Genomic DNA, 280,927 nt, shown 5'->3' with positions numbered 1-280,927 from the left:
ACAAGCAATAACTCATGCAGAGTGGCTGTATCCCATTGCGTCCTCCCATGCTGTGCCAGGATGGGGTTTATACTCCTGGAGGTGCTCAATATCCCCTGCTGGACTTTCTTTCTGAGAAGGGCCCTAATCCCCTCTAGAAACCTTTTAATACCTTCAGGTACTGCACTGCTGTGTGGCAAGTTGGCTGGCAGTTCTTCCTCACCACCAGGCTCTCTGGCCATTCACAGTCCATGATGAGTTAAAATGGGTGCGTGGACTTTGAACAAAAGCCCAGCTCCGTTATCCCCATCCCAATCACTGCTTATCATAATTACAGGCAGCGGCTGTGGGACTCGAGGAGCTATAGACAATATGTGGGGACAAGCAGAGCAGTGGAGAAGAAAGTCTCTGTGTGCAGCCCGTGGCACACGTGGGGCTGCTGAACCCACTGGGCTTCTTCTGTTCCTCGTGCTGACTGCAGACAAGGAATGTGAGTCTCTCTGCTCCAACATAACTCGAGAAGGAGAGTTCCTTGACTGCAGAGGAGCACTGCCAGAAGTGGGTCAGAATAAAGAAGCCTGGTCTTGGAATAACAATATTCACAGCAATAGACTGTATTATATAATGTACTATAATAAAAGATATTACAGTATTACCGAGGGACGGGCACACAGAGGGAAGGAAGGAACAGACGTGACAGTGATGAATAAATCTGGAGAAGAAATACCAAACGCAATATTCTTTTTGTCTCCCTTTGTTTGAGCCCATGATAGATGTTTCCCGGTTCAAATAATAGAGCTCACAGGAACACACTGCTGCTCCTGCTCTCCCACTTATGCATTAAGCTGATTTTATTAAACCACTCTGTAAACAACCATCGCCATGCATCTTTCCAGTTTCCCCCTGACACTTCTCTGGCAGCTGTTATACAGATGTCCAGCACTGCTGAACAGGAGTGGCTGCACTTATAGGTGAGATAATTCAGCTTCAAATTGTTCTTGATGAAGATAATGCAGGCCTTGGGGATGCTGCTGATACTGCTGGTCCATAGGGCAGCTGGTGGGGAGCACACAGGGCATGGGGCACCCACTGGGCTGCAGGAGGGGGCAGTCAGAGGGAAATGCAGCTTTCCAGGCCTGGGTTCAGGGCAGGGTTTAATCACCTGTCCCATTTCAAACGTTTAAGTGAGTCCATTGACTTCAATGATTTTCTTCAAAGGAGCAACCTAGATATTTAAAGTGGCAAGCCCTGCTGAATCAGGGCCTTGGCTCTTTCCCAAGTATTTTCAGTTGGTCTTCAAATTGACCAGTGCCTTTTATGTAGGTTCCTTTTCTTTCTTTCTTTCTTTCTTTTTTTTTTAACTCTTTGATGCTGTTAATTTACTTTTCTTATGACATTTAACCAGGGCGAACAAGAGCACCGCAATTTTTTTCAGCTGTGGAAATTAGGAGGAAAAAATGGTGACCTGTGACTTCACCAGGAGGTACCGGGTTGTCATTTCCCATAACATCTCCCAGGGTTTCACTCTGTCTGTCACGCTGCTCTGGGCATCTGTGATGGGATAACTCCCAGGGGCTCTAAGCAGTGTTACTGTGCACTGTGGGGGGGTCCCAGATGGATTTCGGCTGCCTCACGGTGTTTTCAGGCACATCCTGGCACTGTCCATCCTGTCCCACACCTTTGGGCAGGGGATGGGTGACAGCCCTGCTCAGAGCAGACAGCCCACACGGCAGTGAAAGCCCTTGACCCCAAAGTAATTCTGATTGACAAAAAGATGACTGTGATGGGCTCTGTCTGTTCTTTTTCCTTATTTATCTTTACTAAAAAAGTAACATTTCCTCTTCTTTATTTTAATGACCTGAGGAAATCCTGAATGCTGGCTGGCAGAAGTCAGCTCTGCAAGATGGGGAGCCCAGAGTGGACACCCTCTCCCATCTCCTTTGCTCTTTTCTCTCCCTCTCCTCCTGTTTCTGTCTCCATCGTGGCTTTCCCTCCCCATCACCTCCACGATGCCCCCTGTGTTTTATCTCTGGATACAAAGAAGATCAGACCTCCTTTAGTTACATATGTGTCTCTTGGCTGCGTCTCCAAGCCTCACTAAGAGCCGTGCTGGCTCAGATGTGACTGCGTGCAGGCTTTCTGCTTGGTTACACTTGTTTATTACTCGTTCATTAGCTTTTTTACATTGCTGGAGATCAGAGCCACTCACATGGCAAAGGAGGCTTGAGCTGACAGCAGAAAAATCCTCTGCTAGTGAGATTATAGCTGCTCGCTGGCTCGGATGGGAGAGATGGAAAGGGCAAGGGGAGCACTGCCTTTGTGCTGGGCTGAAAGGCATTGTCAGAGAGTGGCAGGCAGCCTCCTGGAAAGGAATTCCCGGCCAAGCCCCAGGCACCTTAACCCCTTCCCTGGCAGCTGCTCCCCAGGGCTGTGGCAGAGGCAGGAAAGCTGCCTGCACCCAGCACACACACATCGTGCCCCAGCACCCGGCACAAACCATCCCCTTTCCTTTGTAAAATGGAAATTTTCATTTTTTCACACTGAGACAGAAGCTTCCATATCTTGCAATAAGTCAAGCTGACAATGTGAGTCCAGCACCAAACCGACTCCCTCCTGCCCTTCAGACATCAGCTCCCTGAGTTTGCTGCAGGCCCATGCAGGGCAGGTCACCACCTGCTCCATGCTGCCACAGCCATCCCATGAGGTCACTCGGCTCTGCCATGCCCTTGTTCCTGCAGGAGCTGCAGGGTGAGCAGGCTGAGTGGGACCCAGCTGCCCATGTGCAGCCATGCTGGCTTCAGGCTCAGGCTCCTCCACTGAATGTGGGCACTGAAGACTGAGCAATGTTTTACGTAGGAATGCTGTAACACTGGTTCTCATGGCACAGATGGTTTGCTCTGGAAGTGAGGACACTGCAGAGCCCAAGAGGAGTGGGGAACCCAACACAAAGGTTCCAGGCAGCAGAAGGCAGAGACATCAGACGTGGTCCCAGCAGGCAGGAGGAGAAAGGGAGGCTGATTCTGGAGCACACAGATCAAAACACATTGTGTCAAACCGTGTGTGGGATGGTAAACACCGCAGACAGCAGCCACAGCCTCTCCTCTCTGTGCAGCTGTGCTGTGATGGGATGCCAAGCAGGACTTGAGCTGCCCATTCCAGCCCTGCAGGCTCACCTGGAGCACCACTGGTCAGATTGGGTGTTAGGGGGAGTCCCCTTGGCACAGATCTACGTTTTGTGACATGGTCCTGTGTGCCGTGGCATGGTTCAACCTGGTGTGGCCCACCAAGCTGTGATATGTTGCCTGCAATGAACACCACCCTGTCACAGCCCTGTGACAGAAGAGAAGCCCTCTGCAGAATGCCCTGTGGGCTCACAGACCCCTCTGTGCCCAGCCCAAAGGCCAGGGAAGCTCTCCTGGAATGGAAGGAAACAAACAGCAAGGAGCAGAGCCGACAGGCCCTGGCACTGCGCTGTCTGCAGGAGGTTTCAGTGCCGCCTGTCCTGGGCTCCAGCCTTTCCCCGGCAGTCACAGCTCTAATGAACCAGTCTGCTAATGGGCTCCAAGGGTTTTAATTGCTTCTCCACCACCACTGGAGTCAGAGCTGCAGGGCGCACGAGTGTGAGAGGTTTCCTTTCACAATTTGCATTGTTCCGAAGGAAGCACATTTTTTTCCCAACTCCTAATGAATATTGCAAATTCCAAGGGCTTGAGGAGATAAATACTGCCAGGCCAGATCGCGCTCTGCAGAAACACTTTGTCACTAGCTGTTCCCATCATGTGCTCTTTAAAAGCCCGATAAAGTCTAACTCATGATTATGGACAGCTAATGTCTTCAAAGCCCGCACCGACAGAGTCTCTGGTTTCAGGTCATGGAAATGCCACTGTCACTTCAATGTCTGAATGTCCCAAACACATTGTCAATAGGGATATAAAATGCCCTGAGTCAACGGGAAGGAGGACAAAGGGGAGAGAGGCAGGCCCAGCAAAGCAGGCACAGCCCCGGCCGCTTCCACGAAAGCACAGGTCCCTTTCCTGCAGCCAGAAAGTTGGGAAGGTCATTCGGGCACCTGATCCCAGCACTGCAAAAGATTAAAAAGGAAAAACAGAACCTGCATCCTTCAGAAATAAAGCTTTGCTTCGACCCCCTCCTGCTCTCCCCACTGATTTGTCTGCAGGGTGCTGGGCACTGTGCCACACTGCCCTCTTCCCCACAGCACAGCCCGACATTTTCTGCTGCATGTCAGGCAGGGGAGGTTGGGGGCTGCCATGCTTTGGGGCCTGATGAGTGCAGAAGTGACAGCCAAAGGAGGCATTCAGGTGTAACACACTTTCCTCTGAGCTGAAGGATTGTGGTTTGTTTGGCTCTGCTGCCCCATGGTGCCCGTGCCAGCCAGCACGCCATGCAGGGTGAGGAGCAGAGGTGGCTTCTCCTCCATGAGTGCACTGCTGTGATCCAGCCCTGTCTGGGAACTCACCCTGCTCTGCTCTGAGGCAGGCTGTTCAATGGGCACCATTAAGCTGCCATGGGAAAGGGGCAGGCTGTGAGGATCAGTGCGGGGAGGTGATGGTAGCAGTGATGCACTTGGAAGAACGATTTCTAGCCAAGTTACTGTGATTTTAAGGAAAGCCAAAATGAGCTGACAGTGCCACGGAGTTAAATTAATCGCTATGTGACTTTGCTGCCTCTTTTTCAGCTGAGCCAAATAACAATTCTGCTTCATCTCCAGAGGTGAGACGTTTCTCTGAGGAGCAGAAAGGTGAGGATGAGGCCCGTTGTACCGCACCGAAATGTCACGACTGTATTCCTTGGGCTGGGGTCCCCAGCTGCTGCCAGCCCACACAGCGAGAGCTGGGGCAGTGATGGGGACTCAGCACACGGGGGCTGCAAGGAGCCCTGCTGGGGCTGAGCAGTGGGCAGCCCGGTCCTGGTCTCAGGAATGGATCTCAGCTCTGTGGGAAGCAGCAGCAGCTCAGCCCTGTCTTGCTGCAGCAGGAGGCAGCGCAAGGGGATGTTTGGATAATACTGAGAGCACTTGGATAGTATTTACTGATAGCACCGGGATAATGCTTCTCTCTTTTGTGGTGTCAAGTTGATGCATTTTATGGTAAACCATTATAATGTTTGGTGTGAGCACGCTGGGCGTTGTGCTCCATCCATTGCAATTCGGTGCATCTGCAGATATCAGCTGAGCATTACAGTGCTCGTAACAGAGCTCACATCGTCTGAGGGCACTCGTAAGTTGCCACTGATTTGTGCTGATAATATCCAGAGGTATTAAAACAAAGGAGTAAATCTTTGGCCTGATGAACCGAAATGTTCCACCATCGCAGGGCCAAGAAAGGGAGCACTGAGGAGCTGAAAGGCAGCATCTCTCCCTTGGGAATAACGGTATCCTGCCCACAGTGGCCATAGGGGGTTGAGAGCTATCCTGCAAGCTCCATGCAGGCACACACAGGCAATGAGTGCTTGCTTCTAATCCAGCTACTTTCAGAGTTGTTCTCACTCCGCTGCTTCTTGTTTATGCCCTCCATTTCATGGTAAGCACATCTCAGATGGTGTAAAAGTTTTCATTTTGTATCTGCTCTCTCCAGGAAGCAGGAGGCAGGAGAGTGGTTTGAAAGTCCTTGGCATCGTTCACTTCTTGGTTTTATTCCATTATTCTTTGTTTCTAAAACTGTCACTGCAGAGGGAAGGAGCCGTAGTGGAGAGGGGCAAATAACTGCAAGAAAAGGGAATCCCACATGCTGTGGCACAGCAGGGCCAGAGCCAAACTCTCCCTTCCCAGGAGGAGTGGAGGGATATGCAGCAAAACCTTTTATTGAAATTCTAAAATCAAATTTGAAGGATGGATCAAGAATACATATGATTCTATTATATGAATACAGATTTTGGGGGCTCCTAATATCACCAAATTATATGAGGGACAATCTCACACAGCCTCATAATGCAAAACACTTCAAGTCAATTCCCTTCAACTGAAATTAGGCCAGCAGTGGTTGTGGCTGTGCTGCCATGGTGCAGCCATGACCACAAAGCAGAGCGTTCTGTGGGTCAGACAGAGCTGGGATGCTGGAACTCTCCTCCTGTTTTCTTTTGCACAAGACAGAATATTTTTTCTGGCTTCATACATCCTCCCTGAACTTAAAAATAGCTGGGTTCCTTCCTGGTGCAGTGGAATAGTTTGCTTTTCCTAGATTTGTCATTCAGATTTCCTATTCCCCTCGCATCCAGTAATTGCTCCTGGAGACAGAGGGGTGAAGGCAGCACTCTGCACAGATCCCTGCATGCTCACACTCCACCAAGCACAGCTCTCCACTCACCCCAGCACGGTGCCAGCACAGACAGCCCCCAGGAGCATGGCTGCCTTGTAGCAGGTTGGGCACACACAGGTTTGCAGCCTTCACCATTCTCACCTTGGCTGCTGCTGCTGAGGTGCCCACAGCTCAGTGCAGGAGCAGAGCTCAGTGAGCCCGCAGTGAACACAGTGCTGGGGAATGGGCAAGAGTGTGCAGCGTGTGCTCGGCAAGAATGAGAGGAGCTTGAAAGACTTGTCCTAAATTCAGTCAGTCCTCTTGATACATTCCCTTCTCCATGACTTGTGAATCAGGCTGGGATCTCAGCAAGCAGCCTTTGTGCTGACACTTTGTGTTTTCCCAGCAGCTGTCCGTACTGCTGCCCTCCTCCAAATACCTCTGTTCTGCCTCTGGGAAGCAGAGAGACTGAACTCTTTGCAGCCACATCTGTAACACTGCTGATGTGAAGCTCTCCTCTCTGAAGGAGCAGCCATGGAAGTGACTTCCCCTCCCTGCCCATTAGATCGCTTGCACTGCTGCCTGACACAGCCTCAGGATGGCACTTGCCCTAATTGCTCAGCACTGGAAGGAGCTTCGGCTTTGCAGACAGATTAAGTCTGAGGCTTGGAGCTGAGGGCTAGGAGAGCTGCTCGAACAAAGCACGGCTCCATTTCTCTGCCTCCTTTCCTCTCTGGGGGAGGGCACCCTCGTTTGGAGCACTGCCTGTGCTGATGTTGCCCAGAGGCAGGGTGAGCAGTGAGTGCACATCTGCAGACACAAAATGCCCCTTTCCCACTGCAAGTGCAAGTGTTGGGGAAGAAGCAGGAGGCAGGTAGGGAAACCCAGGGCTCTTGGCTGGAAAAGCAACACTGGTGCTGGCAGCCTGCTGCTTTTCTGCACCAGCATCCCCAGCACCTCACCTCCTCATTGCAGAGATATGTTCAAGTGGGAGCGAGCAAGGAGCTCACACTATTCAGTCCCGCACTGCGCTTGCAGAGCAGATGGCACTGGAGTGCTCGTGCTGCTCCCACCAACAGCACACTCGTGTCCATCTCATGGAAATGTGGGTGACACAGCATGACTTTGCAGTGTGAGTGGCCTTTCTGCAGGGTGCAGGATGAAGGGCATTTTGCCCCACACTGCCGGGCACCCATTTGGAATGTGCCTGGTGAGAGCCCTTCCTGAAGCACTAACTGGAATTGCCTTGCAGCCTCCAAGCCCAGAAACCCAAGGCCCATGGCAGCCCCCTCCTTCCCTCCTCCCACTGTAGTGCTAAATAAAAGTGAACCTGGGCCCCTCTTGTTTACAAGCTGCTGTGAGTGGCTCCCAGAGTGCTTACAGAGCAATCCCTGTACCGCTCACATGCAACTCCTCCTCCCCCTGCCCCCACGTCCCCCCACGTCTCCCCACCATACGGACACAGCTGAGCAGCTACTAGATATTCAGAGCCGTGAAGGTTGATAAACAAAAGTGAGATAGGACATGGCACCAGAAAGACCTCAGCTAATGGAATTTTTAAGCTACTTAATTTGGGGGCTTGTCAACCTTGACAGCAAGCCTTTAATAAATGATGTGTTGTAATTTGCACCGAGTTCGCTAGGTATGGGGAACGGTGCTGCACGGGGGGGAGCCCAGCCAGGTGGAACCCCAACAAATCAGTGCCTGCAGGGCAGAGCCTGCACTGCCTCACAGTCCTGCTGCAGCTTCACCCTGACACTGCAAGCTCACTCGCACACAGCCAGAGCCCCCAGACCCCCGGGTGGCTGTGCTCTGGCATCAGAAGGGCTGCCCTGCATCCCTGTGCCAAGGCACATGAACACCAGCCAGGCGCCGGGATGAGACCCCCTGTCTAGGGCAGCACTTATAGGAAACGGGTGCAGAACCTGGGCTGCTGCACAGACAGTCACATCGAATGAGAGCATTGCTGAGGAGCAAGCTGCCCTTTTCCACACTTCCCTCACTGGGGCAGTGTGTCAGGAGAGCAGTGCCTCCTCCAGAGGTTTCTGCAGGAGCTCCAGTTTTTCTGAGCCCTTCTGCAGGAGGCTTTCCTCCTGGCAGGATGCAGGCAGGGCATGGAGTTAGCTGAATGCATTTAGCAGAGGACTTAATGGGTTATGCCCCATTCCTCATCAATTCACTGTGGCACATGCTTTGAGCAAGTGACTGAAAATTATCTTCGGAGTTGCTCTAATCCACAACTTGGCTGTGTGCATTGGAAGCTTTTCCCTGTGCCATGGCTGGATCCATCAGGCTGAGTGCTACATAAGCTCCGGATTTTTCTTTGCTTCATTGTCTCAGTGAGGTGGGCTCGAGCTTACATCTGCCACACACACACACACACACACACACACCTGCCCACTCCCTTAGCACTGCAGTCCCACTGAACCTGCAAGGGAACAGCAGTGGCACAACATCACCACCTGTAACACCATCACTTCCAATCCTGCCAGCTCTTTGGGAGGTTGCTCTCGCTTTTGGTCATGAAGCCACCTTCACTTCTGTTCCATGCAGAGAGAATGACCCAGTACAGCTCAGCTTAATGAGTGCTGCTCTGGCAGCAGAGCAGAGACAAGCCTCTGACCACTGCTGACTCAGAGACAGCAGCAGCAGCCAGGCTTCTGCACGCGCTGGAGTCTCTGAACCCAAGCAAGAAAAGTCATTAGGAAGAAAGTATCCAGGCTGGGAGACAGCCAGATGGCAGAGGTGGCGGGGAAGCAGATGGGAGATGTTAAACATCCTGCATATCCAAGTGTGCCGAGCCCTGCGCTGCTGCGGCTGCGTGCAGCTACCGGGGTGTGGGGCCAGGGCCAGAGCTGCGGGGCTGTGGGGCAGTGTGCCCAATGCAGGGTCTGCGCCTGCTGCTCCAGACTGCTTCCAGCATCCCCCCCCCTCCGGCAGCTGTCCTGCTCCACCATGCCCTTCTGTGGGTGCCTGGCCGCCCTTGGAAAGCCCGTTCCCTTGGAAAACCCCATCCCATCTCCCTGGAAGCTTCGGGAGAGGCCCGGCACTGTTGTGTGAGACAGCAAGAGTATACAGCAGGATGCAGCATCTGCAAAGACAGCCATGCCATGGAGCCCTGGGGCAGCTGCTGGACACGGCATCATGCTCTCATGAGCAGGGGACAGTGTTACTACCTCAGCCACCACTGCCAGTGTTGGCACCACTGCCACCTGCTCCCTGCGCCTCCCCTGCTGCAGGTCCCACAGTGTCACAAGGGCTGAGCTGTGAGCGGAGGCACTGGGAACAGAGCCTGTGTCTCTGAGAGGGAAATGCTGATGGTTCAACATCAAGGCAGGACTGGAGGAGGGCCGCCTGTGTCCTGGGGAGAGCTTCTTACTGCAGCCTTGGGCTGCGGGATGCAAAGCTGCCAACTTCTCACGCTCGTTTTGCGCCTCTAGCCCCAAAGTCAAACATTCTCCAACCAGAAGTGTTCAGCAGAATTAGCTGAAAATCCTGCATAGGTGTGAGATGGCTGAGCTCACATTTTAAAGCAAATGTCTCATTTGCTGAATGCTTCTCGCCTGCCTCTAGAACTATGCACAGGAGGCCCTTGGGAAGAGAGGGATGGAGAGGAGCCAGGGGCCAGGCTGTGGGGCTCAGACCGGGCCAGATGGCTCCAAGCACCCCATGCCGTGGCAGATCCTGCCTGTGCTGAGATGAATCACCCTCTCCGGAGCTTTATAGCTGGCCAAATTAATTTTTTAAAAGCCCCTCCATGATCTCTGGTGTCTGGCATTTGGCTGAGGTGTCAGATGCTCTCCAGCCTCCCATTGCCATGTTCTGATGGCAGGGTCAGAAGTAGGGAAGCAGGACCCCACCAGAGGGGTTGCGGCCAAAGGGGTCCCCAGAGCAAAGGGATCCCATGGGGGCAGGGATGGCCCCAGCCTGCTCTGGAAACAGCCCACAGCCTGTCCTGCCCAGAGCTGCTTGGCACTGAGGACAGCAGGCTGGCACAGCGCAGCAGGGCTCCCTGTGCTGGGCCATCACTCTGCGCTCAGAAAAGTAACCCAAGGCCCTCATCACCAGCTGCCTCCAGCATCCAATTAGGCATGTGCAAATACTTGGGACTAAGGTGGTTTAATTACCATTTCTCTTAGTTCCAAGGCGCAGAGCACCCAGCTGGCACACACACAGCCACAGGCTCCTCACCTCCCGAATGCTTTTCCAGGTCCCCTCCGCCTGGATAGCTGGTGCTCCCAGGCAGCTTTTCTCCTTTTCGTGCAGTTTATCACAGATTTTCTGCAGATGTGAGATGGGCACATTCCATCACTAGGTGGGCACTTGGAGGGGATGCTGCTGGGACGACCCTAAGGTGGTACCACCCTCTCTGCCCCCCATCACCAGCGTACACCCAGCCCCAGACACGGTGACCCCAGGTCACGGCATGGCCAGGACCAGCTCCCACTGCCTCCAGCTGCTGCTGAAGGGCGCCCTGCAGCCACCCCATGCCCGGTGGGAAGCGCCCGGCTCTGCTTTCCCAGCCCAAGCTCCAGGGGAAGCCAAACCTCAGCAGCCCAGGCAATTACCAGGGGTTTATCACTCGAAACTGAAAACCGAGCCTATAAATAACCCGGATTTCTGTCTAATGGCTGCATTTCAGCCTATTTTTAATTATCATTTTATGAATGGGTGCATTAGAGTATATTTAAATACCGACTTAGCCGCTCTGTTAATGAGGCAGGATTGTTACAGGCCAGGTCTGGCTATATATTTCGCTGGTATATACATATGCTTCGACATCACATTTAAAAATTAGCTATTTGAAGCGTAAAATTATAATTGGTTTGCCTAATAAAAGGATAAATAAATATCTATTTAACTTCATTACTGTCAAAGGCAGGAGGCTTTTCTCCATTGTCTCCTTAGGGTTTTATGGCAGAAAAGCTAATTAGCTGTAATTGGGTGGATCCGAAGCGAATGAGGCCGGCGCAGCAGCGGTGCCGCTGGGAATGGGGCAGTGGGGCCTTTCCCGGGCTGCTGCCCTGCCTGGGCCGGGGCTGCGCCGTGTGTGGGTCCATCCTGCTGCCACGGGAGCCCCGCGTGCCTCCTGCTCACAGCTGGGATCCAGGCAGGGATGCTTTGCCTGGCAGCCTCAGCAGAGCCCACAGCCCCCCTTTGCTCTGCAGGATCTCACGCGTGGATCTCGCAGCCTCTCCGTGGTGGGAGCAGCGCTGTCTGCTCGGAAGTGGCAGGAGCCTCAGCGGATGGCAGAGCTGTGCCGTGCGCTGTGATGCCGCTGCGCATGCACGTGGATTCCCATTGCATAGGATTTTTGGCAAGAGGGGAGAGAGAAAAGCAGGGCTGACACTCATAGCAGATGACCGAACTGCCAGCGAAACCTTTCCTTTTTATCCTTTTTACGAAAATGAGGAAGGTGGAATTTCAATAAGCGCCCATCCGCCCCAACAACGAGCACCAGGCGGGGGATGTTCACACGGGCGGCGCTGCCTATGTTTGCTTATCAGTTCTGCTTGTTGAGCGTGTTCCAGGGATGGAAGAAACTCCAACAGACAGCGTGGAAAATTAATTCTTAATGCCTTTTATTGGCACTTAAGCCATTCAGAGAGGATGAAATAATCCCTGTTTAGGTGGAGTGACGAAGGTCTTGCAGGGCTGTCGGGAGGCTGAGTCACTCCCATGGCCAAAATCAGTGACATCCACAGCCTCACCCAGGGCTGGAGGCTCCTGAGATGGCGCTGGAGCAAAACCAATGCCAGCAGCTCTGCTCAGCAGCACGGGGAACAGCCCTAGAATGGGGATGGAGGGCATCAAGGCACAAGGAAGGGGAGCTTTCCATCACTGGGGCTGAAATTCTCTTTCCGAGGAAAACTACAGCCAAAATAATCCAACTGCTTCCCATAGCTCAGGGAAACCTTTTTCTCCTCAACATTAAAAGCAGTCCTATATCCTCACCAAGGAATTAATACCTCCCGCACTCGAGAGCTGCCCTGGCAGAGGGCTGCTCCAGTGTCAGAGTGTGATCCTGTGGGAAGGCCAGCACGGGTTCACGTAATTAAAAACTGTATCATGACACATGCTCACAAGGGGGCTGATTTGGCCTTGTACAAATGACCCCTTTTGTTCTTGTAATGTATTCTTTTCTTCCATCTACTTCTCTTTCTGGGCATGTATTAAGCACCAGCAGTACATTCTCTGCCTCCTTTTAATGAGGTTTGTCTCTGGGCACTCGTACACACCACACATATCACACACACAAGCACACCTCTGTAACCCACACATGTGTGGGGACATCACCCACCCAGCACTTGTGTGACCCCCCAGGGCAGGAGACCCGGTGCCACCACCCCCCTGGGCACAGTGCTCCAATGCCACCCAGGCTGGGACATCCCGATGTCCCCAGGATGCCCATGGCAGGGTGGGAGCAAATGCATGTCCTCCTTCCCCATCACCTCAGGGATCACCATCAGCCCAGGGATGCTGCCACCCTCTCCCCAGGAGGAAGGAAGCTCAGGAGAGCCTCTTCACATGATGAATTTTAACGTTTCTTTCCACATTCAGCCCAAGTGCAAATCCCTTCAAAGCATCAGCCTAGAGCAGCAGAACTAATTTGAAATGTCACTGAGGTCAAGCCCAGCTTCCCCAGCCATTAACCCGCTTCTCAAGCTGCACACTTCATATTTATTTACATAGTCACTCATTTATTTAAGCCTCAGATCCCAGAATGAAGGAGGGGCACTGGGGCTGCAGAGGGGGGAAGCCCTTGTATGCTGTCCAGGGATGTGGGGGGAGCACCTCCAGGGGCTGCGTGTCCAGAGCGCCCCAGGGAGAAAGAGGGGGGTGCTGGGAGGAGTGGTGCTCAGCCCAGCTCTCCAGGTTTGGTTCTACTTCGTTTATCCCTTTCCAACAGCACAAAGAGCAACTCTGCCCTTCTGGGCAGGCCGCCTACAGGCATAAATCAGTGCAGCATCCTCCAGTTGATGATGCTGATCGGCAGCAGCTTTGAACCTGCTCTGTATTTCAGCCCTTGCTTCTGATCGCTGATAGAGGAGAAAGTCTAGAGAGGGGGGGAATACTCTGCACATGTGTTTTCTTCCAAAGTTTGGTCATTTGCTCATTTCATGTCCCACTTCCTGGTGAGTCATGGAATCTGGTGAAGATCTACACCCAAACTCTGCCATATCTTGGTTCCTGGTGCAGCTGCCTCTGGTATTGCTACAGCTTTGTGCTGCCTATAGATAGAACAGAAACATGTTTCTGTCTTCCTCACTGCTTTGCCCATCACAGCCCAACCTCCTGTGCCCCAGGGACACCTTCCTGCTCCTGCCCTGGCCAGACCAACCGCGCTGGCATGGATCTGCTCTTCGTGGGGAAGTTATTCACCATGAAGTGCTCCATGGGAGAAGGTTCTCCCCAGAGCATCAATGTCTTTCTAAATGCTTTTCCATTAGGATGTGCCAACTGGGAGATTAAAACCTCCTGCTGAGACACGTCTGGGCCCAGCTGGGACTTCTTAAATGTGAGTGGGCGCAGAGTGGGTCCCTGGGAAAAGAGAGACCTGGACTGATGCTAGAGGGAAAGGCTGGGCAGGAGAGCACAGCTCATGCTCTGCCTTGTGCCTGACAGCCCTCTGCTGGGGAGGGAGATGAGACTGGGGGGATTTCTGCCTTTATTACAGTGTAGTCCCATGTCCTGTCCACCTCTGAAGTGCAGGGAGCCCCACATACAAGGGGTGGTGCAGTGGGAACGTCTCCCCATCTTCCTTCCTGCTGGGCTGGAGTCTGAGGAGCAGGAGCTGACCTTTGCTTTTCTTTTTTCATTTGTGCTCTCATTGCTCGCTGAACTCCAGGCTGTAGAGCTGGCTAGCCTGTGGTTTAAAAAAAAAAAAATCTTCAGAGAGCTCTGGCAGGGTATTAAAAGAGTTCATAGTAACTCAAAATGAGTTGGATGCTCTGAGACAGACGTGAGCGAGGGAAGAGGAACTCGCTTGCTGCGTCTCCTCTCTGCTGCTGCTTGAAAGACACTAATTTGATGGTTTGTTTTGTTTTGCTTTTCCCTCAGAAGCAGACATCTCTCACCCCTCAGCGAGGGTAATGAAAACCCATTTCTCTTATGGTATTCCAACACCTTTCTTCCTGCTTTCTTCCCCTTCCAGCACACCCTGCTGCTGACCGGGGGGGGTTGGATGTGGCACTGGCTCAGCTGCCTCCATCCTGCTGGGGGCTTCTCCTGTCCCTGGGTGATGCAGTATCCATGGCCAGGAGAATAATGTTTGTGAGGGGGGGGGAAGTTCTGGTGCTGACAGTGACCACAGGGTGTGTGGGGGACGAAGGGGAAAATGTAGCAGAACGTGGAGCAGTTCTGCATCTCCAGGCTGCTCCCTGGTGCAGTCAGGTGGAGGATGGAGCACTGACAGGAAGGTTCCCATCAGAGGCACGGATGGCTCTGAGTCCTGCAGAAGCAGCTGTGCAACTCCCACGTCCAGGGGGTGCATTGGCTGCTCCCAGCTTCTCCCACTTTGTGCCAGTTTGCTTTTGAGGGCACCTGGTGCCTGTAGGATGGCTTCAGAAGAGCTGCATGGAGGGAGGTGTCAGGCCCTGATGAAGTTATCCTGCTGCAGCTCCACTTGGGGAAGCAGTGCCAGGCGTGCAGCAGCTCAGAGCAGCTGTGTCAGCACAAGGAGAGATGTCAAAAAGGACCAGCAACATATGGCATGACTGAAGGTCCTGAGGAAAAACAGTTGTCAGCAGGCTGTTGGTGGGTGAGATTCAAGAGCACCAGCCACACTACCAGAGGTTGTTGGTGTGGTGGAAGGGAGTCACGGCAGTGAGACCTTGTGGGGCAGATCTCATTCTGCATCAGCCCTCTCCAACCCCAGCTGCCAAGCAGCTCAGCAGCCCTGAGCCCAGTCCTACTGCGGCCCTCCTCCCTCTCACTTGGATTTGCATCCTCAGCAGTGCACGCTGTGCCACAGGGCAGGCTTGCTCAGTTGTCTGAGGTTGGTACGCGGGCACAGCTGCCCCATGTGCTGGCACCTGCAGGCGTTTCACCTCTTGCCCATAACGTGAGATGCTGTGGTGAGGCCAGGCATTCAGGCCTTAACAATCCACACCAGCTGTGTGCAAACCGGGCCTGACATCAGCAAGGCAGCTGGTCAGGCTGCCTCTGCTCCTATCTGCTCAGAGATGTTTCCTAACGGGAGAGCAAATCCTCATTGCCCACATAAGGGAGATGAGAGTGATGGAAGGAGCAGAGCTGCAGCGGTGCACAGCTGTGCAGAAGTGTCCCACAGCAGGGTGCACCAGTGGGAGCCTGAACCTCATCCTGGCAGCACTGTGTGTTACTGAGCAAAGCAGGGCTGGAGAGCACCCAGGGTCACCAGCTGGAAATGTGCAGAAGATAATCCAAAAAGGCAGGTGTCTGTCTGCTGCTCAGGTGTTAGCAGAAGTTAATGAGAGTCTCGGTGTCTGATCTCTTGCAATCAATTCCACTTCCTATCACTCTGTGAGAGGTGAATATCCAAGCTACTGTGATGCTGTTAACTCTGGCTGATGTGCCTGCTTTCAGCTTTGGTGCCAAAGGAAATTGCTGGATAACTGCTGTGTGGCTGCAGATAGAGAATGGGGAGCAGGGGTATTCTCCTGGCTGGCCTGGCTCAATGAGGAGGCTTCTATACGAGATCCATTCACCCGGCAAAACTGCTGCCTGTCTTTCCACAGAATCATTTCTCTCCTCGGTTGGGAGAAAGCATGCAAAGCAACCAGTGAAGTCAAATGCAGTGCAGAGCTTGTGGTGAGGGGCCACAGTGAGCTCACTGCTTGTTTATTAAGAGCAAGAGCTTTGCCAATGTTTCTTCCCTAAGAACAGAATTGTTTGCAGAGCACAAACACACTGCAGCTGCTCCACACAGGTGAGGTGGGACACTAATGGAGGCTGTAGGACGGTGGGCAGGGCTTCTTCTGGGGCACTAAGCCTTCAGAAATCCTCCTTAAGAGAGAAAGCAGCAGAACAAGGGAATTCACGTGCAGAGTTTGTGCTTCGACTGTTTTCCTTCCCTAAAACCAGCTCTCATTGCTCAGCATCGACAGCTGCTCTGTCGGCCTTGAAATGGGATCTGCGGGGGCTGCGAGAGGAGGGGTGAAAGCAGCGCACCTCATGCTCTCCCCGCTGCCCGTCCTCACAGCCTCACCCTGTCCCTTCTGCTCCTGCTCGCTGTCCGAGGAGCAGCACCCGGAGCTGCCGAGCCCCGGTACGGCGCTGCTCGGGATGCCGCCGGCTGAGCGGTATGCAAATGTGCCGAGCGGAGACGATGTGCAACACGACGCCAGCTGCTGGCTCCTTCTGAAATGCAAATCCCGACAAGGGGCCGTCGGGCTGACAGCGGCAGCGGGCGGCTCCGAACACGACAGCCGCTCTGTACGGCGCAGCGCCAATTTGCTGCGGGTGACGGCTCTGATAGAGAGAGGGAAAAGCTGCCGGAGTCGGGCCAGGAGCGTCCTGGTGCTGCCCGGGATGCCGGCAGGCCGAGGACGAGTCGCTGGGGAGCGTGTCAGGAAATCAGCCCCTGTTTGAGGCAGAGCAGCGCTTTTGGCACAGCCCCCACCTGCTTCAGAGGGATCCTAAAAGATGGGGTGAGAGGGGGCAAAAGGAAACCTGAGTGCGAGCAGGGGGCTCTGAAGGGTGCCTTACATCGCCTCTGCTGTTATCTACCGCCTCTCGGATGGCTTCAGCATCAGTTGCTCTGCCCATGAATGCTGCCTTGTTCTTCGCTGTGAGAAGTAAAATTCCTGGCCCTTAGAGCCAGAGATCCTGAAGATATCAGGACTGCTGACTTCTTTGCTCCCAACTGGAACGAGCTGTTCTGCAGATAGCATCATACAATGAGGGCAGACAGCCTCCCCTGCTCCCAGGGGGTGATGGGCGGAGGTTCCCACAGTCCCTCCGTGTCGGGCACAGCAGAGGTGCTGCGGGCAGGAAGGGAGGGAGTGCTGGGCAGCTCCAAACCGCCCTGTGCTGCTGGCAGAGTGCCTTCATGGACACCCGGCCACAACTGTTTCTCTCCAGCCACCGGGTTTGTGGTTCTACCTTAGATGGAGCGTTTTGTTTCTATGGGACCCAGCAAAGCCTAACAGCCCTCTGTCAGCCTTTGGAATTTATGAGACCTCTCCATGCCTTGGGGGAGCTCAGGACCAAGCTAGCACAAGATCAGGGGCCAGCAGATATAAATTAGCACTGGCTCCAATGAGCCCTCATCTCTGTGCTCTTTGCACCATCCACAGCTGAGCAGCTCCCAGGACGCTGGTTATGTTTTCGGCCCATACTGGGCTATAAAGTCTGGGAGGTGGCAGAGGTGGGAGGAAAAATCTCTACATGTATGTGCTGTATATACGTGTGTGTCCATAAAACGTTCAGCGGAAGCCAATACTTGATCCAGCACAACCTATAAGTGTTAATCATAATAAATGGGAAAAGGGAAATGATTGCTGTTAATAAGGGAGAGGTGTTGCTGCGCTGGTGGGCTGCGGGTGGCCAGTGGCTCAACCCTGTGCTCCTGCTCCCCATCTCCACTCCACTGCCTGCCCAGGGCCATGTAGGGCTGTGGAGATACCATCCTTGGTCACACCAGCACCGTGTCTGTGCTGTCACCGCATCCCAGTCCTTATATCCATACAAAGTGGTTGAGGAATACTTGGCCAAGCACCACTGAAAAAGGCTTGACCAGCCCAGCAACCACCCGAGTTCCCAAAGGCTCCGCTCTGCTGAACTCCAGCCGTTACCCAATGAATCATAAAGGCTCCCCAGGGGCCCAGAGAGGGCTGCCCAGCAGTAATTACCTTGGCTGCGTGCCACCTCCAGCCCACTGCTGGGTGCCAGGGGACTGTGGCTGCCCCTGCAATTATGCAGCTCTGCTGCTCCTCCTGCACCGAGGTGGGAGAGAACGCGGCCGTGGGGAGAAGGATGGGAGGCGGGCACGCTGCTGAGTTGAAGGGGCAGGTTTGAGGGGAGAGGCACAGAGAGCCTTTTGCTTTCTCCCATTACGAGCCCCTAAAGCTAGCACTGACAGAATGCTTTGGCTGGGTGCAGGCAGCAGCCTGGAACTGCCCTGCAGCTCCCCGCAGGTTATAGGAGCCCGGGGGGTGAGGAGAAGAAAGAGCCTGGCTGTGATGGAGTGGTGTGTAATTTTATCACACGTTGCAGCATCTTGTCCTGGCAGCTTGTCACCGGCTGGGCTGTTAAATTTCCTTGAAAAATGAGGGATCTGTGGCAAATTACTGATTATAAGATAGGAAAGGTAATCTTGCTACATGTGATGGATCGCTTTGATACTGCAGTGTCAGGTGCCCTAGAAAGCCCCAGAGAGAGCTGCAGAGGAAGTGCTGTGCCGTGCCAGCCAGTGGCAGCAGGACAGACAGCCAACAGGGCGCATCAGCAGGATGGACAGACAGCTGTGTGCCTGAGCTGACAGACAGCTGCAGAGAGATGGTGTCACCCATCAGAGGAAAGGGCAAGGAGGAGCCGACGGTTTTAAGGGAGCTCTGGGAATCCTCGTTGTGTTTGTGTTCGGAGCGTGAATTACACAGCAAGCTTACAGGTTGCTGCATCCACACTGCTGGGCTGCCCTTGAGTTGTCTTCATTCTTACTTGGGAATAGCAAGGGGACGAGGACAGGGGAATGGATGGGTAGGTTTTGGCTGCTAAGCCACTGCACAGCGGTGCTCAAGCACCAACATCCAGCAGGAGTTCTGTGCCAGCCCGGCCCTTCTCCAGTGCCATATTTTTGGGGAGCAGAGCAGGGGTAGGGGACACTGCCCTGCATCCTCACTGGTCACGGTGGTAACGAGGCAGCCAAATAAAATGGCATCAAAAGGAAGAGCAGATCTCCTGGAAGTGCTGAAACAAGTCAGGAATAAAAGGCACTTGTGGAAATTCAATGTGCCTTTTCTTATATTTGACCACACCAATTCTCAACAAAAGAAAACCCGGGCTCATTACATAGAAACATCAAACCAGCCAAGATAATTATCTCTAATTAGTGCTAATTTAAAAGTGAGGTCTTTTCTGTAGCTGGATTGTTGCATATTTCATTAGTTCATTAGATGCTGAGCAGACAATGCCGATAAGGGAAACGGTTCAGAGGGATGATGCAAATTCTGTCCTCCCATCAGCAGCACTGGGAGTCCATCCCCATGGCTGTTGGGTGTCACACAGCATCACCCCAGGAATGATCCAGTGGCTCAGTGGTTCATCCTCCGGGGAAGTTCAGTGCACACTGCTGAAATTCACTTCCCAGGAGTGAAAAAAGGGGGAGAGGAACAAGCAGTCCATCGGTCAGCGTTGTTCTCCTGTTGCCTCTGCAAACACCGCTCCATGCATTGGAGGTCTCTCTCGGTGTCTGCACAGGGAGGGAGGATGCAGTGTGCTTCGGACCCCCACACAGCTGGGACAGCTCGCAGGGGTGGCTCTGGGTGATGCCTGAAACCGACTTTCCAAAGAAGGACTGGGTAAACACAGAGATCTGCAGCTCCAGCACTGCAGGACTGCAGGGAAATAACCGCTTCCACTTGCAAACTGTACGTGAACTGAAATCCTTGCAAGGCAATAAAATATCCCTTCTCCTCACGCTGCAGGTTTTTAATCAGATTAACCTGACTTTATGGGGCTTTCGACTGCAGCCACCGCTGGAGTGAGGTCCGAATTCAATGCGAGTTATTGTCAGGCAAAAGGCAGAGGAACTTTTAATCCTCAGGAAGTTACTGAGCAGGAACGCAGCAATCGAAGAACGTTACCACAGGTGTTTGAGGCTGTAATTAATCTTCGAGAAAGGAGGGAAAGCTTTAAAGGAACAAACTTTGGGGTTTTGAAGCATTTCAGAAGAGCAAATCAAGCAGAGATGGTGCATGCAAGGGAGAAAGCTGTGAGCAGGGAGAGGGCTGGGGTCTGACCACTGGGGATGGGGAGCCAGCAGGGCTCATCGGCTCAGGGTGGGTGCAGTAACCCCACAGTGCCATTGCCAGCACTCAAACACCAGCACTTCCCCTGCCAGCTTCTGATGATGGAACACTACTGATTTTCAGAACTGCCACTGGAGAGGCTGACGTGGCTACATGAGAGCATCCAGGCAGGAGAGGTGAGATTTTGAGTGCCTTACTGAGAGCAGCTCCTGAAAAGAGCCACGTACGGCATCCAGGAGAATCAGCTAGTTAGTGGCTGCCATTGCAGATGGTGGAGGTTTAATGAACAGTAATTTAACTCATTGATTAATTGGAAAGCTTTCTACTCTGGTAATGCTCACCTTACCATGCAGGCATCTCCTGGTTGGTCCTGCCCTGCTCCTCACCTGGCAATGCACAGAGTGGGAGGTTGGGCACCAGGAGCCGAGGCAGAGGCACAGTGGATGCGGCTGGTGCCCAGCACTGCGCTCTGTCCATCCCATCCCATAATGCCATCAGGGGCTGCCTCCATCCTTCTGTGTGTGAGCTCCCTTCTGCCACCCCCAGCTCCCTGCCCTGTCCCCATGCCATGGTGCTTTATCCCTGCCTCCCTGGGGTGGGGAGACCCCAGGCACCCCTTGCTCTGCCCATGCATCAGCTGTCACCGGGCCCCAGGACCAACATTTGGATTTCGTGCTCAATATTCTCAAAGAAAGTCTGACATCAAAACCTCAGCGGGGTGCCTGGGAAAGTCTAAGTGGGAGTATCAGAGGGAGCTGTTCTTACAAAGCAGCAGCCGTCAACAAAGGCTGCTGGTGATGGTGATGGTTCTTCATCCTGGAACACAAGTACAAATTATGAGTGTACATGTTATTTTATTAGTAGTACCAACCCTCTTGATAGCAATCTGTTTCTCTTTGAAACAGTACAAACACTGTGCTGTGCTGTCAGCCAGCAGTGCCTCTCCGCTGCTGACCTGTAGTACAGACACAGGGCAGTGGGACCCATCCCTTGGGGTCTCTGCATGCCCCATGGCAAACCCAGGGCCGTGGCACACAGCTGGCCTGGTGCTGGCACAGTTGTCATGGCCCAGCATGAGCTCACCAGCATCTGGGAGAGGGGGATGAAGAAGAAGAGGAAGAAAAGGACGTGATGGCACTTGGAGCTGGATACCCCCACCAGTGGGGCCGGCTGCTCCACTCCTGCTGCTGCCCCATGTGCCTGGGCTGGGGGGATGCAGAGCCGAGTGAGTGCTTTTTGACAGCCTGAATACTTCCAGTCTTTGATTGGCAGGAGAAAGCATTTTCCCTCACATCTCAGCACCTCCAGGCTTCATCGTGAGGACAGCCAGAATCGTTTTGATGTGATATCAACAACACCTACATGAATAAGGCATCACGGCGTTCCGCTAGGATCCGGGAGCTGTTCTGAAGACGACGCTCGGCTCGCAGCAGCCCAGCCTCAGAGCAGAGAGCAGGAGGAGCAGCCACCCCTGTGCCATCACCCATCTGTGCCCTCGGGCACTCTCAGACTACACTTCTACCTGGGGGGGCAGAGAGAGGCAGGAGAGAGGCAAAACAGTTGTGCTCCATTAACACGGCGGATTTTTCAGCGAGCTCCTTTTATTTATCAGTTTTATTGAAGTGCCACCTCCCAGAGCTGTAGGGTCATGAGCTCCACAGAGATCCATTTCTCACTGGTGGAGCTGAGGACGCGGCAGGAAGGAGCAGAGCCCCGCGATGCCCTCTGTGGAGCCCTGGGACAGAGCTGGGTTTGTGAGCTGCCAGCACAGCCACCCCACGTGGGCTGCAGGGCTGTCCCACCGCCTTCAGACCCCCCCAGCAGCTGCTCTCCCTAACAGATTTATTGTTGCTGGTGAGGAAAATGAAACCATGTGGAGCTGTGCGCAGAGCCCAAGAAAGAAGCTGGCCACTTGGAGGCAGATGGGAATTTCCTGAAAGGTGAATATGGCAGAGCATTAAAAGACAAATAAATAAAAAGCCTTGCTTTATTCCTCTGTCTCAGCCGTGCTTCAACTTGCCTCAAACCCCAGATAATATAGGAGCCTAAGAGCTGCCATAAAGGGCAGACCAGAGCTCTATTTAGCCTAAGCTCCCATCCCTTCCAACATCAGCTACCAGATGCTGCAGGAAAGGCCTGAGGCATCCCATTAAGAGCTCTGATGGGGCAACCCACACAGATGAGATATTGCCACCAAGCTCCAGAGAGCCGGAGGATGCTTTAGAAGCGGAGGCAGGGAGGTTTATCTCCCCCATATTTTTCTCCTGTCCTACCTGACAGCAATATGAACACTCCTGGTGAATCCATAACACCATACTCATGAGCACCATTACGGGTTCTGTCTCTGAAGCATTCTCACTGGGAAGTCTCAGGGAAGCAAGTGCTCTCTTGGCTCACCCCTCAGCAGGAGGGAGCAGAAGGGCCCTGCAACCCTATCACCTCATCATCCTGCCCCCATCACCCTGTCACCATATCAGCCCATCACCCCCATGCCTGGTTGGTGTGGAGCAGAGCTCCCTGCTGCCTGAGCCCGGAGCTGAGCACGGCTGCTGATTTCTCCATAGTTGCTGCATTTTTCCTGCACATATTTCTCTTCACGATCATCTCTGCTCTCACTGCCTCTTCCTTGCCTGCCACATTGAGCCCAGATGTCTCCTTTAAAGGGGAACGGCAAAGTTTTGTTTAAAATAACACTATTTAAAAAAAAAAAAAAAGTCCAAGATCCCCAGCAATTAATCAACTCTACGTGCAGACTCTAAACTTGCAAACACAGCCGAAAGCAAACGGCTTGGGGCTCGGCTTCCTGCATACCCACCTGCCCACTCCCAGCATCGTGGTTCTGTGTCTGCACGGCCGGGAGCTGCGTTACCTCTGGAGGCGCAGGGTCCCATGTTGTCGTGCAGGCAGGGCTCCATGCAGTGACACAGATGGCAGCGGTCCTGCATTCCTTGGGCACAGAGCATGGGGTGTGTAACTGAGAACGTGGGCAGAGCCAAACATCAGGAGCAGCCCAAACAAGAGCCCTGTCTGCAAACTGCTGTTGTGCTTGGCTGCAGGATGGTCTTTGGGCCCTAACAGTGAGAATCGGATCCCCTATGCATCCTTAAGCCCCAGTGGTGACCAACAAGCTGCTGGTGGGGACACTGTCAGCACAGCTCAGCTCACAGCTCTGCTCTTGCTGTCCCACTACTCCAAACTCCTACATGCAGCACTGCTCCTGCTCCTCACATGTCCCCACTGAACTCACACCCTGTGCCCATGTTGGAGAGTGGCACCCTGGGCCACTGGGAAGGAGGATCTTCCCTCCTCCTCCTCCTCATCCTTCTCCTCTTCTTCCTCCTATCCCAGTCCAGGCTCCTCCAGTGCTGCATCTCTGAATGAGTCTCATCACCCCTGACCCGCTCCCCACCCCCCGCCCTGAGATTTAATTTATCAGGAGCATTATTAAAACAGTCATTTCTCAGCTGTCTAACGTTTCAAACCCCTGCTCTCATTCATCTGATAAATATTTACAGAGCTTGACATTGTCTTCAGCTCATTCGCTTTTGCGCCAAACAATCCCAAACACTCACTTCCCCTCTCCCACCGCCCCGCGGGGCTGCAGCAGTGGGGCCGGGGCCGGAGCCCCCAGCAGAGCCCCCCACCCACACCCACTGCCCTCGTGCACCCAGCAGTGCTGCCGGTGTTGGGAGGTGGGTGTGAGCTGCCCAGAGAGCGGAGTGTTGATCTCCTGTTTCTGTTACAGATCATCACGGTGTGTTTGTCCAGTTGTTTTTTTTCATTTTCCACTCCCAGTGTCTCGGGCTGGGGACGAGGTTTGTGTCTAATGCAGCAATGGAGCTGCATGGAATGTGAAGCACCAGAGTGCAGCTTCAAACAGTGCCATTCCTCTGCTCTGGCTGCCCCTTCTCCCCTTGCTCTGGCACCCCTGGCTCCTGCTGTGGCTGCTTTCACCCCATCCCCACACAAGCTTCCCTGCAGAGCCTCTGCAGAAAGCGCTGACCGCTCTGACCCTGTCAAACCACGTCAGTGTCACCAGCTTCACACCACCCATTCGTGCCCTGGAGCCCAGCACCCCCCCTTGCCTCAGCCCAGTGCCCTAATGCGGGGCGATGGGCTGGGGCAGCTCAGCACCACTGCTCATCCCTGCGCTCCCTCACAGCCACTCCCCACAGAGCACAGGGCACCACGAACATCCCAAAGCTGCCTTTGGAAAGCATCCGTTTGTGTGAATATGGACCCAGAGGGAAAGGTGCTGCCTCTCCGCAAGGCACCTCCTGCGCTGGGGCCACCAGGAGCCACAGGCTGTTCTCACTGGGACAGCCAGCAGGTGAGGCACTGTGCCCCCACCCCCCTGCAGTCTGTCACCCCCGCGGGGCCAGAGGAGCCAGGACGATCCGGCTGCAGCATCGCTGCTCCACGTCTATTTGTGTCTAAATACAGCATTTCATCACAAGTGAGAACTCTTGCGGAGACGCATTGATTTCAATGCCTTTTTCAGCAGGTTGGGTCAAGGACTCTGCGGTCACTTCAGAGTGGATGGAGGGAGGCAGATGCTCACAAATCAAAACCCCAATTGTTCTGATTTGGAAATGGATGTTTCAACACCATTCCATTTTGCAAGGCCTTACAGGAGGTCAGATTTTGTTTCCAGAAGAAAAACAATCAATTTCAAGATCTTGAAATTGTTGAGCAGCAGAATTGCCATCTCCCGCCAGTTTGATCATAAGGCAATAATTTCTTTCCACGTATTTTGGGGGTTAGAAAGATGAAGTCCCTTCTGCTGCTGCTGCTGCTCCTCAGGACACCTCTGTGAGGCTGCAGAAGCAAGCAGCTGCATGGGGAGCCCCGGGTCCCAACAAGGCCAGCAACCTCAGGACTTCTTTGGGCCACACCACAGATTTCTCCATCAGCCTCAAGAGAAAGGTCTGATGAGATCAGTCCTGCTGCCTTCCAAAGCTCCTGCCAAGGCTATCAGCTGGTCTCATTGTTTAGAGAGGATTTTTTTCCTTTTTTTTTTTTGCTTTCTTGGTTGTTTATTTTTATTTTTATTGCTTTTCTTTTGCAAACAATCTTGCAGAAATTCCCCTTCTTTCATTCCGGTGACCGTGCAGTCGTGTTGCTGTGGGATTAACAATAAATCACTCCCAGCACTGACAAATGGATGTGCCAACCCAGAGCTGCCCCTGGCTGGGCTCTGCCCACCTGCTGCAGAACGCAGCTCCCAGGCGTGGGGCAGTGGGGCCACAAGGCAGCACCCACCGGTGGGCAGCCATGGACAATATCCCATGCTCCATGTGGGAGAGCTCAGGAACCCAGAGCAGGAGGAAGAAACATTTCATTGTTTATGCTCTCTGCAGGATTTCGCTGTGGCCAAATGCAGCCATCCACTCACTCACATACTGAACAAACACAGCTCTCTTCGGGTGCGTGGCCCATAGATTCCACCACTACTTCATCCACGGTGTCCACCACCAGTTCATCTGTAGGATCCACCACCAACTCATCCCTGGCATCCACCATCGCTCCCCCTCTGGCAGCCACCATCCATAGCATCCACCAGCAGCTCACCCAGGTGTCCCTGACGCTCATCTCCCATCTATCTGTGCTCACTCAGCCCCACCAGTCTGCAGGAAGCTTTACGTTGGATCAGCTGTTGTGCTGATGTGTCCCACACGCTGGTGGAGCTCTGAGGCAATAACACCAAGTGGTCTCCCATGCACTGGAACAATCCTGCACACATGAGATCCATCTCAGACACAGATGATGAAATAAACTCTGCTGAGAACGTGGCTCATCTCAGTACTTAAAGCCCAAGCACAACCCAGGGCCCTGGGGGTGCATGGGACCCTGCCTGCTCCTCTCAGGGCTGAGCTCAGGCTGTGCTCCTCAGACGGCATTCTCCATGCTGCAGAACAGGAAACAGGGCTGGATTTTTTGTCCAAGTGTTCATGCGTGGTGAATTGTTAGCAGCAAACCTTGCATTCCCCGCCTTCCCTCACAGTAACTACAGTAAATAAGTGCCACATGTGGGCAGCTCCCCACAGCCCAGGCACTGTGTGTATATTCCTTATAGATCATCCAGTGTTCCGCAAACACTGAATATTGGGAATGTTGAGGAAGCTGGTGGTGTTTCACCCAGCTTCTGGAACTCGCTCTGTCGTTTAGAAAGCAAGAACTTCCCATGGGAAAAGTGCTCATTTGAGGGTCAAATGGAGCAGCAAAGGCTGTGTGCTGCCCATGAGCCCCCTGTACTCTCCAGATGTGGGACTCTCTGTGCCCCCCACACACTGTCTCTCAGGCTGCTTTGCCTTTCATCCCACGGACAAATTTCTGGGCAGAATGAAGGACCTTGTGCTCCTCCCCACACACCATGCATGGCCCCAGCCCCCACTGCTGCCCTGCTGCATGCACTGCTGTGTTCCTGCCTTGTCACAGCTGGCTGCATCCATGTCCTGCACTGCCTGCACCCAGGCACTCAGCTGTGATGTGACACTGTGCTGGGAAAACGTCTGCTCGGATGGGGCTGCGACAGAAGCAGTGAGCACAGATATCAGCGTGTCAGCCAGCCTCCAACCTGCCTTGCAAGGGCAGTGTGCTGGCATTGCACCCCTCGTTTGCCCACATGGCCCTGTGCTTTGCTTTGCTTCCCCATCTCCCACACCTGCAGAGCTCATTGTACCATTGCCCCAGCAGATGAGGGAGCAGCATCAGGAGCTGCAGGGTTGGTTCCTTATCTTCATGCAGAAGCCACAGCCCAGGAGGTTTCTCTGCCCAACGCAGAGCTGATCCCTGTGGCTCAGCTAAGCCCAGCCATGCCAAGGGCTGTGGGCAGAGAAGCATCACTGCTGCCATGTCCCTCCTGCCCCTCCATCACACATGGCCCGACAGTCGCTCCCATCTCTCTCCCTCTGTAATTAACTTCCAGCAGTGCACATAACACACTCACTCACGCTTACATCCCTCGCACTCGCAGCTCAGGCTTGCTTAGCCCCGTGATTGACGTGGGACAAGACAACTGTGGAAACAAAGCCATCAATTGACACGTACAGTTTTTAACTGCAGGATGGTATTTGCAGCACTAAAGTGATGTCTCGTTACTTTGCTGTAGTGATATTGTTAAATGCCAATTCAAACCTTGATCACAAGAGTGGAGCACAGGATTCCAGCCCGAGGAGCAATATTGTGAAGGAAAGAGAAATCTAAAGCCTGCACTGTAGTCCTTTACTGCAGTGCCATAGAGAGAAGTGAAAAAGGCCTTGTTATCTTCTCCCCTATCCTCCATGGGCCAACACAGGCCTCTATGTTAACCCCCAGGGCTCCTCTCAGTCTAAATTTAATGGCTCAGGTTTTCCATCACTCCCTTAGGATGCTGTATTGAAGCCTATGGAGTTGCTCTGCTCTGTGAAACTTCCCTGGGAGTCAGCCTAAATACTTAATTCCTTCCCCCTTTGTCCTAATTAGAGCTAGCAAAATAATGAGAAGATTATTTACAAATTATCCAGAGCTGAGATTTGCACACAAAATCCGTGGGTTGATTTTGCAAGCTGTGGGATGCATGTGTGTGTGCTGCATGCAGTGGACATGGCACACACCTGCATGACTCAGAGACCATGCAAGGTTGGTTTGGAGCTGGGTGCCCCGGCTGCTGAGTGCATCACCTCCCACCATCCCCTCCCACAGGAACCCAAGGGATGGCCGTTCCCGGGGATAGGTGTGCATGGAGCAGAGCCCTCCCCTGTGCCCACTGTTCCATGCCACAGGATGACCATTGCTGCACGTGGGGGTGTGCAGCCCTTCTTCCCCACCCCCTTATCTCTCCCAGCCCCCATTCCCATTCTGCAGGACCAGACAGCAGCGTGCCCCATGCTCTGTGGGTCACAGCACAGCCCCTGCCAGCAGAATGCTGCCCACAAGACAGAGCTGCAGCACCACAGGGTGTCCATGGGAGCTCATCCCCACCATGGGAAAGTGACTTCTGAGGAGCACCGGGCAGGATATGAAGGCATTGCAGCCCCAGTCTACATAGCAGCACCATGTGCTGCCCTGGAGTGGTGAGTCTGTAGAGACTTCAGTTATAAGCCCCTCTTTCAAAGGCTTTTATTGCACACTTAGTCATAAAACTTTGCCTGGGGCTGACTTGGCAAACGGGTCTCGGCCCGGAAGCCAAACCCTTTTCAATTTTTAATAACATTTCATGAAAATCCATTTGGCCCTTTGTAATTTGGACAGGTGGGAAAACAATAGAGCTCAGTGCTCAGCCCGGGCTGAGGCGTGGGGCTCTGCCTGCCTGGGGCCCCTGCGCTGCCCAGTGATGCAGTGAAGCTGCACTGCTGACCTGTCCTTGCTGGCTGCAGTGACAGGGACTGCATGACCTGGTCCCTAGCATTTCCCTGCACTGAGTTCTATGTGCCCCTGACCAGACACCCATGTTTTCCAACCAAACCACAAGACAGGAGGTCTGCATTTGCTGTCAAGCTGATGTCACCATCACAAGAACACGAGGTGCTGCCTGCATGGCTGGGGCTCTGCTCCAGCTCACAAGGATGGCAAGGAGGTGAAAGGCAGAGAGGTGAAGCCTACACCACCCCCAGAGCTGCTCTCATCTCCTGCCTACTGCACCTTCCCCTGCTGAGGCAGAAGTTCCCATCTGCAATGAGATCAGGGCTGGAGAGGTGTCACCGGCCTGGGTGGCTCTGTTGGCACAGTGACAGCCAAGCTGCTGGCAGGAGCAGCCCCGCAATGAACTTTTTGCCCGTGGTGTCTGGTGTTCTCCCACCTGAAAGGTCCTCCTATCTCCTTTTCTGACCCCTCTGTCTCTCTGCCCCAGGACCCAGGATGCCTTCCCTGTGCCACACCAGAGGTGGCAACCGCTGACTCCATGTCCCATCCCCACACCTCCCACCTGCACACCAGGCCAGGGATGGCCACAGCCTCCTCCCAGCACCAGCCGGTCACTGGGGCTTAAGCTGTCCCAGGGAAGCAATGGAGGAGAGACCTGCAGCTGCCAGGAGGCGGACATAAAGTTCAAAGACGTGTTAGATGGGTCTCTTGGCATCAGCCTCTATTTTTACAGCTTGAACGTTAATGCTACCAAAGTTTAAACAATTGTGAGGGACCAGAAGCTTTGAACATGGCAGGCTTAGTGCAGGCAGTGTGCTGCAGCCCTGCTGGGGGGATTTCCCCAAAGCCCCAGCACAGCCATGCACGGCAGGCAGCTGTAGGCAGGCAGTGTCTTTCTGCAGCTCAGTGACAGCAGGGGCAGGGGGGTGGCACAGCGTGGGGATGATGTGAGTGGATATGGGGCAGGGTCAGGCCGTGGTGTGTGCCCTGAGAAAGCTGCAGCAGACATGCAAGCAGGGCTGTGCTGGAGCATGAGGTGCAGCACATTATCACCACCTGCGTTTGGTACCAGTTGCCACCAGTGCCAGCCTGCTCTGCCCATAAGGAGCTGGTGAAGCAGTGTCACCTGAGCGCTGCTCCGCAGGGCGCCTTTGGAGCAGTTTAATACCAGATCTGTGTTTGAAAGGTTGGAGTTATGAGACTGTCAGCATTTCCATTACGAGCCCTGATTAATTTGGGGGATATGGGTAGGGTTAGGAGTTGTCATTCCAGATGTGAATTTTTGTTTTAATTCCTTTAAAAAAAAAAAAAAATAGAAAGAAAAAAGAAAGAAAGAAGATTTAAATCCTTTTACTTTGTGTTTTCCCTTTCAAAACAAAGAAAATATGTCCCGTCTGGTCTGTTTTGTTTTTGCTGCAGAGCTCCAAATGCTGTTTGCCAGGTTTGTGGCCAAAACTGCTTTTGCTCGAGCTGGGTCCGCGCTCCATCCTTTTTTACACACTCACCCCAACCTCAGCCCTGTGCTGCCTGCAGATGCCCTGGGTGTGTGGAGGAGCTCTTGGCCCTCAGTGCCATTGCAACACAGCACTGCAGGGGGGCGTAGGGTTCCCTTCCTGTGTGACAGCAGTGCCAGCTGTGGTGCCCCAGAGCCATGGGAGCTCCTCCTGTACACTCACACTCTGAGTTCCCTGCATTAATTCTGTCCTATATAGGAACACTTTCCGTTCGCATTTACAGCCTACATCCTCCTGAATGCTCCCCCGACACCCCTCCCTTGTTTTTACATCACAAGAAAAGATAGGGAGCAGTACACCTAATCTAAATATTTATGTTCCCTAGGCCCCCCCGATGCAGTCTATCTGTGTCACATCCCTCCCAGTGAGCGCACCATGGAGGTCTGCAGGCAGCCGCCAAGGGCTGCGCCCTGTGGGGAGGAGGTGGGTTGGGCAGCTGAGCTCTGAGTGCCCTGCTGCAGGGTTGGCATTCAGGTTGGATGTTAGGAAGCATTTCTGCTCCGACAGAGTGGTGATGCACAGCACGGCTGCACAGGGAGGGGGGGGTCACCGTCCCGAGACGTTCCAGAACTGCAGGGATGTGGCACTGAGGGATGCAGTGATGAGTATGGAGGGGTGGGCTGGGCTTGGGGATCTGAGGGGGCTTTTCCAGCCTTAATGATGCCATGATTAGGAGCACTGGCTCAACGTTTGGTGTCTTCCCATAGTGGAGCTGGTGGTGGCCACTGTGACTGTGTGCGAAGATGCCGCTGTGGGAAATGCATGAGGAGGAGGTGAGGAACCCCAGAGAGGGCAGCTCAAGGAGACAAACATTTTGCCAAAAAGCAAAGGAAATTCTCCAGCTGGTTCCAGTGGTGTGCAGCAAAGCACTGGAGGCCTCATTTACTCATGAAAACGTGTTCGTTAAGGGATTTACTGGGAACACCACCATGCACGCCCCACACAGCAGCCTGGGGAGCACCCAGCAGTGCCCAGCTGCAGGATCCCACACATCCACTCAGCCCCACATTGGAAGGAGCTGATCTACGTGGCTCCAGCACCCGCAGCCCTACGGCCATCCCCAGCCACGTGCTGGAGCCCAGAACAGAGAAAGGACCCAGCTGCTGGTCCCCGCTGTGGGTTGGAGGGGTAACTGGGAGGTGATGAACTCAAGATACAAGAAACGGGCGCAGAGCTCTGCGGAGATAAAAACAAAAGCACTGGGATTTGCTGCAGCTGCTCGGTGAGATTTGAAGGGGGCTGCGCAATGGTGAATTTCCTTTTATTGCCATCTTTTCACTTCAAAATCTGCCTGGCAGCTTTTCAACTCTTTGCAGACGGTTGTTGTTGCTTCTGCTGCTGCTGATGTTGCCAGGAAGGGTTGCAAATAATTTTCCCATCGAGGCTGACTGGGTATCCAAGTTGGGATCAGCATTTCTCAGCAAGAAACAGGAAGGGACTGAAGGCCCTGGAAATGCACTTCCTTCCACTTTTTTCCCAGTTTGAGGCAGTGCAGGGAGTGCAGAGCAAGGGCAGACCTGCAACGATGCTGTGGTTCCTAAAGTCCTCAAAAAGGACACGAAAAGGGCAGGGAGCACTGCAGCAATTCTGCCAGGCTCTGATCTCCCCTACCTGCAGTGCTGTGGGGACGCTCTGCAGTGCCCAGACCTGTTCTGTCCATCACAACCTGTTCAATGAACAGTTCAGCTGTACTTTACTACACTGGAATCATTTGGGTTGCAACCTGCATTCCTAAAAACCTGCACAATGGCACCAAGACATCAGCTGCGGGGCCGTGGCCCTCCTGTGGGATCTGGTCATGGGGATCTGTGGGCATGTTCCCTGTGTGCCCCCACTCCCTTGCACCCAAGGGTGCCCCAGCCATACATTTGGCACAGCAGCCAGACCTGCCTCCTCACGCCCTTGTTGGGAGCAATAAGTGAGCGGCCAGCACAAAGAGTGCAGGGAAAACACAGCTGAAACTCAAAGCGTGATTAAGGGAAAGGGAACCACTTCCAAGCAGGAGGTGGGATCTGGCAATTGCCCCCACCCCAGAGGCTGTGGCTTTGTCACTGTTTGCTGGAGGTCCATGAGTGGCCAGCCTCAGGCAGTGGACAGCACTGGGGCACAGGTGGGGATCAGGGGGACCCTGCACTCCTGTTGCCTTCCAGGCCCCACAGCCCATGCACAGCACTGCTTCCAGCCCATCCTGATGTCCTTTCTCATTTGCAAAAGGGTGGCGTTCATTGATTTTTAATAATAATTCCCTTGTTCTCCTTTATCATAGTTCCCTTGGTCTCCTTTATGTAATAATTCCCTTCATTTCCATTATGTTACAGCTCCCTCAGTCTCCTTTATATTATAATTCTCTCACTGTCCATCACACAGCCCTGGAGCAGCCCTGGGAATGGCCTTTCCCGCCCAGCACGCTGCCACCAGGGTCCCCAACCAGGCGCTGGGGAGTCCAGACCCAAAGCAGTGCATGAGGGCATGAGCATCAACTTGTGATATTTCTCAGTGCCCGGGTTCTGGAGCAGCGAAGGGGCACCTGGTGCGATGCAGTGCAGCACGATGGGCTGACGGGGGAGCAGCGGGCGGGGATGGGGCCGTGTGCGAGCTCTGTCCGTCGGGATCTGGGGCAGCTCTGGGCGCTGAGGCTGCTGACCTGGCCCTGCAGGGGGAGGAGGCTGGCACAGCAAGCTGACAGCCCCCGACACGCAGTGAGATTTCCAGCTCTCCCCACACGTTTTTTTTTCCCACAGCTTTTGTGCGTTTTCCCACCTCCCTCTCCTTTTTTTCTGCTGTGTTCCCGGCTCCTGCTGGCGAGGCACAGAGTATGAGGAACAGATGGAGGTGGGAAAGGGGAAAGGGGAGGGGATTGCTGTGTGCCGATGAAATTAGTCATGGAAATGCAGACAGCATGTGCATTTGCACGTCAGGATGAAATAAGTGTGTGATTTTATGTTTCCCAAATGAGAAGTGGACAAATAATTGTTTCAGGGTTTGCGCTCCATTGATTTATTTTTTCCTTCATCCCTCTCAGATTCTCCCCTGGCACAGCCAGGTGGGATGAGCTGTGAGCACCGGCACTGGGCTGCAGAGGGGGACAGCCTGACACCCAGCACACGGGGTGTGATGCAGCCGTGTGTCCTGGGGACACCCGAAATGGAGGCAGCAGTGCGGGAGGAGGAGGGCACCCAGTGGGTGAGAATTGGTCATCATTCACCGTGATGGATGGGAGGAAAAGAAAGTGGAAAGGCGGACAAGGGAGAGAGCAGGGAGCTGATTTCCAGATAAAGTTTTCAGGGCACTTAAATAAACAGCTCGACTCATGGGGAGGCGGGGGAAGCGCTGCGCGGGCTCTGGGCAGCACAGGGAGAGTTTCAGCAGGACACTTCAAATAAACAGCATTTAATAAATGTGTGCCAGACGTGGGGGCTCGCTCTGACTGCTCCCTGCAGCTCCCCGCAGCCACAGCTGGGCCTGGGATGGTGTGCAGTGCTGTGTGACAGCAGGCAGCAGTGCAGCAGCGGTGCAGACCAGGCAGCCCCGTCCCACTGCAGCGCAGCCCTGCTGCCTCCACTTCTTCCTCTGGAGAACAAAAGAGCAAAAGGGGAGATCAGAAGACGCCCGAGCCATTAAAAACAAAGATGGAGGGCCATCGATGAATTAATACAGCATTAAATGCTAATAATGAGGGGACTCTAAACATTTATGGGAACAGATTAAAGCCAGGTTCTGCTCCATTAAATTGCTCACATGGCCTCTGCTTTACACCCACCCCAAGTGAGGTGGAAGGAACATGGAAGAGGTGTTTGTTCAGAGGGTGCCGGGTGCCGTTCCCTCACCACGGGTAGAGCAGTGCTCCCACGCAGTGCTGCTTCATGGGTGCTGCTCTGTGCGTTCTGCTCTGCAGGTGCTGCAGAATGGGAAACCCTTCCAGACACAGAAAATCGATCCCCACTGACACGATGCCTTCCCAGCTGCTCTGTTTATAGGTGGCTGAGCAGAGTTTTGCCAGCAGCCCGGGAGCACGGAGCCTTGCCTGCTGCAGACGCACGCACTGCCAGCTCTGTGGGCACCAGCACACACAGCAGTGCCCACGGCTGTGTGACCACCAGCCAGCTGCACCTCTCAGTCCCTGGCTAACAAACACATCCCCACCCGGCGCAGCCCCGTTGCACACACTGGGACGTGCCAATCTCAGGGCTTCCAGCGCTAATAAAGCCACAATTAATCACCCCGCAGAGCCCCAGCATACCTTTTATTTATTTATGTTATTTAGGGAGTATTTGAAGCCGGGCGGTCAGACTGCGTCCCATCGTGTCCAGAGCAGTCAGAGCATTTCCTGAACGCCTGCATTGCTTTCCCAGCCGTGCCGTCCTCTTGCTACTGGGTGGCTCGGTCAGTCAGCCGGGCAGCAGGAGTCATAGGAAACACACGGGGATACATTGTAAAAGGTTGCACTCCAAGAGCAGCATGCTGTACTTCTGCAACAATGTTCACAAACGGCTTGTTTCCACCCGAATGAAGCCCACAGCGGGGACAGAGAGCTGAAGGTGGAAGAGAAGGCGAAGTGCTGGTGGGACTGCGAGCACTGGATTCCTCTCCTGCTCTTGCAGTTTCACCACCATCGTGGCTTTGTCCTTTACACCAATGCTGTTTGTGTAAATCATCAATTCCTCCATAAGCACTTTTTTTTTTCCTAAGCAGACCTCTAGTTTCTGTTATGCCAAACCGCTTCTGCAAATATGGTTTTCAAGCCGTTCCCTTCATTTACCAAAAGACAACCTGAAATGTACACAGCAAAATAATAATAATAATAATAACAGTTTCCCATATATTACTTTCTGAACAGTGAACTCCTTTGTGAATGGAGGTGTCCTCAGGCCCCTGCCTGGGTGCTGCCAGCCCTACTCCTGGTGGCTCACACCTGAGCTGCTCACCTTGCTCTCAGCTCTGCCCTGCTCCCTTTGCTCACTGGGAGCACAGCCTGTGCTCAGTGTGGGGAGGAATGCAAGGAACGTGTCAGGAATCCTGCACTGCCCTGAGCACACAGGGACGGCTCTCATCAGCATGTGCTGCCAGCCCCAAAGCAGGGAGCAGAGTGGCAAGGCTGTGCCAGTGCTGTGTCCCACCGGCTGGTGCACCAGCTGCATGCACATGGGCACCACATCTTCTCCTCTGGTGGGAGCAGCACTGGGCTGGTGGGCATTGCCATGGTGCTGTGTGTCCTGGGCATCACTGCTGCATGGCCCCACCTGCTGCAATTCCTGCTATTGCATCTCCCTGCCCACTGTATTTCCCAGCCTACTGCATTTCCCAGCCCGTTCCTCCAGCCTGGTTTAAACTTCCCCCTGCCTACAACCAAAGCTTTTCCCCACTGCTGTAGGACATCCCCGTCACCGTGCCGCCCGATGGGAGCCGATTGGCCGCATGCTGTCTCAGCAGAGCCCCATCTCCCCCTGCCCTGTGGAACAATGCAGCTCTGTGCTTGCAGCCCGCAGCCCCGTGTTGTTCTTGGCCGCCCTGCTCGGCTCTCTGTGCTGCGGGTTGGGGCGCGGGGTCCTCGGTGGCGAAGCCTTTTGCAATCGAAAGCTTCCTGCTGAGGACCATTCAAGGGCAGCCCTTGTAGCAGATCTAATTATACAAACAATTTTGTTCTGCTTCTCCAAATAAACACAGCGAGGTCTGCGGGACACGGCACGATGGGAAATTAGAAACGAGAACGCTCGCTAATGGGCTCCTTAGCTGCAGGGGTAAACAGATTATTTGAAAAGGCCCCGGCCGCCCCTCCGACATCTCCACCGCTCCTCTCCCCTCTCTGCTCCCCACCTCCCTTCTCACCCCCCCATCGCACCAAATATTAACAAAGCTTGTGATTTAATCAAATCTCTGAACTGTGAAGGGAGACTTCTGTAGATTTGATTTCAAGGTTTTTCCCAGTCAAGATCTGCGTTGAGAAAATTAGATTAAAATCCTGCATGTAGGAGGAAAGGGTCGGGGGGAACGGGCATGGAAGGGAATGGGAAGAGTCTCCCAGATTCCATCCATCGGAGGGATGGGCTGCGGGTGCCCAGCTGGGGAGCTGGAGGGGAATTCCATGTTCATCTCCTGCAGACAAATGGCCCGTGTGGTGTTGGGAATGGGTGATTGTGCTGAAGACAGGTTGATGATGAGGAGATACAGGTAACAGAACCCTGAGGTAACTGAGCTTTGCATCACATTGGTGCAACCCACACCCAGTCCCACTCCTGCTCACCATGCACAGCTCTCCTGCCCATCAACGCCTAGCATGAGAGGAAACCTAATGCAGGTTTGAGTGCCTCAGCGGCAGCTTGGCTGGAACACACTGCTGGCCAGGGCTTTGTTTTCATTACTGCCCCATGTGATTTGCAATTGTATCAAAACCGAAGCTGTAATTACAGCAGCAGCCTCACCACCCATCCCAGCCCACGTGAGCAGCGCGATGCTCCCAGCCTACTTGTGGGTAGGCTGCAGTGGGATGGGGAGCAGTGGGCAGGGATGGGAGCGGCTGATCTGGGCTCTCATCCCTGCTGGGACAGTGGCAGGGACAGGGATGGGAATGGGAACAGTGATAGGGACGGGGACAGAGACAGAAATGTGTCAGCTTGCTCATCTCAGCACGTGTGGAGCTGCTCAAGGCTAAGGACAGACGCGATAAGCACACAATAAGCTCTGTTACCTGTGGTGGAGCACTCGTGCCCAGGTGTGAAGATCCACAGTGTGTAACACACGTTGGGAATTACCTAGCAGCTGGGAAGTCATTCTGGTTGACTTGAGGTTTCTTTTCTAAGCCAACCATACCGGGCCTCTTCTTTCTGAATTCATTTTCTTCATACTGAGATCTTTAAATTAGTTTTTCCTTTTCCCAGATTAAGAACCCCCCTTTGATATTTCAACAATGCGATGTGTCGATTTTTCTGTCCAAAATCCTTTGCTTTTAAAGCGTCCTTCAATCCTACTTTTTAAAAACTAATGCTCCAGAACAAAACAAATATTTCGCTGCAAGTCAGATGTAACATTTCACTAAACCCAGATCAATTCCTTTTTGCTTTCTGATTCCCTAAGCTTGGGTCTCTTCCAGCTGCAGCTCTCACTGAGCTCTCTGCAGTTTGGGGAAGCCTTGGGGTGCAAGAAATGTTTGGCTCTGCACTGGAAGCCAAACTTCAGATGCTTGGGCTGTGGGACAAGGTGGGCAATGGGGTGATGGAGCAGGTGTGGGTCAGAGGGGACCTGGGGCTCACATTCATTCCATAGGCGGTCTGTGTTTAAAGTTTTAAGTGTCTTGTCACATTAATTCATTTCCTGCCTTGCTTCTGTGCCTTTATTGCAGCTAATGCATCTTCTCTCATCAATTTTGCAGAGTCCTGGATTGCACCCAGCATCGTGTCCCACCTTGTCCCCGCTGCCCTGGGCGATGCCTCCAAACCCAGCTGGCATCCTCTCTGGTTATAGAGATATATGAGCTTTCTCCTTCAATCCCCACATCACTAAACACACCATTCCCAGCTCCCCATGCTCCTTGCTGCAGCCTCTCTCCAAGCCTTCCCCCTCTCCACGAAGGAAGTCCCTCTGTTTCCCAGGGCTGTGATACCACTGAGCTGAAGGTGGAGCTCAGAGCCTGCTGGGGGGCAGCCCTTGGTGCCACTTGGTGCCAGCCCCCAATGCCACCAACCCACCTTGTCCTGCTGGGCACACCAGCAGGCATCTTCTGGCATCTTCTGGTGCCACAGCACTGTCCCCAATGGGACTGCAGCCCTTCTGCACACACCTGTCAGCAAAACCCAGATGGGAAAGGAAAAAAGAGAGAGAGAGAGAGAGAGAGAGAAAAAGGACTGACAGAGGGAAAGAGCAGCTCTTAAAGGAAATCCAATCCAGAGAGCAGGGCGAGCAGGCGGCCGGCCCGGCTGCGTCTGGGGCTATTGAATGGCAGAGCTAAGTGGTTTCCTCTCCACCTCACAGGGGAGCAGCTTTTATGTTCCGTTGAAAAGGTATCCTGCTTGAACAAGCGGAGACATAATGGGGAGAGCATCCATTAAACAGAAGGAAATGAGGGCATGTTAAACATGAAATATTCATGGGGGCTCTCTCCGGCTTGTTAATGCATTTTTGTTTGCAAAATACCTCTCACTTGAGGCTGGGGGGGGGGAGGGGGGTTGGTCCTGGCTGCAGTGTGGGGACAGGAGGAGGAACAGGAGGGGCACAGGTGACTCCTGCCCAGTGTGGGAAAGGTTTGCTCATAGCGTCCTGGTGAATGTTCCTACAGCCGGTGCACTCAGCCCCAAGGCTGGGACTCTGGCACTCAGTGTCCTGCTCCTGGCACATGTGGCCCTGGTGTGCTTGGGCCCTGCCAGTTCTTTTGTGCCATTTCACACCGTGCATCAGCCCAGGCTCTGCTGCTCCCAGCCCTAAATCCTTGCTGGGAGAGCTGGTTTTCCCTGGGAGCACAGGGATTGCAGCAGGGCAGGTGTCTGGACTCCAAGCTCCATCCTCCTGCTGTGGCACGGAGCAGCCCTTGGGATGCACTGCGCCTTCCCCAGCTGCACACAGTAATACGTGGTGACACTGAGCACCCAGGTCCCAAACATGAGAATCACTAGAGCAGTGCTGTGCCTGAGAAACAACCACATGGGTCCTCCAGAGGCATCACAGCATCGCACATCCGTGTCCTCCAGCTTCCCACGGCACAGACCTCACTGCTCCCACACAACGCACCGCTGTCTATTTACTGAGACATTACCAGAGAGCATCAATAATTAAAAATAAACTACAATTGTCAAAACAAGCAAGCAAAGTGCATCTGGAGATGAATTGCCCTAGCTATGCAAGATGGAGTTCGCTCTGTTGCTTGCTAAGCTGTGGATTTCATTAACTCGCAATGGGTCTCCCAGTTATTTTGTGCTAATTAGGGAAGCTCTATTGTATTATTGCTGCTGATATTGTTGTTGTTGTTGTTGTTGTTTTGGAATGCAATCTCACAGGTCTCTAATAAGAGATGCTGCACTGAATTCAGACCTGGATGAACCCAGCAAGGCACTGCCAGGTGCTGGGGGAGTCTCCAGGGCACCAACTGGGGGTGGTTCCTCAGCCCCAAGGGGGGATGGGGTGAAAGCTGAGGGTCCCCCAGCACAGCCCAGTGCCACTCAGCTCTGTCTGCATAACAGATGATTGGATGGAGTGCCACCAGACAAGGAGAGGAGAAAGGGAGAAGGTCTTAATGAAGAAAGTTTTCTTATTGCTATTTTTCACTCCTAATTAATGAAAGCAGACGTGGGGTAGGCAAGCAGGAGCAAGGCAGGAAGAGGATATGAGATCTGCAGTGTGTATTGCTGGAATTGGTGGAGTCCAGCAGCAGGTGAGGAGGAATAGCCTGCAAGGGGAGAATCAGAGTGTAATGCAACCATGATGGGGCTGCAACACTGAGGGAAAGAGGCTGGGAAGGATGAGGATCCCATTGAAAAGTGGGCAGCCTGCTGAGGTCTGGGATCTGCAGGTGAGAGATGGACATCTGGGTGCTACAGTAAAGGTATGAACATGAAAGCCACGAGTCTGAGGGACCAAAGCACCGAGGGAAGATTGTTCAGATGGGGTTTATGCTGTGCAAACACCTCTTTGCAGTGGCATTTGGGAAATGCACTCACAGCTGCGGCCTGGGAGGAATTAACACCAGGTTGAAAGCAGCTCAGGCTGAGTGCATCAGAAACCATCCGCTCCTGCACCACCCAATGCTTTGGGGTCTGTGCAGCCCTCTGCCTTCCTTCTTTTTTCTTGCACTCATGTTAAACAATGCCCACCTTTGCTGGTAATTTAAAACCAGGTTAACATGGCTGCACAGTGACCAACAACCAGCTCATTTGCACTGAAATAGGTTTATAACACTGCATCTTTCTCCTTTTCCCCTCTGGCTCCCCCGGCACAGCTGAAAGCAGAGGGAGGAAACCTGCAGCATTGCCCTGCAAAGAGGGATGGGGTGGGATAGATGGGGTGGCATGGGGCTGAGCCAGGGCACCTGGGCTTTGCTAATAGGATGGCCTGTGTGCAGCCAGGTTTTCAGATAAATTGAAGCAAGCAGGAGAGGCCTGAGGGCAGGGCTGGGTGGAGGTCTTGGGTCCTCAAATTTTGCTTAGAGGGGGATGACAAGGACGGCAGTGTTTAGTGAGGAGATGATTGGAGGGCTGGACTCACACAGGATAAAGCCCCATGTTACTGGGGCTGGCTGGGGCACTAGGAGCCTCACCTGGATGCAGAGCTGGGGGTTCCTGGGCAAGCTGGGGAGCCTTGAGCAGAATGCAGCTAACAGTCCTGAGTTTGGATCTGCATCTGAGCGTTGTTTAAAGCAGGGAGGAAAATGAAAAGGAGTGTGCAGAAAGCTTGCACTGTTTGAAAGGTGAGAGAGGAATAGAAGGGACTGCCTTGTTCTGGGTCATGTGGTAACAAGGAAGAGATGTTGGCACTGTGGAAGCCCATAGGATGCTGCAGGATGAGCCCTGTCCCCAGGCTGCCCCCAGCCCCATGTGTGCTGCAGGGAGCTGCACTGGGAACCCACTGCGTGCTCTGACCACGGGTCGTTAGAGCAGTGGGATTCTTAATAAATAATGAACTGGCATTGATTGCTTTTGCCAGTAAGCGCAGAGTGACCTTTATTAAAAATACAGGAATGTGCACTCAGGGAAAGTTGCTGCCTTTTGCTGCAGGTGGGTTTATGCAAAAGGCTGAATTGTCCCACAGCAGCCAGAAACGTGGAATGGAGACTGGTGGGCACCTCGCCCTGGTGCCACCCTGGCACCTCAGTGTCACCACGCCAGCATCCTGACTGCAGGACAGCAAACACAGAGTCCTGAGAGGTTGTGGGGTGGCACAGAGCCCAGCAGAGCATCCCCTGAGCTCTGAGCAGGTCTTTCCCAAGAAGTGCATGCATGGAATGCAGCCTCAGGGGTCCCCGCAGCCCTGAAGGACAGCAGCCCTCCACTGGGATGCTGATGATGTCAGCAGGGTCCTCAGGGGTCCTCCTGGAGTCTGAGAGACCTGGGCAGGGATGCTGGGATGTGTGGATGGGGTCAGGGCTGCTGCATGGAGTTGAAAGCCTGCCTGAATCAGAGCCAAGCGGGTGAAGGTGAGATTAATTGGAGTGTATGTGGGTGAGTAGCATTGATCACTGAAGTCAGGGGAAGTACATTAGTTATGGCTTTTCAGCAAGGGCTCCTGGAGCAAATGTGTTTGATTGCTAAATAGAGCTGGGATTTGATTTTATTTACTCTTTCCCTCTGCCGTTTTTGGGTCGGTGTCGGGCACCTGCCCTATGCACCTCACTGTGCCTCCCACCAAAGAACCCAGCTCAAGCTGCCAGCCAGCAGCCAGCTGGGCAACAGGGAGATTCTACCGAGGCAGGGAGGTGAGGGGTTCCAGCAGAGCAGAACTGCCCTGTGCAGATGGAGCAAGGACTGAGCAGGGCAGTGCCATGGCCGGGGGGACTGCTCACCTGCAGGCACTGCTCCTACAGAGCCCTGCACCGCTCCTGTGCTCTGCTTTGGGAAACCCCTTCTGGAGAGCAGAGAGGAGATGGGTGTAAAGGCTTGATGTTTGATTTTCATTGACAGAATTGCAAAATGAGAAGTAAATAGGCAGAAGGCTTTGATGATCAATAACTCACCCAATTTGCACTTGTTTTTCTACCCAACGCCCTAAGGAGAGATGATGTTAATAAATACGTAACAAAATGATTGGTCTGTTCTCAGATAGCTCTGGGAGCACAGGGATACATGGGGTCACGTTTGCTTCTTCACCTCTGTGACCCTCATGGCTTTCGTATTTAAAGTGAGGGTGGTGGAGAGACTCTGTTTGTGTTTTGAGACCTTTTCTCCAAATTCACAGATTTTTCTCAACTTCCTGCAGAAATCTCCTGGCTGAATAGCACTGATGGGGAAAATAAGAATCCACCTTTTTTCTAGAGCCCTCAAGATGTTCCATTTTGGAGCAGCCAAAGCACATTATGAAACAAAACAGGCTGCAATCACAGCCCAGGCAGGAAAGCTGGAAACAAACGGATGCGAGCATGAAATGTGATGTGCAATGAGATGAGATAAACTCCCCGTCTTATTTTGGTCCATTACGGCAAATTATTCATCAAAACACTTTGTTGAAATCAGCCAGCTCTGGGATTTGTTAATTTTCTCCGTTTCAAAATATCAGACGTGGGGGGAGAAGGAGCCAGAAATAGATGCGTAAGTGGCTGCAGCCTCATGGCCCTCGAGTTCAGCCCACCCCCTCTATTGGTACTCATTGGGTTCCTGTGGCGGTTTGGGGTCAGGGCAGCACAGAGCACCGCTGCTCCAGCGCTGTGAGCACGGCTGGGATGGGAGAGTGGGCAAAGCCAGGGCTTCCTGTGTGATGGGGTCAACCAGCCCCACATGCAGACATGGGGCAGCACTGGGCACCAGCAGCATCTGACAAAACCCATCAATGCACAGCTGGGGCAGAGCAGTGAGAGCTGACTTGGAAGGTGCTGTTGATTTTCTAGTATTGGTCGCAGGCTTGTTTTGTATGACTAAGTTGGGTGCTCACTCCTGTTTCTTAGCAACCCTGATAGGCTAATGCTTCTCATTTCTCCGGGAATTGCACAAGACAAATTAAGGCCCAGTGTTTCTGTCATCCTGTCCTGTGCACATCTGTCCTGGCAGGTGAGGCACGGCAACCCCTGCTCCAAAGGGGCTGGGGACATTATGAGGGCCATCAGCCCGTGTGCCTCCAGCACATTGTCCACCTGCATCCCCCACCTCTCCAACTCCACACCCCCCAAGACGGGGCACGGAGCGGGCAGCACTGTGCAGCAGGGATGGGTTTGGTGTTCCACACTGCAAAGTCTGCTGAGAGGTTCATAGAGCCGTAGAATCGTTCAGGTTGGAAAAGCCCTCTCAGATCCTCAGCCCACCCCCCCACATCCATCACACATCCCTCAGTGCCACACCTCCACAGTTCTGGACACCGCTGGGGATGGTGACCCCCCCCTGCTCCCTGGGCAGCTGTGTTGGCACAGCGCTGCTCTGTTGGAGAAGAAACGTTTCCCAGCTGGAATGGGTGCACCAGACTTTCTTCCTTCCATGTGTTGGGCTGCATGCCTGCTGGGTCACCGTTCTGATTCCCAATGAAGGCAGTGCACAAAGCCAGGCCAGAGTTGCTCATCCAGAGCTTGGTGTGCTGCTGCCCACGAGGAGCTCTGCCCTGGGCAATGCACTAGGGTGCATTTAGCCCTCCTCTGTATCTTTAAATTGCTGAAGCAGTGTAACTTCTCAGGGAAAAAACAAGTCTTTAAAGCCGTAAACAGCTGTTTTCCCTCTTTCTATATAAGAGCAATTTTTAAAAACACTAAAAAATTTAACAACCTTCTTTTTCTCTGCAGCTTTTTAGTGGAGTAGGGCCATTTCAGGGGTCTGTCAAGCATACCCAGTAACAGCGTGACATATCCAGTAACTACATCACCAATAACCATCTTGGCCTTCCTCTCTGCTCGGCTTTATTACAGCCCCTAAACCGGCCCGGTCGGGATTTCTGCTCTGTATTTAAATGAACTTGCAGGCAGTAAAGGAGCGTGTATAAAGGAAGGGGTGAGCGTTATGTCAGTTTTGTGTATTGTAACCCTTTTACTTACAGTCTCTATATCTTCCAAGTTCTGGCAGGGGCAAAGGCACTAACTTATTCACTCCCACCGTCTCCATCCCATAAGTGTGCAGTTAATCCCGGAGCTGAGGCTGCAATATCAGCTTTCTGTTCTAACCAGGGCAGAAAAAAACCAGAGCAGGATGGACCAGCTGCGCTTAGCGCCCCATCAGCTGAATTTCAATGGAATCATTTTGATGAATTGTTTAGGAAGGGGAAAAAAGCCCCATTAGCTGTACATTTGCTGTTAATTAATAGTCTGCTTTTTTCCTTCTCTTTGACGCAGCGCTTCCGCACAGTTGCACACTCCTCCAGCCGTTCCCGCCGCTCCTCGAGCAGCACCAGCGCCAGGAAAGGGGGCATCCATGTGGGTGTGAGCCTGAAAAAGGGAAAGGGATGCGGCGTCAGAGCTGGGAGTGATGGAGGTGTGGAGGAGCAGCTGCCCACCGCACTCCTGACACCGACACGGAGCTGCTCCTGGTCCAGATCCTAATCTTCATCCTGCTCTCCTGGCTGACTGCTCCTTGTCAGCAGGGCTGCCGAGGCATTCCTCAGCTCCCCGCTTTTATTATTTTTAATAACTTCTCCTTTCTTGTATTTATTTTCTGTGCACATCTTGTAAATACCTCTGGAACGCTGCTCGGAGCGGGCTGGCCAACATCCCCAGGGAAGCAGGGCCACGCAGCGCTGCCAAACCCCCACGCAGGGGGGGCAGCTTTGGGTCAGTCTTTCCCAATTGGCACAGCAATGTGCCTCAGGGCTCCGGATGTGGTGCAGACCGAGCCACAGCATCAGCTCGTGCCCACTGTGCCCCATGAGGAGCAGCCGTAGGATGTGAGCCCGAGGGAAGGTGTCCACTCTGAGCAGAGCCCCCCTGCCACAGCCACCGATGAAGGCAGTGCGTACAAAATGCACAGATGGTGCTGCATCCGTGCACTCGGCCTGACCAGCCACAGCAGCACTATTCAGAACTCCTCACGTGATTCTCTGTCTTTCATGCATTCGTAGATCAGCTTTGGGTAATTAATCCAGAAAGAGTCATTTGAGTTCAGGCTGGATTTAGGAAATGACCACGGCTGTAAACATGGGCTTTTCCAACCCGCTTGCATCATCTTAACTCTGCAAGGCTGGAGAACTTCAGGAATGTGGATTGTGATTTATCTGCTTGTCAGAGACCCCACTGGTGCCCACACACCTATTGGTGCCCCAGCAGTGTTTGCATTCCCGTCAGTTGCTATCTTGGTGCCTGCATCCCTGGCAGCCCCCACCTCCATGAGCTGCTCTCGTTCCACCACTGCATCCTGGCCCCAGTCAGGGCTCACCCCAGCCCTACACGAGGCCAGGGCTGCCTTAGGGTCAGGGACAGGTGGGCTCACAGCCAGGGCTACACATCTCTCATCCTCTACTACACTGGGACCAGAAGGAGGGGGTGCATTGGCAGTAGGGGCTGAAACAGTTTGCTCACCTTCAGTAAGACCTTTCCATTCTTTCAAGTGTTTGGGTTTCCTGCAATAAGCTCTGATTTCCTGGGGCTGTTTTATACTTCTCAAGCTACCGTGGCCTCCAGCTTGTACTGGCAGATCCCTGTGCCTGCACAAAATACCCCTGATGTCAGCCAGATCTCCGTGCCTGCGCTGGAATCAGTACAGGCGTGGTCTGAAAGCTTCCCTGGGGGATTCTTTGCCCTCAATATGTGACTTGCATGCTCAGTTTGTGCTTCCCTTTGGGAAGCCTTTCCCCAGGTGCCTCATCCTGTGCTCCAACCCCCAGCCCAGCACCGGAGCTCTGTGGGCAGGAGTTCCTGTGCTGTGCCACATGCTTCATTATCCTCCCTAGAAAGAGGAGCCCTGGTAACATTTGGTCCAAATTAATGATGGTTTATTTTGAAATGCAAATGGGTTTTAATCAGAGGGGGAAAGGTGGAAATAGACAGCACTGAGTTTCTACATTCAATTTTTTTTTAATGAAGCCATGCATCTGTGCTCTTTTTTTTTTTTTTAATATATATTCCTTTTAATATGGAGAATAACTTTTGTGTGGGCCGAATTAGCTCTAAATGAAAGCAAACAAGGCATAATTAGAAACCGGTCTACATTTTTTCTTCTGTTTCTTCTCCTCTGTAAGGCAGCATTCTAATAAGGTGTGCATCTGGGAGGGGAGGGCCGGAGGGGAGCAGAGCACTGCAGCAGAGGGGCCAGGGGCCATAGGGCTGCAGCTGGGCCGTGCCTTGGGGGCAGGGCATGGTCCCTGTGCACCCACAGCCAATGCTGCAGGCACCAGAGCTGCAAATTGGCCCTGGGAAGGAGAGGCCTTTGCAGAAGTGTGAATCCGGGAAGTTCCCAGTTGGAAACTACAGGAGTTTCTCATTTAATATGGTGCCACGCTGCATTCCTTCTCTATAAAGAGACCTCATTTAACTTTAGGCGTGTTTATTCATCTAATTAAAAATTGGTCATATTTAATTGATTGCATATATCACTGCTGCTGCCGTCCTGCATAAGAAAGCGTGGTGCAACGGCTTCAGTCCACAGCGGCTCCCTGGGGCTGGGCACAGCAATACCTCAGCTGCCAGATCACCCCTCTCTGTGCCACCCCCTCTCAGCCCACACTGCTGGGGAGCACCTGAGCACAGCGGGGAGCTCCATGCAGACAGCACTGAGCATCCGTGGCTTCCTACAGCACAGCATCACACGCAAGGAATTCCACCCTGCACTGGTGGCTTCCAAATCCCTGGGGCTGAGGAGCTGAGCCGGCTTCCCCCAGCCCTGCCTTGGTGTGGGGCAACCCCACAGCCGTGGGATGCTGCTCCTCCTCCTCCCCTTCCTCTCTGTCACACCTCTCCTGGGTAATTGAATCAGATCGTCAGCAAAGAAGGGATGATGATTCAGCTCCTGTGAAAGGCCAGACTATTACCTAGCAGCTTAATAATGAAAACTGTCATCATTCTTGCAATAACAAAAGATAAATAAGTTATTAAATGCAAGAGCTTGCCACCCTCCCCAGGCAGGGCGCTGCGCCAGAGGAATATTAACTTCTGGCCCCAGCCTTCCTATCAGGAACAGAGAGGAGGACCCTGAGTGCTCAGAGTGCTCTTTCTCCTCCAGCCAGCTTTCAGAGGTCTGCAGCTCGCCTTGTGCATGCTCAGCAAAGAGCTGGCCCTTCCCTGTTCATCCCCAGTGGGGAGAGGGAAGTATGGTCCCAGTGAGTGCAGTAATCAAAGCTTTGCTGAGCAGCTCCAGCAGTGAACGACCTGCATGGTGCCACCAACCAACAACTGCGGTGTCACAACCAGAGACCTGCACGATGTGGCACAGAGCGAGAGGCGCATCACGTGTGCAGGGTGAGAGGTGAGAAACAGGAAGGAAAGAAGGCAGATGAAGTGACCTCTCCTTCACAGCTGCATTTTGCTGGGAGGAAATCCATGAGTTGTTACACGCCCCACCAGGAATTAGATGGAGCGAGCCCTGGTACTGCTTAGGTAGCAGCTGTGCGCGGTGGAGACCCATAGGTGCGATTATGAACTGTCAGCCATAACAAACGACCTTCATAACACCTTCCCTCTAAAATTCTCCGACTTTCCCACTAATAAGCAATGTGGTTGTCGAGGCAGTCCTATCGTTTTATCTAAAAATTTCTCCTTCCTTCCCTGAGGAGCATCCACGGTGCCTTCCCATCAGCACACAGCCACAAGTTCTGCCCCAGCCCTCCCCTGGGGTCAGCTGTGCTCCCATCATTCCCACCTTTTGAGCTCGGACCCCTTCCCACAGCTGTTAGCTCCTCAGGGATTAGAAAATATTGCTTGCAGCCGTGGAACCTCTCTCTGAACTCAGTGCCATTTTTAGCCTCGGCGCAGCCCCTGGAACCACCTTTTTTAATCCCCACATTTACACGCACCTCGTGGAGGCTGCAGAAGTGCCCCGACAAGTCTGAAATCAAAGGCTCGGAGCTGCCCCAGGACAGGGACCAAAGCAGAACCGTTACACACAGCACAGCCGGGCTGCAGGAACGCGCTGTGTGGAGGCCAGGCCCAGCCCCACGCACCCTGAAGCCCCCGCTGCTCCTCCCCACCACCCACAGTGCTGCAGGTCCCGGCACGCCGCACTGCACCGCTCGCAGCCCCAGCCCCAAGACGCCGTCAGAGACCACAGGCAAGTTTCCATGCGTGGCCATAAAAGAATCCATAAAGTTAGCGAGCATCTTAAAATTAAGCATCTAATGAGCCCCGTGTGGAAGCCAAGGGCTTGGCTCCAGCTTGGCACTGGCTCTGCCGTGCCCTGCCCATAACGGTAGGTGCGTCTGCTCAGCTCGCGGCAGCGGGGCTGGGAGCACTGAGCACAGGGCATGGGGAACGTGGGGACGGTGAGAGGGGATCTATGGCCTTGTGCTTGGGGTACATCTGCTCAGTGAATCCCTGCATACCCATCCCAGACACTGTGCTAAGTGGTGGCTGTGTGCTCCTTCCTGCAGGAAGCGCTATTCAGGTGAGTTCACCCAGCGCAGGGTCTCCGTGCTGTGCTACCCTCGAGCCATGGTTCATTGCTGCTGCAGAGCATCCCCAGAACATCAGTGGTGAGACCTGAAGGCAGCAGGGAGGGGACCTGTAGCCACACTGAGAGCACTGGGTTACGACATACTGTGTACCCCCACTTTTCTCACTATTAATAACAGCATTCAGTGAGTGAACAAACAGACTGCTGCAGTGCTGGGTGCCCCAGCAGGAGGAGACGGCCTCCTCCCCAGCTCTGTATGGCTTTCCCATGGTGTCACCTCCCTTGCAGCCATCCCTCACGCCCCTGTACCGCAGTGCCCAGTGCCCCTCCTTGCCCTTTACCAAAGCACTGCCCCAGGAACAGACCCGTGCTTCCCCACTGCAGGCTCCTGCCCCCAGCCCCACTCCTGCCGGCCGGTCTCTGCTGCTCACTGCCCTCTGCTGCTTTCCTGCCAGCCATAAAAGTATATAGAATATAGAACATTATTTTATGACATGCTATTAAAAAAATAAAAAGACCCTGGAACTATAAGACATGTGCCAAACCTCAGCAGCACATGCAGGAATGCCTTTGTTCCAGTTGTTGCTGGACTGCCTGTGTTCTTCCGGGCACAGTTTGAAGGCTTTTGGGGACAGAAACCTTGTTTTCTTTATTTTACTTCTTCTGGCATGGAGCAGCAGCACAAGTTGTGGCCATACAAATCCTGTCTGTGCTTCACATACAGACCATCCATCTCTGAGCCACTGGCTGGGACTGCCCACGTCAGTGTTACAGGTAGAGTATGTAAAGTGTGTGTACTCAGTGCATGCACTCAGCTTGACAGTGTGAGTAGGGATGTGCAAAACAGGCAGAGGTCTTCGATTTCTCACTGAGGATGCTCTCCACATGCATTGCTCCTGTGCACCTCCTCCAGCAGCCCCCTCCTTCCTTGCATCCTGAGCAGGCAGCACAGAGCCTGGCAGTGCAGTGCAGGCTGCCTGGCAGTGCAAGCTCTTTCTAGGGTGTCATCACAGTGCTGTCTCCAGTTTGGTTGCTTTGGAGGAACCAGTGCACAGAAAACTGTCTGCATTTCTTGTCAGGGCTGAAGAGACCCAAAGGCCACAGGGACAGGACTGCAATCCTGCAGGACTGCTGGGCTCACTGCCGCACTCAGCCCCAACCCTGGGGGAAGCAGGGAAGAAAACCTTCAGGTAAATGGCACAGATCCTTCCTGGCTCTTTGGCAGAGCTTTCCCGGCCCTCGGGGCACTGCACCTCTGCTTTGTTTTCTCTTCTCCCATGAGCTCCTCAAAACAGACACGAGGTTTCATTTCCACTCTTTCTGATGCTTTGAAGAGAAATGAAAGCCCGCTGGTTCCCACCACCACCCATGGCACAGCCCTTCTACCCTGCAGCACGACTCCCTGCCCCAGTCCCAGCCCCCGGTGCCAGCTCCTGCTCCTCCCTTCTTTTCCCTCCTGGGCTGGTGAAACTTTTATATAAAACCTGCACACCGAGCTCCATAAAACCCTCGATTCATTCTGCAGATATTTCCTGCACTGGGGCTTTCAGCAGCATCTGCTGGTTTGAAGTACACATTTTATTCGTCCTGAGGGCACCATTACTTTCAGCTTTAGCAGTTTTGCCTGCTCTGTAGTCCCTGCCAGGCTCCATGCGTGGAAGAGAAAATTGGTGAAAGAATAATAATTATGATAGTTATAAGTATGTATTTCATGGAGGGGGCCGTTTGTGGATATGTTCATTGCTGATGAGGGAGGGGGGTGCCGTGCCCCTGCCTTCCTCACCACCCTCCTCCTCCTCCCGGGCACTGCCATAGGGCCCACAGTCTTATCCCGCAGGGACCCGTCGGGTCCTGGGCTGGCAGAGGAGGGAGCTGCTGAGCTCAGGAAACGCGGTGCACAGCGCGGACTCTCTCTGACTCAAGGAAATATTTTCCTTCCTTCCCCCGGCTGAGGATGAGCACCTTCTCCCCGCACTGAATTGCGCAGTCCTGCAGGCTGGGGATGCTCCCAAGGGCCCCTCAGCCACTCAGCCCACTCTGCTTTCATTTCCTGCTGCAGAAATCAGCGGGTTTTTCAAATGCTCGCATGGGGTTCCTCATTCCTCCCCTGATGGGACAGCCTGGGAGCAGGGCAAAGGGAGCTGAGCAGGATGGATGCACGGGGACACTTTGCATTGCTCAGCCCACTCAGAACCACCCCTCCTCACAGCTCAGACTGTCACACGTTGTCCCACCTGGCCCTGAAGATCCACCTATGCAATTCCATCCATGTGTGAGTGATGTTGTTGCTCTCAGCTCCCCACACCCGCCCACAGCTCCTGCCAGGCTATGCAGGGATGTCACCTCAACACAGAGAAGGAACAGTCCCATAGGCGTACAGCTCCCGAGGGAGGAAATTTACCCCAAGGTACTGCTCTGCAGTAAACCCATTTGCCATAGCTCCTCCAGAGCACTCAAAGCAGCTTCCCAGGGTTTGTGTTCGCCACAAAAGCAGAGAAGAACTGGGAGAAAACTCGCCCCACATGCTTCACCCCAGTGCTGCCCCTGCCCCACCAGAGTACAGCAGCCCAGGCAGCTGCAGCTGCGAACGCACAGAGCAAGAGATGGGGGAGCACCCAGGGAATCATGAAAGATTGCTCCAGGGACATTAAATTCTGCTGGAAACCAGTGCTGTGAGCCAGAAACATTGGTGTGCACAAAGGCAGAGACCCGGTGCTGGGCCTCTTGCTGACACAGGCTGTCCTGTCAGAGCTGGCTGCTGCTCAGCGCTGTGCCCGGCCCCATCCCAGGGGGCTCTGCTGCTCCAGCACCTCCACCCATCTGTTTGCTGGGCCCGGCTCCTTGCCCTGTGTGCCTGGAGGCCATCAGCTCCCTGCCTGCAGCTGCACTCCCTGGCCTAGCAGCCCTCCTGAACACCCTGATATCCATCTCCCAAAGCAAACATGCATTTCAATGGACAAGCCGAAGCTTGGCTCAAGCAGCAGTGAGGGATGTTTGCTAACGCCCAGTGTCTGAACCCAGGGAGGACTGGCACAGCCCAAAGGGGCTCAGTTTCATGTTTGTACACAAGGAAGCTGTTTCTTGTGTTAATTTGTGCTTCAATAAATGTGAAACAAAATTCATTCTGCCCTTTCCCAGCTGGTGTCACCACCGTTCCCTTCTGTTTAGCACATCCCAGCCATCACCCCGGCAACCATGGCACATCCCAGGCAGGATGCAGGCTGCAGACAGGTGCCACACGTCAGAAACAAAAATCCCAGTGTCACCAGCTGTCTGTAGTGGCACAACTGGGTGAGAGGGACCCAGACAGACAAACGTGGGCCAGGGCACAGCGCTTCTGAAGGGGTGCTCTGATGGAGCAGCTCTGACAGGGCTGCTCTGATGGGGAATGCTCTGGCAGTGCCTGATCCTGACGGCACCCCAGAGCTCCCACCTGCAGCCCCATTCCTCAGAGGTGTCTTCCTGCAACCTGCAGACAGGGACACCCCCACTGCCTGTCTGCAGCACCAGGAGGGAAGCAGACAGAAATCCCACCCAGAATACGGCACCGTGGGCGCAGCTCCAAGTGCTGGCACTCCTCTCCACACCTCCCCACTGCCCGCTGCCCCACAAGGTACCCATCTCAGCCCTGTGAAACGGCACCATTCAGCCCTTCATCGTCAGCCGTTGGTTTGCCTTCTTCTTCCCTTTTTAGCCTCGCATCGATTTGATTTCAGAACTCACTTTGCAATGAGGTCACCGTTCTACGATGAGCCCCAGACGCTCCCGCACGGCGGAGCAGCGCAGCGCAGAGCCCCGGGCGGCCCCCGCCTCTCCGCCTCCTCCGCGGTCTGTGTCTGCCCCCGCGCGGCAGCGTCCGGCCCCGCACCGACCCCCCCCCCCCGGCACCGCAGCTCTGGGGACCTGGCGATCGCAGCAGCAGCTTGGAACAGGGATTAGTCGCCGTGCGTTTGGGACCTTTTTACCCTTTGCCATCTATTCGTAACGCACCAGCCCATGAGCATTCCCAGAAGGCTCCCAGCCCGCCTGGAGATGAGGAGTTAAGGAACGGGGGTGTCAGGATCCGCCCTCCCCCCCCCCCCCCCCATACACACACACCACCAACAGGGTGTGCAGGGATGCATCAGGCAGCTCGGCTCACAGAGCAGGAAAATACCCCCAACGAATTCTAAAAAGCAGTTTGTAAGCAGTGGGGAGATAACAAGGCAATCAGAACAGTCAACACAGGTTTCTCAAGAACAAATCATGTCAGACCAACCCGCGTTTCTTTTTATGACAGAGCAGCAGCCTTGTGGATAGAGAAGCAGAAGTTGTCCTATATTTTGTCTTTAGAGCCTTTTGATGCTGTCTCTCCTGACACACTCACAAGCAAGAGAAAAACTGAAGTGATTGGGAGCAGGGTGCTCCCTGCATGCATCCCATGCTCATGGCAAGGGGACCGGTGTTGGCTGTCAGGCTGCAGTGTTACAGGGCTGGCTATGGGCTCCTGCAGCCATTAATGGCTCGGCTGACAGCATGAGAGCCTGCCTGTTTATTTTGCATGTGAGATTGAGCAAGGAGGACACAGACATAGGATGAGAATTTGAAATGATCCTGAGAAATAGGAGAAATGATCTCAGGAGGAAAGCAAAGCACGGCCCAACAGGAACAGATGCAATGTTCTGCCCTTCAGAGCAGTCATGTGCAGAAGGAGAGCAGGAGGGGAAGGACAGAATGGAGAGTGTGGGAATCACAGTGACCTCGGGCTGGACCAGTCAAACATTGCCTGGAGGGTCTGCAGCAGCAATAGCAGTCCAGGGGTAGGTAGAGGACAGGCTGTGAAGCCCTGAGGGCATAGCAGGGAGAGCATTTTCGAGCACAGTAATTCAAGAAAGGCCTGTGAAATGGCCAAAGAATGGTGAGGCTGGAGAAGGAACACAGCTGACACAGGCTGGTATTCAGATGACACAGTGGCATAACCCCAGGGTCCATAGCAGCCTGATTTCAGATCAGCTCCATTAACTGCAGCTCCTGGTGGCACTGTGGGTGAGATGGGTCCCAATGGGAGCAGGACCCTGGGGAGCCCTGTGCCTGTCCCACGCCCTGCAAAGCACTGCAGCTCCCCTCCCCATCCCCAGCATGATGCTCACCCCAGCCCAGCAGCCAAGGTGAGGTCTGCGTGCCAGAGCGCCCAGGGGACCCTCGTGCAAGGCTCTCGGCTGGCACAGCCCACAGATGAAGATTAAATAGCAGTGTGAAACTGCCTTGCCTCTTATCAAAGAGCTGCTGCTCTCCCCTCCGCAATGACTCATGCTCTGCTCGAGCACTTTCCCCGGCCTCATCTGGGATGTATTACCACTTGGACCCCACTCCGTCTCCATACAGATGTGGAGGCTCCTGGAATGTCTGCCTCCTCCTTCTCCTCGTCTCCCAGTGTTTCTGCTACCCCAAGTGTCCCCTCCCCACTGAATGCAGTGCAGTCCCCCACGGCCCCCAGCTCCCCAGCGTTGCCCATTTCCCAAAGGCCACACACTGGGCACTGCAGAGCAGCCCATCCATCCCCTTCCCTCTGGCCCCCAGCAGTCCTGCCTGGGATTTCCCACAGTTTTTGAATCCATCACCCTCTCCTTTTGAGGCCCATTTGATTCTGACCGACCGAAGGGAGGGAGGGAGACATTCAAATTCAGAGCAGTGAGCAAAATTCATTGGATCTTCATTACGGGCTGGCAGCTGGCATTTCAGAAGGGGTGAGCGCACACCCTTCTGTTTAGTGCTGTTTAATTTAACTGTCTCCGAAGCCCATACATCTCTCGGTGCCTGGGACAGCGGTGACTCGAGGAGGCAGCAGAGCTAAATCAGATGCCAAATACTGATTCCTCTGCACATCCCCAGGGACTGACAAGTGGAGTTACTCTCACCATCTGTCTTCCCGCATGCAGCCCCCGGAGAAGATGCACGCTCCTTCGGCTAACCGTAAAGACAGCGAAAGGACAAATGCGTTCATTTCCAAGCCTATGGATTTTCTGTTCAGGTATTTCTGGAATGCACTCCATTAAGAGAATGTGTTTTGTTGTCTCTGTAATGGGGCAGAGCTGCTGCACCTTGCTGTTGTTACAGCTGTTGCTGTGCCCATGGCTTGCTGTGTGCCAAAGGTAGATGGAGATTCCTCCACGCTCCCTGCCCACAGCATCTCCAAAGGATGTGTTTGTGTCTGGAGATCCTCAGAGGAAAAATGTGCAAAAGGCTGTATTTATTGTTCCTCGTGCTGCTGCTCTTCTGTTGGGCAAGCAAGGAGATTAATGGGCCGGTCAGAGACTTGGGACGTATGATTAAAGCATTTCATTTCTGGATAGGACACATCTTCATGGGAATGAGTCCGGAATAAACCCATCCACCACAGACAAGTCCATGGTCTTAGCTCACAAGCAGTGAGGTTGTGAATCACTGCAAGTCTGGGACTCAGGGATAGAAACCAGCTTGCAAAAACACTGGGTTAGACCAAAACCTGGAACTGAACTCTTTTTTTATTCTTTATGGTTGAAACTATTTAACAGTTTATATTCCTCACATTCTCTCTTCATTTCACACTTCCCAGAACGCAGGAGGGGAAACCCCAGCACAGCAGACCCATCGTGGTGCAGCAGAAGTCTGGTGGCTGCAGGGTGGGCTGACGGGACCCCACGGGGCTGCAGGGCTGTGGGGCTGGCTCAGCCCGGCCCGTGTCACCATCCATCCACTCACTGCTGGCTGACATGAGAGTCTGAAGGGTTCCCACAGACAGAGTGAGCTGTGGTGGGAAAACTGTTCTCTCCCACTTTGCATATTCATTTATGATGATGAAGAAGCTAATCCAGTACCCCTCCCTCCACCTCGACGTCCTCAATACCCATCTGCACGGTGCACGGCCTTTCCCCTGCAGTCTGGCTCGCAGACCACCCACAGCATCACCCTGCCCTCCCTCTCGCTCCCTCCCCTCACACCTCCCTGCTCCCCTCAACCAGCGGATCCTGGGAGCAGAACCCCAGCTCCAGGACTCCTTGCTGTGGGAGCTCAGGCCTCAATCCCCCAAACTGCCCTGAGCCTCTCCCTGCATCTTCTCTCTGTGCGGTTCTGCTCCTGCCCTTCAGCTTTTCTTACAAGCTCCATCACCCAAGACTTACTTTTCTTCCAAACTGTGAGAGATGGCAAACCCACTGGATCCAAATTTAAGTGTCCATTCTGACAGTCAGTGTTTTATTCAGTGCTAATTTGCAACTCTTTGCATTCCAGAGGATATTGAAGCGACTTTACTCTTAAGCAACAGTAAAGCCAGAGTTTGTACAGACCTGGAAGAAACTCATCTGCTTCCTGCCAGCTTGGCTCCCATGGCACTTTGCAAAGAGCAGAGGATAATTGCACAAGGATGAGCTGAGAAGAGGCATACTCCTTCCTTTGTTTTCGCTTCCACGGATTGAAATCTCCCTCTTCCCCAGCTCCTGCAGGGCTGCCATCACAATTAACCCTGCAGTGATGGGCACCGGGGCTCCTCGGCAGTGACTTGATGGCCCCACCTGCCCTGCTCTCCCAGGCACCGCACAGCTCCACTCCCCTGTAGTGCAGGTGCTGTTCACTGGGGGGATGCTTCCTGTTGGGTTTTGTTCAATTAAACCTATGATCCCCTATTAGCTGACCCACACTCCGGAGTCTCCCAGGCACTGCTCAGCGCTGCTGTCTCAGCTTTTCATTTACATGTTTATTTACTGCCTTTCAGATCGCCGGGTTTGCACCGTGCAGCCTCTGATGAATAAATAACCAGTGTCCTTGTAGGCCAGATTGATTAAATGTATTTAATTAATGAGCTCAGCTCCCCCTGAGGACTCTCCCAACTAAAACACCAAAACCAGCCCTTTGTATATGATGCCGCCAGGACCCATTGATTTGAAACAATATGAAAGAGGACTAATTTAGGAAGTTCATTGACACTGGAACAAGGACAGCGGGGAGGACGGGGATGGGCTGCAGCTCTGGGGCACTGTTTGGCCGTGCTGGCTCAGCCCTGAACAGCTTCTGCACGCAGCAGGGAGTGGGCCCCCAAGGGAAGAAACAATCTGGTGGAGTTCAGGAGCTCTTGACCCTTTGCTCAGGCCATGGGTGGATAAATAGTGGGAAGAGGCAACAATGGGATTCTTTATGAAAGAAGTGCAGAGAAAGCCAGGAGTTGAGTGAAGCAGGGGGCATCGTCCTCTGGGCACTGCAACAGGGAGTCCCACATGGCAGAGCCCATCCCACAGTGCGTGTGCACCGCTCCCAGAGCTCACAGCCGTGTTGCTGCTGATGGATGCTGGGCTCACAAGCAGCCTTTCTGAAAGCCACCAGCAGTCTTCTGCCCCAGCTTTCCATCAGCCACTGCCGTGACGGGCAGGTGTCAGGAGCTCCCCAGGGCCTCTGCTCACCATGCAGGTCACTGAGGCACCACAGATCAGGGCTCTGAGCAGCTCTGAGCACAGACCCGCAGGATTTGTCCCTGTGCAACAGGGCTCACCGAGCACAGCTCATCACCACAGCCCCCCCAGAGCTGGGAGGGCCCCCAAGTGCTGAGGACAAGGGAACTGGAGGGGACATTCCACTGCCACCGCGTTTAGCAGCACCGGAGAGAAACTGCCACGTGAGTTTGTTCATTAACTTATTAGATTATCACCAGAGCTAATAGAGACCTGCGCGCTCCCTCCCTGCTCCCCCCCGTGCCAGCAGCCCGCAGGACGAGGGCTGGCACAGTGCGGCTCATCAGCTGCGTGGTGCTGCCGGGAGCATCGCCGCGCGCCCTGCGCCAGCCCCCGCCGGCTGCCAGGCGTCGCGTGACGAGCGGCGGGTTTTAATTAGGCTCAGACACGATTCCTGTCACAAACACTCTGCTGGGGGTTGTTTGTTTTAATCAGGGACAGGCAGAGATTGGGGGAAGAAGGAAGATAATTAAATATGACTAAAAACCTCGGAACGCCGTTGATACGGACGTCCCCTTTCGCACAGCCCTGTTGCTCCGCGCCGGCGCGCCCCGGGGAGCGGAGCAGGAGGGACTCGCGGCCCGCAGGGGGCGGTGCGTGGCCGGGATGCACCGGAACCGCGGGGCTGGGTTGGGCTCGAGGGGGGCAGCGAATCGAACCCCCCTCGGTGCTCCGTGGGAGCTGTGGCAGCTTTGCTCCCCAAGGAGAAAAGGGGCTCCGGCGATGCCTCAGCAAAGCGTCACTCAAAAAAAGCGAAATCCCACTGGCTTGGAGAGGGCTGGGGCCAGGTGAAGGAGGTGAAGGATCATCACCTGGGCTGACTTCTCCTCTCCTCCTAACTGAGGCTTGCAGAGAGCTGCCGTGCTAAAGGTCTGCTGAGGTTCCTAGCCAGGGGCTGGTATGGATGTGGGAGTCCCATCTGAGAGCCAAGCACGTGGGGAACAGCTCCCGTGGCACAGAGCTGCACAAGCAGCAGGGCCATGAGGTGCTTTGCTGTGCCAGCAAACCCCAGAGGTTGGCTGTGAATCTAGCCCTGGGCCTTAGGGAAGGCCAAATTCCCCAGAGCTGGGATCTCAGTCCCCTGCACGAGGAGCAGCAGGTTGGCATGGGGTCAAGCAAGCACGTCAGCCCTCTCTTTGAGGGCCCTCAATGAGCCCCTTTGTCTCTGGGTGCTCCTGTTTCCCTGTGTGTGTTTCCCTGCTTAGCATGGAGAATATACTATTCCTAATTTCCCTGCTTGGTTGTCCATAAAGCAATTATCTGATAATTATTTCTGTTCATTGGCAAGTTAGTTCTAATGATGTTTGCTGAACGTTTGATTATTATTGCAAACACCGCTTTTGGATTCGGAGCTGTGATTGCTGCAGGCGGTTTCTGGAAGAGGTAATTCTTACAGGCAAGTTTTTATAGAGATATCACAGTGAGAGCTGGAATTTGTGATGCTCTCGGCTCTTTTGGTTCTGTAGATAACATAATGAAGGCGATAAGCTTGTATGCAGTGATAAGCAGTGGTTTGGTGACTGATAGCATTAGACAGCAAAACATCACGGTGGTTTGGGAAGGAGCTCTGGGAGGAGAGGGGTAACAGTGCTGGGAGCAGCTGGGCTGCTCGTGGTCCTGGGCTGAGTGCTGCCAGCCGGACAAGTGGGAACCAATTGATTCCCTTCCCAACATGAAGATCCTTTTCAAGCCCTGGTTTAGCCTGGACACCCTTGTGCAGCTCTTGAGGAATTCTATTGCAGGCCTTTCTGGATGATTTTCTGTGATCAGCGCCTTACACCGAGTCAAACGGCAGCAGAGAGGGCTCATCCCTGGGGAGGGCTTCCAGTGGGGGTTTGCCTGCTGCCAGCAGCTCTCAGAAGGAATGTGAGCTTTTCTCACATCGCTCCCTTCTACTGCAGCAACCATGGCAGCAAAAGAGCCCTGGAGGAACAGCGGAGTGCAAAACAAATAAGAAACGGAGCAGAACTGCACACTGCTGGGAGAGCTGGGGGTGTCAGAGCCCTCCCCCACTGCACACACAGGGCAGGGCAGGAGATGGAAGGGGTGAGGGCAGGGTAGGAGTTTGAGCTGTCACTGGAGCAGTGGAGGGGAAGAAAGTGATGTTGGTGACATGAAGGAGGCTTTTGTCAGCAGAGGACTGAATGAATGGAGGGGCAGTGCTGCAGTGCTTTGTGAACACCTACAGCACTGGGCAATGGGAAGAGGAAACTGTCTCCGAAAAGCCAGGGGGGTTACCTGGTCAAGGCCAGGTTGTCTAATTCTCATCCAGTCCTGTGGTTTTCAGATCTTCTCCCGGAACTGAAAGTCTGCATATCTACTGCAGTGGCTCCCAGACACCCTCCTGCAAGCTGCAACCATCAAGAAATGTAAAGAAATAGAGGCTGTGAACCCTAAAAAGCAGCACAGCTCAGTATTTGTGTCTACAATCCACCACCACAACATGGTGTTCTGATCAAACCTGTTTGTCAGCCTTAAGGCTGGCAATTTCACACCGTTTCAGCGTGACAGCTAGAAAGCAAAGACCTGGATGGCCCAAATATTTTCCTGCGATTCATTCTGCAAGGCTCTGCAGAAGAAAGAAGCAGGTAAGTCTGCAGACTCTGGCAGAAGCTGCAGAGCATGCCAGCTGGAGCAGCTTTAGTGGTTCGTTCCTCTCCCTGCCAAGTGCTGGGTTCTCTTTCTGCTGATCCGCTCCCAGCCAGTAGCTGTCCTGCCAGCGAGCCAAGACGGTCCCTTCTTTCCCTAAAAGCAGATCTGTGGGAGCTGAGATGTTGCTCTCCAGGCTGTGAAGCAAGAAGCCTGAATGCTCCAAGCAAACCCTAGGGCAGAGTTCTGGGCTGGGGCTGCAGGGGGAACCAGGCAGGCAGAGCACCACTCCTGCTGCAGCTGCCATCATACCATACCTCCTTGCTCCTGCAGGATTGGAGTTAGTAAAGTCTACGAGTCAGCCAGACCCTTGGCCTGAATGTCACAAAGCAGCACAGTGTTACCTGGTGGTGTTCCTAGGAGGACTTTGTTTCCTCCTTCCACCCCAAGCCTTGTCCAGCAGGGAGCTGTGACCTTGCTCCCACCAGACTCTGGGCAGAGCTGTGCCATCTCTCTTTCCAACAAAAGTGGTGATGAGTAGCAGAGGTGTGAAGCAGCAGGAGCTCTGTGGGGATTCACATGTGAAGGGCAAGAGCTTCCTGCTGCCCATCCCCAGGCGCGTCTCGTGGAGAAGTGCAGCAGCTGTGCAATTTAATCAGGGCTGAAATGCACACGGCTCTCATTTTGTCTAGCTGCAGATGTTGTCCTGGTCTGACCAACACCGTCACATCTCAGTAGCAGTGCCCTGCTCCTGTGGGCCTTCAGTCCTTCCCAAGTCATCAGGAATTGGACTTCCAGTGTGGTTCTGGCATTGCTGGAAGACCAACAGTGATGTAAAACAGTGCAGCCACTTCTGAAGAGCTGTGGGCTGGCTCACGTGAGTGAGATGCAGGCTTGGGCCAGTATATAAAAGTACAGAACTGAGGGTGCTCTGCTGAGATCAGCACCCTGCTTCCCAGGCAGGGAGCATGGCAGCAGGCTGTGCTGCTGCTAGATGGATGAAGAAACACAGTAATGGCCCCAGACCAACAGCTACCTCCAGGCAAGCCAGCCCAACCGCAGCCAGGCCATGTGCCCTGGACAAAGGCAGGCACTGCCTGGCCTGACTCTGCACTTCACCTCATCGCAGGGCAGTGAGAGGAGCCTGGCAGCGACCTGTGCTGAGGTGGGGTTCAGCCAAGACCCCCGGCACGCACCCTATGCTCTCATTTTGTGGTCAGGGCTGTTGCCCAAGAACAAGTGATTTATGGGTGTTCTGCATGGAGAAGGGAGCTTGCCTCCACATCAGCGGAGGATTTACCATCAGTCTGCAGAGGGAAGGCTGTCAGGAGCCAGGATGGGGATGCACATCAGTGAGTGCACGTCCGGCAGGTGTGTGAGGCCCCGTTCCCGTGCTGCCTGGCTTCTGTGAGCAATCTGAGCGGTGAGAAGACCAGGAATCCTGAAGCAGCCTTTTCCCTCAGTTTCTCTTCCTTATAAACCACAGCAGTGTGCAAAAGGACAGAAAAAGGAGGGCAAAAGCTGAGAGTGAGGAATCTGTCAGTCGGTGAACCAGCAGCTAAACTCTAAGGAGGGAAAGCGCCTCACGTAGAGCAGCACTGTGGGCACTGGGGGTTTCTGATGTGCTGCGGCTCAGTGCTGTGAGAGCCTGCAAGCTGTGCTGCAAGTTCTCTTTATTACATATCATAAAATGGTGTTCCAAGAACAGTGCACCATTGCAGCACAGATGTAAATAACATGCACTGCAATACAACCAAGCCACGTCCAGAGGCTCTGGCCTCAGTGCTGGGAATTGCCTGTGGGTGAGCAGCTGCAGCACAGAGCTGAGCTGCAAACCCCATCTGCAGCCCCAGTGCACTCCTGGGAGGTGCTGGGGAAGGTGGGAGGTGGAGAGAGCCTGAAAGAGGATGAGGACAGTGGGAGGACATCTGCCTGCTCAATGCCATTGTGCCACCCACCCCCCAAGGCCTCCCCACACACCCAGCCAGGACCTGATAAGCTGCTGGGCTCTGGATGTCACTTCAAAACGAAGTAGATTCAATTTGGGAACCAAAGTCCCTAGCTGTGTCCCCTCAAGCTCACATGACCATTAAGGTCTGTGGGGTGCTCCCCAGGCCCTCGGCTGCTCCGCTCCCACCTCTGACACCAGGTCCGTGTTTGCATTGCCACTGTCCATCTCTTGGCACCTATCTGCACAGTGACTCAGTTCCTCAGCAATTTCAAACACTGAAACATCTGCTCCAGCACAGAGGAATTAATGACTTTCTGGTTCATCTGCCGAGGAGAAACACTTGGGCTTGCAGCTCTGGTGTAGACTTTTTTAAAAGGCTTCCCATCAGGAGTGTTTAGGTTTCCCTAATTGCTGTGTGGCTGACAGAGAGCTCAGGGCACATCGCAGCACTGAAAGCACTGCGCACCGCACAGGAGCCGCAGGCAGTGTGCTCCAGGAAGCTCTAGGCAGAGCATCACCTCCCACATGTGCTCATCGTGCATGGAGGAGAATCAGGGCTTGGGCAGCACATCGTGGTGCAGTGTCAAAGCAGGGCTGCAGACCCCAAAGATCCTAACCAAAAACCAGCACCCAGCACGACAGCAGCCCGCGTGGGATGAGTATGGGTTTTCCTTCGCTGTGCCCTCTCTCTTGGCACTTCTGCCAACAGCATCTTTCTGGGTACCTGGGGTGCAGCATCCCCAGCTCCCTGCTTCTTATGGGGGCAGGGCGGGCAGCAGCCTGGCACCAGCACTGCTGGTACTGTGAACCGGTACCCTGCACAGCAGAGGCACATCTCCAGCAAATCAAGAAAAGCAGTGCTGGAGAAGTCTGGCCTGAGCAAGAGGTGATGGATTTGGCTTGAGAGTCATCTCAGTGGAAAACAAAGCGGAAGGAAAGCTGTCTCGCTTTGCTCAGAAGTAACATTATCTGGGGATATGACAGAGCTGCTAGCAAGACGCACTCGCTGCAAGGCTGGGCTGGAGCAGGCGCAGTGCTGCGAGGCCACGCTTCTGACCCCAGCTGTAAATCCACGCCATGCCATTGCACAAGTCCTCTCTGAGCCGCCTGGGACTCTGCTGTATCGTATTGCTGGGCTTTACAGAGATTTAATGCATGCACCGAAGCCTCCAGCGCCCATACATCACTCGGTGGTTAGTGGGAGGCACAGTCAAGAGCTGGACAAAGATTTCTGCCAAAGGGTGTGAGGAGAAATGCTTTGGCCCATTAACAAAGCTCCTGCAAAGGAATGCAGACATGGTGTGAGGATGCTGACAGCCGGCAGATCCGCAGAAGAAGCAAGCTGAGGGCTGGGGAGAGCGGAGGGACTGCAGGAACACCCGGCAGGAGTGGTGAGAGGAAGCACCACTGCTTTCGCTGGGAAGAGGGAATTGGCTGCCATCAGTTTGCAGATGCCTTTCCTGCCTTTGCCCAGTTGTTGCTTGCTCACAGGGTTCCTGTTTCCCATCCTCTCTTGGGATGGCCTCCCGTGCTGCTGGGCAGCCCTCGCTGTAGCTACAGCCAAGCTAAAGCAGAGTGGAATTTTGTTAGACCCTGAAACATGCCTCACTCTATCCGGCTGCTGGCTTCAATGTGCCCTTCGATCCTAAATAAATCTGATTTAGAACCACAAATGCTCCGTGTCATCTCCTTTCGCAGGCTGCTCCCCGCATCCTGGCACAGCCCAGTCCCCCCACATCCCCCCTGGGGCGCAGTGCCAGCAGTGGAGCAGGCAGGTTTGGGGCCATGCAGCCCTCCAGTGCAGCAGCTCAGTGCCTGGGTCAGAGCCATGTCCTTGCATGGCTGTCAGCGTGGAGCTCTAGAGGTGAAGGAGATGTGTTTTATTTTCACCTGCTCAGTGCTGATAGGAACGGTTGTTGGGTTGTTTTAAAAGCGTCAGCAAGTTTATTGATAAGTTTTAAACGTGTTAATAAGAATACTCAAATAGAAAGGGGAATGTGTTCATCATTTAATCTCACACACCGACATCATGCAGCTGAGGAAAGGTGGGAGAGCCACTCCAGCGTCCTGAGCGGATTTGCCTCCAGCAGCAATGGTTGTATTTGTTACATATTTACAGATTTTCTGGACTCATAACAAGCGTTCAGAACTTGGAAAGGAGATTCCAAGGAGATTCACCACACCGACGGCAGAGGAACGGAGCACAGAGATCACAGCATGGTGAGGCCACCAGGTCCCCTCCAGTGGCACAGCTGTGACTCCTCAAGGCCCATCCTTCCTCTTAAGGGTGAATCCAGGCCAGTGAAGCAGCTCAGTCTGCTGGTTCCTGGGAGCTGAGTGAGGGCAGTGGTGACCTGAAGGTGCCGGGGGTGGATCCCTGGCAGGCACCCTCCAGCTGCGTCACGTGCAGGGTCTGGGGCTGCCCTGCCCCACATGGGAGCAACTATCGAGAGGGCAGGAGCACAGGCTGCAATGCCAACTCCCTGCGTGGAGAAAGCAGCCCTCTGCCTCCTCCTCCTCCTTCTCCTTCTCCTCCTCCTCGCCCTCCTCCTCCTCAGCTCCCAGCCTCCCCAGCTGGGCATTGCACAGCGCAGCACATGGCTTTCGGAGAGCACTGACAACTTGCAGCACCCCAGTGCTGGTGTGCGTTGGTGGAAGCTACTGGAAGGAGAGGACTGCTCACATCCCCACGCTCCATTTGCCTCCTCTGCCTCCCGCAGCAGCACTCTCTTGGTGCCAGGAGCCCATGATGGAGCTGCTCCTGCTGGTGCTGCCCTCGCTGCTCTGCGCTGCCACAGGTACGTGGGTGAGGCCACTGCTGGAAGTGGGGAGGGCCGTGGACCGTCTGCTGGGGGGCAGGAGAGGGGGTTTTCATGGGCAGCTGTGTCCCAGTGTTTGGGTGCAGAGCCCAGCACAAACACGGCGATGCCTGCAAAGTGCCGTGCTGCACGGAAGGAGAATGCTGGGCTCAAGGAGTGTTTTCTGTGCCGCCGCTGATGCTGCTCTCTTCGCTGCGCTCCTGCCAGACTCCCCCGTACCGCAACCCCATGGACACGTAACCCCAGAAACAACCGCAGGTTGTGCCTCTGCCTCTTAGTTGGGAGAAAGCGAGCATGGAGCAGAGCAGGGGAGGTGCAGGGCAGTGCTAATGCTGCGGTCGGACAGGGGACGGAGCAGTGGACAAAACCATACGAAAACCAGGTGCTTTTGTGGGGAGCTGGGAAGGGGTACGCCAAGCATCCAGGCGTTCTGTGGTATTTCTGTCGAGGCTGATTTGTTGTGCTTTGCTTTTGTCGATGGCAACGCAAACCATTCCTTCCCCAACGGCCCGTGGGAGGGGAGGGTCGGCCTCTGTCTGATGTGCAGTTAATTATAGGGGCAGCCCTGACAGCCGCGCTGGGGGCACAGCTCAGCCAGCAGCAGCGCTGGGTCTCAGCGCCGGTGGGATGCTGGGATGCTCAGCATGGGATGGCCGCATCCTGGGCAGCACCAGCAGTGATGTGCTGGCAGCAGCCCTGGGCTTTCCTTGAGGATAGAGGTGATGTAGATGTAAGTCAAGCTGCTTTGCTGCGTGGGTTAGCTCCTAGAGTTTTTACCTTCTGGAAATGAATGTATTGAAGTGACTTGGGAAACTGCTCTGAGTTCAGGGAAGGCAGAGCAGGGCTTTGGTTTGGTTTTGAAATGAGTGGGCTCCCAGCAGAAAGCTCTCAACCCGTCCCTCTGGCACTTACATGCAGTCCCACAGAGCTGCATAAGACCCTGGGATGACGCTGCATGATGAGGAAGAATGTGGTGTGTATGGACTGGGGCTGAGAAATTGGCCTCAGCTGGGCTGCCCCCCCCAGCAGCACTCTTTGGCTTTGTGCTCTATTTTGATCGCAGCCGTTTTATGGGGCTGCGTGGGCTGCGTTTACAGGCCTGTGTGGCCCTGCAGGGATGCAGCAAATGCCAAGATTGGCCCCGGCTAAATTTGGCTGCTTCCTCTCAAGGCTGCCTTTTCCCAGAGCCAGGCAGGGGGTACAAGAGCAGTGCCCGCTTTTCTTTGTCCATTTGTTTCACTTTTTGCCCATCTCTCCCCATTTGCCTGATTTCTCCCTCATACTGTAACCAGTTCCTCCAGCCCCAGGTTGGTTAGTGCAGAGCAGATCCCGGGGCCAGGGAGCATCAGTTCCACTGCGACCTCCGCTTCCTTCAGAAGCAGCATCTGCCTCTGTTTATGTGTGTCAATATATATGTGGATAAACTCTTCTCTCGCGGTATTTACATAGCTCCATATGCAAACACTCTGCTGTGGGGACCGTGAGGTCCTTCTGCCATGTCTCTGCAGTGTGGGGCTCCTTGGGTCCTGTTTTGAGACAGGTCAGCACAGGAGCAGCTCCTGCACCTCACCATGGCCAGTATGGGACAGTGAGGCTGCAACCAGCCGTGGGATGCTGCTCTCCCCCTCTCTTGCTTAGGGCTGGTGGCGAAGGCAGAGTGCTTGCTGACAAGCGTGTGTGCACAAGTGAGACAAACTGCTTTTAATTATAGCATGCCCCATTAGCCATTAATAGGCTGACAGCTGAAGGAAATGTTGAGCGACAGGCTGGGCCCTGAAAGCAGCCCTGCTCCCTCCTGATTCCTGCCTGCTGCCACTTCCCGGTTCCTGATCAAAGCAGGTGTGGAAACGTTTAGCTGGATCTGAGGCATGCCTCTGCCAGGGATAATTGCAGGATGCTAATGAACAGAGCCCTGGAGCTGAGTACCTCAATGGCTCTGACAGAAGGGGCTCTGCAGAAAGGGAGCCTGAAGCAGCCATGCGCTGTGGTGGGACAGAGGGCTGGGTGTGTGGGCTGGGGTAAGGCACAGGGAGAATGTCTGTCCATGGAGGAATGTCTGCCTGTGGGAGAGTGTCTGCTCTGGGCATCAGGGAGACCCACAGGGAGCAGAGCCCTTTGCTGAGGGTTGGCAGATGGCACATGGACAGGTGGGAACACAGCAGGATTCAGCCCCCAGAGTACTGAGCATCCCCTCTTCCCTCTGCAGAGCCTCTTCCCACTCCCTCCAGTGATGGGTACGTGTGTCCCCTGGGGCAGTTTCCCTGTGGCAATCTCTCGGTCTGCCTGCCCCAGGCCCTGCACTGTAACGGGGTGGACGACTGCAACAACGGCGCTGATGAGGAGAACTGTGGTAATTAGCAAGACCCTAGGAAGGTGGGGTGTCCCTGGGCTGGAAATGCCAAGAACTGGGATGATGAGAGCATTTAGGGCAGAGCTGCAGCCTTCCCTGTGAGCGATAGCAATGGCAGGAATCACGGACCATGGCGCCCTGGTTCTGGCGCTGTAATGCATGCCCACTTAGCAGCTCCCCTGTTTGGGACTTTCCTGCTGCAGTCCTCAGGGTTGTGTGGACTGTTTGCAGAGACAGAGGAATGGGAGGTTCTGTGCCAGCTGTTGGGGCACACGGCTGCAGCAGATGTAAGGAAACAAAGTGATTCCCTTCTTTGCACAATATGCTGTGCCACTGGGGGGCTCTTAGCTCAGGGTTGCTGGAAAGCAGAATGTAAAAGAGCCAGAGACTGGGCAAACATGCTGCTGGGAGCTGTGGGTGCAGCGCCTGGCACAGGACAGGCTTGGTGGGATGGGAGAAAGAGTGGAAGGAAAAGTTTATTGGGGTTGCATTTGGATGCACATAACATGGCCGGATGGAGCTTGCTCTGCTTCACACAGCCATGGGGCTGGAGACAGCCTGTTGCCTTCTTCCTTCCCCACACCCTGCCCGGGGCTGTGGGGTTCTGCACCCACCATGCAGAGTTGCTGGGCACTGTGGATGCAGCCGTGCCTGACAGCACTCCTGCCCGCAGTGGACACCACGGGCTGGCTGGGGGTGCTGGGCGACATGCTGGCTGGGAACATCTGGACAGAGGACGAGGCGGACACGTGCTGTAAGCCACCTTCAGGACTGCCTTCCCATCCCCTCCCCACCACATGGGCCCCCATTGCCCCCTCAGCACATCCCCTCTGGTCCCGCAGTGCTGGAGATGTTCCCGGAGCAGTGCCGATGCTGGGGAAGGGCCGTGGACTGCACTGCACAGAACCTCAGCGCTGTGCCCAGGCTGTCCCCCAATGTGACACAGCTGTGAGTACCACAGGGCTCCCCCCATCCCAGCACTGCCAGGCCGGGGGCTGCCAGCACCACTGATCCCCCCGTGCCTCTCACATACATGACATGAGAGCAGGGAAGGGGGGGGGAAGCATGAAAATTCTCACCTGGAGAGCAATTAGCAGGATTGTGTTAATGAACAGCAGCTGCCTTGCAGCACATTCCTATTTCAGGGAAAGGGAGAGTCAGGGCTCTCTTGTCCTCCTGTTTTTTCTCTCTGGCTCTGAATTTGATTTTTAAATTATTTTTATTATTAGGTCTCTTTTTTGTGTTTTTTTGTTTGTTTTTTCTTCTCCTCTCACTTTCCTGATAGGGACCTAAAGAGAAATAAAATCCACACTCTGCTGGACAACCAGTTTGCTGGGTGCTGGAGCCTGAGGAAGCTGTGAGTACTGCGTGTTCTGTCCCATGGGGTTGCACAGGGGAATGGAGTGGCTCTGCTCCTCATCTCTATCATTTGCTCCTCCTGCTCCAGGGCTGCAGGTCCCCAGCAGACATGGGGCACGTCCTTATTTCCTGGGGACCTGCAAGCCCTCAGAATCCCTTAGAAAGCAACTCTCTCTCAATCTGCTTTCTGTTTTGTTGTTGTTGTTGTGCTTTTGTGGTTTTTTGTTGTTTTTTTTTTAATAGATTCTTGCAGAACAACAAGATCCGTGTCATCTCACCCAAGGCATTTGCTGGACTTTCTCAGCTTAGGATGTTGTAAGTAAGAAAGGCTGCGTGAATGAGGCCTGGGGGAGAGGGGCCATGGGATGCAGCTCCTCACGCACAGCACAGCTGCTCCTGTGAGAATTGCACCGAGCTGCTGTCGGCTGGAGTGGAGTGGGGGGAGAGAGAAGGGCAGAGCAGAGGCACCTCCAGCTCCCCCAGCTCCAGCTGTGCTCTCCTCAGCCCAATTCCCTCTGAGCCGGCCCTGCGCTGGCACTGACCAGGGAGTGTCCCAGGCATTGGCAGTGGGGGCTGTGAGCAGCCCCACCAAGGCAGGAGGAAAATGCTTCTTCTGCTCTGTCCACAGGTTCCTCAGTCACAACAGGATCTCCCAGCTGCTGCCCCGCACGTTTGAGGACCTGAACCGTCTTGAGTGGCTGTGAGCTCCCTGCTGCTCCCTGCTTCCTAGTGTGCATCGTGACCGTATTTCCTTGGGGGTGGCAGCCCCAAGCCCTGGGAGGGATATGGGGTGGAGCAGAGATGCTGGGCTCGTGGCTCTGTGGTGGGAGCCAAGCGCTTCTCTCCTGCAGGGAAGAAGCTGCTCCTGCTGGGCTGCAGAGGGCAGTGGGTGTGCACAGTGCTGGGCACGGTGCAGAGCACTCTCAGGACCGCAGCTCTGTGTGAGACCTTCCCAACGTGCAGTCAGTTTGCAGGTCCAACCCCCCCTCCAAAAGTGCTTAAACAAAAAGGACAGCCTGTACCATTCGGTCCTGTTTGCTCTCTAAGGCTGCATTTGGTCAGAGCTGGGGTGCAGAGGCTGCTCTGCACGGTGCCCCCTTTCCCCCCCCCCCCCCCCCCCCCCCCACATGCAGGGCTGCTCCCAGCTTCCCTCCCGATGTGCCACAGGACCGGCTCAGCTGTCCCTTAAATCAAAGAGGGGAAACAACAACGAGCAGCTCATGCAGGGTGGTCTGTGGAGCACACAAACCAGAGGACTTCAGAGAAGTCAGGCACAGCCCCGAATTCCCTGAATGGTGTTTAATTTATCATTGTTTCACAGCAGAAGAGAGGAAAAATCCAGCAGAGCCTGACTGTGAGGGAATCCAGGCTCTGCAGCTGGATCTAACGCTTCAGCTTGGCCAGCAGCTGTGGGGAGGGGATGGGACGGGGCAGCCCCCAGCCCGGGGATGGGGCCGTGGGACAGGCTCCCAGCGCTCTGCGTGCTGCCAGAGTCCCTTCCCTGCTTTCACCTCTCCTTCCTCTCACCCCCAGGATACTGGACAACAACAGGATTGCCCGGATCACCCCTGCTACATTCTCAGGGCTGAGGTCGCTGTACTTCCTGTGAGTCCTGGGGAGCCACTGTGGGTCACCTCGGTGCCTCCTGCACTGCTTGGCCATGCCCCAGCTCTGGGCTTTCTGGGCTCGGCCAAGGATGCTGTGCCCCCACTCTTTCCCCAGGGATGCCCTCCCACTGCACTGCCAGCAGCTGTTGGGGGCAGGGTGGTGCTGGAGGTGGGACCCCAGCCTTGGCCAGCCATTGTCTCTTGTGCTGCATGTTTGTACAGAAGGCAGGCTCAAGCCAAGCATTGCTTATGAGGCCCATTTCCAAGTGGAAGAAAAGGATAACTCTCGTTGCGACTGCCATAAAAGTAATCTTGCAGTCACTTAAACATGATTGCAATGCCTCCTCCACCTCCACAGTCCGCTGTGCAGATCAGAAACTCTGGCAGCAGCCTGGAGTCAGTGTTAGGGGAGAAGTTCTGGCTGTCAGAATGGAAAAAAAAATCACAGAATCACAGCAATGTGTGTGTGAGCACACATGCACATATGTATGCTCACGTATATCTGGCTGCTTTAAGCTGTAATCCCTGAGCACATAGCTGCAAGGGAAGAGCCTCAGCTATTGCTGCTGCTGTGGGCTTGCACATCTCTACTGGAGATGTCTGGGCTGGAATTAGTTGTAAAAGGCCCAAAATGGGGTGTGGGTGCCTGGTGCTGAGGGGGCTGTGGCCAGGGCTGGGAGCCACCGGGGCTCTGGGGGTCTGATGCTGGGTGACTGGGACAGCGAGCACTGCAGAGGTGGGGATGGTTGGGGCTGTGGGGCTGGGGAAGGGCTCTGGGCAGGAGGTGCTGTGCCCCCAGAGCTCTGTGATGCCTGGTTGGCACCCCGTGTCCCAGCTCTGTTCCCAAAGCTGTGTGTTCCCACGTTGCGGGCAGTGGAGCAGCTCAGTGACGCAGCATGTTTATCATTCTGCCTTTTTTTAACAAATCAAACAAACTAATAAACTGCGGTCACAAGAAGTGCACTAAGAAACACTGCACGCAGGCATGTGCAAAGGGGTTGAAAAAATGTCAGAGGGATTCTGGGCTATAAATCTGCATTTACTGCCTTCACCCTCGGGTTGCTCACTGCTGGCTCCGTGCACCTTTCTCCCTGGGCTGCACCCATTCACTCGCTGGCTGTGACCCCTGCCCATTACATCCCAGGGAAGGTGAACAAAACTCTGCACTGCAGTTAAGCTGCATGCACCAGGTGTTTGCCTGCATGAACTGCTTCGTGCTTGGACACGGGAACAGGGTTGCAAGGATCCATCAGTCAGGGAGGTGCTGCCATCCCTGAGCTCATCTGCGTGCCACTGTGAGGAGCGCTGTGGTCAGGCCAGGCACCAACAGAAAGCCTTCATGGTGTGCCATGTGGCCCAGTGTTAGCAGCAGGCTGCATCCTGTGTGCGTGGGCTGCACTGCAACCCTATTTTTCCCCGCTGCCTCCCCCCCAGGTACATGCTGAACAACTCCCTGGCCAAGATACCCGATGGTTCCCTCTGCGTGGAGACACCAAAGCTGAGCTGGCTGTGAGTACCTGACTGGGGCAGCTGGGATCTGGGTACTGCTCCTAGGGGCACTGGGATGGGGCTGGGGAAGCAGCAATGTGATTGCATTCCCTGCAGGGAGCTGGAAGGGAACAGGATCCAGGCGGTGCGTGGGGCTGTATTCCAGCAGTGCCGTGAGCTCACTGTGCTGTGAGTACTTTAGGGGTCCCCCTTCCCACTGTGGGTGCATGGAGGTGGGTGATGAGCAGTGCTCAGCAGGGACCCCGCTCTGCTCCGGGCTGTGTCCCAGGTGAATGGTTCCACTCTGTTTTTGTAAGCAGCATTGGTACTGCAGTCAGCTTTGCAGACTTGGCCAGCATTGCTCTCCAGAGCCTTTTGTATGGCTGGATACCCAGCAGGGCAGGGAGCTGCAGGCAGGGGCTGCTGTGATTCACGGGGTCAGAGGCAGGGCACTGCATGGAAAAAGTTGCTTGTGGTGCACAAGCAGCAGGGCCTGCAGCCAGCTCTGAGCCTCCTGCTGGCATCCGGAGCCCCTAAAAATATCCCCGAAGAGCACATAAAGCTCATATGCTGGCTCCGTATGTCAGAGAGTGACAAGCTCTGTTTAGTCCCCTCCTGCCCAGGGCTGAGCAGTGCTCCAGGCTCCCATGCAGGTGCCACCCTGGAGCCAATGAAAGCAAAGAATTCACCTTTGCCCCAGCCCACCCCCTCCTCCTGGGCAGAGCTTTGAACAGTGCTCTCTGCTCCCTTTGGCTCCCTCATGCTGCCCACTTTCTGGTTCTGCTGTCACCATTCTCAGAAGAGGGGAAGAGCCACTGTCTCATGGTCAGAAGGAGATGCGGGTGTGATGAAAGTCCCCTGTGCGTTTTGTTCAGTCCTTGGGGACAGGCCTGGGTTCTCCCTGACCTCCTCTCCCACATCCATGATGGAGGTGATAGCAATGGGACAAGGGAAAATGATTTTAAACTTGAGGAGGGAAGGTTTAGAGTAGATGTGAGAAGAAAGTTCTTCACAGAGACAGTGTGGTGAGGTGCTAGAACAGGCTGCCCAGAGAAGCTATGGATGCCCCATTCCTGGAGGTGTTCAGAACAGGTAGGACAGAGCCCTGGGCAGCCTGGTCTAGTACCAGATCAGGAGGTTGGTGGCCTTGCCTGTGGCCTGGGCATCGAAACTTGATGACCCTCGGGTGCCCCTGCAGCATCTCGAGTGCTCACAGCCAGCCCTGTGCTGGGGTATGCTCACAGAATGCACGTGGACAATGCTGCATCTGTGCTCTTCCTTCCTTCTGGCCTAGGATCCTGCGTAGAAACAGACTCCGGTGGATCCAGAGTGGGGCGTTCTCTGGGCTGAGCAGGCTGGTGGAGCTGTGAGTGCATTGCTGCTGTGCCCCTGAGCCCTGGGCTGAGGCCCTCACTCATGTGGGTTCCCCCCTGCCTCCCTAAGCACCGCTCTGCTCCACGTAGTGACCTGTCCTGCAATGGGTTGGATGAGCTCCCACCATCTCTGTTCCACAGCCTGGCTGCCCTGCAGCAGCTGTGAGTATGGCGCTCTGCTCGCCTGCATCAGGGCTGTGTGCTGCCCTGGGGTGGGGAGCTCTGAGGAAGAGCTGGGAACACGGCTCCTTGCCCTTGTTTCCAGCTCCTGCAAACGCATCCAGGGGGAGGAACAGCGGCACCTTGTTTCCTTCTAGGAACATCTCCTACAATCCTCTGAAAGAGATTTGCCCCAGCCAGTTTGAGAGCCTGCCCCAGCTGCTGTCCCTGTGAGTCCCACAGCACCCCAGCCCTGCAGTGCCGCAGTGGGCCCACACCCAGCAGCAGCACCCAGCCCTGCCTTCATCCTGCAGGAGCCTGGAGGGGCTGGAGATCCCCAACATCCACAATGTGACCTTCCGTGGGCTGTCCAACCTCTCCCACATGTGAGTGCGGAGGGAAGGGGCGCCCCAAGCCAAGAAACCTCCTCCTGGAGCAGAGGGGATGGCATGCAGGGCTGTGTGCCCCAGAGTGCATGCTGTGCAAGGGTGCTGTACAGCCCTGGGCACAGGTGGGGTGGGAAGGGTGGGCCCTGCTGACTGAGGTGGGTACAGGAAGCCAGGGTTAAGCAACCCCATTCGAGCTCCTCTGCTTGTGCATGAGCTAATGGCCTGAGAGCAGCAGAGATGTGCAGGCAGGGTGGGCATGGTGACAGTGCAGCCGAGGAGCCAGCTGTGAGTGCTTTGCCAGGAGGAAAAAAAAAAAAAAAAAATCATTAATTTTCTGCAGATGCACGTTTTAGAGTACCTGTAATGAAAGTCAACTGTACATCTTCCTTTCTGTAATTGGTCTGTTTGGACTGCAAATATGGTACATTTTCTACCTGACTTACTAATAAGCAATCATTTCTCTCCTTTTATCTATAATTAAGCAGAAATGAGCCTTGCATGTCAGTTTTGTAGTAATTTTCTAATGTGGAGTTTTGCTAAGCTTACATGGAATTGCTTTTCTAAGGCTTGAAAAGATTAATCTCAAATAACATGCAGGGGAAAAAATTTGAATCCCTGCTAATGGAAGCTGAGAGACTCAAAAAAGGGATTAATTTTTTAAATGTTTGTGAGAATCACAGGCTGAAGGAAAGCACTCTGTATTTATTAGCCAGCAGTGCAGAACAGGCACAGGTTTAAGTGTGTGGCACTTGATCCAGGAAAGCACAGGGCTGCCTCCGGGCTGTTTTGTAAAGGATTCAGGCTGCTTTTGTGTCCAAAGCAAATTGCGGTGGCTGTGCAAACCACAAGCCCTCTCGTGCTCTGCAAATCCCTCTTTAGGAGAGGGTTACCAGGTACTCCTGTCTTCCAGCGGAGGCTCTAAGGCAGTTGGCTGCAGTGTGAGGGTCCGACCGGCTCTTCACCTAGATGGGGAGTAGTATCCCAGCAGGGCAGGCAGGGCTGGGAGGAGGATGGCTGTGCAATGGCCGAGGCAGCAGCCAGGATCCCCCCCCTGCAGCTACTTCAAGAAGTTCCAGTACTGCAGCTCCGCGCCCCACGTGCGCAGCTGCAAACCCAACACTGACGGCATCTCCTCCTTCGAGCACCTGCTGGCCAACATCATCCTGCGCGTCTTCGTCTGGGTCATCGCCTGCGTCACCTGCCTGGGCAACCTCTGCGTCATCTGCATGCGGTCCTGCGTGGTCACAGAGAGCAGCGCGCACACCATGGCCATCAAATCCCTGTGCTGTGAGCCGGGGGCGGCCAGGGGCTGCGGGGGCACTGATGCCATGGGTGCTGCTGAGCGCGGTGCCTCCTCCTCATGGTGCTTTGTCTCCCCCCAGGTGCGGACGGCCTGATGGGCATCTATCTTTTTGTCATTGGTGCCTTTGACCTGAAGTACGCGGGAGAATACAACCGGCACGCGCAGGGCTGGATGGCCAGCGTGCCGTGCCAGCTGGTGGGCAGCCTGGCCATGCTGTCCTCTGAGGTGTCTGTGCTGCTGCTCACCTACATGACCCTAGAGAAGTACTTCTCCATCGTGTTCCCCTTCAGCTACCGCAGAGCCAGCAGGAAGCAGACAGCCTCAGTGCTGGCTGCCATCTGGTTGCTGGGCCTCTCGCTCAGCGTCGTGCCGCTGTGCTGCAAGGAGTCCTTTGGCAACTACTATGGGAGGAACGGGGTGTGCTTCCCGCTGCAGTCTGAGCTGGGTGAGCGGCCCAGTGCCAGGGGCTTCTCCACCACCATCTACCTGGGTGAGGCCCTGGGTAGGGATGGGGATGGGGAGAGCGGGGTGCGGGGTCAGGGCAAGCTGAAGCTACAGTGGTGTCTCCTCTCTTCCCACTGCTGGAAGTGGGCTGCTCTGCTCCTAGTCTATCAGGCACGCTCAGAGCGAAGTTTCTCCCCATCTCCAGGCTTGAACCTTGCAGCTTTCATCACCATTGTCTTTGCCTACACTGGCATGTTCTACTCGATCCGCATCACCACCTGCAGAACAGCGGAGAGCAGCGTCTGCCCCCGGGAAGTGGCCATCGCCAAGCGCTTCTTCTTCATCGTCTTCACTGATGCTCTCTGCTGGATCCCCATCTTTCTGCTCAAGCTGCTCTCCCTGCTGCAGGTGGAAATTCCAGGTGAGGTCTTGGAGTCTGCTGCTACCCATTCCCGGCTATGGGCCTCTTGGGGTGGGTGCTGTTGAGTCTGGGTGCCCCCCCCACCCACATGTGGGCTGTGAGGGGAAGAGGGGGGGAGCACCCCTCATCCCTGGCTGGGCCCTGGCAGAGGGCAGCAGCCATGAACCCCCACCCTGTGTGGGGTGCTCCCCCCTGGGGGAGGCTGGCTGCCTGATGGCATTTCCTGGTTGGAGCAGGCACCGTCACATCCTGGGTGGTCATCTTCATCCTGCCCATCAACAGCGCACTCAACCCCATCCTCTACACCATCACCACGGCTCCCTTCCAGGAGAAGGTGAAGGGCTGTCTGCACGCCCGGCGCCCAGAGCTGAGCTCCCGGCAGAGCTTCATGCTGGTGGTGCTATAGGCAGGCAACCCCTGACCCCGCCTGCCACCACCAGCACACCGAGCATTCGCTGCACGGCTCAGCCCTGCGGGCATCTTCACAGCTGCTCTCAGGTTTGGCTGCATTCTGTGACCCAGAGATGCAACCCCGATGTCTCCACAGCACTGCATCACAGCACTGCATCACCGCGCTGCTCAGCTCTGCAACGGGGCATCAGCTCACAGCACCCACTCACCACCAGGGTTCCTGCATCAGCCAGCAGCTATCGTTAGTACTTTATTAATTACACGGATAGGAAGAGCAGCCCCAATCCAAGTCAAACAGTCTGTTGCATTGCGTATGATACAAAACGAGAAATAGCCCCTTAAATACAAAATACACATCTTTTAAGTGAGCATCACCTGGTGCTGAGCTCTACCGTCCGCAGTTATATATTAATATTCCAACTGTACAAGTATTTATATAGGAAAAAAAGAAACATTTTTTAAAAAATCAGGAGAAAAATCACTCCCTCAAGAAGTTATGTATTTTATATATATATAAATATATATATATATAAAAACAGAATGCAGACTGGGTCATTTTTATTTTCTTTTTAACCAAAAGAGAGACAGACATGATTTGTTATGGCAAAACTGGCACTGGGAATTGCTCCCGCCTGTGGGTCGTGTTGCCTTCCAGTTGGAACGACGTCAAGTAACTTGGGTCCCTGCCTAAAGGAGAAACCAGGTCAGTTCTGGGCATTGCAGGAAGAAGGAAGGGCTGGGAAGGGGAAGCCAAGCTCCTTGCAGGGGGTGCTGGGGCAGCTCTGCACTCCTGTGGGGCACAACCTCTGCTGCCTGCAGTTGCCCAGAGACGTGAATCCACCGTGCCTGTTTACTGCAGTGCCTGGCTCTAGCAGTTGGGTTATCACCATTTGCTTGCTTTAGTGGAAGCAGTTGCTGCATGATCAGCTCCCCTCACCCCTCTCTGGTAGGGGTGCACTGAGACCCTCCAGCTGGGAGCTGGGAGCTGCAGTGCTGGGCACATCCTGCTTCCACCCTTCTTGCTCCACTGCCTCAGCCCCCTTGTATTGCTGCCCCTTCATTAGCTTCCCTGCAGCTGCTCTGGGTTTCTAGCCTTGTCCACCCCCCATCCAACTGCCTGACACTGGTGTGGAAGGATGGCACCTGGCTTGGAAGCATGTCCACCCAGCCCCCACTGCAATGCAGTGCACAGGGGCGTCTTTCAGTTGAAGAAGTCCAAGGCAGTGGATCAGACAGCTTTATCCTTCATCTCCTATGAAATTTAGCACCAAAGGTAATAGCAGTAGATTCCTTCTGCCACTTGACAATGGTTGTCAGTAAATGGATCTATAGATATCTATGTAGTCCTCTCCTCCAATAAGAGCATCCTTCAGCAAACAGGTTCCCAGCCCAGCTCCCTGCCTGTCCCCACACTGGGTGACACTGCACATGCACGCTTGTCCTCCCACCACCCAGTCCTCACCTCCTCACACAGCACTGTGATCTCTGGCCTTGGCTCCACCTGCCCCCTCAGCTCCCACACCTCTGCTGCCTCCTGCTTTGCTCCACACACCCTCACCCGGAACAGCTCCTGGTCCAGCTCATTCTGGGCCATTGGGCATCACCCCAAAGCCCCCTCTCTTCTCCAGGGGCAAGCAAGATGCTCTTGTCCATCTCTCCTACACAGCCCCTTGGGGCACAGCTCCATCGCTGCTGGCAGCCAGCCCTGTAGCATGCATGGGACAGGACAAATGAGCAGTGGCAGGTGTGGGGGGGTCCAGCTGCCCCTGTCCCTCCAAGGGATGGTGGCAAACGGCCCTGCAGGGGGAGCAGAGAAGGGCCACGCACACATAGGGCAGCCTGTGGCTCTCTGTTGGGGGGCCAGGCCCAGGTTAAAAGGAAGCATATAAATATGTGCCCATCTTAGTGGCATGTCAGCTTCTCACTCCCCTCCGAGTGTCCCAGCCCCATTGGCTGCAAGTCCGTGGTCTGACAGGATGCAGCATCTTCCCAGCTCCTCAGATCTTGGTCTCAGGGCCATTTGGACTCAGTGCTGGGAAAGAATCTCGGATCCTCACCAGCTCCATGGCACAGAGGTGCCCAAAGACTTTGTTGTACCACTCCGGCGATCGGCCCCTGGGAAAGGGAGCAAGGCAGGACAATGGGTAAACGGGCAGGGCAGGCCACAAGCAGCACCTTGTTTCTTGCTAGCTGTGATGGCCTATGGTGAACAAGGACAATCTGGCAGCAAAAGGAGCATGTCCTCCCCCCTCATCAATATGGGCACACAGCAAAACACAGGAACAGCTCCCACACCCCCACCAACATGCACGGATGCAGAAGAACAGCAGTGATCCCAAGAGCTTCTCGTACCTGAGGTCAGCCCTGCAGATGTGCGTCACTTTGGAGCGTCCCATGGCGCTGGGCTCGATGAGATACTGCGAGGTCAGCACCACGGCTTTAACACCTCCCTCCACCTGCAGCTTGTCGTGCTCCACCGAGATGGAGATGAGCAGGCAGGCTCCTCGTGGCAGGTCTGTGCGCCAGCACCTGCACACAGAGCGGCACTCAGCCCTGGGCTGCACCACTCCATGCAGGGAAGGCACCACATGGGGCTGGGAGAGCCCACGCAGCCAGCCACACCAACCAGCAACACCCTCCAGCTCCGGTCCCACCTGCCCTCACCTGAGCACCACGCAGTCCCTGCGTGGGTGAGGCGCCATGCTGTCCGTCACATAGTGATACACCTCCATGTCCTTGTCCAGAGCCTCCACCACCTTGCTCTGAAGCAGGTCCTCGTCCCAGAGGTGACGTTCCCGCAGCACTCGCTGCAGCACCGTGGAGGGAGGGGCCTCAACCTCTGTGGAGACCTTCCACAAGCGCAGGGGGTGCCCGTCCCCAACCTGCTGGGGCCAAAGGAAGGGTCAGGCAGGCTGTTCTGGGAGCCCGTCCACCAGTCCCCAAGCAGTTCCACTGATGGGTCCCACTGCCGTGGAACAGCACCATGGGACAGAAGAGTTGCGTAGGGTGGTGGAGAGGGGTAAATAGAGATGTGATGGGCTCTGAATATAGAGCACGCTCTACCTCTGAGCTGCCCCCCTCCAGCCAGGGCAGGGACCACCGACTCCCTCCCTGCAGAAGGGAATGGGCACCAAGGGCTCATCAGGTGCCCACAGGACCTGTAGCTCGCAGTGGTTACTTTGCACCCAAATCACCTTGTAAATCCAAAGATCCCATTTGCAGTAACATTCACCTTTTTGCAGGAGAGCTCCGTGTTGAGGGGTCCTGGGGTGCTCAGCCATCCCTTGAATTTCTCTGATGACTCTTTGAGCAGGTTCCGGACACTCTGCTCAAAGTAGGAGTGTAAATCCTTGCCTTCCCCTTGGCTCGGGGTCATAAATTCGGACAGGGGGTGGGGGTAAGCATCTGCTGACATGTAAGAGCTGCTCAGCTGGAGCAAGATGTCATGGGAGACCTGCAAAGCAAGAGTGCACAGCTCATCAGGCTGGGAGTGATCTTGAGCAGCCAGAAAACCACAGCTCCTCCTTGAAGGAGGTGAGAAGGACAGATGCAACCTCCCTGGGCATACTTCCTGTGACCGGCTCCACAGTGAACAGGGCTCTGCTGGCCCCGTGATGCCCCAGGCTGATCCTGTGGGTGCCCTCCCCTCACCCTGCACTGACCCCACAGATCCAGGAGGGCAGCACCAAGCTGAGCGCACCACAGCCACCCACCTGGAAGAGCTTCTTGCAGTCAGTGATCATGTGGGAGAGCCCCTGTGTTGCAGCCATGTTCTCATTCAGGTCCTTCTGGTCAGGCTTCCCCATAGTGCCTCTCCTGTGCATCACCCTGTGGATGGCACAAGCTGAGAGCAGGCACCAAAGCCCAGCCCCAACTCACACCACCCCCGTCCCTGTAACGCAGAGCAGATCAGCAGGAGCAGAGCCCTTACCTCGGTGAGGTGCTCTCCCTCTTGGACACGTTGAGATGGAAGAGCGAGGGGGCCAGGCACACGGCCAGGTTTCCAGCAGTCATCTGGTTCTCCTCGGCAGAGGCAATGTCACTCAGGAAGTAGAGCAGGGTCTGCAGCACCTCACGGTTCTCATCCGGCATCAGGATGATGGCAGCCTGCACTGCCTGCAGCTGCTGCTCCTTTGGCACAACTGAGGGCAGCGCCTGCAGTCAGCGCTCTGCCCTCACCTTAATGGACCTCCACCCTCCCCCTCCCCGGGAGCAGAGAGCTGCCTGTCCCCCCGCGCAGCCCGTGCCTTACACTGATAGATCTGCAGGAAGGTGTCGGTGAGCTTGCTGGTGAAGATGGGCTCCGGCAGGTCACGGAAATATTGCTTCAGCAGGTCTGCCACGTCGTACGCTGACTGCCCCTTGTAGTTAACGTTGTCAGGGCTGGTTTCATTCATGTGACGGAGCACCTGGATCCTAGACTTCACCCCTGATTTACGGAAAATGCCAACCTGCCGGGAGGGAGCGGGAACATGCTGGGATGCCAGCTGAGTCCCTACCCAGCTCCTCACACCCTACCCCACACCAGCACACCACCGCACAGCACAGGTATGGGATGGCTGCGATGACCCCACAGACATGAATATCCCACAGAGAGCCTTGCTCTCCCCCTTCCCTACTTCCACGTGCTGCAAGAAGTGAATGAACTGCTTGCAGTTCGCTTTTTTTTCCCCAACTATAGCACTGCAGACAGCAGCTGCCTATGCTCAGAGCCCCCCAGCGCCCACAGCTGCAGCATCACCTGGTCCAAGCACTGGCTGCGGATGTAACGCATCGCCTGCTGGATGCTTTGCGGCAGCGGCTGCCCCGTCCTCTGCACATTGATGATGGGTGGCACCCCAAAGACTGACTTGTCCCTGTAGTCAGGGACTTTGCTCCGCTTCATGAACTTGGGCACAGTCCTGCAGGGTGGGATGGAGAGGTGGTCAGGGCAGCCCAATAGCTGCCTCGGTAGCAATATCCCCAGGGCTCCATCCCAGCTCCCTCCCCAGCAGCTCACCATGTCCAGGTTTGCTTGTGGGGCACGGAGTACTTCTCCATGATAGCTGTGAGCCGCAGCAAGGAGCACTTCTGGAGCAGGTTGAGCTGAGCAGAGGACTGGCGATTGATCTCCAGCGAGGCAGAGTTCAGGCTGGGCCGGTGGGAGTTCTGGAAGCTGTGCCAGCGCAGCTTTCTGTGGGGAAAGGCGGGCGTTCAGAGCCTTCCCTCCAGCACCTGAGCTTGGTATAAGCACTGCAGCAGCCAGGCTGAACCAAGCCAGCCCAGCACCAGCCCAAGTGCCACAAGGGATGCTTCCTACTCCTCACAGAATAAGCAGGGACAGTGCCAGAGCACAGAGAGAGATATTTTATCCGCTTAAAGGACCACTCCCATCCCGACACTCTTGCCACATCAGCATCCTCCCACCTGCACACTGGCAGAACTGCAGGAGGGCAGGGGCTCTGGGAAATGCACTAGCAGGAACACCTGCTTGCTCAAGGATAAAAGATGCTCCAACAAGCCAGTGCTCCGCTGGCAGCCCATCAACCCCTTTCTGTCTGCGCTGCTCCAGAAAGGCTCCTGCCCAGCTCCTGAGCTGCATTCCTGAGTCCAGCAGGACATAAAGGGCATCCCCAACTCACGAGAAAAGCCACCTCCATACATTCCTCTTTGCCCTGCTCAGGGGCACACTGCCCTCCAGCATCAACCCCGCAGGCTTGGGAAATCCGCAGAACTCAGCAGTGCCGGGAGAATCTCTCAGAGAAAGCACGAGGGAGCGCCAGCACAGCGAGAGGGAGCGAGAGGGAGCGCTGCCCTCCGCGAGAGCCGCCACCAGCCGTCCCGCTACGGACAGCGCCGCGCATGGGGAGCAGCAGCGCAGTGCGGCCGCCAGGGGGCAGCCGCGAGTCGCGCCCGCAGCCCGCAGCCCTCAGCCCCGCTACCTGCACGGCCGGGTGAGCGACGCTCCCACGCCCGAGTCGCGGCGCTCCCGCATCTCCAGCTCTTCGGCCTCGTTCAGGGAGTTGCCCGTGCTGTCAAAGTCACTGGCAGAGGTGCCGACGTCTGACATGGAGCGCTCCTCAAGGTGCAGGTTGGAGGGGAAGGCGGGCTCCCCTCCCGAGTCTGTCTCCTCTTCCTCCTCCTCCTCCTCCTCGCCCCCTTCTTCCCCCACCAGTTCGGGGGAGATGGCTTTATACCAGAGCTCCACTTTCTGCTGCAGCCCCCACATGTGCTGCAGGATATCGTCCAGGTTCTCGTAGGTCACCTCCTCATCTCCCTTGCAGAGATCCTCAGCGCTGCCAAACTCGGGCACGTTGTCGTACACGCTCACCCGGCTGCCCAGGGAGCTGCAGGAACCGCGGCGGCGGCAGGCAAAGCCCTGCGGGGAGGATGAGCCCTCCACACCGCTGCTGCTGCCACAGCCCCCCAGCAGACCCCCAGGTTTGGCTCCCGGCTTCCAGCTGCTCAAGGAGCCGCTGCCCAGGGGGCACAAGCTCTCAATGGAGAGGGATTTGGGGAAGGTGCCCGGCTTGTGGTCCCTGGGAACATAGACCAGGCAGTCCCCACGGCACGCCTGCCGGTGCTGGCATTGTCCTGCAGCCCAGTCACCACTGGGCTCTGTGGCTGTCTGACAGGCCTCCAGGTGGAGCCCGCTCCGTTTTGGGTCAGAGCCCACCTTGCCTCTGCCTGAGCCCACCAAGCGGTTAGTCCTGTATGACACTGAGAAGAAGTGTTTTTTGCCATGGAAAGAGGCAGATACTCCTCTTTTAGGAGAGTTGGCCTTGGTGGCTGAGAGGTCCCCATTATTCTTTGTGCAGTCCCAGCCAGGATTGGCCGCAACATCGCTGCATGGAACGTCCTTCTCATCTGGGCCAGCTTTCTCTTTGTCCTTCCTTCGGAGCGACTCAATCCTCTTCAGGAAGCTGCGAGATCTCCTCTTCTTTGGTTTCTCCTTGGAACCTTCGCCGTAGTTCAAGGGCTGCTTGGCCACGTTGCAGCTGCTGGGGCTGCAGGTGGGCTGGGAGACAGCAGCACCGTGGCCGGGGGACAGGTCAGGTGGTGTGGCTGCGACACCGAGTGTGCTGCCCATGCTGGCGCTGCTGTGAAGGGACACAGCCTCTGGGTTGGTGCTGAGGTCAGTGAGGACGCTCTCATGGCTGGACGCCTGCCGCACGCTGGAGGTGGGGACCTCAGAGGCCTGGGAGAGAACATCAGCAGAGCCCACCCGGGACCACCTCTTGCTGTCCCGCTGGAAAGCCCACCGGTCACTGATGGCGCACAGGTCCTCGTCCTCAGAGTCTTCATTCTGTGGGAGGCAGAGCAGAGGGGAACATCAGACCAGGGACACTCAGAGTGTCCTTCACCCTGCTCTGCAGGGACGAGCTCCCAAACTGCGTGCACAGCATTCTCCCCGTTATGCACACAAGGAGGCCACTCCAACCCTTCTGCAGCAGGGCTCAGGGAGCACAAGGAGAGGTTGAGCCCGAGCTCGAGAGCTGGGCTAGGCAGTGAAGAAGTAGAAACATTCTTGCACTACCTCAGAACAGCTCCCAGGCAGTAACTGCATCTACAACAGCAAAACACTGGCCCATGGAAGCTGTGTGGGCACAGCCCACCCCAGCAGCCCTCGGCCTCTCCCAGCAGCTGTCCATTTCCCTGTGCCTCTTCCACACTGAGCCCCGCCACCCCGCTGCTGCTGCAACAGCTGCACCGCAACCAGCTCCAGCACAGCCCCTTCCCCTCCTGCTGCTTTGTGCTCCGGAGAAGGGGATCCGGACATGGGAACAATGTCCCCATGTGGTGGCCTTCCTGCCATTCTGCTGGGCAGGTGGGGGTCCTGGGCGCTGGGCCATGGTGCCCCAGCTGTGCAGAGCCCACCTGGGATGTGTGTGGTGATGATAGGGGCAGGGACTGGCTGCACCCTTTAGGGGGGACAGCCTCTCCACAGCAAGGGGGCAGGAGAGAATCCTCCCACAGAGATGGCAGGAGAGAAGTGATGGTGAAGGAGGTGCAATAAAGGGCCAAGAAGTTCTGTGACCCCAGGTCTGTGCACTGCAGGAGTCCCGGCTCCACACAGCAGCCCCAAGGCTGCTGTCACCACCACCACAGTGGCAGAGGCCAGCCGTTCTCACCCTGCTTGATGAACCACCGTTACCAGGAGCACCAGGAGTTGTGGGGCAGAGACAGCATGGGCACACAAGGGCAGTCAGCAGCTCCCAGGCTGCACCCTTCCTTGCAGCAGGGACAAGGGGAGCGAGCACCGTGTGTAGCTGCGTGCACCGACCCAGGGGAAGCACTAAAAAACAGAACAGGCTTGCTGCTCCACGCATCCCCTTGAGAGTCCTGTACTCACCTGTTTACGCTGAAAGTGGACTTCCAGCTTCATGGAGGCACATGTGTTCAGGGTCATCAGCCTCCTGCAAGAAAACAAGAGACGCTGTACCCCGGCTGTGGCTTCCTGCTCTGCTCACAGTGCTTTCTTTCTTTTTCCTTTTTCTTCTATTTTTTGTCTCAGAACTGTTGTTGTGCCTGGTCACCTGTCACCCAGCAGCTGTGGCTCCAGGGATCAGGCAGACACGTAGAGCTGGAGCAGCTCCAAGCACAGCACACAGCTGTGGGCAGGCTCTTGAGCTGCACCCTGCCTGCAGAGAAGTCCAGGGGCCCTCTGCACCCCCTTCGCCCCAGCACAGGAGCCATCACATGAGCCCTTGGCACGGCAGCAGAGGAGTTTGAACCGCTCTGGCACGCTGGTGGCACAGGCACTTGGTTGTGGGCCAGGAGGGGTTTTGCCAGCGCAGCCATCAGAGCGGCACTCAGTGCTCAGTGCAGACAGCAGGACATCCCAGCCGTGCCTCTGTGCCTGCAGCCCCCAGCACCATGTTTACTCTCACACAGCAGCAGCCCCAGCATCAAAGGGTGCCCGGCTCCCTTGGCTCACAGCACTCTGGGCACGCCGGGGTGTGAAAGGACAAATGCAGGGGCAGGGAGGTCACCAAGCTGAAGCCAGCAGAGCAGCTCTGAGCAAGCTAGAGAGGAGTGTTGCCACCCCAGCCTGCCCTGAGCCCATCCCCGTGCCCCTCCACCTATCTCTCAACTACAGATTAAGGTCCTGTTTCTTTACACAAGTGAACGAATCTCCAGTTCATTCATTTTATTTAGCACTCTGTAAACTCTTCTGCAAGCACTGCACAACTTCTGTTCTGGCTTGAAAATTGTGCACCTGCACATCCAACAACAAAAAAATCTTAGGCACACTTTACCAAAAATGTGATTAATGCCCCTTCTGTAATTCTGCTGAAAACTTCCAAACATGAGTACAGTTGTGCAGCTCATCCCCTGGGAGCAGAGGCATGTCACCCTATCCAGGCTGCTCATCACATCTATCTGCCTCCAGGACAGTGCTGAGAGAGCTCTGTGAACGAGCGATTACTCAGGGAGCAAAGTAACTTTGCAAAGCTATGACTATCATGGCTCAGAAACATGACTTCTGCTCAGAACTTAGCCTGTGCTCGGCTCGGGATGAAGGTGACCTGGAGTGCCCAGTGGCCACCTGAGAAGGTCTGCTGGGTACAGAAGCACCACAGCTTCAGAGATAACATCCATCAGCTCAACAAGAGCGGCAGCCTGAGCTGGCAGCAGAGCACTGGCCTTGCCCTGTCCATGCAGTTGTTGGGAGCCATCCATGCAGGACAGGGACAACCTGCACCTGGCCCTCAGAGCAAAACGCCCTGTGAATGCCTGCAGCCTGCCAGGCAAAGACAAAAGGACACAAAAGCTCAAACAGGGGTGGGTGCTCACCCTGGCACTTCACAGCCTCCCCAGCCTGCACTGTGCACAGCACCATCGGCAGAAGATGAGCTCTGCAGCCAATGCAGGGCAACGAGCAGCCAGCAGCCGCCCTGCCCTGCACCTTGCTGCTCCCCAAAGCATGTCTGGAAGGCAACAGCTGTGCCAAGCACTGCTCAGCTTCTCAGTGTGGGGGCACAGATGTGGTGATGTGGCCCAAAAGCAAAAGCAAGGCTGAGTCACCTCCCTGCCAGCGTGACACACGGCCCGCCTGGACGGACAGACGTGGGTCCCTCCTGTCGGTGTCTGGTCATTCAGAGCTCATCTCTGAAATGCCACGCTGCTTCCTCTGCCAGAAAAAAAAACCCAGTGGCATCTCTGAGAGCTATTTTCAACCCTGCACTGTGAGAGCAGCACGTCCTTGTGGGAAATGTCCTGGCTCCTATTGCCAGGCGCTGGGTGACCAACACCGCTCTGTTAGCAGGGCAGCCCTCGGAGCCACCAGAACAGCATTTACTCCAGGAATGGGCAGGAGTTTACAAGCACGATGCGAACCAGCACAGCTGACAGCTCCTGAACACCCATAGCTCCCAAGGACCCGCACACAGGGCCAGCACACAGCACCTCTGCCCCACGCAGTGCCTCTCATGGCACGAACACTCAGCAAATCCCTCGCTGCATGCCTGCTCTCTGTTGCAGGTGGCACAAACCCAATGACCGAGTGCAAATCTGCCTGCAGACAGAATTTCATCCACAGGCACTTTGACCTGGATCTGGCTCACACCATAAACCACACACAAACCAACACAGAGGTGAGGTTTCCAAACACCATTCTTGCAAAATCAAGCTACAAGATGTCCCTCCCCTATGGCTCTCCCCCCAGGACAACATGTGCATGAAGCATGGCCCAGAGCAGCCAGGAGGAAGGAGAGGAGCTCAGGCAGTAAGGCCAGGTCTCCTTGCACCACTGCTCAGTGTCACAGCTCACCTCTCACCAATCCATTTTCAGCAGAGCTCCACAGCCTGGAGTTACCCACACGTAAAACTACAACAAGGCTCAAAAGTCAAACAAAAAGAACTTCTGGCTAATGTCTGTTCTCCTGCAGCTCTGCATGTTCACAGCAAAACACAGTGCAGTTTCCCTGGCACCACAGTCCACCCAACACAGCAGCTGTGTGAAGCACCCGCAGTCACTGCAGGACAGCAGGCAGCACCTGCAGGGCTCAGCTTGGCATTCTGCAGCCACCAGCCAGCTTTGTGGAAACTTTACCTGCAGAGAGATTTGAGAGAATCCTTGTCCAGGAAACTGTGGTCTTTTTTCACAGCACCGATGTCAAGAGGGAACAACGAGTCTGGGGACAAAGGCAAGAGGTGGTCAGTAGGGCTCCAAGCAGCTCCACCACGGAGAGGTCAGAGCAGGAAGTGGCAAGCAGGGCAAGGCAGAGGGCAGGAGCAGGGGGCATAGGGCAGCAGTGAGGGTGGCAAGCACCAGCCCAAAGAAAAGACCTGTCAATGGCACTGACACCAGGAGCAGCCAATACAATGGCTTCCACCACTAGAAGGGAAGAGCAGCCCAGCAAGAAGGGCCCAGGTCCACAAAGTGAGAGAAGAGGGACCTGAGTGATGTTACCCCTGCATGGAGACCTTGGGTCATGGCAGGTTTTGGAGAGAGGCCACCCCCAACCAGTGCTCGATGGCTGTCTCGGTGCCCATAGAACACCACACCGAATGCACAGTGATCCCTCAGTGCCCCAGACTCCCTTTGTCCACTATTCCATCAGGGTCAAGGAAGCCTCTTGGCTCCACTGAGGAAAGCTGAGAGCTGCTAAGAAGCCTCCACCCCAAGAAAGCAGCACCAGTACAAGGCTGCACCAGTTCCAGAATCTTTTTCCATCTTTCCAAGTTCAAGTGAAGGCACCGTGTGCCTGGACTCCCCGGGCAGATCATTTTTGGGTGACGAGGTGCCCCAGGGCCTCCTCCAACACTCACGGAGAGCTCAGGGATTGCTGCACAGGGATTGCTGGGCTGTGAGCTCACCTGGCTGCTGCAGCCGCTATGGAGTGCAATTACCAAAGGGTCACACAGACCTGCCGGCTGCGGGGAACAGAATGAAATGGCCGTAGGATGTGGAAAGCTCTGCTCAGAGGCTGGGGAGGGGGGGGGTTCGTTCACAGTCCGCAGCAACCTCGGTCAGCACAGAGCCCTGGGGCCGGGCACAAACTATAGGACCCGGGCAGCCGCCGCACGTGGGGCCAGCCCTAGAAATAGGAACTGGAGCCGAGGTGCAGCCGGTAAGGGCACTGGCACCTGGTGAGGCCGTGCAATAAGGGCATCGCCTGGGCACGGCGGTGTCTGGATCACAACATGCACAGCAATGAGCGCCGTGCGGAGCGGGGGGGGGGGGAGGCAGACAATGGTGGGCGGTGCGGCCCCACAGCCGCGCTTCCGCCGATTGTCGCGGCCGCCGGGCTGGGCTCCCTGCAGGCTCCCGCCGTGTGGGGCCGAGCTGCACACGAGCTCACCTGCAGCACAGCGTGTGCACTGCTGGGGGACGGGAGTGGGTCTGCAGGGCCCGGCAGAAGGCAGAGGGGCAGGACATAGCGCTCCCTGCGCTGCCCACGTTGGCCATTGGCACAGCCTGCTCGCACCCAATGCACGCACCCAATGCACGCACCCAATGCACGCACCCAATGCACGCACCCAATGCACGCACCCAATGCACGCACCCAATGCACGCACCCAATGCACGCACCCAATGCACGCACCCCGACCCGCCCTGGCCCAACCAGGAGCCCTGGGATGTCCCCCACAGCCCTGCAGCAGGGATGCCGTGTTCCCTCACCCCTCACCCAGGCACAGTGACCCTGCCCCAAACCAGGCTGGGCAGCTCTCACCTTCATAAAGCTGGGCATACTGCGGGAATCCCGCTGCTCGCAGCCAGTCGCAAGCCTTCTTGGCTTCAATTTCTGAAACAGAGCAAAGGAACAGTGAGCATCCAACTGGCAAAAGCAGTGCTGCATCGTGCAGCAGCTCCCCACACCGGGAGCCCAGCAGCCGTGTCACCAGAGCCCAGTTTTGTATGCACCAACCAGAAGGAGCACCAAGAACACCCGCTGCAAAGCAGGTGTGAGCGTGGTGCTGGCAGCAATGGGGCACTGTGGGCTCCCACCATACAGGACACCAAGCAGAAACTGCTCAGCTCTGGGTGCTCCACTAACGTGGGACAAACATAGCACAGGTGGGACAGGCCCATGGACACAGTTCTAGTTCTAACTCCTGATGAGACACTTCATTTCTAAACCCACCAAACCAAACAAAGCACTCTGCCAGGAGAGGGAGAGGAACATCTTTATTTTCAATACTTAATTCTGAGCCCATCAAAGCTTAGGGCTGGTCACTTCATGGAACTTTTGCAAACATCCTCCAGAGGAGTCTGCCAAAAGAACCTTTTCTTTTCCCTCCCACTTCCCCCATCTCTGACCACCCCCTCCTTTCTTTCCAGCTCGCTTTCATCCTGGCACGCAGCACAGCCTGCTATAAGCACAGGCTCTCCAGCACAGAGAGGAACTGTAGCCACACTGGACCATGGGATGCAGACAGACAGCTTGCCCAGCCACCAGAGCCCCAATGGTTTCTACAACTCCTGCCCAGCCCATCCCTGCTTCCTCATCCACAGTTCAGCTGTTCTCAGGCTGAGCCCATCCAAAGCCCAGCACAAAGTTCCGGGAAATTTCTCAGATTTACAGAACTTGAGGGAACGTGCAGCCAGAGAAAGCTGCTGTCTGGTGTCAGCAGTCCATCTGTCTGCTGAGATTTACAGTTCTTGTCACAACAAACAGTTGACTTCAAATGTAGAAAATGTGACTGCAGCTCCAGATTTCTGCCCATCCCTCCCACAGAGGCTCAACCCAGAAAACACTGGGACTGAGCCTGATTCACCCAGAGTGCATGGCAGTGAAACTCTCCAATTTCATCACCATCTACTGACAGCCGCAGCTGAGAGCTCCTCTTGCACTTACAATCACAAAGATACTGCGCAAAAAAATTAAAAGGACAATCCAAGCAGTTCAGTTAAGGACAGAACCAAGGCAAAACCCCTGACCTGAATGCCTGAGGCAATTCAGGGAGGAGGTTTGGAATGAGCATCCAAATGTGGATCCAAACAGCTCAGTTGTGTGCTGAGTCCCACCAGGACTCAGTGGGGCTGAGATCCAGGGGTCTCTCTGCAGCCCCCATCCAAAGCCATGGGGTGGGTAACACTATGCCCTCACAGCGGGGAGCACTTTCAGACCGTTCTGATCACCTGTGTCCCTTCTTCATCCCACACAGCTCCTTCACAGCTGCCTCACCTCAACCTGCCTTCCCCCCCTGCCCCTCCTACCTTCAGAGCTGAGCCTCTGACCACAGCACCCAAAGAGTCAGGCGTCCCCTGTAGAGGCGAGGAGCACAACCCTCCCAACGTGCTGCTGCCCCACAGGAACCCCCTGCCCACAGGAGGGGTTGGGTCTGGCACTTCCACCCCCTGAAGGAGACAGCAGAGGGAAGGGAAACCAGCAGCAGAGCGTGTGCCCGCCCAGCGCACCGCAGCGCCCAGCTTACCCATGCCAGCAGCAGGACCGAGCTGGTAGAAGAGCATGGCCGGGGCAGCGGAGGGTCTGTTCAGCTGTGCAGGTGGTGCAGGGATGCCGCAGCCCCTACCAACCCCCAGTGCTGGCAGGCAGATCCACAGCCTGCTGGGGCTCAGCACCCGCCCCGCTCCTCAGCCGCTTTTCAGCTTCGCCAGCTGCCTTCCCAACGCCCGCACAGAGCCCAGACCCCGTCCCACAGACTGGCACAGAAAAGGTTTCCAAGCGTCCCCGTCCCGGACAGAGCTGGCCGCCAGCTTCCTCCTCCCACCGCCCTTTCCACAGAAGTACTTTCCCAAGGAAGTGCAGGAAAGGATCTTTCCGAGCCTTGATAAGAATGGGCAGAAAACCACTCATACGAATGTCACAGGCGGCTTGTGAATGGCCCGCAGGGGAAGCAGCAGTGAGACTGTGGCCAGACTCTGTGACAGGGTCACCCACCACAAGCCATGCCTTCAGCCCTCCCCACCACCAACAGCTGTGAGCTTCAGCCCAGGCACAGCAGGCTGAGAACCCCCAGCCAGCCATGGGCAGCTCGGCACCTTCCTGCAGCCCTGCTGGAAATCCCATCCCTGATTCTCCAGGGGTGCACGCCTGCATGGGCAGAAATGTGCTGGTGGCCAGGAGCCATTGGAGCAAGGATGGGGACAGGTTCCCTACCGAGCTGCGTGCCTGTGCCGGTTCTCTGATGTCTAATACAGCTCATCCTCACAGCAGTCTGTGCAGAGGGTCTCCTTCCCTTCTTTTCTTAGCAAAGGGCTCTCACCAGCTTGTAGCAGCTTAATATCTTTGAGATCCGTCTTTCGAATGTGACGGAAATGATTGCATTCAAATTGTATGACAGGAGGAGCAGGCACACGGACAGCAAACTGCATAAACACAGCGTGCTCACTTCCTTCAGGGCAAGGTAAGAAGGAGCTGCACAGAGCTGCCCTCCTATCACCAGCAAACCCAGCTGGGAGGAAGCACACACGGCACGAGCAGGGCTCCTGCACAGAAAGGGCACAACAGATAACATGGAGTAGAGAAAGACAGCAGCACTTCCATCTTCAATGTCACAGATTTCTGGGGAGGAGAAAAAGGGCTGCCTTGTTCCTGTTATTTTTAGATGGGTTTCCTAAGACTTGTGCAACCTTTCCCTTTCCCTGGGCGTGCATTACTCCAGCTGTCAGTACCAGCAGCGCTCCAACCTGCTGCCCAGCTTCACACAAATCTGACAGAGTAAAGACACACACAGAGCTGCTGGCGAGCTCCTTGGATGCAGCTGGACAGGCAGACAAACAGCCCCTTTATGGCTCCCACATCAGAGGCAGCAGTTGTGTGAGAGGAGCCCTCAGCAAACACCCAGACATCCCCATAGGGGGAAAAAGCTCCTGGTGCTGCACAGCCATTGCAAGACACCAGAGAATCCCCTCTGGGCACAGCTTCTGCCCTTCTCCAGCAGCTGCTCTGGGGCGTTTCCCAAGGAAAAGGCTCACATGCAGGCACCATCCCCACCCCAGTGATCTCATCCTCAGCAATGGGGACTTGAATCGGTCCCCAGGGACCAGGCTGTAGTGGCACAGGGGCTGCACTCTCTGCTGTGACACAGCATAGGGGACAGATGGCTCTGCATGGCAGATTTGTGAACAAGTTGGCAACTGGGACCTGGCTGTACAGCCCAGTACCCTGCAGGGAGGATTGGGAAGGAGAAATGAAGAGAGGCTCTCACTTTGTTGGTGAAAGGAGAGCCCCCTCACATTCCTCCTCCTGCCCAGCTCCTGCAGTGTGGCATTTCACTGACCACAGGGACTGTTTGGGAGCTGGAACACTGGGGGCAAACAGAATGCCTGATAGCAAAACCACTTGCCAGGACTCTGGCTCAGCACTTTCGCTTTAACATAAACGATAGAAAAGTAGAAGTAACACCTCAGCATCTGAATTCCCCATAAAAAGTCCCACACAGCCAATTAGTGTGTGAAAACAGAACCACGACATCAAATTGCCCATATGACATAATGGAGAGCCATTAAATCTGCTGCCAGGCAGATGGGAGCGCAGCACTGCGTGGGGATCCTCGTCTGGGTGTGTTTGCATGTTTTCTTTCCACCCCAGTTTAAAACAAACTGTTGCCAACAACACTGAATACGCAGAAATTCAGCTCTGTTCGCAGCTCCTAAGCAGAATCCCTGCCTACTTTTAAAGAAATAACAGAAAATTCCAACACTCCACCTAAGCTGTGGGCTGTGCCTCAACCGCTCACACACACAAGGATGTGAAATAACCATCTCACATGGGAAACACACCCTGCACTGCAGAAGGTGTTGCGGCCAGGGGCAGCGCAGTGCCACTGAAGGCAGAGGCATCCAACCTGCCTGCAATGCCCAGCTCTGCGGGACCCAGCCTGGCACTGCCCACACCTTGTGCTCTGTGCTCTGCCCACACCAGTCGGGGATTAGAGCTGGGCAGGGGAGCGGAGCTGTGGACATCCCCCATCCTGCACAGCTCAGCACGCTGTGCCAATACATAGGAACGATCAGCTGCTCACCCATCCAGCTCCCCACAGAGCCCGGCAAAACACAGCGATTTCAAAGCTGTGAGCATGGAGAGGGCACAGAGACAGGAATGTCCCAGATGCAGTGGGTTTCCATAACTAACCTTCGCTCTGTGAAGGTCTCAAATTTTGGGAGCTCCTCCTTGCAACGTCACCAGCGAGGAATTGTTTGGCACCCATTTTTGGGGTGCCAAAATACCCCATGTGCTCCAAGAGGCACCCGGCACTGCACAGGCACTGCTGAGCTGTGACAGGGAGGGCACAGCACGGTGCTCCAGCAGCCTTGGAGCCCATCACTGCCCTGGTATGCCACGGACAAGCAGTGTGGGATGTCAGATGAGCAAAGGGGATCCTTGGGGAACACTGCTGCAGGAGGCAATATAGAAATCACCAGCCAGCACCCGCATGCACTGCGCTCTAAGCCTTGTCCATGCAGATGGCCACCAGGACAAGAGGAGAGCTGCAGGAGGGAAGAACACAGCTGGTGTGCAGGCTGCAGGTACAGGATGTGGGCACAGACACAGGCACAGGATGGAACTGCCTGGTGGCTTCTTGCTGTGCTTTGGGGCGGCAGCCCTCACAACAGACTGGATAAAGACAGACATGTGTGAGGTGAACTGGTCACTGTGGAGGCGATAGACTAGCACGCTCACTTCCCCTCTGCAGGTAACCAAAGGTGTGCTCCCCATGAGCATTTCCACCTCTCACTGTGTTCCAACCCCAGACTTGGACCAGCTCTGATCCGAATTGCTCCAGCACAACTCCAGACAGAGAGCTGAGGGAAAAGCACGGCACCCAGCAGGGCAGAGCAGAAAGCAGAGCTCTGCACACTGCCTCCATGCCCCTCTCTCACACACTCTTGCTCAACCGCCCCTGCACCCAGAGAACAAATCCACCCTGGGGCCAACAGATGCCTGCAGGTGTGCTAATGCAATTACTGCACTCACAAGGACCCAGCACTGATTTAACAGCTCCCCAAAGGCTGATGATCGTATCAGACACTGTGGTTTCTGTTCAGAAACAGATAAGAGCACGTAGCCATTTTCTGCATCCTGTGCTTGGAAGTGAGCAGATCAGTGCCTTCCTCCTGAGTACAGCCCCTGACAACCATTCGCTCGCTGACCGTGTGCTGTCACACACTGAATCTCTCCCATCTGAGTCACGCTGGCTGCTCTCATTCCCGATATTGGGACCCCAAAGGAGAAGCAACAGGCAAACAGCCATGGAGATGCTCAGCAGGACGAGTGCTCCTTGCCCATCCTGCACCCCACCCTTTCTACAATTGCGCCGTGCCTTCCTGCCGCCTGTCCTGCAGCTCTCACTCACTGTTTGGACAGGCAGGCGCCGTCCCAAAGCAGAGCCCCATGCAGTGTGTGCCTTCACCTTGACAAAAATAGGATTCCACTTTTCCATTGCTCAGAAGCGTTTCAGACCCGGGTCAGCAGAGAGATGGCCTCGCAGCCTCCTCCCACCCCCAGCACACTGTGCAGCTGCATTGCAGCCACCACCAAAGGCCAGCAGTGAAGGCAGCATTGCTGTCACCTCTGCAGGGAGCCCACAGCTCCGTACCACTGCATCTCCAAGCAGTGCAACATGCAGAAACTCCTCTCCAGCTTTGAAGCCACCCTCAGCTCCTTCTGCTTTTAAATCCCAGTATTAATAAAATATTTACCTGCTTAAGACAGGAGGGAACTTTCTCCTATATTTGTGCATTTATTGAGAAGAAACACCTGGATCTGTTACAAACTGCACAGAGAAGCACTGTTCCCTTGTGGGCTTTCTGCTCCTTTGTGCAGCACAGAACAGGAGTGGGGCACCTCACAGCTGGGGCACCCAAGGACCCCTCCTGTGTGCTGGGGCCCCCCACAGCCCTGGGGACACCCCCTGGAGCACAGTTGGTGCTGCAGTGTCTGTGTCCCACTGCCACCCTCCTGTCCCAGACTGGAGGCCTCCCTGCAGCTCTTCTGGAAAAAAAAACTAATTGCAAAATAGTGGCATAGAACCTTGATGTGAAATCCCAGCTCCAAAAAGCAGCCAAACAGTGTTTCTCGTGCAAATACAGCTCTGCATAAACGAGGGCAGGAATTCCTCCATGCCCACAGGATTCCCCCCACTGGGAGCGCGAGGGGATTAACCCGAAGTCACAGATCCCTACTGCTGCCCAAAGCACACAGGCGCTGTGCTGGGACACCCCCAGCATTGCTGTGGCATTGGTCACTGGCACAGCTGCACAGCAGTTCCCAGGGAGGAATTTCCATTTGCTGCAAGCACGCATCCGCCCCCCTGCCCTGCAGCTCACCCTGCTCAGCAGCACGGCCCTTTCCCTCTCCCACCCCCCCACTTCCTGCCTTCCTTTCCTCCATCTGAACACGACATTTCCACTGCAAGCAGTGTGGGATGGGCGCATCAGTGCTGCTGGGACTCCCAGCTGAAGCCTGTTCTCATCCCCACTGCCGGGCAGTGCTCACAGGGCACTCTGGCACAGGCTCAGGAAACAGTCAGAGGTCCCCAGGAGCTGGCATGCCACGGAGTCACCACACTGCCACCAGCCTGTCCAGCTCAGTGAGAAACGAGCCCGAATGTTAAAGAGGCCGCAGCTCTCCTACGTCTGCAGCATCTTAAGCACAGAGCAGAGGGGCTGAGGAAAAGCCACGCGCTGTGCACACACTGCAGCCAGCCCTCAGTCGGCCGCTTCCATTTCCCCTCTGCTCCCCATGTGCACAGCCACATCCTGAGCCTGGCTGCCCTCCTCACATCAGGACCAGTGGGAGCAGCCCCTCACCCTATGGGAGCCACAGAGCCATTCAAGGGGAGAAGAAAAAGGTAAAGGGAAATCTGCTCTTCTTTTCAAGAAGGAAAAGCTGAACAACAAAACAAACTGCACCTCCTAACCCTTCCCTCAGCCCACAGCACAAAAGCCAAAGCAAATTGTCTGGCTGCAAAGGAAACGTGGTTTTCAAGAAATCTCTTGACAAGAAGGTCACCTCACAGACTTTCCCATCTCCCCCCAAGCGTGTATTTCTTGGCTGCAGCCTGCTCCAGGATGGAAAGGCAGAGCCAAGGCACTCACCACAGCAGCAGCTGTCAATCCTGGCTTTGTCCATCAGGAACGGAGGCCGAGGCACAGTGAGGAGGAGCAGCATGGCCAGAGGCCACCCCAGGCACCGTTAGAAGGCACTGAGGGGGCACACAGGCAGGCAGCTGGAGGTCCAACTTGTTCCATGCAGGCCTATGCACCACGCTGCTGAAACCGGCCCCTGGCACGGCCAGCCCAGAGAGCCATCCGAGTTCCCTTTGGGAACAAACAGGGCACCTACAGCTGGGTAAAGGGCTCAGCTCCAAGGAGCAGCAGTGGGAGAGCTAAGGCAAAAGCAAAAGCAATGGTGCACACACACAGACGGACGCTGCTTAACTGTTTCGAGCTCTCCAACTGCTCTGCACAGCCCTCCCACGCTGTGACTCACCGGCAGCGGCTCAGGGGCGGTTCTGTCCCTGCAGTGTGGCTGTGAGATGCTGGCAGCAGTGCTGCCATCACCACTCCTGGCACAGGCAGACAGCGGCGTGCCATTGCACTGGACACAGAAAGAGCTTCAGGTCACACAGGCTGTGCTGCTCCCTGCAGTCAGCCAGCAAGAGAGGAGTGGTGGTGGCAGTGCCACCAAGTTCCCGTTGGGCATTGCTCAGCCAAATCACCGCCAGAGCTGCAGCAGTTCTCCTCAGCCACACATCTACAGACAGCCTAGCATGAGTGCAGGAGGGTTCAGCTTCTCCTTTGGGAACCACATCCCATGGGAGAGCTCAGAACTGAAAGCAAGGGCTGCTGCCATCGAGACACCAAAGAGGAGCAAAAGCTTTGGGAAAAGGGTGGTTCAGGGACAAGAAGAGGAGTGCCAGCCGTTCAAGATACGCAGACCTAATGGCTGAATATGCTCCAGATCCCTGGTTGTGCTCACGGCGCTTGGCTTTGCCCAGTGCCTTCCTCCACTCCTGCAGGCAGTGCTCACAGAGCCCCACGGGCTGCAGCCCAGGGCACAGCACGCTCAGGGTAAGCAGATTTGGTTGACATGGGATTAGCCTCTGTAATGAAAAGCACATTCTCTGTCACTGTGCACTCCTCATTCAGTGCTTTTGGCACAAACAGGGAATGAGCTGCAAGACCCCCCCATTTGAGCAGGACTGAAGCTCAGGAGGAGACAGCTGAGAACCACATGGAACACACCTCTGAGAGCAGGATGCAGGCACTCATGCATGTCACAGCCTGGCACAGGCACCCACACGTCACAGCAGGGACAAAAGGCTGCCATGTGCAAGTGGCTCCATGGACACCAAGGCATCTCCGTGGCCATCCAAGTTACCAGTGACCATGTGCAAAATTTCCACCAACACGGGAGGAGTCCGAAACCACTTCCAAATGTGATCTCATGTCCAAACGATGCGAGGAAACACCGGGCCCCAGAGGCAGCAGTGCTCCTGCCCCTCTGTGCTCCAAAGGAAGGGACCGAGGCTGCCCAGGACCTGCGCATGAAATGCTGCACCAGCATTCTCAAGGCTCCTGCAAAACTTTGTTGATGCAGGAGGTCAGTGAAATCCCTGAACTGAGAAGTCTTGTCTAAAAGCAAACGGTGCTGCTAAAAGCAAGCCAGCAGAGCACAGCTAACCAGCAGTAAGCAATGGCCCTATACACAGTGCTGGGGGCCATTTGGGCTCACCCAGCAGGAGCACACTGAAGGCAAGGTGGGCAATGAGCTCGGGGAGTTCTGCACTCAGCACAGGGACTTTGCTCCAATTCTCCTCAGGAAAACCCTCCTCTGTGCCCTTCCCTGCCGGACCTTCCTGTCACTGCTGCTCCCACGGCGCCACAGGAGGAAGCCAGACTGCTATTCCCAGGCACATCAGCAGGGCAGGAGCTGCCCCCTGGGTCTGCAGCCAAGCAGCATCTGGAGGTGGGAGAGGAGAGCAGGAGTACAGGCCCCCCAGGGAGGGGGAGGCAGGCAGCCCTGGGGGTGCATCCGTGGGCTCATGCTCCTCCTCAGCCTGGTCTTCTGGTCCATCTGAGGTACAGCCCTATTGTCACTAATATCTCAGCATGCACACCACAGCTTTGCTGTTAACAAGCAGTATTGGTTCAGGACAAACCCTCCACCTTTACACATCAGCCCATTTACTCCCCACCTTGTTCCCAGTACCTGAAGGGGAGCACAGCAGCTCTCGTCCCCACTGCATATAGACTGCACAGCCCCCTGTGCCCTCTGGCTTTCCTCCTGATATCCAGTAGCAGGGCAGAGGCCAACACAGGGCAGGGCTCCAACACGTGGGCCACAGTGGTGACTTTGCTCTCTGCAAAATTCTCCCAAACCAGAACCCCTAGACCACACTGCTGAGATGGGCAACACAAGCACAGAGTCACCACAATCACACAGAGGTCAGAATTAAACCCCAGAGCAAAGGTGGGACCAAGCAGCACAGATCTGAGATTCATGAAGCTGTGCTGAGCCCCACAGGGGCCCATTCCCCCCATCCTCCTCCCCACCACGTGATGGTGAGCAGCCTGAGCTCAAGGCTTCCATTTCCTTGAGAAGCTAACAGAGAGAGCAGCCAAAGAACTGCTGAGGAATAGTTTTAAAGGATGTCACAGTTTTGCAAAGAGACAAAGGAATATATTTTTTTTTTAAATGCAGACATCTCCTTGCCAGGAATGTGGGGAATGTCAGGGAATATCATAAAACAGGATGCAAAAAGCTGGCCTCAAGCAATGTTACAGACTCATATGCTGGCCTGACAGTCAAGATGCTGAATCCCAGCGAAAGACAAACCTTGTGTCTGCAGTGGGAATTACAGACCTGGCTCACCCAGCTGGTCCTGGCACCACGGCAGCCAGGTCTGCCAGGCCAGCCTCGCTCCCCTTGCACACACACCCACCAGCCGAGGCGCAGTCCCACCCCTTTATGCACAATGGAAGCCACAGGGTCCACTCCTAAACCCCCACACCCACTGTAAGCAACAGGAAATACTTCTCAGCAATGGTGAAAATGACCCTCCCCTGTAGCTCTGGTCATTAACAGCACTTTGTGGCCATCTGAGGGCTACAGGCAGGCTCACGTCCCTGCCCAGTGATCCCAGTGGTGCTCCGCCTGCAGCAGCTGCACACACGATGGGGTCAGGAGCAGGGAAAACCTCCTCAGGTCACACTGAGCAGAGCCCCGGAGCTGGAAGGCAGCAGGAATCCCAAACTCAACACACTGACCATTTGCATCATCAGCATTAGAAAACAGAGGCCACTTACTGGCAAGAAGCACCTTATGGAAGGAACAGACACATTTGTTTCCAGCTTCCCGTCCCTGTGAAATCCCCCGTTGAAAGAGGAGTTCCGTCACAGCAAGACCAACTCAGGGCCCTGGCTCCTCACACCACCAGGCTCAGACCCAGCAGTGTGCTGTCGCTGCCCTACATGCTTCTAAGGAACCCTTTCCCTCAGCAGGCACCTACCTCAGAGCCGCAGGCTGACGACCTTTGCGGTAAATCACACAGCTCGCATCTTTCTAAAAATCACCTGAGTCTGTTTTTATGAGTCACTGATTTCTGAGTAGCATCTGTCCTCTGCAGGGACTCAGAGCCCAGCGCACAGGAGGGCACAGCATCCACATCCCCATCGCCACGCTGCCAGGAGCCGCACACAGCTCCTGCATGGCCAGGATGGGGCACAGTGGGGCAGGTGAGGAGCGGCCACTGCAGCCCAGGTGGATCCCAGGGGTGGTGGAGCTCAGCACCCTCAGTCCAGCAAGGGGCCAGGATCACAGCCTTCCCACTGCTGGGGCAGGACTTGTGCCAGCAGGGCTCGCTCTGCCAAGGCAAGTTTTCTCAGTTCCCCGTATTTCCTCCTCTACGAAGACAGAGGATGAACCTCATCGAACACCAATCGCTCCACCTTCTGACCCCGCTCCCTTCCACCCTCTGACAGGCTGTGACCAAAGCACAGAGATGGAGACGAGGGTTCCTTCATAGCCCTGCTGTACCTCAGCACACCAAAGCAAACAGAGCCCCGCACTGCGGCTCGGGGCGGTGGGAGGGGGCAGCGCGGGGCCAGGCGGCCGCGGCAGAGCAGGAAGGAAAAGCGTCAACGTGCAAATCCCTGCCAGCCTTCGGCGCTGCTTCCGGCAGTGGCTTTGCAGGGCGTAGTTAATGAGCAAACATCTGTGGCCTCACATCCCGTAAAGGACATTCACAAAATCCCCCCCCTCCCCATTCATGAGAAGAAAGAAATTTTTTTTAAAAGAAAAGGTAAATGACTGCTCCCACAGATGAGAGCACCACGGGGTGGGCAGCGGGGCAGCAACGATGGCACAGCCCCACCAGCGGCCCTCAGCACTCAGCCACCAACTCCCGTGGCTGTGCTGGAGGTTGGCTGCTCCCGTCGCCAACACGGGATTTCCAGCTCCTTGCAGCACAGCACGCAGCAGCCATCACTCGTGGTGTGGGGAGCAGACCGGCCTCCCGTCGCACCGATGCACACATCCGTCATCTTTGCGGCAGCTGTTTGAGGAGCATATCACTACTTTCCTTATTTCCTATTTAACCGTCCTACTGGAAAACCCTTCAGTCAGAGACAACGGTCAGATGGTGGTTTGACAGTTACCCATCGGGGGCAGCTGCAGTGCAAGCACCCATAGGGCAGAGAGAGCTCTGCAGTTTTTAGGCACGGAAACAACAGATGCCAGGCACGAAGGGGAGAGGAGCAGGCAGCATGAACCCAACCCCAGCCTTAATTCCAACCCCAGCCCTGGCTCCTGCAGGGAGCCACCTCACCTCCTACCTACAACAGACCTGAGAAGGACACGGTTGCTGTGGGGCCAGGAACAATCCCTGACAACCCGAACAGCATCACCTGGCCACACTCACCCTCTCCTCTGATTTGTTCCTCTTTCAGAGCTCAAATGCAAACCTCAGACCAGCAGCTGTCCTTGCACACAGCCCTGGTGCGCAGCTGGAATGTGAACGAATGGAGCGGGTGACAACGTGGTGCTTGTGACTGCTTTGCAGCTTCCTGTCTCCATTTCAGCAGCTGGCACTGACCACAGGCCCTAAGGCCTGATCCCACTCAGACATATGGAATCCTGCAGGCAATCCTGCATGTGCACAGCGTTTGGAGTGGTGCTGAGCACCAGCTGAGAAATGGCACCAAATCCCATTTTCTAGATGTGAGAACAAACGCATACAGGAGAAGCTGACCACCTCCCACCTCCCACCAAAGGCACAGCCCACCTGAGCTGGTACCCACCAGTCCCAGAGCAGCTCATGCCTTCCCAACCTACAAACAGGGGGAGCCCACAGCGAGCCCCCGCCATCGCAGTGCCGCCCCCAGCAGCAGTGCTCACAGCTCAGCTCCATCGCAGTGCCTCACTGCCACGGCACCCTGCTGGGGGCTGCCCGCCCCACGGCACCACCACGGCCCCAACAGCCATAGGCCAGCAGCCAAGGAGAAACAATGAAAACCATTTACAGGGCAGGAAGCTGCATCTGCTGGATGAAACGCTATCTTCAAACAAGACGTGTTTGGATAACTCCAGTTTCATAACTCGCCTCTTCCGATGTTAGGAAATCACAGTAATAAAAAGAAAACAAAATGGGGGAGAAGAAACTTGGCACAAGGAACAATGGGAGAATTGCTCGACCCCAACCTGCTGCATCTTAGCTCGGGCAGCTGCAGCTCCTGCAGAAAGCCCTGGTGACTTTGCGCAAGAAGAAACGTCTGATCAAGTATCAGCAGGAAAGGAGTTCAATCTGTTCTGCAAACACCACGAGCACAACGCACTCTGATGATCCTACGTATTACCTGCCTGCTTTATGTTTCTTTTTAACCAGAACCAAAGTGACCGCGAGGGCAGCAGGAACACCGTTAGACAGAGGTGGCCAACAGCGAGCCCTGGAATTTGGGCTCTGGCAGGGATGTGCCCATCACCAGCAGGGATGGCAAGTCCTCTGCTCAGCTTCCCTTGGGCAGGGCAGGACAGCTCCTGCAGCGTTAGCAGGAGCAAAGTATGGTGAAGGTAAAACCCTCTGCCTCGTAACTGCCTAATGCTAACCAGAAACCTTCACAGGTACCAGAGAGAATAGTGCTTAATTGCACCTTACTGGGTCCCCGCTGCTCTGCAGCACTGAGGCAGCCATGAGGCAGGTCAGAAACAGCAAGAAGAAGGGAATTCCAAAGGGATTACAAAAGGCACGGTGTGCTGAGGGGATGTGGCACCTACTTGGACCACAGAGGGTCCAACCCAGACAGGGCTCTGTTTGGTCCCACTCAGCCTGACCCAGCTGTGAATGTGCCCTGGGCACCAGCAAGCAGTACAGCCACTGCAGGGCCCAGCAGGACAGGGACATGCAGGTCCCCTTCCTTCCCCCACCTTGAACAATCTGGCAGAAGCAGCCAAAAGCTGAGGTCACCCCACCAAGTTCTGGCTCCCTCCCCACCCGCCTCCTCTCCGCCCCCTCCCCATTCCAAATATAAACTTGCTTACAGGAAATGCCTTAAAGAAAAGGCACCTCCCCGAGCCCCGAAGAATGCCCAGAAAATAAACTGTCTCTGGACATGAAGGAAATGGCTTTCTTTCTTTTTTTTTTTTTAAATAACACTGCAAAGCAGATTTAACCCTTTCAGTCCCTGCAGGAGCTCAGCCACCCCTGCCCCGGGAGCTGAGCTCCGGATGGCAGCACACAAGTGCATCCTCTGCAGAGGCATCTGTGCACCACCAGCAGGGCTTGAGCAAAACCAGTCTCAAATCCACAATCCAGGTGCAAACCCCTCCATCCCCTGAGCACCCACTGAGCCCTGTCCCAGTGTCCCTTCCTTAGAGCCTCCCCAGGGGCCAACCTTTGCCACCTCAGCACCAGCAGTGCTGTTCCTACAGGGTTGGATTCCGATACGAAGGCCAGGCAGTGTGAGCAGGGTTGGGCCATGGGCAGCACCCAGATGGGCTGCACAGTGCTGCATTTGTTCCAGTGAGGAGCACAGCACCATGCGGGGGCTCTGGAGGCACAAACACCACTTTCACACCAACATCCCTGCACAGAATACGAGACAGAGATGTGGAAACCTCATACCCAGAGGCAGCTGTCTCAGAACAGCCATCCCAGCTTTCCCACAGGGCTGAGCAGGGGAACACAGGCACCAACTGCAGTGCTGTGCAGGCGGCGAGAGCACGGAGCAGTGCCAGGGCACCGCTGGGACATGAGAACCAACACAGCTTGGTGTGCCGTGCAGTGCTGCCCCCGAGCTTTCACAGCCTACAGACCATTCACAGATGGACACCCTTTGTTGCCCCTCATCTAGGGAGGAATCTGAGGCAAAGGCTCCTTCAGCAGGGGGGCCAGCCCAAGCTCCCAGCTCCTGCACCCCCAGAGGCACCGCCAGGCAGCTGCAACACCTCCCTGACGGTGCTCCTTCACCTCTTCGATGTGCGAAGCAGCTTGATACAATTCAGCTGCTGCAGCAAAATGCCTGAAATATCTGTTGCTTTTCTGGAGCAGCAGCACTGGGGATGCTCCAAAGTGCGCGCAGGCAGCAGGTGTCGGAAAGGAGAACAGCAGCTCAGCTTCACTTGGCTGCAAAGCACCACGTGCGTCCAGGGCTTGAGGCAGAGTGTCAGCAGCAGATCCAGCCCACAGGCACAGCTGATGCATGCACCACAGGAACAAATGGGGCCGCATAACCACACAGCAAGAAGTGCTCCCTGCCCCAAATTAGCAACAGAAGTTCAAAATTAGAATAGTTGTAACTAAAGGTAAAAAGATTCAGAGATGGATGTGAGAATGTTGAATGCAACAAGCAGGATGAAGCGAGAGCATGTTGGGCTGAGGGCAGCCCACAGACCTGGGGCTCAGCCCTGTGCCTGCGGGGAATGCTCTTAGGGCTGGATGGAACCAGGAGGAAGTGGGGTTCTGAGGCTGCACTCCCCTGTTTCCCACATGCACAACCTCAGGGACGCTTCAGTTCTTCAGAGTTTTTTTTTCCAGAAGCCCATTATTTGCAGCTGAGGGAAGATGACAGTTTCCATCTTCTGTCTGTGTTTGAGCTGCTGGCACAGCGCTCAGGGCTCCAGGAACACACTGCTACCACAGCTCCCCTGCTCCCACCACACAGAGCTGTGATGAGGGCTGACACCTCACCAGGGGCTGGGGCATGCACTGCTGCACGGGGTGATGGGGGGGGGGGGGGCACACGAAGGGCTGATGGGCAGTGATCTGCCTGGGAGAAGGAGGCCGAAACTGCCCCGAGGTTCTGCTCTTGCCCAATGATGCTGATGAAATGAGGTCATGAGCTCTGAGTCACCCTGAGCATCACCATCTTGTGACAGGGTGGCTGCCACAGCCCCCAGCTGCATTTTCACATGGGAGGACAGAGATGCTGCCCCGTAGCCCTTCTGCTGCCCCTTCCCCAGCCGGTGCTGAGCAGAGGCTGCAGCACAAACCCCTCCACGCACACAGATGGAATGTAGCAGCAGCACCGCTGTACAGGCGGCTGGGGAAGCACTTTGCTGCCTTTCCTCAAAGGCATGGGGGGAGCTTGCCTCCTCTGTGCTGCATCAGACAAAGGGGCATTCAGAAACTGAACTTGTGCCCTCAATGGCAGTTAAAATATTCTTGTGAAACTCATAGGGGAAAAATAAAAGAAAAAAAGTGGGAGTGGGAGAACAGAAACCCCTCCATCCACCCTGGCAAACAAATTGCACTCAGACAGGAACACACCGACAGGGCGGCAGCATCCTCTCTCGATGCCCCTTGCCCAGAAGCACCGCTGGGAGCACAGGGGCTTTCCCTGAGTGGTGACAGAAGCACTCGGTGAGCACTGAACCTCGAGCATCACAGGCAGCTGCAGCCAGGCGCAGCACAGCCACTGTGAGCAGCTCGAGCAGAGCCCCACACGCTGCGGTCACACACCGCTACTCCCCAGATAAGGGCAGGAAATCCCCGCGTGGCCGGGCGGTGCTGAGCTCTGCGGCCAACCACGAGCAGGGGCACAGACACCCAGATCCAGCTGCTCTCTGCAGCCGCCCGTCCCTGTGGGTCAGCACCTCCAGGCTCCCCTGTGCTGAGCACAGCGACCACGCAATCGCATCTTCAGGAGCAGGATCGCCTCCAAACCCCCACTTGGTTGCTGGACCCAACACAAAGGCAGCTCTGCTGCTGCATCCCACACCGAGGTGGGAGGGAGGACCTGGCGCTGCTGTTTGCTCCCCAGGCAGCCGTTAACATTTGTCAGCCCGTTACTGGCACTGGTGACGAGTGCCCTTGTCTGATAAGGATCCCTGCGGGGACTCACAAACAGCCCCACGTGGCACAGGCAGACAATCATTAACCAGGACAGGTAGTGCCTGGCAACAGGAGTGGGGAAGAAGAGCACACAGAGACAGGTGCAAAAGGAAACCGGCAGTGCAGTGAGGGCAGTGTGGATGCAGGAGCACATGTTCAGGAGTGCACCCAGCATCACCCTGCTGCCCTCCCCAGGTCGGTCTGGCCCCTAATGCCGCCCCGAGCAGCTGAGGGGGCCAGAAGAGGCAGGAGAGCCCTGATCCTGCAGGAAAGTGAGTGTGGGGTTGAAAGAGTGTGGCACAGGGAGCTCTGTGCTGCCTGCACACGGTGTGGGAGCCCCAGGATGGGCAGCAGCAAGAGGAGAGCACATCTAAAGCATTTTCTGCTGGAAATAGAAAAAGGAGCCTGGTTCTTTACATTTCTGTGCCCAGCCCGACAGCCAGGCAGAGTCAGTGCTGTTACTGGAGGTGACTTTCAGAAAGGCTCTCGTACAGGAGGATTATTGCAGGAGGTTACTGCAGCTCAATCATTAACTGAGCAGCAGACCCCTGGCTCTGCTGGAATGCGGCTGTGCCTGCAGTGCTGTCTGGAGCAGAGAGTGGAGCAGCTCCGTCCCCACTGACATGGATTCACATAAGGGCACTGCCAGCAGCCTCCCTGTGCTGCCCCATTCCTAAAGGCCCAGAGCTGCCTTCAGCTGCTTCTCCATCAGGGTCCCTTCACCACTGCCATCAGACAAGAGGAGACGACACTTCAGGCTGAATTTTGCACTCACCTTTCTGCAACTTCTGTGCAAAGTCCCCAACTGCTGCCACTGCACACACAGGGTGGCACGGGAGGTTCTGGAAGGCATCTCATTGCACTGCATCACATCTCATCTCAACTCACTGCATCTCAGCCTTGGCCAAAACAGCCTTTTTGCACACAGAACAGCCATCTCCACTGTCAGTCCTGGGCTGTGGCACTGCGTGTTGCCAGATGTGAGGGGCAGAAGGGCAGAGCAATGTCTCCCTCCCCGCGTTACCCAGAAGCCCCCAACCGAGCACAGCCCTGCAGGGCCCCCCAGGGTCCCAGCAACTACAGCAGGAGTACCTCCATCCCTGCTGCCTCACCGCACACTGCCCGCGTTTGGAGGATTCCACTCCCACATCCATTCGAATGCAAGAGCCCTTCCCGAAGCACACACACAGCTACGGCCCCCTGCTACTGGGCAAACCGCCTCGCGCCCTTCAAGCAAAAAACGGCATAAAGAAGGAGACTCAGTTCTCCCTGGCGGAGCCTCACCTCGTTCCACAAAAGCACCACTCGCCTGTTTTTCCCCACTCGACTTTAATTGACTTGGAGAACTGTCAAATCTTTTTGAAATTTGCACAAAACCCGAAGGGAAGCAGCGCAGTGCCCTCAGTCACCACATTCTGCCCTGTTACGAAAGCACGCTGCTGGCAGCCTGTCCTGTGCCCGCGCTCAGCAGCGGACATTTGAGGCAGTGCAGAGCAGGAATGCTTAACAGAAGCACGACTGCACTTATTCAGTCGGTCTTTTATTAGAAAAGTATTTCTCAAAGGACATGTGAGCATACAAAAGAATGCCCTCACCTCCTCAGAAGCCGCGGTTCACATCTGAGATCGGATGTTTTGTCACATATGGAAATTACCGATGAGCTTTTGGTAGAAGGATCTGCTCTATGTTTTCCCCCAGATGAGCAGAGGAGGGCAGGAGCTGAGCCGGGCCGTCTCTCCCCGCGCAGCTCACGGGAGAGGGGCAGACCCAGGCACAAACCCGCATTGCAGAGCTGCTCCAGAAGCGTTTTAGAACCGCTTTCAGTTAAAAGGTAAACAGAAAAAAAAGCACATTCATTGATAAGAGTTCACGTACGCGCACGTAAAAGAACGCGAGCTGCTGCCAACACCACCCCAGCGTGCGCTCTGACACTTCTAACAGTACCGGATCTGCACAAGAAAGGGCTTCTGCCCCGAGCACCAGGGAGCGCAAAGCACAAAACCAAACACGGGGGGGCTAATGTTTGAGCTAGCCGCGAACAAACAGCCGGGCAGCTGGCAGCGCCGGGACAGACCGCTGCCGGTCCGCCACACCGCCAGCCCGGCTCCGAGCTGAGCCACCTCCAGCCCCGAGCACCGCCCCGCCGGCACCAACCTGAGGGAGCCGCGCGGTTCTGCTTTACCTTCGGGCTCTGCCGAGCCTCCGTCGGAGCCGCGCTCCCTCCGGGCAGAAGTGCCGAGCGGACGGACGGGAGCGGCGGGTGCAGCCCGGCCCCGCGGGCTGACGTGAGCCGGAGCTGCGGCCCGGCGGTGCGGGCGGCCGGGGGCCGAGGGCCGGGGTCCAGGTGTCCGTTGCGAAGCCGCAGCCCCCTCAGCCCCTCCCGGCCGTCGGGCCAATAGCGGCTCGGATCGGCTCGGCTCGGCTCGGCCCCCCGCTCCGCCCCGCCCGCTGCTCTCCGAGAGCCGCGCCCCGCAGCGCCGGGCTCGGGTCACCGCTTCGGGTCCCCCGCGTGCTGTGCGCCGGGACGGGCTGAGGGCTGTCTGCGGGAGGCTGGAGGGTAACGCGGGGGTAGAGCGCGGGGGATACGAAATAAAAAGCTGTATTTAGTGTATATCGCCCGAGGGAGAGATTTGTTTGTGGCAAATGGAAGGAAGGAGGGTGGGAGGTCGGGAAGCAGCAGGCTGAGAGGAGCAGAGCTAATATAGGTACGAGGAGGAGAACGCGGACACTGAGGGCTGATGGACGGGAGGAACAGGAGGGACGGGGATTTGGTTCCGGGAAGGGGGCAGGGGCAGCCCGGGGGCAGGGGTGGAAGTTGGCAGCGCGGGGGCACGGCCGGGTAAGGGGCGCGCTCGGAGTTCCGCGGTCAGAGCCGGGCAGCGTCGCCTGGGCGGCCCCGGGGGAACGGTGACGGTCAGTGGAAAAAACAGCTCGGCTCCGAGGAGGATTTCAAGCATTTTCCACTCATTTCCCCATGCAGACCGAGAAGGGGGGGGAGGGAGCGGTGGAGAATCAGCGAGGCGGGAACTCTCCCAGAGACGCCGAGTTAAGAGCGACGGGGACGGCGCTCGGCACAGAGCCGCTCACACCGGGACGGCCGCCGGCCGCGACCCGGGCGATCGCTGGGAGGAGCGGAAGATGCGCGCCGCACCCCCGGAGCGGAGCGATGAATGGGCCGCATTCACAGCCGGCGGTATTTATAGATCCCAGAGCACGGCCGAGGGCCGCCCGCACAACGAGCCCACTGTGCGCGGGCACGCGGTGCGCCCACAGCCGGCAAAGGGTCCGCGCTGCGCCCGTGCGGGGGGGGGAGGGAGCGCCGGGTAACAGCGACCGGGATGTGGGGACAGGGGCAGCCCGGAGCGGAGCTTGGGCGCACCGGGGAGGATCGGAAGGCGTCCAGCCAGGCCCTTTTAGGCCGCCCGGGGCCGATCCCGCACCCGGTCCTGAGCAGCAGTGTGTGCAGCCCAAGGCACGGAGCTGCCATAAGGCACGGCAGGGCAACGGCTGCTGCTGCCCACGCTGCAGCCCGGCCTGCTGTCTCCTCAAAATCCCCCCCTCTGGGCTGGGGGCGGTGGAACGACCGGCCTCACCATGAGCCAGTGCCACAGCTACAGCTAATCTGCGTTTTGAAAGGTGGATCACACTGACAGGCTAGAGTGGATCAACAATTGGCACCCTGAGGGACCTGCTATACTATTCCACAGTACCTGAGCACGTCTCAGGCCTGCAAACCTTCCCAGGAATCAGCCCAGCGAGCAAAAAAGCAACACATGGGTATGGTGCTGGCAAGAGCAATTTAAAATAAAGCACTGAAAAGCCCCAAATTGGGATATCCCTCAGAATGGGAAAATGACACTGCGATGGCACGGTGAACTGCACCCCTCCTGGCACTGTGCAGCACAGCCCGGCCGGGTGGGAAGCAGCACAACAAATAAACTGGGAGGGAAAGAGGGGGAAAAAAGCAGCGATTCCATAGGAGATGCATCCTCACTCCCTCTGCCCACCCACCACGAGAAGAGCACTGTGCGTCCACAACAAACACATCCTGAGCAGCCCTGCGCTGCCATTGTCTGCTCCTCTTTTTCCAACAAGCAAAGTAAACAGCGCAGAGAAAAAACACTAAAATTCTTCTTCAGGTGTGTCAATAAAAACTGACCACAGAAACGGGCAGAGCAGGAGCGGGTGCCCTGGGGTAAGCTCACAAGCACACACTCGAGGGATTCTCGCTCTGCTGATGTTTCACTCACGTTTCATGATTTCCCACTGCCACAGATGGGAGGACAGGAGAGCCCTGTGACGTTGCCAGCTCTGCATGAACCAGCTCTGCCCGAACTGAGGGTCTGTGCTGAGCACAGCCTGCACTGCCATGCCTGGAGCAGCCCCATTTGTTTCTGTCTGACTTCAGAACAGTTGTTCACTTCTCTTACATCGCTGCTATAGGAGCTGACGCTGCGCCCCGCAGCCCCCAGAGCTCCGTCTGCACCCAGCACAGCCCTGTACAGCAGAAGTGTCCCCAGACACAGCACAGCCACCCAAGGCCCCACGCTGGGACCAGTGCCAGCATACAGCAGACGTGGTTGCTCTGCTGGAGAACACACAGCTGGGACAGGTGGCCACCAGCACAGGTCACCCAGTGTTCCTGTTCAAAGAGGCAGCAGCATGATGGGGCACCAGGCCCTGCACGGTGCTGGGGACAAATCACTGCTCATGGAGATGGAGTCGGCATTGCACAGCGGGCAGAGCTTCACCAGAACCAAATTCCCCAGCTTGCAGGGGAGGAGGGCGAGAGGGAGGAAAAGAGGAACTCAGAGACGTGCACAACAGCATCATTCATAGGAGCTGATTCCATGTAACAAGGGTCCTGTGTCTGGCCCGGAGCTCAAGGCAATTAAAACAGCAGCCACAGATCTCAGAGAAACAGCAGGAATTTATCTGAGGAATCCGGATTATGTGGCCACTGCTGAACCGGAGCAGAGAGCCTTCAGCTCCCACAAGATAAACGAGCTGGTCAGCAGCGAGCACCCAGCTCCAGCACCCATCCACCCACTGAGCCGCCTCCCAGGAAGCAGAGCAGCCACAGGAGCTGCCCCTGGCTGTGCACAGATGGCATCAGCAAGAGGGGCTGAGCGGGGTCCTCTCACCCCACACTCCGCCAGCTCTGCCCTCACAGCCACGTGCAGAAGCAGCAGAGGTGGGTGCAGGGCTTTGTGAGCAGGTGGTCACCGCAGAAGCTCCCTGCGCCACATTTGTGCCAGGGGAGGATGCTGACGGGGAAGAAAGCCGAGGACGGTTTATTGTTCCAGAGGTAATGGTGGTGGGTTGCAGAGCTCAGGAAGTGTTTTTCATTCTGGCCCGGTCTCAGGATGCACACACGGGGTTTACCACAATGAGTGAAAACAGACACGATGCTCATTAATCTATGAAAGCCCTCCTGGCTCCAGGCACAGCTGCAGCCCCAGGGCAATTTGCAGGCTGTGGGTCCCCAGAGCAACCTTCAGGACAGCAGCACCAAGCACAGCAGCCTGCACTGGGTGCCCACACTGGTCCGGGGTGCCGCCGTCCTTGGCAAGCACAGTGTGCTCTTACCAAGCATTAACAAACCCTCCTCCAATATGTTCATATCAGCTTAACTCTTAGGAAAACCCCATTTCCTCCCTCACCTGTGACAATCAAAGCCAGCACTGCAGAATAACTCATATCCGCGTGGTGTGCTGTGGGCCATCCCCAAAGAGATCAGCAGCAAAAGCAATTGGTGTCCACTGTAGGTGGGCAGATACGAGATCCAGTTCTGCACACCAGAGCCAGGAGAAAAATTACAGCGGTTCCCTTTTCATGTAGCTCAGAACAAACTGCTTTCGAGGTTGCTATCCACGGGCTGTCATCGCCATCATCTTTAAAACCACTTTTAACAGAGAAGTTTGAAGTGAATACAAAACAATCCCCTTTTCTATGAAAAGTATGGTGGGATCTTTCTTTAGAGGGAGGGGTTTTTTAAGCCATTTTTTTAAATGGAGAACGTGCCAAGCTCTGAGCATCCCGTTATGGAGCCGTAATGCCCACGGGGGGAGGAACCGCCCCCCCGGATCCCACTGCAGGATGCTCCCATCCGGGATGCCGGCCCAGCTCAGCTGCTCAGGAAGGAGCCGCGGGCACAGAGAAGCAGCAGATTTGCTTCCAACGGGATGACGCGCGTGCAAACACCGCTACGGTCATTGCAGACACCCCCAACCTCACCAGCACTGCGGGCGGCAGCACGGCGTCCCCTCTCCGCACTCGCAGGCACGTCAGCTGCCCCGCGGACAGCGGGCTGAGTCGCCGAATGGGCGCAGTTACGCACCGGGAGGAGGGCGGCCGAAGCCCCTCGGCGCACCTTCGTGCCGCGCTCTGCCCCCCGCACCCCTCCTCACCCCTCCCGCAGCCCCGCCCAGCACACAGCGGCCGCAACGGCCACGAGCTCCGCTGCCCCTCCGGGCGCTGAGCCGCCCCGGGGGCCCCAGCCGAGAGCCCGCAGCGCCCAGAGCCGCCCGGTCCCCGCTGCAGCACCGCACTCGGCCTCCTTCCGTTATCGGCAGGGAAGCAAGGAAGGAAGGAAGGAAGGGGTTCACAGAGCCGCGCTGCCGTGGGGTTCTCCGCTCCAACCCGAGGTTCCCGCGGACGCGGCAGCGCCGGAGCTTCTCCCGGGGCGGCCCCCTCCGCGCCGCGCCCCGCGGCACAGCGGCCCCGTCCCGCACTCACCTGCTCGCCCGCGCCTCCCGCAGCCGCACGGCAGCCGCAGCCCCGCGGAGCGCCCGGAGCCCGAGCGCGGCGGCTGCGCCCCGGCCCCGTCCCGGCTGCCGCCCATGGGCCGCGCTCGGCGGAACGCCGCTCCTCCCCTCCGGGATGCCCGCGGCCGGGCGGGGCGCGACAACGCAGCCGCCTCCGCAGCCCCTCCGGGCGGTTCGGGGCCCCTCGTTCCGCCCGCGGCAGATCCGCGTGCAGCGCGCGGCTCGCACGTTCGCACCAAACCTCGCCGGCGGCGCTGCAGGGAAAGCCCTCGGCCCTCCCCGCCCCCCGCAGCCTCCCGTTCCTGCGGCGTTTCCTGCCCCGCTCCGCTCCTGCCGGGAGTGGGCACCGACCCGGGGCTGGAGGCATCCCGGGAGCCAGGAGCATCCCGCTGCCTCCCTGCCTCCTCCCCAGGGAATGGGCGGCGCTCGCTGGGGCACCGAGAACATCGCATCGGGGTTCAGATCCTCGTCGTTAGGAGGAGAAGGAGTTAACCCGACAGGACCGGCCTGCAAACACCTCGCGCCTTTCCTTTTCCATCTGACCTGTTAACGCTTTGAAAAGAACCGCAGCAGCGCTACGGAGCAGCCGCACAGGTTCCGTGTGCGCCGTGCGGTGCCCCCCCCCCCCCCCCCGACAGCACGGCTCCCTCCAGCAGTGCTCATGGACTCCTTCAGACGCTGCAACCATTACCTTCCTTTGCGTTCGTAATGCAGCTCACACGTAAAAGCTCCTTCCAAAGAAAAAGCCCCGCGCAGCCAAACCTTCCTTCCAGCTTCCTATGCTCTCATTTTAATTTCAGGGAAGTAACCAAGCTCGAACTTCCCTCTCGATCCCTTTGGTCTCAGAGGACACAGAAAGAGACGGCCTTCCTTGCCTGCAGCTTCCTTCCAGCCCGTCCCAATGGCCGCTCGCTGCCACAGGAATTGCTCCTCAGCACGCCAGGCACAGCCGTGCAGCCAGCAGCCCCCCAGCACGGAGCCAACCCTCTCTATAGCAGCAACATTTCCCTCGATCCTTTGGTGAAAAGCAGCCGAACCCTGATAGGATCCTGCTGCTGAGCGGGGGAATCTGCATTCTGTTAGCTACAGGAAACAGAAAACTTCCAGACCCTGAAAGGAGAGCCCCAGAAGGGCCGGGGGAGGCAATGGGGGATGGGGGGCAGCTTCCTGCAGCAGCCGCTGGATTTCAGTTACAGAACGTTTTATGGGCAGGAGGGGAGCAGGGACCAGGAACGGCTCAGCTTCACGGTGCCTCTCTGACAAATACTTTCCTCGCGATCATATATTGGAAAAAGGCAGCTGTGGCCAAATTGCTTTTGATTTTCTTTTAAAGTCCTTTTTTTCTCATGTTATGTTTCCGTGTTGTTCCTCAGCAGCAGCTCCCTGCACTCAGCTCAGCCCCTGCCTGCAGCCTGGGATGGCAGCGGTTCGGTCAGCAGCGTTCGCATTTCTGCTCTAAGAGCAAAACGGTGACAGGAGAGCAAACAGAAAAGGCCGTGCTGTGCTGCAGGGTGAGATAATGCCACAGCCCTTTGCCTGCCCGTATCACTGCCAGATGGGAGCTGCTAAGGAACCAAACTCTCGTGGGGGCCGCTGGTGTTGGAGGAACTCAGGGCAGCGGGCAGCACTGAAACGGGCCGCCAGAGCAGTGCAGATGGCATCCAGTGAGCTTCCCAGTGCCAGGGGACAAGGGGGACATGAGCAGACCTTGGCTGCGTCCAGAAGCCCCATCACAAAGCCTGACCTGCCTCCAGAGAGAAATTAAAGCAATATGGAGAAATACACATCAGAGAGCTCAGCCGTGCAAAAATAACCTCCAGGTTCACAAGGAGGCCGGAGAGGAAGTGCTGGAGATTGTCTTGAGCCAGAGCTCTGCGTTGAACATCTGATGGAAGCAGCACAAACTGCAGTTTGACTCACCCTGCCCTGGCAGGGGGGCTCTCAGGGCGCACTCTGCCACTTAGGAAGCGCCCCTCCTCTTCTCAGAGGCACTGGGATGGGTCACAGAGGATCTCATCCTGCACACAGCAGAGACCTGGTGAGGGGTGGATGGGAGTGGAGGCTGCAGGAGAAGAGCAGAGGAGCAGAGGAGCAGCACGGCCCCAAGTCTGACCCACAGGCAGGGGAGAGAAGAAGAAACGAAGCCTCTCTTCCATCACATGGCACCCAAAAACAACAGTAATCACATTCGGTTCACTTTTCTACTTCCCACCACTTCAATCACTGCTGCACTGCCATTTTCCGCCAGGCAGTGACTTCCCAGTGCCTCACGAGCTCCCAGAACAGGCTGGGCAGGCGATGCTGCCCCGTGTTCTGCATGTGGGGGTGAGCAGCCGTGGCTCCGCGCTCAGAGCACTGATCTGCCCAAACTGCTCAGAGCTGGTTCGTGTACAGCAAGGTCGGGGGGAGGAAGAATAGCTCAGCTGTGACAACACATCAACAAGAGCTAAAATTAGCAGGTTATTCCTGGAGATCCAGATGCTGTGCAAATTCATCCTTACTATTTCACACAGGGGCAAAAGTTCAGCAGAATCCCTCCTTTCTTTTCCTATGATTTCAAGATGCCCATTAGAAGAAGCTCACTTCTCTGTGAAATATCTCAGCATCACCACTGCCTGATACAGTTTTTACGACATTTGAAGATGCTGCCCGCTCACTCCTCACCTCCCAGCAACCAGATTGAGGTCACCGCTTGCTGACATTGGCAGAGCGTGCTCCAAAACCCGCTTTTGGAGAGGTCCGCTGCTGCTATCAGTAAGATTTTACACGGAGGATGGAATTCTGGCGTGCACGGGTTGTGTGCAAGCCTTTCCTTTCTGCTTCGTGCAGAACAATACGTGGGAAGCGTAGCTAATGTCGGAAAGGAAGCAGGGAGCGAAGGAGCCAACGAGGAGCCGGGCTGCGGGGTCGGTCCGCAGGGCGGATGCCGGCGCGGCTCCCATCGCGTACACGGTGGATAAGCGCCGATCGGCCCCGGCCCTCCTCGCAAAGCGCTGCTAGAACACGGAGGGGCTCCTCCGGGCACCCGGCGCAAAGAGACCGAAAGCCGTCGGTGGAGGCAGTGGGGTCCCTGAGAGCGCGCCGGCCGCTCCCTTCAGAGACCCCCGTCTGCAGGGCGCTTCTGGGAACGGAGGGCAGCACGCGCTGCAGCCGCCCGCCCCACAGCCGAGCTCGGCAGCGCGAGGAAACGGAGCACGGCGCAGCTCCGACCGCACCGCGCCGCGTCGGATGGGCACCGCGCTCCGCCGCTGAGCCGCCCGGCCCGGTGCTGCCCCGCGCTGGCGGCCTCCGTCGCTCTGAAAACCAACGCTGCGAGGAAACGCAGCGCCGGCGGGAGCCGGCAGCACAGCCGGGTTCCTTTTCTCCTCGCGGCTCTGCCCAAACCACAGAGAGAAAGTCGGTGCCCAGAAGAACGTTATCTCAGCTTACCTGCATCCTTTTTGTCTTCCAGCCGTGCGAAGCACTGCGAAAAGAAAGAAGAAAGGACGCTCATCATTCTGTTACCTTCTTCATTTTCACATTCGTGGATTCCTACGATTTGTGCTCTTCAGGAAGCTGCACTCAGCCCCACATGCAGTGGTCCCAGGGTCACGGGCAGCAGCACAGGGTGGGCCCCCAGGAGGTGATGTGGGGCTCCGTGTCTGACTCGTGCAGCAGAGGGCAACAAACGCACTGCACTGCAGCCATGAGCAGGAGGTGAGCGTGGGGCTTCCTGCGAGCACAGCACAGCCTTGGCCACGGCCACGCAAAGGCAGCAGCAGCCCTGGCACGGGTTTGCAATGAGCTGGGGTCATGGGCTCAGCCTCTTTCACACACATCGTACGGTTTGGGTGAAAAGCATCACCACAGTGAGCACAGAACAAGTGCTTCTCTGAGACAAATCCCAGAAGAATGCCTCAGCCACGTGGGTAGGAGCTGCAGCAATCTGCTGTTCTAAGGGCTTCCTCCAGGAGCAGAACTGTGGGAAGGGGCTTTGGTCCCAAGCACTGCCATCCCTTGGGATGCTCTACTGGAGGCACGAGGAACAGCTGGAGCAGAGGGAGAGATCCCAGGACATTCAGACCTGCCTGGGGTGGATGACTGCAGGGTTTGAGTGGTGTGGGGTCATCAGAATGTCTCTCCTTTGCCCACACACTTTGCCCATGGAGGCAGTGAGAGTAACAGAGCAGCATCACAGCTGGAAGGAAAGGAGGGGAGGGGGCAAAAGTCCTGTCCTCAGGAGACTCCATCACGCCCTCCCATTCCCTCCATGCTGCCCTCAGCACCTTCTGCTCCCAGCAAACCTTCCACATGGCCACAGCTCCACCTCACTTAACCCCAAGGCTTTAATCCCACTGACAGCCCTGTGCCTTTCTGCCTCTTCCAGAAATCCTTCTGCTCTCAATAGCGGGTAGCTGAGATCACAGGGAGGGGAAAAAGGAAAGAATAAAAAGAGAAGGCTGAAGCAGAGCCCTCGGCCTGCAAGAGGCCATCAGCGATGTTCTTACCGCAATGGGAACAAGGAGAGGCCACATCCTCCATCACATCCTCCCAGCTCTGCTGAGCCCAGCACTGCAGGGCAGCACCGCTCTGCTTAACCCTATTTTGGCAGCTTTCCTCTCTCCCCATGGCCAGGAGACAGAAGGGAACCCCATCCCCATCCCCCAGAGCTCATCCAGATGGGGCAGAGCACAACTCTCCAAGTGTGGCCACCTCGCACCAGACAGCTCCAGAGCTTTGTCTGCCCGTGTGCCCCTGCATGGAGATGCCCATGGTGGGGGTGAAGCAAGGACATGGGGAGGTGAGCAGCAGGGGCTGGGCAGTGAGGACAGGCCCTGTGCAGGGCCCTGCAGTGGGAGTGCAGCTCTGCTGCTCTCAGGTCCCAGGACAGAGCCCTCGGTGCTGAGCTCACAGGGATGCAGGGGGTTAAAGGCACTGCTGAGCCCTCTGGAGACAGCAGGGACAAGATAGCTAGTAATGCTATTAATGAATTTCACAAATGTCATTTTTAGACTCAACAGACTCAACTATTTTGAGCTTTGCATTGGGAGCCCCAGGGAAGAGCACATTCCACAGGCGCTCAGCATGCAGACCCATGCCTGACAGTCCTGTGTGCAGCACTGTCTGCAGAGCAACTGCAGCGCTTCCTGCAGGCTGACGCTCCCCAAACCCACCCCACCAGCACCTCCAAACCTGGCCGGCAGTGCAGTGACCCCAACACAACAAACGGGCTTTGAGAGGCGTACGCCAAGCCCAAGTGAAAAATACCAGCTGCCAAGAGAACAACTGCTGCAGGAAATTAAAAACCCCATGGCCTGCGGTCTGCACTGCTCCCCCACCTCTGCAGCCACCTCCACCGGGTGGTACGGCTGGGGCTGAACCAGAGTTGGTGCTCAGTTTGGCTGGGGGCTCCAGGTGTCATTGCTGCAGCACGGCCATTCACAGCACAGGGCCAGGGAAGGCGTCTGGCTGCGGGTGCTCAGGTAGTGAGAAGGGAGAGATTTGGGCTGTTATCAGAAATAACCGGGAAGCAGCTGCCTTCCAAAGGCATGGCGATGCCTGCTCGGGACAGCAGAGGCACCATTTGTTGCTGCCAGTGATTTGCAAAGGACATGAAGGGAAAGCAGCACCTCTCCCAGGCCCTCTGCTGCCACGTCCTGCCCGGAGCAGAGCCGTGACGGGTGGCAGCCATCCCAGCCCCAGCAGAACGCAAATACACGCGCTCATGCACACACTCATGCACTCGCACACAGCGCCCATCAGCTCAGCACCTTCCCCGCAGGCACGGGCACGACGCCCCCCGCAGCACACACCGAGCACCGTGTGACCCCAGCCCTGTGGGAAGGAATCCAGCGGGGCGTGGGGGCGCGCTTTAAACACGCGGCTCCTTACCTTGGCTCTCCTGAAGCACGCCCAGACGAAATCCAGCAGCGGCATGGTGGGCAGCGGGCGCAGCGCGGGCGCTACATGTTGGGGCTGCACCCGGGCAGGGGCTGCGCCCGGCTCAGCGCACCCATGGGCGCCGCAGGCAGCGCTGGGCAGCGGCGGCGGAGGCAGGGCCGGCAGTGAGCCCTGCCCGCGGGGCGGGACGCGGATTCAAAGGCTGCACCGTTACGCAGTTGGTCGGGAACGGGCTTGGATTGCAGTTGGAATTCCCTGAAGATTGCGCGTTTTAAAAAGCGGCAGGCTTTCCTTCCTGCCTCCTCAGCGCTGCGTCCCCATTCCCAGGCAGCTGGAAAGAGCGAAGGAAAAGAGAGACCCGCAGGGCAAAGGGAACAGGAGCTCAGTGTCAAAGGCGCACGGAGGGCGCTGGAAACCCAAGCCCAGATGGTTTGCATTTCCCTCCGGCCCCGCTCCAGCTCAGCAGCGGTCGCAGAGCCCGGCGCTCGCAGGCACGGCTCAGAGCTGCGGCCCCAGGTGCCCCCCGGACCCACACAGCCCCGCGCAGTGACCCCCATAGAGAGACAGAGTCACCAATCCCGGCATTTACCGCGCCTCTATTCACAGCTCCTTATCTTCCCCCGCAAACATTTCTGCACACACAGCGTTTGTTTGCAAGAAAGCCCATTATAAAAGGAAGCACCACAAACCTCCGTGCAGGGGGTGGGTGTCGGATATGCAGCCCCCGGGCTGGAATTAGGCTGATTCTGTACACTTCAGAAATGAAACACCAAATAGCGATTTCTGAGAGCATTTCAGAACAGGCAGTGGCAGCAGGACCGGGACACGCAGCCGCTCTCCGTGCGTCGGGAGCTCCGCACGGCCCCGGGCCCCGGCAGCCCCACGTGCCGGTGGCGGTCCGCCCCCCCAGCGCCGTTTATAGCAGACCCAGCAGGTGCTGCGGGCGGCTGAGCTCCCGCCTTGTGTCAGCCGGGGCCGGCGGGGCGCCCGTGGGGGCACACGGCTGGGTGCTGTGACCCCAAGCCGCCCTGGCCTCAGCGCAGAAAGCCGCTCGCTTCTTCCTCGCCCCGTGCTGAACACAAAGCCGGTGGGTTGAGGGAGGGCTCCCGGTGAGCGCTCTGGGCTCCAATGTTTGGTTTCTGCTCGTTTGTCATTTTGTCAATCTGACCCTCCAAAAATAAATAAATAAATAAATAAATAAATAAATAAATAAATAAAAAGGGAAAAATGAAGTGTTCTGTGACAGCCACACAGCGGGGTGACCCACAGAAGCGCTCCATCGGGGCTGCGCACAGCCAACCTCACCTCTGCTGCTGGGAAGTCCTTTCCCCACTTCCTCCACACAAAAAAAGCAGCACAAGCAGAATGCTGCCTGCCTCCTTCCCGGGGCCTGGCAGACAAACCGCAGGGGCTGCTGCATATTTGTGCAGCTCCTTTTGATCCAGTCATCCCCAAAACATGCAAGCAATGTTCAGTCTGGGACCCTTCTGCATCGCAGCGAGGCGTCATCCTTGGTCAGCGTGGGCCGAAAGCACCAGATCTACTGCACAGTGCCTGAGAGTGGCACCAATAATTTCCAAAGCAGAGCAGTGCTGGCACATGGGCTGCAACAGCACTTCCACCTCTTCCCAACGTTTCTCACATGCCTGTTCCATAGGCAACCTCTTATGTTGGGAAAAGCAAATGCAATTTCTATTATTACCCTACGGACCTCTATCACTTTATGCCATACAGAAGCAGGCTTATGCCAGGGGCTGTTCACATTCCAGCAGTGAGCAGTTACTGTCACTGCTTTGCTCGGGAGCCCCCTGGCAATGCTCTAAAGAGGTGTGGGCTGGCAGCTCCCAGCAGAGCTTAATGGCAGCAGGAGCTCCTGTTGCTGCTCATGGGGCATCAGGAGGTGGGAGTGGGATGCGAGCAGCTGGGAAGTCATTGCCACGCAGTGATTTTCCACTTTCTGCTACGTGCAGGCAGAGTTCAGGAGGAGAGCAGCCGCTCACAGAGCAGGCATTTGCCCTGTTGGCACAGTGGGAAGAGTAGCTCTTTTATTTTAATGATGCTGAATTGATAGGCAAGTGGCGGAGGGCTGCATAGGCCGTGCCAGCAGGAGATGTGGTGCTGCCCACAGCATCTCCAGCTGCACAGCAGTGCTTGCACCCTCCTGCAGCAGCTTCACCCCCGTGCTGAGCCCTGCTGCTCCTGGGGCAAAGTGCTGGGGATGGGATGGCCCCGAACCAAGAGCCCAACTGTGCAATGATGAGCAATGCAGAACAGTATGGGAGCCATTACATGTGAGCACATCCAGCCCACCTTATAAATGACATCCAACACAGCAGCCCTGCCACAGATACACACAAATAAAAGCACCACTGGGTGACGGTGAGTGTGATGAAGGTGAGTTATTTTCAACAGGGCGGCTGCTGCTCCTACTTTAAGGAACACTGGGCGAGTTATTAATACAGCACAGGGGCACGTGCTGCGACCAGAATGAAAGGGAATGCCCTTCCCTGCAGCTCAGGTTCCATAGCTGGCTGTCCCCAGCCTGCAGCACTGCCACAGCCAGCAGGGCAAAGCACCAGCCCTGCACCAGGCTGAGCACAGAGCACCACCCTGCTGCTCTCAGGATCCCCAGAGCTGCCTGGGGTCTGTGTGTTTCCAGCAAAGGAGACACCTGTGAGTGCTGAACACCTCGGCTGATGCTTACAACACTCGGTTCAGTATATACACCAAAGCCAAATAAACATTCAGAGGACCGATTGACACAGAGTTGCAAAGCTCCTACATCTGCTGAATTGGAGATGACACTGCTGGAAGACCTCTCAGTGGTGTTGGTGTGTCAGTGCATAATCCGGCCCATTCTCCTGCCTCATTTCATCAGAAACAGAGCAGCAATTGGCCAGGAACCATCCAGACTGCAGCAGGTCCCGGCAGGAGAAGGGCCCACAATGCACACAGGCAGCATCTGTATGTGGAAAAAGCAGCATCAGCAGAACACTGACCAGCAGGTTCCACTTCCTCACAGGAATCACAGAATGGCTTGGGTTGGAAGGGACTTCAAGGATCACAAGCTCCAACCCCCCGCTGCAGGCAGGAATGTCACTGTGCTGCTGTGACATTAACCTTCCTGAAGCAAAGCAGTGCCCACCCGGCCTGAGGTGCTGCTGGGGTGGTGATTAGCAGCAGCATGCTGAGAGCACGTACAGCAAACACACAGCAGCAGCCACAGCCCGCACTGCTCACAGCCAGGCTGCACCACCTGCGCTCTGTGCTCTGCCTACAGCCTCCAGCACCAAAAGCAACCCAGCAGCTAACTGGGAACGCAGCAGAAACAGGGACACGTTTGTCTTTGGGGCCCTCCTGGCTCCACGCCACACAGTAAGTGAGCTTTGCCTCACCCACGTGTAGCACATGGCCATGGTGGCAGCTGCTTGCTGAGCGGAGCCATGCTGTACTTCTGGCCCAGTTTGGGTTCATGCAGACAGCTGAGAAACGCCTGCCAGGTGCAGCATTCCTCCCAGCACTGTGAGATGGCCTTCCACATTCAGCCCTTCCACATTCAGCCCCATGCAATGGGTTCATGACACAGTGGCCCTGGAGGCTCCCATGACGTGAGGACCATGGTACCCATGGCTGTGCCCATGCACAGCATGGCTGTACCCCACAGCGTGCCAAGGGCTGGGTGCTGTGCTGGGGGAATGCTACTGTGCTCCTCCCCAGGCCCTTTTTGAACCACTGATGGCACGGACAGTGCAGGCACTGATCACACTGGGGCAGCGAGCAGCCAGGTGTGCCCAGCAGCACAGAGGGGCGTTCGCAGGGCTGAGAGCAGCCAAGCACTGCCACAATTTTTGGGGACACCACAAAAACCCAATGGAAGCTTCAGACAAACACTCACGCACAAAACATCGTTATGAACAGCACATTCCTTCCCTCCCTCAGCCCGCATGGCTTCAGGAATGCGCTGCCCTCAGACCCACGCTGCCACCGAGCTGGGCTGGGGCACTGCCCTCTGCTGCAGCATAGAGGCCCGGGGGAGAAAATGGGAGGAAGAGAATGTGCAAAGAGCTGCACCTCTTTCCCACCCGACTGCAGCCTCAGAGCCCTGCCAAGGCAGGTGCCCCAACCCACAGGGCGCAGCGCAGCCTTGTCCAGAGCAGCCGCTGCTACGGGGATGCTGGAGTGCTGATGAAGTGGCAGCAGCCACAGCCCGGCTGCATTCGTTTCCCTGAACGAGGACTGTTACAAGGAGAGGGAGATTATAAATAAGTGCATGGCATGAATTCTGAGACAGCAATCCAACGTGCCAGAATAAGACGCAGAAAGAACCGAGAGCACCGCGCACGGGAAACCATCGGTTCTCTTCGAACTCCCCCTCCCGGCAGAGCCCACGCGCTCAGTGCGGACCCCTCCTGGCACAGCGCGACAGCAGCAGCAGCACCGCTCCTCGTGCAGGGAGGGAAGGGCAGCACAGCAGCAGGGAAAGGACCCCGCACCTCCGGGCCGCAAAGGAAACGCGATGCGCTGCCACCAGCTGCGAGCGACTCTGCAGCCAAAACACCGGGAGCACGAGGAGCACAACTCACACCGCCCCACGCGGGCCATGGAGCCGCAGACACAGCCGTGCCCAAGCGCGGGGCTGCACCGAAGATGGCGCAGAACCTCCCCCCTGCAGCCCAAGGACTGCAGCACCGGTCCCCATTTCGGGCTGCGGGGACATCACTTGTCTGCATCCGAAACGCTTCGCTTGAGCTGCTGCGCCTCTCCACGCTTTGCCCTGGGAACCACTTGCTGGCACGGGGCGAGCTGCTTCCACACAAGCAGTGGCTGAAGAGCACAGAGAAGAACAAATTACTGCTGTGGCTTCTTAGTTTTGTGCAGTCACACAGGACAGGTACCCCCAGTCAATTACCAGTCCTGCTCGCTGCACTGGCGCTCAGTGCACTTTGCCCTCCCAAGCAGCTGTGCTCACAAGGGCCAAGGTCCTCAGAGGATTGTCTTCCTTAAGATGAAGGGCCAGCCCCCCTCAGCAGAACTTCTCCAGAAGTGATTACAACATCGTAGCAGGCAAATTGTTTATGAGCCCCTCGCTCAGCACGAAGCTGAGAAGCAAAGTCAGCTCAGTGTGACAGGGAGCTGGAGCAGCCAGGGCTCCTGGCTGAGAGCACCCCCCCTTCAGCTGAAATAATGACTGAAAAACACCAAACTTGAGCTATCATTTATTCAACTGGAGACACGAAGCTCAGGAAGCTCTAGCTCCCTGCCTGCCTGCCAGCTGCAGCTCTACAGCAACTCTTCAGCACTGCTCACCCTGCTTTCACGGCCCCAGGTGATGGTTTCCACACTGAAGGACTACGAGTTACAGAGCAAACCTCCACCCCATCACCAGTCTCTCTGCTCGTTCTTTCAGGTTTACAACGCTTCTGAAGTCTGCAGTGATCAGCTGAAAAGTAAATCTAGTTAATATGAAAACAACTGCCTTGGCTAAGCCAAGAGCCCCATGCTACAGAACAAGCCACCGCCAGACTTCTACCTAAATCAAAAACAAATAAAGAAGAAGCTGGGATTTTGTTTAATTCCTCTCTAAATAATTTCCCTTCTTTTCAAAAAGAACCCTGCTTTTCTTTCTGATATAACACAGAATCACAGAATCACAGAATTGTAGGGGTTGGAAGGGACCTCCAGAGATCATCGAGTCCAACCCCCCTGCCAAAGCAGGTTCCCTACACCAGGTAGCACAGGTCGGCATCCAGGCAGGTCTTGAACGTCTCCAGAGAAGGAGACTCCACCACCTCCCTGGGCAGCCTGTTCCAGTGCTCCGTCACCTCACTGTAAAGAAGTTCTTGCGCACATTGGTGCAGAACTTCCTATGCTCCAGTTTCTGGCCGTTTCCCCTTGTCCTGTCTCCACTCACCACTGAAAAGAGTCCGGCCTCGCCATTCTGCCCCCCACCCCTTAGATATTTATAGACCTGGATCAGGTCCTCTCTCAGTCTCCTTTTCTCAAGGCTGAACAGACCCAGTTCACTCAGCCTTTCCTCATAGCAGAGATGCTCCAGGCCCTTCACCATCTTCGTGGCCCTCCGCTGGACTCTTTCCAAGAGATCCCTGTCTTTTTTGTACTGGGGAGCCCAGAACTGGACGCAGTACTCCAGATGAGGTCTTACCAGGGCAGAGTAGAGGGGGAGGATCACCTCCTTTGACCTGCTGGCCACGCTCTTTTTAATGCGCCCCAGTAAGCCATTGGCCTTTTTGGCCACAAGGGCACACTGCTGGCTCATGGCCAACCTGTCGTCCACCAGGACACCCAGGTCCCTTTCCACAGAGCTCCCCTCCAGCAGGTCATCCCCCAACCTGTACTGGTGCATGCAATTATTCCTCCCCAGATGCAAGACTCTACACTTGCTTAACACCACATCAGTTCACAAGGCTGGACACTAAATACCACAGAGACAGAATTCCAAGGATTTCTCAAAAGCACAGTTAAATTCCTGTGCTGAAATGGGAGTTTTTCCTCAAAGAATCCAACTTGAGTAGCTTTAGTGCCTTTCTCCTTCCTTGAATACTCCTTTTCAACTTCGGAAAGCTCAACCAACGTTTCAATGAAAGGAAAGCAGCACCCTTTAAAGAAAAAAAAAAAATCACATCCCTTAACAGCAATAATTTAATGGACGTTTAAAAGAATGCCCATCCTCATTTGACACCCAAGTATACAAAACACCACAGCTCCTCCTGCAGCACAGCTGCTCTCAGCCCCAGGCACCCGCTGCCGCCTGCTCTGCAACAGCCCAGAGCTCCCACCCGCACCTGATTTCTTCCTTTCCTCTTCTCCACCCTCTCAAAGTGCAACAACGTCACACTGCTCAGCACTTTCAACAATTCCACCCCAATTACCAAGTATTTGCAGTGCTTGTAGCAGAAAAGGGCAGTCTTCTCCATAAATACAAATTAGGTGTATTTACACTTAAACAGGACCCACTTACATCAGCTCTGGGTCCACCTGCATTGGTACAGAAGAAAGAAAATCCAAAGCCCATTTTCAGACAAAAAAAAAAAGACATTTTCACAGCAGCTCTTCCACCCCCCGAGCTCCCCCTCGGCCTGCTAACGGAGAACAGCAGGCAACACCAAGAACTTCTGTACAAACTTCAGCAACAACGTGCCAGCCCTCAGCCAAGCCCCAAGCTGAACTATAAATGACAGACATTTGCACAGGGCTCTCCAGGCAGCAAACATCCTACTGGAGAAGAAAACTCCCCCCCTCCTTTTATAAAAAGTGTTGAGAAAGAAAATATAGAAAAGTTTCTCACATTTCATTCTAGGTACAAAGGAACAGTATGCAGATCTGCTTGCATTTATGTGGAAACACCAACCATGTAAACAAATGAATGTCACATACAAGCAACCTGGATCAGAATTTGTGTCCTACTTCGTAACAGCCACCACCTTCTCTAGATTTATTTTCCTTCCTCCAGCCAACCCACTCTAAAACTTTCAGACCCACACCTGGTTTGCTGTCTTACCATTAAAACACTTCAACTCTCAACGTCTCAATCATCTTTCAGAGATACATTCTGTACTCCCAGACGCTTCTACTTCCACCTCTAATAGATACACAGAGTACCAGGCAGGGCCCTGCTGCAAAGCAGCCTTCACTGTTCTCCCAGGACTTCTTAATCTCGAGGAACACAAGATTGATAATTATCTACTTAAGCCCCCCCTCACTGGATGTGTGGATTAGTCAGCATTGCCACAGAGTTGGAAACGTTTGGCTAAAACACACTTCTTGGTGCTGAAGAGGGTAGATAATAAATAGAGAACGTTAACAGGAGCAAAGGCAGTCAGTCCCCTTCTGCCCAGCTCTAGTTAACAGCAAACTGGACCCGACTTATTTTTTGCTGAGATCTGATTTCAAAGTGAAAGCTTGCAGTCTTGTGATGCATTTTATATACATTTCTCCGCTCTTTAAGTGAACGAAAAAGGACAGTAGTCAAACAAATTCCTCCTTACCCACCCAACACATAACAGTAATGTAAGGCATGTTGCCCTGAGCAAGAATCCAAGCGTGAGCAAGAACCCTGCCAGGCAGTGCGATCCTGTAACTTCACCATCAGGCTCCTGAAGTCCCAAGACCTCTCCCTCTGTTCCTCAGGCAGAATATTCCCTGTCACAGTGTGCATTTCTTATTCAACACAACTAAAGAGCAGGGCTAATTAAACAAAAAAAACTCAGTAGCCGGACTTCCATCTCTCTCAAGAACACGCGACCAGTCTTGCAGTTCTTGGCTTTATCCCACAAGCAGCCTCGTTAGACCACCTCCATAGATAAATTAACAAGAGACAAAGCCGACATCAACTGCAGCGTCCGTGCAAGACTTCAGGCTGTGTCACACAGTCTCCTCTGACCGGACGTCACTGGGGTGTGAAGGTGAGAATCATCCAGCTGATGACGAAGTAGAAGAGGAAGATGGGGTACACGGCCAGCGCCTTGCGGTGCGGAGGCTGGCTGTCAGCCAGGAAGGCTGTGGATGCTGGGGCAGAGGGAAAGAAAAACACCTGAAACAGCACAGAACTGAAACATCAACACTGCAGCTGTTAAGCTTGGAGAGTTTGATGAGGATGAAGTGGAAGGACAGCAAACAAAGCAAAGCGTAGCTCAGTAACAATGGCCTCTGACTGCAAATCAAAGCTCTATCACGTAGAAGAACAGGTGCTGATTAGCATTCTGTATGAGATTCAGCCTAACAGATTAAGAACAAGGGAAATAATTCAAACACCTGTATGAGATGAATGTTCTTTAACAGCTCTTTATAACAGAACTGATGGAATGAAACACCTAGCACTTCACACAAAGTTCAGTATTAGTTACTGTCCTCCCTCCAATGGCAGTTTGTATATGAAAATCAACAGGAGTGCAGTCAAAGGCTGAATCTCTGCCAACACAAGGGTTGGAAGAACTATTTCTGCAGTACTGCAGCAGCCTAGGAAACACCTGAAACTACGGAAAACCTTTGGCTTCATTCGGCAGAATGCAAACAGAGCCACTCCTTTAAGATCACACCACTCAGCACACAGCAGTGCTGGCACTCACAGGAACTTACCTAACGTGGACCAGGCAAACATAGCAATCACTACAATCAGGCGTATGATGAAGCTGACAGTGCCAGAGCCTGCCAGCAGCACCAGCCTGCACACCAGCATCGCCACCGTCAGGGGCAGGACGCAGTAACCCAGAACACACAGGCTCTGAAAAAAAGATCTACAAAGGAGGGAGGGAAACAGTTAGACCACAGCACCCCTTCAGACTTCATACCTGAAGCACTGCAACTGTTGCTACAAGACAGCACTCACATAGTTCCTCCCAGGAGCTTTGAGTTTAGTGTGATGACAACGGCACCAAACCAGATGATGACAAAGACCTCAGCAAACTGGGGCCCTCCGTCCTCCTTGCTGTCTGCTGATCCCCCCTGCAGCATCCTGTTGTAGACAACAGATACAAGGAGTCAACTGCAATTGATGACTGAGCTTTTGCAAACCTAGAACAGATGACAATAGGAAACTGGAGATGCTGATTCCTAGTAAGACTGTAGACTGTAATTATTTTTATTTTTGGTATCCTCAATTTTGCACAGGAAAAGAAAATGACTGCTGCCCAACTGAAGGCACATCAGCCACTCCTGTACTTGTTTTCAGGACCGTGTAAGCACACCAGAGAAAATCACAGACAAAAGCCAAGAAAACGAACATGAGAAGTTTGGCAGCCTCTCAAAACAGGCAGAGCACTGCTTGAGAAAAGAGTTATGCCTTAAGGAAAGCTCTCAGCAAGAACAGGATGCAAGCAATGCAACACAGCACCTGGAAAAGTCAGCACACACAGACCTGAAGGCTCAATTCACATGGTACATTTCTGATAAAGGGTTTTACTAAATGCCCTCTGGATGCTGAGCTCTGCGGGTCTTCACCCAGATGGCAGATGTCAAAGGATCTACCTTACCATAGACATGTGCAATTTAATGGAGCACCAAAACACTCCTGAGAGCCACAGCCACCTCCCAGTGACAAGTTATTACAACAGCCCTCATTTCCATCAGTTCTCTCCACAGGACACACAGTACACACACGACTGCTCTTACACACAAGCTGTGACCTGCAGATTAGGGTCAAAGCAGTCAGCCAGATGCATCAAAATCAAGAATAATGTGAATCAGGATCTTCTCAGCAAGATCCTTCCATGACAGGGAGCTCTTAAGGGGCTACAAATGTCAAAAAGGTGCAAGTCTAAATCAGCAGCGTTTGTAGAAGACTGGAGGAGCAAAGAGCATGATCTGACACATGGAAAAAGAAATCCCGAGGTTCTCACACTCCCAACACTCATACTGAAACATACTAAACAATCTTCATACTAGAACAAATACAAGTAAATCCACACACTAAGTACTTACAGAGCAAGTGAGACACAAAGCACCAAAGGCCCCCAAAGATCCCCTGGAGGTAAGGAAAAAAAAACAAATCACAAATACGATACAATGATATTTTTATGTGAGTAATTAAGCACCCTCTGCCAATTGCTATGGCATCATTTCCATTATACCTCCTCACAATTTCACTACTTAGCATCTTCAGCCATATTCCATATGTCACTTCTGGAAAGCCTGCTTTCCACAAAAGCCAATTGTTCTACACTTCTCCCACATGTGCTACTTTACAACAGCATTGCTGACCCTCAGGTTTTTCACCTCTGCTATTCTGCACTCTATGAGAACAGAGAGAACACAGAGCACACACTTCTGAGTCCCCATCCCACAGAACCCCCCCTTCCCACGCACACACAAAGCACACATCTCACACTTACAGTCCCTGAGGAGTGCGCTGCTCTTCCTTGGATACATGACGTGGACAAATTTCTTCCCAACAGCCTTCAGATCTCTCAGCTGAAACAAAGAAGTAATTTTTATATGAAAGTTACAGACCTCAGCAGAAAGCAGAAAGACAAGACAAGAAGTAAGGCAGTATTCATAGTAACTCAGAACAGCACCCAACCAAAATATTCTGGCAGCAGACTTTGCACAAACAATGCTATGCTTTGTATGCTGCTTAAGAACACAACAGTACTGCACACCTAGGAACACCCAATAAAGAAAAATAATTTGTTTGCTCCTTGTAACGCTATAATGGGATGATAATAGCAGGGTGGCAAAGTCTTTGGCAACAGTAAGTGAGAATGAGCCCAAATGCAGCTGCAATGGATACAGAAGTGAAGGAAAAGAGCTGCTTACCTTTGGCAGGGCTCGGGTAGGCAGGGATCCCCAGTGAGACACCCTCACCTCCACTGCCAACCCTTAAATGAGGGCTGGGAAGGGGTGGATCCTGGTTCCATCCCTTCTATCCCTCAGCTGTGCTGCATGCACCTGAGCTCCCCTGGGCTGGCCCTGCCTTCCCGCCAGGTGCTCCATCACGGCTTCAGGCCATGGCTGAGCATTTCTGCTACACTCCTCTAAGAGAAGAAAATTAACTAAAAGTTCTATTAATTGGGATAGTCTTCTCCCAAGTTCCATATGCTTTCACGTATCCAAAGATTTTAAGATGGGAGAAACTTTGAGGCCATAATTCAACTATTTGTGACTCATGCATATTTGCACACATTTTACATAAACAATTATATGGGAAAAACAACAACAGCAACTATCCACAACCCCCCAGAACGCTTATTTATATGTACAAGCTGAGTAAAAGCATGCAAAGAAGGCAGGTTTCGTGTAGCAGTTGGCCAGAGAGCTCAGCAAAACCCATTTTATCACAGACAGGAGCAGGGAACACAAACTCACAATGGTGTCCCTGACGGGTTCATCCAGCGTGGAGAAATCTTCCTCTGGGGAATGGGATCCCACGGGAACCGTGATCTCCCCTTCCACCGGGATGTCCTCAGATATGGACACGTCTGCCAGGCCTGCAAACTGAATGGATGGGGAAACCCTCAGAGTGAAGGAAACGCGGAGCAGCTCACAGCTGGCGCTTTATCAACGACAGCGGGTGGGAGCCGCCGCTCGGAGCCGAGGGCAGCATCACAGCAACCCGAGGGCAGCACGCAGCGCCGCTTCAGCGAGCAGCTCACGGCCTGCCGTGACGCTCCGAAGGAGCAGCTGCACGCAAACAAAGCATTTCTGTTCTCCTCAGCATCTCCATTCCCCGCCTTTTCTTCCCCGCGCAGCCGGCGGTGACTGACGGACGCCGATCCCCGTTCAGCCGCACAGCGGGGCTCCGAGCACAGCGCACAGGGCCGCGCTCCGGCCCGGCAGAGCCCGCACCGCACGCAGCCCGGCCCGCAGCCGCTTCAGAGCGGGACAGAAGAAGCCCCACCGTCCGTCCGCCGTCCCGCCCGCTGTCAGCACAGCCCACAGCTCCGCGCCGCGCTCACCAGAGGCTCGGCTGCCGCCGCCGCCCCGCCGCCTTCTGCCGCCGCCATCTTGGCCGCAGAGTCGACGTGGCGCCGCGATTACGTCATCACCGCGCGCGGCGCCTCAGCGTCGCGCGCCGCCTCAGCGTCCGTGGTAACGAGGCTGTGCGCGTCGCGCCTCCCGGCCGGCAGGGGGCGCCGGTGCCACGCGCGGAGGGTCGGGGCCGGGGCGGGGGCGGCGGCGGCACCGGGAGCGGCCGCGCAGCCCTCGGGCCCCGTAGCGGGCGGCTCCGTGCGGGGGCGTCGGCGAGCGCCGGGAATCGCTCCTCACTGCGGGGCGGCGCGGCGCCCACCCCCGGCCGTGCCTCAGCCCCGCGCCCCCGGAACTGCACCCCCAGCGCCGCGCCCCGCCCGGAAGCGGGGGTCGCGCTGCGCTGCGGGGAGCCGGCGGGGCGGCCGGGGAGCGGGGCGGGGCAGGGCCGGGCGGGGCCGGGGCAGGGCATGGCCGGGGAGCGGGGCCCCCGCGGCGGGGGCAGGGTGCCGTAGGGTGCCGCAGGGTGCCGCAGCCCGCCCGCTGCCGCCCCTCCCGCAGCTCCATCCCGGCCGTGCCGGCGCAGCCATGGGGCACCCGCCGCTGGAGTTCAGCGACTGCTACCTGGACAGCCCCGACTTCAGAGAGCGGCTGAAATGCTACGAGCAGGAGCTGGAGCGCACTAACAAGTTCATCAAGGACGTGATCAAGGACGGCAACGCGCTGATCGCCGCCATCCGCAGTGAGTCCCGGCTCTGCTGCCCCGCGGCTCCGCGCTGCGACCGGGATGCGATAGGGAACAATAGAACGACGACCGGTTTTTCTCTATTTCCAACGCTCTCTAAATAGGAATGCTTTTTCTGGAATATAATTGCACCTCGCTGCTTCTGGAGCGTGTGTTTCCCGCAGTGCCTTTAGGAGAGCTGTGCCTGTTGTGTGCCGGTGCCCACGCAGGGCTGCTAAGCTCCCGCACCGCCTCTCTTAAGGACGGCGGAGCTGCGCTCGGTGAAGGCGCTCCGTGTCCTTCATAGATGGAGCACGCAGGTTCCTGAACGGGGCCCCACCGGCACGGCCAGCCTCTGCAGTCACGGCATCAGAGCGTCGCAGAACTGGGAGAGCTCAGCCCACAGTTCTTCTCTTTGTGCATGTATTGTTTTTGTTTCTTTCTGAATAACGATGAGAGCGGTATCTGAGCACACATAGACTTCAGTGCCGGCTCTAAGGGAGCTGCTCATTCAGGAGCACTGAGGCCCTCTGATCCCCAGAGGGGGGTCTACTGTGTCCCAGCCCCACACCTACTGCCTTTTGTCCTCACTTTTCCCTCTGGCACCAATGCATGTACTTTCCCAGTGCTGTCCCTTGCATCTCATCTGTTACTGGAGAAGCTTAAAATAGAGCCCAAGACGCTGCTGTTAGTGCTGTGCGTGCATCAGGCCAAGGGGAGAGAGGAGAACCTGCAGTGCAGGGTGTGTGTGTGTGCTGCGTTCCTTGTCTGCTTGGTTTTAGTTTGTGTTAGCAGGTTTAGCAGCCACCCTTTTGTTTAGAGCAGCTCAGGGCTCTGCGTTACTGGGGCTGTGTCTGGCATAGCCTGTGTGTGCCCATCTGGAAAACAGCTGTAACAAAGGCTGGCGTGGCACAAACACCGGCGTCACAGTTTGGTGGGATGCTGGTGTCCTGCAGAGGAAGCCAAAGATCTCTGCTCAGATCAGGAAAAAACAACAAAGAAACAACAGCAAATCAGAACCCGGTTGTTCTCGTCAGACCTGTCTGCTCTCTGAAGGCTCTGAGCCGTTTGGGTTTTGTGTGGGAAGGGTTGTTAGCAGTCACCAGTCTTACAGTTAATATTCACAGTGAAAGGTAACAGGTTCTCCTGTCTGTAGTTGACAGCTGACACTGAAACGTAAAGAAGAAAGGAAGAAAGTGGTGGTGAGGGTGGAGCTGAGGGAAGGGTGGGAGGGGACTTGTGAGAAGGGGTGCTGTGGGACCTGGGGCTGTGCGTTACACATGTGTAACAACCAGATTAACAGCGACGTGGTGACACAGGAGGTGCAATGACAAAAGGACGTGCAATGGGAAGGTGTGACAAAGAGAAAAGGAAAGTGCTCACCTGTCTCTGAAGATCTCAGCTGACAGGAAAACTCCACAAGGAAGGAATTTCCAACCAGAGGTCTTTCCCTAGCGGCACTCAGCCCTTAAATGGGGTCTGAGAGAGGTGCAGCCACCCCTCCCAATCACACAGCTGAACTGCCTTCACCTGCGCTCCCAGAGCTGACCGGTCCTTTCCCCAGGTGTTCAATCACTGGTGCAGGCTGGGACTCAACGGTTTCCATACAACATGGCAGCATCCACATGGTGTATGGAGAGAAAGGCACACTGGGCCTGCTGTGCACGTGTGAGCTGCTGCCAGCAGTCTGCATGTAGACCCAAACCCTGGAACTGCCCAGAGCTGTCTTTTGTTTTCCATTTGCCAAGTCATAGGAAAAACAAGTGAGTGTGAGTCTGCGTGAGGATCTGCAGAACCCTGATTTACGGGCTGCTGCTTTGGGCTGTCGGTACCTGGTGCACACATGTCCTCTCCTTGCAGAAGTGTCTGGCAAGCTGAAGTTGCATGGAGATCTTAAGTGTGTTCTGACAGAATCTGAACATGAGAATCCTGCCTGGCACCAACTTTAATGTGGTAGCAGCAGCGGCTGGGCCTCCAGTGTCTGAAAAGTGCTGTTTCAGTGACCTCCACTGAGGGTTTTTGGACTGTTCACAACAGGACTGAACGTGCTGGGTTAAATGCCTCCAGCAGGGATGTGCTGGTGCTGGTTGCGCAGCTGTAACAGAGCTCCCCACGGCTGGTGCTCACGTCCCTGTCCTGCTGCAGGGCAGGTGAGGTGTGACACCAAGGGGCTGGGGGCAGTGATGCGAGCCTGGTGGTCAATGCATTGAGCCCCAGCCTTTCATGGGTACAGGAGAACTGAGCATGTTGGCATTTTCCCCCATCCATCACTGACGTGTTACTCATTGAAATACAGTGTGTGAAACCCTCCTGAGCACCGTACAGCCTCGGGTCCCACTGTCTGTTCCTGTGCTGGTCCCACTGCTGTGTTGCTGCTGCTGTGCTTTGTCAACCGGAAAAAAGAGGGAGTTGTCTGTACACAGGACACACTGAGATGGCAAAGCAGAAGGTGGTGCCAAGCAAGAAATAGGACTAAAGCAAAGCAAAATATTGGGCAATTGTGATGATCTTAGACTTCAAAGATAGCAAAGAAGTTACTTAGAGACAAAATAAGAGATATTTTTGTTGCAGAGTTGGCCGTGTCTTTCCCTATTCGTGCCAGAAGTGCTCAGAGCTGCTGGAAGTGCCGAGTGACGGTTTCAGTCCCCCGCGCTGCCCTCACGCTGCAGCACGCACTGGGATGCCCTGCACTGCTGCAGCCACGGCGCCCTGAGCTGCAGGGCTGCCCCGAGCTGCAGGCAGGCGGAAGGACGAGGAGCTCCGGGTGCACTGCCGGTGTTTCTCCTCCCTGGGAGTGCCGTGTTGCTGTTCAAGGTGCAGCGCTCACCACGCAGATGTGAAAGGCAGAGCACCACGTGTGCAGGGCAGCTCTGCAGTGCCGTGCACATCTCTTCCTTGCAGTGGCAGTGCCTGACACAAGCTGTGCGTCAGGCAGCACTCGGCGAGGCAGCCTTGTTGTCCTAGCAATACATCATTCACATCATTTTCTTTCTGCGGCTCGGTATGCTGCCTCGTCTTACTTTTTGTTGTTGTCTTGGCAGGGCTTGCAGCTTTCTTCTGTGTGTGTTGCTGTTTATGCAGAAGCATCCGTCTCTCCTGGTCTTTGATCTTCTTGTGCGATTGCATATCAGGTGGAGTTTGATAAATGTCAAGTTGAGGCTGTTTTTATTAATTGCGAGCGTTACAAAGGTCTGAGCTGGCTTTTGAAGCTGAAGAGCTTTGAGATCTCATGCAGATGTTGCATACATGCTTTTGAAATCCATTTCTGCACAGTGCGTAGTTTTGCAAATTGCTTCTGAATTTGCATGCCAGTTAAGCAGCTTCTCCAGGCAATGTGAGTGTTTCATCCTGGAAAGACAGCGCTATGAAGGAACGCACAGAGGTGTCTGTGCCTGCAAAGTGATTTGTACCAGAAGAGAGCAGACTGGTGTTTGTCTCCACAAAGCAGCTGCTCACATCCGTCGGTGCCATGCAGCAGCCCAGCAGCACTGCTTGGCATGGAGCTCTGTGCCACCAGAAGTGCAGGGCCGTCAGAGCTCTCAACAGATCCATGTGCTGCCATAAGGGACAGTGCTTGAGGATTCAGTGCTTCTGAGTACAGAAAGCAGTGTGTCAAGAATATGAAATACTGTAATGAGATTAAAGCAATCCTGGAGTCTGATTCCTGCAGAGCCCCCTGTGCTACTTCGTGTGATGTCTGTAGACAAAGGCTCGAACCCCTTGAGTGAGATTTCTGGCTGTTGGCACGGTGTCGTAGATCCAGACACTGTTTTTTCTCTATGCGTGAGCAAGGCTGAAGCTCCTCTGTAGAAGGGAGGAAGAGGAAGGCGCTCTGTGCCCTGTGTGCCCCTCGGCTGCTGGCACTTGGAGTGCTGGAGCTGTGTGGGCAGACGTGAGCTCTGTGCTGGGCGCCGAGGTGCTGGCAGTGAGATATTCTGCACAGAGCATGAGCCAGTGCTGCCTTAATGGATGTGCACGGAACCCCTCTGTGTGTGTTCACAGAGCCCCTCCGTGGGGGTGCACTGTTCCACGGGGGGGCACAGAGCTGATCCATGTGGGGGTGTGAGCCCCAAGTCTCACAGAAAGCCATTCCTTCAGCTGCCCGTGGGGGAACCTGGAAGCCAAGCAGGGTTTGTGTAAATCATTCACTGGTCAGGTGTGTGTGAAGAGCTGCTGTGCACCCAGGATCGTTGTGCTGCTTAAACACGGCTCTGTTCTCCTCTCCTCTGCTTGTATCCTCGCACTTCCCTGTGCTCAGAATCATAGAACCACTCAGGTTGGAAAAGACCTTAAGGATCATCGAGTCCAACCGTGACCTAGCAAAGTTCCCTGGCTCTAATGACCTTCCACCAAACCAGCGCTCGGGCAGCGCTCAGCACCTGAGCTGTGCACAGAGCTGTGCAGGAGCAGACCTGCGGGGCTGGGCAGGTGCTGGGAGCGTGGGCTGGCTCCGCTCAGCCTGGCCTGTCTGCCTGCCCTGTGTTTGCCATTGCAGCAGCACAGGGACGCGTTATCAGGAATGATAAAAGCAGCTTCCGAGGAATGTGTTTGGGATGCAGAGCACTGCAGGGAGCCTGTCTGGAGCTGCTGACAGAGCAGGCGGCTCCCAGTGCTCCTGCGTGAACTGCTTCAGTCCTGTGTCCAGAGCCCTGCCTTTTCACAGCCCGAGAGGTAGGGGGCTGTGGGAAGCTCCTGAGGCACAAAGCTGCTGTTTGCCCCCGATGCTTTCTCTTTGGCCTGTTCCTGAAGCAGGGAGCTGCCTTGGGATGTCCCTGCGGCAGGGATGGCTCACTGCCATAGGAACACCTTCCCCCCTCTTTCCTGGAGTGAGTTACGATATAGCAGTTCATGTTAAGCTGTTCCTGGACTTCTGCAGGGGAAAAATGACTTGCTGGAAAATACAGCACTCCCCTCCAGCAGTACTATCTGCTTACATTTTCCTGCTCCTTGCTGCTCTTCTTCAGCCAGGGCTGCTCGGATGCCCACTGGCACGTGCTGAGAATTCCTTCCTTGCTTGGCTATTGCAGCCATCATTTTCCAACACTTGTCCTAGCCCTAATAGGAAGGTTTTCAGAATTGTGTGGAGTTACTATTGATAACTTTAATTTTTTTCTCCTAATTTCTCAGCTTTTATTGTCTGAAAAGATAGCAAACCAGCTTAAAAACAGTAAATTACATATGGGACACCTCTTCAATCCAGCAGTTTACACTCTGTAAACTAAGGGTGTCGAGGATGCTTTGAAGGGAGCTGCGTGCTCCTGAGCCCCTCTGTGCAGCGTCCTGCAGTGGGGTGGGATGGCAGCAGGGGCAGCAGGCACGGCTCAGCACATCCTGTGTGTCTGTACGGCGTGCTGCAGTGCTGGTGCGAGCAGGGGGTGAAAGTGCTTTGGCTTTGGGTCACCAACGTGGCTGGATGTGCGTAAAGGTATCTGCCACACCTGGTGCCTCTCACCGAGAAATCTCATCATTTTTTTCCTTCGGACCTACCTCTGCCTTCCTGAGGGAGTGGAACTCGAGCTCTAGTGCGATGCTGAGGCAGTGCTCGGCTTACAAAGCACTTCGTGTGTCCGTACGGCAGCACAGAGCTGCTCCCGTGCCACTGCCAGCTCTCCCTGCTGGCACTTCTGTTCCTGTGCCGCGTTCAGACAGGTGGATGAAGGGGGCTCCCCACAGCCCAGCAGGCAGCAAAGGAGCTCATTTTCCTGGGATTTAGGCGCCGTGCACAGAACCGGAGGTCACAAGTCGGTGTAAATCTAAAACAGATATGCCTTAATCAGAAGCTAACCAACGAAGAAAACAAAGCAAGCAGCTCCCAAAACCTAATCTGCAGAAGCAGGCAGGAAGGAAAAGGAGCATGCACAGTATCTGTGTGCTCCAGGAGTGAGGCAGAACTTTCCCTTGGGCTGGAGCTCCTTGCTGTGCATTTGTTAGATTTTTTTTTGCTGCTGAGCACAGCAGGACGAGCCCGGTGGCCTCGTGCCCACGCTGCAGCTCTGGGCAGGGCTGCTTGCTGCTGGCTGCAGGCGCCTCCTGGGGAGGGTCTGGGGTGGGAAGCGCTGGGCAGCTCTTCCTGCCTCTCCCCGTCCCCTGGCGCTGCAGCACAGATGGTGCTGGACCATGTTGTGGTCCAGTGTCATCCTGCTTCAAGTGAGCCAACACACAGTATTTTGGGGGGGCTTTTCCCAGCCCGGGTCTGCACCCCAGTTTACTTCCCAGTGCTGTGCCATGCAGGAAGGCAGCACCCATTGCACAGGGAGCTCAGCCAGCAGGCACACAGCCACCTGCTTTCCTGGGAAATGGGGACGATCGCAGTGTGAGAGCCCTGAGATCAGCTGCGAGCGTGGTGACGCGGGCAGGATCACAGCACTGGGGAGCTTTCATGTGTGTAAGTGCGTTTGCTCTTCTGCCACACGTGAGACAACCACACAGCTTTTCTTCCATGTTCTGTTGCCTTTCTTGGCCTGTTCTCTGGAAGGATGTGGGTGTTATCCCTGTTTTGTAACGTGTCTGAAAATCCGCAGCTCGCAGCAGCGCTGCTGCTGACTAAAGCGTTTCCTCTTGAGTCACCATGTGAAGACTCAGCTTTTCTGCCTTCTTCCTTGAGAAATGTTTTGAATACTTTGGTTAATAATTCTGTTGGTAGCACGCTGGTAACTACAGATGTGGCTTCCTCGTCTGCCTGCCAGCTTTCTGTGGGTGGCTTCAGCAGTGCTGCGCACGCTGGCGGGGTGCTGTGCCGTGCTGTGCCGCAGGAGAGTGGAGCTCCAAGCTGTCCTCTGGCTCATCCCCCAGCCCCAAGCTGTGCGTCTGGGCTGGTTTCAGCAGGAGCTGCTGCCCGCACAATTGAGCTGACCGTGGCCATGGGCGTCCTTTGCCATGGATGTCCCCACACTGTGGGTCTGACCATAAAAGCTGTGCCCTGTCCCCCTGAGCTGTGCTCAGCGCTTGGGCTTGAGAATTACAAAGTTTCTGTGCAGTCTGGAGAGCCCTGATGTTCAAAGGCAAAGAATGGCCAACTTTGTCCCATGAACTCTGTAAAGCTCTGCGTTACAGATGTTGAACATGCAAAAGGAGACCGCTGGTGAAGTTCAGCAGGCAGCGATTACTAAACATGAAATAAAGGTTTTGTTCTATAGGAGCAGCTGATAATTGTGAGGTGTAAGGCTTTGGAAACTTCTCCTTTTGGTGGTGTGGAGTTCTCCATGGTTTCACTCTGGGCTGCAGAACGCTCACTGCTGTCGGGATCCCTCTGCTGGGCAATGCCACCCTCAGGTCCTGCTGGTTTGTGTTTCTGGACACATTCAGAAAGGCCCTTTGCAGCCGATGTCCTTTTTGTCACTGAGTTCTCCATACAGGTGAATGTACAGTCACGGTCATGTGCTGCTTCAGTGGTGATAAAAGCAGTTGGACAATAGAAGGCCTTCATGGCAGCTTCCGAGCTGCTCTGTGCTGTGTTCCCCCTCTGTTTTTGTCTAGTTTCTGTTCCTCCAGCCAGCACTGATTACAAAGTGCTGAGCCTAGATCTTTTTAAAGAAGCATAATTTCATTAATCTTACTGAACAGCGCAGCTGTGAAAACAAGGAGCGACAAACAGGACCTGCAGCTGAGCTGTCAGGCTGCCAGGCAGGTCCTGCAGGTCTGCAGCAGCAGCTGTCCTGCGCGGCACCGGACCCGAAGGGACGCCTGCAGCAGTGCCTGGCGGTGCTGCGTGGTGGTGGGAGGACAGAGAGGCAGTTCTCAGAGGCGGCCCATCGCTGCTGGGACCTCGCTGGTTCCCCAGTGTCCCGGGGCAGGACTCTATGGCCGGTGCCCGGCTGCTTGCAGCGGCACGGTGAGGGCAGGGTGAGCGGGGTGCAGCCTGCAGACCTGCCGCACCGTGGGCCGTGGTGGAAAGCAGCCACACATGAGAGCTGCGGCTTGTGCCAGCACCGAGCCGGGCTCTTGCCTGGCCCTGCTGCCAGCAGCTCTGCGGTCCCACCGAGGGCTGAGCCGTGCTGTGTGATGGGAGGCAGTGCTGGGCCGGCTCGGGCCCCCGGTCACAGAGCTGGGGCTGGGACGGCTCCGCCAGCGCTGCTGATCATGAGACCTCCCCGTGGGGACCGCTTGCGCTCTGCCCCGGAAAAGAGCCTCTTGTTTTCGTGTTTGTTTTCGCTGTTCTCTCACTGCCTGTACAGCGGGGAGTTGCAGGAGCTGCAGCTCGCAGAGCACACCCTCCTGCTGTCCGCTGCCTGCCGCTGGTGGCCAGCTCTGTCCTGCGTGGTGCTGCCCAGAGCTGCCATCAGCAGGCACCCCTGGTGTCCGCAGGGCCACCTCCCTTCAGGTGCACCTGAAGCACCGTCTGCTCGCCCTGGCTCAGCACTTTCCCCGCAAAGAGCCTGCTCTGCACCGGGATGCCCTGTCTGCAGAGTTAGGGAGGGCTCAGAAAGGATGGCAGCAGCAGTGTAATGCAGTGTAGTGCAGTGTCATCCACTGCGCCCCGCTCCCGCCTGCCCATGTGGCCCAGCTGCTCCGGTTGCTGTCAGCAGGAGCCAGGAGCTGCCCCAGGCACTGCTGGCCCCTCCTGCACCACAGTCAGGATTTGCTATTCTCCTTATTGTAGAAACACCACCCCACCTTCATCCCGAGCTCTGTGCCTGCAGAGCAGCAGCAGGGCAGCATTCCTCACGTGTTCGGGCTCTCAGAAGGCTCTCTTTCATTGCTCGAGTTTACTAAACTCCAGAGAGGGTATGAATAATTTCCTCTTCTACTGGTTCTTTGGTTTAGACAGTGGGTAAGCTGAAATTTATGCAGGGCTGTAGAGGAGACCCCACTGAGAAGGAAACATGGCTGCAGCCCTGTGGTGCACCATGAAATGTTTTCCTTCACATCACTGTAACTCAGGTGAAAGACAAAAGATACACATTGCCTCAGCATTGGGCCATGCTGGAGCCAAGCTCTGACCCAGGGCTTTTGTGCTATGTGGGCTTGGTTGGGATGAAGCAGCAGGAGAAGTGAGCAGACTGCACTGAGCACACGGCAGCAGGACACTCATCAGGTCCTGTGATCCTCTGGGGCTGTAGGAACTCATCCTGAATGCAACACTTGTGTAAACTTGGGGTTAAAGTGAATGAAGATGTGGTTGTTTTCCCTCTGACATACTGGATGAGGATCTGGACATACAGGATTGAGATAAACTGCAGTTGTAGCATTTCTTAACTCACATTTCCATGTTTTTGCTGATTTCTAAGGCTGCTGACCATTTTGAACCTGCATTTCAGTGAGCCGTGTGCTCTGTCCTGGCCGCCTCCTGCCTTTTTCCTGTTTTGCTGAAGGAAATGCTCCAGCTTTGCGGACCTCTGGGTCAGGTCGAAATGCCATAAAAATGCTAGAGGTGAAGTGTTGCTCTTTCAGGGGTCGAGCATTCAGAGCTGAGTTCTGCCTCTTGCTTGTGGTGAGCAGCATTAGTTTGTGAGTGGTGCCAACGCAGCAGAAGTGACTTTGCAGCAGCAGTGATGCTGCGGTGCAGCTCTGTGTGGGGACAGCAGTAGGAACCTGTGCCCTGCCAGGCCAGGGAGCAGCCTGTGCTTGTTCGCAGTTTCAGGAGGTTTGTTCCTTCTTTTGTTGCATTGCTTGGGCTGATCCATTGCCACATCAGAGCTGGCAGCTGGGGAAGGCTGGAGGGCTCCTTGGGAGCTGGTTGGGAGCAGCCTTGGTGCTGTGGAGCTCTGTGTGGGCTCTGCTGGGTTTGGTCTCGCATCGTGCGGCTCAGGTTGGCCATTAGTTTCTGGCAAATGGAAAACCCAAATCAGCGTTTGAAGAGAGGCCTTTGTGAAATGTGAATTCCCATGGATCCAGAAGGCTGCAGGGCACCTGCAGAGAACCTGCCAGCGTTGAAGTGGAGCGCTGTCTGCTCGGAGAGGGGCCGTTTTAATTACCTGCCTGTAAGCCTCCCTCGTGTTCCGAGCACTGGGGCACTGCTTCCCTATCAAGACACTTCTGTGCCTTTGGAACTGCCTACAAGGCTATCTGGAAGATTTTTCTTTCTTTTTCTCATCTGAAAAAATCAACATGTTTTTGTGCTCAGGCAGCTGTCGAGCACTGTTCCTGAAGGCACTGAGTCAGGGCTGATTACTCACGGCTTTAATGACACATCTGTGTGCAGCCAGGGCAGCTCCATTGATTTCAGAGCTGAGGTATGTTGGTGGGACGATGTTTGGGGATTTGGTGGAGTCAGTGCATGCTGTGTGACTGCAGCAGCCCTGCATGGTGTGCCGACTGGCCGCACCGTGCTGCAGGCAGCACTCTGAGCAGCGGGGCCGGGCACACGTGTGAAACCTCCGCTCTTGGACCGCAGTGTGGACGGATGAACTCCTTTATCATGCAGCTCCCTGCAGAATTATTCAGTGGGAGTTACTAACAATGGAGACATTCTCTCCCCTGTGGGGCTTTACAGCCCTTTCTTTCTCGTGGAAGAGGAGTTTCTTGTGGAAGAGGAGTTTCTCGTGTCCCGCGTATCCCACTGCGCTGCTCCCTGCAGGACACTAGAAAGAGTTCTGAAGTGACCAAAGCTGAGGAAGAATGTGGGTGCATCCCTCCCACCCAGACCACCCCGTGTCTGGCTCACACCAGGCAGCACAGCCCTGCCCTGCAGGAGCACAGAGGTGCTGGTGGCCCTGCAGCCATCACCAGCTGCTGCTGCTGACCTTCTGGTTTTGGGAACACAGCGACATGTTTCACTTGGCAGCAGGGGACCACTGTAATCCCATGGATGTTTGGGATGAGAAAGCCCGTTTTCTTTGCTGAAACCTTTTGTGGGACATGGGGCACATCCTTGAGTAGCTGCAATCTCTGGAGGTGATTTTGTTACACATCAATATAATTACGTGACCTTCTGCAGCGCGTGTGTCTGTGCAGGGGCTGCACTGGGTGCTCATTCCCTCGCGCTGCCGGATGCTGCTGGTCAGCACTGTCCTCTGCTGAGTGGTTGGACCTCATCTTTCCTAGAAGAGCAGGTTACTGTGGCTACAGGTTGTGAAAGCCAGCGCCGTGTGCTGAACACTGCAAGGAAGGGAGTCCCAAAGGATTTCTGATCAAATTCATTTTGCTGCGTTTCCACGGAAACAAGCTGTGCTGAGCCAGCAGGGCCCTTAATGCTGACATGAAGCCATCAGATGTTCCGGTGTTGGACAGGATGAGCTGTGCCTGCCTTCTGATGTGCTGTCCTGGTTTGCAATTACAGCACCGTGCTCCTGCTCCTCTCTGCTCCCTGCACACTGCTGGGGCCGAGCAGAGCCCAGGGCGTTCACTTCCAGCTCTGTGCTGTGAGTGTGAAAGGCTGGGAGCGGGCAGGAGCTGCACGCCTGGCAGCCGTGTGTTTGCATCAGAGGGGAGGAAAATGAGGGAAAATGCAGATGCTGGGGGCCCCTGTGCATCACGGGTTCGGCCCTCGTGCTGCGCCTGCTGCGGCTGGCTGCCAACAGGCACTTCTGCAGCTGGGGCAGGTGCCAGAACCATCCCTGCTTTCATTTGCCAATAAACTCCCATCATAGCAATAGTGGTTTTCTTACTATAAGAGTACCCAGTGCTGTCTTTATAGTGTATATGTAGGATTTGTCAGAAATCAGTGTTCAGCCAAGGCTCCATACGTGTGTACAGACAAGTAGTGTTGGTCTGTAGGAATCTGGTTTCCATTAAGTGATCTCTGAGAGCCATGCCAGACGTTAACAGCACTGCTTCTCCCTCCAGCTGATTCAGTTCCTTCCTAACCCTAGACCTGGTGTGATTGCAGAATCCATCTGCAAGCACTGGGCACCTCCTGCTTCCCTGCCCCTGTGCTCATGTTCTGTCCAGGGCACCTTAAGGGCTGTTCCTTGGGCATCCCTCACCTTTGTATCCAGAAAACAGGCTTGTGCACAGAGCCCTGCCCAGGTGGCAGCTCCCTATGATGGCAGTGCATCCTGGGGATGTGGTGACAGCCACCACCACCCTTGTTCTTGCAATGGCTTTCGCCGTGTGGATTCTGAGTGGATCACAGCAGCAACCTGGCCTTGATTCATGCTGAGGAGTTTTCTGTGGGGATGGAAAGCCAAGACTGTTTAGGGATCGTAAATGGTGCTGTACAGCAACCCCTATACTGCAAAGAAAGGAAGAGAACAGGAGCTGGTGCCAAGGCTGTGGTTGTTCTTGAAGCATTGTGCTGGTTTGCTCCTGTACTGCAGGAAAGAGATCAGTCGCTGGGAGCTGCTGGGAACCACTAATGCTGCTGGGAGCTGCTGGGAGCCGTGGGCTCTGAGGTGTGGTTGGGGTGAGGACCAAGGAGGCGCTGCTGGGGCCAGCAGTGAGATGAGGGCATCCCTCCAAAAAGAGAAGAAATTCCTATGTCAAATGAAACCCAATGGTGCCAGACTCATTAAGGGGCTCTGGCCCTCTTTCGCCATTAAGCTAACGTGAGATGTGGTTTATAGTCCACCTGGCTTTGCTTCAGCTTGAAGCTTGGCACGTAAAACTCCAGGCCAGACTGCTTTTTGAAAGGAAAATGTAACTTAAATCAGTTGTACGGTTTCTTTTTTTCTGGTTTTAAATAAATTGCATTTGGCTTTTTCAAATCCTCTGCTCTTGCCATACCCCATTCCTATAAAAAAGGAATAAAGGAACTCAGCTGGCCAAGGAACATTCTGATAGCAGGGCACAGTGCTGGGCTGACACCAGAGGGAAAAGTGCTGCGGGTCCCTCAGTCCAGGTTAGGGCTGGGGTTGGGGTTAGGGCCAGGGTTAGGGCCAGGGTTAGGGCTGACAGATCCACAAGGTGTGGGCAGCAGTGGGAGGTGCTGGAGCAGTCATGGGCTGCCAGCGAGGGGATGGTTAGCAGGGATGGGATGGTTAGCAGGGAGGAACGGTTAGCAGGGAGGAACAAAGCTCTGCCTGAGTAAGGAGTGAATAGGAGCCTCTGGGCTCAGCATGTGAATGCACTGAGTGCTGCGGGCACTGAAAGTGAATTATTTGCGGAGGTTTTCCACCAAATTAATGACATCATTCTGTGCCAGAGTTCACCCATTGACGCTCTCAGGCTCTCCTAGCAGCTGGTTGCTAAATGGCCACATTCAGGCTTGAATCTGCCCATTGAAGGGCAAAGTTCTGACCCTTCTGAGCAAACTCAGTGAGCAACTTGGGGCTGTGCTGTGCCTCCAGTCTGTGTCCTCTTCCTCTTACAGGCCATAAATGCAGATATTACAGGAGAGGTTTAGGTTGGATATAAGGAGGAAGTTTTTCACACAGGGTGGTGAAGCACTGTTCACAGGTTGCCCAAGGAGGCTGTGGATGCCCCATCCCTGCAGGCATTCGAGGCCAGGCTGTATGTGGCTCTGGGCAGCCTGGGCTGCTGGTTGGCGACCTGCACACAGCAGGGGTTGGAACTGATGAGCATTGTGGTCCTTTGCAACCCAGGCCATGCTGTGATTCTGTGATTCTATGATAGTAGCCCGCACTTAAGCAGGGGCAGTTCCTCACTGATTTGTATGTTTGTGCAGAACTGTCATTTTTGGCCATTCTCTGCACACTGACATCTGCTCCTTCACCTCTTCCACGTCTGTCACTTCCTGAATTTCTCAGAGCTCTGGCTCCGGTGCTCCTCCACCGAGGGTTCCGGTCTGGTTCTGTGCAGTCCAAAGTTAGGGAAAACAGCCGTAAACCAAAGTCTGAAATGATTCATTTGCTTTTGCGTTATGTCCACACCCTGTTGGCCGTACGTAAGGTGAGGTCAGCCCGTCTGTGCCTCAGGTGTTTGCTGTTGGAAGGAGACCGCACTGCCAGCACTGATGCATGGCTGCCATCCCCATCCCCATGGCCGTGTCCCTCTGGCTGCCATCCCGCAGGTCGCTGCCTGGCTGGGGCTGCCCTGCATTCATGCCGCCCGTCCCTGTGGAGTGGTTCTGCCAATGTAATCAGAGCCGTGTCAACAAAGGAGCCACTCAGAAAGCTGTGGAGCAGCCACACAGGATGCGAGGACACAAAGGATCCCTTTGGCTGGAAATGTCTCTGCAAAGTCCAAAAATAATTGGGGCTGAGCTGCAGCACCTCAGGAAGTGTCCCTGCCTGGGGCCGGGAGCTCCCTCGGCAGCTGCTGCACTGTCTGACCCCTGGCGGCTCTTGGTTTGGGTCCTCGTGATTATTTCTGCCTCTACACAAAGCAACCAAAAGCAAATTCATGGTGACACTGGGTTGTTTTTAACCACATCACTCTGTGTTGTATTTTTCCACTCCGAGTAAATTTCCTAAGGGTTCTGTATGAGCACTGTAAGAACACAGCCATCTCTTTGCCCTTTTCCAGGTTACTCCTCGGCAGTACAGAAGTTCTCCCAGACTCTGCAGTCCTTTCAGTTTGATTTTATTGGTGACACCCTAACAGATGACGAGATTAATATTGGTGAGTTTTCTTCTTTTTGATGCAAGCTTTCACTTACTATGAAGGTCTCTTTCTTTAGGAATCTGCCTATGCTGATGGTTTCTGAACAGAGCCAGGACCAGGTTCCTCAGCCCAGCAGGCACTCACACTGGCTCTCCATGGTCCCACTGTGCCCAACCAGCACTGACACAGTGTGCTGCAGGGAACACACTCCCCTCCCCTGGTGGTCCTGAGGCTCAACCCACATTTCCAGTGCAGAGGGAGCATGAGGTGCTTTGCTTCATGTCCTCTGATGCTGCTGCTCTTGTTTGGCTCTGCTGCAGGCATCTTGCAAGTACAGGGCAGCCCCGTGCTGCAGACTGCCAGTAACATCATCCTGTTGGAAGTGTTGTTGAATGGGAAATAGTCCCCAGTTGGTGTCTGCTCCCCACCCTTCTGGTTTAGGATTAGCAATCCAGAGTGATTCCTCCCTGCCAGCCCAGCATATGCCAGCTGCACCCAAGGAATGCAAGGAGCACCTTAAGCACAATGTGTTTCTGAATGCTCCTGCTGCTGGCTGAGCTGTGGCATTGCTTTAGGGGGGCCGGGGCAGGAGGGGGCACGCAGGGGCAGCATGAAATCTCCCACTGCAATGGAGGCTGTGGGGCACTTCTGAAATAATGGCATCTTCTGTCAGTCTGCAGGGAGCTGCAAGTGGGACATGCTGATGTCAGGTCTCAGCTGGCGCAGGAAGGGGAAGGAAGCAGAGCCTGCTCTGCTGGTTGTGTTATTTAAAGCTGTTCAAAGCGGACTGTGGTGTGCCCTTCAAAATCTAATTCCCTTTATGGAAAGTTGCTAGGTGAAGCCTACTGGAAGTGAGTCAGCTTCCAAACCAAATGGAAATAGAGGTGCTGCATTTCCAAACACATCTGGGTAGTGCAGGGAGAGCTGTTGCATTCTAAAGAACCCTGGGGGAGCAGAGAGGTTTAAAGCAAGCAGCTGTATGGGCAGCGGAGAGAAGAGGAGATGTAAGACGCTTAAAGCAGCAAAACCCTTTTCTGTTTTTGCTGGGAAATATTTGTTTTGCTTTTTTGAGAAGAGGGCCCGTATCACCTGGTGTGAAGATGTCTGTACTGTGTTCCTCCTCTTACTGCAAGCCTGTAGTGTCTGCTCAGGGCTGAGCTGCTCTGCAAGTCTTTCTTGTTCCCAAAACACGAGCAGGGTGTTGGCATCTCCATAGCAGCTCCAGAAGCTGTCGGGCTTCTGAAGAACACAGCAGTGTGTGAGCGTAGGAGCTGCTCTGATCACAGATATGGGAACGAAGCAAAACATGACTGAGCTCTTATCGCCCGTCAGGGAACGTGTTTGATCTGCAAATACAACTGGTGCTGCTCTTTCTTCTTTTCGTGTAGGCAGACACAGCTGACACCCATGCACCCAAGGCAGTGGTTTTGAGTGCTGTGGGTCGGGACTGCAATGCTGGCACTGCAGCGGGAGCCTGCACTCACACTGTGGGATTGTTTGGGGGCCGCTGTGTGGCTGCAGCCAGGCCATGCATGCCTGTGTTCCTGCAGGGGAAGAAATGCACATCAGCAAAAACTTCTAGGCGCTGACATTTTCCCTATAACTCCGTGGCTGGAGGCCTTTCCGCCCTGTTTTAATTCCTTTGCTAGCTCAGGCTCCTTGCACTTGGCTCCCAATGCCTGTGTGTGTGCACCTCTCAATCCTTCACCGTGGAGCAGAACTCAGAAAGCACTGACTCGTCAGGAGAGCTGTGCTGTGTGTTGATGGTGCCAGCTGAGTGACTGCATCACGAGGTTGTGGTTTCTCTGCTTTGTGTCTGTCTCATCAGCTGCAGATTGAGTCCTTTAACTCCACAATTTCACGCTGGCTCACTGCACTGCAGCATCACGGCAGCTTCCAGCAGGACAGGTGCTTTTCCAAAGGTTTTGCCTGTGGATGTGGAGCCCTCAGCTTGCAGATACGGCAAAAATGCATCCTGTCCCTTATCTGTGGCACAAGCTTTTGCTGTGTGTGCCTCACTGTGTGTGTGGTTCATTCATTCATTCCCTCATGGCTGTTCATGCTGAGAGCCCTTGGTGCTGCCCTCCAGAGCTCTGCTGCAAGCCTCTCTGCTGGGCCACCTTTTGGTTGGTTCTCAGATATTCTTTGTATTGCTTGGCAAGAGTGCAGAGCCTGAATACAGAGCCTGAACTGCAAGCAAGGGGATTTCAGTAGATATTACAGAAAAAACGCTGCTGTGTGCTGCTTGCAGGTGCTGCTGCTGCTCCTGAAGTTGGGGGCTGTGCATGGGAGCATCTCCCAGCAGCATGGCCCTGCGCCCACTCCGTCCCTCCCACACAGTTCCCAGATCTGCTCCTGCAGCTGGAAGAGCCCTGGGGCTCAGCACCACGCCACGCTGTGCACAGGTAGATGGCTGCCCAGAGCTGGGGCTTCTGCACGTCTCATTTCAGTGATGTTACTGCCTGCATGGTGAGAAGGGTTTCCCGTGACAGCTGGCTGCAGTCTGCCCCATTACCAGCTCAGCTGCTTGCTGTGCTCTGCCCTCTGGGGGCAGGGAGCAGGGCTGGATGTTCCGCTCCATCATTGCCCCTTTTCCTGGAAGGCGCTCTGCTGTTCCCACCTGCTCTCTTTTTTTCCACCAGACTGAACAAATCTTGTTTTTTCAGTTTGCTAAAGGAAAGGCCTCATACTAATTTTGTTTCAGTTGGACTCCAAGAAAAATGCTGCTGCCGAAGATTCTTTTTGTTTCATTGTTGAACACTGTGCAGAGCGCTGTCAGTACCCGAACCTTTTCAACAGCTGCTGCCCTTCCTTCCTCATCACAACGACTCTGTGCTTTTTGTTGCTGAACATAATCTCTGCTGTTTGGGTATTTTTACATCTTGTCCTGGCCCAGCAAGGGCCCCACAGCTCTCCCAGCTGTGCAGTGCTCATGTCTCCTGGCTGTCCAGCAGTGCGGGGTGAGCTCTGCTCGTGGCTGCAGGGATGGACCCAGCACAGGAGCTCTGCACACCTTCCAGCAGCCTGTCCAGCACTGCCACGTTGACTTTATCTTTGTTCTCCCTGCAGCTGAGTCCTTCAAGGAGTTCGCAGAGCTTCTCCAGGAGGTAGAGCTCGAGAGATCAATGATGGTAAGATGATTCTAACAGCCTTCTGGTAATTGCTGCCTGGTTGTATCTTGTAAATGCTAAATCATGGCCCAGCTGCAGCACGCAGCTTGGTGTAAAGCTTCTTGTCATGCAGGAGCCACAGCAGCAGGACACTGTATTTGCAGCCCATGTCCTGAATAGCAGAGGGAGAGGTGCTGGACGGGATGGGCAGTTCCACACCAGCACCCGAACCCCTCCTGCATGCTGTGCAGCCACTCTGCTGCACAGTCCTGCAGTGCCGGGCTGACTCTGGGTGCATTTCTGGCTTCATTCTCCCCAGTGGCAGTGTGCACTGTCCTGCTGTGCAGCTGCCCTCCCTGCACACAGCTCCTGCAGGAAGATTTGCTCCCTGCTGTCATGTGCCCTCTTCATCTTCGAAACTCCTCAACACAGAGCTAGTGTTGGCTTTCCATTTCGCTCTTAATTCCAGGAAAAACATGAAGGTTGGGCTCTGTGGAGAGCTTTTACAGCATGCCAGGAATTAGCTGCTTGGCGCTGTTTGCTCCTGCCTCGTGCAGCAGTGGGAGCTCGTGCCTGGCAGCACCAGCGGGGCACTGCTGCAATGCGCTGTGTGTCCATGGGCAGGGAGGGCAATGGGAGGAAAGCAGTTACAGGCTGCAGGAGAGCATGATATTTCTGTATTATTTATAGCCCAGGCAATGGCTCGTTCTGCCATGGGTAAATGAGTGGAAGGGATCGTTCCAGCAGTCATGGGTGCTTTCTTGGAACGTAGCTGACTTTCCCAATTATTTTGGTTTTGCCTTCCACTTGCAGGACCAGTCTCTTTATAGTAGTTCTCGCAGGATGTTTCGTACTCTCGTCATGTTCACCAGCTTTAAACTGCCTGAAAGGGCTGCACCGTGCAGTGTCACATCCCCTTCTCTTCCCCTCTCCCTTCTGTAAAACATGGGAGACCAGGGCAGGCTTCCCTTCTTCACCAGTTTGACACACAGCAGTCGTGGTGCTGTCATGGAAGCAGGGCTCGTGCAGCAGCGTGCTGGGCCAGCAGGAGGGAGTACAGCTGTGCTGTCTGAACAGAGGCTCCCAGCCTGGTTCTGGTGCTGGGTCTGCAGGGGCACCAGGAGCAAAGCCTGCCTTGGCTGTGTGCCTGCAGCTGGCACCAGGCACGTCCTGAAGGGCTCCAGCTCTGGTTGGCCCTGGGGATTTCATGGGAATAACAGCGAACATGGGGGAGAGAGATCTGGTTCACTGTCTGCCGGTGCATGTGCATATGGCAGGGGGGGAGAAACCCTTTTGCTAATTACCAGAGCTTCACAAAGCTTCATGGGCTGTGGTTCATGTTTTCCATGCATTACAAATGGAAACAAGCGGATACAGGAGGTTAAGAGACTTCACCTGTGGACAGAGCACAAGTTTGGAGCCAGAAAAGATTTTCGTTTAGAAAAGATCAAGGAGTTCTTGGCTTCCAGCCCTGCTCAGCCTCTGTTATGGAGAAAATGAATCTGTGCCCTGTAATTACAGTGTTCCTTTCTCTGCATGTTAGGTACAGAATGCTAGTGATTTGCTGATCAAACCTTTGGAAAATTTTCGGAAGGAGCAAATAGGGTTCACCAAGGTAAGACTTACTGATTTCTCTTGAATTCAAAGAGATTTGTTTTCTAGTGCTGTGTTTGAATTCCTTTCTCTTCCTGCTATGTGCTGTTTTGTGAAAGCAGACAGTTGTTGCACCACATGTAGGCTGCATGCGTTCAGAATCTTCCTCGTCTGATGCTGGCTCTCAAATGCTGGGGTGACTTTTACTCTGATTTTTCAGTCATAAGAGGCTCCGAAACCTTTTCCTGAATTCTTTGGGTTCTCTTCTGGCATAATTCCAGCTCTGTCTCTGTCCTGAGTGAGGAATGCTTGTTTCAAAGCAGGGTTAAGAACTATTCCCTGCTTCTTTCCCTTTTCTCCCTTCTGTTCATTTAATGCTGAAAATGAAATGCTTTCCCCCCATAAATGTGTCCTGGAGTGAGGAGGGGGAGGACGAGCAGCAGAGGCCAGCAAGCAAAACTTGAGCACTTTTGTTATGAAATATTTAAGTAAAACTACTAATGAGTCTTTCAGATGGATGAAACTTTACAAGAAACAAACTGTAAAAATCAAATACTGCGCATGTTGAGTAGGAAAGATTATTTTTCCCTTGTCTGCTATCAAGAAGTCCAGGTTCCACGTTACCCAGAGGCAGCTTGAAACGGAGCTGGCTCGGAACCAGCTCAGAGATGGAGATGTTTTGGAGAACACTTGGGGCTTGGATTCAGCCCAGCCCATCTGGAGCCTTTGACGTTGTATAAATACAGGATTTAAGAAATGGTACTCGATCACCATCCTGCCCTTCAGAATCCCCCCATACAACTGCTGCGTTTGTAAAACGTGCCTCGGGGCAAGCACAGCAGTGGGAGCACGGTGGGGCAGCGCTGGCCATTGGGGTGGTTCACAGAGCGCCTCCAGGCCTGGGGGCTGTGCGTCTGCACTGCAAACACAGGGGCTGAGAGAAGCCTCCCTCTGACTGCCCTGCCTGCATCAGCAGCGAGTATTTATGGAGCCATGGGAACGATTCGGGGGGACAGGTCAAGCTTTTTCTCCCTTCATGTTTATGCAGCACTTAAGTCAAGAGGGCAACAGCCTACAGATGTTAAGATGGCAGTGTTAACGTGGCTCTTAGGCTGCTTCTGCTTGGGCCAACCCTTGCCATGCCAGTGTCACTTTGCCTGTGACTCGGAGCTCTCCTCCAGAGCTGTGCTCCCTCCCCACCGCAGGAGGGCTCACACAAGGTTCATGGCTCAGGGGCACATGGGTCTCAGGGGGCACACAGCGCTCAGGCTGCTCGTGCTCCCCCTCAAGGCAGGGCAGGCAGGGCCCTCCCTCCATCCCCACGCCTGCCATGCCGTGGCCCCAGCCCTCCTGGGCCCAGCAGCAGGAGGCTGGCGGCTGCCACGCAGACCGCAGATGTGGCGGGCATGGCCTGTGCCCTCTGATTCGCTTCCCACATTTTGGCCGAGGCGCCTTATGTGAGATGTTTTCTGTTCTTTGTGCGAGATGCTGAAGCCAGATAGGAAGAGCGTTTGAATTGAGTCTTTGTGATGACTGTGACTGGAGAGAAGCCAGGCGGTCTGACTGAGACATCTGAGCCGACGTTAACCCGTTTTCCTGGGGATGAGCAGCTTCCCCCGCCATGTGCAGTGCTGGGGCAGCGCTGGGTGTCAGTGGGACCTCGAGCCCTGCAGGCTGTGGGGCTGTCACTCCAGCTGTGGGTCGCTGGGTAAGTGTCTGTGCATAAGAGCCAAGGACAGCCTGAGCTCACCCATTTCCCAGCCCTGGCCTCACACGTCCTTCTGCTCAAGACAGAGCAGCACAAAGAGAACGGCACGGGAAGGACACGGCTGGCATCGGAGGGGTGCAGGCTTTGGGTGAGGGAGGGCAAGCATGGGACGGCCTGCGTCCCCATTTCACATCAGGTCTTGTTCATGGAGCCTGCGCTCCACCTGTTTTATGAGCTCAGGGGATTTTGTGTCCTGCCACGTGCCATCTCCTCTTCATCAGAAGCTCTTTGAGTGCCAGGAGTGCTGGGTGAAGCAGTGATGCTGGAAAATGAGAAGATTTTGATGTGTGGCCTTAGTAGCGGGGATGGTGGAGCTCTCAGTTATCAGAGAAGGAGAGGTCATTAGAGAGATGTTTGCTGCACATGGAGAGATGGAGCTGTGAGTGGTTGTGGCCTGGAGCCACCAAAGGGGAACCAATGCTGCCTGGCTCTGGGCAGGCTCTGTGCTGTGCCTCTCTTCACAGACAGCAAACAGACGATGAAGGGACATCCTGGTGAGTCCCCCTGTGCCCTCACTGCTCCCAAGGTGTGCTGCTTTGTGCTGGCTGCCTTTGGGTGGGATCACCTCTGCTATGAGCACATCAAAGTAGGGTGGCTTCTTGGACTCAAGCCTGGCAAGTCTCACTGGGGAGATAATGCTGCCCTTTGCTGAATATTCATGAGGAATCCATTTGTGCTCATCTTTCTGGATTGTGCTTCAGTCTGGCTGGTTCTTTTGTTGTGCTCTTGTTTTTTTTTTTTTTTTTCCCTTTTGTCTTGGCTTGCTCTGTTCAGCAGCCAACAAGCTCTTAGAAACCTTGGCTTGGAAATCAGGAGGGATTTGTAGTACATCCTCCTGCTTTTCAGTTGTATGTTAATTAGCCAGAGTGCAAGATGACTGGCTGCACACATGGCTGCTCCCACAGGGCTGCTGCTGCAGAAAAAGCCCTGCGTGGCCCCCAGGCCTCATGGGCACCTCCTATCACAGTGTGGGGTCAACACACCATCACCAGGGCATCTGTGTCCTGCTGCTGGCATTGCCATCCTCCTGCCGTGCAACCATCTGCAAGCCTGCTGTGCTGCTCATGGGGTGCAGCTCTGGTTTAGCGCGTGTGCTACAAGACACCATGGGGCTCGTGACTCCTTGTTACCAAAATGAAAGTAATCTTATGTTCCTGGCTTTGTTAGACATGGCACCTGGTGGCATACAGTTCTGAGGTGTGACTTTACAGAAGTGGTATTTCCTGCTTCACGACAGATTTTGCGTCTGTCTGGCTTTGGATTTGCTGATCACCAGCATTAGCCATGGGGGTGCTGTTTTCTTCTGACTCTTTGCTGGTGTTGGCTCCTCAGCCCAGTGCTTCTCACGTTGGGTTTCACTCTTGGTGGACTCTTCTCTTCTGGGTTTCATGGCTGGGTCTCCTTAGGCATCCATTAGCTAACACAGAGTTAGGTGCACAGGGGGTGATACCAGAAGATACACCCAATCCTGGCCAGGGGTCTCATCATCTCAGTGCAGCTGCCATGCAGTAGGTGCAATTACAGGTAAAAGGGTTTGCTGGTCCCAGCCCACCCTACTCTGAGCTGCTGAATACTCAGGAATACTCAGCCTGGTGCCTCTGCAAGCGTTGCTGCGTTTTGCTAATTGTCAAATAGCAGTGTGCAAGGAATGGAGAAGCAGGACGCTTCTGGGGTGAGAATTCCTCTCCTGAGGAAGGCAGCCAGCAGCAGTGCTTGTCCAACCTTAGCCTGAGGTTGTTCTGAGGAGCTGGTGCCCACTGCCACGAGTCTGAGTGCTGGAGCCGAGCTGCTCCCCCGCCAGGCTGCAGGGAGGATGCCAGCCCTGGCCTGGCTGCTGACCGTGAGTGCCTCTGCCCGGCCCTAACAGATGCCATCCGCAGGGGATGAGGTGGGCAACCGTGTGCTGCCTCCCAGCGTGTGAAAGCTCCATATGCTCCACTAAACATCCGAGTGTGTGCTCATGTGTGCCCACCAGAAAACAGCTCTTCTTCTAGAGGGAAGACAGCAGTAGCTGCTATGAGCAAATGGGCCAAGAAAACAGAGAGTTAGGCAAGGGCTGACTGCACAGAGCTGCAGCACCAGCTGGGAGCCCCACGTGCCCACTGTGAAGGACATCTCATGTAATAGTCCATACAGGCAGAACAGGGAAGCAAAACTTCATGGCAGAACTAACCAAAGGAAGAAAAAGAACTTTATTTGAGAAGCACATCCCCAAACTCAAGCACTGCTGAATTCATGAGCAAACTGCCTAGTATTTAATGGCCTCTTTCAAGGTGGTGTTGGTATGTTTGCTGAAATGGTGCAAGAGAACAGCATTTCAGGGCTTTTAGGAGTTAGCTGGGGGAAGATACCATTAATTCCACAATAGGCTGAGGTGTCCTTACTCTGCTTTCCACTTTCTGAGTCTTCAGAAGTTAGCCAGAGGGTTTGGGCATCCTCTGCATCCCCTGCAGGCAGCAGTCCTCAGCTGCTTGGGCCTGGCACCAGGGCTGCTGTGTGACTGGACACCCTTAATTTTAGTGATATGATTGCCTCTCAGCAGTCACTGGTGCTTCACTTTCTTGTGTGAATATTTTTTAACCTGGCTTCTGCTGATGATTGATTCTTCACTGTGGTCTCACAGTCACTGTAAGGCTTCAGCAAGCTGACAGTCCTCAGCTCAGCTTGTCCCTGGGTGCCCTCGGGGCTTAATTCTCAATTTTCTCTTTCTGTTCTTGTTCTAGACATTTACCTTTTAAGATTTGTCCATACAAGCAAATCTTTTTGTTGTAGTGCTTCCTTCATAGAGTCTTCCTTAACAAATCAGTTCACACTTCATGTTTGCATGCCTGTGCTTTGCATGTTTGAGATGTAAAACAGGTCAGTAGGAACCAGACCATCAGCAGCAGACTGCAGCAGAAGTGGAGTCTGATCACTGTTGGTTGTAATGTTGGGTGCAGCATTTGGGCTGTATTCAGGCTGAATACACACTGAAATTTCTGTGAGTTTTGACCCTGTGGTTTGTGATCTGTGTTTCCAGCACTGCTAATGAAGAGACGATGACTTCACCCCCACGTGTCACCCATCTCGTCTTCTGCTTTCGTTCTCATACAGTTCAGAAACACATGATAAAAGCTTCAGAATGGAAAATTGCCAGGCTCCTCATAAATCTTTTCTTTCCTGGGCATGTCTTTGGGATGAAAGTGCTTACCCAGTTGTTTCTGAATTAAGTGAGCAGCACAAGAGCAGATTGTGAGCATGTTTTTGATGGTTAGGGCATCTCAAGTTTACTTGACACTGCAGTGATTGAGGAGGGGAACAGTAACTCTTCTATGGAGCTTTCGCCACAGTGTTGACATGAGAAAATATTTTGAGTATCTGTGCCATAAGATCTTGCCAGAGCTTGGTCACAAAGTATAACTGAATCCAATGTAAGCAAATACCTGGGGAAAGCAGCTGGATGAAAAGCGACCTTCTGTTCTGATTCCACCGGAATTTTTCCGTGTGAACATTGAATGGCACTGAAGATCTTGTTACTGTAGCACGTTCTTATGTGAAAGATACAATAACTGGTCCTGCTTCAACTCTTCCATCTACAGGAAAGAAAGAAGAAGTTTGAGAAGGATGGTGAGAAGTTTTATTCCATGCTGGATCGCCATTTGCACCTTTCCTCTAAAAAGAAGGAGTCTCAGTTACAGGAGGTGTGTGTGGAGTTTTCTTCAGTCAAGTCTAGAAGTCTCTCCAGAATATACCTAAAGCCCATTCACATGGGTGAGGGCAGGGATATGGACGTGGCAGTTCGCATTGGAGTGCTGGGCAGCAGTTGTGGCTTCGTGCGCTGCTGTCACAGGCAGCAGGGCAGTGGCAGAAGCTTCGAGCTGCTTCTGCCAAATGTTCTGCAGCTGGAAGGGAAAGTCCCAGCCCATGTCAGGGTGGTTGGATAAAATCAGATGTGTCTGATCAAGTTACAAACACCTCTGCAAAGCAGAGTTTGTATAAGGTGTGGTAACACAGCGTGCCAGTGTCCTCCCTTGTGCTGCAGCTCTGGAATTGCTGGTTTCAGGTCCTGGCAGAATTCAGGAGGGCTCAGGACACTGCTGTCCTCACCAGCAGGGCTGTGGGTGGAGAAGGAGCTTGTGTTAGAATAACAAACGTGCTTAGGGAAAGCACAGTCCTTACTGCGTGGTGTGAAGTTCTGATCTGTTAATGAGAAGGGCAGATCTGAGAACAACAAGTGTTCGAGTCTTGTGATTCTGTGCCAGCGTTCAAAACTGGAGCCAAACACACAGGGCAGGCATTGCCTGAAGTGAGGGCACAACTACTTCTGGGCTGAGAGACAGATGCTAGTCAAATATTGGATGGATGTGATTTATTTTTTTCTACCTACTTACCCTTTTTCTTTCAGGCTGACCTTCAGGTTGACAAAGAGAGGCACAATTTCTTTGAGTCCTCCCTTGAGTATGTGTACCAGATCCAGGAAGTACAAGAGAGCAAGAAATTCAGTATTGTCGAACCGGTAGGAGCTCCCTTCACTTCAGCAGCTGTTGTTGGATGCTCAGGTGTGCTGACGTAGTGACAGTCACAGAAAGCAGTGAGCTACCAGACTGAATTCAGGCCTGGGGATTCTCATGGTGGAACAGGAGTTGGACGCTGGGGCTGCTGCTGCTCCGGTGGTGTTTGATGGATGACTGTGAAGCCACAGACTTGTTTCTCAGGTCTGTCTGTCCATCCTGAGGGCAGGCCAATAGCACGCTGCAGGTGGGACTTGTTATTAATTGTCTTGGGCGCCTTGTGTTTGGTAAGCAGCAGCAGCCTTCTGAGGTCTGCTCCTCTGTCGGCCCAGGCTGTGTGCAGGGCCCTGCCCTGGTGCTGCTCTCGCAGACAAGCTCTCTCTGAGGGTCAGCTTCTGCTTCCCAAACAGCGCCTTTCATTTGGGTTGTGTTTTACCAAGGCAGTATATTTGTGGGAGACAGAGCTAGGTATTAGAGATGCTGTGGTCAGTAAGTCAATTCACATCCCTCCAAAACTGCAAGAAATGTATTTGTGTATATAATTTCTCAAAGCCTGCATCCTGCCGAACTTTCCTCTGATTAGAAACTTCAGAAGATAAGTTTAGTCTGTGTCCTTTCCCTCCTTTGCAGGTGCTGGCTTTTCTCCACAGCCTCTTTACATACAACAACCTGACGGTTGAGCTCACGCAGGATTTCCTCCCTTACAAGCAGCAGCTCCAGCTCAGCCTGCAGAATGTACGTCCTGCCCAGCTGGAATGTGTTTTTTTTCATGTGACTTCTATTCTCATTTGGGTTTATAACTTTTTGAAACTATTTGCCATGCAAAATACACTCTATGGTTGCACTGTGGGAAATGCAGAGACAGTTATTTCCTCCTTAGTTCATGTATATCTTCTGCTCTCCTGCACAGGAGAGTCTGCAAGTGCTGTGACAGTGCTTTTCAGAAACCCCAGGTTCTGTCCAGAGGAGGCTGTCAGCATCGCATCGTTTAACCTTGTGCATAAACTAGCCTAAGAATTCCTTCCAATTTCATTAGATTTAAGTTGTATATTCTAAAAAGGCCTTAGATTTTCATGTTAATGATACCAGCTTACTGAGTGCTTTGGTAACCTCCTCTGCTGACCAAGTATAGTCATGAGGTGAAGGATCTTTGTCACAGCCCTTTATCCTCACACTCTTATGGCTTGCCCTCATTTCCATGGAGCAGCAGCCATAAGGCCAACTTTGCTGCTGGCTTATTAATTGGTCTGAGTGTTGTTCTGTAAAGATGCCTTCAGTTTGTACCCTGCACTGACACAACTCCTTAGAATTCATGCCAAGCAGTGCAGGGTGATCTTTTGAGGAATCAGCACCCTAAGTTTGTAGGAGAATGCACCCATTACCCAAGGGGCAGTGCAGAGCGTTCTGGTGCTTCCTCCTCCTCCACCCAGCCTTAAGAAGTGCTGAGATTCTTGCACTGAAAGAAAAGTGTCTTCCCAGTGATGACTCTTCGCTGCTGTTTCAATGTACGATATGTCAAACCTTGTCCCTTCAACCATCTTTGGAAGTCCCCTGTTCTTACAGCTTCAGCTTTCATGTGAATTTGTGGAGCTGGGGACAGATTCTTTCTGCCAGAGTACCTAAAGTTTGAGGCTGAAGTTTTAATCAGAAATACATGACTTTTTTCTTGTTCGGACATACCTCTTTGTGTGTTCCCCTGCCAGACAAGGAACCACTTTTCCAGCACGCGGGAGGAGCTGGAAGACCTGAAGAAAAGGATGAAGGAAGCCCCCCTGACGTGCAAGCTCCCTGGGCAGCCAACCATCGAGGGCTATCTGTACACTCAGGAGAAATGTAATGGTTTCATCTGCACTAAGCATGTTGCAGGGGCACCGAGCCCTGCTGCCAGGGCTGTGCTCAGCTCCCAGCCCATGGGGAGTCCGTGGGCTGTGCCCCATGCTGGCTGAGGAGTTGCAGCTGACAGCTTTCCTGCTGGTGGCACAGGCTGTGCCAGCCACGTAAACGAGGAGCTGATTGCCCACGTTGGGAAAAAATGATGTCCTTGATTCCATTGTAGCCAGAGAGCCGGAGCTCTGGCAGATTGCTCCTTGTCTGCAGTTCATCAGAATGAACATGCTGTCCTGTGCAGCTTCCCCTCTCTGATAAGGATTTCATTTATAGCCCACCTCAGTGTGCAGCTCTGGGCTGATTGCAGGGCTGCTGCTGTAGCTTTTTGTACTGCACTGCTTGCTTCTGTGCAGGTCCCTTCAGCGTGACATGCTGGATGCTGAATTGTTGCTGTTTACTGTCCTGTGTAGCTCAGCTCAGGTGAAGTGCATGCCCTTGCAGACAGTCAGCTCTGCTGGTGCAGGTTTCACAGAGCCACGGGCCTTTGGTCCCCACATTTTCTGCAGCCGTTTTCTATTCCTGGTCCAGGCATCAAAGAGGCACTGGGAGACTGACCCTGGTTGTCCTCATAAGTCACTGTGGGCATCAGAAAGGTGCCACCTTCTGCACTGCATATATATGTAGTGGCTCAGACAGGGCTCTGAGTGCACGTGAGCAGAGCTGAAGTGCTGTGCGGTGATGAAGGTTAGCTGCTGGCAGCAAGAGTTGTGATTCTGTACTGAATTCAACCAAATTCATCTCTTACCAATACTCATTGGTTGTGCAAGCATGAACACTCAAGGGACAGAAGCCTGCATGGCCTCTTGAGTCAACAGATAACTTATTCTGTGAGCAGTTAACTTTTTCATTATATATACAGACATACTTATATATAGATATTTCTGTCCTTAACCTGTATTGAAGGACTGCTGCTTCCCTGTGTTCCCACAGGGGCACTGGGCATCTCCTGGGTGAAGTATTATTGCCAGTACGAAAAAGAGGCGAAAACCTTAAGAATGACCCCCATGGACCAGAAGCCTGGTGCTAAGCAGGTGAGTGCTTTCATGGCCCAGTGCCTAGCTTTTACCTTCAGTCAGCCTGTTCCATCTCCTTCTGTAAGCAGAGATAGCACAGCTAGAGCAGAGCCCTCCAGACGGGGCTGGAAGCTGTGTGTGTCTGTACGACTTCTGTGTGTCCCGTGCAGACGGGCTGTGAGCCTGCAGCCTGGCGTGCACACAGCTGCCTGCAGTCGCTAGCTGAGCGCTTCTAAAAGCACTCTTTCTTTCCCTTTGCATATTTGCACTGTCACTGATTTGCAATTTTGATTTCTATTTATTTGTAAGGATACGGTTAGGAGAGGAGGAGAGGGCCGAAGCTGCTGCTCTGAGCAGTAGAGTACAGCAGCAGCTGAAGAACCCAATTCTTTCACGCCGTACTTCATTTTTCACCAGCAAGGGATGTGTCTGGGAGTTCCCCACAGCTCCTGCAGTGCAAGGGAAGGGGCAGGGCGCTTGGATGGGGCCGTGGCTCTGAGCACTGCCTCTGCCATGGAGCAGCATCCCCTGGGAGCCCCGAGTCATGTGTGCTCTCTGCAGAGTGCGAGCTCATGGGCTGTGTTCTTTGGCAGCCTTCAGTGCAGTGCAGCAATCAAGTGAAATTGTGGGTTTTGGAAGCCCTTGGCAGAGGGCAAAGGAAAGTCCAAACTACGCACTGGAGGCATCTATTGTCATGTGTGCTGTAAGCATGTTTGCTGAGGCCTCTTGCTGCAGGTCGGGGTTTAACTTGGTTTCCTCCCTTCCAGCTTCTTGCAGTCTGGCAGTTTGCACCTCCAGGTCACAGCTGACTGCATCTTCAAGTGCCCCACCAACAAAGAGTGCTCTTTAAAACCAAACAAAACCAAGTGAGGGGCCGCACTCAGCACAGCCACCAGATGGACGTGGCCGTGCACAGAGCAGTCACAGTCTGGAGCCGGCTGCCCATTCTGTGGGGCTCTCCTGACTCTGCTCATCCATGTGGGTCAGAGGCTGTGGGCACTGGCACTGATGGGGGTGGCAGTGCTTCCTTCATTTTGAGGTTCACATCCACCACAAAGTGCTGCCAGCACATGGCTGTGCCCAGGGCCTCACTGTGCAGCATTGGCTGGGCTGAGGACTGAGGGTGCTGAGGAACCTTCCATCCTCTCCAATGGTTCTCTTTCCTGAGTTTGGCTTCAACTTTCTTTTCCAGGGTACCTTGGACCTGACACTGAAATCCTGTGTAAGGAGAAAGACTGACTCGATAGACAAAAGGTTTTGTTTTGACATTGAAACTAATGAAAGGTGAGATGCTTCGTATTTAAGTGGTCTCCAGGAAGATCAGCCCTATAATATTGGAGAAATGCTGTTGGTTAAAAACTGACCTTTGCTCCATGTTTTCCTTCTGCCCCTGGGTAACTGCGCAGGTCTGGGACCATCACTCTGCAGGCACTCTCTGAAGCTAACCGAAGGCTGTGGATGGAAGCCATGGATGGAAAGGAGCCGGTGAGTGTTCCAAGTTCATGGATGTGCTGTCGTGCAGCGTCCTCTGCTGGTGGGAGGAAGATCAGTAAAAATTGGCAGGCTCAGTTTCACAGATCTCTCTTCAGTTGCTCACCTGTAACTCAAGCCATCAGTTCCGTAACTACACACTTGGAATTGGATTTTGCGCTGTCTGATCTCAGCACAGCTTACAGAGGGAATGCTGGCTTCCCCCCTTTTAAGCTTTGGTACGTTTTCTATTTAACTGCAATTGTCAGACTTCCTAAAAACTGTGACATCACAGCGTCTGAAACAAGCAGCATTCTGTTGAACTCACTCCCAAATCTGCATGACAGCGTTTTTATTCATGCCTGCTTTCAGCAGTGTTTGCAAAGGCTGGGAGCAGCCGCCCTGCAGAGGTTCAGCAGTATTCCTGGCTGCTGTTATTTCCTTCCTTTAATGTGAGCAAAGCATGAATTCCTGCATTTTACTGAACTTCCTGTGGTGTGATGTGCACTGTGGGGAAACACATTGCCTGTGGTTTCCCCCTGGTTTTTGCGAGCAGCCTTTCCCTAGGACAGGCTGGCAGAGGCTGCACGCTGCCCTGCTGCTGGGGCTGAGTGCTGGCTGCTGGGGCTGTGGGACGTGGGAGCAGGAGGTGGGGTGTGGGCACCCCCAGCATTGCTGTGTGCCTGATGCTTTGGGCAGAAAGCAGCCTGGAATGAGAGGGAGGGTGGGTGTGCTCAGAGGGCAGCCACTCGCTGAGCAGGTGTTGGATGCTCACTCGTTTTATGCACTCACTTGTGTACAAAGGAGTTTTTATTTTCTATCAAGAACATAATTAATGTTCTTCCTAAAATAAGTACAAAAGGTGTTTTTGTACGTGGTGAAGAAGGAATGTCTTGACATCTGAGGTAATCTTCTTATAAAGCACAAACAAGCAGAAGACCTCTGTGTGCCAGACTGTCCATCCGCACATTCACAGGACACCTGCAGGACAAGTGGGAGTTCTCGTTCCGTGTTTGGAAGATTTGAAATTGAAAGAGGTGCTCCGGTGAACTGTAGGAAGTCAGCAAGCTCATTTATTCCATAGGCAATGGCATCTCACTTAATTGTGAGCTGACTTCCCTTGGGACACAGTCTTGCTCTTGGCGATGAATTGGGGGGGGCTGCATTTTCTTTTGAAATGATGCACCAAATGGTGTTGCATTATGTTTGTTTCTTTCTCCACCCCATTCCCTTTTTCAGATCTATCACAGTCCCATCACGAAGCAGGAAGAGAGTGAGTTATTTCCATTTCTATTCCTCTGATATATTGAATCTGTCCTGAGGCCAGGCAGTGCCTTTCCCTGCATGCATGCTCACCTTTGGTTTCTGCAGTGGGCAGTGTAATTCCCAGAATGTGTCATTTCTTTCTTTTCCTGATGGTGCCTGGTACCACGGGCAGGTAATGGTGAGCTTCCTCAGTAAAGGTACTGACAGCAGCGTGCAGAGGGGTGCAGAGCTCCATGTGTACCTACAGGCCCCAGAGCAGCAGCAGGAGAGATTGGTGAGGGCACTGAGGACACTTCCATGAGGGAGGCTGTGGCAGGACCCAGCGTGGGATGCAGCTCCTTGGCTGCCCGTGCTGCTGTCACCACAGTGTCCCCCATTGGTGCACGGTGCTTCATGGGCTGAGTGCAGGCGGGCTCTTGGGGCTTAGGGCCTGCTGTTATCAGCACTTGATTTGCTTACTTCAATGATCTTAGAGTTAGTGTTATCAGAGGCATAAGCCCTAAACCAAACTTTACCTCAAAGTCAACATTTTCAGCCAAAATTTAGTTTGAAACCCAGGTAAAGTGGGACTGATTTTGAACCGTGGAAGTTTGAATGCAGATTTTTCAGCTAGAATTTCGTACTCTGGAAAGCTGTCTTCCCAGTCAGCTGAATCATACGAGTAAGAAGTTACAGGGCATCTATAATTGATAACTGCCTCTTTCACAGTGCCTTAAGACAGGCACTGATCAGCTGGAGCCAAACCTGTGTTCTGCTTTACTCAGGCAGCACATGAAGCTGCTTTTTGTAGTTTTCACTTTTGGCTTTTTGATCTAATCATGTAGAGAAGTGGAATTGGCATGATCTTATCACGTACAAGAGTTGTAATGGCAGATATTTGTAAAATGATTACTCAACTCATTCCAAGCCACAGATCCACACATGGCAGAACTCTGAACCAGGCTTCCCAGAGGCAGGGAGGGGCAGGGGGGTGCTGGAGCTCAAAAGAAATCCAACAAGCACTGAATGATTCCTCAGCAAAATTTGTTCCATAGAAGCACAGCCAGCTGTGTGCTGGGGCTGTGGGGTGCACAGGGCTTCTGTAGGGACCACACGTGAGGTTCTGGCAGCTGAGACCTCTTCCTTTGTTTTAACAGTGGAGCTGAATGAGGTTGGCTTCAAGTTTGTGCGGAAGTGCATCAATGCTGTGGAGACAAAAGGTAAGGAGCCCATGGTGGCATCTGAGTGCAGATTGGGTGCAGGTTGGGTGCAGGCTGTCCATGCAGCACACAGCTGGGTATCTGGGTGCAGGCTCCAGCAGATGGTGCTTTTAGACAGGTTGTGGCTAACCCTGCTCTTGTTGTTCTCAGGAATTTCTACAGAGGGCGTCTACCGAACTGTTGGCAGCAATATTCAGGTGCAGAAATTGCTGAATGCCTTTTTTGGTAAGAATTGATTATTCCATGTGGTTAGATTGTCGTGTTTTGGTATTGTTTGGTCAGGCCAAGGAGAATGGGCTTTTACAACGAGATGAGTCAATGGAAAGCAGCTTACTGGCTCCTCCAGCACCTCTCCTGCTTTTCAGAGCAATCTCTGCAGCCCACTCCCACTCTCTCCCTTCACACTGCATTGACTGTGGGTGCTGGAAGCAGCAGGAGGTGATGGCAGCAGTGGGGGTGTGCCTTCCCCCCTTCCTCTTGCAGAAGCCCCAGCAGATGGGCAGTGTGAAGGCTCTTCTCCAAGTCACTGCCCCCCGGTTGGCAGGGACAGCCCTGGTGCTGCTGCGCTGGGTGCCCACCCACCTCACCACTGCTGCTGGGATGCACTGCCTGGGCAGTGCAGGGACCTGCCATGCCCCCGAGGGGCTGCAGGGAGGTGGTTATTTTCACGGACCAGTCAGCATACGTACTTCTGTAGCAAACTTTCTGCACCCTAAATCTTGCGTTTCATACAGGCACATTAATTGCTGGGTGGTTGTCACACCTGGGATCAGTGGTGCCTGAGGCTCAGCAGCACTTCTCCAAGCTGGGCACTCCTGGGGTCTGCCTGGAGCTGTGGCTGCTGTCCTCCCTGTGCCCCGTGCACCACTGCTGGCAGGGCTGCAGCACAGAGCAGGAAGTGTGTTTGTGTTCTATCTGTGTGCCTCGGGCACATGCCAGCCTCTGTCAGCTCCGTGTGCGGACATGTGATATTAATGTAGCATTCAAAGGCTGTTTTTGCATTTACTATTGTTGTTGTTTATTAAAACTTCTTTGTGCTGACACGAAGCTGTTCTTAGTTCCCATGGAGCCAGCTATTCAGTTACACTTGCCCGATGACTAATTACTTAGCCTCAGGTTTTATTGCTCCTGGATTCTCACCCTCCCTGCAAGCAGCGCTGTGTTTTTCCCTTCTGACCCCCAGCTGTGTGTGGCTTTTCATTTTGTTTAATATTCACCACTCGGGTTGACCACTTGCCACCCTGCTGTGTTCAAACTCACCATCCAAAACCCAACAACACTGAGCAGAAATAGCTGCTGCAGAGCAACTTCTTCCTGAATTTGAGTGAGGAGGTAGATTTTCTGTCTCTAGTCCTATTTCTTTTTATTTAAGTCATGCAGTCTGTTTCCTTAGGCCAGCTGCCCCCTCCACCCATGCCCTTCAGCTTGCCCTACCACAAAGCAATGGGTTGGTCATGCAGCTGGATGGAACATGAGGGGTGTGTGCTCGGCTTTGCCTTCTCCTCCTGCCCCCTCCTCCCCATGCAGTGAGGCGAAATGCTCCCAGAGCAGTTGCTGGGGAGTCCTTGGGGTGAGGGACTGGAGCAGACAGTTGGGTTATTTGGGTACACAAAGACTGATCTTGGGTCTGTGGGAATGCACTGTTTCTGCCAGCCTTGACTAGAAGAAAACAAACTGCAGGGAATGTGTCCTTGCTAACTGTTCTCCACCAAATATTACCTGCTGCTTCTTCCTTTGCCCCTGGTCAGCACTGATGTTTTCATCCAGAGTAACAGCCTCTCTGCCACTAGCACTGTTGTTCTCCTTTTCCACCTTTGGGAATGGCCACCTGCTGCTCTAGCTTAGTTCATCTCGAGTGGTGCCCTCCCTGAATTTGTTTTTTATAACAGCCTCAAAGTGGATCTTATTTTATAGCCATTTTGTTCTTCCTCCAGATCCAAAATGCCCAGGGGATGTGGACCTCCAAAGCAGTGACTGGGACATTAAGACCATTACCAGCTCACTAAAGTTTTACCTCAGGTAATGCTGCAGATCCCACTGCTCTGGGCAGTCTGAGTGCAAAGAGAACTGCCAGGTGTGAGCATCTGGCCAAAGGAAAGGGGAAAGAAGCAGCAGAGGCGTTGGAAAAGGGAATGCATCCTTTTTCCTTTTCTCTTTATGAGAAATATGCCTGCTGTGGCAATGCCACATCCTGCAGCGCGTCTGGGGAGGTGCCACCGGGAACCAGCAGGCTGGTGGGTGAGCAGATTTGCTCCCGACCTTGGAGATCAGTCATGAGGCCACACTGTCCTCCCAGAGCTCAGTTTTCTGTCTGGTTGTTGCAGGAACCTGTCGGAGCCCGTCATGACGTACAAGCTGCACAAGGAGTTGGTTCTGGCTGCCAGTAAGTACAGCCCCCAGCCTGATGCCTCACAGCAGCAGAGGCAGCTCCCTGTGCTGATCCCTGCAGGGCACAGAGGGCTCTGGAGGCATCCATGGCTCCAGCACCGCTGGGTGGGCACTGGGGCTCCAGCTGCTCCCAGGAGGAGCCACACGAGTGTCTGCAGAGGGGCCCGAGGCAAACACACCGTGACATCGATTTCGTGGGGTCAGAGCGCTGCAGCGTGCCTGCCTGGTGTGACCGTGCTCAGAGCCAGTGTGCATTTCAAATGGCTTGAGAGAGCTCTGCCAGGCTGCACCTGGGGATCTGCCTCTTGCCACCAGCCCTCTCTTCTGGGTCCTTAATTTTGAGAGGAAGATGATGGAAGTATTTCTTCCCTTCTTTTCCATGCTATTGCAGTACATTTCTCTGTGACAGGGCTTCATCCTTCCAGAGGGTCTGGAGGGCCAGGACGTGCCAACTAACCTGAAAGCAGATGATCACAAGTGCTCTAGAGTTGTTTCTCAAAAGAATCAAGATGTTTATTTTAAAAGCAGTGAGGGAATGCGATGTGATGTTGCCAAGCAGAGTTAGGTCATCCTTTTAGTTCATGACATTTGGCCCGGGGTGTTGAATCCAAAGCATCTACTGGTACAAGAAGTGTGTTTTCATTCTGCACTTCTCAGGACTGAGTCGCAGCCAACATTAACAGAGGTTAGCCAAGTAGCATAGGTAAGCCAACAGGACGTAGCCTGTGCTAACCCAGCCAGTCCTCAGCTGTCCTGTGATTACGGCTCTTTCAAATAATCCATCATATTCTGAGCTGGCTGCATCTCGGGCTGCTGAGAGCCAGCACACTGAGGTGGGTCGCAGGGGATGCAGGGAGTTAGTCATCCTCTCAGCATGAAAGTGCTGGCATTTCGTGGCACACTCAGAAACATATTGTATGAAGGCGTCCTTCGCAGCCCCGTGTCTCCTAGGAGTCAGTAGGAGGCCAGCAAAGATCCCCGCCTCTCCTCACTTTGGACCCCTGGAAAATTACTAACACTTCTTGTTTCTTGTAAAGGAAAATTTTGCACCACCCACTGACTGTGCTCGAGCCCAAGATTTATCAGTTTCAGCGTTATTAAACCAATGGTGGCTGAGTATGTGCAAAATCCCTTCCTTTCCCCCATCAGAACTTGCACTATTAAGCTTCCCAGCCACCGAGATCCCACACTATTCTTTTCACATGGAGTATTTGATTGTTTCTTGATTATTTATGTGTCTGAAAGTGACCTCTTTGGGTCAAGGACTCCATTTTTCCTGCAGTTCATTTTCTCATGTTGTTGTGTTGCAGCTTTCCGGGCCAAGGAGATGCCCGGCAAATGGGCCGTGGGGTTCCCCTGGTGCAGTGTGAGGGGCAGGACCTGGCCATGCCCAGCCCATCCCTGTGCTCAGCGAAGAGCTGGCCCTGCGCTCCCTTTCAAGCTTCATTTCTCCCTCTTTCCATTTCGCTTTGTTTCTCACAATCATTACCCTGTTGCTATGTAATCTCATTTTCTTTCTGCTTCCCATCACTGGCTTTGGCCAACCAGCCCTGTGTTGCAGATGGAACGGCTCCCACGGATTTTGTTTGGCTTTACTTTTCTTTTATTGTATTTACTTTGAAAGGCACAAACTTTTCTCTGTGTTACTTCTCTCCAGAATCTGAGAACCTGGACTACAGGCTGGGAGCCATTCATGCCCTGGTCTATAAACTACCTGACAAGAACAGAGAGATGTTAGAGCTCCTCATACGACACCTAGTCAAGTAAGCAGATGTTTTTCTCTAAAGCCAAACTAAGAGGAATAGTGGAATCAGCAGAGCAAGCCTTTTCTTGTGGCAGGTTTGTAAAACTGCATCCACCACTGTCCCCCCGGGAATTTACGTTCTGACTGCACGAGTGGTGTGATGAGCCCTGCTACCCTCTGCACTAAGTGATGCTCCTCTTTCTGCTTGCTGCTTCCATTCCCTTCCTGACAAGCACAAAGCAAGGAGCAATTCTAACATGGAAGCACCATCTGAGAGAGCAGAGCTGTAAACATGTCGCCTCTCAGTCCAGTTAACAAGAACAGGAGGTCTGGGGTTCAGAACAGCATAAGACCTGTGCCTCTGGGCTGCATGTGAACAGTGCTTTGGTTTTATCTGCAGCTCAATGGCCTGAGCCCTTAGAGCAGCACGAAGGCTTCAGCATACAGGTGAGCTGGCAGTGGGTGCTTGGTGGTGCTGGGCAGCTTCTGCTTGCTTCTGCCAATGAGTAACTGAAAGCATCACTTCCTTGATGGTGATGGCACCGGCACTGCGCTGAGAAGAAGGGAATCTTCCTGTTTTGTCATCACACTGAATGGGAAGGCTTGGTACAGAAGCTCTGCCTTCTCCACCCCATGGGGGAGGGCTGTGCAGCAACTTGTGTGTGGGTCAGGAAGGAGCAGGACTTACAGAAGCAATGGCTGCCGAGTGAAAAGGTTCACTTTGGGTCCTTGGAGAGGCCTTTTCCAAGGCTGGACTGCTGCAAAAATAAACAGCCCTGGGATTTCCACATCCTCCCACCCAATGCTGAGCTCTTGGTGCTGTGCCCTCTGTCGGGTGAGGAATGCAGGTGATGGGGTCCTGCTTCCAGCCCTTCATGCTTGTTTGTGTGTTTTTGAAGCCTCTCTGTGTATGTGGCAGAATGAGAGCATCTGCCTTGCAGTCTGATAGAGCTAACACTGGAATGGTGGTGGTGGTGACATTTATTCTTCAAAGTGCTTACGCTTAAATTCTGTTCCTTACCTCCTTTGCGCTCACAGAAGCCTCTCTAAGGAGAGCTACAGTATAAGGAATTCATTAAATCTCAGCATCAGAGCCTCTCTCCTTTGGCATTCAGAGCTCAGGCTGGCTGCTTTTGAAAACAGAGTGTCCATCTAGTGGTTAATGCTTCAGTCAGTGACTGGTGTGCTCTGCAGGCTCGTGTGCTCCTCCCAGGCTGAATAGAGAGAGCTCTGTTCTTTGAAACTGTGCCTCTTTCAGAAGGAAGATGCTGTGGAAGTTTATGAAACTCTCCAGTGGCCTCCCTGTATTCAGAGAGAGAGAAAAATAAAAGCCAGCAGTCAGTGTGGGATTGTACCATCAATGGGTGTACAGTGGTCAGGCTTAGTAAGATTATCACCAATGTCATTGGCTCACAGTAATCTCCCCAAGGAAGGATCTCCAGCAGAGATCCTTCTCCCCTGGCAGTCAGCCCTTAAATGGCTCTGGGAGAGGCGCAGCCAGGCTCCATCCCTTCCGGCAGCACAGGAGAATTGCCTTCACCTGTGCTCCAGGGCTGACTCAGTGCTCGCCTCAGGTGGTCAATCAGACCTTCAGGCTGTGATCAACAGTTCCTGTGCAGGGATAAATAGGATATTCCAAGTGAAATGATTCCTTTTGTGTGTGTGTTGCACAGGTGGCTTTTGTGTGCAGAATTAGGAACCAGACATCAGAAGGGATGGAGCAGAGCTGCTGTCAGCACGTTGCTCTCCCACAGTGGTCCTGGCTGAAGATGATGCACATTGCAGCACAGCGCATCACAGAGACCTCGGGTCTCTGTCAGGGGTGGGAAACAAATTCTGATGAAACAAAATGAGGAGAAATGAACAGCTGATTCTTGTTGCATCTTCTTAATTTCTTAGAATAAGATCCTTTTGGAAACATTAAAGAAATGACAGACAATTCCTTCTCTCTCACCTCTCCACAGCGTGTGTGAGCACAGCCGAGAGAACCTGATGTCACCATCCAACATGGGGGTGATATTTGGACCGACCCTCATGCGGGCGCAGGAGGACACCGTGGCAGCAATGATGAACATCAAATTCCAGAACATCGTGGTTGAGATTCTTATCGAGCACTTTGGGAAGGTATGGGGCTGTGCCACCACTCCCCACCTCCATGCCAGCTGTTGCTGTGGCAACGACTTGGAGTTTGGCTCTTTCTTTTGTGGTCTCCTTAAGGGGTGGCATTTTTCCTTTAAAATATGCTGTTCTGAAATGCTTCACAGGGAAACAAGCAGCATAGCAGACATTCCTCACTATTGCCTATAGTTATGCCTGTAGGAAAACTCTGAGTCTACTGGGTTTTTTGCTTTTCTTTTTAAATAAGATAAGCATCTGCATTGAAAGTGCTGTATTGAAAGCGTCTGTATTGAAAGTGTCCTCTCTACCTGGAGGCGACAGGACATGATGCTTTCTTGTGCTGAAGCCAGGAGACAGAGTACAGCATAACCGCTAGGGACAGGCATGATGCAAGACATGGCACTGCCTGCCATTACAACAGGAAAATAACAAAGCAAACAAGTATGGAAAGATGGATAAAAATGATCTCTTGTGCATAGGGCTGTGCAGACACAGGTGTGGGGTTGGGGAGGGACCTGCTGCTGGGGCTGAGCTGTTAGAGGCAGGTTCAGTGCCCAGCTCGTGCCCGCAGCGCTGTGCTTCAGGTTCCTAAGCATGAATTTGGTCCTTCATAGCACATTAAATTATAGTGTGGGAAGAATCCCCTATGTCCTGAAGGAAGGAGAAGTTTGATGGCATCCACGAGTGATGGCAGGGGATGGGAGGAGGGGAATGTCCTGCTGGGGGAGCGGATGAGGAGGCCAGAGCTGAAGGAGCAGGGCTGTGCAAAAGTGAACGTGGAGTCAGAGACCAAACAGGGACCAAAAGGATGGCGTGAGTTGTGATGCCAAGGGTTGAAACCAGAAAGGCGGGATGAAAGAGCTCAGAGGGACTTAGGAGTATCTGCACACAAAGCTCATGAAGATCTGCTTTCTTTGCGGGTTCCTACGAATGCTTTCAAGTTCTCGTGGCAGGGCTTCATTGCTGTGATGCTCGGTGCTCACTCCCAGCTCAGCCTCTGTTGTCACTTTGGTGCCACCTCTGCTCAGGCTGAGTCAACACGCGGTTCGCACTGCTGCCTCCAAGAAATGGAATTCAACCTTTAATTAAGCCAGACATCTCTCTGCTTGCTTTTAATTTCTTCGGCAATAAGGTGAAATTAGTAGCAGTTATTAGATGGAGTGTGTAAGTTCATTGTTGGAGCTGAAAGCGTCTTCAGCTCACACATATGCAAACACTTCAAATGAGCCTGGAGGAAGAGAGATATTACTTAGGCAGTGCAATATGAAGGCTAAGGACAAAGTAACTACTCATGAAGTCTTTGGGGATAATTACTCTTTCTGCAGTTTATATATCAGTGCCACAGCTAAATTAAATCAGTCGATCCCTCTGGAAATGCCTCTTCGCTGTACAAACGTTCTAAACGCGAGGATCTGTCAATATCTTTGTACCTTCCAGTTGTTTAACTTGGATTTTTGTTTGAAAGGCAGAATCAAAGGAGAAGCCGCACTCACATCTTAAAAAGAGCAGTGTGGTGGGGCTTGAGAGTGGCTTCAAGATGTTGAAAAGCATCTCATGAAAGCAGAGGTCTGTGGTACTTCTGTAGGCACCAGGGAGCAGTAGGCCGTGCCATCCCCACTGCCCAGACCTTGGGAGGGAGAAGGTTTGAGAGCTCAGGGGCTCGTGATTTTCTCCAGCATTTCTGTTTGCCTGGCAGAAGGAGAAACGTGCTTTAAGTTACAAAGATGACATCCTTAATCAAATCAGGACGTCCTTTCAGAATTTATCTGAGGGACAGATATCTGTGGGTTCCTCTGTACCAGAGGACTTGCCGAGGGGGAGGTGGCCCTGCTCCGGACTGTGCTGGGGCTGAGCTCATCCGCAGGGCTGAGGTGCTTCCTGCCAACCCCACAGGATATTCCAGCCGTGCCATCCTGTGCCATCCTGTGCCATCCTGTGCCATGCCATGGTCTCCCAGCAGCTCCTGCCACTCTGCCATGCTGATCCGCTCCTGGAAGCCCAATGTGAATTCAGTGAATACCCATGGGAAAAAAGCAAAAGCAGTTGATGTGGGTCTTTAATGTGTTGCTTCATATCATCAAAGACTGCCCAAAGGCTTTATTCTTTTTTTTCCCAGCTATTAATAAGGGGCCCGACATAAATAAAAGCCTCTAAATTAACCCCAACCAAATAGGTGTCGTATGAGCAGTGAGAAAAGGAGATAGAACTGCTAACCAGCATTGTTTTTGTGCCAGTATTTCATCTGAGGTAATTTGAGGGTGCCACACACTTCATTGTAAACCAAGAGCCGAAGTGTTTTGCTGTTAAATCTCAAACAATGCAGCAGCTTGTTTGGGTGCTTGCTGCAGATTGTATCGCCTGGTTAGTGTGGAAAACCTGACTCTTTTCAGAACATATCAGATTGAAAGCTGACTTAATCTGTGCTGAGATAATTTGCTGCCGCACATTTTCTCTGTATTGTGATCTCGTTGTGTTAATTAGCTCAGCACTGCCGTGGTGTGTAGCAGGCTGCCTATTGCAGGATGGCAGCAGCCGTATGCAGAGCTGTAGCACCCGACCCTGAAGCGTGGGGCTGCCACAGCACCTCTCTCCAGCCCTGGGAATGCTGCCTGGTCTGTTGAGCACCATCTGAAGATGTGTCTATCCTTACAGATCTACTCGGGCCCCCCAGAAGACAGCGCTGCTCCCCCAGTGCCTCCCCCCAGGGTGGCTGCCCGGAGGCACAAACCCATCACCATTTCCAAACGCCCTCTGCGGGAACGACCTGTCTTCTTTGGGGCTTCTGTGGAAGAAAGTGGAGGTCAGTTCCGCTGCTCTCCTCACTCTCCCTCACTCCTGTTTCTTTTAACTCCTTTCCAGGAGCAATGTAAACAGTACCAGAATTGCACTGACAAGGCCGTCAGCATGGCAGACAGTGCGTTCTGGTGTTGGGTGAGAAAGGAAAGTAAGAGCTGCTATCAGAGGTTGCAGTGCCTTGCAGCTCAAACTGTCACTGGCAGAACAGCCCTCAGTTGCTGCCTGGCTGCATGTCCACACTCGATCCTAACCCGTCCGTCTGTCTCTAACCCGTCTGTCTGTCCCTTGGCTCCACAGCAGACCAGCTCAGCCAGACCCCCAACGGCAGCATCACCACGGAGGCCCCCAGACCCCTGCTGCGCAGCCGCATGCCCACACCCCGGCCTGGGGGGGAGGAACCGGGACGGCCGCCTGCCGAGCTGGAGGTGGGCAAGCTGGTGGCCAGGCTGCAGGACGGGGGTGCGAAGCTGCCTGGCAAGGCTGCCAATGGTGTGGTGAGCAGCCCTGCCCTGCGGACCTCCACGCTCCACGCCAGGAGGCCTGCGCCCCGGCCGGGCGGCTGCGGCAGAGATGGTGAGCGGCACAGCTGTGTCACAGCCATGGTGTGACAGAGCAGGGCTTCTGTATGGCTTAATAAGCATTACCTGTATGCACGATAGGTATAAGTAACGAGTTTAGGCCAAATTTGGGTTGGTGCTGTCTGTGCCCTGCAGGAAGGGGCTGGTGTGTCTGTGTGGCTGCGTTGTCCCTGCAGTGCCAGCACACAGCTCACCGTGTGGCACACGGTGCTGTAACTGCGTGTGTGTGGAGCTGAGCTGGGTGAGGTCCTTAAGATGATGGTCGTAAATAAGAAATACTGCTAGCTCTGCCATTGCCAGGCTTACTTGTGTGCTCTCCAGTGCTTTTTAGATGTTGTCATCCCCAGCAGCTTCACAGCCCTGTGTTTAGAGAATGAAAGCATGGGGCTGCATAAAGAGAAAGAATAAAAGGCCTGGCTGGGTAGCACAAACATAAAGTTCATCTGACTAACGCTACTGGCTTAATTTAAATTTGTTGAATTAAATGGTAGGTGGAAATCTGCCTCTGGAAGAGTAAAATAGCTTTTAAAATTGGCTTGTACACCAACTCCATTTAGTGCTTACAGATTTGATGTTTTCACATTATCACACATAGTGTGCTGACAGCATGATCCGGAGACAGCACAACAAAATGGGCTGCTGGTCCTGAGACGTATAAATAGGAGAACACTGAATTAGCAATAAAGTTATATTGCAGCTATACTGCTGCTTTAAAATTGGTGCTGGAACACTGCTTCACACTTCAGTGCGGACAGCTTGGGGGTAATTCTGAAAAACTGGAGAAGCCAACAGGATGGATGAGAAAATAGGAGAGCTCCAGTTATAGTTTAGCAAAGAGGAAATTCAGGATCAGAATTCACAAATGCAGGCATGGAAGAAATGTGGCTAAGGAGTTGTCCTGCTGAGAAAGTCCTAGGGGTCCTGGTAGTTGAAGGGCTTAACACAGCCAGCAGCGTGCTCTTGCAGCCCAGTAATGCATCTTCACAAACACGTCCTCTGCCAAAGCTTCACACGCACCGTCTGTGATCTTCTGCCTTGCAGGAGAGTACGATGGTGTCCCCAAGCCACGGCCCCATGGCGATAAGCCCGTGATAACACGTCCTCCTGTGAGACCTCCAGACCCACCGTGCAGGGCTCCCATCCCACAGAAGCTGGAGCAGAGGCCGGATCTGATAGCAGGGACAGCAGAGGAAATGCCTTCTTCAGTGTAAGCCAGGGGCCGGCGGGCAGCACGGAGAGGGGCCACAGCTCAGCCTTTGGCCCCAGGGCTGGGGGGAGGGCAGGGGGGGCCGCGGTGACCGGCAGCGGGAGCTGCTGCCATCTGCCAGGAGTGCTGGAAGGGCAGGAGAAGCAGCATGCTGGTTTCCAGCACTGTTGGCATAGCGGGGCTGGAGCTCGTGCAGGTCCCATTCCCCTTTCCATGAGCAGGGGTCTGAGTCATTTGGGAAGAGCTGCGTGAGAGCTGGGTCAGGCTCTGCCCTTAGGGCACAGCTGGGGCGCAACGTGGCCATAGCAAAAGCAAAAACACTGCAGGAACAAAAAGCTCTGAGCCCCATCCAATGTAGCTCTGGGGCTGACTTTCCATCATCTTCTCAGTTACTTCTCAGTGCAGCTGGAGCTCCCTCCCTTCCTGCTCTGAAAAGAGAGACTCTCAGATGAGATGTTTCCCAAGAAAAGAGAGATCCTGCTTGGATCTCCATTAAGGAATTGGATGCAGTTCAGCTTCATTATCGGATTTCTTCATGTTTTTAAGGAGACAGAAACCCTGCTGTCCCTCACTGGGACGTGCTTCTCCTTCCCCCATCATCCCATGGATTCTCAGTCTGTTCTCCCTGCACGCTCACCTGATGCTCTGCCCCCAGACTTAAGCTTTAGGATTTGAGGTAGCCACCTGCCCAGTGCCTGTGGCAATAGGAGATGGCAAAAATGTTTGTCATCCTGAAAGTCTGCTGCTCGGCAGCCCCTGTGTTCTGCTGAGAGCCCCTTGTGTGGCTGTGTGACGTCCTCATCTTCACTCCTTAATCCAGAAAGGTGCTGTCAGTTTCAGCTCCGTGCTTGCAGGGCAGGAATGGGCTTTGCCTTTCTTCTCCTGAATCACTTATGTTATAATTTTTCCTTTTATGAGGGCAGTTGGAAGCTTAATATGAAGCACATCATAAGTGGAGAGGCCATAAAAAGTGACAAGTGCATGTTTACACCAGCACATAGGCTTTTGAGCAAGAGCAGTTAAATAAGCTGTGTGATTAAATTGATGAAGGGTGCCTGGTCAGAGCAGCATGCAGGAAGCACAGAGTGGAGCTTAGAGCACGAGGAGTGCAGCCGGCATCACTGGAAGTGTCGCCTTCCATGCCCGCTGATGCTGCTGCTCTTTTCCATGGCACAAATGCTATCTGATTAGTGAATGATATACATCAGATAACTGGAGTGACCTCCTCTCTTGTTGTGTTTGCAGAGTGGCCTCCAGGACCAAGTTCTTTGAGACGGCATCACGAAGAACCGGCAGGTGAGCCTGCAGCCACAGGGCTGTTGTGCTGCAGCAGTGACCCTGCGTGGGGCACAGAGCCATCCCTGGGGGGCACAGCACACCCAGCAGGAGCTGCTGAGCTGAAACACCAACCTAAACAAACAGCCCTGAGTGCAAGTCTGCTCCGGGCAGGGGCTGCATGAAAAATTAATCCTAAATCCACTAAGTGGTAAATACGCAGCCATGCATGGAATTAAGCTAGCTTGTCTGTCCATATTGTTCTTATGTCTCAGCCTCTGTGGAGGGCAGAGGGGCAGATCATGGGAGAGATGGGGAGGGCTGGGCAATGGCAGCAGCAGACAGCAGTGGGACCCACACGAAATGTCTGTGCAGGGTGTAGCTCCATGTGGCCAGATGGGCTGTGATGGCACAGCCTGCACATGGGGGCCCTCACTGGGCTGGGGGGGGCTTTGGGTTGCTGGCACTGTGGTTTGTGGCAGCAGATTTTGTTTAGAAAATATCTGCTCAAATAATCCTCAATTTCCTGCTCTTAACAATCGCTGAGCTCTGCCAAGACTGCAGATAGATTTGCAGGCTTTGAAAAGCTGATAAGAGTTGATTTTCTCCAGTGTCAAACAATGGTTTCTTCACTTTGAAGATAAATCGTTGACCTGACTTCTGCCCATCACTGTACTTATGTGCATTCAATCTTTTTTCTTCTGTTTTCTTTGACTCTATTGCACTTAGTTCTTCATCACCACAAGGCAGGATCCCAGGTGATGAAAGCTGAGACAAAAGGTACGTGTTGGTAACAGTGATCAGCCAAAGCAATGTGGTGGATCCTCAGCTCAGCAGATGGGGTGGTGGGAGCCCAGGGGAGGGAATGGGATCTCAGAGAAGAGATTGGGAGGAATGTCCTTTCTGCTGGAGACCTTTGACAAGGGCAGGATCGGGGCTCGGGGCGGTGCCTGCTGTCCATCAGTGGGCATTGCTCAGCAGACCATCCTGCTCTGCTGTTCCTGAGCTCCTTGCTGCAGCAGTCAGGGAAAACATGAGCACTGTGGGAACAGCTGTGCAAGGCATGGGTTTATGCTGGTGCTGGGTTTGCCATCACTGATGAACATACACTGCTGCATGTTGCCACACTTGTTTTCTTCTTTCAGACAGTGCAACCATCTCAGCCCAGCAAGACCAAGGAGATGTTCTGTGCTTGTGAAATAGATGTGTCACAGCTAAGACTTTTCCAGTTCAAATGACCTGGAGAGCAGCTATCATACTGGACGATAATTTTGTGCTGTCAGAAGTGGCTCAAGAAATTAGAAGGAGGAGATAAAAATGGCAAGAAGGCCGTTACTACGTTTGTCTTGAACTGTTCCCAGTCCTTTCGCCATCGCTTTCTGCCCAAGTGAGAAATGCTCGCCAGGCGCCTCTGCAGGTGGCAGCAGTGCTGGGTGAGCACCAACAGCAGCACAGCCAGGCTGTGAAAAGGACAGCAGAGCAGAGAGCTCTGTGCACCTCCATGCGTTTTGGGACATAACCTCAGTGAAGGGTGACCTTGGACAGATGTCCCAAAGTTCAATATGCTGATTCCCAGTGCTTGGGTGCTGGGGAAGAATGACTGGAAGCTGCGTCCTTGCCACGAGAGACTCGTCCCATACTCTGCGTTCTCCTCTCTTACGAAGCACTGGTGTGCTTTTCCACGTGCATTGCTGGTGGCCCTGCTTGCACTGGGGCTGGCAGGGCAGCAGCAAACTGGAGGGGAGCGGGGGGACGCAGCCCTGCTCCTCCTGCTCCCATCTGCAAATCTGCAACTGGAACTGCTCCCCACAGACCCAGCAGAAGTCTCAGTGCCCGTGGTTATTCTGCTGGGCCAGCACAGGTGGGGAGAACTGAAACTCCAGAAATATGGGTCAATTCCTGAAGTTTTTCTAAGAGGAACACAGTTTCTTGTTTGCTTGTTACATTAATTTCTGATTCGAGAGATCTCCGGTCTCTTTCCCTCAGCAGCAGTATTGTATTGATGCCTCTGGTCTGGAAGGGGAGCACATTTCTCCATGCCAGGACCTGTCCCAGTGCTGCATAGAGGTCTGTGGCTCCAGACAGCGTCAGGGCTCAGTGCTGAGCTGTAGCATTTCCCTGTAGATAGGCAATGAACACTTTCCTGCTTTCTGTCACCAGTCTAAAGGCAGCTTCTCTCTTTTCAGTGACTTTCCTTGGGTGCTGGGAGCATTCCCAGAACAGGCACCAAACATTCCCGTTTGTTCCCCAGCACTCCATCCCCCCAGGTCCGACACGGCTGGACAGGCAGAGGCTGCAGCAGTGCTCTGCGGTGTGCAGGTGCTTTCCTTCTGTGTGCCTCTGCCTGCTGCCTTACCGAATGTGATGAGTGCTGTGCTGATGGTGCTTCCACCCCCGTGGGCTTCAGCGCTGCCCCAGCTGCTCACTCCTGTGCTCGTACCCTGAGCAGTGGCACGTAGCAGCGGCTTTAGAAAAAGGTGTAGTGCCACCACTTTGACTACATTGCGTGCAGCAGCATCTCAGGGCTTCTCTACGCTAAGCTGAGCCCTCTGCTGCACCCTCTCACGAGCAGACAAGGGGTGAACAGCATCAAACTAGAGTGCGTTGTGTTTCTGGCTGCACGTCCCCCAGAGCTCAGCATCGAGTGCCCAGTGTGGGAGTGCTCCCCGGGAACAGGCAGCTCTGTCACAGCTGTGGTGTCACCCAGCAGTGTCAGCCCAGCTCCTCCTCCTCACTTCCAGCAGTGCCTTCTGATCTGGGCACTTCTGAGGCAGTGGGCTGTGGGCAGGTTGGCTCAGTGTGCAGCTTCTGTTCTGCACTGAGTGCTGAGCGGCACCGCGGGGACCGGCCCTGTGCGAGACGGCAGCTGTCGGTTCTCCTGTCCCTGTGCTCGTGAACAAACCCAGTGCTGTGCAGATGGCACAGATGTCTGTGGGACAGCGGTGGAGTCTGAAAAAACAAAGCCGAGTCTTGTTTTCATCCTCAGCATTGTAAGCGGGGAGGCAGCAGCACAGTAAGAACAGGTTCCGGTGTCCTTGTAAATGTGTTTGTCACACGTCTGTGCTGTGGCTTCTTCCTCATCAGCACGGCGGAGCCCTGGGGTCTCTGCTGGGCTGGGAGGCACAACCCCTACCCTGTGCTGTGCGACCCCGGGCCGCCAGCCCTGCAGCCATTTGGCCACATAGCGGCGTAGAGTACTTCCACGTTTATAAAGTTTCCATGAGGTTCAACGAAGTCCACGCGTGTTTTTTTCCTCCCGCAAACGACGCCCGAGCGCCGCACGAAGCGCCGGCCCTCCGTGATGCAAGGCGGGGCTGCAAGGCGGGGCTGCGGCGCTGCACGAGGAGCCGCGCCCCCAGCGCCGCGCCGCTCGCTGCCCCGATGGCCGCCCCTGCAGCTCCCGCCGATGGCGCGGCCGCGTCACCGCGTGCGGCTGCCCCGGGGCTGCGCTTCATGCGCGCTGTCCCGCTGTGGCTGCGCTGAGCGTCGCGGCCGCCCGCAGGCACGGGGCGCGGTGACCAGGCGGCCCCGCAGCGCTGACGCCGTGACCCCGTGTCCGCCTGTGCTGTGGTCGGTGGGACGGCGGGGCTGTGGGCCGGCTCGCCTCAGCCCAAATTGCTTCCGGCCGCAGCCCTGTGGGGTTGCTTTTTTTCTCCTTGTTTGTTGGGTTTTCTTTCCAACGAGCACAAAAGCATTTCTAAACGCCGTTGGCGCGCCGAGGGGCCCAGTGGGAGCGTTCTGAAGCTGCAGCCTTTGCTGTGCTGCGGGGCTGTGGGGGGTGAGCAGCCCTCAGCGCAGCTCCTCGCAGAGGCACGGGCGTTGCTGCACGCTTTTGTATGTTTTCTTACTTTTCTTACCTTTAACCCCAGGCCACTGAGAACTGTTCAGCTTCCCCTGCCCGCAAACACCTTTCCGTGCAGCTGCCATGGCCATTAATGAGCAGTGGGCTGCAGATTTCCTGACCTGGCACACCTGGAGGCTGAGCAGCAGCAGCAGGGCTCCAGGTGTGGGCAGAGCAGAGCCTGGAGGGCTCTGGGAGCAGCTAAGAGGAGGTTTCCTTTTTGTCAGTGCTGGGTTGGATGTCACGGTCAGCGCAGTGCGGTGCTGACGTGGGGAGCACGGGTCCCTTTCACCACGAAGTTACAGCGGAATGGAGTTACAATTGGAGTTAGAATTGTTCATAAAGATACTGAAAGCAACACCAAAGGAGGAGGACACAGGGCTTTATTAGTGCCTTGCTTTGAGAAATACATTAATCAGATGAAATTTAGTTTTAAGAGACCCAAAGAGGCGTATCTGAAGAGATCAGTCAGCCGATGGGTAAAAGAAATAACAGCTCAGATAATTAATAGCAAAAATCCGACTGCGAAAAATAGCCTCTGTGAATTACCAACACACAGCCTCATCCATTTTGAAATTACCCAATCATTCTTGGCATCTTCAACCCCTATTATTTGTCACACCAAGCAGCATTTCTCATGCGCACAACTGAAATGAAAGCCGAATGCAGCGTACAGCAGCTCCCACAAACAAAATTCTGCCTTCATTGCACTTTGAACAACGACAGATCTGAAGTTACACAAGAGCTGAGTGTGGAGCAGGGAGGGCTGTGTGGGGCACAGCACGGGCTGAGGGCTCACGGGGGTCCGGGCGTGGGTTGGGGTGTCTCATTGCCCCCAGTGTAGTGTAATGGGTTCTGTCTTTGTCCTGAGCCCAGGTGGGCTCCTCTGGTTGGTTGTGACACAGACGGTGTCACTCAGCCCAGCACAGTGATGTCTGTATTGGGGTCACATCCTGCACTGCATCGCACGGCAGTGCGGTGTCACCGCTGCCCAGCCCCCGTGGCAGTGTGTCACGGGTCTCTGTCCTCTGCGTTCCGTGTGTCTGGGGCAGATCGAAGTTCCAATCAAGAAAAACAATGAAGAAAGTGAAAACAGTGACAATAGTCCAACTGATGTCTTTTTCTAGAAGTCGAGTTCGGCCTCAAGGGCCATTAATTTGAGCAAAGTGACAGAAAAGGCAACAGCGGTGCAGTGGAGTTGCACCCCTTGCAGAACGAGACGTGCTGTGATGGAGCCGTGGGCACGGCGGCGGGCAGAGGTTGGCACTGCAGCACAGGCACAGCAGCTGCAATGCGATGGAGGTGCTGCAGGAGCCCCAAGCTCAGCACTGCCCTCAGCACCCAGCAGTGAACCAGCAGTAGAACTGGGCCGAGTCTGTGGGTCACCACTCCTTTTCTTTTGGTAATCCCACGGAGCTTCCTCCAGGACTTTACTCAGCAATGGTGAAGCAAGCAATTGCAAAGACATTACGCTCAGTTACTGCTGTGAGCACAGCTGTGGGCTGGGAGTCCTCCCCTGGAGAAAGGCACCAGCAATGGGCTTTTTGGCTTGTTGCAAAGGAAATAAAGTGTATCAATATAGAGAACTCTTTTCATTACAGAGACAAGTTAACAAATAAACCAGCACTAAACTGCCACAGAGCACAAAACACCCGGCACAGAGAGCAGCTTATTCTAAGCTTACTGTGGTTTTATGTTTGGCACAGATATGTACTTTTCAAATCGTAAATGCAGGTTTTCCTGCTGTTTTCAATAGGAATGAACAGAAGTCTCTCCTGGCTTCCTCAAAGCAGTGACCACGATGCCAGAACACAGCTGTGGGCAGCTCACAGCCCGAGCTGTTGTTCTGGAGGCCCACACCTTCTGCAGATGTGGCACTGGGGCAGCATTTCTGCAGCTTTGTGCTGAGGTCAGGTTGCCCCGTAGCACCATTCCCAGCACCCAGGGACAGATGGCATCAGCACCTCGGCTGTGGCTGCTCCCACCAGGCAGCAGGAATCAGAGCCATTCCAGCAGTCATTACGTTGTAAGAACGTATTTCTGCTTTGAAGTGGTGAGAAAATAGGCACAGTCCCAGGATTCTGTCCTGAAGTGCATGGATGCTTTGTGCAGCTGAAGAGAGCAGACATAAAGGGTGCTCTGCTGCCCCTCGGGTGCCACCCCGTCCCTGTTGGCCAGAGCAGTGGAAGGAGAGCTGCATGCTGACACTGGGACCCCCAGAGTGCTGCATCCAAGCCACGCAAGGATGGGCCTCAGAAACCTGGGCAGTGCAGAGCCCCCAAAAATAAACCAAAACTTCTGTTACTATTGGCACACGCTGCCTCACCACCGCATGAACACCCGGGCACTCAGTGTGCAGTCAGAAAGAAAGCTCATCAGCAGGAATAGAACAGGTACCTTCAGCAGTATAAATGGGGGCATGCCTATGCATACGTACACATACGTTTAACACGTAGTTTGTAATCAAAACGTCTCAGGAGAGATCCCCACAGTGGCAGCTGTGTGACTGTGGCAAACAGCACTGCCCTGACTGCAGGGTGCAAAGCCATTCTGTGTTCTAACAGAACTCAGCTCCCCAGGACTGACCCGCTGCTGTTTGCCTGCCTATGCACAGGGCAGGATGCTCACTGCCTGGGCTTAGCTCCAAAGCCGAGCTAAGGCTCCTTCCCCAAGCTCCCAAAGCTGAGCAGAAGGCTCCTTCCAGTGTAAAAGCAGAGGTGCTTTTCCTCAGCTGCACTGTGTCTTCCCAGGGAGCCCAGGGGCTGAGCTGGCCCTGCATGGGGATGGGAGCTCAGCTGGGACCCCCAGGTCGACTGCAACAGGATGAGGACGGTGGTGAGATTCTCTTCGCTTTATTAAAGCAAAAATAGACAAGAAAATGCAGAAGAAAACACAAAGTACAAAGATATACAGCAGGATCTGGACTTTGGTATTGTCTGATTTTTTTTTTTTTTTTTTTTTCCAGTTCCTGCAGCAGCCAATGGAAATAAACCAAGAGACACTGTTACTGTCCCCCTGGCAAACACACACTCGGGTGCCGCTGCCCCGGCTCCCCATCCTCCAGCAACCCCTCCATCATCATCATCACAAGAAAACAGGGGAAAAAACACTGCAGAAATTTACTTTGAAACAGAAGAGCTGCAGGGCACAGCCTGGGCCCCACGTAGGCACTGGGGCTCACACTGGCAGAGCGTCCATAGCACAGAGCAGCAAGGAGCACAGAGCAGCACACAGCTGGGGGCACAGCCTGCTGCACAGCCCCGCTCCCTTTGCAGCAGCAAGTGGGTGTATGCAAGTCCTTATCAAATTTTGTTTCTTCCCCCTCTCCCAGTAGAAAAATACCCAGCAGGATGCAGTTCAGTAATGAAACCTTACTGACACGAGCGTATGCAAAATGTAAAACTCTCCAAAGAGGCTATTTAGACCGATCATAAACATCCTCCTGTTGATGGCAGAGATCAAGGCATTACCAAGCCCATTACTCATCATTCTCCTCTGCTAACAGCCAGAAAACATTCAAGCACAGAAGAGAACACCAGCAGGGCTTTCCACTGATTCATCTGCATGTATGAACAGATCACACCGACACCGAAGGTGCAGCAATAGAAGGCTGCTGAGTACATCGGGACTTGCAGATTGTGCCCACCTACATGGGAGGACCTCAGGAGGAAGAGCACAAACAGAGCCACTAACAGCCCAGGAGAGGAGATCTTAATACAAATGGCTGTACAGAAAGAGCATTGGTTCAATAGTCCTGTGTTGTTTTTCTCTACTTCTTCCCTCAATAGAAACCCTATAGAACAGTTGAAGAATATCTGTAGCATTCAATGCTTGTTCCTGCTTGCAAAGAACCCGGCTGCACCCATGGGCTTTGCCTACAGAGCTGGAGGTAATGCTCAGCTCTGAACAGGTCCCAGAAGAAGCAACAATCCACACAGCAACCCGGAGGCTGTGCTCATGGCAACCAATGGGCTGAACCCACTGCCTTTGCTTTTAAAGACATCTGGCACACAGCTGCTTGAGGGGGCACAGAGCGCAGCACGTCTTCCCCTGCCCCACTCCCTATCACATGGAGAGTTCTGCAGCAGCAGGAGCAAAGCAGTGCCTGTGCCACGTGAGCGCAGCCTGCCAGACAGACCCAGTGCAGGCTGGGGGCTGCCCAACATCCCAGACCACTGGGAGCCATCAGAATCAACCTTTGATGTGTCCCACTCTAAACGATGTGCCCACATTCACTGTTTCATCACTCCATCCCCAGAAAGCTCTGTGTGAGCACAGGAGGATGCCACCACTGCCACAGGTCATTACTGCAGCCATCTCCCAGGGACAGGGCTAACGCCCAGAGTCACCCATCCTACAGGGCCAGGCCTGGCTGCTTCGCTTCTGGAGTTCCCACCTGCTGCCATGGAGAGCAGCTCAGGCGGATGGCAGACAGGTGATGGAGCTGAGATGCTGGCTGCGTGGGCACCCAGTGTGAGCAGAGCAGGGGAGAGGTGCAGGCAGGGGTTCGGCTGCTGAGGGTCTGAGGTCCGAGAGGCGTCAGGCACTTGTGGAGGTGACACAGCCATGTCTGAGCAGATCGGAAGGGAGATGGGAGCGCTGGGAGCGCACTGCTGAACGGGCGGCATCCAGCTCACATCCAGCTCACCTCGGGAGCGGTGCCCCGGGGGGAAAGCAGCCGCCATCGACAATGGAGCCTTCCAGCGCCCATCTGCCCTCCAGCAGCCACGCGTGGAGCTGAGCAGCATAGGGCCGAGCAGCCCTGACGGTGACTGCCAGGTGCCTTCCAGCTCTGAGGGGTTTCTCATTCATTGGGTTGCAATTCATCTCTTCCCCTCAGTTGTGCTACTGCGGTATTCAACGCATCTGCTTCCCAGCACCATAACACACATAAGAAGTCCCAGAGGAGGCCGGTAAAGGTACCCACACCCACGCCTCGAGAGTCAGCCTGTGCCTCACCTTGATTTGGTTTACAGAAATACAAGAAGTGGGGGATGTCTCCCACTCTCCCACAGCCCCAGGGCACTAAAAGTCACTGCAGGAAATAAAGAAGTGACCACCCCCAGGTGCTGCTGACAGGGTGTCCCTGCCACTGAGCAGCCAGACCCTGGCAGGAGTTCAGTCAGAGATACCACAGGAAAAAGAGAAATTGAAAGAACCCCAGCAGGGAGGAGTTTGCTACTGCCTGCCTGGCGGCACATCATCTCTTTGGACAGGATTCCCCAAGGCACTGCAGTACAGTAGTGCAGAAACAATAGGCAGAGGTGGCTGAGATGGAGGCGATGCAACTGGGAGTCCCTCTGGAAGATCACTCCGCATGGAAGTAAATGGGTTTCACTTTTCCAGACAGGATCTTGGGAACCTGCACAGAGATTATCTCTGCCATCATTTCCGGGTAGTCCACACTCACCATATGGGCCTTAATTAAAAGATCAAATGTAAATTGATGCAGATCCTTGGCAATCTAGGAAAGAAAGAAAGTTTGTTAGGGAAAAATTCCCCACTGGATGATTTCTGTGGAAAGGACAGCAGGGGCAGCACAGCGGGGCTTTGCCAGGGCTGCACTCTGCACATCCGGGAGCACATGGATGCAGCCAGGGCAGTGTGCAGGATTGCTCCTGGAGATGAGCAACACACAGAAGCCAATAAAAGAAAGTAAAGAAGCCACCGCAGGTACGAACATGAACACAGTGTCCATGTCTACAAGGGCGGTTACGCCATTTCCCAACGCTCTTGCAGGGACAAGATCCCTCCCTGCTGCACTCCCAAATTCCCGCGCTCCAATTCTCTCTGCTAACTGAGCCCAGGCAGGCACCGCGCTGCGCTCTTACAGGATGCACGGAGTCCAGGACCTTGGTGAGCTGGTAAAACCGCCGAGAGCAGGAGGTGGGGTTCTTCCTCTTGCAAGCGATGATCCGATCGAGTTCCTTAATGTAATTCATGCGAAGTTCATCAAAGAGCTTCTGGTTCTTCAGGCCATCCACTGGAACTGGAGGAACAGGGATGGGAAACAGTCAGAGTTGCCCCAAAAGAAGAAGAGAGCCACAGGAGAAGGGAAGGAGTTTTGTCGGTGCAGAGCATGGAGCCCTGCTCCGCTGCTCCCTGCAGCCCAGGTCTGCTGAGGGGAGGACATGAGCACTCACTAATACTGAAGAAGAGCAGAGCCTTCATGCAGAGAAACTCCTGGGGCGTGATCTGAAGCCACCCAAACTCCTGGGACAGCTGCCGCATCCTGACGCATTGGCTGTACATTCTGGATTTGTGCATCCGGTACCTGGGAGGAGAAGGGGCACGGGGGTGGAGGGTGGCTCATGCTGTGCCTAAGGACACTGGCACAATCCTGGCACGGGACTGAGCTCTGCTTTGAGGGTGCTGACAGCAACAGGCCTGAAGGTAGGAGAGGAGGGTTTTCCAAAACATGCCTGCATAACTCTGCGTGTCTGAGGATGGATGGCTACATGGCTTTGCCAGGTTTGGGTGACCCCCTGCCTTCCTGGAAGCAGCTGCAGTGACTCACCCCACTCAGTTACACAGAAGGGATACGAAGCTGAGCTCAGCCCTCACACAGCAGTTGTGCTTTCACTCACTGCTGTACTTAGTTACTGTTTGTAAGCTTTTCTGCCTCAGTGCCAATAAAACCTGCTCAACTCAAACATGACACTGCACCAGAGGGACATCATCAGGAGCTGGAGGAGCTCACAGCGTGCATTTGTCTCCACTTCTGCCTTCTGTAACCAACCCAGCCTGCTGGAATCAGCACCCACCCCCGCCCAGGAGCCAGGCAGCACTGCAGCCCCTCACACCCCCACCATGGGCTGGTGCTGTTGAGAGCACGGCAAGGGAATTGAAAGAAGGTGCAGGGAGATATTGCATCTGTCCTCATCATTCCCGCAGACTGCTGGAGCCCCTCTTAGCTTGGATCAGCTCCCAGGGCCTAATTGCCCAGCTGCACATCCCATAACTGGGCAGTACAGCAAACCCCCTTGCCTGGTTCTCGTTTCTCATCCAGTCTGACCCAGGCAAGGCAAACTTCAGACTGCTGACATTTGGCACTTACTCATTGAAGACCAAATCTGGAGCAAAGTAAAGCATCCTGGAGTTGACGTTAGTGAAAGATCTCCAACCCATGGCAAAAATCATGAGACCCATCCAAGAGTATTGGATTATTGACATCTGGTCATCCACATGCAAATTGCGAAATCCTGTTCAAAAGAGAAACAAAGCACAGCAGAGGGATGTTACACATCAGCGCTGAGCTCTGGCAGTTCCTGGAATCGTCCTCACACAGCAACAGTCAGAGGCAGAACTGTGTCCTCGTTAATCAATTACTTCTTTTCGGTGAAATTTTGGCACTCTTAAAAGTCACCATTTTCTCATTTTGAGAAAAATGGCATGTAATCTCAATCAAACATTAAAACAATTCCAACACCACTGGGGTGTAATTATAATCCACAGTGCGTAATTACATTCCACTGAAGCGAGCATCTGTCTCTTGCTCAGAAAGCTGTCAACTGCAAATGAGCACAAGTGATGTTTCACTGCTGCCTGTGATTGCTTTAGGCCCGTCTGCTCCCCTTCCAGCTTTCCTATCACCCACCCAGACAGCACAGCCTGTGTGCACCAGATCCCCTCTGCCCCCAGTGGGTGCCTCCACCCCCAGGGCTCCCAGCTGCCTGCAGGCAGGACTGCAATCTCCAGGAGCTGCATGCAGTGTGTTTGCAGAGCACGGATACAGAGAGGGCAGCTCAGGCAGCACAGAATCAGTCATATTCATCTCTAAGACATATCTACGCTGGAATCTCTATTTAATTAAGTGTTACATGCTGCTAGAACCACCTTTTGACTTATGCGGCATGTCTGTTCACAGATGAATTCATTGCCTACTGCTGTACTGTCACACACAGTGACAGCATGCTGGAATGTTCTCCTGCTCCATACCCGCTACTGTCCTTCATACCACCTGCCATCTCGGCTTCAGAGGGGCTTCAGAGGAGCCGTGCTGCTGCAGAGATGGAGCCTGCAGGAAGGAGCGCCGGTGCCGCAGCCATGAGGGCACACATTTGGTCAGTGTGCTGTATCATCGTCTGCCAAAATCAACAGGTTTTGTTTTCCTCCCCTTTTAAATTGCTCTTTGAGGGAAAAACTTCTCTTCTTCTCAGAGGGAATTAATAGAGCGAGGGCAAGCAGGGAGGGACCTCTCTGGGGGGTTGTGTCCACATGCAGCACACTGAGCACCAGCAGCACCAATGAGCCCCTGCAGGCTGCACTTCTTACCCACTCAGACTGGTTTTCCCCTAAGCACTGCGTTATCTCCCGATGTATCTGCCGGATCCCCGTCCCTCCCTGGAAGCCTGCTGTCTGCAGGCATGGCAGACATGGCCAACACCACTGCTAAAGGAAAACACAAAACCATGGCCATGATACATCACCGAGTTTCTGGTATGGCATAGCTGAAGAGACACATGCTGATATCTTCTGCAGAAAGCAATCGCTATAAAAGTAATATCACCTTTATGGATGATTGTAAAGAGATGAAAACAATCTTTTTCTTGTGAATAACCATAAAGTAGCAAAGCTAAGAAGCAAATTCTGTATCTTCTCTCTTGATATACAGTGCTGTGTCAGAATTACTTCTCCCTAAGTGATCAACAATTGAGCACCTCATGTTTCCCTAAAGCAGCGTTTCTATAAAAATAAACGCTCATTTGTTACCTTGGAAATGCGATAATCAGAGAATGAAAAAACACACACAATCCACTGCATCCTCACAGTTACAGAACGGGTTAAACGCAGGGCAAGGCAGCAGATTTGAATCAGAAAACAAGTGAGGGGTGGGCTGTGATACCCAAAAGGCCCCAACTGACACAGCAGGCACACCAAAATTTGAACGTCTGCGACAAGCAGCAGTACTTGCAATGGCAGCTTGGCCCCGGCCAGAAGCACCTCCCTGCTGCTCCCTGCAAAGCAGTTCCTTCTTTACAGAATGCTTTCCCAGCTCCTTTGGGAATGAATTAAGGCTTCCCACTTGCAGCCAGTTAAAATGATTCTTAAATGAAAGCAATCGAGTGCTGATCTGAATTAACACTAACATCTTACCAACATTTTTATATACATACAGTGAAGGGAAAACAGGGGTTTAACCAGAGCTTGAATTCTGTGCTCCAGAAGCTTTCTTGGCAAGCTGTGGTTAGTTAACCTTTCTAAGGAAAGCACAGTTTGGTTCTGCCTGACATGGCAGGCATGGCTCAGAAACACTCCTACTCATGGCAGTCTTGTCTCTGACACTCTAGGATATTAAAACTTCGCTGTGAGCAGTGCAACAACATCTCGGACCTCTTAACTGCCCCAGGAATACAGGTTCAGGGTGAGATGCAAGGTTAATTCCCATCCATTTACCAGTAGTAATCCAATGCTGTGACACCGGGCCGATGCTGCCTGGCAGGAGATGCCACTGCCCCCCAGCACAGCACAGCACTCACTGTGCTCACACCTCTGCCGGGCACAGGGCTGCTCTGCAGGGGCAGCCAGAGCCACTGTGCCAAGCAGGCAGCAGGGGCAGAGGCAGTGTTGTGCCCCAGGCCCCACTCTGCCAGCCATGCTCATTACAGGCTCGCAGCCTCCCAGCAGACCCAGTGCAAATTCTTCTGTTCTGCTAAAAACACCAACATCCCACTGGTTTAAATTGACTGGGTTCTATTTTCATTACTTCTCCACCTGCACTGCTTCCAACACATCACCGTCCTCTGTGCCCATCCGGCATCAGGCCGCCCCACCAGCCTGCAGATCCCAGGGCAGAAAGCACCTCTGCTGCATCAGGGCACGGGCAGCTTCAGGAACTTCTGGGCAGCAGATCATCCCTGGTACCTGACAGGACGCTACAGGCTGTGGAGAGGTGGGGAGCTGTGCTGGCTGCCTGCACCGTCACCCACAACCACCAGAGCCACCAACCGCTCCTTGTTCATGGACGACCTCCCCGCAGAGCAGCCAGAGCGTGGCAGGAGCAAAGGAACCGCGTAACCATAGCCTGGAGCACAGAACAGCAACAATGCCATCATTGTTTGCTCCTTCCCCGGAAAATATCAAGAGGGTGACTAAGTGGTAAACTTGCTGTTATTACTGCTGAGCTCTGATGTCAGCATGTGTCACAGGACCACCAGGAGAAAGCTGCAGATAACAGATCAGCAGTGCCTCAGCTTGGGGTCAGTGAAGCTGATAGGAATGGCAGCAGTGAGCTGCTGGGGCTCCGTGCACTGGGGCACACAGCGGTGCTGTCAGCAGTTTTAGGAGAATGCCAATGCCAGGGGTGAGCTGTGAGAGCATCCCCACACACAGCACAGCTGTGCAGAGCTCTGATGGAGGCCAAGGGCACCACGGCCCCACAGCAGTCCCAGTGCCTGCAGATAGGGCCATGGCCACACGAAGACTGCCCAGCACCCACAGAACATAATGTGCAGGTGCTTATCTTCTGTTCAGAGAATTCTGCAGGTTTGGTTCAAAAAGCCCTGGAAGTGGTGCAAAACCACTGCAGTGAGAATGGAAAGGAAGCAGGACCCTGAGACTCTAATTAACTGCGTCCCTTCACAGGAGGTGGGAAAATGGTGCATGCCCATGTGATGCCATGTGCCAGGGCACCGCCAGCACAGACAGAACCCGAAGGCCTGAGTGCCTTTACTGTCACACCTTGGCCACCTTTCCCATGGATCAGCCACCAAAAGACAAATCTGGCTTACAGGGAGGTTACAGGGACAGACACCTCATGGGAGCACTTCCCAGGAAACGTGGCTCTGAGGTACGGGTTGCAGACCACCCCTGTGAGCCCCTCATTGAGACACAGCAAACAGCAAGCTGTTGGGATGGTGGCAGAGCTGGGACCTGATCCATCTGTCCTCACCTGGCAAAGCCTTTGCCCACTTGACGACGTAGACCAGCTGCCTCTCCCCGAGTTCATTCAGGCTGCTCAACAGGTTGGAGAAGGAATCTGGCTGGCTGTTGTCGTGGCCGGCACACACCACAGCGGGCTCGATGGCTTCCAGCACATTGAGGAAAATGGGCTGGCACTCAAAGCCATTGACATGTGTCATCACCATCTTAGGAGCTTGCTCCTCCGTGGGGCTGGATGAGCTGGCTGCCTCGCCTTCGTCTTGTGTCTTCAGGCTGCCCAGCTTCTTCAGCTTGCGGGCTGTGGAAAGGACAAACTTCAGCACAACACTTAAAAAAACTTAAGGTTTCTTGGCTTCTAGTTCCACCAGGTTTGTCAGTTTTAACAGCAGAAGTGAGAGTGATTGAGCCGTAGCAATGCACACAGCATGGGCAGTGTGGGGAGAGCAGAGCATCACAGGCAACACGTATGAACAAAGGGAAGTGCACACTGCACAGAGAAAACCATTTGTTCATTAATCTTACATGGGAAAAACAAGTACCATTTACATCTGCAGCCACAACTGCTCTCATACAAACTCCTGGTTAGAAATGGAGAAGAAGAACGGGGAAAAGAGAAGAGGATTGACTCAAGTGGGGATCCCATCAGCCAGCATCAAAAGGAATTCCATGCAGTGAGCCCATGGGGTCGGGGCTGCAGGCAGCAGATGGACAAAGTGCTCTGGTTGTGGCGCACCAGCTCTGATCTACAGTGCTGCTCTGCTCTGGGACATGCTGGGAGCTCCAGACCTCCGAGTTCTTGGAGTGTTAGCAGCTACCTAACCCAGTGCCTGCAGGACAGTGCTCAGCACAGCACAGATTGGCAGACTGCTGAAAGGAACTGCTTTCATACTTCGCTGACTACAAAAAGCCCTAATTAATTAGAGGGGGAAAAAAAAAGCCGATCGCTTAATTCAAGCAGAGAATATAACATCAAACCAATTGTCCTTGGGGTTTTGGCTCCCACATTACATGATACTTATCTCAAATTTCCTTTCAGCTGTAATTAGAAAAATAAGCAGCGGAACATAAAAACGTCAGCTGAGAGAGCAACTCTGTAAATCAGCTCAGAATGCTGATCTGTAAGGAACGGCCTTTGGATGATCTGCCGCGATTAAGGCAGGCTGCTCTGCAGAAAAAGGAGAGGAAAACTAATAAAATTAAAAGAGGGCAATGGGAAAGCAAGGCTACAACATGGCGTTATGTGCTTCAGTGTTTGTTTGCATGGGGCTCTGGGGCACCTCCATCCACTGCAGCAGAGCCGTCTAACGGCCGCACCGCCTGCAGCTGGGGGACGATGGGGAACACAGATGTGGGCTTAAGGAAACAAAACCAACCAAACCCCATCTTCCAAAGGCAAACAAGAAGTGCCAGTAAGGGCCTGGGAACCTATAAAGCCAAACTGGTGCTGTATGGAACACATGCACATCCCAGTCTAAATATTGCAATTTTTTTCCTTTTTTTTCTTCAACATGTTCAATTGAATTGCAGTAAGAAAAGAGCACACAAATAATAGTGCAGGCTCACAGACCGCGCTCATGAACTCAAAGAGGGGACAGACAGCACTGAAGTCAGATAATAACTATTCCGAATGGAGGAACCTTATGTTTGTGTACTGCAGAGCTCTTATTCCACAGAGGGCCGAATTGCTATTAGCAGATGGAGAAAGGCTCGGAGTTATGATGCAGGCAGACATCTGTGGCCTTCAGTAGGATGCTTTGTGTTGGGAGCTACGGGTCGTCCTCCAAAACCCAGCCCCTGACACGGCCCTGCTAGAACCTTCACATCTGTTTTAAATCTGAAAACGCTGAGATGTGAGCAGGTACCTGGCCTAACACACTGTGCACAGACTGCCTCAGTGCCTCCCCTGAGCAGGAGCCGTCCCAGTGGCGGCTGCTATGCAGTAGTTGCTAGGAACAAGAATTGAAAAGAGAGGAAATGCAAGAACACCGAAAATAGCCGCCTCTTTGAGTGCATCTCTGAAATACACTAAGAGCATTACAAACATCTGATGTGGGATTTCTCTCTCCTAATTTTAGACATCTCCAGTGCTCATTAATGCTGTTACTTCCTTGGTGACTGTGCAGCAAACAGATATGATTTCCTCTTTAAGGACATCTGTTCTCTTACACCTCTGTCCCAGGACAAGCCAAGGCAGGCAGAAACCTTCCCTACACAGGGTGTGAAGCTCTGGGCTTTCTTAGGGGGCACATCCAGCTCAGAAGCCTCAGCTCGCTGTTATCAGCTCAGCAAATCACACATGCAGCGCATCTGAGGTTCTGCTTTGTTCTTTCACTTATAAAGCATGTTATGAACTTGAGAGGAGGGAAAAAAACCACCCTTGGATGACTATAATTACGTAGTATCACAATAAAGCATTATTCATTGCAAAATGACAGCAGAGTCCCTTATATAGCAATTAAGGAAGTTCCACACCTTTTAATGAAGCGAACTTGGCCGGCTCTCAGCCAGGACTTGCTGGAGAATTGGCTGAGGAGCTCTGCATTACCAGCACTCGCTTCTCACAAGTGCTGGGCCAGGGGGCAGAGCGCCTTTCTCCAGGCAGGTCCTGGAGGTCTCGGCAGCTCCAGGCACTGTTATCCAACTTCAGCTTTGGGCAGAGCAGCAGCAACCAACACAGATCTCACCAAAACCCCATCCCACCAATCCTACCACTATTCTTTCTGGCACAGTTTTAAATTTGGATAATTTTAGTTGATAATTACAATAGCATCGGCATAGTAGGGCCATATAAGAGATCTGACTCAGCCTGGCCCACATTAATTAAAAAAAAAAAAAAAAAAAAAACAACAAAAAAAACACAACACAGCAAACCAAACCAACTAAAATGATATAAAGTCAATTTGTTACTGCTGAAATCACTTTGAATCGCCCAGGTAATACCTCTCAAAAGTAATTACAAGTGCTGAAATGACACCAAACAGGGCTGCCCTTATGAGGGTTGCTCTTAACCCGCTCTAGTGCATGTTTACATTCATTCCAGAAAGAAAATGAAACATTTCTGCCAATTATAGGGCAATGCAGAGATGGAAACATAACAATGAGCCTTAAGGACTGATCACCAAGCAGGTCTGCTGACAAGCTCTGTCTGCTTCCCAGGGAGCAGGTACCCAGAGAAACATCCTGCACTCCCCAGAAAGCTGTTGGAGAAACACAAAGCTGAGCACCAGTGCAGCTCAGTGGCTGCAGGACTGACAAGGTCCCCATTCACAAAGGAGAAAATATTGACCTGGGGAGCACCTCAGCACTGCTCTTATCACTGGTGCTGCTGATACGGGAAAGCGGTGTTTGCATTACAACAAGGTGATGGCAAACTTCAAAAGGCACATAAATAATAAAAATAGGCAATATTCTCTGGCATAAAAACATAATGAATGTTATCTAGATAGCTGTGAAGAAGGCTAAGGGGTTATTATGTCTCAGCCAAAAAAAAAAAAACACTGCAGGGAGCAGAAATTCAGTAAAAGGTGGTTTTTCAGTCAGATGAGCAAACCTGTAATAAAAGAATCCAGTTGCCAGAAATGCAGAACAGGTGAGATGAAAAACCTGGAACATCTGTCACAATGGTGAGTGTAAGTAACCACCACAACAGCCTGCAAAACATGCTAGCATCTCACTGTGCCAGTAATGCTTGCAGTAAGATGGAATGTTTGTAAGACAGGAGCTTTTTGACAGTGGTAACCAGAGCTGAACTGGGACTAAGTACAGGTCTCACTCACACCTCGGGCTTCCGTAGGGTACCAGCATATCTCACAGCAGCCTCCAGCCCTGCGGCTGATGACTGGTGGCAGCGTGGAGCTCTGCCTTGCATGGGAGCAGCACAGAGCACAGCGCTGGGACCACAGAGCCACGCAGCAGCAGTGCTGGGAACAGGAGCAGCCCGGGGCCTCACGCAGCACGGCTGAGATGTGCCAGCAGCCCAAGGGCAGGAGGAGCTTACGGCCGAGTCCTGCTGCCCCTGCAGCCACACGCTGTGCAGGGTAAGACATCCACATGCCTGCGTGTGCAGCAGTGCTGGTCCTGTGCGCTTGGGCAGGAGCAAAGCTGCACATCTGTGCAGGTACCTGGAACTGCAGCACAGAGAGGTGCTGGGGGGAGAGAGAGAGAGAGAGCTGTGCACCAGGAGGACTGAGCTAACGAGGTGGGCACCAGCGCTGCTTGGGTGGCTTTTTATTTTTTGACTTTCATCTCTCGTTGGCTTTACAGAGTTGGTTGAGAGAGAAGATTCTGTTTAATGGATTTCAGCTTTCAGGTCAGGGTGATCCCAATCAATAATGAAATGCTTCAAAATATTGCCATTCTGTGCCAAAGCAGACAGCCCTAAATAAGGCATTCAGCACAACTTCCTCCCACCATTAAAATACTCCATGCTGTGGCTCTGCTGGCCATGCCCAGCTCTATTATACCCTGCAAGTGCCTACTAATTAACAAGCAGTTAAACCCAACTGTTGAGAGCTTGGAAGCATTTCCAAACGCTGTGGCTCTCCACTGTGGGAGAAATAACTGCGGGCAAACTCAGAGCAGGCATGTTTGCAACAATTGCCTTTAAGCTGACATTCAAACCAAATGTGAAACAGACTGAGCAGAACAGGTCAGGGTGACCCGAAAAGCTCAGGGAAAAAATTGAGGGGAAAAAAAAGTGAAGGGAGGGGTTCAGTGCTCACACTGCCTCTGCAGTACTGGGAGGAGAGCAGCACGCTGCCTGCCCTGCCTACCAGGAGCTGCGCTTCCATCACTGCTTCAGAGTCATTTCCCACCGCTGCCAGCGCGGATGGAGCAGGTGGGTTCCCATCTGCTGAATGCGAGCATGCAGAGCTGCAAGAACGGTCCTGGGGAGAAATAACATTAAAATCAGAGCTCCTGCCTGAGCTGTAGGCCAGGACTTTCCCAGTAGTAAATTGTTCACGCCAACACTGCATCCTCACAGCTCTATGCAGAACTGCACAGCCCAGCAGCACTGGCCCAACACTGACACGCCTGGCACAGCAGGGCTGCCAGCTGTGCTGAGCCTCCCATCCTCTGCATCTCACTTGCGAGCTGTGCTTCCCCTGCACTCAGCTGCCTGGGGTCCCTCCTCCCCAGCGCATTTCTTGGGGCATTTTCCACTTCCATCCTCACAGCAAATGAGCCCAAAGCTGAGCCGTGCAGTGGTGCTGGGAGCAGCACCTTGAAGTTCTGCATGCTTTTGAGGCAGAAAGAAAGAAAATTGAGCCCAGGACACGCTGAAACTTCTATTTGGCAACACTGACATTACAGGCAATAAAATGGGCCTATTTGCAGGAACATGACACTCGCTAGCGTAACTATTTGACATTCTAGGTTTTGGACAGAAAATGGCAGATTTTGTGCCAGTTTTGGTAGAGCTACATGATTGAGAACACAGACGAGCTACAACAACACCCATTCAAATTCTGGGGCTGAATTTCTATAAAGAAAAGCATCCTTTTCCCTACTTCTGCCTGTGAAAAATTGTATTAAAATGGGAGCAAGCTATTTGAAGAGGCTCTGGTCTGGATGAGAACCCAATCACCCGGTTGCTGAGACATTATTTCAGATCATGAGGTTTTAAATTAAGGAAAAGAACACTTCTTGAAACTGAAACACAGACATAACGAAGTTAATGTTTGGGCAGTAGAAACATGCAGCTGTTTCCAGAAGCTCCTAATGGTCCATCAGCCTCACTCCCACATAACCACACACCAGGAGCCAACAGACACCATCCGTACGTACCTCCAAGAGTCATCCCTGCCTCATAGCACTTCCGCAGGCGGCAGGATGGGCAGTTTTTCCTCCTGAACTTGTCAATGGTGCAGTCATTCCGGCTGGCACACAGGTACTTCTGCTTACCTAGAAACACCAGAAGAAATGGCAGATGGGTGACGGGCACCAAGCAGACCAGACTCAAAAAGAGAAACGTGCTCTCGTTGTCTCAGTATCACTCAGCATCCACTGGGCTCACGTGGCAGTCAACAGCAACGCTGGTTCTGCACCTCAGTGCTGAGATGCTTCACTCAGAACCGCCTCTCCTTTCTCACAGCTCTGCAGCCCAGAGTCTGGCAGCAGCACACGGTGCTCAGAGATGGCCTCCTAGGCTGCAGGGAAAGCTCCCAGGCAGCACAGTGAGCACAGCCATTCCCACAGGGCATGCTGCCTATACGCAGAGCGCTGCCACCAGTGAGCTTCGAGCAGCTGGCACTGCCTTCTGGCCAGAGGAAGAAATAGAGAAAGGAAAGAAGGTGAGAGTGTCAGTGTCAACTTCTCAAGTCACCCCAGAAAACTTCGGGTGGAAGTAGGAGAAAAAAAACAACACATTTCTTCAGCTGCTGCTACGGAAGGGGTGCGCTGCCAGATACATGCCTTGGTATAGAGATGCCACCACACATCTTCATGTGCACTTTTCAGAGGTTGTCTTTTAGAGGAGAAAAAATCACTCTTGCGCTGCACAGCACAGTAGAAGTATGTAATGCTATTATGTGATGGAAAGTACAGCAATAATAGCAGAGAAGCAAAGTCTTCGGCTGTGGTAAATGAAGACAAACCCAAACACAGCAGTCATGGACACAGAAACGAAGGTAAAAAGCTGCTTACATTTAGAAGACCTCAGGTAGGCAGGGATCTCCAGCAAGATACCCTCACCTCCACTGCCAGCCCTTAAATGAGGGCTGGGAAGGGGTGGATCCCTCGCTCCATCCCTCCTGGTCACTCAGCAGCATTGCACACACCTGAGCTCCCCTGGATTGGCCCTGCCTTCCCACCAGGTGCTCCATCATTACATCAGGCCATGACTTAGCATTGCTACTACCAATTAATTAATAAATAACAGTTAAATCCTAACAAAGCATAACTAAGGTAAAGTTAGTTTGGTTTGCACATCTTTCATCTCTTGCTTGGCTCTTTTCTTTAGTGACAGCAGCATTCCCTCCAACGAGCCTTCAGAATGCTGCAGGTGACCACGGAGCTGCTCATGCACCGCTGCACATCTCTGCAGTGTGCAGAATTGAGTCCCTGGAAGGCAGCTCCCTCTCTGCTCACAATTCCCTTCGCCGTGCTGTTTGGGGATGAGTTACTTCTGATGCTGCCCACTCCTGCTAATTGGGCTTGCTGCCTGCAGCTTACAGACTGGTACTGGGGAGCTCATAGCATAAGGAGCTGCTGTCCCAAAGCTCTGCTGCTGTGGGTCTCGCCATGTTGGCACCAATAACTGTATCCTATGGACTGCGTTTGCAGCCATCAGGAGAAAACTGGAGCTGTGTTTGCTGAGATCCTGCACAGCAGCACCTTCCAGGGTGCAAAGAGAATCAGAAGAAGCTACTTTGTGCATGTATCTTAGCTTCACCTTCTCACTTGCTTAGACAGCAGCTACCAGAAATCCAGATTTCAGCTCATTTTCTTCACTGCTACATTTGCTACATGTACCAAGAAGGAACTTCCCTTCCTGACTCTTAATTTGTTTTGGTATCAAGTCTGAACACGTTCACTGGATCAAGATTTGTCTGATATTCTTCATGCCATTCCAAACTCAGCTCGGCTCATAATACAAGCCATATGCCTTACAGATTCTGTAGGAGCAGATTAAATGGAAATCAGGCTATATTGAGTTTCAGTGCTATTTATTATCCTGCAAGTGTTTTTTTGTTTTGGTTTGTTGTTTTTTTTTATACTTAAAATACTATTTCATTTCATCAAATATTCATTGAAAGGACGAGGATGAATAATGTAACCATTCTGACGCTGCACTGATTTTGGTTCACTTATTTAATGACTCCCCACCTCCCACGCACACCTCCACAACGTCTTAACATATGAGAAAGAGAAGAAGTGGCCAATTTCCAGCTACACAGTACTCATAAATCTTATTGGCATCATTTGTTGCTTCACCATTGTTCTCCAGGTTCCAAGAAATCATTAAATCATTTGTTTTCTGCAATCTTGGCAATGCTGGAGCCCACGGAAATTTCCACCCCTCCTACACTGCCCACAACTCTGAAATTGCACATCTGTATCTTCTGGCTGGCACCATCAGTCTCCACCTGCAAAACCGTACCTGTAACCAGTAATGATCACAGCATCACATGTAAGTAATGGCAAGGCGCAGTGTCACAACAACCTCCTCTCACAGGGCTGTGCCCAAGGGCTGGAACAGCAGGGTACACGTGAACTTCTAAGAACTGTTCCCATTAACAACTGATGATGCCATCCTCAGTGCCTTAGCTGTTAAGGTTGCAGAAATAATGGAGAGAGAGTGCATTACCAACAGCATGTGATACCTTGCTAAACCCTCTCAATACTGTTCTCATCAGTTCCTCCTCTTATTCCCCCCCCTTTTGCTCATTATCAGTGCTAAGGGCACTCAGAAAGGCCTCGGAAGCAGCTTGCACAGAATCCCACGGAACACAAGCACCATCCTGCCTTTCAGCAGTTCATCGAGGACGGTGAGTAATACACAACTTCAGCTGAAACTGGGTTACTTGAAGTTATTTTTATGCTATAGGAACCGGGTGCTGAGGCCATCCTCTCTCCACTTGACCTCTTTATGTGCTTGCATCAAACAAGAATGGATGCTCTACTTTTGCAGGCATTGGCATGGAGAACCTGAAGCTGATTTTGCTCTCCTTTCCCTCCAGGATTCCTGTCTCACAGCAGCACTCAACACTGGTAGGCTCTATTGGCCATCAGAACTCCCACAGCTGTCCAACAGCCAGGGCTGGGACCTCCGGGCAGAGCATGGATGCCTCACAGCTCAGCCAAGGGCACGAGGCAGTGCCAGGAGCACCGCATGACCATCCTGCCTGGCTCCTTCCCCTGCCCTGTCTCACCTCCCTAGACTAAACTACAGCATTGTTGCCATGATAACAGCTCAAAATCTTCAAGAGGTCAAGCTCCCCTTGATGAGTTGCGCTTGGGAAGCACAGCAGCAGCTTGCGCCCCACAAGGACACCCCAGGGCCAGGCCCCACGTTGTCCCAGACCACAGGCAGAGCAGCAGGCCACCAGCCCAAGGCCACTTGCTGGCATGGTGGGGACATGGGGACACACTGGGTGCCGACAGGCAGTGAGCCTCAGCACCCAGAGCACAAAGCACAGCAGTGTGCACACTGTGAGATCTCTACCAGTTTTGCTTCTCTGCCAGTGGGCTCAGGGAATGCAAGACTGAAGTCCAGTCAATATGTTGCCCAATGGTCACAGTGCAGTGTTTTTGGTGAAACGATGAGAGCCGACTGCCTGGTTCACAGAATCAGCTCTTTGGGACACATACCAATTTTCTGTTATTTGTACACACTGAGTCTGGCACTGTTTACTTTAAGCTGTTAGCCATTAACAAAAGGGAAACAAATGGTAATGGAAAGACTGCTCACGCATCTGCTTCTGCTTTGTGTGAGAATCAGCTGCTTGCTTGCCTTGTCCTAACGCCTGGGGACTTAAAGGAGTCCTTTTCCCTAACTGCAAAACCTGGGAGCCTGGATAACTCCTATCCCAACCATGGGTAGGGTGGACATGGTTTGTAACATGAACCCATGACCCAGCAGAGTCCACATCGTGTCACTGTCCCCCTTAAGGCAGCGTCCCAAGCCCCTGCCCCTCTTCCCACCATGGGGAGCCCAGGGCTGCTGCTGCAGCACCCATGGCAGCTCCTTTTCCAGCCAGGACTGAGCAGTGTTTGCCACAGACATGAGCTGCTGTAATTAATTAATAATAAGCCACTATTAAAAGACTACCTTTGCAAAGTAGTTTTCTTAATATTCACTCATATTTACCACAATAATGAAGAAAACAAAAACATCCACCGTGATGCAGCACAGACCTCCAGCTCCCTTCTCTCAGGGCTGTGATTCCAGCAGCCTGAGGGGACCTGGAAGGTATGCAGGCTCTACATGGGGCTGCCTGCTGGCAGAGCTGGAGGGAAGCCCTTCAGGGAGCCAAAACCAGTGGTCTACAAGTGAGAACATTCATCAGTCAGATAGGCAAGCACGGAAGCTGCAGGCACTGGCAAACTATCAGCATGTGGAGGTAACAGCTGAACTTAGGAGGCAGTCCAGTGAGAAGAGGGCTGCAAGATGAGGCTAAACGACAAGCCTTAAAATCAAACAGCTCTAGGACTATGCACAGTTAAGAAGGTATAATTGAAGATGCTTAAATCCAGCAAGAGATATTGGATTGTTGCTAAATGATGTGTAGTTGTTTGACTCCTTGGCAACAAGATAAATCCGTGATGCTCTAACTCATGCTGACCTGAAGTTAGCCTCTCTCAAGCTCCACACAGTGCCATGCCTGACTGCTCCTAGACTAGAGCAGAGCTATCAGTTTGCTTCAGACTTCACACAAGCTGCTGGCTAGCAGACTCATGCAGAGCAGTCACCCAGTGGCACTGGTGCCAGACACCCATGGGAAGCCCTGCACTGGGCTGCTAGGATGGCAAGGGGAGAGCAGCAGAAGTGTCAGCAGTGCCTGTGATTTCACCTTCCACCTTCTTCTTTTTCCATTGACTTTTAAGGGTAAGAACACTCAAAGGGTCACGAGAAACCAAACACTGAGGCAGTAACATCATGGTGTTGTAGACTATTGCGGACCCAAATCCTTTGCATAACATCACATTGGCAATGAGAAGAGATAATTGTAAAATACAGTGATGAAAGCTGTTCATTTCAACTCACAGCTACCTCAAAAACTGGCAAGAAACTGTTGTTAGCTCTGATACATTTCTCTGGTGAAAGGCCAGTCCTTGCCAGGTCAACACATGCACAGCGCACAAAAGGCAATGACCACAGACTGCAGAGCAGCCTGGCTCTGAGTCCTCTGGGAAATTTGCCAAATCTGATTTGGGGTTTGTTTGTTAATGTAGCTCACTGTCCCATCAAGAACGCAGCCTGTGGAGTCACAGCCCTTGTACAATCAACAAATATACAGTTAGCAGAGTGGCGTGGTTAGGCTGGTATTTTACAGGTTGTATAACTAGAAAGATTATCATGCTGGAAAGAGATAATCAAAATGAATGAAATTAAATGAAATGCGCATCCGTGTCGTAGGCTTGCAGAAAAAAAAAAAACTCCAAAGGGAGGGATCTCCAGAAAGAGATCCTTTCCCAGTGGCAGTCCTTAAATGGGGTCCAGGAGAGGTGCAGCCAGGCTCCAACCCTTCTGGTCACACAGGTGAATTGCTTTCACCTGTGCTCTCATGGCTGACTCAGTGCTTGCCTCAATCAGTGGTTCAGGCCGTGACTCAACAGTTCCCATTACAGTCCTGCAGTATCACACAGAGGCAGATATTTCACTGGCCAAGATGGCCATGAGCCCTCCTGCAGTCCTGGGGGCATGAGGAAGGTTCTCATTTCTCAGGGATGCGAGCAGAGTGTGGAAAAGTAACTCCTTTCCTGGATGGGATGGGATGGTACAGCAGGAACTCCCGAGGGAAATACCTGAAGAAAAACTCAGTTCTGTTCTTTCTAATAGTGATTGATTTCAAAGTGTGTTGTGTTTGGAGCACTTGTCTGTACCAGGACCAAAGCCTCTGGCTCACAGAGCCACCTGAATCGTGCAGAGCGATGCCCCTCCTATTTGTGTTAGGATAAATGAAATCTGCACAGGGGTGGATGTGCCTCTTGTTCACCAAATCTTCAGTTCTGTAGGCGAAAGAGGAAGGAGGAGGAGCCCGCCATGGGCTGAGGCTGTGCCTGGCAGCAGTGTGCAACAGAACTTGGTGGGGCTCTGAGCCCCAGCCAAAGAGTGGCGACAGACAGGGAGAGGTGAAGGCCATTTCTGACTACAGAACATGAGGCTGTCAGGACTGCAAGTGTGGAAAGTCCACATCAGAGCTGGAGAATCTGCAGCAGCGGTTTTAGAGCTTGCCTATATTTAACCTGGACGGCTTGAGAGAGGCTGTGAATCAAAGCAGCTGACAGAAGGAGACCAGGAAAATACTCCCTTCCCTTCCCCTCCCCTCCCCTCCCCTCCCCTCCCCTCCCCTTCCCTCAATCTCCCAGAATCTTTCTCAAAGAGTTGGTTGGATTCAGTGTATTTCAAGAGGAAAAACAATGTTATAACTTCTTTTAAAACTTCTCTAATCCCTAAGCCAGTGCATGCCCATAAAGTCTTATTAAACACCCTTGAACTATTGCAAAATAAGTCCAGTACTGTTTTAGGCCAAGACCGTGATGAAGCTAAAACCTACGTATCCAGCTATTCCCTGTTCTCTCTAAGGTGATCTCTTCGTGCTGCTCTTCAGTTTGTAGCACGCTGCTTTTCTGACCTTTCCTAACTAATGACACTAGAATCAGGAAGGAAACAAAAGCACTGGAGAAGCTTTCCAATTTGCCATTGTAAAACGTCCCCAAAAGCGCCCAAAGGTTTTCAGAAATTCATTTTATGGACTGCAAGACATAGGAACACACTGAGTATCAGCTTTCAACGGTACTCAGATTTAACTAAGCAACATCTGGCTGGAAAGTAACCAGCAACATTCAGTATTTATAAACAAGTCTGATTTACTGTCCATTCCCCAAAATAAAGATGCTATCCATGTATCTCGGAGTAAAATAAACTCCCTCTCTCCTCAGATCTAATTACTCAGTAAGCAAAATGCATTTATGTTGCATGTTTTGCTGAAGACCACTGGGCACAAAATAGAGTGGTACTGCACCTTCCCTGTGACTGGGTTAAGCCCATATAAACCACCTCCCATTACTCCTGCATAACACCTCCCTGCCCCACTTCTGAAGTTGGAAACAGCCACAGAAGCAGGGAAGACACACAGATAGGAACAAAGCTGCAAGAAGTTGCGTGGGAAGTTGCAGCCCCAGGACTGAGCCCTGCTATCCACAGGAGCTGGGTGCCACAGCCTCCCTGTTTGTCAAGCTGTGGCTCCCTGCTCTTGCCCAGCTCCCTCATCTTCTGCTGCCATTTATCCAGGCTGTCGCTGTGCTTCCCTCTGCTACTTGAAGCCCAAGCCCAGAAGAGTGGTGCTGCCCCACAGCTGCCACCCCTCTGTTTCCCTAGCACTGTGCCATGTTTGCAAATAAGGCACTCAGCACTTGCCATCCTTAAAAATAAAGTATCCCCAGTAAAGGGGGTTTATTCCATGTAGAGATCTGCCACGTATAAAAACAACACAGAAGTCTGTTCTGAAGGAAATGATGGAAGTTGCATTGAAATCAGTGGACATCCACTCCCTGATACACAGTGGGACCTCTGCCTGATAGAGGGACCAGAGGGAAACATTTCGGCACTTGGCTCCTAGGCCAGGGATCTTGCTCATGGAACACCAGCTAGCGGCTCTGTGCCTGCCACAGGCCGAAGCCTGCCCTTGGAACAAAAGCAGTTGGCATCTGAACCTGTAAAAGGATTTCTTTTCCATTTTTATGTGCTGCAAAGAGCAGCCAGGTGCTGCTGCTGTGAGTGCCCCCAGCAGGAGGCAGCCCCGACTCCTCCCTGCAGCTTACTGTGTGCAGGGGCAGGACCCCCAGGACCTCCTCCGGCACAACCACTGCTGGACCCCAGAGCAACAACACACCTTAACCCTCCGCAACACCTCAAGTCTTAGAAAGCAGGAAGGGGTGCAAACGCTCTTAAAATTCATGATCCAAGACAGACAAGAAAGGGAACGACGACACAGAGCATGGTTTAAGAACAGCGCAAACAGGGCAGGCTGCAGCCTGCTTTCCCCCTGCATCCTGCTGCGTGCAGTGCTGTGCTGAGCAGGACAGAACTCTGTGCAGGAGGAGCAGAGCTGCAGCACATCTCCGACAGGGAATGTTTCTTCAGCAGTGTATCTGACAGACAGCCAAGTCTCCACTTACTATAAATCAACAATTACTTGCTGACTTAAACAAGCATCTGTTATTTACTCTGGATGCACAGCCAATCCATTTGGCCTTGCACAAATTTGGTGTAGAGACACATTTGTAAATGATTTACGTGGGAAAAACGCCAACCATTATCCATTAATTCTATTGGACAGCCGTATTTTGGCAATAGGATGCGAGTGTCCTCTGCAGTTCCAAGGAGCCACTCCCAGCATGGGTGATGGAGGAAAGGAAACAGGGCTCCATGCGAAGTGCAAAATGGTTTGGTTATTTCCTGAGAGCAATCTGTAAAATAGATTTACAGTCATGTAGCAACAAGGTCTGTTTATACTCAAAGGTTCTCCCTTACATTTAAGTAACTCCTAGGTTTAGGAGACCTCAGAAATCCACCACACTCCATCCCCACCACTCTCCTCTCTGCCCCCTTGGCTCGGAACATTCACAGATTAAGTAAGGCTGCTGATTTTTTTTCAGCAGAATGAAAACCAAACGATGCAGCAAACACTTCAGCACACATCGTTAATGACCTCCCTGCGGGTGGCAGAGCTGCGAGTCAGGCTGCTTTACTGGAGAAACCCAGCACTGGGAGGTGGAGTGGCCGCCCCTCCCTCCGTGTTACCTTCAGCCGCCCGCTTGAAGAACACCTTGCAGCTCCCGCAGGTCAGGGCTCCGTAGTGGCACCCGGACGCCTCATCGCCGCAGATCAGACACGTCTTCTGAGGTGGAAAGTAATAGTCAATGGGCAGGATGTGCTCCCGGCCAGCCTCCAGCCTGCGGAGAGAAGAGAGCAAGGACGAGGGAAGGGTCAGCCAAGGAGGTCAGGATGAGATACGGTGTGCACAGCGGATGGCACTTGGAAGAACGTTCGTGGCAAAACCCCACATCTTGGTGCCATGATAAGCCAAGGGCTGCTCAGGAAGAAGGTATGAGATCACAAAGTGCAGCCTAGCTCCTAACGCACAGAGCAGCGTGCGGGTTGTGACTCCTGCCTCCGTCCCAGGTACACGTGTGACAGCAAATGGCAAAGTGCAGCTACTGTGACAGCACAGCCTGGGAAGGGGAGATGGCCAACACTGGCTGCTGCACTAGTGGTGTGATTTTGGCTTCTGTAAAAAGGTTTATCCGTGCTCATTAAGCTACTTTGCACGCTCATTAAGCTAGCTGATCCAATATTGTGTCATTGTTGTCACACCGCTACAGATGAATTTATCCTTTTGATTCCTAATCAAAACAGATTAGTTTTTACGAAGCCATCAAACTCAAAACCTTTTCTTTTGTCCTTGCTTAGTTCCTACTCATTCCCTCTCTGAATCCCCAGCAATAGCTGGCTTGAACTCATTTCCAGGATGCCTCCCTCATCCATCTGACTACTAAGCTAGTCAGAATCCTCTGCTGAAAATATTAAGCAGTGCTCTGAACACATTCCAGCAGACTCCTGTTTATACCCATCCCAGGACTAAAGGCACTGTATCTCTTCTCCTCCCTGCCGCAACAGTGCACTGGGAATATCATCTGCTCCTTGCCCTGCAATGGCCCCAGAGCCAGAGAGATGTCCAGCTGGCAAGCAGACGCTGGAAACAACCCCCAGATCCCAAAATATAACACACAGTGTTGACCATGCAATAGCTGTGATTATATACTGGAAATGGGTGAGCGCAGATTGCTAAGCTTCCTATTTTCCTCTCACCTACTGAAATGTCCTCCTTGGGGTTTTCAGTCTGGGTGGTTGGAAACAAGGATGGGGACAGAAAGCAGCCCTTAGCAGGTGCACAGCACAGACCCAGGGAAGCTCAGCGTCTTCTGTGCCTGCTGCCACTTCCCCCATCTCCCACATTCAACAAAACCTTTTCCAAGTTCTGGTGGGAAAGCACAAGGAGTCTCTGCAGCCCTTGCACAACCCAGGCAGATCCCAACAGAACTCCAGGCCTGCCACATCTCCTTACTCACCTGTGTGCCCAAAGCCTTTCCCTGGTGGCTTCTGGCACACGGCGCCCTGTGCCGCGCTGCTGCCCCACCAGATCTGATGGGAAGCTGCTGCACAAAAGGCACAGGGATGGGAGAGGTGATTTACAGAACTGCAAGCTGGTGCATGTCGGGGCAGCATGACAAGTAGTAGCATTTTAATTTATTTACTAAAATTGACTTTGTAAAAACACTGAGCTGGGCAACTGGCTTCTAATTACCAATAGGTCCCTGCCATTGTCTGGTTGAAAATACGTGTGCTTGTAGTTTCTGGAGTTTGAATGCTTGCGGACAGGAGTGAATATCTCAGTGCCAGAGCTTACTGTGTAAAGATCTTTGCACTTGGAAAGGTCCTGATTGGCCTATAGGGTGAAGCATCAGCACATATCCCAGGGCAAAGGACCGTAGTGCTGGCAGGCAGCCCCTGTCCCAGGCTAACCTGTGTGCTGTCCCCAAGGCCCGCAGGCAGCTCTGCCCTTCTGCACGTGGCTCAGGCCAGAGGACATCTGACATGCAGAAGAAGTGGCTGGCCAGATCAAGGTTTAATTAAGGAAAGATATGTGTGTTATTTGTCTGTCCCAAACACCAAATTTTCCACTTGAGTTTGCAACTCCTCAGGCATTTCTAGCTGCCTGCACTCACTCGGTCCTGAGGCAGCGCTGGAAGGCACAGTGCAGCTTCCCTGGGGCAGCCTCACAGGTCACAGCAATCCCAAAAACACGGAGACTGTGCAACCTGTGCTCACACACAGCTCCCTGACAGCACTAACACTGCTTCCACTGGGAGAGCTCAAGGACCAACATCTCTGGAGAAGAACTGCAGCAAGGCCAGCAGTACGTACTGCTCACCAGAGCAGCTGCCTGGCCGTAATCTTTTGTTTAGAGATTTTAACTCTGGCAACAGGAGCAGCTTCTTTGGTTCAGAATATCCATTCTCTTCTGTCTGACTTCCAAAGAGATACAAATCGGACTGAGGTGAGAGGCTGCAAGTGAGAAAAAGCACATCCTCATGAGCAGATGAAGAGATTTGATTCGCTTAAGCCACGCCGCAGATTGGAAAATACTTGGCCATGCAGACAGGTCTCAAGGGGCTGGTGCTATTGTTCCATGGATGACTAATCGGGATGTTTAATTACAAGCAAAGGCCAGCTTTGCTTACAGCACACCGGAGCAGTGTGCCTTTCACAGACATGATGGCTGTGCCTACTGAAATGTGTCTGTCTGTAATAAACTCCTAAGGAGTGAAGTATGAAATGTTTGAAACGGCACAATTGTTTGGTGAGATCAGAACTCGGGCTCTTCTCTGTCCTCTGATCTTGTTGTCATTTCTGTCCTTCAAAACCGATGCTATTTTATATTCCACACTGGAGAGCTACACAAATCCTACCTAGATGGTGTTAATAAGTGGAACAGCCATTTTATCCCTCGTTCTTAAGGCATGAAACAAACATTTTGAGTCATTTGTCATCTTTTCAGCAATAGTAATCAGCATCAGTGACTCATCTGGAGATGCTGCTAAAGTATCCCTTCCAAACAAACAACTTCCAGGGCTTTGAATGACTGATCAAATGGAGGAGATCAAAGAATATCCTACATTGGAAGGGACCCACAGGGATCACAGAGTCCAACCCCCAGCCTCACACAGCACCACCCAGACCCTCCGTCAGAGCTGTGTCGCAGCACTCCCTGAGCTCAGGGCTGTGCCTGCTGTCTGGGAGCTGTGCCATAACCACCTCCCTCTGGGGCAGAGCCTTTCCTCACCCCTCCGGACCTTCAGGGCTCCACCCAGGCCCCTCTCTCCTTACAGCTGGCTACAACTCTCCTGCCTGGTTTAGGCATGTAGATGCAACAAATGCCTCCCATCTCATCCTCCCTTCCTCCCCCACCTCACTTTCCCCTGACCCCCAGCACTCTCCCAGCCCAGCACAGCCAGGCTGCATCACCACCACTTCTTCCCAGGGCCTGGCAGCACCACAGCCCAACCAGCATCACCGTGGGGCTCAGTTGCTGCCATAAGGAAAAGCTGCTAAGAAATGAACAACAGGGTGATACAAAAGCTGTGCTAAAAATGTCTTATTCATCCTGCATTTGCTCAGATTCCAGCAATGCTAGACCTCTCCTTCAGTGTCAGTTACCCTTTTTGTCCTCTACACGCAATTAGAAATGTGAAAAGGACTAATTTCTCTCCCTCTGTAAGACCTTTTCTGTTATTTGCGCTGTGTATCTCAGGCAGGAAATAAGCAAAAGGGACTCTCACAGGAACAGCTGTTGTGATGACAGAAGGAGGGACCAAAAAGACCTTGGAATATTTTTGAGGCTTAATTATTTAAAGCTGCAAAGTAGGTTAGCAATCAGGACTTGAATGGCACGAGACGACACAACACAGTTTTAAATAGTTCCTCCTGAGAAAAGTCCTGCAAGTTCCACGGTGGCTCCATACACCTGTGTTTGGTGCCCCTATGTGTGCCCACGGGCAGACGGGGCTCTCCGACAGCCCCACGCTGTGCAGGGCTGCGTGGAGACGGGGACGGGACATGCATTGAAAGCTAACCCTGCCGTAACTCTGCTGCCCTCAGGGGTCTGCACTCGGGAAGGCTCTGACCTCCAGTGCCCATCATGTCTGAAGATGGATGTTCCAACAGCTGCTCCTCGGAGGGCACAACAGAGCTGAGATGTGAGCTGGAGCGGCACAGCCTGCAGGGTTCTCCTATGCCTGAGTTACATTCACTGCCCACTGAACTGAAAGCATCTGCCAGGAATGCCCGGGGTTATAAAAAGATGCCAATTTGCCTTTTCTTTTTCATCTTAAGAGAGAAAAAAAAATGCAAGAAAATAATGTAACATAAAAAATGGGAGCAGGAACTGCAATGATGGTACCTTTAATGATCTATTTTCCAGCTGGTTTCTAGGAGACCTTTTAAGAGGGTTCTCAGAACACACTGGTGGTGACACAGTGATGAGCCAGCAGTGGAGGACTTACAGGCAGAGTGCCCACACCTGCTCTCAGCAGCAGGCAGCCTCATGTGGGACAGAGCGGCTGCAGGCACTGTGAGGGTGCGATGCTGCACCCCCAGGCTCTGCTGCTCCCCCTATGCTGCAGAGCTCTAGAAAATAAGTACTGAGCATTGCAGAGGGCTTAAAACACACTAAGGCAGTTTGTACAATATATGGCAAGAGTCAGACTGCCAGAAACCCAAAGAAGGGAGATAGCAGAGTGCACACAGACACAACTTGTGGAGCAGTGACGTCGGGATGAGATTCCAGCCCCATCCACAATGCAAGGCCAAGGTCAGAGCTGCTCACACTGCACCCAGCCTCTTCCACAGTGGAATCCAAACAGCCTCACTATCTCTCTTATTGCTACAGGGAGGGTTTTGCTGCCATTTCAGAAAGGCTCTCGGAAGGGAAGAGAGCAGAGTCTACTGAGTTCATAACACATGGAAGTATTTCTATAGAGTAGTTCTATAACTCTGAAAGTAAACATTTGCTTGTCAATTGCTTGCTTTCACCAAACAGCCTCTATTTCACAATGCTCCCAGAAGACCAAAGGCAGTCATGGATAGGAGAGAAGCCAACCAACCACTCCTCATAACCTCCAAAGTCTCCATTTCAGCCATAAAGGTGCATCTGACCCAGCAGGATCTGAGGCACAGCTGCCCATCCCTCCCCATGCCCAGGTCTCCTGACTATCAGTACCAAGGAGTACGCTTGCTCTGGCATCAGCACGACTTCTGCAATTCATTCCTACCTTCTGTAATTAGATCAGTTAGTTAAGCAATCCACCATGCTAACACAACACTACACACACTGGTTGTACTCCCTGTTTTTCTTCACTTTAACATAACAGAACAAACACAATTTCCACCCACTTCAATCTTATATCTGACCGCATTTCTCATGCTAAAATTACTCCCACAGCTGCAGCAGAACTACCCACCAGTCTGAAACGAAGAGTTACAGCACCGTGCTGTGTGTGCCTGTGCTTTGATGCCTGGAAAAATCTCACTGCTGCACCACCTCGCCCCTTGAGCAGCACAGTGTTACTGCCTGCACCGACTCGGATACAGCCGCGCTGTGCCGAACACCCCACGACGTGCTGGCTCTGCTCCCTGGGAAGGTGCTGGCAGCTTTGCATCCTGCAGCACTACGTGGAAAGGTCCATCAGGAAAAAGTGCCTGTGGGGACATTGAACCCCAAACCGAGGACACGCACAGAGACCTGGATGACGCAGGACCCTCCCCAGCCATTTCAACTGATGTCATACCTGAGCCTTGGTGATGGTATTTGCATTCACTTCTGCCTTTATAATGGTATCTTCTGTCTGTGACATTCTCAAGAAAGGTATTAAAAATAGCGACTTCCTGTCAGTGGAACTGCACAGCTCTTCCTGGACAAGAGCCATGACTCACATCGAGCACCAGCACTGCACAGAGCACAAGGGTACATTTCAGGCACGAGCCTTACGTTGCTGTTCACGTTCCCTCCTTGCTGCTGCTCTGGTCAGAGCAGTGCAGGGCCTCAAAGCGTCGCCACACTGCGCCGCCTCAGATAGCAAAGCTGCCTGGAAACTTTAAAGCGTCCCGTCTGTTAAAATGCTTTAAAAACATGCAGCCTTGTACACTGAAATTATTTCCCTTTTTCTAACTAGCCTTGACTGTGTTTCTAAACTGCCTGTGCTTTGTTTTCTTGTATAATTGCCGGAGGCGGAGAGCTGAGATAGCATCTCTGAGGCAGCAGAGGCGCAGCGTGAAAACAGGGATGTGGCCAGGTGAACACATGTGGGAATTTGACGTCCATGGCAGTTAAATAAGTGCTAGAGGGTGACTGCGGGTGTGTGGTGTCCCTGGCGGGGGGAGAGGGACGAGCACACCCCCAGGACAGGATCCCTTGGCTGAGCGCTCCTACGGCATGGCACTGCTGCTACAGGTGGCAGCACGGTGCGGACCAGGGGAAGGCACACTGCAAAGCCCAGCTGCACAACTCGCAAATCTCATAAATTACTCATTTTAAAATGCTTTTTCAACAACCCAACCAAACCATCCTTTGCCTACTGATGGAGATGGGCAGAGTTCACTCCATCACACAGACGGCTGGGAAATCTGATCTTACCGTGACAGTTAGCTCCGACCCTCCAGCCGTGACTCAAAATGAAGCAGAAAATGGGATGAGAGGTTACTAAAGGCTCCATAAAGCCTGAGCAGAGCCCCTCTGTGGTCCCTGCTTTGCATGGGTGCCTCTGCAGGCAGCAGATGGCTATTTGGGCATAGCACTGAAATTGCTGCTGCTCCAAAGCCTAAGCTCTATCCTGTGAGCTTGAGGAGCAGCTTCAACAGGTCAGCTCCGAGAAAGAGAAGATGAAACACATGATTTCACCAAATGGAGGAAGCACCTGAGCACCTCCTGAAAGAGACAGGCATAAAGCCATTGCAAAGTTAAAGGAGGCTCACCTGGTTACTGAGCACCAACAAGACAAAAAGTGAAAAAGGAGCAGTGTGATGAGGCCCCAGCCCTGAGTAGCCCAGAGGTCAGAGCTGTTCACTGTCACCCTGGTGACTGCAGTCACCTGGAATCCACAAGGACAGGACCTCGGTGTCCTTGGTTGCACAGAATCCTTCTTATTTCCCAAGGAAACAGCCCACCTGTACAGTGTTTTTGAGTGAGTTTAACACACACCACAATCTTCATCCATCTCATCTGCTGGCAAAATGTGACTGAAGGGAAAATCATGAAGTACAACTCACGCTCAGAGGCACCACCCTCTGGTCACAGGGCCTGAGCCCCCCAGGAACCACCTGCACTGTTACTTCTCTTTGCAAGCTGCTGCAGGCACAACACCTGGCTTTACTCTGGGGGTGCTCAGCCTTCCCCCTCCAGCACAGAGATGCTCATTAAGCACTGCAGCAGCAGTGAGGGGACGGGGCAGCTGGCCTCAGGCACACCTGACAGGCACAGCATGGGGTGCAGCAAAGGTCAGGACCTACACTGCCCTTCCACATGCCCTCCGTGTGCAGGTTCCTGTTTGTTTCTGTCCTACACGGATCTTAATGCCAGCGCCATCTATGATTCTGACAAGCAATCTGCTCACAGCACTCCACAGAGCAACACTTGTGAGCCACGTCTGCTCACACAGCCACAACCAAACAGCGCCCATCTCCAGCATGAGCACAAAACAGCACAAAAAGCAGCACTGTCAGCAGCAGAACGCTCTCTCTGTGGGTGTGAGAGCACATTTGCTCCCACCAAACCCGCTGCTCACAGCCAGACCTGCCCACTTGATTCCCAGGGAGGATCGAGGAATCTTCTCCGACACATTAATACGGGCACACGAAAACTGCAGGCTGCTGTGGGGGTAAACCGTGAACGTGTGGGGTGCGGTCAGCAGCATGTGAGTATCTTCAGCATTACGATAAGGAGAGCAGCACAGTGCTCAGCAGTGGGGAGATGGGCAGAGCGGGGAGCAGTGCCTGCAGGGCAGGGATGGCACAGCACGGGCAGTGCTGGGGGCTGGACGTTGTATCCCAGCGTTGCGCCCAGCCCCGTAGCACACCCAGCGGGCTGTGCAGTGCAGGAGTGCACCTAAGTTCACATCTTCATTTTGCTTTGAATGTTTTCTCTTTCAACTTATTGATGTCTCCCCAGAGGATGAGACAGCTGTTTTTGTTAACAAGAGCTTTCTCCTGTTCAGCAAACACGTATCTGTTTTTGACTTTACTTTTTGACATGACTTTACATTTTCCATTCTGTAATGCAGAAAGTGGTGTATGGCACATTTTTTATTTATTAGATGCTGGATGAATGTTAAAATTGTGATGAAACGGGTCCTTAAAATCAAAAGAAATGTAAACATTCCTCTAGTAAGTCAGGACTAAATTCACCAAAACAAATGGTTTCTTTCATTAATTGTCTGCTGAAGCCAGGAAACACCATTTGTAAGCTGTAAACTACACTGTCTCGTCTTTGCCTAAGGTTCCATGCCGCTGCTTTGTGCCTCATTCTTCACACAAGCTGGAAGAAATCCCCCTGCATTTGCAGTCTGCTCAGCCCCGAGCAGCTCTCGCTCTGGACGACCCGCCCTGAACTGCCCTGGCTGAATACATCGATTCCTCTCTGGCTATGTGACCACTTCAGGGCTGGTTTAGCAATGCAGTGAACTCCTGGTGTTAGACTTCTCCTGGGAATCTGGCCTCCTGCAGGCTCCAGCAACAGCTGTGCACCACCTACCATTATATTTGAGTCCAAGAGATCCTAGTAAACATAGGTTTCCCCATTCTTTCACCATGAGAAAGTAGGAATCACGCTCCACACCTTGCCCTGCTTGCAACACGGGCATAGCAGCACTCCTTGTACTGCTCACTTAATGGCAGACAAACTGCCCTATCAGCTCTGCAGCTGGAGACAACATCTGGTGGAACTTTGTCTTTATATCCCAACCTCTGGTTATTGCCCCGTGGAAGGGGTTGGTGTGCACAGGGCTGAGCCCTCCACAGCACACCCGGACCTCAGATCCCAAATGCAGCTCCTGCAGCAGAAGGGGAGGGCTCCATGCCTGCCTGCTGGGGATTGGCTTCTAGGCTTGGATATTTAAAACATGTAATATTTTTCCCAGATTTTTTGGCAGTGAAATTATTGCTACAGAAACTGGCATTGCTAATTCTGCATTTTTACTCCTCTATTGGATGAAGCTTGAGTTGAAAGTGGGCAGATGATAGCAAAATCTGGCATGGAAAATCCAGAAGACAAACAGCAGTGAGAGCAGAAGCTGTCAACCCAGGTGGCACGGCGCTGCCCATGAGTGGCCCCACAAAGAGATGGGACGTGGGCACACTGCTCCCCCCGGGCACTGCAGTGCATGGGGCAGCGCCAGCCCCGGGAACATCAGCACTCAGTGCAGTCACACTCCTGTTATTTTTAGGTGTGTTTATATCATGACCAAAGCCCTGCACAGATACAGTTGCTGGGGCAGAAGGAGGGTTCGGGATATTTTATCTGGAGGGCGGTGTAAGCTGTATCTGCAAAAATTCACTCCACTGGCAAACCACTTGTATTCTAGAGAAGACCTCGAAACTTATGCAACGGCACCATCTCCCCATGTCCTCAGAGCAGATCGTGCTCTGAGTCATCTCGAAAAAAAAGCGTGCGAGTTATAATGGAGGCTTCGCGTTTCTGCGGCTTTCTTGGCACCCTCAGCCTCGCACTCAGCTGCCAGCACAGCACCCAGAATCACATCCCTCTGCACCCACAGCAGCAGCTTGCCACCAGCTGCGCTTCACGGCCCCACACCACACTGCAGCGCTGCAGACACCCGAGGGCCCCTGCCACCATCCTGCACCTTGGGGCGCTCAGGCCTGGGGTGAACGTGCACAGTGCTCGAAAGGAGCCTGCAGGCACGCTCAGCAGTAACCTTGGTGCACAGCAGCCTCATAAGAATAAGGAAAGCCTGGGCTGCTGGCGGCACACTGCATGCAGGGATGCGTGCCATGCAGCACCGTGCCTGTTGCGTCTGGGGGCTGCAGGCATTTCCTGGAAAATGCGGTTCCCAGCACAGCCCCAGCAGAACACAGCTCTGCCCAGAGCCTCTCCTGGCACCGTGGGAGCAGCACCCACCCACACAGCTGCTGTGCACGCTGCAGCCCTGCGAGGCCACGGCTCTCCTGGCCCCGCTGCACAGAGCAGTGCTGTGCCTGCTTTGCTCATGCCTCGGCCCTGCTTTGTGCTCCCCCAGCAGTGAAGCAGCCAGGAGCCGTTTTCTTCCAAGCCTGCCTGCAAACCAAAACACAGATGTCAGGTCTAATTTTAGGCACCCAGCCTTGAGAGCACTCGCTCAGCTCTCTCCTAGGCCAGCAGAAGGATCTCAGGACAAATCCACCATGGGCGTTGGGTGAGGGACGGGGCCAATCTGCCCCCGTGCTGTGCAGTGGAGAGCGGGTGAGTGCAGGACTGCAGGGCAGGGAGCCTGAGGGGACACACAACAGCAGCAGCAAAGTGAGGAGGTGGAAAACAGGGCACTATAGCAATGGAAAAGGGCAGGAGCACACAGACACACAAGGCACGCACCTGGAACATGGCCACAAATGTTTGCACACATCCTGAGAAAATCCAAAAAGAAATACAGATCGTCTGAAAAGCATTTGCATGTAGGATTGCTCCAGTTAAGGCGCCTCGCTGCTGCCCGGATTAAAGCAATTAACCGACTGGCAGACAAATTACTTTTCTCCTTTTCTATCCTTCTAAAAAGGGAAAGGACGGCACAGAGCCCATCCAAGCCCTCCCCACAGCGCCTGCACTGCGCAGCCCCAACACGTGGGGGGGGGGGGGAGGAAGGAACCTTCACTGGGAATGTCTGATACAAAGGCTCGTTCCTGTACTGTTCTCAGCATGCTAGCCAAGGTCAGAGAGCTTTTTCTGCCATTTCTAACCAGCAAAGAAGCTAATGCAGCTAAAATATGTAGCAGGAGTCAAACTGCTAAGGAGACAGGGAGAAAACACCAGAAAACCAGCAAAGTACCGTCTTGGAAAAGCAACAGTGGGACAGCAAAGCGCCATACGTTCCTGCCCCATCCCATGGGCTGAACACGTCCTGGTGCACCCAGAAAGTGCTTTTGGGAAACCTGCCATCTGCCCACCCACACCTCGGGGTATTGTGAGCTCTTCCTCCAGGAATGGGGCAGCTGTAGGCAGGTGGCACATGGCACCACTGAATGTACTCAGACCCCCATGTGCCACTGGCAGCCCCCCGGTGCCCCAAAACGTGCCTGAGCTGAGCACAGAAGCACCGGGAGAGACCCATCCCCTCTGGCTCCAGGGCTGTGCAGCAGTGTGATGCATTCTGCCTTTAACTGCATAGAAAATCAGTGGGCACTGCACAGGGCTGCTGCAGGGACATCTGAGATGCCAGGGGGAGCCCAGAAGCCACCCTAGCAGGATGGTGCTGGCACAGGAAGGGCACCTACAATACACAAACACCTGTGGAGCTGTGGCTGGGCTTCGAGTTGGTTTCCATTACTGCAGAACCACGCCGTGTTCTGTTTGTGTCCTGACAAGCAGCCTGTACTACTTCTCAGGAGTGCCAGCATCTGTGTTCACATTCTGTAGACAGGTTCTCCCAGATGCAGAGCCTGGCATTTCCAAGCCCCAACAGAGCATCGGTGAACTTGCTCCTGCTGGCTTCTGCTCAGGTCACATTAAAAGTAAAAAAGCAGCGGGAGGAGCGCTCTCCTGCAGTGCCGTGCCCTGCAAATGTGGCCCTGGTGCCAGGCTTCACAGGACCAGGCTCTGCCAGGGTGAATGGCACTACCAATGGTGATTGCTGGGCACCCCTGCCCTGCCAGCCTCCAGAACCGCCCCGGCCCCACGGCCCAGGAGCCCAATGCTTGCAGTGCTGGAGCAGGTGGCGCTCACACTCATAGCCAGAGGGACTTCTGCCAAAGGAGCCGCTCGCCAAAACTGTGCTCTCCTACTCTATTTATTGAGAAGGAATCATTATCTATTTTGCCTGGTTGCCTGGACGCTCAACAAGCTGCTGCTCAGCAATGCTTCTGGAATTGCCATACACCTCCTGTAGCATTTTTATCACTGTTGGAAGATATATTGAACTTCGCTTATAATCACTCCTGAAGAGAAAGCAGGACTGTAATTGTTGTTAAAGCAGAACAGAGCACAGGTGGGCAGAGCTGTGCTGGTGCCCGGGGCTGCGGGAGAGAAGCACCACACCAGGTGAGCACAGCCAGACCAGCAGGGTGTTTGCCATGACAACGGGCCACTATCTTTTACTTCAACCAGCCTCCTCTTAGCAACATTAGTGCTACAAAATAAAAGCAATTCTGGTGCATGCTGCGTGCCGTGACTGCCAGGACCAAAGGCACTGAGTTAAAATCCCAACACGACCAGGCTGTGTTCTGCCATCGCATCGCTCAGTGAGCACTGCAGCACTGCCTGACCATAATCAGCTCTGCTTTCGGGGCTGTGAGTGACCAACTTCCATCCCAACACACGTCGCTGTGTCTGCTGGCCCTGCAGGCAGTGTGGTGACATGGGCTGGCAGCACTGCGCTTCCATCACAGCCAGAGGAGGATGAAGGGATAACACCATGGTGTACACTCAGTTATTTCCCTCCAGTCCCCCATACAACGCAGTCCTGAAGCTCTATGGCAGCTGCCCTGGCTCCCCCACAGACACGAGGCATGGGGTTCCTCTCACCTCATGTTGTTGCCATACTGCCAGAGCAGATTTCTTATGGCATCATAGAGTGCTGAGCACTGCCTGAGTGATGGCCAACTGTAGAATCCCAGAATCACTGAGTTTGGGAGCATCCCCAACACTACCCACCACCATGTCCCTCAGTGCCGCATCTCCACAATTATGGAGCACCTCTGGGAATGGTGACTATCAGCTCAACTGCAGCCTGCGCTGTGCACCACCGCTCTTTGGAGAAGAAATTGTTCCTAATACCCAACCTGACCTTCCACTGGAACGAGGCCATCACTTCTCATACTATCACTGTTACGCAGGAACAGAGGCCGACCCCACCTCACTACAGCCTCCTTTCAGGGAGACGGAGAGAGCAATGAGGTGTCCCTGAGCCTCCTCTGCTCCAGACTGAACCACCCCAGTTCCCTCAGTTGCTGCTCATAAGACACAGATCGGAGTGCAGCACCAGCACCAAAATCCTCCCCCTAAGCATGCCATGTCCAGGGTGAGCTGGCTGTGGGCTCACACCACTGCTTGCGAGATCTGCACCCTCTGACCACCCCGGTTCCCCAGCTGCAGGCTGAGGAGAAGTTGCACTTTCCCTCCATACACATTTGGCTCTCGGTCACACAACCATTGCATAGGCTGCAGGGATCTGCCTGAGGAGCTCCCAGCAGCAAGGGTTTCTTTCCAGAGAGTTTCCTACAGAACAGCTGCCTTTCAGTGAATGCTTATCTGATAAAATCAAAATGCTATCAATCCCGGGATGATAAAATAGGAAGGTGTTTGCTCTCATGCTTAGCTCTGCAGTGCTGGCCTACAGTCACAGCAGGAAAGGATCCATCTGCAGCAGAGCAGCTCATGCCCCAGCAGCAGCTCACAGCAGTGCCCAGCACAGAAATCAGCACCCACACCTTAAAACCAACAATTTATACAATCAGAATTAAATGAAATGGAGAAACAACATGAATGGTGAGAACTGCAGGCCAGAGAGCTATTTCTCTCTATTACAAATTATTTTTAACTCCACAGAAGAAAACTGCTTTCATCACACTGGGACAAAGTGTTCCAGTACAACCACAAAAATTCGCAATATATTCTGGGAGGTTTTTGGATTCCTTGCTGCAAGAAATGGCACCGCGTCCCTCTCTCCGGGTAGCTGGGGGTGCGCTGGGATTTGCCCCGTCCCAGCACCGACAGGGAGCTCCATCGGCCGCTTCGCTGCGGTTTGCCCCGAGCCCGAGGCGCAGCCGCTGCGCCGCAGCTCCGCGGTGCCGTGCGGACGCAGAGCAGCGGTCAAAAGCGCCGCCGGGAGCGGGGAAACGCGGCGCTTCCCCGAAGGAGCATCCGGAGAGCAGATGGCATTCGGTGCCGCGATACAGTGTTTTGTTTAACTGCTGCACGAACCGTCCCACACCCCTCGGCCCCGAGCCAGGCCCGGGGGCAGAGACTTCCAGGAACCGCCGGCCCCGTGCAGCGTCCCAGGGCCGTCCCGGCCGCCGCGATGCCCGAGGACGTTGCGCGGGGATGCGGTCGCATCGCACCGCCCGGGGCTGCCGGCTACGACCCCCCCGCGCTGCAAATCGTGCCTCATCCCCATCCGCGGTCCCTGAAACACACGCGGCCTTTCCAGCCTCGCCAAAAAGCACCGAAGCGCCTCCGACGTTTCGCTCGCGCTCTCCGGCTGGAGCGGATTTCCCCGCAGAACTGCGCGCTGTGCACAGAGCGAAGGAAGAACGGCAGCATCTGCGTAACAAAGTAATACCGGCGAATACTGTAAGCAAAGGAAAGGCTGCGGGAATGCCGGGGTGGGGGAGAAGAGCTGTGTCCTGCAAACGCTCGCTTCCCCTGAGCTGCTGCAGTGGTTTGCCGTGCCGGACAGAGAACGCAAACAGCCCTGTAGCAAAGCCCCACCTGTGCTCTCACACCTTGTGATGTGTCATTCCTTTGGTGAATTTTTCCTAGTCCTCAAACAAGTGCACGCAGAGCTCATCCTTCCATTGCATGAAGTGCTTAAGGGAAATGGGGAAAGAAAAAAAAATAAAAAAAAATAAAAAAATAAAAAAAAAAATCAGTGAATGCACCAAGAATGAGACTTCGGAACAGATTTCCAGAGAGTGAGAGCTCAGCAATGCAAGAGCTGGGGAAAGCATCGAGGAGGATGGGGGGAGTCTGCCCTGGAACATTTTTGCAGCAAATGGATGAGAAAGCACTTGGCTACACAGCACCCGTGGGGCACAGACCCTGCAGCGTGAGGGGACAGAGCTGGGCAGGGGCACAGATGTGGTGGTGGACGGAGAGCTTCTCATGGGACACAGTGCCAGTGGTAGAAACAGGGGGAGAAATCCAGAGACAAAGCAGTGAGACACGAGAAGCAAACTGGCTAATAAGGGAGAGTGGAAAGTGGAGTTTTTCCTTCATTCGCTCCTCAAAGGAATTCAAGAGTGTCCCGTGCACCAGCAAGTGGCTGCACAGCCAACCCTGGGTAGTTCTGCAGGGTGAGCACAGCTAATGCTGGGAAAGAGAATCTCATTGTGTTAAGTGAGATCTAGCTCATGGAAAAGATTAAGCAAATTAACAGCATCAAATCAAAATGAGAACAGATCATCCATGAAGTAGAGTAAGTGAGGCCTCACCTGGAGCACTGCGTCCAGATGTGGAGTCCTCAGTGCAGGAGAAACAGGCCTGTTGGAGTGCATCCAGAGGAAGGCCACAAAAGTGATCCACAGAATGGAACACCTCTCCTATGAAGACAAACTGGGAGCTGGGGCTGTTCAGCCTGAAGAAGAGAAGGCTCCAAATTGACCCAAGAGCAGCCTTTCAGTATCTAACGTGGAGCTTAAAGAGGGGATATTTAGGTTGGATATATGGAAAGAGTCTTTCCCAGTGAGGCAGTGAGGCACTGAGACAGGTTGCACAGAGACGTGGTGGATACCCCAACCCTGGAGACTTTCAGTCAGGCCCTGGGCAACCTGACTGAGCTGTGGATGTCTCTGTTCATTGCGGGGAAGTTGGACTAGATGACCTCTGAAGGTCTCTTCCAACTCAGAATTCTATGATTCTATGAAATGAGGTTGGCCTTACACGTTGCCATTTTGCAAGCAGTCCTTGGAAGTGCAGTGGAACCTCAGATGATTTGCTACCAACACTGGGTGACCCCACAGGTGCTGCTGTGAGGACACAGTGAGGCAGAGCCCACAGTGCAGCTGCTGCCCCATCCTGCTGCCTGCAGTCCTGCCCAGACACAACAGGGGCAACTCAGCATACTGCTGAAGAGGTGGCTCCCATGGGAGTCTCTGTTCCTCAAAACAACAGCGCTATTTGGGAACTCTCTCTGCGCCCCATTCTGCGCTCAGAGCAGCCTCCTCAGCCCAACAGTGGGGAAACTCCAGAGGCAGCCTCTGAGTGCTGTGCCCTGAGGGAGTTCAGCACTGGTTCTCCCTCCCATGCCTGCCCTGCATCCCTCTCTGCAGCCCCACAGCTCTGCACACCACTGAGGCTTTCACCCCAGCTCCATCCCCATGGCTCTGGTTTCACATGGATGCGGAGCACTGCCAGAAACAAACAACAGGGGCTACAAGAATTTAAGACACTTTCCAGGTGTGTCCTAGGGATGGTATCTCCCACTACAAGTATTCTGTGATCTCTGCTGCAGCCAGGAGCACTCAGCACTGATGCAATTCACAGCCTGCTGAGTCAGATGGAGCGTGTGGCAGGCATTGCTGCTGTGCACAGGGCTGTGCCTCATGCAACAGCACCAGAATGCAGTGCCCAGACTCTACTGAAAAGGGGCAAATACTTCCCTGTGTGGTGCAAGAAGAATCCAAACCCAGCTAAGAAAACTGACCATACCAGTGCCAATGTCTGCATTGACAAAATAAACCCCACACAAACAAACAAGAACTGAATGGTGACAAGGAAGAATTTTTCATACTCTTTTTCCTCTCCTTTTATCAGGAGCCATCAGAGAGCCATAGCACATCAGTGACTTTCCCAGCCGCCTGCAGCACACTGCCCGTGGGATCTGTGCACTATTTGTGCACTTTACAGAGTTGGCCCCAGGGATGGGCTTCAGAAACAGCATTCCTCCACGCACTGCTCCTCTTCAAAAGAAACATTTGCATAATATTGCCATTCCCAAGCAGAGAGGTCAGGTTGGCAACAGGGGGAGGGCGAATCCCACTTCTGCCTTTGAGTGCTTCCAGCACAAAGTTGGGGATCTGCAGTGCAAGTGAGCACAGCGTGGGCTCCTGGCCATGCTGTGCTCAGCTCTGTGCCGGGGGGCAAAAGCTTAGAAGCATGGCACGGCTGGGGAGCCCAGCAATGCAGAAACACGGCCTTCCACATGGCCTCATCTTCTAGGGCAAGCTGCTGCCCTTGATCTCATTGCCAGACCCTTATCTCCTCCTTCAACAAGCAGAAATTGTTACAGGTGTTATCTGTGAGTGGTATCATGATTGCAGGGCTGGCCACAAAGAAGAGCGTGTTGTCACTGTGCTGAGTGATGTGTAACCCACACAGACCACAACTGGACCAGAGAATGGAATCTGCAGAGAGGTACAGCCAGCACATATGGGGCCACAAAGCAGACAGCAGCAATAGGAAATGCCCTGTGGGGACCACAGGGTGAGCCAGGTTTCTCTGAGCCAAGTATCCCGAGTTCCTCTATCACCTTCATGCCCACTGTGACAACAACAGTTCCCCCTTTGCATTTATTTTAGTTTAAAACAAACAGCCTAAACTTCTTACTTGCTTCCACATTCTTAATCTTAAAGTCACCTTGACCCTGTGAGCTTCAATTTATTCTAACAAGTCAGTGTCTCATTTCTCAATCAGGTTATGTGGTCACCTTACAGACTGCAGGCAACAGTCACTCAGCTGGCAGAGCAGAGCAGCCCCAACCCTGCAGTGGAACAAAAGCTTGGATTAATTTGTTAATCATACATAAGCATTGCTGCCACATTCACATACACTGTATCAAAAGCTTAACGTTCAGTCAAGTTGTGTTAATGCCTGCTTTGTCTCCTGTGTAACACAGCAGCCTCTAAACACAGGCAAATCCCTGCACAAGCACAGGGGCAGGCAGCAATGCTGCATCCATCACAGCCCTGACCCCACTGCTGCTACAGCCCCGTCCCATACCGTGCCCAGATGGCAGCAGCAATGGGACTCCAGGGACAGCATCTGAGCAGGGTTAATGCTGGGCCTGGCTGCTGCTGACCATCGCATCTCAGCTGTGTGCCACCAGCACACCTCAGCCCTGCCAGGCAGCCACATTCTCTCAAGGCTTTGGAAGGGAAACCCCACAACTAAACCCACAGTGCTCTACATAGAAGTAGAAACAGCTCCCCACAAACATGCTAAGAAACAAAGGTTGTGTTCAGGGCTTGCTGTTGCATACAGGGTAAGGCATCTATCTGCTAAAGTGCCTGTATCTAACCCAGATTTGCAAGCACTCAGAGAAAAGCAGGCTGTACTGCACTGCCCATGTTTCAAAGGCACAGGAACCTGAAGTGCAGTGGGACAGTACCACTGCTGAGAGCCCCCAGAGCACTTCTGCCTCCTTCCAGGAACACAGCCAAGGCGTTGGGCTTTCTGTGCCAGTTGGCATCCCACATCAACTGGGGTAGGATCACCACCAACCGCCTTTGGAAACCAGCCGAGTTACACGAGGGCCAAGCAGACTGCCCTTCAACACAGTAACATCACTGTGAAATGCTCCAGGTCCCTCATCCCTCCCTCCTTAGCAGTGCTCTGCCCAAGCTGGACAAGACATGCTGCCCCCAGCTCCAGCCTGGCTTGCTGCTGCTGCAAAGCCAGGAGAAAACAAACCCAAGAGAGCAGCAGCAGAGGAATTGTATGTGGTACAGTGAGCAGAGATCTCACCCAGACATACACAAACCTGAGGGCATCAACCCAGGCAGCTTCAGCCTGAGCACAGCCTGGAGTTCCTCCCAGCACTGCACCTAACACACAGGGGGGTAAAACACCACTACTCACTCTCCATGGCCACGCAGCAACACAGAAGCACTGGGTCCAAAGCACCAGATCAAGGTGTTCTAAACAATGCAGGGTCCCCCCTGAGCTCTGCTGCAGATGTGGCTGGACACAGGACAGCAGGGGATGGAACAGAGCACCACATACACCCAACCCTGCCACGCTTCACCCAACATTCCTTACCTACAAGCAGTTGTATTGCACGGGCTTGCAGGCAGACAGCACAGCCCTGAGCTTCACCGGCTGCAGCCAGGCACCTCCATCTCCAGGTGCCAGTAATTGGGAAGCAAAATTCCTTCAGCTGCACCCATCCCCAACGGCTTCACACTGCTCTCAGCAGCTTTATATGGCTCAGGATCAGCATGCCGTGCACGCAGGTCCTGCTGCTGGCACTCAGTTCACAGCTGCACTCAGTGGGACCCTTCCTTGCTTTATCCCTTCTTCCCCCCCCGCCCCCCCCCCAAATCTGCTTCTAAGTAGAATGCACAAATACATCATTGGATAACAATTACTACACTACCTCAGTACAAACGTGTGCACTTCAAAGCAGCAGAATGAGCACAGCAGCACAGGCGGGATGTGTTTGCACGAAGCTCATTTACAGGGAAAATCCCATTGTGTTCCAATCTCTGATCGCAGCGCCCGGCGAGGTGCAGCGCTGCACCCAGGCTGTGTCTGTGACACCACCTGGAGCTGCTGTGCCCGCAGTGCCCACTGACGCTTTTTGGTTTCCAAAATTCAAGGAAAATTCCCTCACTGTTGTTTTCTCACTCCTGGTTCCATCGGCTGCAGCGACTCTCTCCGTCAGTAACATTTTTGCTATGAGGAGGGAATCGCTCAGTCACACACAAGCGTAATGTTTGCCCGCTGCTTTGCACCGCGTGTGCCCACTGTACAGAGACAGCCATCTCCTTTTTTAAGGTTAATTCACCAAGAAAACCACTTTTGACCAAGCGCGTCTTTCCAAGCGCATCAGTTTCTCCTTTTCCGTAGTTCTGAATACCGTTTTATCTCTACCCAAAACACACCTACTCGTACTCAAGCCGGAGCCGCAAAGCCCGCTCTGTGTTTCCACGCCCGCGCACGGCACCGTTCGATGCAGAACGATGGTGCTGCGGTCGGTTATCGCACACCGGCGGTGCTCGGGACGCAGCGGAGCTCCGCCCGCACGCGGCACCGAGAGGAGCTGCGGGAAGAACGGGACGGAGGAACCGCGAGCGGCAGCGGGACGGGCGGCACTCACCGGACGTCTCCGTAGGCTCCGGCGTAGCCCTCTGCCCAGGGTCCCAACTCGCTCTTGATGTAGGAGCCGGGGGCGGCGTAGGGCGCCCGCCCCATCGGGTACCACGCGTCGGCGGCGAAGTCGGCGTTCTCGGCGTGGCCGCAGCCGAAGGCTCCGGGGGCCGGCTCGGCGCAGGGCCCGTACAGCTGCCCCTCGTCGGCGAAGAAGGGGGGCCACGGCGGCGCGGGGACCGGCGCACCCCAGGCGCCGACGGCCGCGGGCTTGGGGGGCCTCTCCAGCTTGATGCGGGCGGGAGACGAGAGGACGAAGCAGTCGCGGCCGGGCGGCTCCTCGGGCGGAGGGGAGACGCGGTACAGCGGCAGCCCCGCGGGCACTTCGACGGCCAGGGCGGCCTCGGCGCCGCTGCCCTTGAAGGCGGCCGGTGCGGGCGGCTCCGGCGGTTCGGCGACGTCGGGACGCGGGGCGCGGGGCGGCCCTGCGGGCAGCGCGAACATGCAGTCCTCGCGGGGTGGCGGCTCTCTGGGTGCCTCCAGCGCCTCCACCGCCAGCCCCATGGAGGCGGACACGGCTTTGCAAAGCTCCTTAGCGCTGTCGCCCAGAAAGTCTTCCTTGGGCGCCGGCTCGGCTCGCCCGGCCCCCGGCTCAGCCTCGAGCGGCAGCAGCGGCAGCGCGCTCGGTTCGCCGAGCAGCTCCTTCAGGTCCCCGGCGCACGGGAAGGGCGAGCCCATGGCCGGGCGGGCGGCGGCGCGGGGCTCGGGCAGCGGCAGGAACGCGGGCGAGGCGACGGGCGGCGGACGGGGGCTCTGCGGGCACGGGGCTCCCGGTGCGGGCAGGCAGGGCTCCGGCTCGTCCCGCGGCGCCTGGAACGCTTCGCACACGCTCTGGAAGAACGTCTGGAAGGCGCCGCGGAAGGTCCGTCCCGGCGGCCGCGGGTACACGCGCCCGATCCCCAGCTGCACCTCCATGTCCTCGGCGCGGTCCCGGCGGCGGAGCGAGATCCGAGCGGCACTTCCCGGCCGCGGCCCCGTTAGCGGCGGCTCAGCCCCGCGGTTCCCATCGCGGCGCGGGGTGCGCGGGGTTCCGCGCAACAGGCGGGGAAAGTTGGGCCGGGAGGTGCTCGGGTCGGGCCTCCGCCGGCGTCTGCCGCGCGCGGCTCCTCGTAGCGCTTTTGATCGGCGGCCGGGAGAGCGGCGGCGGGAGGCAGGATCGCGCCGAGAGGAGGCGCGGAGACGGAGACCGCCCAGCGCCGCGAATTCGGTCCCGGGTCTCCGCAGTGATTAATCCGGTAACTCGCGGGCGGCTGCGGGGGCCGCTCTGGGGGCGGTGAGAGCGAACCCCGGGGGCGGCTCCGCACGGCGCGGAACCGCAGCGCCGCCGCCCGCCACGCCGCTCCCGGGCTCAGTGCCCGCCGCGGCCCCCGCGGGCGGATTGGGCCGTCGCGGGCTCTGGGAGGGGACCGGGACCACTCCGCTCTCGCGCTCCTATTCCCGGGGGCCGCTGAGCTCGTTTTCCCCCATCCCCTGTCCTTCCCGTCTCCGGCACACGCGTGCTTCTTCGGCCCCTCTTTGGCCGCGAACGGCGGACCCGATAATCTCTGAAGTGTCCCCGACCTGCACCGTTCTGCCCTTCGCCTGCTCCAATCCGCGCGGCAGGGCGGAATGCAGGGAAAAGCGTTCCCCTCGCTGGGCACTGTCACTGCCGTCGGGACTTAGCCCTAACATGCCCCTTTGCACTTCAGTATCTGCACACTTTTTTCTTTGCACGTAAAGAAGCCCAGCGCCCTTTGTTGGCAAGCAGTGAGGTGGTGGCTGCGCACTCCGTTCCCGGCTCCACATCAGCCATGGGAGCAGCAACGCGTGCCCCCGTCCCGCAGGCAGCGCAGAGCTGCGCCCACGCTGAGCCCCTCTGGCCAAGCAGCCAACAGAGCCCATCGGTGTAGGACCTTTTAGCCAAACAAGGCTTGAGCTCCCCTTGCTGGCCCCGTCACCACAGTCCTAAGGCCACTTTCTGCGGTAGGCGCCGTTCCCAGGTAACCCGATAGCAGAGATGTGTGCATCTGACATACAGCGGAATAAACCCATTAATTCCAACTCATTTGAAGACAAAGGAGGAAAGAAAAGCAACGATTTGTTGCAAATGGATGGGAAGCGGAGCCAGTTGGGAAAATGAAGGATCATTTTCCATCTTTTAAAAGCGTTTTCATAACCCGTGGAAGATGGAAAGAAATAAAGCGAAACGCAGCCCCGCGGGGTTTGGCCGCGTCCCCACACCGAAGGCAGCGCTGGGCTGCAGCCCTGGGGTGAGGGCTGTGCGTGGGCTCCGGGCACACAGGGGACACCAAACGGGCTTAATGAGGAGTGGCACAGCCCTGCATGGGGAAAGTACAGCTGAAACCTCAATGTGTAAAAATAGAGGGAGATGCCATAGTACACGTGGGCAGTGTCCATGCAGACCAGCGCAGAGCTCAGTGGTCCCACACACTCACACAGCTGGGTCCACCCAGCTGCATGTGGCCCCATCCCAGGGCTCTGTGGGGCCAGGGGGCTGTGAGAGAAGGAGCTGCCTGTGGGCAGAGTCACATGGAAAGGGTTTTCACAGAGAAATACATTGACGTGCATTCTCCCAGAGAACAGATACAAAGCTTTGGTTGGATTTTCTGAAACGTTGTCAGCAATATTTCAAAGACCTTTTTTTCCCCTATTTTTGCACAGGTGAGTCCCTGTTACAGCTGTGTAGTTATCTTGACCTGGCCCTGCTGAAAGCTGCTCTGTGCTCCAGTAATGGTGGCACAAAATCAGAATCCTCAACTGAACACTGCAGTAGTATCCCCTGAGAAAGATGGAGAAGAGGAGTCAAGTGTCCAGAAAGATCTACTGCTGCCCCAGAGGCAAGCAGACGCCTGCCAAGTGCTGTGGATTACCTTTGCTCCTCCAGCAGCCAATAGCTGAAAAGCTCCAGAGCAAAATACATAGGCCCTGGAAAACACCAAGAGGAGGATTCTCACAACTAGCACTAAGAAATGCATTGGGAAAAGCTGAGGGTCAGCACTGTAGCGTAACATCACCCAAGGAACAGACAGCTGTGCTTCAGAGAGGTGCTCCCATGTGTGATGCCAACAGGCCGTGCAAGAACTCGTTGGCCACCACCATGGCCATGAAGAAAGTGATATCCTCAGCCTGCACCTATGGAGACCACTGGGATCCACGGGGACCTGGGGGAAGTCTGTTGGAATAATCCGTTCTGTTTGGATTGGATATCCCTGTGCCTTTTCATGTGTGCTCCTGGCTCTCAGCTCTGTGGCTGGTGTAGTTCTGCTGCCCTGGTTTCTCCATCCCTTGGCAGTGTCTGTGAGCACATTGTGCCACAGCTGCAGCTTCCTGTGTGTGTGAGACACCCAACAGATGTGCATGAAGGACTGAGAAATGCTGCGTTCCTCTCAGCACACAGAGCCAACATTCTACTTCTCTGCCTGCCTGCCTGCCTGGTTGAGATTGACTGTTTCACGAGCAATTTTGTGATTGGAACTTCACATAAGCATGAAGAAGGCTCTTCCTTCTTTCTCTCTTTTTTTTTTCTCTGCCTTCATTTCTTTCCTTCCTTGCTCTTTCTCTCCCTCCCTCCCTTCCCTCATTTCTTTCTCCTGAAAAGCACTTAATTTTCCCCACATTCACAGGTTTCTTTTTAAGTACTACTAATGGATTTTCTGGTCTGTAAGCCTATGATTGAATGCTATTTTTTAAAGGCTTCATGTATGTCAATCTTTGTAATTATCTGAAGGAGAAAATCGTTGCAACTGCTGTTGCACTCAGTGCTTTATTTGTAATTGCTATCCTATTAAACGTTGCATTCTGCAGCGTTTCGGAGTTGTTTTGCTGCTTTTACCGAAGTTTTCCATAGAACTGCTCTGCACAGTGCAGCAGTCGGACGCAGTATCCGATTTGCATCCATCCCCCTCCGGGTGCTGTACACAAACCAAGTGAAATGGAAGAAATCTGTGGAAAGACTGAGCAAAACCTCTGCCATGGATCATTCTTCTGTAGGTAAGTTGGGCCACGGCTTTGATTATCAATCAGTTACAAATGAGCAGCAGCGTGATCCTGTGTATCTTTTGGTAAAGGGCCTTCCCTAAGTGAGCCCTGCTTTGCATCTCAGGCTCCGCAGTTTCAGTCGGATAAATGCTCACTGTGAGAGCGCAGCAGCAGTGAGGCTGAGCTGTGCTGTGAGCCCACAGGGACGCACGGCCGTCCTGAGCTGCTGGGTGTCCTCATGGGGGATGTGGGGGGAGGGGGGACACAAAAAGGGAAACATTTCAGCACGAGATACCAGAGGCTGCACTCTAAGAGAAACATCACCTTCTCCTCTGCACTTCAGGAGCGTTTTCTCAACGTAAACAAAACGTCGATTAATTAAACGTATCTTAAAATTGGAAACGTGGATTCCACCCTGAACTTGTGAAAATAAAGACGGCGGCACAACGTGGCTCTGCTCCGACCGCCGGGTCACCGTCCTGCTGGCAGTCACCAGCAAAGCACCCGAAATTTCCATTCACTGCGAAGGCAAATGGCCGGGTGGAACGGCCTCGTGGAAGGGGGCGCCTCTCATTCCACAGTGCGGTGAATGAAATGTTCCTTTTGTAACCGCCCTGCATCAAACTGCATTTCAAAACCAAAGTACACATGAAGAACTTTAAGACCCTTTTAATATAGGGGTGTTCTCATGTAACAAGCATCGAAAAACCTGCAAAAAAAAAAAGGGGGGCGGAGGTGTGCTTTGATATTTGCAGTATTCCTCCCTTTAGATAAGTAGAGAAGTGGAGCCCTTGGCAGCAATCCACCTTCCATCAGCATGGCTCACACAGCAGATTGCAGGCTGTTTGTGCATCCAACGAGCTGTGTGTGCTGAACATGCATTGCTAAAGCAGATGTGGGGCTGCGTGTGTTTGGGTGGTGGGGAGGAACCTCAGTGCTTTGTGATCGGCAACACAAAATAGCATCTTAATATAGGTACCCAATCTTAAAATATTAATGTCTTCTTCTTTCATCTTGTAGAAAGCCAGTTTGCCTGTGTTTTTATTACTCCAGTTATACACCTTACAAGCAGTTTCTCCATTATTGGAAAAGAACACACTCTTCTTGCCTTGAATTCAGACATCTTAAGCATAACCCAGGAGCAGAAGGAATTTACTCCTTTTACTTCATGTTAGGAATGATGGAGGTTGCCATGCCTCTCTTTTTCAGTGGCTCCATCACTGCAAACCTGTACCCTCAGCAGCTGCTGCACACAGCTCTATTACATTGCCTGTAGCTCTTCCCTCGTTGGTACCTCCAGCTCTGTTCTCAGTGAGAGCACTGCTGGGCTCAGAGAGGTATGTTGGACTTGCAACCCTCATCAGCACGGGCCGTTTGGAATCTTTACAAGGGTGTTCCTGAAATCCTGGCCTTCAATGACACTGCTTGCAGTGCTCAGTTCTCAGCTCCCCAGGAGGATGCTTGGTGGGGCAAAACACAGCAGGGCTGTGGGTAGGGGCTGGAACCAAACCTCCCATTGCTGCTCACTGTGGCAGTGGCAACGGCCCTGCAGAGACTTAACAGCCCTCACCCAGAGCACGTGCTTTCTCCTGACAGCCAGAGGAGGCTCCTCACCAAGAGGTTTCCCTGGCGAGAAGCTGAGTTAAATCAGGAACTTTGCAACAGGTAAGCTCACAATCTGGAGATGTCAAACAACTGTTCAGCCTTAGAAAGATGAAGGAGGCATTGACCTGTCAGAATGGAAAGAAGCACACAGCACTCTCACATCAGCCTGATGCACACCCATCAGGAGCTGCACTTAGGCACGTGGGCAAACACAAACACTGCCCAGCCTGTGCTGAAGGATAACAAAAACAGAACTGGGGATGGATTTATATTTTTGAATGCAAATGCCACAAGAAATTCAGCAGTTTTCTTTGACACTCATGACCACAACAGCACAGGAACAGGTTGCCCAAGGAGGCTGTGGATGCCCCATCCCTGCAGGCAGTCAAGGCCAGGCTGGATGTGGCTCTGGGCAGCCTGGGCTGCTGGTTGGCGACCTGCACACAGCAGGGGTTGGAACTGATGAGCATTGTGGTCCTTTGCAACTCAGGCCATTCTATGATTCTATTTTCCTGTATGTTATTCTCAGATTCTTTCCTCCACCAAGTTACACATCACACAAAGCTCCCTTCAGACAGCTGTCTGTGCCTGCCTGTAGCATACAGCTTCACAAACGTCTGCTTTAAAATAACTGCAGAAAAATTGTTCCAAATGGTGTGTAAAGTTTCTGCTTCAGCTTAACCACTGATATCATCCTTCTATCCTGAATACTTCAGCTTTTGTCATCAAGATTTCGAGAACTGAAAATTGTACCATCTATCTCACTTCATATCATTTGGGCTCTGGTACAGCAAATAGTATACATGTGGCATCATTTTTAGACATGAACATGACAACTCTTGTTTATGAAGATTCTACACTTCAAATTCAGCATGCGTCACCTGTACTTAGAATCATATATTTCAGGGGATCACACACTTCAGGGGACTCAGGACTTGGAGAGCAACGGGAGCTGTATTACTCTCCCTCAGAAGTCTTCTCCTTTCAATGCCATGCAGCAGGGCTGCCAAAGCAGAAAACAACGCAAAGAGGGCGTAAGTAACACAAGCAGCAATTGTAAGTGCTGATTTTCAATCGAGTCCTTCTGCCCAGGGTAAGAGTCTATCATGGGCCCCACTCCCATGGATGGACTCGCTGGGATTCACCCCCCAACCAGAACTTCCCACCGAAGCCAATTGTGCTGTAGAGATGTGCAGAGCTGTTTGGGAGAACCGTTGGGCAGTGATTCAGGACTGCAATTATTTAAAAACACTTCCACACTTCTAAAGTGGAAAAAAATAGATCTCTCAGTTTAGGAAGGCTGAAGACATGCTGGCAAACAGCCCATCTTCCCCCTTGCCCTCCTCCCTCTGCCCCTTTCCAGCAGCTTAACAAACAAGATCCACCTTTGCTGCTTCTGCCTTGTGCCATTGGCTCCTTCATGTTTGAGCTGCTGGGCTGTCTGCAGATCTGCAGGGAGAGCAGGAGCACGTAATGCCATAATGCAACAGAAAGCACAGCAACAACAGCAGATTGGCAAAGTCTTTGGCTGCTCAAATGAAGCAGCCACGGATACAGAAACAAAGGAGGAGGAGGGAAGGAAGGAAGGAAGAAAAAAAAAAAAGAAAGAAAGCAGCTTCTTACCCTTGGGAGGCATCAAGTAGACAGGGATCTCCAGCAAGATACCCTCACCTCCACTGCCAACCCTTACATGAAGGCTGGGGAGGGGTGGATCCTGGCTCCATCCCTTCCATCACTCAGTACATTGCATGCACCTGAGTTCCCCTGGGCTGGCCCTGCATTCCTACCAGGTGCTCTATCATTGCTTCAGGCTGTGACTTTGCATTTGCATGTGCATTGCACTTTCCTTCCTGTGCCACATCCAGAACTTTGCCTCTCACTGATGCTGTCAGCTGGAGATGTAAGGAAAGCTTTCTTTAAAAAAAAACAAGTACAACAACCTGGAGGGTTCCTATCAACACTTTCAACTTCACAATACTCCATAACACTGACATGCCAGGAAGAATTTCAAACTCAAGCAGTGCTCTCAGGTTCTCCCAGCCCAGACAGAGGAGGAAGCAGTGCTGTCTGTGCAGGACGGTGCTGCTGTGGTTTATGGCAGTATCTCTCCACTGAGGGCTCAGTTCGTTTAACTGCATTCAGAAAATCTTTAGATTTCAGACAACATCCTCCTACCCAAAGATAAAACAACGTATTTTGAGTCCTTTCCTAAGGTTTGGAGAAGTCAGTGGGGACACAGAGGGATTCATCCCCTACCCCAGAAGGCTGACAGAGCAGCCTTTGGAAATTTCATCACTGATCATAGCGGAAGACCACATCAGACATCTCTGCTTTCCCTTCCCTGCACTTTCCCCATTTGTGAGCAGCAGAATGCTTTACAACCTTTTTCAGTGTAAACCTCACTGCAGATCTGGGCAGAGAGAAGCGGTGATACCACGATTTGCTTCAGTTTTCTAATGGTAGAGACTGGGAGTGAGTCAGCAGCATGGCTGGCAGCAGCGATCCTCTCCTTCCTCTCTCATACTCCGACTCTGAGCTGTTTCCACACACTTCTCATTGCAAATCAGTCCAGGTAAGAAAAGAGAACCATTAGGATATTTCAGAGTTCTTCTCCCTCGGTCAGTCCCAGAGGCAGCTTGTTCAATAATCACATAGCATTCTTCCAACAGCAACACTGGCTCAGATGTGCCTGGCATCACCCAGCCCTTATCACACCCTCCTCTGCCCTCCCAGCAGTGGGGCACACAGAGCGCGGCAGCCTGCCCCCCCCCACACTGCTGGGGGCAGAGGATACAGCCGCGCTGCCCAGCTGGGGCAAACTGTGTGCTCTGAGCTCAGCACCAAAAGAGCCATTCCCTGCCACTCCTGCTTCCACACTGTATTTCAGAGATGCCCTATGCTCAGTTTGATACATTTTTAAATTGTTTTCCCATTCTCTCAATAGCATGTATTGGAGTCGCTTATATTTATGAATCCTTGTTAAATGGTGAAGTTTAAGATATTTATAAAGGACAATCATCATAGGCATAGCTTTGGTCTGTGGATATTACTGAGGGCTTTGCCTTTCATCTCCGAAAAAGTCGAATTCAGTGTATGAGGATAAGGGTGATAAATGATGATGGATGTGATTCTGTGCTATGGAACTCAACGGGTGCTTGGTCTGACCGCAGCAAGGGCAGATCTCCTGGCCGGGGGTGGGCCGGGTGCTGGGGAGACCTGACACAGCAGAACACCTCTCGTTTTTAAGTGTATGAATAATCCCACTGAAATCTAGGAATACTCATATATTCACATCTTTGCTTAAGTGCTTTGCTGGACCAGGACCAGAGTGATTATTTCTGAAGTGCTGTAAAATATGTCAGACCCCAAGAAAATACTCTTTTCTGATAACGTCCTTTGGCTCAGAAGATCCTTCGTAACTACTCAGAAAAGCAGCAAAAACATTCCTCAGAAAGACGGACATTCCATTAAGCGTCTGTCTAGAGAGATTTACAGCTGTTCCCTTATTTGTTCCATGATCAGACACCAGGTGATCAGCAGGAGCACAAGCCCACATCTGCCGAGAGCTCCAGTGATATCGCAGCGCAGTGGAGATGCCAGGAGCAGAATTGATCTTTTTTTACCATTACTCTCTAGTGAAGTCAGGCTGACAGCACACAGCTCAGCAGTTCTCTTCAATTCCTCCCTCTTACCCGAAGCGAGCTGCAGGCAGGACCCAGCAGCCAGCTCCCTACAGCACTGCTGCTCTGTGCCCGGCTGCCAGGTGGGTGCCTGCTGCGTGCTGCAGTGCAGGACACCTCGCCAGTGGCCCAGGGATGCTGAAATAACAAAGCCCTTGCCAACCGCAGCAGCCTGCACTAAAAAATGTTCTGAATTTAAAATGATGCTTTCAACGAGTGCCTACAGCACAAACTGTCTCTCTTTCTCCGGAGTTTGGGACCGGGTGATCTTTAAGATCCCTTCCAATGCAGCCATCCTGCGATACGGCAGCTCTGTGGTTCTCTGCCTGGTGCAGACGCTGCTGCATTCACTAAAGGCTGTTTGTGGTGAGAGCTTCTATTTGTCTGTACTTGAACTCGTTTCTGTTTTCAGTCAGTTGTGACTGGAAGCAGAGGATTTAGCAGTAATGAGAGTCATGTAATCTTAGGGGGAAAAAATGTGCGGTCAGGTGAAAGACCTTCCATGTGCCTCCGCATGCTGTTGCTGAGGGAACCGCAGTGCACATGGAGGGGATGCAGGGAGCTGTGGTGGCAGTGGGGCCACTGGCTGACAGCATTGAGGAGCAGCCTGCAGGGCTCTGTGCCACCGCCCACAGCTTCCTCCCGAATTTTGGGTGTCTCTGCTACTCTCACGTTGCTCATTGATACACAGAAGTCTGACGATTCTTAACATTTTAAATATTTGGCCATCTGTTCACAGAATCACAGAATCACCCGGGTTGGAAGGGACCTCAAGGATCATGTAGTTCCAACCCCCCTGCCTAGCAGGGCCACCAAACATACACATTTAGATCAGGTTGCCCAGGACCCCATCCAACCTGGCCTTGAACACGTCCAAGGACGGGGCATCCACAACCTCCCTGGGCAGCCCGTTCCAGGGCCTAACCACTCTCCTTGTAAAGAACTTCCCCCCAACATCCAACCTAAACATCCAACCTGTTATCAATTGTGGACTGCCAGCTCTGCCCTGGCTCCTCACATGGATGAGAGCTCACATGGGTGCGTTAAGGGACCTTACAGACTGCTGGTGCAGATGGGTGCAGGAATCGATTTCATCTCCATTCATTTTAAGTCTGAAAGGTAACTGTGCCTTGCAGCTAATTTTGCTCAGTATGTTTTCCATCCTTCCAATTTAGGGCCACAGGCTGCTCAACTGCCCCCGCGCCCCTCCTTGCTGTCCCACCCTCACCCTGCTTGCACGCAGGAAGGCTCGCTCGCACCTTCTGGAACGGCTCTTCACGCAAAGAGAATTTGTTTTGAATGGTTGCAGCCATCTGAAATGTTATTCTTTTCCTTGCCCATATTCATCCCTGCACCTCCAAAGAACTGTCAGCATATTTTCCTTCTCTTACAGACTGGAGACAGATTTTCAGAAGAGCCTGTGTGTGCACCACAGTGAAATGGCTGAAGTGCTCGGACCATTTGACCGAGGGCCGTGCCTACGGCACTGAGAACTTTGAGAAACTTCATCCCTAATGAAACATGTTTGTACCTTCCATTGCGCTTTACACAGTCGTGTTCTTGGCAGAGTTTCCATTTTCCCAGGAGGTAATATATGAAGCTGTGACCTCGAAGTTACCGTATGAAACGTGGCCCACGTCAGCAATGCTGACGGATCAGTTTTCCCAGCCTGGGGTAAGGCTGCTTCCACTGCTGGGTGTAGATGGAAACCCACGGTGAGATATCAAGGCTGATGGAGACCTGCTGACCCCATTGCAGCCCATAGGGGCAAGGCAGCTTCTCGCAGCAGCCAACATTTGTTTTTTTTTCCAGGCTTTGATACATAGCAGACATCATGTTGTTGCAGCTAATTTGTGTGCTCTGAGGAAACCAGGGAAGTACCAGATCATCATATTTATCCAAAGTTTCGGACATTATCAGTCTTTGCCCCATCTCAGCAGGCACAGTTGTTCCTCAGCATGTCTCAGGGGCCGTTTGATGTTCTTATTCCCCAGCTATTTAGAGACCCTGTAACATACCTAAATATTAGAGAGGAAAAACCTGTCTTGGTTCATCTGAGAGCGTGGCTGAGAGACTTAAATTGTATCAATTGCAGTCTGAGCTGCTGTGGGAAGAAAACTGCCCATTGGAAACTGCAATAGGAAACATGCCTGTATCATGTTGTTACAATGCAGGTCACATCAGAGAGTAGCACTGATGTAGCCCAATGCTTTACCCTTTTCATGGGTGAGAATAATTAAAGGAAAACTCTCAGAGGTCGAATGGGTTAGTGCTCATTACATGTTCTCCTGTGGGACAAAAGCTGAAACTGTATTATCAAAGCCACCCGTTTAGGAGCTGATTATTGTTCATCATATGATGTTCTGGTTACTTTCATAAACTGTCATTGCAAGTTCATCTGATGAAACTTTTTGTGTGCTTGTAAATCATTGGCAGATGCCCCATCTTTCTGAAACATCAAGGAACTGGCAGCTTTGCTAATAAAAAGGAGAAAGAAGGAACGTTGTTGTTGTTACTGTTGCTCCTATTAAAGAAGAAAAGCCCTCAGTGCTAACATGTATTTGTAATCTGTTGCTTCTCAGCCATTATCACTCCTACCCCTCCTCCCCTCCTCCTGAGGAATTTGGCATTTTGGCCATCCAAGCCCTGCTCTGCGAGCAGAGGATAGGAATGCTATCTCCATCCAGTTGGGTCCGATCCCCATCGTGCAGAGCTCTTTCCTCCCGCAGCCTTTGCCATCCTGGCGTCCACCACTCCCGAGAGCCTTCCTCACTGTCAGCCTTACTTTACAGTCTCCATATTTCAGGCCTCAGCCTTTGGTTGGCAGTTGCATCCCCTCTTAGATGCAACATGCTGCTGCTTTTTACTTGCTGAACAGAGACCTTCTGCAGGTCCTTTGCACCTGGTAGCCAAGCTCCACATATCCCTTTTGGTGCCTGCTGTCCCCTCCCTCCCAGCCCAGTGCCCTGGGCCGTCCCAGCCATGGTGGCTTAAAGGGAGAAGTGCTGAGCCATGGCAGCACAGCTCTGCCAGCTCCTGCAGGGCTATGCTTTGTTCATATGGAATAATTCTCTGTTCGGTGTTTTTATTCTGTCTAGATACAGTTGTAACCTTTCAGCAACAGGTCGATGCACGCTCGTGTTCCAACCTGCAGAGAGCCAGCCTGAAACGCTCTCTGCTCTTGTTTGTGCCGAGCGGGTGACTGTCACTGAGCTCAGAGCCACCAAAAGGCTGCTGAATGCTTTTCCTTGCAGCAGGTCAGCCCAGGCACACAATGAGGTGTATCAGCATGCATTCCACATCTCTTTCAAACTGGTACATTCTCTGATGCCCTGAAGCTCACACTCCTCAGTGTCCATCAGTGCTGCTGCAGAGGCTGCTGGCTGTGCTACAGATGCGATGTTGGCTATGTGCATTCAGAAGAGAATGAACGCTGATGGCAAATCTGCAGCAGAAGTGAAGCCCAACAACCACGTGGTACAAAAAAGGCGAAAAGGAAAATGGATTTCCCTCATGTCAGGTTCTCTGTCAGCTGTCTGACAAGCTTGTTAGTACCATCTTCTGGGAAGGCAAGAGATTCAACCAATGATTTTGTGCTTCCCCCCTCTTAGCAGTGCCGATCATACCAGCCCGTCAGGGGCATTTGTTTTCCTGCTCCATTAGACGAAGTCCTAAACGGTGTTAGCAAAGCAGCATAAAGTAGAAACAACCCAATTAAGGAGTCCATTCCAAATCAATTACTGTTATTCATGCTCTGCCTCACAGCTGATCTCTGCATACCTTCAGTCTGTGCTGTGTGCTGAACACGAGCTCAATTGAATTGCTCTTCACCTGGTACTGGAAAAAAAAAAAAAAGTTTTCAGCTTTTTCAGCAGTAAGTGTGTGCCCAGGGAGCACAGTAAAGCAATGCAGCCGATTTTTCCCACTGATTTCCATGGCTACCACAGGAAAAGGCAAATGGCTATACAATTTTTGGCAGCTGAAGAACAGATAAACAAGCAGGCTGCTTCTTCCCTTCTTTCCTTCTTCACGTGGTTGTCCTTCCTTTGCATTCTGATCTCCCCACAGCACTGCAGTAAGACTGTAAGCCCTGCGTGGCCCCAGCTCCTTCAGGGCACTGCGCTCCCTTCAGGACAGGGAGCTCCATGTGGTTGCCCCATCCCTGCACAGTGCTCACTGAGATGCTTTTGTCTCATGGGCACAGATGTGTGACCATGCCCATGGATACCCAGTGGAGCTCATGAGATTCCCCAGCCCAGACATGTAACTGCCGTCAGACTGGAGTCCAGGTTTGTCTTAATGAGGAAAAGGATCTCAACAAAGAAGGTTGAAACTGATTTAAATACAAGTGACCCTGTTAGGCCTGGAAACATAAACACATCTTGGAAATAATGAGCCACAAGGCAAAAAAGAAGGAGATTTGAATTGGCTGTTTCCAGTCTCTGGTGTGACTGGTATGCAAACAAAGTGCAACGAACAGGAAGGGAACCCAGGGCAGGGGAGCGCTGTGTCCATCAGCTCTGAGCTTCGAGATTTGTGTGCAATCGCAACCATCCAAGCTTTCTGGCAGAATTCACCCAAACTTGAAGAATCTGAGACAGAGTCAGAGTCCGCAGCCGCCCGGGTTAGAGAGATTCCAAAGCAAACCAAAATGGTCTCTTCTTCCCTCCCATGACTTTGTGCTACATGCAGTGTTTTGGTATATTGAGGACCATCCATGAGAAGCCTGGGGCTGGGTGGACTCTCCTGCCAGCAGCACTGCCACAACGGGATCCAGCAGTGTACTGCAGCTGCACAACGCCAGTGCCGACCCCTGGAGTGCTGGCCAGCATTTGTGCTCAGGCCTGGGCTCTGTAAGTGGTGCAAAGCCTCTGTACTGCTGAGGAAATGAAGTCTTGAGGATGAGGAAAGGGAAAAGAATAGAATTATTTACCTTCTTTGCCATCTGATCTCAGTAGAGATTAAACTACATGGCTTATGCTAAACAGGATTTGAGCTACTTCTTGTTCCATACAAATTCCAGGAAGAGTTTGCATAAACTATCTGAGCAGCTCCTTGCTCTATGGGATGCACAATTTCTGGAGAGAGCCCAAACAGCCTCAGAGGGCTGTCAGCTTGCTGATGGGAATTTGGAAGAAACCATCCCGCAAAATGCAACAAGGCCAACTGTCTAATGACTTTAAAATCAGCAATGGTCACAGTTGATAAATTTTAGAGTTAGATCTAACTTTTCTCTTTTATTATTTATCTATTGCAAAAATTATCCCTCATCATGACCACAGATAGGGGTGTAGACTCCATTAGAGCTTCTTCCCCTCCTATGCACCACAAATGTGCAACTTAGCAAAGCCCACGGGTCACGGAGAGCTTTTCCTGCACATTTCAAACCCCCCAAAGGACTGGCAAGTTGTGAAGCCCCCCTAGGATCCTCTCCCAGATTTCTGACCTGAAATACTTTTCTTTGGAAAGCTGGGAACCACCTGCCCTGCAACACGTGTTCTATTTCCTGGGCACAGACAGGTGGCACAATGTGACAAAGGGAATCTCCACAACAAACAGAGAAGGCCGGTGAGTTAGGCAGTGCCCTGCTCTGCACCAGTGCTGCTTTGCAGCTTCCAGCCCATGGCAGTGAGAACTTGGAGTCCACACTGTGTGTGCAAAGAGAGGAGCTCTCCGGCTCTCCACAGCCAGGCTCTGCCCTGCACTGTGATACTTCTCAGTGTATTTTGTACTCCTGGCACTTGGAACACTTCTAGGGGAAAAAACAGAAAGGCTGAATAGCTCGTTCACTTCACTCACAGTTTTGTTTTGGCCTCCCCTGTATTTTTGCACTGAGTGCTGTCAGAAGGCAGCCCCTGCTGTCTGCTGAAATGGCTTGCTGGCCATTCTTCGCATGGCTGTAGGAAGTAGCCAGGCAGCATCTTTCTTTGCTTCTTTCTTAATAAACAATTTTCATTTATTTTACATTTATCTTGAAGTTTTCTATGGACTCTTGCTGGCCCTTGGGAAGGCAGGTTTCCCTCTCTCCTGCAAACATTCTCTCCTTCTTGATTTTAAAGGTGCTGGACTTGGCTGCTGGAGAGCACAAAGCAAAGTCTTCCCAGAAAGCAGCACTCCCTCTGGGTTGCACGATGTATAGCTTCATAGCTTTAGTTCTGAACTGTGCTGACTTTCAACACGTGAGAAATATTCCCCTTGTTTGCCTTAAAGGTAGAGCACACATTTTCTTTTCACAAGGCAAAGGAATCATAGAGCTCAAAAATACAAAGTCTATGAGATGCAGGAACTGGGTTACAGGCTGCAAGCTGGCTGGGGCTGAATTTGGCCCTATGAGAAGCTCCTTTCTGAGTATTTGCACACAAAAATTAACTGCTACCAAACTTCCTGATGATTCTCAGCTAACACCAGGATCTGCAGAGCTGCAGCAGGTTTCAGCAGTTGGGAAATGGAAAGCAATCCTGTGTCATTCCCATTCCTTCCTTGTATCTCAGCCACTCCTAATTCTCACATTTGCAACACGTTTTATATCTTACCAGCTGCGTCTCCTCGCACCTTTCAATTGCAAAGAACTATGAAAACAAGCTCCAGGTAGCCTGAAAAGCTCCTCACAAGGTCACTGAGTGTCACGGTCCTTTGTCTGTCCACAGTGAAGTTCTCTGCTTTCTCGGTGCTCATGTAAATATCAGTCAGAACCAAGGCTGAAGCTCAGAAATCCTCAGCTCCCATTCCTGGGATCTGAGCTCTCTCCTCTCAAAAAACCTCCCCTTGTTTGGGACAGACAGACTGCACGACCCATTCCTGCACACATCAGAAATAACCTGGGCACTTTAACCCCTTCCTGTCCACACTGCTTCAAAGAAAAGTCCTCAGGTGAGCCATGCCTCAGAGGTGGGGAGTTTCCCTTCCATGTCAGAGGTAGCATTACAGCTTAGCATGAAATACTCCTATTTGATTTTGCACGTTCTGGAGTGGGCATCCTTATTTGCACTGGGGGAGTGTATAATTATCCTCCCTCTAAACAAAGAATTTAATACACCAGGGGGAATTTACTTAACTTGGGCCATGGCAGATTTATAGTTTTCAAATGGAACACTAGAAGGTTGTTGGCACTTGGGGAATCCTGGTTTGTTATTTCATAATCACGTATTTATAGTTCCCACAGCACATTGTTTTTGACTTGCAGCTCGTTTATTGCAGGCCTATTAAGCTGTCAGTGCTCAGCTTCGAGGCACTGTAACGCAATTCCATCCATTTTGTGATTGTACTTTCATTCCTCTGGGACTGTTTGGATGGAGATCAATATCAGTGCCTTGGGGAATATAGAAAGCATGTTCTGCCCTATGAAGCAGGCACAGAAAAGCAAAGGCTGTGAGTGAGTCATTGTCTGAGGCACACACTCCTCAGCAGAGGGCTCAAGTGCTGCCTCTTGGAGTGCACTTGCTGATGCACAGGATCCCATCTATCAGGAGCACTCAAGCAGTCACTTACTATGCTTGTCAGCAGCCAAGACTGAAGTAAGGTGTTGGTGTTTACTGTCCTAGAATGAAAAAAAAGAAAGAAAAAAAGAAAGAAAGAAGAAAACTTTTGTGTACTTCTTTTCTAGGCCAGAATTCTGCTGTTTGTTCTTGTCCTGAACTTTTTCTCTTCCTAATGGATGACCATATTCTTCACTCCATTTCATAAAAGGATCTGCCTGGTTGTTCCTGAGAAGATGAAAGTGACACAGAGCTGGGCTGCTTGCCAAAGCATCTGAGAGTAAGGGGAGATGGTTTGCTTCACAGAGGGCTGTGCGTGTGTAATGATGGAACAATAACTGGAGCCCAGGGGTTCTTCCAGCAACAGCACTCCATGTGGGCAGTGGAGGTGTGTGTGATGGCCCCGTCTCCTGACAAGGGAGAACAGATGGAGACACAGCGGTGCTGGAACGACCACATGGCTCCCATAGTGCTGGTGGGGCGCCCTTCACTTCCAGAGGAGCTGCTGGTGAGAAGAGGCCGACGGTTTGCTTCTTGGCCTCTGGATCTGGACCTGAGCCCTCAGTTTCCAACCTAACCCTGGATGTGTTGCAGAGCCCTGAGACCTGAGCTGCCCTCACACCTGCTGACAGCTGGACTGGTGCTCAAGCACCATGGGCTTCCACCTTGCACTGCCAGCACATGTACAGACCCACACTTTTATCTCCTCTCTCCAACATTTTTCTTTGCTCTTTCCTTCCAATCTTGCATGTTTTTTCCTGCTGCTGATTTACCCCTCCTTGCCTTGGGGCTCTGTTTTCTCCCTCTCCATTTGCATCACGGTCTTGAGAGTCTGTGAAGCTTTGCCAGGACATCAGCCTCAGAATGCAGTACTTTCACATCACACCACCAGTCCCTGTTCAGGAAAACATTTTCTTGTCCATGCTTTCCCACCACACTCTGCCATTTCCAATCACTACATCAAGCTCAGTCCATGGGCTGAGCACCAGCAGGTCTCTGGCAGCTCCCAACATAATTCTCCCCTTATGAGCTCATTGCTCATCAGATCCTACTTATCTATCTGTCATTTGGACGTGAGTTTCCCCTCCTCCCCTGCTGCTCAAGTTCTCTGCTGCCTTCCAATTCCCTCTGCAAAGGCTCCATCTCCTCCTGCCCACCCTCCAAGTGCTGTCTGACTGCTGCTGTCCAAACTTTGTTCTCATTTCTCCTTTCTCACAACAGACATGCCCTCAGCTTTATGCATTTTGCCTGCAAGTTCAACCCCCCCTGCCCATTTTCTCTTACTTGTTTATAACCCAAATCTCCTCTCTGCTGTAGCGAGGCAGCCTCCCTCCTTCCCGTTCCCCCTCAGTACACACGTAGATACATCTGTACACCAGAGGTACATACATTTGTAAATAATAATTAAATCCATCTGTATTTTTTGTTAGAACCAGACCCCATAGAAACGGTCTTAAAAGTCCATTTAGAAAGGAGGAGAGCCTGGTATGTGTGCACCCTGGGAGTTAGAAGTTCTCTTATTCATACTGCCAGAGAGATCATTTCATTCAAATAGCAAATAGGAATTTTGAGCAGCCACCTTCTTCTCCCCCTCTTAATGATGTTTGTAATGCTCAGCCAGAGCAGCTGCTCTCTTCACACAGCATTGCTTTTTGCTGAGGGCAGGAAGAAGTTCAGATTTCAAGTTCTTTGACCAGTATGAATACATTTCATAATTTGGTTTGTGTCTTCTCCAAAATCAACGCAATCCACTGCTGTTCTACATTCAAACAATCTGTTGCACTCTGTTCAGCCTTAGCATTTGGCAGAAATTAATGATGGCACTGACAGACATTTGCAAGTGTCTGTTACATGGGTTACAAACTGCCACTGAACTACGAAGACCAACCAGCCACAGCCTGGCAGGCAATTTCCCTCTGTGGCAGCTGTGCTGCAGCTCATAATTGTGCTGAAAGAATCAGCTTGGAGGCCAAAAGAAGAACAGAGACAAAGAAGTCTCAAAGAAGAGCAACAAGGAACTGCTGGTGGATGGAGAAGCCCAGGTGGATGCTCAGAGGCAGGAGCAGCACCCCTCCTAACGACATGGGCTGATAGCAGCAGGATGAGGGGGGGAAGGTTCTGAGCTAAAAGAGCAGAGTTTTAGGTAAGATGTTAGTGGGAAAATGTTTACTCAGGGCAGAAGGCCTTGGCACTGCTGCCCAGAGCTGTGGTGCCCCATCCCTTGAGGTGTCCAAGGCCATAGGTGAGCCCCAGACAGCCTGAGCTGTTGGGCAGCCTCCCATGAAGGGTTGGGAGGGTCCTTCCAAAAAAACATGCTGTGGTTCTACGATTCTGTGATGGCCACTTTATAGATCAGGTATCTGAAAAATGTCCCGGGTAGAGGGAATGTTAGCATTCTAAAAGCATGACAGAAATTTGCAGTCTTTCCTCATTTTCTCCTGGCAGAGCAATTCTCTCCATAGTGGTCAACAGCAGCACTCACAGCCAGACCAAAGCGTGCGTGGAGCAGAGAGGTCACAGAGCTGATCCTGCAGGACCCTGCCAAGGTCCAGCAAACCAACTCCAAGTCATGCATGCACCAGAGTGTTTTCATTGCTTTCCTGCTCATCATTCCTGCCCTTGCTCTCATCTGTCACAGATGAACATGAGCTTATTTGGCTTCTCCTTTGCAAGTCTCAGAGGATACTGCTCACAGACAAATTAAAACAAACACAAGTTTCTGAAGCCATTATTTGTCATAATAAAACCCTAAGGCAGCTTACACAAGGGTTTGCATAAGCTCTCATCAAAAACACTGATCACCTCAGTTCAGTGTGTCCCGTGCTGAGTTACATATCCAAACAGCTCTGCATTTGTAATGCAGACACAGATGTACATTTTCAGCCAAAAAAGCATTTTGACTTTTGCCTGAGAAGAGGAGTCTGGGTCTGTATTTTATGGGTACACTTGAAAGCTTTTCTTCCCCTTTTTTTCATTTGAGCAGAGATTATCTGCAGAGCAGCTGCTCAGCGCCAGGCATTTCTTCCTTATTCTTACTGATCTAACAACAGGCTATATATTAAAAGTTCTTCTCCTGATGAATGTTTTGTGCAAGTAGCTGCTTCTTTCATTATAATGCTTCTAGAGATTTGGGAGAACAATAAATCTGCTCAATCTGGATGATACCACCACAGCTGTCCATCACACTGCCACAGATGAGACGCCTGCTAGAATCCATTAAACCTGCTAGAATCCATTAGAAATACATCCTGAACCAGTTAAACACCACCTAGAAGATACCATCAGGACAGTGTGAACGTAAGAAATGCTGTCCTTCTAAGAGAGCTGCCTGGAGTTGGAGACACACAGTACAAGGCTCCACGGTTTGTAAATTGAATGTTAGAACACAAAGTTGGTTCAGTTAACTGTGCTTTCCCATTGTAAGAAACCAAGGGTAGTATTCTCAGAGTGATGACAAGCAAAAGGGAAGACTGAATGGATTTGCAATGATGAAGGCTTATCCCAGGCTGTGCAGTTGTACGAATCTAAAGGGTGCATTTCTGATATCTGTTTGGCCAGGTGACACGTGGGATTTCTCACCACAGGCCAATACCAGCCCTGGATTTCTGTCCTTTCTGGGTCATTATCCTCCCAGATAAAACTAAATTTGGCTTTCATGTGAAGGAACTCTGTCTTTTAAGCAGGTAACAGAGCCCACTGAATGCAGCATCTTTCATAAGAAGTGTTTGTATTACAGTGAGTAGAGCGTGCTGCGACTCCTGGCATATGGAAGCAGATGCTCATAAACACTCACTTGCTCTAGGGTTTGGATCCAGATAGATGTCATAGGTTTTTACCCACGGGAGTTTCCTAAAACTCTTTTCTTCTTCCCCAAAAGACCTCAAGTTGGCATGCTGACAACTGGCCCTTGAAAGAGTCATTAATTCTTTGCATCCATGCTTCCTTCCTTCCTGTCCTCAGCAAAGTAATTTTAGAATCTATATGTCCTATCACCAGCTCGTATGGCACAGGTCAGGTGCCATGCATGGTCCTCAAAAGGTTACAAGACATGGCTCGCTGTAAGGAGGTTGAATTGCACAGTAAATGACCCCACATCTAAGTCATTATCTTACATCACACCCCAAAGAAGCCCAAGGTTTTAAAGCTCTTACAGCAGCTTCCCTTCCAGCAGAGTGATGCTCAACAACAGTGGTCACAATGCTGCAATAAACCCCTCAGCCACGGAAAGGAGCGCAGCGCCCTGCATCCACCTCCTGCAGTCACCATGCACCCCGTGAGCTCAGCATCTCTGCCTTGTCTGCTCACTGCTCCCGTAGCCAAGGATGGCTCTCTGAGCTCAGGCTGAGCTGGACATGTTCCTTCTCTGGAAGCGGATTACAGCCCACTGTATTGCCTCTTACTCAGGAACTAGGTGAAAGAAAATGAGTCTGAAAACAGCTGATATTGTAAAGGGGCCTCAAAGAGGTGAACTTGTCTCAAAAGAAATTCCAGCTCAGACATTATATCAAACTTAGGCCACCAAGGTGCAGCTGCACTTGAATGAGGACAGCATTCAGCGCAGACCTCAAGAGTGAGCTGCATCGCTTAGGGATGACCCTGCAGGAGATCCCTCTTCTGGGGATACACAGATGCTGGGACTCTCTGAGGTTGATACTGCAGCACATTTTATCAGCCTTAAATAAATTTAAAGCACAACTGGAAAAAAATCATCTTTCCAACAGTTTTTTTTTCTTTACCTCTTCTGCTCTTTTTCTGCAATTATAGGAGATTGAGCTGATGCACCGTGACCAAGTTTCAAACGTTCCAGAAATGACTTCAGGGCAGAATCCTGTGCTTACATAGCAGCTGAAGTCTGGCAGATGACTCATTCCCTCCCAGGGAATCACCTGGTCAGGGCTCTTTTGTTCCTCACTTTAGTATCTCTGTCTGTTCTTTGTGGGGGGAGGAGGAGGAGGAAAACAAAAACAAATAAACCCAAAACACTGAACTTCATGGATAAGTTAGAACTCTACACTCACTCTTCAAGAAGGTCAGAAAAACAAATAAACCAAAGGAAACAGAATTTCCTTTTTTGTTTTGTTTTGCATCCAAGAAAAAGAAGGAAAAAACAAAGTTCTTTGTTGGGGTTCCAAATCAGCCCTCAGCTTGTAGAGGTACTTCCTCATAAGGACAAGTAGCCATTTCTGAGAGCCATCTAATATTCATTGCTAGGAACAGGGAAGGCATCACCAGGAAAAGTGGAAGCTGTTTCTCTTCACATGTAGCCAGCCAGGTACTACCAGCCAGTGGACTACAGCACTGTGGATGAGGGTCCTCCAAGTAGGTTTGGATACCCCCAGGTTGGGGAGCATTTAAAGTGCAATAACAGCAATAGAGCTAATAATCATGGAACAGAGCAAGTGCCCCCGGTGCCTTGAGTGGAACAGGAACGTTCAACAAGGCGATACGCTCACCAGCAGAGCCAGCACCATCAGCACAAGTCTGCATAGATACTGCTTGATCTGTGGATTTCAGTGCCTACTTCCTTGGGCTGGGTCAGCCTGGCTTGCCCAGGATCAGACTCAAACATGTTCAAAGGGATGCGCAGGTCAGACGAGGTGCCTCATAGTCAGAAGGGTGCTGAGAGGTGGAGTTCTCTCCCCATCAGAGGCTGCAGTACCTCCATTAGGTTTCTAGCACATCAGATGTTTTTTTCATTGAGATTGAAATGAGTGGCCCAGGTCAGAAGCAGAGCCCGGTGAGAGCTCAGCAGTGCCAACCTTCCAATTGCTGCTCCGTGAGGTGAGGTGTGCTTCGTGCTGGCTGTGTGTGATGAGTTGCTCTGGGATCTTCAGTTGTCATCCAGCAGACAGTTTGAAGATTACCTCTTATTATTCCAGCACATTTCTCTGTCTGGATTACAGTCTCTTTTTAGTGTGAATACAGGAACTGGCCTGCTAGGATGTGTGTGAAAGATAACAATCCTTTCTGATATTTACAGAGTTTAAAACTATCTCTTTGTGCTTGAAAAATGAAGGGATACAATTGAAATTCTGCACAAGAATCCAATTAAATAGAGGAAAAAGCAAACACTGTGTGAATAACTGGGAGTGCTTAGCAATTACTGAGGCGATTTTTCGGTATTCTGAGGCTTAATTCCCTCTGGAAGTTTTTCTGTGAGATCTGGACTTTCTGAAGACAATTTTCTGTGCCAGCAAATCAGCTCGGCTGGCACTGCACATCCTTGGCCTTCAACCCTCCCAGACTGGCATCTTCTCTGTACCTCATCAATGGATGGGCAATTTAGAGAGTCAGCAGCTTGCAAACAGGGGATACGCTGAGGTCTTAGAACAGAGCTGATGACACAGTGCAGCAGAGAACCTCTGCAGGAGGCAGGACCTGCAGCTGCCACTGGCGCTGTGCCTCCTGCTACACACAGCCTGATCAGCCAAAGCAATGCCTGCTTTCTGCATGCGTGCTTATTTTCATCATTTACTCAGTCATCCAGGAAACTTTTCAGGACTTCCTAACATGTCGAGTCATTTCTTGCACACCTCACAATCTTAAGTTCTGTTTCAAACTAACATAAAACTCAGTGACCCTAAATACAACATGCATTTTTTTTTCTGTGCAATTACACTAGAAATCAAGATTTAAATAAGCACAAAAAGAGGAAAAGCAAAATAAATACCTTGTCACAGCCTTCTGCAAGTGCTGAGGCTGGCAGCTGGATGGGGTGAGCCAGGGCCAGGCTGAGGTGGTTAAGCCTGACTTGCAGCACGTGGATGTTGCAGGAAGGCACCCTTCCCAGAGCGCTCCAGCAGCACCATGGCTTGAAGACAGAAGAAGCATTCAGGGAAGAACAACTATCAAGCTGCTTGTGAACAGCTGATTTCTTTTAAACGTTAATGGCAAACAAAGGCCATTCCTGGTGCTGTTGGAGAGTAGCAGCTCATTGGCAGCACACTGGTAGATGGGCAAAATACTAGCAGGAGAAATCAAGCAGCAAAACCACCTTCTCTGCTTCCAGGAAAGCAACAGTGGCTGCATCTGCACTTAGTGCTCTAAGAATCATCCCAGCTGCACCTCGTTAGCTCACTTCCCAGCTGGCCAGATTCGTGCCCAGCTTCTGCTCCTGGTGCTGTTTTGCCTGCTGGTGCTGCTGGAGGGAGGGCTGCCCTCGGAGCCGTTGGTTTGGAGCTTTGGGGACCTCCCTGCACCCTTCCTGGGTGGCTTTTTGCCCTTAGATTTTCCTGGTTGGTTTTTTTTTGTTTGTTTGTTTTTTGTTTTTTTTTTGTTTTTTTTTTTTTGTTTGGTTTTTTATGCCTATTTATGCTTTGATTTCAACTCCAACATAGATTTCAGTCTGTTTTCATGCTGAAATACAAAACAAGTTATTTCTGTGTCTGTTCATTTCACAAATGACTGACTGGGAGCCCCAAGCAGTATTCCCTCTTCCTCCCCTTCTCTGAGCCCGACTTCTTGAGTTTTTTAAGGAAATAAAACTCAAGATGGTTATTATGTTTGCACGTCTGCGTCCATGCACAAGCAGGCTAGGGTATCTTTTCACTGTCTAAGCATTCCTGTAGAGAAGGATTGCTCCTAGGGGGGCAGTGAAGTTAAGTCCTGGAAGTTTAGTGAACAAAAAGCCACCTGCATTGGTAGTGGCTGGAGAAGCTGCTAACGACTTAGCAGAGGTGAGGGCTGTGCAGATGGAGGGAGGATCCGCCTCTCTGCTTCTGATTCCAAGAGAATTACTCTGATGCTTTTATGAAATGTGGACTTAGCTTTTCAACTGATGTGCCAGCAGAGCCTACATTAAAGATTTAGAATGTTAGAGAACTTTTTTTTTTCTTGTTTATGAGTATTTTAAGTTTTTGTCCATACCCAAATGCAGTTACAAAGAGCAGAATTGGCTCCTGGGCAGAGCAAGGGCTGAGGCAACACAACTCTAGTTGTGTTTGTAACCCCAGTTTATCCTTCATAACAGTCAATCAAGCACGTCACAAACATCAGTTTATAGACATTTAAAAGGAAAATCATGCACATAATCTATCCAAACGCTCTATTTAGCAAAGATATTGGCAACAAAAGCATTTGTACCTCAACTTTAGCATGTAGACAGGAAAATCATTTGTTAAACAGGTGGCACAGCTTTATGATTTATTATGACCACGTGATTGTAACACTGCCCCTCTAAGATGGCTGTGCAGCCTTGTTTATGAACTGTTCGGTATGGAAGTGTGTCACGTGAAGGCTGCATCTGCCAGGGGCACTTATGGATGTGACCAACAGGTTGGGTGCAATGCATGCAGATGGATTTCACTGCAGGGGCTGAAGCTGTAACAGAGCAATTCTGTCCTGTTATTCACATGCCTCTCCAGGGTTATGAATTACTGCCTACTGCACAACCTCTTTCTCTGCAGCACATAAAAACCTTCAACAGGCAGTGCTATGGGCAAAATTAGCTGCCAGATTTAAACCCTCATCTGACCAAACATCGTCTGTTTTTCTGAGTCCTCCAGTCCCCATCTTATGGAAAAGACTCAGCGAGAAGTAGAGGACTGTTTTGCAGCAGAGAATTAGGGAATATGCCTGCATTTGTCTAGCTGAAAGCCCCATGAAATCTACTTTATTCTATTTAAATAGCTGTTAACCTCCTTCAAACTAACCAGTACTTTTTTATCATGCATATTCCTCAGGACCTTTCTGAACTTATGAAATATTCATCCCAAATCTTCTGTATTGGGGTATGAAACCAACACCTACGCTCAGATTCTGTTGTTCTGCACAGACTCATCAGAATTCACAGACTATGCTGAGATTCAGGCTCACAGTCCTGAATTTGCATTTCCAATTTAAAAAAATACGTATTGCATCACATGCACTTTGTCTCACACCCCTTCCTTTGCATTTAGGCTCAGTAACTAAACAAAGGCTTACCCGCATGTATGGAATTTAATTGCACTAACTCTGTGCCGATCTATTACACTCACGTGGTACAAATTTGGGAAAGGCTGTATGTTTAGCAGGCAGTAACCTGAGCTCCATTCCTGGCTTTGCCACTGTCTGTGGAAATCCATATTTTGTTGCTCTTCTTGTAACCTTTCTTGCATCTGAATGTGACCTCGGTGCAAACACCATCACAGGTGCTGTGGCAACGACCAGAGGCCAATCTGTGCGAGACCCTTCAGACTCTCCTGGAATGCTGGCAGTGGTAGTAAACACGCTCAGCACAGACACAATTTGTAGCGCAATCTGCCATGTTCTGTAATACAGTGAAGGCAGGTAGATGAAAACACACCTGAGCTCAGGCTGCTGCCACGTCTGTCTGTCTGGGACAGAACCCAGGGGTTGTGCTCAAAGAAAGCCCCATCTTACTGTCTGTTACATTACCAGTTTGCTCCAAATACCCCGTTTTCCCTGTTAAAACAGAAAAAAACACCAAAGGCGTGTTCCCCTGGGTGCACCGCAGTCCTCCGACACAGGAGGTGCAGCTCAGTTACTGCATGAGCCCTCTGCTCCTGCAAGCATTTCAGAAAGCAGCAGCCTTGTCTAAATAAAGACAGCCTTGGCGAAGCACATCGTTCCAGCCGGTGATGGCTGTCAAGGCAGCGCGCGGTCACAGCAAGGCCACAGGGCAGGAACGGGGAGCAAAGCAGAAAAGGCATTTTTGTTGAAATAAACATGAGAGAAAGTGCAGCCCAACAGTGAGAAACACATGTAGCTACCACAGGGAATGCCTCGTTACTGTGAAGGAGTATTTGCTTCCAGGCAGGGTCTTTCTGGCACAGGGGTTTTCAGCCTGTGGCCTTCATGCCCTTTCTGAATCTCCAGTCTAGCTCAGAACAGTCAATATAAACAGAAAGAACGCAAGAACACGTATCCCCTGTATTCACAGTGCTGCTGCACGCAGCGGCCTGTGCGTGTTCACACCCTCACAGGATCTGATTTACCAAGAAAAATGGTTATGTTAAAGTAGGATTTCAGCTTCAGGAAACCCAGAAGTGGCACAGAGGTGGGCGCACCCCACCTCTCCCACCCAGCTGCCAGGCTCACAGGCACGGTGCAGCAGCACAGCACTTTCTGTCACAGTGCACATCCCCAGAGGATGATATGGGACGATTCTGGCCCTGCACACAGTTTTCCTTCTGACCCAGCCATGTGGCTGCACAGCGACTCTAAACTCATTTACTTCTCTATGTCAGTACCTTGGAAAGCAGAAGCCCAGTTTCAGCGCTGTTCAGCACAATCTCTGGGTCAATACAATCCTTACATCAGACATAACTCCAGTTCAAGGCAACTGCACGTTCTGCCTGCGGAACTTATTATGGTTCATTCCGAAAATGGGATTGCCAGGAGGGCTTTCTCCTGAGCCTGTCCCCACAGAGCTGGTAATAAAAGACACCTGGGTGCTTTATCTTCTCCAGAACAAGGCTTCCGTTGCCCTTTATAAAGTACAGAAAAGTGTAAGCAGAGTGATAGGGGTAGGAATCTATTTTCATTAAGAAATTGGTTGAATCAAGCTTTAATGAGGGTGTGACACATTCTGCTAAATGCTGTTCGCTTTGTGGCTCCTCTGAAAGTCTGTTATGCAACACCCATGTCAATGGTAATAATTCTGTTCATCCCAGAGTCTATGACACAGCCTTGATTTCTCACAGAAGCCACAAATGGCAACCTGATGACAGGAATAACACGCTGGACAATGCAGTGCAGATCAAACAGCCTTTCTTCTCACACCCTGTGCATCATCAAGTTCTTGCTGTATTACAGAGATGCTCAGAAGATGGAACCCTCAAGGGGTTTTGGTTCTTACATGTCTGACCCAGCACTGGTGTTAAAATTATCTTTAAAAAAGCAAGGTCACACCATTCATGCTGCCCTATGAAGATTCAGAGCACGGTCCCATGGGGCGCTGGGGGTTTGTGCAATTAGGGAAGAAAATAGAAGTGTTCCCATCCTTTGGTCAGAGGGGTTTTGTGGCTACTGATCTTAGATGAAAAATGCTATGTGTTAAGGGAAATGACGTAAACAAAATCCAGTTTCTAATTTTGTGTTGGATTCCCAATTAGGTTTCTAAAAGGAACAGCGAAAAACATCCAGCCCAAGTTCAGAAATGAACAAAGTGGAATAAAGAGGCAAATACCATAATTTATCTGGGTTGCAGTCCCTGCAAAACAACTACTGAATTCAACAGGATGAGTAAATCATTACAGTTTGGCATTTTGGAGCACTGGCAAAAAATACATAGCAAAGAAGAGTGATTCATCCAAGTAGCTGGAGAAAGGGAGCCATCTAAAGATTCTAAAGCTGCTGACCAACATAAACAGGCTGCAAATTCAGTAGGTAATAGTGCAGATTGGAGAAAAACAGGGAGAGGAAGAGAGATAAGGAGTCACAGTCTGAAAAGTGAATAAAAGTTTGAATGAGGAAAACATATTTGGTAGTTCAAACTGGGAAATAGTCTCTTCTGCTTAATCACGGGCAATAAATCCTGCTGAGAGGATAATGTGTGACATGAATGCAGGCAAGCAGCTTGAGAGAGACTCAGACGGAAAACTGCGTTCTGAACAACTCTGAGCATGCAGGAATCGTCAGATCTGTGAATTGGGCAGGCATTTGACTTGTGAACTCTGAAGAAACCCAGACAAAAATGTTGCGCCCACCGCTTGCTAACGGAGCCCATCGGGCTGCTCTGCACTGCGCTCCTGAGTGCATAACTCAGGAAGGTGACATAACTCAGAAACTACACCCAGATGTTCAAATGCTGCAGATTGAAGCCTCCTGTTCATGAGCTTAATCAGCGTGAAAGACTTTATGTAGCGTTACAAAGGCACGAGTAACTTCTTCAAAACAGCTGATGCCACATGCAAGCACTTAAACAGTATAAAATGTCAAGAAGGCAGCAGGTAATAGGAAACTTTGTTCCTTACCGTGTGAATTCCTATGCAATGCCTCCTCTTGAGGGGATTTTGAATCCCAGCATCATTTATTTCTTCTCTTCACAACAATAAAGTTCTGTGGCAGATGAGAGCATTTGCATGAAAAAGATCAGCTGTGCATAGCTTTGCAAACGCGTGAGCAGGATATTGCTCATAATGGCAGAACTTATTCACTATTGGTTATTAACTATCTTTGAGATCTAATGATGAAAACGTTTACCTGGAAGCCTGGAATATTGCCATGAACTACAACAACATAGGACAAGTTATATTTTTTGCAGTGTAAAAGGACGTGGTAACGTATAGCTTCTCCTTCTGGTGCAAGCAACTGACGTTAGTAAGGAAACTTAAATGGACTGAGGTTGTGGAGCACTGACAAATGCTTGTCAAACTCTGCACACATCCTGAGCACCACCACACCTCCAGTTTGTGTCCTTCCCTTCAGGACAGCCATGTCTCCGCTCTGCACTCCAGCAGAACACACCCAGATCCAAGTGGTCATTTGGATGCTGTGCTGTGGCAGCTGCTGGAGCTGCTGTGCACGTTGTGTTGAGGAACGTGGTTTAGTGAGAGCTGTCGGTGACAGGCAGACGTTGGACTGGATGATCTTGTAGGTCTTGTCCAACCCTGGTGATTTTGTGCTTCTATGATTCTGTGACCAGGCACAAGGGATGTGTGGTGTCCCTTCAAGCACTGATCAGGGAGCCCTGCACTCTGCAGGCAGCACAATGGAGGCACCCGGGCACACTGCAACAGGAGGAGCTCAGCTGGATCAGTTGAGCAGCCTGCATGGAAATGTGGAGTTAAATGTCCAGTGTCTGTCTACCAACTGTCAGCCAAGTTTCCAGGTAGACAGAAGGGGAATTTGGGGTCAGCATTTGGGAAAACCGATGCTGGCAGAAGAAAGGAAGATGTCTGACTAAGGAATTCAGCCTGGAGTAAGATTTCTTTTGTGAAGAACTCTGTATTTGCAAGCCCGGTGCACATAGATTGTGTGCAGCTGTGGACAGCAGCTGAAGCATATCTCTACCTCCTGCCTGAACAAAAGTCATGGTTTTGGGCAGCACTTATTCTGGCAAGCAGGTATAGAAAGCTGGCGTGACTGTAGCTGGGTGACATAGACACAAACCAGAATTCACAGCTAATTGCTAGCGTAGATTTACCCTTTGTCCTTATCACTTTGCTTTTAAACAGACATAATAAATGCTGTCCATTACTTAGATTTATTCTGATGAGTCCAAACTTCCCCAGTTCACCCTTTAATCATTTTCTGGCATATGCTTTTGTCCTTCGTTCCGAAGTGCTTACAACAAACGAAGCTCTTGAAGCAGTTGCAGCAGTGTGGCGCATCTGTTAACCTATACATCTTTCTGTTCTCTGTTGTTCTTTTGCTTTTCAGACATGCAGCCTTTGTACCTCATTTTCAGAGACCTGAGAACATCAGTATTGAGCAGTTTGCGTTCTGCATCAGATATCTTATGAAATGTCTGCTGTGAACTCTGATGTTAGTAGCAGTGACAGCTCTTGTGCCGTATGGCAAGGACTCAGAGCTGTGTGCTGCTAATTTGTTGTCATCTTGACTTCAGTATCTGAACATGAATAGAAGGCACGTGCTCATATCTGATGTAGATCTGGGGACAAACCAAAATACAGGATACTTTTCTTTCCCCAGTCAAACGCTGTTACAGGCTGTCCTCAGAGGCGGTGGGGTCTTCATCCTTGGAGACTGCCACCACTCACCCAGGCACAGCTGGGCAGCCTGCTGTAGCTGCTCCTGCCTTCACGCAGGGGATCTGGACTAAGGAATCTCCATGGGCTCCTTCCAGTATCAACCTTTCTGTGCCTCTTTCCCATGTCCTTGCTTGTGAAATACTAATAAATGCTGCATGTGTTGCTTTATGTATTACTTCCATCTGTAGAAAATATCCATTACTTCTTGTGCTCTAGTAGCAATTAAGAGTCTTTATTTACAACTTTGTCTTTTTTTTTTTAAAGCATGCTGTGGTTTTTGGATGGAAAATAGCAGAAAAGTTCAAATGATTTGTCTTCCAGCTGCCTGAATCATTAATGAATCTGTGCACCAGATGATGTCACCTGCATGTACACAAGCAATTGCAAAAGAAATTCAAGACTTCGGAAGAAATTCTTCACCATGAGGGCAACGAGGCACTGGGACAGGATGGTCAGAGCAGTGTGGGTGCCTCCTTGCTGGGCTGGGTGGATCTTTGGGCAACGTGGGGAGGGTCTGGAGCTCAGGTCTCATGAGGAGCAGCTGAGGGAGCTGGGATTGTTCATTTTGGAAACGTCTGGAGAAGGCTCAGGGGAGACCTTCCAGCTCTCTATAATCACCTGAGGGGAGGCTGTGGTGAGGTGGGGTTGTTCTCTTCTCCCTTGTGCATTAAGATGGGATGAGAGGGAAAGGCATCAAGAGCCTCCCAGGGGAAGTTCAGGTTGGATGTTGGGAAAATTTTCTTATCTGAAAGAGTGGCCAGGCACAAAATTGAGCTCTGGTTTTCCTGAGAGAGATCTCAAAGAGTCTCGGGTTGTGACTGCTCTCAATAATGCTCAGATGGTGCTGGGCAAGTCTTCAAATCTTTGCAGGAATTGCAAATCACAGCCAAAATTCTGAGGAACTGCAAGGTAGCAGCACACTGCCTAATTAGGTTCCAAGCACTCAACAGAGCTAAGATTTCTAATGCATTTCCTCCACAGTCTGCCAGAGCCACGCTGCTCGGTCCAGCTGCAAAGCAGGGGGAATAATCCACGACTCTTAAACACGTGAAGGAAAATACTGTATTATTCTGTGACTGCTGTTCTCAACATACGGGGCCTTGAGCTGGTCTCCAGTCATTTGCTCCTAGCTGACAGTGTTTCCATAAGCACTCAAAGGTGCATTTGGAGAGTCCTGTATACAGTCAAGCCGAAAAAGGCTCTGATTTGTGAAGGAAAGCAACCAGCAGCACAAAGAGCTCACTGGAATACCAGAGAGGATGTGAAAAACAGCCAGCTAACCTTTGCTGGTTTCTTGAAAAAGACGGTGTTAATAGCATGAGAATGTCTGACTGAAAACAAAAGCAAAAGTTATTTGATGGCCAGAGCCGAGTCTTTCCAGTGTATGCAAAGGACGATAAAATGAAACATCAGGAAAATATCACATCTCACAATCATGCTGTAATAACACCAGACTTCCTCAATAACGCTGATGAATGTGCTCAGTACACTAAAAAACAAACAGGAAAAAAAATGCTCGTATGAATATAAATAACACAAAGCAGGAAGCAATTAGGAACGATATCAAAAATTTAGCATTTTTCAGCAAGAACGATAAAATAGTTCACAAACTTCTACTGGCTAAACATGCTTTATGTGATTTGAGGAAACGGGGACCCGGGAAGCCTTGCTGTGTCAACGGAGTGAAAGAGTGACATAATGGCAAAGGTGGGAAAGTCCCTTTCGTCCCCCATGTAGGATATAATTAAGTTGGCATAAAGCAGAAATAAAGTAGCTGTGAATCAAAGTTCTGCCCTTCTGCAGGGGTTATCAAGTACTGCATGTTCTGATAAACCATTGCTACTTTCTCCTTGGTAACACGACTTTTTCAGGACAATGTCAATATTTAAGAAGTGAATGTGAGCACTGAGGCGAGAAGTTGTAAGCAAAAATTCCAGATGAGTCAGTGATGTATTTTAGAATGCTGCAAACCCAGAGTGCACTGAGAAACGATGCTGTGCCAGTGCTATCCTTGGGATCTATGGGAATTTTGGGAAACAAATTAGAAAAAGAGAAAGAAAAAGGAATGTTAGTACACTCTGTGAGTAGCGAAGGCCTTAAGAATTGCTTCTTCAATCTTAACAGTGGAAACTGTAGGCATGCATTTATCCCACTTCAAGGCAAAGATACCAACGTCTGTTAACTCAGCCATTGCCCGGGATAAATAAAAGTCAGGGTGCTCTCCTGCTTCACATCCGCTGAAATGGCCACAGGGTGACACGAGGAGGCGCAGCACAACACCTCAGTGTGGGACCCCGTGAGGATGGCAGTGCTGCAGCACAAGGCCATGCAGGGATGAGGAGGGGCCGCCTTAGGCTGCAGCTCCCCAGCTTCTGGAAATGAGAGCACTCCTCTGACTCGGTGACGGCTGTGGAAATCATGGACATACGTGGAGAATATGCTTTACTCACTCGTCTTCACCGCTGCCAAGGACGAGGAAGCTTTGCTTTACAGATTTACAGGAAGGCTACCTTGTTACCAACTACATGGCATCATTTAAGTCAGTTTTGTTATGCTAATAAAGCACAAAGAAATGACAGCTCCTGGTATTCTCAGCCATTCCTTCTTTTATGATATGCAACTTTCAATTTACACCAGTTGCCAAAAATGATTTTGTTGATGCTCCTAACTTTACTATCTGTCCCAGGCCATCAATTCATACTGCCTTCGTCTCACTGTTGCTCTTTGCATTCTTATCCATTAAGTGATGGGGCAAGTTTCAAGATCAAAAAGCAAATAAATGTTTAAGAATGTCTGCACAGAATTAACATCTCCCTAATCTTCTACCTTTATCTGTATTTATTTGTTACTTTCACGGCTGGAACAAGCCTAAACATAAACAAAACTTTCTCTGCTGCCCATCCTAGTGGACGAGACTGAAGACTTCAAGGAAATGGGCTGAAATGGTTAAAGAAAACCCTCAGTTTGAACACCCAGCTGCTGCTCGGCCTTTCCAACATTCTCTCTTATACAGTGAGAGGGTGGAATCGTAATCTTCTTTTAGTGGGAGTGACTGAAATGCCCAGCAGCCATTTAGATCACATTGTGAAGTTCACTTCTCTGAATAAACAGATGAATGGATGGCTTTGTGAGCCCTTTGCATTTCCAAACTCCCTACTTCTGCTTTCCTATCTAAGTGCAGTACTAGGTAGCCCACTCTGGACAAAGTGCATCAAGGCAAGAGTTCTTGAAAGATACTGACAAATGAATTCTAAAAAATGGATAAAAATGATTTCAGTGTTCCAGATAATGAAATATTTGGGGAAAAAATGGTTTACTTATATAATTTTGTTTTGAGAATGACTAATACATCATTTCTATTGGCTCCAATACACTCTGGCACAAATTAACACACAAGATAAGGGAAACTTCTGTTTTTCCTGAGGCTCCTAGCTCAAGACTGTGTGGTTTACAATCCTCTGTGTCTTTCTGTGCATTAATGACCTTTGTCTGTGGTTGGCTGCCCAACCACGCTGGCCTCAGAAAGGAGAGTTTCGTTGTGTAGAATTTTCTTCTAACAACAAGAAGCCTGTGTCACCTGGGTCATCACGGCCCTCTGAATTTCCGTGGGTAGTCACTATAGTCAATCTTTAGTGAACAGGACGGCACCAGATAAATTGAATCAAAGTGATTCAACTTCTACCAAAATAAAAACATGCAAAGGAATATTTCAATATCCAATCATCACAATTTTCTATGTTTGTCGCTGCGAGCTGCTGCTATGCTACTACATAATCAGCACGCTCATTAACGCTCTTTTACAGCAACCAAAATCTATTGGATGTGCTAACCGGCCTTTCAGCTCACAGTTCTGCACAATCCACTGCAAGACCTGCAAACGTCCAACCACTGCGGTGCAGTCCTGCCTCTAACAAGGGAATGGTCACTGCTCAAAAAGCAATTCTCGCATTTTTGTCTCTTCCATAGCCTCCCTGTCTCTGCCACAACCAAGGCGCTGTCATCTAACCTGATCTGAAAGCGGGCACAGTTTCACTCAGTAATTCCTGCTATGAAGAATATTATGAGGGCTGTTTCAAAAGTAATGCCTCCTATTTTACAGCGTTGGTCAGAGTTGGATGGAGGTGGAGTGGTACCAGGGGTTGGACATTCCTGCCAGGATTCATTCAGTGCTGTGACAGAGGGCGGCACAGGGACAGTCTGACAGAATGGTGCCTCACATGGGAACACAAATGGAGCAAAGGGCGGAACTGAGATCCTCTGTGAGAAATAATGCACACCCACTGAACTCACTGAGTGTTGATGGAGCCCTGGGTGCGGCTGCTGGCACAGCGAGGCGCTGGGTGCTGCGTCTCCGCGGTGGCGACAGCGATGTGGAAGACAAGACGTTGTGGATGGCCATGCAGATATTGATGAGCACAGCATGCAGGGTCTTGTTCGTTGCTGGTGGAAATGCACAGATAACGGTGGCGACCATGTTGAAAAATAGTGTTTGATAGCCAAGAACTTGCTCTATCAAAGTGTGTTATTGTGCTCGTTTATTCCAGCTTCCATGGGAATAAATAGGATCTGTTGCTTAGTGCCTTGGCGTGCATATATACTATCAGCAAGGTCAGTAACTGCTCATGGACTTAAACAGCATGTTTTTATAGAAGCTCCCAGTCCTGATTCCTTTTGTCTGCAGTGCTGAAAAGCTGACTGCTTCTCTCCATAGCCCATTCCAATGGAGAGCACCCCACTACTAAAAAACCACATCATGTTCCTGAAGTGCATTTTTCCAGCTTGAGTTTTCAGCCTTTACATTGTGTTATGCCTCTAACAGGCATTAATAATTGCACAGCATGTTCTTTCCAGGAATGTCTCCAGTGATACATCTCTATGATAAGTATTTCATTTGTCTCAGACAAAAATCATGGAGAATATTAATACTTCTTCAGATCCAATTCTCACTGTGCAACAAGTTCAGTGCTCCACGCTGCACTCATTACAAAGCTGTGAGCCCGAGCTTAGCATCAGCTGTGCCTTAACACCTGTCTGTTACACACAGACACTGATTTCTGTGTGTCCATGCTGGTGGACACAAGTGCCACACTGCTGGCATTGTCGCATTCAGGAAGTTATCCTTTAACAAATCTAATCTAACAAGTCTAATCCACCCAGATCCTCTTCCAGCTTGGCTCCCCATGCAACATATTCACCAGCTTCTGTTCATACTTTTGTGGGAAGAAGTAAGGCTGCATCTGGAAAGCTATCAAAGAGCTTGACAAAAACCTGCATACATGGGGTGAGAGGATGCTGGAGGAAAGAAGGAATAAGCATCTCCTCATTCTCCTCTTACATGTCTCACATTGCATTTTTATATTTTTGCATTCTTATCTTTGTAACAAAACGTATTACATTGAATCTGTGTGTGCCAATAGGACAAGCACTGTATAGCTTACTCTGCAGCTCTGTTGTTTACTTCTTTCAGACCAGACTGCTTGGGCTTTGACCTTCAATCTCATCAGCCAGCTGCTGAGCCCTAAATTGCTGTGCTGGGGTCAACACTACCAGCTGTCAGCTACAAGACTCTTTTTCAGGATGAACCTTCTCTCTGCATCCCATGCATAAGCATGCAAGGCACCACACTTACAGATGTGAATACAGTCGCAGTAAAAAGTCAGCACATCAGAGCACTCAGCTTCCCAGCACACCCAGAAGGCTGTGTGACAACCCAGAAGGGAGAACTGCTGTTTTCCCCTCCACACTCCTCTCTCCGTTGCTGCTGAATGGGCAGTTCTTGCAGTATTTGCAGGTGGCACAAGGGCTTTCTGCAATGGTAGAAAAGTAGATGATGATGGTAAAGAGAGACTAATGTTTGGGTTTGGTTTTTTGTTTTGTTTTGTTGTGGTACTTGCCATGTTGATATAACATGAGGATCAAAACTGCATGTTCTTCTTGGAAAAAAAAAAGCAAGGATACAGATGAAAGCCCTTGGGACAGCAGCATCAGGGACAAACATTCGTGTTTTTACAGATAGCCCACAGTGTACTTAACAGAAGAGAAACTCTGGGTTGGCTTCTGAAACAAATGAGGCTCAACTACTTGATGCCTTTCAAAAGGGGAGAAGTCCTTGCTTCAGGACTTTCCAGCGTAGAACAGAAGCGCAGATGTGTGGAATGAGTTCACAGGAACCAAAGATAGAGATACCTCAAGTCACTGCATATAGTTCTGTTTTTGGTGTTTTGTTGTTGTTGCTGCTATATCATAAGATCCTATTCAGAAATTTATCAAACATCACTGTATAAAGTAATAGAGTCTGGTTTCTTTCCCTCCTCCTTTCTACTCCTACTGGAAGAGGAGCAAAGTACATTTATACACAAAGAGCTTTCTTTTATTCCTCACACTACCAGGTTTAAATGTAAATCAAACACCTCTAACCCATGTGGCAGTTTGCATTCTGAATGCAGCTCTGGTCTCCTTCAGGCTTTTCATTTTCCCGCCATCCTAATATTCTTTCTTTGCACCCACTCCAGTTTGATTTTTAATTAGTAAATTTAGTTGTAAGATAAACACATTGGAACAATGGCACAAGACAGGGCTGTGATACCATTCAGTTGCATTTATAATCTAGCTTCTCATGCAAGTTGTTATTTCTCAACTACCTGACAGAAACTCTCACATACGACATAGGAAACCACACCTCAGCAATGCAGTGAAGCAGCACTTGGGGAAATGATCCCCCAGAGAAGAAACAAAGCAACAGCAACACCAAATTAACAACATCCATCTATTTCCTCCTCCTCAGCTTCTTGTACCAGAATTATTGGTACCCAGCAGACCTCACACAAACAAACCTATCTGGTCTGTAGGCTGTAACACTGCCTTCTGCTGAGGTCACAGTGCCAGGTGATAACTTTGATCAGCAAACCACTGCAGACTTCATTCATTTATTAATGTGCTTCCCTCATACTAGGCATAGTTCTGCAACCAAAGGTCATCCAACTAAAGCAATTTGGCCAGTGCCCAGCGCAGCAACGTTGACCACAGTTCAGCCGTATTGATGCTAAAAGTTTCTTAGCCTTTGGTAAGTTAGCCTTACCAAAGTTTTTAATCATCATGACTATCACTTGGATTTCTGGCTATGTTACTTTTTACATCAGCTTTTGGAATGGAATGGATCTCTGCCTACAGAGTTAAGCAGAAGCCTTTTACGTACTTACTGACTTTGATCTTTGTCAGTGGAACAAGCACACTCTCCATTCTGTGTTGTTTTTGTTGTTGCTTTTATTAACAGCTAATTATTTAACCTCAGATCTATTGGAAAACCAGTGGGCGATGGCAGACTACCTGAGTAGTGCAGCCGCATTGAGAGGCAGATCCACCTCAGTATTTAAACGTCATGCAATAGGACTGTAGGACTGCAACCATCCGTGTCATGATGTAAGAACAGAGTGAGTTTCTTTTCTTCTTTCCCTTTTTCCCAGTCCTACTTCCACCTTTAAAGCAGTGCTCTTTTACTTATGTCCATTCTTACGCTACAAATCTACTCCCACTGTGGGATCAGAGTCCCATTTCTTCCTTGAAAGGAAATACGAAGTTGCTGCCTTCTACCCTGTTCTGCTCTGCAGGCAGCTCAGCAGGAGTCAGTTTCCTCAGACTCCTTCCCCAGGTTTCAGTGCACTGCGCATGGCCAAAGTTTCACATTCCCTACTGATACACCTCAGTCTTCACTGAACCTTTTCTTCCTTCTTATACAATTCTGGCAGCACTAATATCTAGGCACCAAACAAACCTGAAAGTGTGAATTCTTAGGCCATCTCTAAGAGAATTTGCAGAGTAAAGCCCAAATTATTATTTCTTTTATTACCTTACGTGTCCTTTTAGGTAGGGATAAAAAAAAAAAAGAAGAGTCCTTCCCTGCTCTGCTGGGATAAGAAGTTTTACCTGCCGTGTAAATCACAGCATCATCTCCCTACCCCCATCCCTTCTTTTGGATAAATACCTCCACCATTCAAAAGCAAGATAGGGGAAATACATAAAATACTGATGAAAAAGCCAACATGATCTCAAGCTGCACGCTTTCCAAAATCCAACAACAAATTGATACGTGTCATTCTGACAGTTACAGAATGGGAAGATGCTCTTTAACCTAATTAAAGCCACGCTGAGTCTACAACAGAGATGTATGCAATCCGTTACCTAATCCTTATTCAACACACAGCAACTCAGCCATTATCAGAAACAGATTTGTGCACAAGAAGTGATCGCATCCAAGCAAGTCAGCTGTGTCAGAATGAGGCTGAAGGAATGAATTCTGTGGAGATATTCACTGATTATGGACTTCTCTTTTGAAAGAAAATTTACCTGTTTGATACCATCCACCACCACAGAGTGGAATAGCCTATTGCCACACTGGGGATATAATGGGAGTTAATCATAGAATCCAGAGCTAAACTCAGAACTGTTGGTACTTGAATTCCATTTGGCTCTGGCAAGTCCTGCACTGCCCTGCATGGAATTTCATTTCGAAATTATTATTTTTTCCACGGTTACTCAAGAAGTGAGACATAACTTCTTCACACAGAGAACTAAACTCTGGATGTGGTTCTTTTTAAACAGACATGTTATAGGAAAAATCATGCTGTTTCTATTTGGTAGTGCTTCAATTACCCCTCTGTCAGCACAGTTAATATCTTTGCTTATAAATTCATGCGTGGACTAATGAGAGAAAAGCAACACAGGCTGCACAGCAAGGGCGCAAGACACCTGGTGACTGAAGAGTGAGGAAAAGACACACGTGGTTTTGGCTGAGGTTTCCTTAAAATACCTCAGCTGTCCTATTTCTGCTGTGTCTGAAAATCGCATTCATGAGCCCAAGAGGTCCCTGACAGCTTAGCTGGAAACTCCTCGGCTTTCATTGTCATTCATGGAGTTTGTCAATAATGACTTAGCACACACCTCACCGCCAGGCTTACAGGAATGGGTTCACACTCCTTACCAAGCGCCCTACAGAGCACCAGACCCCCAGGGAAGAGTACCACAGTGATAGAAGATAAGGAACAGCATCGCAGAAAACAAGGCTAGGAGGGGTCTTGGCAACCAGAGAACCCTGTTTACCGCAGAGTTAATCACAGCTAACTGCTCCTGACAGACACACACCCAAACTTTCCTTAAACACAGGCCGTAATCGATACTCCACCGCCTTCCCAGGCAATCCATTCTAATGATTTCCTCGTTCTTTGCCAGTATTTTACTTACTGTTTCACTTTTAATCAATCTTCATGCAGTTTAAACACATCATTTCTTGCCCTACACAGCATGAACTCAACAAACAAAATATTCCCTCCCGTACAAAAGCATTTTACATGTTCTGTCTGAGGAGTTCTGTCTTTATAGGTTATGAAGACAGGTTCCAGGATCTCTGATCATGTGGCAGATGCCTATGACACGCTGCTGAACTTTTTGCCATACTGCCTGCAGTCTCTTCAGGCTGCTGATTGGAGAGTAGTCCCAACCAGATGTTTTGTCCTAGGATTTACCAAAACTTAGCTGAGCCACAAGATTACTTCACCTGCTCTGTGGGCAGTATTCCTCATTAAACATCATATTGTCAGTATCAAACAGTAGGTCTCTATTTTGTACTGGGCTTGTGCACCAATATAACTCTCCATCTGCCCCTGGCCAACCATTCATTCCCATCTCAGATCTCAGCACATCATTCCTCCTCCCATACTCTGTTTTTCCCTTTATGTCATCTCTGTACTGCATCCTACAGCTTTCCAATCATTCTTCCTATTTGTCAAGAGCATTAAGAACTCTAATAATGCCTTTTACCATCTGCCAGGCTTTCCAGTTTCTGCAGCTGCAGTTTTAATACATTTCTCATTTCATCCCACAGTACATTAAAGGACACATTGAACACAGCCAAGCCAAGAACAGAGAAACTGAATTCCCATCTGAAACATTTCACCAAAAATATTGATAAAGGTTTCCACGGAACTGGTTCCAAAGACTTCTGGGCCTGATGATTTCCTATCTTGCTTATGACCATATCATCATAACTCACTTTCAGCCACCCTTTCAACACATCACGTCTATTTAGCACACCATGACAGGAAATCCAACAGTTTTGATGTGACTGACTTTGAGCACCTTCATGTCAGCGGTGTTCTCTTCCATCATCTTCCAGTGCTCCCACTCCCTCTCCACTCTTTCTGTATTTACATACAGCAAAGCCTTCATGGAACTGTGGGTGATACTACAAAACTCTCAAAAATCAGAGCAAAACGTAGAATCAAATTACAGCCAAGAAGATTATAGGGTTGGAGGGAATGGTGGGTTTTTTGTAATCGTTGTTGCTGCTGTGCCTGTTTCAAATTAGAAGGAACCATTTTCAGGAAGCGTGGTGTCAGCTGAGCAAACAGCACAGATCTACTGCAGCTAGAGAGAAGAGCAGGCAGGAGCGCACTGCAGAATGGGGAACGGTGGATTCGTTCTGTCTGATTGCCGCACACAAAACTTCGACGTGCCAAACTCCTACCTTGTACCAACATCAGGAATGTACTCTGACTGCTGATGAACCCAGAACTTTGTCATGCACAAAAGCACACCACAGGCAGTGTTGTAACCATGGTTCGACTTTTGGAGCTCTCAGATTCTTACTTAACCATGAAATATGATCTCTTTGAAATGCTGTTTTGTTTCTACAGTATTTGTACATCGTCCAAAAACTAAAGAAATGTTTGTTTGCAGACGAGGGCAGCGACCATTTATGGACATTCTCCTGGCCTCGCTGTGTTAGCTGGAGCTGGTCAGATCTGCTCTCCCAGATCAGCACTGAAGCACTGCATAACCCAACATGTCGTGTTCAGGGAACAGCATTTGTGTGACCCCATCTGCCAACAGAGCTGTGGAACTCCTAGCTTGTGAGTGAGGCTGAGCAGCTGGGATAGTGCTGACTTCAGGCAGCACTGCTGCTTGCAAAATTCTGGCGTTTCTGTAGCCTTTCAGGACAGGTCACAGAGGAAACAATGCCACCACTTACACTACAATAGCAGAAGGTAAGAAGGTACAATTTCAGCTTTCTGCTCTCAGGAAACATCTACAAAAATAAGATATCACAAAAGCTCATTTCGTCGCTAGCATCTGCAGTGGCGATTCTGTCATCAGAAATGAAAGATGAAGCAGAGTGAGACAAAGCCCAGGTCTGAATCCTACATAAATCTCAAGAAGTGCTGCATAGTTGGAGGGGCCCCTTCTCACCACAGAGAGATGTGCAACTCCTTCAGCCAGGGCAGCACCCTGGGCTCTGTGGGCCAACAGAGCATGGAGGGCAGAAGCTCACAGTCCTCCAACAACCCCTGCCAAACCACAGCAGATATCTACATGCTTCTCATGGAGAGGCAAAAGGGATGGTAAACCTTGGAAAAAAAGCTGAAATCCAGATCATTTTCAGATAACACTTTGTAATATTTGTAGATCTAGAGGAAAGTTCCATGGCTCAGCTGCACAGCACACAGCTTGCTGGCAGTGCCCCACCCTCAGCTCTGTGCCAGGCACCCCTCTGGGAACACCACACTCTATCTGAACATCACTTTGGGTGCCACAATAAGAAGGAAGCCCACACCCAGCAGAGTTACATCAGCAGTGGACGTGCACCAATAAGTGCCACTAAAAGTAAAGGTCGAGATTGTTGCAGGTGAGTATTATGGCTATGTGCTGTCTCTGCTTTTTCCTTCTGGAAGCAATGAGCAAAGCATTTGTGCAGGTAATGCCACCTTCCTGCTTTTGTTCTGAAATGGCAACTGAATGCATTGCAATGCAAATTTGCAAATTGAATGCAAATATGGAGCACAAATATTGCTCCATCGAGGGGAAAACATTATGGTTGTAGAGAATTCAAAAAATAAGTGGAGATTAAACGGCCATTAAGTCTCAAGTGTTGGTTTTAATAGCACTACGTCACAAATATTCTTGCATAGTGATGCACTGTCTTTCACCACAGATTCTAAGTGCAGACTGTGGGACTGCTCAAGAGTAACAGAGCAGGAGGCCAGAATTCTGAAAGACCTGAGAGAATTGTGCAGAAGAACTGAAGGAAAAAAATAAAGTAAAGCTTTAGGACTATTTGTTCCACTGTTAGCAAATGGAGAAACCTCAGAGGAGGGCATAGGTACAACTCCGAACTGAAATGAGGGATGTTAGGACTAGGGAATATCTGTCAGAAGAGGAGCTCTGCATTGCATCTGGATGTTCCCACACGATCAGTATAAAGTCTTTGCTGATGGTCTTAGCTTCATTCAAGTTCAATCTGTGCTGTTTATCCCAGCCTCACACATTTATTCACAGCCTCCATGTCCCTATGCCTGCTTATCCCTGTGCTGCAGTGACTCACGGCCGATGCTCAGCATCAGTGACACAAAGGGCTGCACTCAGTGCCCTCCTGATGAGCACCGAACACCCAGAGCACCGTGAGGAGGAGCAGCTCACCACAGGGTGGAGGGGAATGGGACAAACACCTGCTGCTGGGAGCAGTGCTGCAGCACAAGGGCTCAGTGGCTGTGGCCCCCAAACACCTGTGTGAGCTCTGCCAGCCCCAGCCATGAGAGAACACACCTGTCCTGCATTGCACAGGGCAGGGATCACTCGGTCAGCCAGGCATAACTGCCAGGCATTGCAAACACAAATGGAAACCATTCCTTCCTCGGCTGCAGAGAAGCCCTTTTCTGCCTCCCCATGATGGGAATCCATTTTACACAAGGCGGAGCAGAAATTGCAACTGTTTCATCAGAACTGCCATCAGACACAAACCCCAGTGCAACAGGAACAGCAATATTGTAACAGCTCGGGCTGCTGCAAGCCCTGCGGATCGCCCAATACAGAGCAGCAAGTGCCCAGACAGACTTCATTATAACAGCATTTCAGCCAGATTAATGCAAAATACAAGTGTTCTTGCAAGGACACGCTGCTGTATGCTGGCAAACTTCCCCGTTGTCTTCTCCGGGGTGTAGCAGCACTGAGACAGAGGTTCAACAAAACCTCAGAATGATTTCACTTTCCTGAAAGAATAAACCCTGGAAGGCACTGCTGGATTGTCACCTCCTGTCAAAAGCTGCTGAAGAAAGTGGATCTGAGCTGCTTTACTGAATGTACCCATCTGATCAAAGCAGCACAGTGCAGGCAAAAAGGACTCCTGCCTGCAGAGCTTGCTTCTGGTTTAAAATCAGCCCCCAATCCATTTATTAACAGCGACAGTGAGATTTCCATTTCTCAGGAGGCCACATGGTCCCACTGCCATTGTTTCACTCCTTCGATGCAGAGAGGTGGGAGCTGCTGTGCAGCTGTATTCACTGCCCATCAAAGACGTTCAGAGCTCTTCTCTTGCCAGGATTTTCATTCCTCCTTCATCGTCCTCCTCCCATCCTCGCTGCTATGATTCAGCTTCACACTGCCTGGGAGCCACCAACACACCACCAAGGAGTGACAGCCAGGCTGCAGTCCAGGCTCCAGGTGCAAGGAGAGCTCCCGGGCTGCAGGCATGCACTGCACAGAGCACAGCATCCTCACCGTGCAGGCCCTGCAGGAGGGTGCTGCTGGAGCAGGCACAGCCTGCCTCTGCCAGCTCCTCAGGAGGTCTCACAGCCTCCCATCAGCTCCTTCCTGCACAGATGTCTTCTTTCCAGGATGGAAAGATGCCATTCTCAGAGGCTAAGATGCCTTCACCGTGGTGCTGGTGCCTGGTTTCATTGTTAGCACATGGTTTCCTGGCTTGCTCATACTGAGTTTTCCTTCAGTGTCAGTGGAGAGTTCACTCTACCTTCTGGTTTTGCTTTAATTTGACTTCTTTGGTGTCCTTCCCAAAGGTTTGGGATTCCTGCCCAGCACACAGATCTGTTGCATTTGCCATGGTCCTACACTAATGCCTTAGCACAATTAATAGCACAGACCTACAGAACTGTCCTCCTCATGAGCCATATTTCTGCCTCTTTCCTCCCCTGTGCCGATGGGTGTGCTGGCACAGCACTGAAGGAACAATGCAGTTCAGGTTAGGACAACCAAAGCACACCAGTGGGGTCTCAGCACAAATCTTCCACTTCTCTAAAAAGCTTCTCTTCTACCTCAAACAGCATTCAGTGATGACTTTTAGAAGCCAGCACAGGACGCTGGAATTGAGGAATTGCATACAGCTTCTCACCTTTGTTTTTCAGAACTTCCTCTGCCTCCCATGGGCCCAAACCACCTCCAGGTGGCTCCGAGGGGTCACTGCAGAACACTGCAGCATTTATTGCTGTCCTGCTCAGCTCCATGAAATTGTCTGCAGCCCTTCTGCTGCTGCTGGAGGGGAGCGCTTCGAACTCCAGGTTCAAATCCATTGCATACATGTGTGTGCAGTGCCACTGGAAGGCCTAGCAGAGAAAAATAATTGTTTACTTGTTAGAGTTTGTGGTATTTGAGATCAATACAAAGGCTTCAGCTGTAGGTTTAAAAAAAAAAAAAAAGGCAGTTCCACATTCCATTTCCTTGACTACTTTGTCATGTGTTGGAATTTACTTGGAAACTAGAGAAGCAAATCAGCAAGGAAGCCCTCCTGCTTTTCTCTTTTTTGGTCCAGTTCTTCTCTTTCCTACTTAATTGTAACACAACCTTCTGTTAACATCTTCTCTTCTATGACTGACATCTAACTGGTTTAATCTGAAATGGAAAACCAGAAAGGGAGCGTTAGAGTCATAGAATCATAGATTCCAATTCTCCCTTTCTGGTTCTAATTTCTACTGGTTGTACATTTCAGTTTCATTCTGTTGTAGCCTATAGTCTGAAGTCAGGCTGTTACCCATGACTTACATGCATTGCCCACTTACAATCCAGCTACAGAGCATGACAAAGATCAGTTTTTGGAAATAAGCAATTATTTCACTTTGCTATTTCCCCAGTCACACAGGAGTGTGAGAGGTGTTCTCCTCTGAGTGATAAGCCATCCTGCACACAACTCTCTAAAATGGTGGAAATCCCAATTTAAATCTGCTTACATTTGGAAAGAGCCATTATACCAAAAAATAGTAATTATGGTAACAGCCATGCTTGGGATGCCAGTAACCAAAGCTCCCAATAAAGCTAATGAAGGAGCTGGCAGCCGCTCACCTCAGCTGAAGGGAAGATATTCTTATACATCTCTATGTAACAACAGCATGAATAAATAAAATAATAATAAAAAGCCATCGCCAAAGATGAAATGCTGCTCTGCGTGCCCTGAGCAAGAGCAAACAGCAGTGAAATCAGACACAGTCAGAGGAAGCCGGCTGCCCACGCTGTGTGGTGTTGCAGCTTTGGCTTTCTGTTGGAAGCAATTGGAGAGCCTGAGAGTTCACTGGACACCTGATGTGAGGAGAGAACAGAAATGGCTCCTCAGGCCAAGGAGCTGGCTGGAAAAGTGCACTTGGAATCTTCTAGCTCTTGCTGCCCTTCACAGTGTTTACAGAAGCCAAACTTTTAGCACCTGTAAGCAGTAAGGAATGAGCTGAGGAAAGATTTGACTTCCATCATCATTTTTCACCTCTTAACAGAAAGAATTCTGTAAGCCTTCAAGTATTGCCAGGGACCAAGAGGCAGCGCTGTCCGATGGCAAGCTGTCTTCTGAGCACCACCACCTGATTTCTTCACTGGTGTTCATTCCACACTCCCAAAATCCTGATATGCACTGGTGCCAAACCCACCCACGTTATCAAGTTCTTTTCTCTTTTTCCATGCCCTTGGTTCCCTTCCATTCTCCTAATCATGGCCCTGGCAGCTGCACTCGAGGCAGCTGGGAGCTGACACAGCCAACAAGCCAAGCAGAATAGATGCATCTGAGCTCACACCACATCCTCCCCTTCCTGACAATATTACTTGAGGTCTCTCTCATCATCACCACTGATTGCACAAAGCTCTGCTGTTCAGCCACACCTGAGTGAAAGGAAGAGTGGTTGGAAAGGGACGGGGAGACTTACTAAATAGGAGTGAGGAAAGAGAAGCAATATAATTCTACAGAACCCTTTTAGGGAACCAGGTTAAGAGATGTTGACAGACAGCAGCTGTTACATTCTAAGCAAAGTAATGCTGGCATTTAGCAAATCAAAAACAAACACGATGCTCTGAAACATCAAGAGACAACAGCTAAAAAATGTCCCTTATTCAAATATTTGAGAAGAGCACTGTGGAGTTACAGAGTATTTCTGCTGGGCTGCAGCCACCCTGCACTACGAGCTGCGCATCGTGGGTTAATGACGACTCTTCGGGGGCTGGCAGCAATGCATGAGTGCAAACCCAACTGAAATCTGAGTTCCACGTTCCCCTCTCCTTACAGCAACCATTGCCTTTTCCTGCTGAACATTTAGCTCATCTTTCTGTACAAAACAACTTGTGATGTTGAGTAAGAATACGCTTTGGGCTTTTTATTAGCATCTAATTGCTACCAGAACATGACCTTGCTTGGCTGGCTTGTTCCTTTCTGAATGGGGCTAATTATGTAACTGCAGCCCCGGGGACTTCTCTCTAGCTGTAGGATACCAAGATAACTGAAACGAAATCTGGGGAATGGTAAGTAAATGGAAACAAAAGGATAACCAGTGTTTCTGTGTTGTTTGTTCACGTTTTGTTTTTAATTAGATCTGAGGTAAGACTCATCACCTACTGAAAGGCCAGAGGAGGATATTTTAGAGATTGATACCTCATCAGTGCCAGCCTGTGAATAGCAAGAAGAAATACGGGTACAATATTTACTGTCTGTAGAGTTTTAATGAGCAAATAGAGAAGCATAGCATCTTTGCCTTCTATGTCTGAGAGAGCAATTCCAATGGCGACTAATTGTTAGCAGAAACAAATAGCTGCTATTATTCAAAATAACTTTGTGAGGTACAAGATGTGCAATTTCCATGCAGGCAGACTTTTTTTGTTTCAAAATGTTACTGTCAGACGTGTCTTCATAGTAAGCCGTTGACTCAGTATTTCTGTATTCGAGACTAATTGATTTCTGGAGGAAGAAGTGAAACAGAAAACTGCTGTAGAACCAATCTGTTATGCACTCACCAGGAAGCCAATAGATCCTTGTTTTATCATTCAAATAAGGAATTATCTCAGCAAGGGGAAAGATTTCTTTCCCCCCAGGTATTTAAATGGTGGAAGCAAACCAGCTCACCCAGCACCCTTAAGCAGGGCTGAGTGCTGGGTTAGGTCCCCAGGTTTATTAAGTGCCCTCGAACATCAACACGGAGAGAAAGAGAGTGAAAGGCTGCAGAGCCACCAAAGCTGGAAGTGGAACCTCTCTGACTCAGCTTTACAGCATGCCCAGACAGGCGAGTCTTACTTTGGTGGTAAGGATGGGTCTACAAATCCTCCCCCTCCTCTGCATTTCTTTTTTGTTTTTGTTTTTCTCCTCTGATACGCAGAGCTTGGATTAGCACTTCAGTCACACAGCAACTGTCTTCAAGAGAAAGGAGTTCCCTCAACTAAGCTTTCTAGACAACTTCTGCAGCCAAGTGATGTCCTGCAAAACAAAGCTGTCAGAGGCAGTGCAGGAAAGGGCTGCAGCCTGCCAGGCACCGACACTGCGCCCAGCTCTGCTTTGCCCTCTCTCTGGGGTGACCCCTTCCTTCCACAATCTGCTCACTGCTGCCTCTCGGACAGAGCTGCTGCTTCATGGCCACTGGAAGCTCTGAGTACTCAGTTCCTCTGAACAGCCAGGGCTGAGATCTTAGCTGCACTGAGGAATCGCTGGGTCAAAGGTAAAGGTACAGCTCCAGTCTTTTTGATCAGTGAAACAGCCAAGCTGGCATGAGCCCCGGCACAGGGCGTGACGTGGGATCTGGAGTTCAGTCTATTGTGAGCTTCTAACGTGGCATGTGGGCACATACGAGTTGCCTCCATGCTTTGATCATCTCTGCTTATTGGAAAACAAGATCATCTGATACTGCCCTGCTGAAATTCTTGGAACCACAGATATTGAGCTCTTTAGTAAAGGGTCAGCAAGGTTAACGTGTAAGCTTTGGCCAGCAGAATTTATCTTCAGTAGGAGAATCTCACAAGTTCCAAGTCCCTTACAGACATTAGAGATACACACTCATTTTCTGGCAAGTGCAAGAGTGCTCCTCTGACTTTGCTCCGGCATCTCATAGCGTGATGAAAAGCACAGCGACAGCAGAGCACCAAAATCCCAGACTGCAGCAAGTGAGGACTTCCTCAAATGCAACAGCTGTGGGCACAGAAACAGAGAGATGAAGCTGCTTACCTTCAGAAAGCCCCAGGTAGAGAGAGGTCTCAGCAAAACACCCTCACCACTGCTGACAACCCTTAAATGAGGTCTGTGCAGGGGTGGATCCTGGCTCCATCCCTTCCATCACTCAGTGCATTGCATGCACCTGAGCTCCCCTGGGCTGGCCCTGCCTTCCCACCAGGTGCTCCATCACTGCCTCAGGTCATGACTCAGCATTTCTGCTACACATCTGCTCATTGCTGTACCCTACAGTAAAGTAAGGAGTGTAACACGCTATAGCTGTTTTTTGAGAATGCTTTGGGACAGAAGTATGCATTGAAAAACATGGAAATGATTTTGGAAATGAGCTGATACACTGCAGGTGTATTTAACCACATCAGCTGTCAGAACGCATGTCTAAAGCAACACACTTTGGAAGTGTTTAGTAGTACAGCAGGGAAGTCACAGGATCAGTGTGCTCCAGGAATACCCCCAGCGATTTTGGAAGTACACCACAACAATTAACACCTCTGAAATAGCACTGTTTGTAAATGGCATCATGCAGTGTGGACCTTTTGTTCACAGCAGACAGCTCGGTTGCAGTTTCAGCCTCTTAAATGAATCATTCCAGTACTGAGACAGCTATTATTAGGATGTTGTGCACTGGAAAAAAAGTTCTGTCTCGCAGCACTTGCGCAATGCTGCCCTATATATTCCTCCCCACCCTCGCATGCTGATAGCACACAGCCCAGCTCAGTGGCTGGGAGGTCTGTGTCCTGTGTTCCACTCTGCTGGAGGCTGAGCAGGGGGGATGTTTGGAAGTACTGCCAGTTCTGCCTTCTTTTAATTGCAGGAAGTATCTCTTCATTATGGTTTTTGCTTTGTGGTTTTGTACTGTTCCTGCATTACTGCCTCTATCAGCCACTGCCATCGGAACAACTCATGTAGGTGCTAATTCATCCTGTGGTGGAAGTGAAACGCTTTGCCTTGTGCTGCCTCCACCACGTATCTCCCACTGCGCTGCTGCCAGGCTCACTGTGATGCGCCCCTCTGAAGGGGAGCTCTGGGAATCTGTCTGTGAGCAGAGGAGAGCATGGGGCTGTTCACTGCCAGCAGCACAATTCCCAGCTTCCAATGGGCTTCCAGGGATTCCTCTGAGGGAAATGCATCTCTGGGTGCTGCTTCCTTGGCTTGCCCAGTTCGTGACACTTGGAGACACATGATTTCAATCTTACAGAGCATGAAGGGAGAGGTATTCACAGAGCAGTACCTGTCCTCTTTCATCAGTACATTTCCAAGAACTCTCAGCTGCTATCACACTGTCAGGTGTCCGCTCCTATCTGCAAGCCTGCCAGTCTTGTATTATGGGGCACCACATTTGTCCAACTGAAATGGCAGAAAGGATTATTAATGTCAGACAGTGTCTCAGTTTGGACTATCTAGATAAGCCATGTATTGTATATGGGGGTGTGGAAAATCACACCTGGGGGCTGTGGACAGACAGACATCAAAGGTGAATCCAAACCCCGAGGTTGGGATGAGGGAGTCAGAGACTGGAGGAATCCGTGGGTGCTCCTGGCCAGGGGGCAAAGCGGGGCCAGCAGCTGGGTGAGCAGAGCTGCTGCAGGAGCACTGGCAAAATGAGAAAGGCATGACATGAGGAGCTGCAGTGGGATTTCCTCTTGTAACATCAGTGGGGAAGACCAAGGGGGTGGATCATAACCTGATCAGATTTTCTAATACTTATCTGCCTGATTTGTTCTAAATTTTCACTTTCTCTGCCTCAATAAGCAAATATGCCTCTAACTGAATAGCGGGTCAAGTTCTGTTTGCCAATTTAATTTATTTTGGATACAACATGTAGATTAAAACCTGCAAGCAAAGAATGGGAAGAGGAAAAATAGGCTGAATATGGAAGTGATCTGAATACATAGTTGGCAATCTGGGTTTGGAGCATCCCTTGTAAAATCTGCCACTCGTTGCCATTTGACCTTGTCTGTAAGAGGCACACTGCACACCACCAGCCACACACTCCCCTGTTTTGTGGGCCAGGTCTGACCACAGGAGGCCTTCTTATACCACAAGCAGCTCAGCTCCTCTGCTACGTTAATTTAGTGTCCTTTATGTCAGTAATGCTTCATGCTTTGGAGTATTTTCTCCTCTGACTGTTGCCAGTAATGTCTATGGATTGGAAGGGATAAGAGAAAGAAAAAAAAAAACAAAGAATAGGATAAGTAAAGTCTAGGTGATGTTTTGTATCCATCATAGTTACTTCTACACAATAGAGCAAAGAAAAATCTAGCTTGGTCCTCTGTGGAAAGGAGCATTGCTTACACTTAACAGAGATTCTGCTGCCACTAGAAAGTGGAACTTTGGCCTATTCTTTATACTGATTTAGACAGCCAGACATTACAAGCAGTTTCTTATTTTGAAAACAATTGCACTTTCTTTTTTTTTTTTTTTTCTTTTTCTTTTTTTTTTTTTTTTTCCCCAAAGAAAATAATGGGAGCAAAAAGGAGCTTGGAACACAAATGCAGGCAGTGCCACATCAGTATGTGTGCACTGTCAGTATATCTGCTGAGGAAATGGAGAAGGAAAAGAGGTGCAGCTGGAGGCACACAGCAATGTTTGTCTTCAGAGGGATTATCATAAACACAGGTGACCTTTTCTAATTGGCCAAGTGAATGCAGTCAGAAATCAGTGTTACTTTCCTTGTCTAACTGCTGCTGTGGTGCAGATGCTGCTATTGCCAGGACAAATTGGCAGAAGGGCTCAGGGGACAGGCCTCCCCTGCTGCTCAGCTGCTGCGCACGGCTGACAGTCACCCTTCCGGAGGGCGCCGCTCCATTTCACTTGTTGGCTGGCTCAGCACAGCGCTCTGCTCCCATTGCTGCCTGCAGAGGGCTGTGCTGACAGCGCCTCAGCGCCGGGTGGGACACGCGGTGGGCATCGGATGCTGCCTGGCAATGCTCTTGGTGTGCAGCGGTTCTTTGCAGAAGGCAGGGAGCTTTTCGTTATGCAACAACGTATTTGCAACAATGACAAAGTTGTTTTTCCTATGAGAAAATCAGTAGCGGGATGGGGAGGTGGAAGAAAGAGTGCCATTTAAAATGGCATTAGGAGACAATCATTCTTTGTATTTTATGTTGGCAGCTGGAGAATTGCTGTGATAAATTCCACAAGGGGATGGAGATTAGTTACTGGTTGTACAAGCACAGCGATTTGTTTCCTCTTCCATTTAATAGATTATACTCTGCTTTCCACACATTTCCTGGTGTGATGGGCAGGATGGAGTGGAAAGGTTGTAGGATACCAACACTTACGAGCTTCCAGGAAAAAAAAAAAAATTGTTCCTGATTCATAATTGCACGTATTATTTTTACCACTTTGCAGTGAGACAGAAGATGACTTTAAACATAGAAGTTATTATTTGTGTTTTCAAGACAAAAATGCAAAGAGGCATGTACACCATTTGAGCACACAGCAGGTCCCTGCCGCTTGGTCCTACAGGTCAAACCATGCTGGGAAGCCTCGAGCTGAAGTTGAGCTGTGCTCAGAGGACTGCAGCAGCTGCTGGAGATGCCCACTGCCTCCGAGCTGCCCATGCACTTTGTGGCCCCACCGCTCATCTGCTTCCAGCAGGCAGAAAAATGAGCCATGTCTCTAAGCCAGGAGGGAGAGTTCCCCATCAGGAGAGCAAAGCTCCTTTTAGCTGTATTTATTGCCTCTCTTTAGGTTCACTTCAGAGCCAGGAACGTTGCATGTGAGTGAGCAGCTACAAAGGAGAGCTTCAATTAAGAACTGAACTCATAAATCCGTGGCAGTTTGTTTTCACCACAGCTGAAAGGCCCAAATGGTTTGATTTGATATTTGTCTCTAAAAGATTAACAGAGTCGAGGGCACAAATGACTGTAATGAATGACATGATGGATTCATCCATTGTTTTCTCCTAGGGTCGGAGCTGTGCCAGCTGGCCAGGAAAGGACACCTTCTCTGTATGGTCAGCAATGAGCAAGCAGACCTGGCCCCAAGGGTGCCATTCAATGCCCCTACATCTGCTCTGCACTGCACCCAGCTCAGCATTGCAGCATGGCAGCTCTGTCCACCCTGCAGCACCAGCCAGCAAGCACAAGCACCATGGAGGCCTTCCTGGCAGCCGTCCTCCTGTCTGCACGCTGCATGCTCACGCACAGAGCTCCTCCTCTCACCCCTCTGCTCCTCAGGTGTCTCCTGATGCAGCTCCCACCCAACCCCAGGTCCTTCCACCCTGTCTGTGGGGCTCTGCTTTGCTGTGTGCTGTCCCCGTGCTCTGGGGAATCTTTGATACTGTGGCTGTGCATGGATGTATTTCATCCTCTGGGGAAAAGAGAGAATGTGGGAAAGATGAAGTCTGCAGTTAAGTAAGCAAAAAAGGAGTTGTGTCAAAAACGCCCAAATTCAAGCTAGAAAGAGGAGAGGCTGGAGGTGGAAGGGGAAGAAGATCATCCACTTTGCATCCATCTCCCAAATGAAGAGGAGTGTAGGAAGGAACAAACTGCAAAAGAAATTGCCTAGATTCCTAAGCAGTGCTCCTGGGAGCATCGACAGCGTGAAGCAAGGAGAACTTCATCTGATTCACCCAATGCTTACAGCTGCAAACATCCCATCTTCCAAAGCAGAGCTGTGTTCTGCATGCTGAGAGGAGACACAGCCCAGGCCCTCCTCAAACAGCATCCTGTCAGCATCCCAGCACTGCAGCTGTGGCCCCACCAGTAGCAGACATCCTGGCAGGCAGCCTGCCCTGTGTTTGTGGCCATTGTGTTGTGAAAATGACCTGGAATCCTCTCGTGGACACAGCTCCTGGTTTATACTGCAGTAGGAAAGTCATCATCGCTGCCAGAGAAGACAAAAGACCATCAAACAATAGCCATGAATGAGGGCTATAAATGTGAGATGGGTGGTAGATAACTGCAGGTTCTTCCTCATGCAGACAATATCCAGCCTGGGAAGCAGGCTGTGTTGTTGCATGTTGGATGGGATGTGGAAGTTGAGTCCAGTCAATGAGAGGGTATCTGTGCTCATAACCATCCACCAGCTGCAGGCATCTTGAGATCTTTATCTCAAGTCTGGGAACCTACCAGTGGTGTACTAGTCCACAGCAAGGCAAGGATTGTCCCTCGCTGTTCTCAAGGCTCTCCATCCACACCACCCCTCTGTGTGCTGCTGGTCTCATCGGGCCGCCACTGCCCACCACTCCAAAAAGGTTGCCAAAATCCTGGTACAGAGCTCAGACTGCTTTGAGTGCTGTGGCTGCTCCTTGGACACTGCTCTTTCCAATATTCATCTGTTAAATGCTGAAATGTTGCTTGTTTATCAGACACAGTTATTGCCAGGTAGTTAAGAACAGTTGGTTCATATTAATGCCCACAAACTCACTTTAGACAGCAGGTTGCTACTGCCATTGCTGAGTTTCTGCTTAACTGTTTATTGTGGGCTGCCAGCTTTGGCATCTGATGTATGCGACAACAAACACATTTGAGGTTAGATTCTGTTCACCAGCAAATGGACGGCGTGTTCCTGAAGTCAGCAGAGTTACACACATCCACACAGATGGAGTCAGATGGGCTCAGTGGCAAAGCGAAACCCTTCCCTGCAGAAAGCTTAAGCTCTTCTCTCTGCTGCGAGCAGACTGGAGGTGTCCCTGCCTATAGGGGCTGGGTTGGAACAAAATGTTTGTGGATGGATTTGGGAGCAAACAGAGCGTTCACAGAAGAGAATTCCATCAGAGCTTAACAGGTAAACGTGCTCTGCTTTAATCTCCTTCCCTCGTCCCCACACCTGGTTACAGAATCAGGGTACTGTGCTAGATTGTGGCCCTGGAGTCTCGTTCTGATATTCTCAGGTAATTGCCTTTCTGGACTCTTTCCCTCCATTATTAAACCAAGTCCTTGTCTTTACCTGCAAAGTGTACATAATTCTGGTCACCTGCATGCAGTCCATTTTGTCACGCTCATGTCACCCTGTCCTCCTGTCCATGCCAGTGCTCTCTGCCTCACCCTGTGCTGCTCGGGTTTTCACACAGGCAGCTTCACGCAGTCCCTCCCAGAGCCCCAGTGCATGGCTAAGGCTCCTTGAGTGCTTGTGCCACCTTCACCTGGCCTGTGGGAGTCTTGAGCTATGATGGTGAGTCGCTGGGAGCAAACACTGCAGTACCCAGGTGTCCTTTTCAAACAAGAGAGCAACAACTGTCTTGTAGGCACGTAATTCCTACCTTCTCCAATACATAGTTCATTAGGATTTTGCAACAGTAATGTGCTTGCTTCCTGACAGCATCATGGGACTTCCAGATGGATTATCAATGACTTTGGTCCTGCCAAAGAAAGCTGCTGAAGTACAGCCTCGTGCCCTCCAAATGCTGCAGGGAAAGTTGTGTGACCAAAATGCTGTCAGTTCTGGATTTACTTTTAATAGTGCTGAAAGAACTGTTGGCCAGAAACGGATGCCATGAAAAACATTAGGGGTTATGCAGAGCTGTTTTCACTCTGCAAGTGAAGAAAAGAATTTTTCCAGCCATATGCTCAAGGCTCTGAGTCCCATCAGATTTCCTTTAAAATGTTGGAAGGATGTGAAGCTGAGGAATGAGAAGCTGTGGTGCATTGCCCCAAACAGCCAGCGAGGGGCCAGCCGCCTTTGGGCTGATAAGCTCCCCACATGGTCAGGGTCGTTCCTCCCTGCTGGAACACATCAGCCAGTCGATAGTCAGCTTTGCAGTTATTTCCTTCTGAAAAACACACAAAGCATCCAGGCAGATGTTCCAATCCAGCTGCTGGTTATGGTTTTTCCCTCTGAAATTAGAAGGCATCATAGTTCTCATAGCTCCCATCGATCTGGGATGTGTCCTGGGGTGCTGACCTGAGCTGCACTGACTGGAGAAGCACCTTCACAAACCAACCAACCCCCAAAAAACAACGGAACCCGAACAAAAACAGCTACACAAACAAAGCAAAACAAACAGACACAGAAACTGCCCGACCCTGCAGTAGTGTTTGCTGGGGGCAGCCGCGGCTCTGACTTCTGCCCTTCCCCTTTCTCTCAGTGCTCTGCGCCGCAGCGCTGTGCGCATCCCCACAGATCAGCTCTTCCCCTGCTGGCAGCGCCCCACAGCACAGCCGCCCTCTGCTCCCCCTGCCTGCAGCTCACGCGGCTGCGGGCTCTGCCTTTCTGTCAGGGCAGACGAAGGGCGGTGTGAGGGCGGCATCCCGGGCAGCAGCAAAGTCAGATGCCTGTTTCCACACGGCTCTGCCCGAATCAAATGCTCCTAATGAGAGAAAATTCTTTTTGCTTCCCAGGAGCCAATCATCTGTGAAAAGTAGATATTTGCTTTTCTTCCTCAATGTGAAAACAGTAAAATCAATATACAAACCAAAGTTCATTTTATTATGAGCCAAAACAAATGTGGCAGGCAGAAAACACAAGAACTGGTTGAAAGTGCAGTAAATTTTGCTCTGTCATTTCTTTTAAAGGCTTCCAGAATCCTCTCAATGTTGTGCCTATTCCCAGTGCCCAGGCACTGCAGGTCCCCGTGATGCTCGCAATCAGCAGAGCTCTGTGTGCACTGAAGTCCCCCTCACACACGTGCTCTGTCAGAATACTGGCAGAATCCTTGAGAGCTGCATTGCCCAGGGGGTCCTGAAGGAACTGAAGGCAGCTTTCAGGAACACGCGGGTGTCTCTGGGACACAGAGCTGTGGACAAACACCACAATTCCTAATGGACACTGGCGGAATTGTGGACAGACAATTCTGTCTGCCGGAATGCTGTGGACAAACTCTTCCAAGATAGCTTCAGAAACGTCTGCCCTTCTTCTCAGCTCTCATTTCCAGGAAAAAGGATCTAACTGAATCGTTCTCATCCCTTTTTGGACCGTGAACCAACATCAGCAGTGGCACGAGTTCATCGTGCTCAGGTTTCCAGCGTTCTGGTGCAGCACAGTGCAGCCCTGGTCCTGCAGGGCTGCACCCACAACCCCCTCACACTGCAGCCGCTCTGTGCCATGCAGCTGCTTGTTGCACACGGTCAGATTTTCAGCTGCTGCAAATGCACGAATTAGCAAGGAAGGCTGGAGCTGCTGCACAGAGCTACGGCAGGCCGTGAGATGAACAGAGACTGGGCGAGAGGAGCCAGGTGTGAACGAGCTGAGACAGTGGGCTGTTTGGAGATGGTCAATATATTGCACTTTGGAACGGGTGATTAGGATTCCCATGAGAAACAGACTGAGCTGTGGAAGTGCTGAGGGCCTCTATTTCTGTGCTTTTAAATCAACACTTTTTTTTTTTTTTTTTTTTTTTTGCTGTCTTCTTTGTTCTGTTATTTCATCTTTGTCACCCGCAATGGGGCTATTGACACTGTTAGGGATTCCTCTTAGCAGAATAGGAGAGCAAGAATGTAGATATGTGCAGGAGGGCTGCACATATCCAGCTCCCATGGAAGTGAAGAAGGGTTCCATACACAGACCAAGAGAACCTTGGAACAGCAGTTCCAGTTTCTGGGTTTCAATGTGTTTTTGTGTACCATTTCTTCTCAGATAGATCTGTCACAGTCAGTAATTCAGCTCGTGCAGGGCTGCTCATTGACAGTGTTGTAAACAAAAGGAGCTCAAAACTTTCTGGTGCAAAAGAGGCTCTCAGGTTTGTGCTGGATGGCTGCTTACAAACAGCAGTGCATCAGGCACT

The 280,927-nt window shown here is 52.6% G+C and overlaps 5 protein-coding genes and 3 long non-coding RNA genes across 23 annotated transcripts; 2 read left to right on the top strand and 6 right to left on the bottom strand.

Moving 5' to 3' along the window:
- The first annotated feature begins 63,640 nt into the window (after positions 1 to 63,640).
- LOC125699682 (relaxin receptor 1-like) lies at positions 63,641 to 76,189 on the top strand. 4 transcript variants are annotated; one of them, XM_048959492.1, is made up of 18 exons: positions 63,641 to 63,985; positions 66,213 to 66,353; positions 67,030 to 67,110; positions 67,199 to 67,304; positions 67,642 to 67,713; positions 67,959 to 68,030; positions 68,344 to 68,415; positions 69,249 to 69,320; positions 70,757 to 70,831; positions 70,928 to 70,999; positions 72,105 to 72,176; positions 72,274 to 72,345; positions 72,501 to 72,572; positions 72,657 to 72,728; positions 73,789 to 74,018; positions 74,114 to 74,524; positions 74,684 to 74,899; positions 75,136 to 76,189. In XM_048959492.1, exons 1-18 carry the CDS (start codon positions 63,934 to 63,936, stop codon positions 75,303 to 75,305), a joined length of 2,130 nt encoding a protein of 709 aa, XP_048815449.1. In that variant the 5' UTR covers positions 63,641 to 63,933; the 3' UTR covers positions 75,306 to 76,189. The 4 variants fall into 4 exon arrangements, with proteins under 4 accessions (XP_048815449.1, XP_048815450.1, XP_048815448.1 ...); XM_048959493.1 differs by having other exon boundaries at positions 66,213 to 66,356; positions 74,114 to 74,479; XM_048959491.1 differs by having other exon boundaries at positions 66,213 to 66,356.
- Positions 76,190 to 76,198: 9 nt separating this feature from the next.
- STARD8 (StAR related lipid transfer domain containing 8) lies at positions 76,199 to 117,344 on the bottom strand. 8 transcript variants are annotated; one of them, XM_048959483.1, is made up of 15 exons: positions 117,175 to 117,344; positions 114,733 to 114,766; positions 87,970 to 88,041; positions 86,346 to 86,427; positions 83,643 to 83,706; positions 81,232 to 82,595; positions 80,310 to 80,483; positions 80,052 to 80,211; positions 79,563 to 79,761; positions 79,242 to 79,452; positions 79,024 to 79,138; positions 78,543 to 78,764; positions 77,975 to 78,195; positions 77,663 to 77,839; positions 76,199 to 77,425 (listed from the first exon to the last, which is right to left on the bottom strand). In XM_048959483.1, exons 1-15 carry the CDS (start codon positions 117,217 to 117,219, stop codon positions 77,308 to 77,310), a joined length of 3,258 nt encoding a protein of 1,085 aa, XP_048815440.1. In that variant the 5' UTR covers positions 117,220 to 117,344; the 3' UTR covers positions 76,199 to 77,307. The 8 variants fall into 8 exon arrangements, with proteins under 8 accessions (XP_048815440.1, XP_048815444.1, XP_048815439.1 ...); XM_048959487.1 differs by lacking the exons at positions 114,733 to 114,766; positions 117,175 to 117,344 and adding exons at positions 106,132 to 106,353; positions 106,719 to 106,809; XM_048959482.1 differs by lacking the exons at positions 114,733 to 114,766; positions 117,175 to 117,344 and adding an exon at positions 111,275 to 111,295 and having other exon boundaries at positions 77,975 to 78,192.
- Positions 117,345 to 125,109: 7,765 nt separating this feature from the next.
- Positions 125,110 to 129,724, bottom strand: YIPF6 (Yip1 domain family member 6). The gene is made up of 7 exons (XM_048959169.1): positions 129,594 to 129,724; positions 129,004 to 129,132; positions 128,031 to 128,109; positions 127,621 to 127,663; positions 126,530 to 126,655; positions 126,280 to 126,437; positions 125,110 to 125,709 (listed from the first exon to the last, which is right to left on the bottom strand). Exons 1-7 carry the CDS (start codon positions 129,639 to 129,641, stop codon positions 125,591 to 125,593), a joined length of 702 nt encoding a protein of 233 aa, XP_048815126.1. The 5' UTR covers positions 129,642 to 129,724; the 3' UTR covers positions 125,110 to 125,590.
- Positions 129,725 to 130,052: 328 nt separating this feature from the next.
- Positions 130,053 to 177,841, top strand: OPHN1 (oligophrenin 1). Of its 2 annotated transcripts, none has more exons than XM_048959165.1 (24): positions 130,053 to 130,345; positions 144,632 to 144,727; positions 147,779 to 147,840; positions 149,363 to 149,434; positions 154,759 to 154,860; positions 155,565 to 155,675; positions 156,301 to 156,405; positions 157,374 to 157,503; positions 158,488 to 158,588; positions 159,763 to 159,854; positions 159,977 to 160,055; positions 161,280 to 161,313; positions 162,443 to 162,505; positions 162,656 to 162,730; positions 164,440 to 164,524; positions 164,830 to 164,888; positions 166,551 to 166,656; positions 168,602 to 168,761; positions 171,408 to 171,555; positions 171,852 to 172,124; positions 173,171 to 173,336; positions 174,582 to 174,632; positions 175,341 to 175,391; positions 175,757 to 177,841. In XM_048959165.1, exons 1-23 carry the CDS (start codon positions 130,192 to 130,194, stop codon positions 175,381 to 175,383), a joined length of 2,367 nt encoding a protein of 788 aa, XP_048815122.1. In that variant the 5' UTR covers positions 130,053 to 130,191; the 3' UTR covers positions 175,384 to 175,391; positions 175,757 to 177,841. The 2 variants fall into 2 exon arrangements, with proteins under 2 accessions (XP_048815122.1, XP_048815121.1); XM_048959164.1 differs by having other exon boundaries at positions 130,054 to 130,345; positions 171,849 to 172,124.
- Positions 130,684 to 134,891, bottom strand: LOC125699544 (uncharacterized). Of its 2 annotated transcripts, XR_007379604.1 has the most exons (3): positions 131,711 to 132,398; positions 131,367 to 131,496; positions 130,684 to 131,277 (listed from the first exon to the last, which is right to left on the bottom strand). It is a non-coding gene; the product is annotated as an uncharacterized LOC125699544 (long non-coding RNA). The 2 variants fall into 2 exon arrangements; XR_007379603.1 differs by having other exon boundaries at positions 130,684 to 131,496; positions 131,711 to 134,891.
- Positions 177,842 to 178,818: 977 nt separating the features above from the next.
- On the bottom strand, positions 178,819 to 224,929 carry AR (androgen receptor). 3 transcript variants are annotated; one of them, XM_048959166.1, is made up of 8 exons: positions 223,573 to 224,929; positions 203,804 to 203,955; positions 195,121 to 195,237; positions 189,344 to 189,631; positions 185,510 to 185,654; positions 184,596 to 184,726; positions 184,284 to 184,441; positions 178,819 to 183,916 (listed from the first exon to the last, which is right to left on the bottom strand). In XM_048959166.1, exons 1-8 carry the CDS (start codon positions 224,535 to 224,537, stop codon positions 183,761 to 183,763), a joined length of 2,112 nt encoding a protein of 703 aa, XP_048815123.1. In that variant the 5' UTR covers positions 224,538 to 224,929; the 3' UTR covers positions 178,819 to 183,760. The 3 variants fall into 3 exon arrangements, with proteins under 3 accessions (XP_048815123.1, XP_048815124.1, XP_048815125.1); XM_048959167.1 differs by lacking the exon at positions 223,573 to 224,929 and adding an exon at positions 214,200 to 214,387; XM_048959168.1 differs by lacking the exon at positions 223,573 to 224,929 and adding an exon at positions 209,410 to 209,450.
- On the bottom strand, positions 215,932 to 222,755 carry LOC125699545 (uncharacterized). Of its 2 annotated transcripts, none has more exons than XR_007379605.1 (3): positions 222,513 to 222,755; positions 218,969 to 219,076; positions 215,932 to 218,078 (listed from the first exon to the last, which is right to left on the bottom strand). It is a non-coding gene; the product is annotated as an uncharacterized LOC125699545 (long non-coding RNA). The 2 variants fall into 2 exon arrangements; XR_007379606.1 differs by lacking the exon at positions 215,932 to 218,078 and adding an exon at positions 218,244 to 218,344.
- A 38,103-nt stretch (positions 224,930 to 263,032) lies between the features above and the next one.
- LOC125699581 (uncharacterized) lies at positions 263,033 to 272,285 on the bottom strand. The gene is made up of 3 exons (XR_007379626.1): positions 272,254 to 272,285; positions 268,545 to 268,685; positions 263,033 to 268,399 (listed from the first exon to the last, which is right to left on the bottom strand). It is a non-coding gene; the product is annotated as an uncharacterized LOC125699581 (long non-coding RNA).
- Between the last annotated feature and the right edge of the window lie 8,642 nt (positions 272,286 to 280,927).

This window comes from Lagopus muta, chromosome 13, assembly GCF_023343835.1.
Source record: "Lagopus muta isolate bLagMut1 chromosome 13, bLagMut1 primary, whole genome shotgun sequence".
Taxonomy (NCBI): domain Eukaryota; kingdom Metazoa; phylum Chordata; class Aves; order Galliformes; family Phasianidae; genus Lagopus; species Lagopus muta.
The sequence above is the reverse complement of the archived record's forward strand: the minus strand, read 5'-3'. Positions and strand labels throughout refer to the sequence as shown.

What these genes read in the sequence shown, in the direction of transcription:
- STARD8 (XM_048959483.1), bottom strand. Translation starts at nt 117,219, where the DNA reads ATGCCGCTGCTGGATTTCGTCTGGGCGTGCTTCAGGAGAGCCAAG. An exon ending in AGGGACTGCGTGGTGCTCAG is followed by an intron (nt 77,840 to 77,974) that starts GTGAGGGCAGGT and finishes CTCTGTGTGCAG; the next exon opens with GTGCTGGCGCACAGACCTGC. An exon ending in ATCTGCAGGGCTGACCTCAG is followed by an intron (nt 77,426 to 77,662) that starts GTACGAGAAGCT and finishes TCCCTTTCCCAG; the next exon opens with GGGCCGATCGCCGGAGTGGT.
- OPHN1 (XM_048959164.1), top strand. Translation starts at nt 130,192, where the DNA reads ATGGGGCACCCGCCGCTGGAGTTCAGCGACTGCTACCTGGACAGCCCC. An exon ending in AGCAAATAGGGTTCACCAAG is followed by an intron (nt 149,435 to 154,758) that starts GTAAGACTTACT and finishes TTCCATCTACAG; the next exon opens with GAAAGAAAGAAGAAGTTTGA. An exon ending in TCTGTACACTCAGGAGAAAT is followed by an intron (nt 157,504 to 158,487) that starts GTAATGGTTTCA and finishes GTGTTCCCACAG; the next exon opens with GGGCACTGGGCATCTCCTGG.
- LOC125699682 (XM_048959491.1), top strand. Translation starts at nt 63,934, where the DNA reads ATGATGGAGCTGCTCCTGCTGGTGCTGCCCTCGCTGCTCTGCGCTGCC. An exon ending in TCCCCCAATGTGACACAGCT is followed by an intron (nt 67,305 to 67,641) that starts GTGAGTACCACA and finishes CTTTCCTGATAG; the next exon opens with GGACCTAAAGAGAAATAAAA. An exon ending in CTGGCTGCCCTGCAGCAGCT is followed by an intron (nt 72,346 to 72,500) that starts GTGAGTATGGCG and finishes GTTTCCTTCTAG; the next exon opens with GAACATCTCCTACAATCCTC.
- YIPF6 (XM_048959169.1), bottom strand. Translation starts at nt 129,641, where the DNA reads ATGGCGGCGGCAGAAGGCGGCGGGGCGGCGGCGGCAGCCGAGCCTCTG. An exon ending in CAGCGCACTCCTCAGGGACT is followed by an intron (nt 127,664 to 128,030) that starts GTAAGTGTGAGA and finishes CCTTACCTCCAG; the next exon opens with GGGATCTTTGGGGGCCTTTG. An exon ending in GTTTGCCTGGTCCACGTTAG is followed by an intron (nt 125,710 to 126,279) that starts GTAAGTTCCTGT and finishes CCTCTGCCCCAG; the next exon opens with CATCCACAGCCTTCCTGGCT.
- AR (XM_048959166.1), bottom strand. Translation starts at nt 224,537, where the DNA reads ATGGAGGTGCAGCTGGGGATCGGGCGCGTGTACCCGCGGCCGCCGGGA. An exon ending in GGAGCCTACGGAGACGTCCG is followed by an intron (nt 203,956 to 223,572) that starts GTGAGTGCCGCC and finishes TTCTCTCCGCAG; the next exon opens with GCTGGAGGCTGGCCGGGAGC. An exon ending in TCTGCTCTTCTTCAGTATTA is followed by an intron (nt 184,442 to 184,595) that starts GTGAGTGCTCAT and finishes CTGTTCCTCCAG; the next exon opens with TTCCAGTGGATGGCCTGAAG.